Below are 232,819 nucleotides of genomic sequence, written 5' to 3'. Positions count from 1 at the left end.
TATCCTTCCATCCTGGCTAATGCATATGAGCAACTACTGCTTCTTTACCAACCACAGCTTTGCCTTAGTCTAGCGAAGATATGCGATACCCAACTTGAGAACTGTCTCTGCCCCGAGAGCATCCAATACGCAGCAAAGCCCTGCTTCCTGCCGTCTTCCCCAGAAGCAGCTGGACCAAGTCCGAATCCTGTCCCACCTGCCTCCCAAGACGCCCTTCCGGCGGTGCCCTACAGCTCCCCCTGGTGGCTGTCCTCCCTCACTGCAACGAGCCGTAAAGCCAACTTGGGCGGGGGTAGTGACGATGTTCACCCAGGTTATTCACTTTAAAAATTCAGTCTAAGGAAAACTCCTGTCCACAAACGTGTAGGCATAAGGCAACTCAATGCAATGTGCGTGCATAATGACAGCAAAACAATGGACACAATAAGAATGTCCAGCAGTGGGCGGCTGGTTAGACACATTTTGGGTACCACGGAATACATGCAGTCATTCGAAATGATGAGAAAGAGCTGTATTTATTGATATAAAAGTTTGCATAACACGATGGTTACATTATAGTATTACATGAAAAAAAAAGGTTTACAAAACGGCACGCAGGGGGCTGCAGAACTCCAAATAATCCCACCTTTAAAAAGATAAGTTAATAAATATTTCATACACTGAGGAAACAAGGCATAGAAAAATAAATACAAAAACATCAACAGTGACCATTTCTTGGTTTAGGGATTATGGTGCTTGCTTGTTTGTTTGTTTCATTTTCTTACCTGCATTTCTGGACTTTTTAGCAATGGAAATGTTTTGCTTAGGTAATAAGAAAAATAGAAACTTTCAAGAGCAAGAGGCTGGGCTGTTTTGAGAACACAGCTGAGATCAGAATCTGGGGTGAGGGTGGGGGAGGGGTTTGGCCTGGACAAATGAGACTGGGGGGACCCGGGGGGGGGCCCGGCTGAGCCGTGAGGAGGGGAGACTGGGAGACGGGACCGGGCAGAGGTGGCTGGGCGGTGGGAGGAGGTAGACCCCTGCCCTGTTAGGGGGGTTGATGGTGGGGCCAGAGGCTGGGACTTGCTTCCGGAGAGGCGGGCTGTCTTTCTTTCCTTGTGCTGCCTGGGATGCCTGTCCTGTGAGGCGTCGGGTGGTCCCATGTGAGGGGAACAGCCCGCGGTTGCTGCACCTGGGCAGGACGAGGGGCGCTTGAGCTGAGGGCCACCGAGGGCTCGCGGCTGCTTTCCAAGCTCACACAGCACGCCACCCGTCCCACGGGCACACTCGGACCCCACAAAAATGCCCACCACAGCTGGGAGTGTGCCCTTATTTGGACACAGGGTCTTCGTAGATGTAATCGGGAATCCTGAGAGATCATCCTGGGTTTGGGGTGGGCCCGAAATCCAATGAGTGGTGCCCTTACCAGAGAGAGGAGAGGGAGTTGAGACACAGAAAAGAAAGGCTCATAGAGACAGACGCTGAGACTAGAGTGACACAGCCACCACCCAAGGGACACCAGGGACTGCTTCGAGAGGCAAGGAACAGACTCCACCTCATAGCCCCGGAGGGAAAAAAAACCCCACTGATGCTCAGATTTGGGACTTCTGGCCTCCAGAACGGTGAGAGAATACATTTCTACTGTTTTAAGCTGCTAAAATGTGACATGGTGGCAATTTTAGGAAACTAAGATACCTTCCTACCCTCTCACTGCCCAACCTATAAGCTGGGAGAAAGTCAGGAGCCGTTAAAGAATCTACGGCCGGTGCATCCCGCCGTCATCTCCCAACTGGCCTCACTACCTGTCTCCTGTGGGTAACCGCTCGCCTGGGGCTGGTCCTTTAGAGGGAACTGGGCCATGTTTCAGGGTTGATGGTCACACACTAAAAGAATGCATAGGAAGAGGGACAGCCTGCAACTTCCCCGAGCCAGTAAAGGAAAACAGACTTTCCCGCCAAAACTCAGAAAGCGTTTGTAAAAACCAAATCTAAGCTAATTCAATACACTCCCATAAGCATTTAAAAAATAGCAAGCCAATACTTCTCCTTAGCTTCCAACCTACAAACAGCCACGATAATGAAGGAAATGTTATTTAAATCTATGGACGAAGAAGTGAGCCAGACAGAGAGGGGGAAAGGGCCAGATCTGATATGATTTTTAACAAAGGCGAGAAAAGACCCAACCCTTCCCGGAAAAGAAATCATAGCCACGCTTACTGCCAAGATCCAAAGAAAAAAATTTATTTACAATAGAGAATTTTATTTGAAACATGCATTTTTTTTTTAACACAAATCAGCAAATGCAGATCAAGTTTACACTCCTTAAGGCAAGAGTCCCTGTGCAAGCTGTAGAAATTCATATTAAATCCAAAAGCCGCTCACCCTGGGAACTCATGTACAGAGGGCAAGGCCAAGGTCAGCGGTTTGTCTTTTATTAGAGAATCAGACAATCTCCCTGATACAGGAACTCTGAGGTCAACTTGCTATGAATTTATACTAAGAAAATGCAAACCAATAGCAAGAAATTCTGATAGTCTCCTTGGTACTGCATACAATCAAATCAATGTCGTTTAGAAAGGAAATACAGTAGTGCATACGAAAAAGTGAAAACAGAACCTGTCCGCGTTGCTGGAAGGACGGCAGTGTGCCGACGGTCATATTGCACGCAATGGTCAAGTCCAAACATTCGGTTCAAAGTTAGCTTTTCCCCATTTTGGCAATCAGTTCATCGCAAATCTTGGTGAGCTCCTCTATCTCTTTATTCTGAAAGCGAAGACAAAACAGAAAAGAAAAGGCTGCTGAAATCTCCTGGCTGTCTGAAATCAAGCCCAGCAGAATGGTCTCTGGGCTTTCCAGGGGCCCGGGTGCCCCAGGCTTCTTGGTCCCCCTGAAATTCTCCAAAGCGGTACGAGGGATGAATCACAGCACACATCCAAGCGCTAGCTGTGACCCTGAGCAACTCACACAACCTTTCTGAGCCTTGGTGTCCTTATCTCTGAAATGTGGATGATAACATCTGTCTGAGAAAGGAATGCGGTCAGAATGCAAAGCTCCCCAGCAGTGACCGGCATGCAGTAGGGGCTGAACCAAGTATTGGTTCTCTTCCTTTCATCTGCCTCTGAGGGATGCGGACATCAAAGGACGGTCCAGGCTGAGCTCTTTGGTGGCTTTTTTTGAGAAATGTCACCAGGAAGCATTGAGCAATCCTACTTGAATAGGGTCTCTAGCATTTAGAGGTTGCGAAACGAGGGGGTGCTGCGGATATGGGGAGGTGGGGAGAGGGGCAGGGGCAGATGCGAGATGGCTCCAGGGTCCCTCGTGCCACGCACGCCCTGCCCGTGTGCCAAAGCCGGGGGGGAACCGACCACATGCTCAGCCCGCACCGACCAGCAGACAACACTGTCCGGGCTCTGAGACCGGGGATCCGACGGGATGAGTCCGTTCAAAGGCAGGTGTGGCTCTGCCCTGATGCCGACCTGCTTTGGCGGCCCATCTCGAACGGCCCTTGCCGAGGGGGCTGGATCGGTATCCCAGGAACACACCACAGCCACTTTTTCGAGGTCCCCGTGGGCGGGGAGCCTCAACCTCAAGCCTCTCCCCTGGGGCTAACCCAAGACCCTTCTTTGGAAACCTCAGAACCTCCTGGTCCAGCTCGGAGCCGCGTGTCCCGTGCTTTCCGGGATGGGCTCCGGGTGCCACCCCTGAGTGTCACTACTTGGGAAGAGCCGGGCCTCCTTAGTGGAAGAGGAATTCAGTCCTCACTGCAGTTCAGCCACCAGCCCCTGCCGGGAGACAGCCCCACCCGGAAGGTCACCCTGGCTCACCCCCTGCTCGAATTCACAGCCCTGAGAGCTCCGTTCTGAGAGGCGCGGAGATGCCTGCGGGAAGAGGGGTGCCCTGCAGGAACGCAGCACTGGCCGCTGATCCTGAAATTACTATTCTCGCCAACCTGCGGCTGCTGGGGCCGCCCAGGATAACTTTTCATCTTACCAGCACGCTTCCTGTGTGCCAGGCACCACGCCAAACACACCCCGGGCAGTGGCCCCACTCGGTTCCCACAACAGTCCCTTCGTGGGAGCCACTGTTATTTCCACTTTTCAGTGAGGAAACGGGAGGCTCAGAGAGGTTACGTGTCGCACTTAACGGAAGGTCACACAGCTGGCCAGGCACAGCAAGCCTGGAACACAGACTGAGGCCGGCCTGGCTCCTAGAGGGCTTTGCTATCTCACTTATTTAGCGTTAACGTCTAGCGACTGATGGCTGAGAGGCACTGGCGGGCCCGCTATGGACTCCTGGAGGTTCTCCAAGCTCCGTCTTTGCAGCATCGACCCACTGCCCAGCAAACAGCCACCACGCAGCTCAGCTCACTGGGCACCAGCCTTTCCAGCACCCTGACTGGGCAAGATGCCCAGTGCCCTCACTTCAGAACTGCCTGGTAGGGAGGTGGCGGGTGGGGGGGGAGAGGATAATGCTTCTGAATCTCTTTAAAACAGAGACCGTCCCTTCTGGATCTCAGAGTCCCGTAGGGAAGAACTCAGGGGATAAATCTGTGTTTCCTCAGTTTTAGTCTCAGATGGTTGCAGATCTATTTGTATCTTTTCTGTTCTCCAAAACGGTGCACCCCACCTCGCCGTCTTCCGTGTTTTCTAGTTTGCCAGAACGTTTATCATTACCTTCATTTGGCAATGGAAGAGTCTCAATAGGCCAGGTGGCCTAGAAAACATCTATCCTGACTCGGGTTTTACCTCTACTGTTTTAGCTAACACCAGGATACAGTGCAAACACCATCGAATCCTGATGCAAACAGAAGGGAACAAACATATTGCTGCATTTTCCACCTAGAAACATCTGATGCCCAACTGCCTTAGTGCCCAAAATGCTGGGGGGAATGTGGTCTTTAACTTAAAGGAGTATTCCACTTTTCAGGAGTCACCCAATATGCCACACATGGATTATCAACATTCAAAGAATAAAAAATAAACACCCACTCGGGGCGCCTGGGTGGCTCAGTCGGTTAAGTGTCCGACTTCAGCTCAGGTCACGATCTCATGGTTCGTGAGTTCGAGCCCTGCATCGGGCTCTGTGCTGATGGCTCGGAGCCTGGAGCCTGTTTTGGATTCTGTGTGTGTGTGTGTGTGTGTGTCTCTCTCTCTCTGCCCCTCCTCTGCTCATGCTGTCTCTCAATCTCAAAAGTTAATAAACATTAAAAAAATTTTTTTAAATCTTTAAAAATAAACACCCACTTAACACTAACAATGCAGTGCCGCTCAAAAAATACAGACAGAATGAGTAAACGCTGGACCTGACTCTGTGCTTACTGCTAGGAACGCGGAGCAGAGCCTGGAAAATTGAGGCGGTTGAACAGACTTGGGGTATTTGGCACCGTCCAGACTTTTTCCTTCTTTCTTTTTTAAAAATACAATTCTGTCTGGCGGCCACTTGTCTTCATCCCAAAAAGAAAAGGCAAAGAATAAGAATGATCTGGAATGTGGGTTTTCTAGTGCTGAATTCTGGACAGCCAGGAAGACTGTGGACCCAGCACCATGCGACGGCACTGGTGCCATCGGCCCCCAAAGGACACCCCCGCCCCAACCGTGACTACCCATTAAGGCCCAAATGCAGGTGAAGTGATGCTACCCCAGGCCACTGGGTTCTCGGATAACCATCCAGGGGACTCCGAAGGCTCGGTGGATCAACCATATGGGTTTGTTCTGGAAACACACTCAGGGAGGGAGACTGCCTGGCCCACACTTACCCAGATTCGGACTCTTGGGCGGAAGGGGCTTCTCATTTGGACACCCGGGGAGAGGGTGTGTGCAGTGGACTGAGTGCTGGACCGGAAATCAGGACAAGCTAAGGGACCTCAGGAGGGTCCCCCCCATCCGTGGAAGCAGGCGGACATCTGGGGGACCTCTCGACCCCAACGTGGCCCGTTTTCTGCATCTGCCCCTGGCCTCTGGTGGTTACCCGATTCCCCCACCGGTAAGCGTCTAGATGCAGGGCGAAGTACAATGCCCAACACATCGGGATTTTTCAGTAGATGTGTGACAGATGAATGGATGCTGAAAAGGGAGCGAAAACCAGCAGCAAACACCCAAGCGGACGGCAATTCCAGGAAGAGCAGAGAGGACAGTAACAGGGCTGGCCCTACACTGGATCTTCCGGATGGAGAACACGCGTATGCTCACGAGGCATACACCTGTCCCGGGAGCCGCGGAGGCCGCAGGAAACCCCAGCCTCTGCTGATCTGAGGGTCTGACCAGCCCCACCGGCCGTCGGCTGTTACCTTCTGCTCCAGCGTCCTCTCCAGAGCGTCCACACGAAGCTGCTCCTTCCGCAGACTGGCCTGGTAGGCAGCCTGCTCCTGCTGGGCCTTGCCTCGGACCTGCGCGATCTCGGCGTTGGCCCTACGGACACAAGGTGGGGGGGCGGTGGTGCTCAGAAAAGACCACCTTCCCCGGAGACCCTTCCCACCTTCCTCCTCTCAGCTCTGGGCGGCGGGAACGGTCTGGATCCGGTTCCTGTACCGGCGGGGGTCTGCTTAGGAGCCCAGGAGCACCCCCACCCTGCCCCCAACCCCCATTCCCACGAGGCCAAAATGCTTTGAGTGGGTGCCCTGGAGATTACAACATGCACGCTCCACTTATCAAGATGCCGAGGACACTGTTATCACAAGCCACACTGAAAAAACACAAAGGGATTATCTGCTTTTTCTAAGCCAGGGTCCGTGGGGTCATTGGAGCTCCCAGTCTGCCTCGGCAGGGGGTGCCGAGAGGTCTTTGGGAGCAGACGTGAGGCCGCATTTACCTGTCCAGCTTTTCCTCTGCATGCACCTTCAGGGCCTGGTACCTCTGCTCCTCTTTCTTCACTCGGGACAGGTACTCCTGGGCACATTTCTTCAGCACCTCTTCATTCTGACACGACAGAGGACAGAGGTCGCGCCCACGGAAGAGACAGCCCAGGTGCGGGGAACCCCAAGAACTCCCTGATGCGGGTATAACGCTGGACGGCCAAGTCCAGCTCCCTGTGCGCTCTCTCAACCTGCGCCTCCTCCTCCCGCCCCGCACGTCCGGCCGCCTGCTCGGCCCCGACACACACACACCTTGCGGAAGCCTTCAAGGACCTCCTTCATCTTCTCGTATCTCCTGAAGAGATCGGCCAGAGATTTCTCCACGGAGTTCAGGTCGGCCAGGGCTTGCTCCTTCTCCAGGACCAGCTGCTGGACAGTCTGGTGGGAGACTGACTTCTCCCTCTGCTCATCCTCTGGCAAGAGACACAAAGAACAGACGATGGGACCGGTGCATCCCAGCCTGGTCTCAGAGGCAGCCGAGGCCTCAGATCGCAGGTCAGTCTAAGCACGGGGCATCCCAGACTTGGGACGGACCCGCTCCCCGAGCCCACCCAGACCGTCTCCGAAGGCACAAAAACCCCCACAGCTCCAGCATCGCAGACCTGGGCCTTTGCAGTGTTAGAAGGGATGGAAACCAGCCACCGTCTTCAACCCGATCAATGCAGACCCCTCAAAATCGACATTCGAGGCCCCAGGGATGCTATGTGGTTGATGGTGGCCAACAGATCCGTAAGGTGGGAAAAAAATCACTACTGAATTTTGTGTGGAGTAAGATAAAAAGGTATAGGAGTCTGGGCTCCGAGGAACAGGCCTTTCTATATATTATCGACATAAAGACATGGTTATTGGAAAAGAAAAAGGTTTCACCCTTAAATCATCCCATGAACCAAGGCCCACATAACCACCAGCCCTGAAATTCTGCTTCACACAGAAACGGACATTTCCTTGGACACAGCAAATGTTTTAACTCCGACAAAAATGGAGCTCTTTCCGTCAAAGTGACTTTCTCAGTTATGTACCTAAGAATTCTGGCCCAGTTCACAGTGGCTGAGCCTAGTAAAAGGAACTGCTCTGTCCTCTGACCCCCACTACCATTCTACCGTGAACGTCCACGGCTCCCCACTCACTCGGGTTCCTGACACCAGGCCACCTCCCCAGAGGCGCCTTCCTGAGCACCTGCGGGAAACGCCTCCTCCCCACTTTCCAGTCCATTCTCTTCCCAGCAGGGGTCAGACATGCATGCACACCGGTGTGCGCCAGCTGTCTGTCTGCCCAGAGTGCACGCTGCGTGAGGGCAGGGTCTTAAGTCTTGCTTTGTCCGCATCTTTAATCCCAGAGCCTAGGACAGCGCCTGACTCACAGGGTGCCTCAACACATCCGTGCTGAGAATGAACGAGCAGAACCTGGCAATCCAAACCCCAAGCCATGCTCATAACCATCTCTCTCCGCGAGCCTGTTAGTAACAGACCTGGAAGGAGGAAGCTCCCTTCAAAGCAAGGGGTGCACTTGTGATGAGCACTGGGTATTGTATCAAAGCATTTTTACACCTGAAGCTAATATTGCACTGTATATTAACTAACTGGAATTTAAGTAAAAACTTAAAAAAAAAAAAAAAAAAAAAAGCAGAGGGACGCTGCTCTGGGTTCTTTCCCTTGCGTTCCTGGCGGATCGGCACTGTTCTGTCTCCTAAAGGTAGGTGTATTCTTGTTGCATGCTGTGGAGGGAAAGGGCTCAGGACAGGGGAACCACATCCTGGGTTTTAGCTTCGGCGTGATACAAACTCATTCAAAAGCCCTGACTCTCGGGGGCTCAGGGCCTCATTTTCAAAATGAAGGGGTTGTCACACATGAACGTGCACCTGAATCAGCGGGGGCTTGTTTAAACACAGACAGCAGCGCCCCACCCAGTGAGTTCTGATCTGGCAGGTCTGCGGTGGGGCCGAGAATCGGCATCTGTGACTGGTTCCCCGATGATGCTGAAGCGGCTGGTCCAGGGGTCACGCTTGGAGAGCCACAGACCCAGAAGATGTCTGATGTACCTCCACCCCTGCCTCCAGAGCCCCCGCTGCCGGGGCAGAGAGGAAGGACCCAGGCGCCAGACTCTCGACTGCCCAGGTTCCGTCCTGGCTCTGACACTCACCAGCTCTGCTGCCTTGGGCAGGGTTTTTAACCTCTAGGAGTCTCAGCCTCCTGAGCTGAAAGAGGGGTTCACATTACTTATCTCGTGGCATTTCAGGGAAGATTAAGTGAAAATGTATATGAAGCCTGTGACATAATAAGAACCCAGGATCAGTGACCCATCATCAACAGCATCACGGGCACCCCCAAACTGGCGTGATGTTGCATCAATCACTCACGGAGGGGGAGCTTTTTAACACATGGCGAGAAAAGAACTGCCTGCAATCTTGCTGCGCCCAGACTCCTAAAAGAAACGATGCTCCAGTAACCGAACGCTTGTTTTTATTACGTTTTAGCTGCTTCCTTAGTCCTCGGCACATGGTACAATGCACATTCCGGGGCTGATCTGAGGCCACGTATACATTTCACTTGGCTTGTAAAAAGCCATTTATCAAACAGAGTCCATCTGATTTCCTGGATCTGAGACTTAGCTTGCCTCAGGTTTCCTGCCCTCCCCCCAAAAGGCTTGTAAAAATAGAAATTTCCCGGTTCCCAGGAGACGGAGGAGGTGAGAATGCGCCACAAATCTTCTTGCAAATTACACACGCAGTCAGGTTCTTCACATCAGGAAATCAGCCCCAAACTCAAAATGCTCCAGACTCAACAACAAAACAATGCCCTTGGAGATTTTTCTGTTTTGTTTTTCTTTTTGCAGGCAAAACATTATTAAACCATGTTTTTCGGGGGAGGGGGAATGCAGCAAATACACAATAGCAAAAGTAACAAAAACAGAAACAAACAAACAAACAGACACGGGTTGCAATGGGCAGGTGTCACGTTAGGTGAAGAAGCGTTTACTTACCAGGCTTGCCTGTGTGTTTTGCAAGCAAAGGGCAAGAAGCAACAGAAAATGGAAGCAAAACAGATAATCAGGGCAGTTGTTAGGAAAGCAGAAAAAAAATCAATTGCAACAACCTGGAATGCAGAAAAGCACAGAGGTCTTTTTTTGTTCTGAATCCTAAGTATGCAGTCTCTGAACTCAAGAGCATATTCTCTTTAGTAACGTGACGAGAACGGACGACGATGGCAGGACACATGTCACGCTGGCGTGGAACATTTGTGACGGTTACATGGAAGCCAGAGAGCCGGGCTGCAGCCAGGAGGGGCTGGCGCAGGTGGGGTGAAGTTTTGACTTCAAAACGCTACCAATGTTCATTCTGCCTGAACTGCCAAGCTCCTGGAGCTTGAGTTTTTCCCTCCCACCAGGGATGCTGGGTAGGCGGGTGCAAAGGAGAAGAAGAGAGAGAGGAGGCTGGTATGTTTCCATGTATGGGGACCCACAGCCTGCCCAGCAAGAAGGCGGGTCCCGCCCGCAGTGACAGGGAGTCCTGGCTGCGCCTCAGCCCCACGCCATTGTCTGCAAGGACACAAGGACCTGGAAATCTGCGGTGGCCCTCATCAATGCCCTGCAGTAGTGACTGACAGGTGACAGCCACAGACGTGCCAGCTGATGAACAAGATCTGAAAAGTGGCTGGTGAAGGTGCCCGAGGACGGGGAACCAGGACGGGACATGCGTCACCCTGGGTGACAGTGCTGCCTGCAGCTAGGGACACCGGAGGGCGCTCACAGGGCCTCCGGCAGCGCTCAAACACCCCCAAACAGGAAAATGCTCAGAGGGGTGAGATCACAGCTCTTGAAGAGAGGGACCCTTCGGCCAAACATACCAGGTCTCCCCGGGGGAGGCGGGTGGGGGGCTGGGGGTGCGTAGCCTTAACGCCTGTGGTCTGAGCTCCACCCACTCAACCTGCCTAGAATTGACATGTTCTCCGAACTACTCCCACCGGCAAATAGGCTGCAAGGAAGTCAGAGCTGAGTAACCTTTCTGTCCAGCAGGGACGGGCCACTTGCGCCAGGGAGAGAGATTCTTACTCTTCGGTGTTTAAGAGGGAACGAACGTCTACTTGTATCAAAAATAGCCAGCCGAGTGCTAGCAGGTGGCTCTGGACGGCATTCTCTCAGGGGCAGAGGCTCCTGCCCTTTTACCCCTATCTCAACCTTGGTCCAAGTGTCGCACCAAGGGCAAAAATAACAATGTAGGACTCTTGAGATGCAGAAGGATATTTCCAGACGAGCCACGGTAGGTCTGAGTGACGTTTTCACAACCTACGACTCCAGGAGGCCACACTGTGCTCAGCGTGTCAAACACTGTATATTGGAAGACATAAATCCTCCTTCCTGACCACTTTCACAGGCAGCTTTGGTTCCAAGAGGTTTTTTTTTTTTATATATCTCATCCATATGTATTCATAAATTCGCATACCAATTTAATAAAGAGGTTTCATTCGATAGAAAGCATATGCCACGAGCTGATCCTTAGAAACACCCAAATGGACTCTCCCTGAGATCTGGGAGAAACGGCCTCTGTTGTAATAAATCAAAATTAAAGCCCCTTTGAATAGAAAGCCCTCAGTTGTCAGCCTCTCCACCATTCCCAAGGCTGCTCTCATATTTATCTTGGGACAAGCTAGAGGTGTGGTAGCATGACTCAGACCCAAACGTTTGAGAGAGAGAGGAATCAGCTGTTAACCCAGCGTCCAGCTTCGACACAGAAACTGGTGTGCAGTGAGCTGGGGCTTTTACTCCACGTGTCCTCAGGAGTAAAAGATTTTTTTTTTTTTTTTTAAACTGGTATCCTGGACCTAAGCAAATAAAATAAAATAAATAAATAAAAATCTCCCCCGCCCCTGCCAAGTCAGAGCATCGTTTTTGAATAGTGATCATTAGTGTGAAAAAGAGCTTCTGTGAGCTCTTTTCCCATTCTTCTTCTTTTTTCTTTTTTTTTTTTTTTAAGTGCCAGGGGGTGTAGAACTTGCCACTTGAGGCCATTTTTTATTGGAGGCCAAAACAGTGTCAGGACCGGCTGCCAGGGGTGCGAAGACAGATTCTGAGTCAATGCCCATCCCCGTGAGATCAGGTAACGCGCAGGGGGGCGGGCAGGTAGGACTGCCACGCGTTCCACCGTCCTTGCCCTAGAACCCTGCGTGAAGGCTGAGGATTTTGTCCCTTGAGTCTAAGTTAGAGTTGAGGGATTTGATTCTTCGTCCCTCTCATGAGCCAAGAAATCCCCCAAACACCCTACGAACCAACCCAAACCTCTTTCCCCATGAAGTGGGCAAGTCCTGGCTCGATGGTGGCCATTGAGGTAACTGCCATGGCTTCCCACAGGCACGAATGGTGCTAAGGAGCATTCTAGCAGGTGTTTCCAGGAGGCCCCCAGGCTCACATTCTGGGATGCTCTGGTCCCTCGGTGAAAAGCGGTCACTTTAGCAGCACACACACTAAAATCGGTCCCTCCCTGAAGGACTTCATGTTCTAAGAGGGGCCGAAGACGAACCCACTCGGAGTGTCTAACTTCAAAGCCCTCCCCCCGTGGTTCAGAAGCCTTGAGGAGGATTGAGGCCGCCGGTCAGAGGACACCTACCTATCATCTGAGCGATGGTCTTCTCATACTCAGCCACTATTTTCCTGTAAGGGAAGTAAAAATACGTTGGAACTGTGACAACAGAATGGCTTCTAATTGACGCTAGGGTCCCCATGCTGGACTCAGCAGCCTGACCGAGTCGTATTTTTTTTCTTAAAGTTTATTTATTTATTTTGAGAGCAAGGAGAGAGAGAGAGCATGCAAGTGGGGGAGGGGCAGAGAGAGAGAGAGAGAGACAGAGAGACAGAGAGAGAGAGAGAGAGAGAGAGAGTCCCAAGCAGGCTCTGTACTCTTAGTGTGGAGCCCGATGGGGGGCTTGAACTCACAAACCGTGAGACCATGAGTCGGATGCTTAGCAGATGGAGCCACCCAGCCGCCCCTAGGGGACAAGTCTTATTTGTCACAGTTGGTTCACACCTCTAGGTGTACCTCCAACCCCGCCCCTCTTCTTACATACCCAAATAAGTCAATTTTCCTAGTACATGACTCTGAACACAACATGCCCCTGGGCAAAACCTTCGATGCATCCCTACTGCTCACTGAGGAAAAAACATAAGGTCGACCCTTCAGCCTGACAATCAAAGCCTTCCAGAACCTGAGCCTGATCGCTTTCATCAACCTGACCTCCTTCCCTGCCATCTCATGAACAAAGTGGTTCAGTGAGAACAAATGAGTTTTTGCCGGCTCTGGGATTTTGCACCTCCATGACCCTGCCCACGTTGTTCACTTCGCCTCTCTACTTCCACCTCTCATAGTCTTGTCTGCTTCTCAAGGTCCAATTCAAATGCCATCTCCTCCAGGAAGCCTTCCCTGATTTCTCCTCCGAACTTCAAGACATTTTATCTGAATCTTCTAAAACATCTCACACATCTGGCATCACAGTACATGAGCAGAAGCCCCTCACGGCCCAGGGGCCAGTACTTAGTCACCTACGATGGGGATGGGGGCAGACGGGGGAAGAAGGAACAGCAGCACTTCTTGGATAGCCTCAACAAACCTTAGCTACACAAAAGCATGAAGATCCCCGGCTTGTAAGACTGTCTCACTGCTGCCCCCAGGTGGAAGGACCCAGGAGTGAAGAAGCCCCGCTCTCTCTTGAAAGTCAACCTTCTGGGGGGCGCCTGGGTGGCGCAGTCGGTTAAATGTCCGACTTCAGCCAGGTCACGATCTCGCGGTCCGTGAGTTCGAGCCCCGCGTCAGGCTCTGGGCTGATGGCTCAGAGCCTGGAGCCTGTTTCCGATTCTGTGTCTCCCTCTCTCTCTGCCCCTCCCCCCGTTCATGCTCTGTCTCTCTCTGTCCCAAAAATAAATGAACGTTGAAAAAAATTAAAAAAAAAAAAGAAAAAAAAGAAAAAAGAAAGTCAACCTTCTGGAAGGAACCTCTCAAAAAAGACTTGAGAGTTTCACCTACATTATCCAATAGTTAATCTCCACAGGAGAGCCCAGAACGGCCCTGATTCCAGCTGGCCCTGCCTCTCCCAGCTGAGTGGCTCAGACAGGTTGGTCACAGACACTGGGGACTCAGCTGACTCCCTGGTGTGGTTGAGGATTAGCCTGGACCCTGACTTTCAGGGCCGTGGGAGAACTGAATGAGGTTAAAAGACCAGTGAAAGCAGAAGGCATTCTGCAGAGTCTAAAGGCGTCGCAGCTGCTGGGTGTCTGTCCCTGGCTTCTTGACCTTGGCCCCAAGGACAGCGCCTCGACCAAAGCCAACCCACAACAAAAAAGGTGACCGCGACATGAGCCCACATGGGTTCTTTCTGAATCCTACCTACACAGAAGCACTTTGCGTTTTCTGTAATTAAACAATACCTCCTTGTACCCTTGAGTCACAAAACAGCGATGGACCCCCTGAGGCTGCCCCACCTGAACCCATCACTGGACCACAGAGGGGGCGGGATGTGTCCTTCCAGAGGTGCAGGGAGACCAGGGGCCCGAAGCCGCTTCGGTGGCACTGTATTTGCAGCTCTTTCTTCCTCACGGTGAAGTGGTGCCTGATGGCCGCCAGGATTGCTGATGGGGATACTGAGGCACAGGGTGACGCAGGAACCTTTTCAGAATCCCAGGGCTACAGAGCGGCCGAGCTTGGCTCCGCATCCAGACATCCGACTCCAGAGCCTTTTCATACCCCTTACGCCTCGAGGTGCTGTGATTCACCCTTCTTCACAGAGGCGGAAAGTCAGCTTACAGAGTTAAGGAACAGGCCCCAAAGCAGCTAGGAAGCGGAGCCTGATTGTCACCTGGTCTGGTCTGGCTCCAAGGTGGACAGCTGGGCCTTCCAACATGAGTGCGGCTGTGTCGGCTGGTGACACCGGAGTCCCGCCACACTGGTTAGTCAACAGCACTCCCTGGAGCCCCCAGAGGTACAGCTCCTCCCGAGGACGCAAAACGAATCAGGGACGGAGCTTCTACCCTTCCCAGCATGCCCTGCTTTCATTTTCAGGGCAGGCAAAAAATGAAAGCCATGTTGTTCCCTCCTCTACTCCCCGACTGAAAAAAAAAAAAAAAATGAGAGAGAGAGAGAGAGATCAAGGAGAGAAATTTTCAAATGACGCCACCGCAGGGCCTCAGTGTGAATGTGTGAAACAGCACGCTCGGATTAGCCTCCAGAAGCGGTCACAGAAAGCATCATTAGGAAGAAGGGACTAATAGGAGAATTTCCAGGAAGATAATATTTGACCTAGAAAACAGGGGATCCGCCTACCTAAATAATTTGCTACTTAAAACCATAGCCAGGAAGGCAGCCGATTCTGATAATGAACCAGCAGCGACTATTGCAATCAAGCGCCCTCTAAATGAACTAATTCAACCAATTTTTAAAAACTCATCTATTTTTCCCTTATTCCCAAACTCTGAGGCTCAAAAACGAAGCAAGCCTATTGAGGATTTTCAATACAGCACCAGATCTTTCGTCTCGTTCAAAACGATCTCTCATCTCTTCCCTTGAGACTGGAAAACCCATGTGTCAGTTCAGCTTGTGCTGAAGAAAGGCTGGTGTGTGGAGAGATGAACTGTGTTCCCAGGAGCGGTTCTCAGACCTGGCAGCAGCTGGAGCCCCGGGCAGTGCTCACTAACCTGGGATGGCCCGGGCCAAGGCTTGGGTCCAAGTTTCTTAAAAACGCCACTTGGCCATACCATTTTTAAGATCACATCCCAAGGGTAAGTTCTAGCCCAAGACATGGTTTCCTAGTCTCTAAGATGACGATGAATCACGAAGGAAAATAAAAGGCAAAAAGGTCCGTCAGACATGACGAGGGAGGCAGGCCCCTGGGTACAGTGGAAAGAGTTGGGGTTTTATGACCAGAAAGGTGGATTCAAATTCACATTCTTCTAACTAGAAGCTCCGGGACCTTGGACAAGTCACCTGACCTCTCTGAGCCCTCCCACTGTCAGATGGGGCTGATGATCGCTTCTTGAGGGGCCTGGGGAGCAACAGAGACCGTGTGCCAGAAACACAGCACATGGCAGGTGGTGCGATAGGCACTTAAGATGTGGTGGCTGTTATTCTTCTAATACCAATGCAGCAAATGGAAATAAATCATTCAGACAAAATTCCGGAGGTAACCCAACTGCTTATCCACGGAGACTGGTGAAGTTCACTTTGTTAGAACCATACAAGGACCATTAAACCTGTTACACAATAAGGTCCAGTTGTATAAAAATCTGTCCAAGATTTACAATGTTAAAAGAGAGGGGCGCCTGGGTGGCTCAGTCGGTTAAGCAGGTTATGACTTCAGCTCAGGTGATGATCTCACAGTCTGTGAGTTTGAGCCCTGCGTCGGGCTCTGTGCTGACAGCTCAGAGCCTGGAGCCTGCTTCAGATTCTGTGTCTCCCTCTCTCTCTGCCCCTCCCCTGCTCAGCTCTGTCTCTCTCTGTCTCACAAATAAAAACATTAAACAGATTTTTTACAATGTTAAAAGAGAATACAGGATAATGTACAGTTCTACTCCCCACTTTGGAAGAAAAATGGAGTCTGTATAGACACATTCACACATTTGCAATCAGAAATAGAAAATTCTTGGGGCGCCTGGGTGGCTCAGTTGGTTGAGTGTCCGACTTGTGATTTTGGCTCAGATCATGATCCCAGGGTCATGGGATGGAGCCCTGCGTTGGGGGATTCTCTCTCTCCCTCTGTCCTTCTTTCTCCCCCGCTCTCTCTCTCTAAAATAAATTTAAAAAAAAAAAAAAAAAAAAAAAAAAAAAAAAAAAAAAAAAAAAAAAAAAGAGCGGTGCCTGGATGGCTCAGTCGGTTAAGCATCTGACTCTTGATTTCAGCTCAGATCATGATCTCACAATTTCTGAGATCGAGCCCCCAAGTCGGGCTCTGCACTGACAGCCTGCTTGGGATTCTCTCTCCCCCCTCTTCTCTGCTCCTCCCCTGCTCATGCTCTCTCTCTCTCTCAAACTACATAAATAAACTTCAGAAAAAAAAAAAAAAAAGGAAGAAATGGAAAATTCTTGGAAGGATATACCAGAAACGGTGGATAGCAGCTACCTGAGGGGAGTGGAATTGGAGACTGGGTGGGAAAGAGATTTGCTTTTCATCGCACAGGTATTTATTTGTTTGCAATATTTAGCTCAGGTGCATGATATTTTCATAAGAGTAACATGACGAAAAATACTTTTGCGGAAATATAAACCTTGTCTCTTAAAGAACAGGTGACTCTTGGGAAGACTTGGTTCGTGGGCCACAGCAGCTCCAGCTGCTATGAGACCACAGGTGGGCCATGCCCCAGGTGCCAGGAAGCACCACAACTGACCTCATTTCCATCACCTCCCGCCTGCTTTCTTCGTATTTAGCCTTCCACTCCGAGACCTCGCTCTCCTTGGTTATGATCTGGCATCAGGGAGGAAAGAGAAAGGTGAGCTCCAGAGGAGTGAATTCAGATCTGAGCGATTCACAGACCAAGAAGGAAACACTGAATAAATGTAGAATCAGAACTTCCCACACCAAACAATAATTGGACTCCGAGAACTTCCCCAGAGCGTGAGACAGAAATAAGCCAGATATCAGACTTCCGCAATGCCCACCAGGGAGCAACTAAAAGGCATATGCTTTTTGTTATAAATCAAACAAGGCCATAGAGGCTCATTAAACAATGGTGTCCAGGAAGATCAAAGCCCGTCTGCTACCCGCCTCTGTCTGCAATGGTTGCAGAATATAGTCTGTGTCCAAAGATGCTGGCTTTGTGGACCATGGGTGTAAATATAATTTTATTTACGCGTGGCAGAGACTGGAGCCTTTCCCAGGGCGACCAGAGCTGCCCTCCTCCGAGCCACACGCATGCCACACAGTACCTCTGCTCTGGCGATCCGGAGTGCGGAGTCCAGGTCAGGCTGCTGGAATAAAAGGCCTGCGGGCTTGTCCACCTCGGCCGTCCCAATGCGGGAGTACAAGGCTGTTTTAGAGATGGAGACATCTGTTGGGTGACCAGCTTCTCTCTGTGGGATGGTTTTTAATTAGAAAAAAAAAAAACACGTTAGTATCACGCGTAGGACAGAGGATTTGCATTCACCCCCTCGTGAGTGGGTCAGTTGTATGGTTTTGAAACAAAGAACATCAAAAGTATGAGAAAATGCTCAGACTGATGAGTGGGGAAAGGCCGGATACAATCTATGGAAATCGATCGTTTTGCACCTGCACAGGCAGACAAAGGGGCTAATGGCAGAGGCCTCCCCAACTCCCAGCTTTCGGAGTCAAGCATGTCTGGTGCCTGCTTATCACTGCCATTTATCAGACGCAGAGGCATTTAGGCACAGCGCTTAAGAACCAAGGCTGTTTTCCGGCGGGCTCCGCTCCCAAAATAAAAGCCTGATGGCGAACGATGCTGAATTCTAATCTCCATTTGCCTAGTTTTGAATAACTGCAGATCTGATCAGTGTTGCAAGACTGTCTGCATTTCAATTTGGGGAACATTCGTTCAGCCCCGTTTGAAAGGATATGTTCACACAAAGCTTAGGGCCTACCGTGGCTATCAACCAACGTCACCTTCGAAAGCTAGTTTCCGGATGCCCCAAGGGAAGGGTTCCTTTGCAGTTACATCGCCTGAAGTCTGCTGTGTCGACGGCAAAACTGAAAACCACCCTCAAGAGGTGGTGGGATTCCCTGCCCTCTCCCACAACTGACACTGGTTTGACTGGACAGGGCAGTCACCAGCCTCCTGGGAGGGAGGGGAGGACCACCGTTACTCTTCCTCCCTTTGCACAAAAAGCTCAGCCATTTCCAACACACTTGAGATGCGGAGTTAGGAGCATGGTCAACGGTGCAGCCGGGGCTGGTAGTCTAGTTCTTTTGTCAGAGACACCAAACCAAGCAAGCACACTCTCAGTCCTATGCATTAACCTCCTGACACCGTCACGGATGCCCAGGCAAACCGCCACCCCTGGGGACTAGAGTCCAACGCGATGCGAAGTGTCATGGTGGGGAGCCGGTCAGGGTGGGACTGCAGGTTCCTGGGGAAATTCATGAGACGTGGGCAGGGAACACAGCTCTACCCTGCTGGAGTCGAAAGAGGGATGTGCAGAAAGTGGGGGGGGGGGACTGGTCTTATAAGCGGAAGCAGGTAAGGTTAAAGAACCGACGGTGCGGGGGCGGGGGGCGCACCCGAAGGCTCTCTCTCTTCCATCCCACGAACAGGCCTGCTTACCCCCCGCTAGAGCATCAGAGGCAATGAACTTGAAATAACTTAGAAAACTCAGGCAGAAATTTAATGGATAGGACTGGAGATGACAGAGTTAGGGCCAGTTAGTCGTATACATGCACAGCACATGGTTTTGGTTGTCCCAGAAGCGGGCTTGGGTTTCGCTGCCCCTGCCTGGTGTTGAGCGTTTGGGCTCCCTCTGCAGTGGGCCCCGAATGATCACTCAGAGAGGGGAGCACACGGCCCCCCGTTCTACCAGACCCTGGTGATACTCTGGTGTCTAGTGGGATGCCACGATCTTTCCTTCCTCGGGTCCTAAAGAAGCCTCCAGTGCAGGACATTTGACCAAAACCCAGGAGCTGGCAGGCTGATCTCGCAGAAGAAAGCATGCCACCAGATCAGAGCTACGGAGCCTCTCCCGTGCATGGGTTAATCTCTGCTGTTTGAAATGTTTTCAGCGCTCTACTTGCCACATGGGAAACTTCTCAGGAAGTAAAGACACACTTCCACCTAGACAATAAGACTCTATTTGTATTTACGGAGAAAATTCATAAACACAAGATACTGAAGACGATGAAAAAAAACCCTGTTCCTGTCACTTTTGAAGTGAAGTGTCCTTTGAAAACATAATTAGAATAAAATTTCAAAGTGGAAAGAACACTGGACACCATCCACTCATCCTGGTCCTCTGGAAGATGAAAAAAATGGGAGGACCGAAGTGATTTGGCCAAAAGGTTTCCCAGAATGAGATCTAGTTCTGACTCCAAGTAAGAGAGCTCCGTGAAGCGCGAGGGGAAATGGACTAAAATACTAACTTCATCGGACAGGGCAGAATTGAAATCCGACCGCTGCAGGAACTGATGCTCTTGCAGCTGCCTGAGTCCTTTGTACAACAAGGCAGGGAATGAAATATAGATAAATTAATGAGCTTGCTAAGTAAACACAATGGTTAGCACCGCATACAGTGATTCACTATCACCTCTCATCCCGGCCACCTGGTGTTTTCAATAAAGGAACAGATGACTTCAGAATCTATTTGAATTACTGCCTGCAGTATCTGCATGTTAATGAAATCCAAGGTACACACTCCTGTTTTCTCTTACAACCAAGAACTATTTCTAACTGAAATAGGCTTGTGTCTCGCTGATATTTTAACATCGGGCTTAGATTAAGCTTTGTTCCTCTTGCAGAGACCCCCACTCACTTGCAGCTTTGGAGAAGCCCCAAAAAGCCAGGAGAAATCACAGAGGAGTAACATGTGAAATGGCCCCAACTCAGAAAAAGCAGGAGCCTTTGGAATCAGCTTGCGGCCCCTCAATCCACTCACTCAGATCCTGGTTCCTGATGGGACCCTCTGGGGCACTGCCACCAGTCAGACCCACAGACCTCATGCCTGGGGCCCTTCTGGCCTCACGGTCGTGCCACGCACCCAGGCTCACAGCCCTTGTGGCCGGTTCCCTGTCTCCAGGCCTCAAGGGGAGCAAGGTGGGATCCCTGTCTGGGAGCCAGCTGTCCCCAAGAGCTGTGGGAGACGCGTGCACAGGGTGGGGGCCAGGAGTGTAGGTCAGGCTGGGAGCCCAGGGCAAGCTGGGTCAAGGTCATGGAGAGGGGGCACAGGTTGGGACGTTGGGGGTAGAGCCAGGTGGGGCCCCTCGTTGGAGCTGCTGCATCCAAATTTGCAGGCTTTGAGCTCAGGATGACACTCAGTGTGTGCCCTCACCCGCTCCCACAAGAGGTGCCACCAGCCAGTGACTGGCCGCTCCTTCCCACTGAGTCAAGACGTGGCCTCACCCCCTCTCCGCACAGGCTGCAGGCGATGACCGCAAACTCCCCAAACTGGCAAATACGAGGTGAAACCCCAGGCCAGCCCTCTGTCTCTGCTCTCCAGACTGTTCTTGCAGCTTTCGGGCATCGTGCTGGTCACTAATGTCGGGGGTGGTGGGTGGTTTCCGGACAAAGCACGAGAGAAGGAGCCTATGAGGTCAGGCCATTCGCCCGCACAGGTTGCCCCAGACCTGCCAACTTCTCCTGCCGACATAAAACCCAGGCGTCTGCCTTTATCAGCCAGGACTCGTGGAGGAATCCAACGCTGCACTGGGGATCAGCACCCTTTGCCTCCCTAAGGGGCCTGTTTCTAGGACTTCCTCCGGTCCTGAAGCTTGTCATTTACATGATCCTTATTCCTACGTTACCCACACACTTCCTTCGGTCTTCGTATTTGGGTCCCCTCAACCAGAAAGGCCAACGGCTTCAGGGATCGCAACCAGTATCCGTTACGCACAGAGATGAAATCCACCCCCTCGTGTGCCTTGTATCGCTTTGCAAAAGCCACACAGACAGGCCATTTACGCTCTATCTATCCTGGTTACACTCGGGGCGGCTGTACCGCACAGCTGGCCACCCTGGTCAGATTAATAACCCCAGGAGGTTACGATCCAATTCACTTCGGCCAGAAGGGGGTGGAAGAAAAACGCTAAGGAGCTACAGTACAGCCCCACACCCTGGGGCCCCAAGGAGTCTTCCCCGTTTCTAACATCTTCTGACTAATGAGACAGAAAACCCCACTGCAGACCTTCGAAGGTCAGCGCAGCTGGCTTTTGGTCTAAAGGGAAATGTAAAGTGAAGCTGCTTGAAGGAGCAACCAGAAATCACCGCCACCATATTTCATGTGGCTTTTCATCCCTCCAAGTGATTTCTTTTCATTCCAAGTGATTTCATTTTTGTGTTAGCAACAGTTTAAGACCATGCTGCCAAAAAGACTGGGCTATGTCACCTGCAGCTGAAATTTATGGGCAGGAAAAAAGAGCAAATTGGATACACAGCTGCTGTTTCTCTTTCTATACATCAGCAATTTCCAAAGCAGTAAAGGGGCAATCAAGCGTCTACATGAACGAGAAACCCACAGAAACCCAAAAAAGCGGTACAAGTTACTACAGCAGAGAAAAATGTTCCTTACGCTCCAAGACAGTTCTACCCCCAGGAATGTTTCTTTTAGCATACTCTTCTGAAATACATAAGGAGGTGGCTGGGGCCGTCTCTTGACCCACACGCAGTAGAGTCAGGTGACAGTATTTTCTATATGGAAATCGGGACACATGGTCTGAGAATAGGCTGTAATTGACAGAAGTCAACGGCCAGCCAATCAATTACTTGCCGACTGTCATGTCTGATGCACCCTTGGAAGAAGGAGGCAGGGGTACGAGACTTTCCAGAACATTTCACACTCAATCTGAACTCTTACTAGAACATGCTCAATTCTGCCTCAAACTGCTGGACAGGAATATACTGCATTTACAGTGGCCAAACTTGAAGCAATTCATTCTGTCCTCAGGCCACTACCCAAGAATATCAAGAAATAAATCTAATGGGGAAAAAAATCATCACTGCTTAATGCTTTCTAAAAATCTTTCTCGTGGAAATTAAATCCAAGCTTCTGGGTTGACCATGAGAACAAGGACATCAGCAATGTGTGTTAACATTCTCGTCCCTGCCCTGGGTCCCAGTGTTCCCAGTCTGGACACACACAGTATGACCACCTTCTCTCCGTGAGCGATGTCTCTGGGCGGGAGCCCCCCTCCTTTGCTCCAGGGAAATCACACGTGGGCAGCCCTGCAGGCAGGAGCACCACATGAACTTCTGATCCTGTATCAAGTGAGCTGTTAATTGAGACGGACAGGCAAGGGGCTCCCATTTGGAGACTGGAGTCCTCGTTCCTGCTGGGTCAGTGACTCACTGTCAGGCTTTGGACTGTTTCCATGGTTCCACTTCCCCATCTGTAAAACGGGCCCTGGACTCCCTACAGCAGAGAAGCTGTGAGATCAGAGGCAAAAGCGAAGGTGAGCTGACAAGAGCAGCTTTCATTCATTGCGCACCTACTGTGTGCCAGGCATGGCACCGTCCCACACACATCGTCTATACAGCAACCTGCAAACTCGCTGTTAGTAGCCTCATCTTACAGCTGGAAAAACGGAGGCTCAGAGAGGTTCACCAACGCGTTCAAGGCCACAGAGTGCACTGGGCTGCCCAACTCAGGGCGGAGTGTGGGGGGTGAGCATGAAGCGGGTCCTCGGAGACCACAGCTCACCGTCAGCCCTGAGGGTTGGGCTGGACCTCACGGGGCCATAGTTTTGCACATCTTCGGCGACTCGTTCAAACAGTTAAGAAAAGTTACGCCAAACTTGGAAGCCAGGCACAAAGATTTCTGCATGCTCGGTCAGTATCGTACTCTACTCTAGAGCAGGGGTGGCCAACTACGGGGTGCGGGCCAAATGGTCCAATGTCCTATTCTGTAAAAAGGATTTTACTGGAACACCACCATACCCATTCATCTACATATTGTCTGTGGTTGTTCTTGAGCTACAGTGGCAGAGTTGAGTGCTTGTTACAGAGACCAGATGGCCCAGAAAGCCTAAAATACTGACCATCTGCCCTTTACCGAAAAGGGTTGCTTTTCAGTAATTCTGTCGACTCTGGCCTATGGGTCAATCCAATGTCTCAGGAAGGTCTTGGTTCCCCTATTTACTATTGATTAGGGTCCGGTCTCATTACAGTTAGATATTAACTTGTAGAAAAATAGAAAACTTGTGGGACGCCTAGGTGGCTCAGTCCATTAACTGTCTGCCTCTTGATTTTGGCTCAAATCATGATCTCACGGTTTGGGAGTTCAAGCCCCGCACGGGGCTCTCTCTGAGCTGACTATGCGGAGCCTGCTTGGGACCCTCTCTCTCCCTCTCTCTCTGTCCTTCACCCGCTCTCTGTCTCTCTAAAAATAAATGAAACTTAAAATAAAAATAGAAAAGTTGTGAATTATTTATGTTCAGTAGAGAAGTGATTTTTACAGAAAACAAAACCTCCAAGTTTCTATTTGTCTTATTTAGCCGATATTAACCAGTTTTATATCAGACCGTACAATAAGACTGCATTAAGATTCTAGACTTCTTTATTCCACCGACTCTACACCGGCTTCTCATATTTTCCTCCATTCAACCAGCTTTACCAACCAACCTGCTGTTTCCTTCATCACAGATTTAACTGGATCTTAGGGGTGAGCTCGGCGTCTACGCAAGTTATGCTTTTGGCTTTTTAGAACATTTTAGATCACTTTGTAGAATACGGACATTGCCTGCTTGGCCAATGGTTAGCAAACAAACTTCTGGACCACACCACATTCTCAAGAGGCAGCGCACGGCAGCACCAAACCCGTACCTTGGTATCCTGGCGGCTACGGGAGGCCAGGGCAATCTGCCTGGCCAGCTTCAGGGCTTCTATCCGCATGACGGCAAACTCTAACTCCTCCTGCCCAAGGGTGGGGGGGTGGGGGTGAGCAAACCGCGGGGGAAAATGCACCAAGACAGGATGTCAATGTTTTCCACATCCAAGAAATGAATATGCCACGTGATGTCATGACAGGTACTCAGGAAAAACACACGCTCTGGCTTTCTTTCACGATTAATACCTCAGCAGATCATGAAATAAGTGTTTAATTTCTTTTCTTTCTTTCTTCCTTTCTTTCTTTCTTTCTTTCTTTCTTTCTTTCTTTCTTTCTTTCTTTCTTTCTTTCTTTCTTTCTTTCTAATTGCCCTTTGGAATGTCTGTCGGGAAGTATCATGTGGTCAAATATGACACGATTTTTAAAACGGGATCAAAATTTTTACTGCACTGTTTCCTTCGGTTTCTCTCCTTTCGTTGGTTTAACGTCAAGTTGGCCGACAATTTCCGTGAATGGTTTTGGATTCTCAAATGACTGCTCGCAATCTCTCTAGGTTTGCCCTGAAGGTCTTAGTGTAGAGGATGTCAAATTAAGCTGTCAAATTTAAGGCACAGAGCAGCTGATTGTTTTGGTTCCAGATGTAAGGCCGAGTCCAGATGTTATCTCATTGGGAGTCTGAGCTAGCTCTCCCATATATATAAAGAGCAGGGCGCAATGGTGATCTAATACCCTTGGTTCCGTGAATAAATCACCGAAACTGCTTTTGGGGCTATCAAAATTTCTGAAAAATGACTGTTTGGGTCCAATTTCCAAATTGAAATATAAATGGGTTGTCCCATATGTAATCACACAATTTATATCATCTTGGCGTCTTGGATCAAGAACACCCATACATCAGTCTTTTGGTGGGGGGGGAGAGATTTCATGTGGAGCATTTCCAGTAACACCTCCTTAAATCCCGCCTCACTGCATGTGGGGTTCGGAGTTCATGCTCTACTGAGGTTTTCACAAACTCCCCAAAAGGTCACACGTGGGCTACAAACCTGAAGTTTCTGAGCAAATACTGGGGGGTTCTTTTCTGCTAAGTCGGGTTCCAGATAGTCAAGCGCACCACAGAGAGAGGCTGGATGAGCTAGCCTGCTGAGGAGGGCGTCAGCAGAGGCAAAGGAGCCCTCAGGAGCTGTCTGAAGGCCGGCAGAAGAGGACACAGAGGAAAAATAGAGGAGACAGAGTGATATCGATTCCAAGCAAGGACCATGCACCTATTTGCTGGACGTTTCTGACTTGAGGCTAAAGAGAATGTTCGTTAGGTGCTAATACTTCCCTTTTCATCTGGGCTGATTCCCACATGCTGATGATGGGCATCTGGAAATTGACAGGCCCAATGCCTTGCCCAGAAGCACAGCGTTAGGTACGTACGCTCCCACTCCACACCACCCTCACCCCCTAACCAATTGGTGGGAGGAAAGTTACCATTTACTTATTTACTTCAAAGGCTCGGGGTGAGACAAGCCAGTTGACGGGTTTTCCAAACATAATATAAGTCATCAAGAAAACACCTCCAAGTATAAATATCATCAAAGGTTTTGGGAAAGGTCGTTTTCTAAATAACGGGAAGATGATTGCAAATGAAAACAGGTCTCTGGGTAGGTTACAAAGACTTCAACATCAGGAGCCAACTGTGTAGAAACTGAATCGTGCATGAATCCTTCCACAGTGTCTAGTTGAGAGATGGCTGGATCACATCCACTCTCTTTCTGCTTACTAATATTTTCCTGGTATCTAACGGCCACACAGCAGGTGCTCGATAAGTGTTTGATGCATGAGATAAATGAACGGTCTGCTAATATAGAACAACAAAATTGACACTCACAGTAACTAAGTCAACAGCCTCAAACCCTCTTGGGGACTGCTAAGAGGGAGTTAAAAAAAAGATGCACATAAAATTCACCTACAAAGATGGTCCATTAGATGTTCAGGGGGTCTGCTGGCTCTGCGAGGCTCCACAGGGGTTGGGAGGGGAGAGGTACAGCCTTGGTCCATACACAGGAGGGATTTCCCATCACCAAGGCCCAGGAATGCCAACTGTTCCCCAAAAGGAGTGTCCCCTGACCTGCCATTCTCTGCCCTCTGCCACGGAGCATGGAGAAGCAGGGTACAGACCGAGCACGGCTCCAAAGCCAACAGTCGAGCCCCAAGGGACTAACGTGGAAAACCAACAACCCTGAAGGCAAATAAAGCACTTCAAGAGAAGTGAGAATTTGCAAAACCCCATTGGCGAAAATGGAGAGTCAGAGCTCTCTCGTGGCTACAGAGGGGGGTCTCCTAGGCTGGCTTCTGTGGTCCAGGGACTGGGTGGGGCCCCGCGCCTGGTACCGGATGAGTACTGCTCTGAAGGCCTGGACCCGTTGGTGATGGGACTCAGCCGGCCCAGGCCTCACCCCAAGCGATCTCGGGCCCCTCCGACCCCACTTACAATTTCAATCGAATCTGAAGCGGTGCCCAAGGTCATGGCCTCCAGCTCCTTCTGGGAGGATTTCTCCGGCACCTGCAAGTGTGGCTCTTGGTTGGGGGCCAGCCCTCGTGTGACGGGATGCTGGATCTTTGCCCCAGCATTCACAAGGGCTTCAGTTTCCTCAAAACTTGACCTGAGGAAGCGAAGAGCAGCTTTACTTTTTCTCACGGGACATCCCACTGAAATCGACCAGGATGCCCCCCGTCAGTCAACATCCCAAAGGATCCTGGACTTCCAAGGCTACGTTCCCAGAGGGAAATGGGGTGGATGTCAGGTGGCCACGGAGCCTTGTGGGCCGGACAGCCTGAGGGAGAGGGTGGTCCCGCCCCACCCCAGAGCCTGCTCACGAGGGAGAGTCAGAGGCACAGATGCCACTGGTTGAGAGCACAAGCTCTGGAGTGAAGCAGCCTGCCTGACTAGGGACCGTATCTCAGTTTCTTTCTCTGTAGGACAGGAAGATCAAAGTGAGAGGCCACTTGGCTACACTTTGACACGGTGCCCATCACCAGTATCCTTGCTGCAATAACATCACCATCGTCACGGTGGGCAGGTTCTGGAAACCAAAGCTAGAGCTTTCAGCCCCGCTCGGAGAAATGGGCAGGTAAGAGGGGATAGGAGGGTCCCAAGCACAGAGGGGTGCCCACCCTTGCCCCATCCAGCGCTACACAGCTCAGAACGGGGCAGCCCGACAAATGGGAACTCACACCCACACGAGCAGTAAACGTGTCCCGGGCACCACACAGAGGCCGGCCCTGTGACTCGTGTTTTCCTTTCCACGCCTCGGTTTAATGCTCCCGATGGCAATGGAGGACAGTCGGCCCCCTTTCCCATGGCACAGTTTGGGGGGTGCCTGTAAGACTGAGAGCCTCATTTAATTACAGGGCCGGTCTTGTTACTACCCTCACTTTACAAAGCATGAGGACACTGTGCATAGGAGGGTCCCGTAACCCGCATCAGGTCACGCAGCCAGTAACTCAGGGTCTGAATGCGAGGCACGCTGCCTCCCCACGGGACAAATCACAAAACAAAGTCATGTGTGCACTGGGGGGCGATCGGAGAGGCTCACGCATTCAGCTGCTAACAGATTTCTCCTTAGGACAAAGGGCAGCTGGAAACACAGCCCCACACGTATATCCATGTGGACGGTCAGAGACCGAGATGCGGGCCGCCTGAACACATGTGAATGAAACCAAGCCAGGATAGCAGTGCCACAGGGCCCAGAGGCTTGGGGACAGCCGGCCCAACCCATAACTCTCCCCTCGTTTAAGTCATACCCTGAACACGGCGTCGGGGACTCTGACGTCCGGACTGGGGGAGACTTGACCGGGCTCTCCTGAGAAGTGTCGAACATAAGGTACAGGGCCTGCTTCTTCGGGGCATCATCGTCCTGCTGCAGGGATCAAAGGCACATGTCAGCTCAGCTACAGGTGGCCTGAACATGCTATAGAGATCGGAAAGCAGAGCTCCTGGGGAGCTGGGTGGCTCAGTCGGTGAAGCGTCCGACTTCAGCTCATGATCTCATGGCTTTTGAGTTCGAGCCCCACGTCGGCCTCTGTGCTGACAGTTCAGAGCCTGGAGCCTGGAGCCTGCTTTGCGTCCCATGTCTCCCGCTCTCTCTGCCCCTCCCCTGCTCATGCTCTCTCTCTCTCTCTCTCTCTCTCCCTTTCTCAAAAATAAATAAACCTTAAAGAAAAAAGGAAGAAAGAAAGAAAGAAAGAAAGATAGATAGAAAAAAGAAAAGCAGAGCTCTCTTCAATAGAACAAATAACTCATCTGGGAAAAGCCTGCGTTCTTCTTGAGCCACCAAGAAGGGAGGAGCCAGCAGATGCTGGCCAGGAGAGAGGACAGGGAAACGGGAGGGGTAGGCAAGCCCCCCAGGCTGGGCGCTGCCCACCGCCGAATGCGGGGGGGGGGACAAGCCCAGTGGCCCAGTGCAGTGAGCGCCTCCATCATGGTCGGTCTGCTGACTTAGAGCAAACGGTGGGTTGGACGCAGCAATCCCGGCATCCACGAATGATGTAAAGAAAAAGATCCCAGCAGTGTGTCCGGCTCATCAGTGTCACAGGAAGTGGCACCTGCAGGCCTCCGATGGCATCACCGGACAACAGCACAACGCGAGAGGTCCTGCTCGGAACCAAGTGCCCTGGAGGCAGCAGACGTTGAGCCGGGGAAGACAGACGCCCATCACAGCCACTTAAATGACAGCGGGGGAGAGACATGTTGCCAGAAAAGGCAGTCTTCAGTTACACAAAGCACTTAATTTGAAGACCACAGATGACAGTGTGCCTTAAAAACCACCAAAACGCTCCTCCACCTTTTCAAGGAAAGCTCTAGTCCTTTCTCAGTCCAGGGAAGTAACTCTTTTTTTTTTTTTTAAGTGTATTTACTTATTTTGAGAGAGACAGAGCGAGAGCACGAGTGGGGGACGGACAGAGAGAGAGAAACTCAAGCTCTGCCAGTTCAGAGCCCGATTCGGGGTTCGAACTCACAAACCGTGAGATCATGACCGGAGCCAAAACCAAGAGACGCTTAACCGACTGAGGCGCCCAGGCGCTGCCCCCCGCCCCCCTCAAGGGAAATCATTCTGCCGGAAGGCCTAACTGCATTCCATCATTTTCTGCCTGAAAATGCCATCTCAAGTGGACCGAACCACACACTTGAGACCCCCAGTCCCAGCTCACCCTTCCTGGGCAGCAGCCAAGGATGCTGCAGACACAGAGGACCCTGGCTTGGGGGCCTGAGCTCAGGAGGAGGCCAGTGACTACCTTTTCACAAGACAGGGAGGGAAAGCAAGCAGAACTTACAGGTAAGGAGGAACCAATTTTCTCCATGTACTCAATTTCGTAGGAGTTTCTGTAATCCAACTCTGCAAAAGAAACAAAACGAGAGTTAGCATCAGGGAGAAAAAAAAAGAAAAAAGAAACAAAAAAAAAAAAGGAAAGGTTTGGGCCAGGCAGGGTGAGGTCTGGAACCAGACTCTAAACTCTGAGCCTGTCCACTGCCTTGAGGTTTCCAATTCGGCTGGCAGGGGAGGCTCAGCTCGGCAACTTTCAGACTGCTCGTAAACCTCAGGCTGCAAAGGGGCTTCGGCTGTTTGGGAACCTGAGAGAGCCTGCGAGAACGAACCGTGAGAGACACAGACCTGACCGCGAACAGGTCTCCGCACGACGCACTGAGTTTTCGGAACAGTGCGCTTTGAGCGTCGTTTTCCTCTGTCAGCCTCCCGGGCAACATGGAGAAAGTTCCCACATCCCGAGGACATTCTGGAACTGAGATTTTAGCCCCAGCCATACTCTGAAGCAAGGGAAGAACATACATGGTTCCTTCACTGCTGTTAGGAAGAGAAGCTTTGCAAGTCACGTGGAACATTCCCCCAATTTCTGCCAGGGCCTGCAGGGCGGGTCCAAATCAGATTTTTAGATGCAAAGACGATTCAAGTCCAAAGAGGTGGAGATAGGACCTATTTCAAATTGACTGGAGACCTCAGGCTGGAAAGAAAAGTCGAGAGGCTTTCACTGGAGACTAGAAACCCTGACTCCCTCGGGTGTCCGGGCAGCTCCACGGGGACACCCAGTCCACCCTCAGCTGAATTCCCTGCCCAGTAATTGGATTCTGAGCACGTACGACGTGCCTCAACTGCTGGGCACTGTGGATGGAATGGTGAACAAAACCGGAAAGGACTCTCTCCTCACCGAAGCCACATCTACAGCTACCAGATGGTTCTTTCCTACCTTCTTTTTTTTTTTTTTTTTCCACGTTTTTATTTATTTTTGGGACAGAGAGAGACAGAGCATGAACGGGGGAGGGGCAGAGAGAGAGGGAGACACAGAATCGGAAACAGGCTCCAGGCTCTGAGCCATCAGCCCAGAGCCCGACGCGGGGCTCGAACTCACAGACCGCGAGATCGTGACCTGGCTGAAGTCGGAGGCTTAACCGACTGCGCCACCCAGGCGCCCCCTTTCCTACCTTCTTAAAGAAAGCCAAGAGATGACAGGTGAGCTGCTCAGAAAGCAGCTGGACAAGAGTGTCAGTGGCAATCCCTGAAGCCTAAAGCCTGAATTTGCTTTTTAATTTTTTTAATGTTTATTTATTTTAGAGAGAGAGAGATACAGACAGACAGACCCTGAGAGGAGGAGGGGCAGAGACAGAGGGAGACACAGAATCGGAAGCAGGCTCCAGGCTCTGAGCTGTCAGCACGGAGCCCTACACGAGGCTCAAAGTCACGAACTGCGAAATCATGACCTGAGCTGAAGTCGGATGCTCAATGGACAGAGCCACCCAGGCGCCCCCTGAATTTTTTTTTTTCTTTAACACAAAATACAAATAGCAGTTCTGGTTATAAAGCACTTCCCCACGTATGCATTGTTGAAGTCATCGCTTAAAAAATGATCCCTTAATAGGAGCTTTAAAAGGAGATATTTCCCGGAAGACCTTCCCCAAACCTGCAATTGTGTGGGGTCATGGCCGTATGAACTGAAGCACTTCAACATGTGGACAACTCTTCAGGAGTCCTTGAATCTCCCTGGGGAAGCCAACACATCCTTCTAGGAGGCTTGGCCTGCTCAGGGGAATGCAGCCGGTTTTGTGGATTAATGACCAGAAAGACCTCCGCCCCGATTTGTGCGTCACTCGGGAAGAGCAGAGACCCAAAGCCAACCACACACAGCTGGGCTGGATTCAGCGTCTGTGCCTGTAATGGGAACCCATACCGGGACTCTGCCCCAGCTGAGGACATAGAAATGTTTGTTTATGAAGACTTACTATGTTCCTCATCTTACAAATGAGAGGGTAAGCCAGGAACAGTGAAAGACAAGGCGATTTCTAGGACCTCCTCCAGATCTATCACTTTCCAGATACGGGACCTCAGGACTACTATTTTCTTGTCCTATTAAAGACTGTTTTAAGCTAAGAAGACAATAGTGAATCAACGGCCCCCTTCTCCAAGGTATCGTTATTGTTGCCAAGGCATTATTTAACCCCAAAGTATTGAACAGAAACCCTCCAGCACACCCCACGACGGCACAGAGCACCCAGGATGCACCAAACAAGCTAAGGGCCGGCACAGAGAGACTTTCCAGGGACCTGTGGCCCTGGCTTAGTGCCCAGCTCTGGTTACCAGCTCGGCTCAGTGAAGCGTCCTGCCTGGAATCTTAGCTCGACTCCTGGCAGCTGATCTGGGTGAGTGTCGGGTCACGGAGCTCACTTGCCTGCCTTCTTTCCTACCTGCCAAGGGGGCTTCACTTCCAGCTGCCCGGTGCCCCCGTCCCCCCCTTCGGAGGCAGCAGATGACGGTACAACAGCAGGGGGTGGTCTGGCCCCCCAGAGAAATGCCTGCTTCTTCACGTGTGTGGTTACAGGAGACCCACACTCTATACAGGAGCTTCAGTCCCTGGTGAGGCCCGGAGGTGTTCCTTCGGACCTGAACTTGTAATCATAGCCATTTGGGGTTCTTGTTTACAATTTACCAAATGGTCAGGAAAAGATGTGAGCAAGACCAATATCGATATCGTCTCCTGTATTTTGAGGGAACACCTTCCTGAACGTCGTTTATTCAAAAATCTCACTCCTCTGCTCAGAGTGCAAAGCCTCAAAGGGCAGGCTTGGAGCCGGAGCCCCATCCGGCTTCGGCCTGGGCCACACGCAGCTGGCAGGCCAGGAAGGGTCATGGGACGCCTTCACATCCAAGAAAAGAGGCCGCTCCCTAACGCGTGTGCTGCTTCAAGATGCAGAGGCCTGAAGTTATTTTTAATGGGCCCTGTCCCATCCGAGGGCTCCTTCTGGTAATTATTTCATCGAGGACAACGCGCCGGGGGAGGCCCCGACGGCCGTTCTCCTTCGACTCGCTGATGGCCAGAGCCCGGCCGGCGAGTGCCAAGATCCCCGGGCAGAAGCCGGAAGGATGCAGTCATTCCCAGGGTCGGGCAAAGCCAACTCGCTGACTCCCTCCCACCCCCCACTGCCTTAGCTTTACAGTGGAGCTCAAAGTGACTACGTTTGGCAAATGAAATGAGGTCAGAGAAAAGGCCTCCCACGGGCTATATAAACGTAAGGGTATATTACTGCTCACTGCTAAAATTTCTGGGACTTGTAACATAAGCGATGAGAGAGGGAAAGGACCATTAGGAAGGGGACAACGTCCTTGCTGTCACTCTTCTGACTGTCTGAGGTGTGACAGCAATGGTGCCTCACACTGATGAAGAGTTAGGCTCTTGAGGAGAGTGTCTGCCCCTCTGTTGAATGCAAGAAGGCGGGGTTGATGTCACCCCGTGTTAAGGGAGACGGGAGTGCTGGGTGACCCCCAAAGGCCCATCCAGACTGGTGAATCTAAAACACTGCTCTCTTAGGGTCTCTTGGGTCAGAGCTGGGAGAGGCCTTGGAGGTTCTGTCTCCAAACGGTTCCTAATCTCCGCATCCCTAGAGACCACGAGGACGAGGTTTATTCCCACTATGTTTCCAAAGAGTCCGCCGGGAGAGGCCATTTGCTAAGCAAGCGTTCAAAGAAAAACGCGTGTAATTGCCAATCTGAATTTTTAATCAGTGGGAGACTGTCAGTGAGTGAGCTGGTGTAACTGTAGCCCGTACAGGTAGTTTCAATTAGCTGGGCATCTCTCTGAACGAGTTCCATCCGGGTTTCTTGAACCATTAAGACAACTTGGAGCTCTTGTGGACCTAGGTAGGGGAGTACCGATTAGCTCGACGCCCTCCTTCTACAGACAACGGAAGGAAGCCTGTGCGTGGTCACATACAAGGGCATAGTGGGGACGTTAGGAGTCAGGCAGCCGCGGTTCTACACAGATGAGCCTCGCAACACTCTGCAAGTCGTGAGAGCGCAAAGCCTGTTTCCTCGCTTCGCCCCTAGCTGGAGAAGAGCAGAAATCCGCTCTCTGGGATGGAGAAAATGAAACGAAATCACATTTGCTTTACTATTGTCCCTTGGGAAATCGGCACTGTTTAGTAAATACCTTTCCGGTTGGTAATTATTATTTCTAACTCCAAATTTCGTTTTCCTGTGATTTGTGACTTCAGCATAACAAAGTCCCAATCACAGCCAATCACAGCTACAGCTCTGGCCAGGTTCTTTGTGGTGATGACATCAGCACCCCAGGTGCGTGTCTGGTGTGGCTGGACTTGACCCCATGAGGTTAACAGGAAGGACAATCTGATAGGGGTCTGTGTATCCAGTTTCTACATCCAGCTGCTGGAGGGAAGCAGACTATATTAGAAAAGTGAATGCAGGGTCAGCACCTCCTGAAATTGCAACTGTTCTGTATTCACATAGATGACAGATTTCCGATTGCCCGCCAGCTGTAATTATGGTCGGGCAGCCCGAATCTTCACGATCTTTTTCTAAGGAGGCAGGTGTAATAGGTGTTTTGTTTCAAACATATAGATTTACCTATTTGTTGAAATTTTGCAGAAAACAAGCAATGATCCAAGAGGTCACCAGGCTAGTGAGTTGTCTATGTCGGTTCAATGTTAACGATGAAGAAACAGACGTTACCATTGAACGGGGCACCTGTTAGCTTAACAGCTACTATTCAGAGCTTTTGTATTTTCTACTAGAAACGCATGTATTTGCATCATCGTGACAGAACCAAGTGACCTCAGAGCGGCCCTGACCAAGCAAGGAGGGCAGACAGCACAGAGATGTCCGGGGAAAGGCTGGAGGGCAGGGCGAGGGTGGGAGACAGGGCAGGGAACATTCCTGCCTGCATCAGCCACTGCAGGGACAGCTGAGTGGGGGCATCCGTGGGGGAAAAGTGGTTCCATCCAGTGTGGCTCGTGGAGCAGGTGTGTGTGCAGAGGAAAAGGAGGACTGGAGAGGGGCAAAGGGCAGGTCCCAGGGTCCCAGGGGTCAGGGAGGAGACGGTCACTGTTAAGTCTCCCAAACCCCAACCTGAAAGCCAACCGGATAGCCAACCAAAAGGGTCTGTTCCGCAGAACTCACATTGCCAAAACATCCAAGTTCGCATAATTTAGATGGTCCGTTCATCTCCAAACTGTAAAGAGGCAGTGTAGTTGATGAGGGAGCATAAGGCGAGCTGACAGGCTGCAACCCCCCCTCCCCCCCTGCAAAACTCCCCAGGCAGGACAAGTGTGATAACCCTCAGGCACTGCTGGATGCCCAAGAACAAAGGAAAGGGGAACAACAAATGGTTAACTGATAGAGATCACGGTCCTGCAGGACCCGGAGTCTCCGTCTAGTTACAAATATCTTAGTAAATCACAAGAAAAAGGCACTCTTATCAATAGCCTAATCTCAGAAACCTACAGACTGTTTTCTGGAGCCCCACATCACCCCTCCACAGCGATGCGGGGAACAAAGGCCGAAGGAAATGGCAGATAAAACTGAATTCCCTTATCACCTGCAGTCCACTGACAAATACTTGAGGCCGGCAGAGTAAAACTTTTCTCCAGGAACTCCCTGAAGTCTTAATGCTAATCTTTGCTAGAGGGAAAAACAACCTTTACATGACAATAGCTAGGCCTCCAGGATCCTGTGAGTCTTCTTTAGCATATGAAAATCTCACTGGAAACTTCCCCTGGAACTTCACCTACCCCCCAACCCCATAGTAAATAACCAGGCCAGGTCCTCATGGTCCCGGGGCAGCTCTTCCTGTCCAGGGTCCTGTCCCCAAGCTTTAATAAAATCACCTTTTTGCACCAAAGACATCTTCAAGAATTCTTTCTTGGTCACCGGCTCTGGACCCCACGAATCCTACCATCACCCCCAAAAACCTCATCGTGGTGAGAAGACAGGCATCCAGAATCCGCCCCCGGCAAAATGAAATGGCCCTCACTGGTATCGTTCAGAGACCTTATGGGCACGAAGCTAGCCACCGAGCAGCCGATCACAGGAGAGCCTGCAGAGGAAGAAATCCAAGCTACAGCCCCCAACTACCTGCTCCCCACTTCTGCCAGTGCCCTCCCGGAGGGAGCAAGAGGGTGTTTCATGGAAGTCATGGCCCCTCATCAGCAGCAAAGAAGCAGAGATAACATTTTCACGTGCGACGGTCCTCGACTTGGTTTCTACTCCATGTTTTTGAATTGTTGGGTATCACGACCTTGGAAAGGGAGCCTCAGCACCATCACAACAGTCCCCACCGAGTGCTAGAGGGAAGCTCACAGCGGGGCAGGTGCAGGAAAGGCACGCAGGGCCTGGGGCAGAGGACGATCAGGCAGGGAGATGGTTTCAGGCCTCCACAGCCTTCCTAACGGGAAAGGAAGTGTGGGAGCCAATATATAGATTCAGACACTAAACACTGTAAGTGGAATACGCAGTTTACAAAAAAAACCTCTTGATTTCACCCAGCAATGCTGCGCTGACTTAAGATAGGTGAATTTCTCAAGCCAAAGAATCAGGAAGAAAGCTGGAAGCTAATACGTGGAAGAGGAAGAAAGCTATTGTTGAGAAAAGCAACAGGCCTCGGGGTCTTTTCAAGAAAACTGTCCTCTTTGTTGGCAAGACTGGAGTGAACCCTCTGGTTTGGGGCTTGGGTAGATGGTGTGACCACACTGTGGACCATCCCGTGGGGCTGATGAACAGCAGTGGTACCAAAGGACCCCTGGGGAGGGGCTGACCCACACTGAGCATTCGGCTTGGACAATGCTGTCTGCAGCCAGGCGTGTGCTTCAACTTCACCCAGGCACATAAGCCACAGACAATGAGCCAAGCTTGGGTAAGCTCAGGACGGGAATGAGGGGGGGTGTACTAAGCTGACTGACTCTTAGCTGGTGTCTCGGGGGTGGGGGCGCAGCGGGGTTCGAGCCTCAGGCTGTTTAAAAAAATTTTTTTTAATAGCTATTTATTTTTGGAACAGAGAAAGACAGAGAATGAACGGGGGAGGGTCAGAGAGAGGGAGACACAGAATCTGAAGCAGGCTCCAGGCTCCGAGCTGTCAGCACAGAGCCAGACGCAGGGCTCGAACTCACGGACCGTGAGATCATGACCCGAGCCGAAGTCGGATGCTTAACCGACTGAGCCACCCGGGCGCCCCGAGACTCAGGCTGTTTTCAAATGTAGACTTAGCTGGGAGGGCACCCATGGCATGGTTACCTGGCATGGAAGTTTCCTTCCTGGCCTTTTGCTCCCTAGGGACAGTGGTCTCCGAGGCAGGGTAGGGGTCCCGCTGGCCACCAAGCCGCTTACCCTCCGTGGGTGAGTTGAATTTGGTGTCATTTACAAAGGTGGACAGGTCCGAGGGCTGTGGGTAGTCCTGTTTGTCAGCCTCCAGGTCCACTGTCACACACGTCCACTTCTGGTTGGTGACCGCCAGCTTCTCCTCGTCGGTTGCATGGACCACGGCGGAGATCACCGGCGTTTCCGGGGTAGCCGCTGGAGTGGAGTCCTGGGGGCAGAAGCAAAGCAGTTGCTCTTCTCATACAGTCTCTGTGTCCCCAGCTGCACCCGCCCAGCCAGGTCTGGGGGTCCCCCCTAACCAGGACACATCACCATCACAATCCTCTGGGTCCTCGGACTCTGCCCAAAATGGTCCCGAGGAGACAAGATTCTTTCCTCTGTGACTTTCCTTTCCTGATGGCTTGTTACAGGGGGTGGCGGAGGGTTTCCGACAAATTAGGATTTTGTGTCGGAGTGATGTGGGGGCACTCCTGCTCGTTCAGTCCGAGAAAAATAAGGAACTTTAACTCTTGGCACTTTCATGACCGCAACTATCGAGTTATGTCTACACAGGGCTTCAGGGCCTGTGCAGCGATATCCTTAATATTGCCTGACGATCTGCATGCCTGTGGCTGCGGGATTTTTTCCATGGAGGGGGAGCAGTTGAGCAGGGCAGCGGGGGAGCCCCGAGTGCTAGAGCAGAGCTGGGACCGGGACCCCAGCCCCCTCTCCTGGGGCCGGGCTAGGGTCTGCGGGGCTGGGGCCTCGCTGGCTCAGAAGGGGGCCTGGTATACACTCCCGAGGCTAACCTTCCTGGGTCTGTAATGGTACAGATCTCATACAGGGGCTGGTTAGAGCGGGATGGGCACACCTGAAGGGAGGGTCGAAGCGCCTACTTTCTCAGGGCATGATTTTGATCTCCCCTGCTTGGATTTGGTTACATAATCCAGTGCTCTTGACACATAGCCCATCCTTTCTCACCATACATTCATGTGTCTCAACGGACTTTCTCAATTTGAAATTCATACACATTCTCGGCTGATTAACCGGCAGAATGGACAAATGGGCTGGTGCGATTCCTACAGAATCTACTAAAACTCGCTGAACATCTTTCTACTCGCGGGACGCACTCTGATCTTTCCCAAAGGGAAGGGATCAAAACGGTGTCTTGCCAACAGCAAGGGACGCCCCATCCCTCCCACCCTCCAACCCTCCACCCCTCCACGTACGAGCCAAAGAGGATGCTGGAATGTGCCCGTGACGAACAGAAGAGAAACTTCGGTTGACTAGTAGGGAATCAAAACACATGGGCTCTAACTTCCCCGGGTGAGTGGCAAAATCGTACTTAACGAGGGACCATCGTACCTGAGAAGGTGGGTCAGAGAGAGGAGACCGTTTTGGCGACCTTTTCACCCTAAATGTGTCACTGGAAATAGAACGGAAAATGTCAACACAACAAACAGGGGCACAGAACAGTCCAGAGTTCCACAGAGTGGACCCACGCCACCGTGCCTGCGGAGCGTCTGGCCCAGACCCACCCTCCAGCCCTCGCTACTCCACACCAGCTGAAAGATGTCTGTGCTGATCATTCCCACTTAACACCAGATACCGTTGCTGCCCCCAAGGGAAAGAGTCCTCGAGCTGGAAATCCTTAGAGAGATGCCATTTTGGAGAGCTGGCCCAGAAAATGAAGCTAAATTTAGCCGGATGTTCTTGTGTTAAAAAGCAGATTTGGGTGACATTAATGTATTCAGATTCATCCAAGAATGTCTGAACCAAACGGGGCGGGGGGCAGGGATCTAGGTTCCTGACACCAGTTAAGGGGAACCAGTTTACTGACTGGCCAGCCAACACAGCACATAATAAACAGCTGAAGGATCTGGGCAGAAACATGAAGGAATGTTCTGGGTCTTCAGGGAGAATTCCTTCCCACTCACTGGAACTCTGAGCGTAACGGATTCCTGCACCTCAGACCTGAGATTCTGACCAGAGACAGAGCCAGGGTTGAGACCATTCTTTTTAAAATTACAGTAGAATACACCTAACACACAATGTATCATCTTAAACACTCACGTTCAATAGCGTAAAGTACATTCACATTGTACAACCAATCTCCAGAACTCTTTTCAGGGATGAGGTGATTTCTCTAATGTCTATTCTCAACCATGGTTAACAACTCTTTTCCCTCTTTCTCCTTTCTATAAATAATTGGGGGCAGGCGCAGGTCACTAGAGGCAAAGGAAAATCAGATCAGACTTATGAAAGGGTCAGAAGGAAAGCATTTTTAGCATACGTGGTTCCACTGAGTCCACTGAGTGGTCCGGGGTGGTGGTAGGTGGGGGGGGGGGGGTCATTTTCCAGGCAGAATGGAAGCGTTCCCACCTGCAGACGGACCCCTGGTCTCAGGCCCCTCTGCAGTATGGTCCTGCCTCTACCAAAGCAGCGGCTTTGTGGCGGGGGAAGGCATCCCCTGACCTTAGATCCCACTACCTTTCCCTGCTCTAAATATTAACCAGATGGGGGCGCCTGGTGGCTCAGTCAGGGAAGCGTCCTGACTCTTGATTTTGGCTCAGGATCGTGAGATCAAGCCCTGCATCAGGCTCTGTACTGAGTGTTGAGCCTGCTTGGGATGCTTGCTCGCTCGCTCTCTCTCTCTCTCTCTCTCTCTCCCCCTCCCTCTGCCCTCTCCCCTGTTCGTGCTCTCTCTCTCTCTTAATAAATACATACATACGGACATAAATAAAAATGGACAAAGCAATTTGGCACTCAAGTTCCTTCCCTGTGTTCTCTTCAATAAAAACGCTCCAACAATGGCATTCAGTCATGAGAAAATACTAGAAATGGTTATTTCCAGCACTTATAGCATTTGCCATATGAGCAATACAGTCACAGCTTGAAGCATATATTTATTCATGCATATAAATATATAACTGTATATTTCAAAGTTGCTAAATGGCTCTAAAACACTAAAGAAATCCCTTGGCCAGAAGCAAGCCTGAGAGACTCCACTCTGCCCCAGGGCTGCTGGACCCCTGGGACCAGGCCAGCTTCCCTTGTAAAGACAGGGAAGCAGGAAAGGTCCTGTCCTTGGGCCCCTGGGAGACGCCCAGGACATCTCTCCTGGCCGTGGGGGCAAAGCCGTGCAGGCACGGAGACGGTTTGCTCTGCCTGCAGCGACACCCAGCAGGGTGACCCGTGCACGGACAGCATGCCGATCGACACCCAGCCTGGTCCTGGGTGGCCAAGGACGCAGGCCCAGAGCAGGCTGGTGGTGGCTCTCACAGCCGTGTGCTCCACTCCGAGTCAACCCACAGGTCTCAAGGAGACACAGCCCACAGATTTCTGCTTCGCACGTTAGCAGGAACAAGTGACCTCAGTCGCCGCCTGCGGTTGGCCGGATGCTTATTTCAACGTGAAGCCACACCCAGTACTTTGAAAGCAATCGCTCACTAGCCCAATTTGAAATGAAAGAACGGAATGAGAGCTTAAAAAAAAAAAAAAATGTATGGGTTTCAGATGAAGACATCGAATATGCAAGCAGGAGAGTTCCATTCCTGACAAGCAGGCAGATGTTGGGTAATCGCATTTTCACAGCCAAGCAGTTTCACTTATGCTAATCACTACGAAACAGGAAAGTAACCTCTGCTACCGGGGAGCCCCATGCCCCCCCTCCCCGTCCCCAGGCCCAACAGAGAGATACACAAGCAGCAGCCACGGAGAAGAAATGAAAAGAGCTTGAAAGCAAAAACAAAAAGCTGGGGGAAGAAAAGCACATTCAGTGGAAGAGGCAGGTTCCGTTAAATTTACTTACAACAGAGAACACACAGACATCACATCTTCAACCATCCTAAGACAAGAAGACAAGAAAAAAGAGAGACGGACAGAAGGAACTGACAAAAAAGATCCATCTGCACACAATTGGCTACTGATGGGTTGGGACCCAAGAGGCATCCACTGTGAGTTCTGCTTGGGAGAGGGGGCCACATCCCGGCTTTTTGGAGAGGGGGCTGTCCAAGAACACCTTCCTCTCGTGCTTCCGATCACCCCCTAAAGTGCCGGTGTTCAAAGAGCTTTGTCACATCGTGTTGGGTTCCAGGCCATCTGCACTAGAGGTGAGGACAAGAGATGGGGTGGCTTCCCTGACCTGTGTGCTCTGATGACAGGACAGACCATAACCAAACTATCTGTGCGGAAGGAGGAGGTGCGCAGTGGCTGCAGGCTGGCTCCCGTTCCAAAAATGAGGGAACGTGGCTTTGTCGTCTGAGCATTTCAGAGTTCTGTCTGAGGCTTAAAATAAAGCGTCCAACACAGATTCGATGGAATCTCTAGGAAGGGCCAGGTTGGGGAACTGAGCTCAAGGTTCCTGGCTGGGGAGCCTTGGATCCCAAGACTCGCGCCTGCTTAGAGAACCTCTTCTCAGGAAGTCCCAAGTTCTTCTCAAGATAACTCCTCGGGGAGCCCAGAATGGGAGGTAAGAAGGTCTACCCTGTCTCCATTCATACCGGACAGAGGCAGAGAGGCCAGCAGCTGCGGTCTGCTCTGCTGAGTTGGTGCCAGAAGCCTGGTCTCTGTGGCCTTGTTCAGTTACTGACCCTACTTCGCATGAAGGCAGGAGAAAGGCTCTAAGTACCCTCCCCACCCAGTATGCTGGGACCCACGTCCTGGAAACGGACCCTCAGCCATCCAGGTGAGAGCGCGTCTGGAGATGAATTCCAGAAGCACAGACACGTGGTTGTTAAAGGCACTCTGCTTGGCAAGTGTTTGAGGACAGCCGAGTCAATTATTGGTGGCCCCCTGGGGGTCACGGGGATTTCGGGGATGGTTTCTCCCTTTCAAGTTCCCTCGATCTCTTTCGGGACCTATGGGGCCTTGGACTCTTGTCTGCAAAAGATGGCTAGAAAAAGGGATGACAGCCTGGCTGGGGTGCAAGGAAGGGCCCAGGCCAGGCCTCTCGTTCACGGGCCTCCCAGAGACTACTGGGTTTGCCTCCTGACGAACACGTTAACGGGCAGACACAAATACGACCAATTCTAACACTATTTGAAGGGTGAATCTCCTAGCTTCTAGGCCACCCCCAAAAGTAATTCCTGTGCCAAGCAGGGAAAAGGTTAAGTCACCCAAGCACAGATGAGTTCCCTCTCTGTGGGATCTCCCACACTCCCCCCGGAGTCAAATGTCAGGCCTTCAGCTCAAGGTAAAGCCTTAAACCACTGACATAATAATGAGGCCAAAGATCAAAGACGCTAGACCCAGAGGGATTTGTGCACGGGAAATGCCACCACCGTGGGCACAGAGAGGGAGGAAAACAGGGACCGTGTTGCAAACCTGGAGGCATTATGGCAGATGGCGGAAGGGTTAGGGCAGCCGCGTTCATCCAGGCACACGACCCGGGCTCACAGCCGAGGCACAGCCCCGAGCTTACCACCTGCACCCCTGCACTTACGTCTTGAGGGGCGTCTTCTTCTTCTTGGCGGGCTTGTTCAGCCCATCCCCGTCCACTCCATTGGCTTCGATGGCACTGGCTGGGATCTCAAAGGAGGCTGGGGATTTAGAAGGTGAGGCTGGGGTTTTAGAGGATGTCTTAAAAGGGTCAATGGATTCGTCGCAGGCGTCTGCGTCAAAGTTGTAGGACTGTTGGGGCAGTTTGGGGGACTCTTGCATTTTTGAGGTGGAAGAAAAAGGGTTAAAATTGGGGTCGTCCCACTTGTCAATATCAAAGGTGTAGGTGCCCTTAGCAATAGGGATGTCATTGGGTTCATCGGGGGACCGGGTAGGTGAGGCAGGAGCGTTGTCGAGTTTCTCGGGTGTTTTTTTCATCTTTGGCCTCCTTAGGGGCATTTTGGCAACCGGCTTTTTGCCTAGCTTTTTGGTAGGAGGGGGGTTTTCCTGCTGGGTGTCCCAACTGCCCTTGTCCTCAGAATAGTCAAACTCCAGCCTCACCGAGAGCCCTTTGACCGGGGAGTCCTCCTGCCCCCCACTATCCGACGGGGTCACCTCCACTGCCTCCGGAGCCGTGGCAAGAGGCAACGTCTTCCTTCCAACGGGGGGTGAGTTCTGCACTCTGCCGCTTCCGGAAGCTGGGGGGACGGCCCCTCCGGCCCCCTCTGGGTCCAGAGGGCAGGCGGCCTTGGGCACAGCAGCAGGCTCCAGGGGTGCCTCCTCTGCCAGGGCTGGTGCAGAAGCTTCCGTCTTGGTCTCAACTGCTCTGTTCTCCTCGCTGGGGACAGGGCTCTCTTCGACTGGCTCTTGCGGTGTCTCTTTCACTGGGGGGGTTTCCGTGGGTTTCTTGGTGGTCTGCTTCTTTTTTAAGGAAGGCGGCCTCGGTTTTTTAGTTCGCTTAAGGGTACTGGAGGCACTGCTTGAGCCCGCGCCGTAGGCCTCTGGGGCCAGGGCCACGGCCTCGGCGTTGCCCGAGCAGGAAGCACCATCAAAGTCACTAGCTTGCAGGCTGAGAGATCGGGAGAGCGTGGACTTGGAGACGGGGACAGAATCCGTCGACTTCCTCCGCGTGTTCACTTTGCATTCCTGACTCTTCGAGTCCGAGCAGCGGGGCTCCAAGGTCTGGAAATCATCCACCAGCTCGATGGTGTCGAAGTCTAAGTTGTAAGTCCCGCTGCTGGCTATAGGCTTGTCTTCATCGAAGACGGCAGAGAAGGAGTGTGACGGGGGGCGGAAGGGGCTCCCCTCCACCGAGCTGCTGCGTGGGCCATCGGGGACACAGGCTGTCTCAGAACCGCATCCTGAGGAAAAGGAGACAAAGCAGTCACCGAAGGACGAAGGACACAGGACACTGGACTGCTTTCATCTTGTGCCAGACTACCACCCTCTAGGCAGAGTCCCCCGGACCCCCGGGCCCCCACTGGGTGGGCGCGGCGCGTGGGCACCAAGTCTGCTCTCACCCATTATTGGCTCCAGACCCCAGGTAGGCTTACCCTCCGGTCCCTCGTCTATCAAATGGGAGTGACGCGGGCTGTTTGGGGGACAGCTCAAATCATTCAGTCATTCCAAAAATGTTTACCAAGTTCCCAGTCGGGACTAGGCATCATTCTGGGTGTTGGAGATTCAACAATGAACAAAACAGACAAAAATCCTTGCCCTTCCGGAAGGTACATCCTTCGGGGAGAAGACAGTCAAGAAATAAATCAACAAGCAAAATGCACAGACTGCCAGATGGTGATAGGTGATATGGAGAAAAATAAAGCCAGGGTAGGAGTGCTGCAATTTTAAAATAAAGGAGTTGGCAAAGCTCTCCATGGAGGAAACACTTAAGCAAAGATCAGAAACATGGGAAGGACGTGAACCAGGAGCATATCTGGTGGGGGTGTGACGGGAGCATCATAAGCAAAAGGAACAGCAAGTGCAAAGGTCCTGGGGTAGAAGCACGCTAACGTGTTAAAGAAACCTCAGAGGCCAGTGTGACTAAAGCAAGGGAGAGGAAGACAGCCATTAGCATCATCAAGCCTGTTTTTGACTACTCGGAGCTTGTTGTGAGGAACAACTGGGAGCCCTTCTGTGGAGGCCCCCAGGCCACTGCAGCAGGACTGAGGATGCCCTGCTTGCCACCTGTCCTTATGCCAGGTGTCCCCTATAATCTCTCCCTCCAACTCTGCTTGCCACGCTCCTCTTCTTGGCCTTACCTCTAGTCCATTCCCTCTCCTCTCTTTGCTGCTTTTTTAAAAAAAAATTTTAACACTTTTTATTTATTTATTTTTATTTTTTTTATTACGTTTCTTTATTTCTGAGAGGCAGAGAGAGACAGAGCACGAGTGGGAGAGGGGCAGAGAGAAAGGGAAACACAGAACCCGAAGCAGGCTCCAGGCTCTGAGCCGTCAGCACAGAGCCCAACGTGGGGCTCGAACCCACGAACTGTGAGATCGTGACCTGAGCCGAAGTCGGACGCTCAACTGACTGAGCCACCCAGGGGCCCCGTTTTGCTGTTCTTGCTGGCTTCCCCACCGCACAGCCACTGCCGTCCACGGAGGCTGCTCCTTATTTTAAAACATGCCACGCACACTCTACTTGTTGGCCACGAAATGCTCCATCACCCGATGACCCCACCGTTCCGTGGGGATTTGGCCAGCCTGGCCTTGGCTTGGCTACCCTGGGCTCTCCCCGTGCCAGGTGGTGCCTTTCATGCATTTCTGGGTTCACAGCTCTCCTGGGCAGTCAGGAGGCCAGAAAGTGGCCAGAGAACAAACACTATGTCACTGGACAAAGGAAGACAAATGTTGCAAAGAGGTCTGCAGAAGAAGGGATCGGAGAGTCAGCACAGGTATGGCTTGGGACGGCGTCTCTAAAGTTGGGTTTCGCTGATGGGGGTCATGCCCCCAGCGCCCACCCCGTGCCCGGCTGGGATGGCTGCCGGATAAAATACAGGATGTTCAGTTAAAGCTGAATTTCAGATAACTGAGTAGTTTCTAGTATACATATGTCTCAGTAATTCCTTGTTTATCTGGGATTCGGATTTAACTGGGTGCCCTGTATTTCTATTTGCTGAATCTGTCAGCCCTCTCTATGCCTCATCCCAGCAAATGTACAAGGTTTGGGAAATGCTCAGCTAACACTGAACCGGCGTCTCGCTGTAGATTTTCTCAGAGCAATTCATGCTCACTATTGCAAATGCCCAGGGGGTGAGTATTTTGTACGGTGCTTCCGGAACTTTGCTCACAAGCATATCTTTCTCTCGAAGCACCTGGGAGAGGAAGTGCTGGGTGGGGGGGTGCAGGCGGGGGATGACATCACAAGGGAAAGTCCAAGCCTCCCAAGTTCAGGGACTGGTCTGGTCATCTTTGCTCTCCCTGGACTTGTCCCACTTTCTCTTGCAGGCTCCAAAAACGTCTCTAGGGGCACCTGGGTGGTTCACTCGGTTAGGCGTCTGACTTCCGCTCAGGTCACGATTTCCTGGTTCATGGGTTTGAGCCCCACATGGGGCTCTGTGCTGTGTGCTGTCAGCATGGGGCCTGAAGCGGGCACTGGAACCGTGAGATCCTGACCTGAGCCAAAATCAAGAGTCAGATGCTTAACCAACTGAGCTACCCAGGCGCCCCCTGCTTCTTTCTTAAACCAACTCCCTCCTACTTCCTCCAGGGCCTGGCACCCTCAAGCACCCCATCCTCCTGCCCAGACACACAGCACAGAGGCCACAGAGGGACCAGGGGACCCAGCGGAACAGGTGCTTTCGAGTGGGCCTTGAAAGAGGGAGAAAGAACCTCAGCCCCTTCCATCATTCCCAAAGCAAGAGCCACAACCGCCAGCCTCTTCTCTTTTCAGGCTGCCTCGTGCCTTCCGAGGTCCTCCTGATGTCAGGGGTCCCCCCGAATCATGCAACATGCAGCAGATATTCAGCTTAACCATCTGCTCATTGTTTGACCCAGACCAAAACGTCCCTGCCTGAGTAACACTCTTTCCTCTTTAGAACCGATATTCTTGGGCCAGGAAACCTAATCTTGCTGCAGGGTTTCTTGGCCTTGGCACTGTGGCCATTTTGGGATGGTTAGTTCTTTGATGCAAGGGGTCCTTCTGTTCACTGCAGGATGTTTAGCAGCGTCTTTGGCCTCTACCCACTAGATGCCACCGGCATGCCAACGCCAGTTGTGACAACCCAGAACGTTTCTAGAAATTGCCCAATGTCCCCGTGAGGGGCACAAGAGCCCCTGGGTGAGAACTGCTGTCCTACTGCGTGGTATTCAAGCAGGTCACTCCACAGGGCCCATTATGGGGCTGGGGGGCTGGGGGGCTCCTAAGTGCTCTTCAGAGGAATCCTGGGCAAGGTGGCTTTCGCAGACCCGAGCAAAGGTCACTGCCATGCGCGGGTCCTGATTTTCCAAAGCAAGTGTGGTCTGATTGGGTTCCCTGCCCCTCCTACCAGATTTCTAAATTCCACTCGCTGTATCTGCATGAAGACCATTCATTCATTCGCTCCACAAATAATCTGGGTTCCTCCTCCTTGTGCGCCCCGTCGGTGGAGACCCGGGCAATGCCTGCCCAGGCTCCAGGTTTTGGTTCAGTCTGATAACAAAAAGAGCATTTCTGGTTCATCATATGGAGGCTTGCTAGGGGGGTTCCCAAGGGCATCACTCAGCTCGGGCCACCATAACAAAGAACCACAGAACCTCTCGATGGCAGATGGCCATCTCCTCTGTGGCCTCACACGGCCTTTTCTCCGCACGAGCTCATCCCCAAGGGCCTCTTCCTCTTCTTACATGGACACAGTTCTATTGGATTAAGGCCCCACCCTTATGACCTTGTTTAACCTCCATCACCTCGTTAAAGGTCCTATCACACTAGGGGCTACGGCTTCAACATAAGGATTTGGGGGAACACAATGTCATCCATGAACACCAGTGCGGGGCAGTCAAATCCCCAAGCTAAGGTTAAAAACAAACGTGTGTGGAAACGAGAGGGATTTCCAAGGAAAGAGAGAAAGCTAGTAAGGGACACTCGACTGGTATCACCCTACCATCTCCAAAGGCCACATTTTGCAGCCTCGTGGGGCCGTTTCTAACTGAGCACTTACGCCAGCTGTGCTGGTGCCTCTCTCTCCGCCCCCCCTGCCCCAGCCCCCAACTCTGGACAGGGATCCGTGGGCCCAGAGGACCAAACATGTCAACACGTGGCACCCCGGCGCTCACACACTCTCACCTTAAACCAACAGACCAAAGGAAATGGTCTCATCCACAGGGGGCATAGATTTACATCTTCTGGGTACCCGAACAATAATCTATTGCACTTAACAGTGTTTATTCTGGCAAAGGTCTCCATTTTAAGCAGGCTAACGAGATCTAAATGGAGCATTATTGGTCTTCATGTGGCATTTCACTGGCAGCCGTGGGCCACTCAGAGCAAGTCCAGGAGAATTCAGCACTCTCCAAACCTGCCTATCATAAGACACATCAAGACACTCGTTAAACCCCCAGCCTCCCGGCTCCAACCTGAAGCAGCAGCTTGGCACAGCTGGAGTGGGGGCTCCGAACCCCCACTTCCACAGGTGCCACGGGCAGCTGTGAGAGGGAAAGTCGGGGGGCTGGGCTGGCTCACCTCACCTGTGCCCTATCAGGACCTATCCTAGCTCTGAAAACCTCCAGGGGCCACAGTTGAGTATTTGGCCACAGAAATGGTTTGGAGGAGAAGCCTGGATCGGCCTGGATCGATCTCTCTGAGGCCAGCTCTGATCGCCTGTGGGGATTCTGCCTCTGAGACGTGGGCCGTCGGGGAGGGCGGGAGTGACCGCAGAGGCAGCCCGTGTGCCTGGCCAGCAAGAGAGGCAGGAGGGCTGTGGGAAGTCGGCTTCTCTTCCAAACCCAGGGGATCTTCAGATTCCCACGGAGACCCTGCTGGGTCCTGAGGACCACCACCCCAGCCCCACCAACCCAGTGGGGCTGTGCCCGCTATTTCCTGGACGCGTGCACTGATCACACACAACCTTCCTTCAGATGCCAAAGGCTGAAGAGGGAGTTCTCTCTGAAAACCGGCTTATTCCCACCAGACCCCGCCTTGTGAGCAGCTGGATGAAGTGGTCCTTCTTAGGATGGGAGAGCCCTGCTAGGAGGAGCAAAAGGTGACCTCACCCCACGGGCACCCAGGAGCACTGTGGGGGCACAGTCCCCCTGGAGGGCGGTGTGCAAAGCTGGGATTGGTGCAGCTGGGGGCTGGGTCCGGGCTCTGCCTAGAACGCACCGAATGTCACTTCTCCCCTGCCCCGCTGACTGCCGCTTCCCCCCTGCTTGCTCCCCCTGCCCCGCCGGGGCTCTCCTCACACAGGGCTGCCTGCCAGGCACGCCCCCGTCCGCCCCTGGCCAGGCTCACTCCCAGGAGGCTGACAGAGGTACCAGCAGGGCTAACAGCTAACAACTAACCTCGCCATGACTCCGTGACTCCGACAGTGGCCACTTCTGCTCCTTTCAGCCTCTGTGTCCCCAGACTTCCCTCCCACCATCCCTCAAGCATAACGGTGGGCATGAAACCAGCAGTTCCGGAAAAGTGCTTTCTGTACAAGCAAAAGGAGATAGCATCCAGACACATCGCTAGGATGACGCCACACAACCCAGTTCTGACTCAAGCGGAGTCTGGGCTGACGAGTCCACGGGCACATAAACCCGGGCTTTGCCGCTGATCAGCTGGGTGGCCCTGGCCAAACTCTCTTAACCCCACTGTGCCTCATTGTCACTGGCCCCGGTACCACCTCCCGGCTGCTACAGAAATCAGAGCTCATGCTTCTGACAGTGGCTGCTGCAAAGAAAATGCTCACAATTGTTACTTGTTGTTCTATTCTTTTTTTTTTCTTTTGAGAGAGATCAAACAAGGGGGGGAAAGGGATGGAGGGAGGGAGGGAGAGAATGAGAGAGAGAGACAACATCTTAAGCAGGTTCCATGACCAACACAGAGCCCAACGTGGGGCTCGATCTCACAACCAACTATGCAATCATAACCTGAGCTGAAATCAAGAGTCGAGTGCTTAACCAGAGGAGCGAGCCACCCCAGTGCCCCTATTCTATTCTTAGCAAAAGTCATCTGTCACAGGGGCAACGGGGTGGCTCAGCTGGTGAAGGGTCCGACTTCTGCTCAGGTCATGATCTCACAGTTTGTGAGTTCGATACCTGAATCGGGCTCTCCACTGTCAGCATAGAGCTCTTCTGTGATCCTCTGTCTCCCTCTCTCTCTGCCTCTCCCCTCTCCTCAAAAATAAATATTTTTTAAAAGGTATCTATAACAGGAAAACATATATGGAGCCCAGCTTATACTCACCCCAGTTGAGAGCGAGCCACCTGCCCGGGTGTGTGGGGCCCACGAGCATCCTGAGATACCCTTGTGACTCACTGGGCCATCAGGGGCCACTGTGCTGGACACTGAGTGCAGTCAGATCCCCTGACGAGGTCATTAAGGAAGTCAGTGTGAGTCCGGAGGCTCGGGGCCCCTCCAGGTTCTCGGTATGCCCACCCTCCTCCCGTCTGTGACTCCTCTGAGCCTCGGCTGTAAATCAGGCATTCTTGTGAGGCTGAAAAGGGAGAACCATAGAAGCACCTTGCACAGCAGCACCGGGACGTGGCAGCCGGGGGGCCCCCAACTCTTGCACATGCCACAGTGACACCCACTCCCTGTGCCCCTGCCCCAGGCTGGGCTCCTGGATGCCTTCCTATCTCTCTGTGGGGACACCCCTGCAGAGCAACCTCAGGGGAGAAGAAGGCAAGTGACAATGAGTATGGAGACATGGTCCCCTGTGGGGACAGAAGCCACTAGGTGTGCTGAGCTCCTTTCTGAGTCAATCTGAAGACGGTGGCCACGAACCACTGTGTGGAACACAACCACTGCCTCGGCAAAGGCCACACTTTCCATGGGGCAGAGAGGAAAGACCCAGGGCACGCAGGGCAGTGTCTCCAGTCACCTCCAAGGCCCCAGTGTGGGCCTTCCCGGTGCTGGGCAGTCTCCCAGCGAGGGTAAGAAAACAGGCTTTATCCCGGAGGGGAGCAGTGTTCCCGAAGGGAGGACAACCACGGGAGGAGTCCACCTCTGGTATCATGGAAGTGCTTCCTTCACTGGCCATCTGCCTGCTGCTCACCTCACAACTGCTTGCCCATCCCCTGCCTCGGGGTACTTAAATGCACCAGCTCAGTCCGCTGGCGGAGAGCAGCCCCGTCCCCAAACGGAAGGGAGTCAAGAGGTCTGGGTTCCGATCCCAGAGCCCCTCGTGTGCTGTGAGATGGAAGGCGTGGTCTGGAAGCCCCGCATCTCGCTGGGGAAGCAGGTGGTTGTTACCAGATGCGCAGAGATGCCGTGAGCGCAGGGGAGGAGTCTCGGCTGAGTGGGAGATGAAATGCGCAAAGGACCCAGCGTCGGTCCAGCACATAGTGGACGCTTAAGCGGGTGCTATTACTTAATTATGCGGCATTCACTTATGTCCCTCGTTGACCGGCTTTGAGCTCTAATAACATGGCCAACATACAGCAGCCACACGCTGCGATCTCAGAACCAGGGAAGGTCAGAAAGGGAAGGAGGTTCTTCCGGGCAAGAAAACTGGGCTCAGACGAGCTTCATTCTGGCCCAGCCCCAAAGAGGGCCAGATACAGGTGAGCGCACGGTATCTCCCAATCTTCTGTCCCAGGGGGCACAAACAGCTGGCAGGACCCAGGGTAAGGTAGCTGATTGTTTTGTACAATGTGGATTTCCAGGAGCGCAAATCATGTCTTTATTCACAGCCGAGGGTCTAGTCTATTATTTCATGTGGCTCTTCCGGCCCCTTAAGCAATATCCCAGGCACTCTGCAGAGGCAAACCAAACCACAGACATCCCCCCTCTGCCCTTTCTTTCCTGTGGTTCTCCGAAGGAACGTTTCTCCCCCTCTAGCCACCTCTGAAAGCAGGCACTCCCGCCTTCTCAGGCCTCTGCTGTGCCCCATGCTGTCTGCAGAATGGACAAGCAGACTTTTCTAATAACTGAAGGAAATCAAATGGATCTCTGTACAGCCCAAGCCAGGGGGCGGGGGCGTTAAGCAGTCACAATCCCAACCGTAAGAGTCCGTATTGTGTAATCCACATATATTTAGCTCCGCTGGAATTTTCTGAGAAGGAGAAGCGTAAAGTCCCTGTTCAAAGACTCCAACTGGTGGAATCAAAAGTTCCGTGGGGCTGTGACTCGTGGCAATTACCAGCTCCAACCCCTTCCGGGTGGGGGTTATCTCTTAATCCCCTACAATGTTCATCCTTTCAGAAACTGGCGTCTCAGAAAGAGGCGGGTGCTGTGTGTGTGAGTTTGTTTTTAAGGAGGCAGACTGTTCTTTGTTGGAAAGCAAGCCAGGCAGCAGGAACAAGGGCAGGCCGCAGAAAGAAAAGAAAGCAGCAAACCATCCCCAGACGCAGCGAGGATACGTGGCTGGAAATTCTGGAAGGTGCACGGTTGCTCACAGCAATGGCCTTCCCTGGTCACTCCCTGGTGCGTGGGGATGGTCTGTGCACTGCCATACACCATCATTTTCTGCCAAATTCTTTCCTAAAGTGCCCCACACATTATGGGCATGACTTGTACCCACACAAAAAAAGAATAGTTTATTCCTATGCACACGTTTGACCTAGGAATTATAATCTATTTGTCATCCATGATTAGTTTTTACAATATTATAGGAAGAGAATTTTTATATGCTTTCCAGTATGGAAGAAAAAATGGTAATGCTTAAGACTCAGCAGGCCTGGCTCCTTCTCCACCTCAAAATCAAATCAATTACAAGAATTCCCCTCTTCGGGTCCAGCACCTGGAACTGGCCATACAGAATCAGACGCTACTAACTGATGAGCTGTCCAAGACGGGAGAATCTGAAAACTGCACTTGCAGTTGGTCCTAACCCTTTCCCCCCAGGGCAAGGGAGAATCTGAAAACTGCACTTGCCAGACAGCAGCAAAGACATCTGCCCTCCCTAAAAATGGTCCTAACCCTTTCCCCCCAGGGCAAGGGAGTGTATTTGCTTGGGGATCAGCCCTGGAGTGTCAACCCTTTCTAAAGTAAGGGTCTGTTTGAACCCAGGCAGGTATAAAGAACTCTACCCATTTCTTTGTAAAACCAACATCAAGATCAAGATGTCATTTTATTTTACAGTTCACCTGGTTCCTGGCCAGGGCAAGAGTATGAACGGAGGCCCGGCCATCAGCCTGTTCCTTCTCCACTCACCCAAGCCCCATCCCTCACCTGGGGTGGCCTTGAGCACAGGTACGTGGACACCCCACCTGTAGGCCCCAGGCCCATCCTTGGTTCCTCCTTGGCGGAGAGGTACAAACATGGGTACAGTCAGCCCTGGGAAGATGGGCCATGAGAAGGGGACTAGGCGGGCCCAGGAAGTGGCTGCCCCCAGGTATCCACAATGTGGTGTAAGGGGAGGTTGGCCACGCAGCCCCACCACATAGCAAGGGCTGTGGCTCCAGAGTGAGCCAGAGTGAGGCCGTCTGAAATACAGGGCCCAAAGCAGATAGGTAGTCCAGGTTTCGGGATGGTACCACCTGGCCCCCTGACCAGCCTGCTGGGCCATTTCTGGAACCACCTGACTCCTGACCAGCCTGCAGAATCGGTTCTGGGACCACTTGGCCCACTGACCAAGCTAGGGGGCCATACTTCTGGGACCACTTGGCCCCTGACCAGCCTGTGGGGCCATTTCTGGCAGTCCCCATCTCCTTCCAGGTCTCGTGTTAACCCTTCAGGCTGGAGGTGGTCCCACCCCTGCAGTATAACTGGAGGATGTATGCAGAGGGCACCAGCTAGGTGGGCAGGCTGGGGAATGAGCTCTGTCGTCCCCCCTGCCCCCACCACCTCTGGGAACCACCACACCTGAAAGGCACGGAAAGGTCTATGTTTGAAGTCACACTAGGGAAGAAAGTGATATGAAATCAGGTAATTTGTGATTAGCGAGGAATAATGAACCATCCACGAGCAGGTTTGGCTATCTATGGCTTTCTCTTCTTTCCCATTTACCGCTTATCTCTATTCCCAAGCCCATGGGGGCTATGGTCTTTAATAAAAATGCAGCTTCAGGCGGGCTGTCCAGACAGAACCAGTGTTCTTACAGAGCCCAAGGGCCACACGCTAGAACCCAAAATAGAATCCCAAACAGAAACCTCCCAGACTCGCTTGGCCCATCAAATCCCAATTCTGGATGCCAGGTGGTTTCTCCACAGGCCTCCCCCATACGCAGAATCCACTACATCTGCTCACTCTTAGTTTTCATTCACAAAACACAGCCCAGAGCAGAGGCCCCAGAGGCTGGGAGTGTCTAAAGAGCCCCAGGGTGACGGCCCCTTGGAGTGGGTGCCCTCCTCCAGCTGCCCCAGCCCAGGGCTGCCCCCAAACTCCCCCGGGGAGCACCTGACCTTGGTTACCTGGTTCTTCCACAGGAGGCTGTGTGCTGATCTCAGGTTCTGGAGTGACTTCGGGGGGCGGCGGAGGTGGGGCTGGTGGGGCTTTCACAGGAGTCGTCGACTCAGGGGTCTCGAATGCTTCTTCAGAGTCAGAACTCCTGATGGAGAGAAGAGAGGAGAAACGCAAGGTTAGGTGGGGGCCAGGGCTGAGTCTGCTCTGAGGGGCCAGGGGTCAGTGCTGCTGAGGACGTGCGGCACTTTGACCCCCCACCCGGCACTGCTAGAATCAGGCTCACCCAATTCTACTGTCCCAGGACAGACGTGAGCAAAATCATTTCCCCTCATGATTCCCAAGAGGGAATCTCATTATCACCAGCTTTGTGCCCAAATGATATATGCTTTGAAACTTAGCTCTAAGAAAAATTCCTATTTCTGGCCTTAGTGGCAAATACAAACACAGGGGAATCTTTTGGTCAACCCTGACACCAATTCACTCAAACTGATATTCCCAGGAACGCATTTCGATGCCATGATTCCAACACGCTGTAGGATCCCCACTCCACGAAACCAAATCTCATACGGCCTTTCTCCACCCCGTCATTCTCTCCTGCTGCCCTTCCTTCCCAGAGCTTCTCACAACTTATTATGGATTTATTCACCTTCTAATTGTGTTGTCTCTCTCATCTACTAAGCTTCAAGGCCATGATGGCAGCCAATCTGGTTTCTCACAGCATTTCTGAGCTGAAGCCAAAAGGCAGTGAATAAACATCTGCTGACTGAAAGAAAGAGAGAAAGAAAGAAAGAAAAAGAAAGGAGGGAGGAAGGGAGAAAGAAAGAAAGAAAGGACAGAGGGAGAGAGGGAGGAAGGAAGAAAAGAAAGAAAAAAAGAAAGAGAGAGGGAGGGAGAAAGAAAGAAAGAGAAAAGAAAGGAGGAAAGGAGGGAGGAAGGAAGAATAGAAAGAAAGAAAAAGAAAGAAAGAAAGAAAGAAAGAAAGAGAAAAGAAAGGAGGGAGGGAGGGAGGAAGGAAGGAAGAATAGAAAGAAAGAAAGAGAAAAGAAAGGAGGGAGGGAGGGAGGAAGGAAGGAAGAATAGAAAGAAAGAAAGAAAGAAAGAAAGAAAGAAAGAAAGAGAAAGGAGGGAGAAAGAAAGAAAAAAAGGAGGGAGGGAGGGAGGAAGGAAGGAAGAAAAGAAAGAAAAAAGAAAGAAAGAAAGAAAAAGAAAGGAGGAAGGAAGAAAGAGAAAGAAAGAAAGAAAGAAAGAAAGGAGGGAGGGAGGAGAGGGAGAAAGGAAGGAAGAAAGAAAGAAAAAGGAAGGAGGGAGGGAGGAAGGAAGGATGAAAGAAAGAAAGAAAGAAAGAAAGAAAGAAAGAAAGGAGGAAGGGAGGAAGGAAGGAAGAAAGAAAAAGAAAGGAGGGAAAGAGGTAAAGGGAAAGAAAGAAAGAAAGAAAGAAAGAAAGAAAGAAAGAAAGAAAGAAAAAAGAAAGAAGGAAAGCAAGCTAGCTAGCTCACTGGAGGATGTGCCAGCGGGAGACAGAAAACACAGCCTGCTGACCCCAATGATATGATAATGACCCTCACTGCTCAGCAGGATGGTCTCACCCAGAGAACTGGCCCAAAATTCCACCCAGAGGATGCCCCTCCCAGTAATGGGAGGAGGGCAGGGGGGAAGGGTGGGGAGCTGCTCAACAAACTAAAGCCTTGTCCTGGGCTCCAGAAAACCCAGAGCAGAAGGCCCTTCTTCATCACGCCCCTTCTCCCAGGGGCTCCATTTTAAGCCAGAAAGAATGAGGCCTCCCCAGATGGTGGAGCCAGGCATGTGCCCTGAGGCCCTTGCTCAAGATGCCCAATGGTCCATGGTCCTGGCCCAAGCTTGCTCTGAGGATGCCAGTGCCCAAGAAGCAGAGCATCACCTGGGCTGATGCCCATCTCAAGATCTTTTAAATACACCAAAAGGCCACTTATTTGCAACAAGAAAGGTAATTATCAAGAGGGCAGCTACTTAAGTTTTGGGCTGACACAGTGGCCCAGCGGGCCAATCTGGGTGAAGATGTGGAATCAGAGGGTGACGGACCAGGTGAGCATCGGAGCACGAGGTGCTCACACTGCTGAGCTCTGCAAGGGTCAGAGGACTAGTGACCTCGGCAGAGGGCAGCCTCTTGCAACGACTGTCTTGCCAGCGGGCAGAGAGAGCCAGGAACCAGGCCAATCCCTCCACCGTCTGCCGGCACAGGAAAAAAGAGCCATGTGGTGAGTTCTCCTTCAGAAAAATCTACATTGATGTTTTTACAACTCGTTAGCGGCTCATTTTGTCAGTGCCAAAGACCCCCCTCCCCCATCCCCAAGAACCCTGACTCCTCCAGCAAAGCCACAAAGCCCTCAGGGGACCCAAAGAGATGAACAGAAACATCGGATCTGCTTTTGATGAGATCCAACGAGCTGAAGCCTGCACACTATCAAATTTCCTGAGTAAAGACTTACTCCACACAAACAGGATGGGGGCCATGCGGACCTTTTACAAACACACATTAATATTTAAAGACCTTCGCTTTTGTGTAGGGAAGTGAAGATACACGCTTGGACAACGACAGATCGAGGTACCTGAGCTTTGCAGAGTCGGCTGACGGGCAGGAAAAACACAAGGAAGTTACACAATGGAATATCAAAGAGGAATAAGAGTCTGGATCACCCTGGGGGGTCCCGGAAGTCACCCTGCCCCCCAGCACGGAATGTGGCAGGGGCAACACTGACAAGACACACAAAGCCAACTTGCCTCTTTCCAGAACTTCCTTGGAGGGCCATCAGACTGGAGTCTCCACGGCTAGTCACTGCTGTCCACATCCACTGGGCCCATTCCACCAGGGGCCATATCCGCCAGGAGGCCAAAGCCATCTCGGCTGAAGGACGGCCTCCGTCCCCTAAATGCCCACCCCTGATTCCCTTGCCGTTGTCTCCGGGATCTTAATCTGCCCAAGATGTCAGGAAGAAGTTAGCAGCACCGCCAGTCACGGATGCTGCGAGCTTCTCCAAAGTGCAGCAGAGACAGGGGGCGAGAGGCTGAGCGCTCTTCCCCTGGCTTCTGCAACCCTGGGCCCCGGCGATGTGCGGCTTTAGAGCGCAGAGGGCCCCTGCTCTTCCCTAACAGCACGGGCAAGCAACAGGGAGGGCCGGATACTCTTGGGCTCAAGCTGCTGAATTCCAATGAGGTCTCTCCTGCTGCAGCTGCCCGGATGGCCGGAACACCTGCTCAGAAGGAACCCCCATTCACCACTGCCCAGGGAGGGAGGCAGAGGGCACAGGGAGCCCCTTTGTGATGCCCTGCCTGTTACCATGAACCATTTCTGCATCACAACACCACGGGGCGACCGACCGAGCGGAGCACCACAAGAATGGCATTCACTTCCGGTGATACCTGTGTTATTTTCACATTTCCGTACCCTCTCCCAGGAGCAGAGAGCAAGTTAATTAGAGGAGGCGGATGGCAGCTTTTCTAATTAGCTCTTTTTTCCCTGTTCAGTTTCCCAGAGGGCTCAGAAACATTTCCAAGAGCAGGGATTTCTGCAGTCCACCCACAAAGACCCTGTACACAAAAATAAAGCAGCACTTTGGAGCCCCAATGCATAAAAGCAGTTCCCATCGGCTGTTTGATTTTTTTTTTCTACTAGAAAAAACTAAAGTACAATAAATTCTTCGGTTAAGGCTCCACAGACTTTCAAAATGAAAGAAAAGGAAATTAACTTAATGCTGCAAAGATGCATCAGAAAGAACGCGCCACTCCAGTCTGCCAAAACGTCTCTAAATTATACGAAAATGTATTTACCAGGATATGCATATGCTATGTTCACCATATAAGTCAATATGCAAATACATGCAAATAAACCGAGAGAACGTCTTTCCATAGTGTAAAAGGTAGCTCTTAATGGCCAGGCATGAAATATGGCCCAGCACGAAAACTTTGGTAATAGTTATCACATGCTGAACTTTTCGTTATGTGTCAGGTCACGGGTTAGGTCCATTTGCGCGTTTCTCTGTAATCTTCAAAAATATCCTGCCTGGCGGTGAGCAAGCCCAATTTACAGATGGCATTACTATGGGAAGCAAAGTACTTTGCCCTTGGCCATCTAGTTAGTAAGCTACGGAAGTTGGGCTCAAATCTAGAACCGTCTGCCTATAAAATCTGTGTTCTTTTCCCTGTCTCAGTGGCTCCCAAGTATTTTCAACAGCAGAACTATTCTTCCAAATGAATCCTATGCATAGAGAAAAGTTGCGTTTATTTTATAAGCTCAATTTATACTATATTCTTACTACACAGTCTATCGTTGGGAACAACAAAGCTATTTGACAAACCAGAAAATTTGACACTAGGGGTTGGGGATGCTAATTGCAGCATGAGCTCTGTCTGCTGATTTCTCCCCTGGTTGCACATTATCAGGAAAAGTCCTCATGCAACCTGATGAGTGATTACAAACAGCACCTGTTTTTTAACAGCTTGCCCTGCATTTTTTTTTTTTTTCAACGTTTATTTATTTTTGGGACAGAGAGAGACAGAGCATGAACGGGGGAGGGGCAGTGAGAGAGGGAGACACAGAATCGGAAACAGGCTCCAGGCTCTGAGCCATCAGCCCAGAGCCTGACGCGGGGCTCGAACTCACGGACCGCGAGATCGTGACCTGGCTGAAGTCGGACGCTTAACCGACTGCGCCACCCAGGCGCCCCTGCCCTGCATTCTTTAATAAGGCAGACAGGGCAGAAGAACTACCGAAGAACAAAACTAAATTAATCCATCAGCACAAGGCAATATGCTGGTGGTCTCCAATGCCACCCAGCGTGGTGTACACAGAAGGGAAGGAAAGCTAGAAACATAATCCCAAGTACAGAGAGACCGTGCTAGCCAGCGAAACTAAACCTGTCAAGTTCCCCGGGTGTCTGTTCGTAGAGTTTTAAAGTATTTTTTCAAACATTTTCTCAGATTTCAGAGAATCTCTCTATAGTTCCGAAGTTCCACTGAGCACAGTTCGAAAATCTCTGCTCCACGCAATGAAGGAATCAGTCCCTCCACAGATAACACGCTGTGTTAAAACAGAGACTTATGCAAACTGTCCCCAAAGCAGGACAGCTGGCAAAGTGTAGAACCCCAGGGCCTGTTGGCCTCTGTTTTTACTTTAAATATTTTCATGTTTTACTTCCATGAACTATAACAACAAAATAGTAAAAGATCAGCACCCACACACCAATTAGTTAATGCAATACAGGTTAGCACGATATAACATGAAGTTAGTTTAATATAATAACACATACATACACATATACACAAAAGTATGTGTGAATGTCTATGTGTACAAACAAAACACGGGTCTCTCTTAATAAAGAGGTGCTACGAATGTAGTTTTTCAGCTTATTAAATGATTATGTTTTGCTCAAGTTGTACTGGAGGTAATTCAAGGGTTTGGGGAAATAAATCTCAAACACCACAGACTGAATCTTCCAACCCTGAAGACGGAAGAAAATTTCCCATTCCAACATGCTTATCACATCCTTTGAAACAGGCAAGGAGGGACGCATGGGTGTGGTGTCTGACTCTTGATTTCAACTCAGGTCATGATCTCATGGTTTGTGAGTTGGAGCCCCACGTCAGGGTCTGTGCCGACAGCACAGAGCCTGCTTGGGATTCTCTGTCTCTCTCTGCCCCTCCCCTACTTACATGCGTGCTCTCTGAAAAATAAATAAATAAACTTCCAAAAATAAAATAAAATAAACAGGCAAGGAAACTGAGGCCAGGAGAGCTGCAGTGACTTCCCAAAGTAACCAGCCCTTTCCAGCAAGGACACAACACGACATTCATTAGAACCAGCTTGCTTTCTGTCAATAAGAGCCTCCCTCCTAACCTCAGTGCCCGCCCCCCACCTGGAAATCTAAAGTTACCTATACTTACATGTTATCTGATTATCAAGAAACAGTTTGTTCTTTTTTTAAAAAAAAATTTTTTTAAATGTTTATTTATTTTTGAGAGAGACAGAGCATGAGTGGGGTTGGGGCAAAAAGAGAGACAGAGACACAGAATCCGAAGCAGGCTCCAGGCTCTGAGCTGTCAGCACAGAGCCCGACGTGGGGCTCAAACCCATGAACCGCCAGATCATGACCTGACCCAGAGTCAGAAGCTTAACCGACTGAGCCACCCAAGCGTCCAAGAAACAGTTCATTCTTCAACATTGCTAAAGGAAAGTTCTCCTTCTAGAAAGTTACCTATCTCTATAGCAATTTCTCAGAATTCTTGTGGAAGTGAGCCTGGGGATAGAGGATTTTGTGACCACCCAACAAGAGTGAACGGTCCCAGCACCAGCACTCTAGAGAGGGGGGCTTCCTGTGACATAAGCCCCACCCTCTCAGGTTCTGGAGGGGGGGGCCCACCTGAGCGAGCGGTGCAAGTGCCCCCCGGCCTCCCTCCCCCTGACCAAACCCAGGGAGAGGGAACAGTGCTGGCCCAAAGCCCTGCATCCATAGGAGGCTCACGTCCTCCAGCCCCAAAGACCACCGGCCATCCCTGAAGTGGGGGAGATCTTCCAGAAACAAAAACGGAGCTCTCGGCAGATCAGATCACCTCCTTCATCTCTGCATCTAAGAGTCTGATGGATTTGTGAGTGACAGAGTGTTTGTGAGACTGCTCTCCACTAAATTCTATTCATCAAAATATTCCACTTTAGACAGGCTTGTCAAGAAATGCGGTCCTTGCAGGAACAGGAACACGTGTGCATACTCCTCTCTCTCTCTCTCTCTCTCTCTCTCTCTCTCTCTCTCTCACACACACACACACACACACACACACACACACACACACACTTCCCTCCTGCCTAAAACAACTCGACTGGTAATTTTTTTGGGCTGACTGAACAGGGTCTTTCACTTTAATAGAAAAGAATTTTGTGGGGCGCCTGGGTGGCTCAGGTGGTTAAGCCTCTAGCTTCGGCTCGGGTCGCGAACTCGTATTTCTTGAGTTCAAGCCGCGTCGGGCTCTGTTCTGACAGCTCAGTCTGGAGCCTGCTTCAGATTCTGTGTCTCCCTCTCTCTCTGCCCCTCCCCCACTTGCACTGGATGTCTCTCTCTCTCTCTCTCTCTCTCTCTCTCTCTCTCAAAGATAAACATTAAAAAAAAGAAAAGAAAAGAAAAGAAAAGGGATTTGCTCTGCAATATCACTCCTTAACATTTAGGTCAAGGGAGAATATTATTTCAACACAACCAAGAGCTAACACCCTTCCTGGGCTGTCGGGTGACTGAGTCAGGTGCCCTCTTCCATGAACACAGCGCTGGGTCTGGCAAGCCGGGCTGCTGCTAGAATCTTCCAGGCTCACGCTCCAGGGAAAATCAAAGCAGGTGACAGCACACTTCTCCCAAGATTCCCAGCACGTAGCGTCTGTGGGGTTTATGGGACAGCTCCCATCTTCGGATACAAGTAGCCGTCACTTGGCTACTTAGGGATACCATCAGGGCTCAAGGGATATTGGCAATCAACACACTGGCCGTTTCGAGGTTAGATAGCATCCCCGGCGAGGGGAGTGGCATGGTGAAGGCATAGAAGCACACATAAGTAAACAACCCACCCAGATCCCATGGAATAGATGGGGGAGGCAGACAGAATCCCCGGAAAGGTGGTCAGGAGACCCACAAGCAATGAACGTCTACCATGGAATTCCTTCCAGCTATGTCACTCTCGCCATTAGAAATTTGGGGAAATGGGGGCGCCCGGGTGGCTCAGTTGGTTAAGCGTCCAATTCTTGGTTTTGGCTCAGGTCACGATCCCACGGTTCGAGCCCCGCATTAAAAAACAAGAAAGAAAGAAACTCGGGGAAGTGTAATTTGCTAGCAAACTAAGTCTTCTCTTTTATTTCATCACAGCTACCGATTAGGGCATGGAGGGGAAGCTGGAGCTTACACATGACGTGGGAGGGCCGTCCTGCCAGACTGTCTGTGGACAGAAGCGGGCCCCGGAGGACGCAGGGACTCTGAAAGTCACGCCGATCTGGACTCTATCCTTCCTTCGAGGTGTACACAACCCATAAACTCCAGGGTCAGGGGAGTGTTTCCAGAATGGGGGAGGCTCGGTGCGGCATTGTGCGTGTGTGGGTGCACACACAGGTGCCCAATGGAACATCCCATCCCCACACACTTAGTTTTAAAACGGACTTATGTGCAACGATACCAGGCGCTGAGCAAGAGAGGCTCTCCAGTGGCTGAGCGCCTTCCTGCAGGCGGTGTGAATCCAGGCTGAGTCAGCAGCCCCAGGCTGCAGATTCCACCTGTTTGTAAGCGGATCCTGGAGAGATGCCAGAATGCCAATCGAGTCTCAGGAGAAATAAAGAAAGAAGGGAGACTCGGCTACCCTTTAATTCCCTTGCCTTCTGCAATGATATCCCTGACATCTCATCTTTGTAGCTGAACTCTTTGCTTGGGTGACTTTAGTTGGAATCTTTAAACTCAGATTCTGAAAAACCTAACTGGAAATAAGATATTTATGGAGGCTAGCTAGAAAAAAAATAGAACACACAGAATTGAGGGAGCCTCTGAGAGGCGCCTGGGTGGCTTAGTCAGTTAAGCATCTGACTCTTGATTTTGGCTCAGGTCATGATCTCATGGTTCGTGGGTTCGAACTCCACATCAGGCTCTGTGTGGACCGTACAGGGTCTGCTTGGGATCCTCTCTCGCCTTCTCTCTCTGCCCTTCTTCTGTTTGCTCTCTCTCTCTCAAAAAATAATAAACTTAAGAAAAAAAGGAGCTTCCAATAGATCATCACCAAGAGGCCTTCTCTTTTCTCTAGGAACAACTCCAGACCATCCTACCTAGTAAGACCGTTAACAAGCAAACAGTATCTCACCCAGGTGAGACACAACCAGCACCCAAGTAAACACATAAATATCTCTGTTCAACCAAGCGCGCTGAAAATCCTGTATGGTACTCAGTGGAAAGCTCTTCTGGTCTTGTCCAAAAACATACTTTTCCTTCTTTTATATACTATCCTAACGGGTTTGCACTATGATTCAATGTGCGTGTGTAAATGTCCCCAAAATTCACGTTGAAACCTAATTTCCAATGGGATTAGAACAGGAGTAGGGCCCTCTTAGAAAAAGAAACCCCAGAGAACTGCCTTGTCCCCTTCGGCCATGTGACTTCACGGTAAGAACACGACCATCCATGAACAAAGAATCAGGCTCCTGCCAGTCACCAAATCTGTTGGGGCCTTGATTTTGAATTTCCCAGCCTCCAGAACTGTGGGGAATAAATGGGTACCGTTAAAGCCATCTCATCTGTGGCACTTTTGAAATTTTTTTTTTACCTTTTTATTTATTTTTGAGAGACAGAGAACGAGCAAGGGAGGTGAAGAGAGAGTGGGAGACACAGAATCCGAAGCAGGCTCCGGGCTCTGAGCTGTCAGCACAGAGCCCGACGCGGGGCTCAAACCCACGAACCACGAGATCACGACCTGAGCCGAAGTCGGGTGCTTCACCGACTGAGCCACCCAGGCGCCCCATGTGGCACTTTTGTTACATCAGCCTTAACTGACGAAGACAGTTTGGTACCTAGTTTCTGAAACCAAAGCAAGTCAGAGGGGCAGAGAAGATAGGTGCACAGAGAGCATCTATCAAGACTGAGTGATCCATGACATAGAAAAACCATGAAAGAAGATGCAGGTACTCAGAAGGAACTGTAATGTCTGGTCAGCCCCTAGGGTTTCCCCAGCACCTGGCAGGTAACAGCCCCTCCCTCAGCACCGCATACTGATGACGCGGGCATGCTGGGTTCACATGTACCGTCAGGAGAGCTCCAAGTAATAAGTAGGAAAAACAGCAAATTAAGGAATTGCATATAGTAGGAGCTGATCTGGGACATCATAATTATGTATAAACACAAAGAAATATACATAAACACATAGGCCCATTTACATAACACATATGTACCTATGTAGAGACAGAAATATATGCACATATAGGCAACATATATGTTGTTTTTGGATTCAGAAAAAGGTATCTCAGCACAAGTATGTGTTTGCCTTGGTAAAAGGGCGGATGCTGGCCTGAAGAGGGCAGAGCCCAACCTCGCTGCTGGGGACACCAGGGGCCTTCCCAGATCCGTTAAGCACGCCCTCCCAAGCCTATCTAGGTCCAAGATGCAAAGAACGGAACGCAGTGGGGGCCCGATTAGCTGGACTATGTCCAGGGAGACGCGGTATAAGGAAAGGAGCCAGCAAGGACTTTGGAAAAAGCGTGGCAGTGGGAACATAGCCTTCCTCTCTGCACAGCCCAGGGCAGACGCACCCACCAGGGACCTGCCCCTTCACGTGCTCCCACACCCAGTGAGAAGCATCCATTCTGGTTTGTTTTTTTTTTAATTTATTTTTGGGAGAGAGAGAGAGAGAGAGAGAGCGCGAGTGAGCACAAGTAGAGGAGGGGCAGAGGGACGGAGACAGAACCTGAAGCGGGCTCCAGGCTCAGAGCTGCCAGCACAGAGCCTGACCCGGGGTTTGAACCCACAAACTGCGAGATTGTGACCTGAGCCGAAGTCAGACGCTTAACTGACTGAGCCACCCAGGCGCCGCAAGAAGCACCCATTCTGCCTCCCTGGCTCACCTTCCACACACCACAAGCATCCTTCTGATTTCAGGGTGGTTTCCCAGGCAGTACCCGGGCACCAGGATGGGGGCGCCTCAACCAGGGACTGCCTACCCCAGCCAATTTTACACTTTGTTCCTCAGCTTCCTCACCCCTCCTCCCATCTGACCCTCACAACAGGTGAGGCATGTGGACACCATTCTAAGACAATTTCAGCAGGACTTGTCTGTCACCTATCCCGAGCCGAGCACCTGGGCAGCCGCGTCAGACACACCAGCTACCCGCTCATAAGACGCTCACATCCTTCTGGGTCCTGAGGAAGAGAATCCGGAGCCAAAGGGCCCAGTGACTCAAGGAGGCACTCAGAGCCCGGCAGGGGCAGAGCTGAGACAAGAGCACGTGTCTTGTGCCCCTTGTCCCAAACGAAGCAGCTTCCTCTGCGTCCCATTGGCTCCTGTAGGATGGCAGGCTGGTCTGCAACTCAGTCTCCAATATATTTGGGCGCCGTCGGTTTCCAGGGCATCCTCAGCTCTAGGGTGATGGATCAAACGGGGTTTTGGCATCTAGATCCACAACCGCCCCATGGGGGCAGCCAGCCAGGCCAGCCTGGGTCTCCTGCCCTCTGCCCTCCTCACTCCTGCCCCCCTGTTCCTCAGCCACACCTTAACCTGTCCCCTCATTTGGCCATCGAGTGCGCATCCAAGAGGCCCCAGCCCTGCCCTCCTGACTATAACCATTTGAGTTCCTACAATCTACTTTGGGTAACAGGGGAGGTTGTGGGCCACCCAGACACCTGGGGTTGGCCACATGCCCTCTGTAGAGCGGTTGGGTCAGCCCCTGAATTCTGCTGCCCGTACTGATTCCCATCTTGGACCAAAGGCCATAGCATCATGGAGTCAAGGGAGACTCAAGTGCTGACTAAGCTCAAAGCAGAGTCTTTCAAAGGGGCCACGATTTCCACTCAGCAGAGCAAGGGTAGCTCCGGCCTCAGCATTCCCGGCTCCTCAGTTCTTCATGTCTAAAGCAGCCTCACCTAAGTCTCTGTCTGTCTGTCTCCGTGTCTATCTCTGTGTGCCTCTGTCTCAGACTCTGAATCCGGCTGGGCCTCCATCTGCTCTGGAGTCTCTGTCTCAGGAGTTGCCTCTCTCTCCTCTGCCCTCCCCACTCCCTGTATGAGCGTGTGTGTGTGTGTGTGTGTGTGTGTGTGTGTGAGCACGCATGCACACGCCCCCACCTCTTACTTCCCCGTTTCCCTCCCTGTTTCTAGTCAAAAGGCGGAAAAGCATATTTGGAGGCTGTCCTGCTTATCTGAATCGTGCCCTTTCTATCAATAATTAAAGCTTATGTGTTTTGACTTTGCAATTCATCATTTAAAATTTTGCCTTTAGAGGGGCGCCTGGGTGGCGCAGTCGGTTAAGCGTCCAACTTCAGCCAGGTCACGATCTCGCGGTCCGTGAGTTCGAGCCCCGCGTCGGGCTCTGGGCTGATGGCTCAGAGCCTGGAGCCTGTTTCTGATTCTGTGTCTCCCTCTCTCTCTGCCCCTCCCCCGTTCATGCTGTGTCTCTCTCTGTCCCAAAAATAAATAAACGTTGAAAAAAAAAATTAAAAAAAAAAAATTTTGCCTTTAGAGTGGTCTTTTAAAGCCTTGCAAGTTATTATTAACCATAGCAATGGAGGGGTGCCTGGGTGGCTCAGTCGGTTAAGTATCTGTTGTTTTTGGCTCAGCTCATGATCTTGCAGTTCATGGGTTTCAGCCCCACATCAGGCTCTGAGCGGACAGTGCAGAGCCTGCTTGGGATTCCCTCTCGCCTTCTCTCCCTGCCTCTCTCCCACTTCTCCCCACCCACCCCCTGAAAAAAAAAAAAAAAACTTAGAGGAAAAAAAAAAAAGCATGATGCTTCTTTAAAAAAAAAAAAATAATAGCAATGGAGAAAGGATTTGAGGGCTTTTGCTGCATTGGACATTAACCTCCCTAGAGTCCTCTCTTCCTAATGTTTCAGCGTAAATTCATTACTGAGTCACACCAAGGTTGCTTTTAACAAATACATACAGTTGACCCAATGAACAATGCTGGGGTTAGGGGCACTGACCCCCCACATGCAATCAAAATCCAAGTATAACTTTTGACTCTCCAAAAACTTGACCACTAATAGCCTACTGTTGACCAGGAGGTTTACTGGTAACATAAACAGCTGGTTATCACATGTTTTGTATGTTGTATGTATTACATGCCATATTCTTACAGGAAAGTAAACCAGAGGAAAGAAAATATTAAGTAAATCATAAAGAAGAGAAAATATGTTTATAGCACCAAACTGCATCAAACAACAACAGCAACAACAACCACTACATGTATATGGGGCCACGCAGCACAAACCCGTGTTGTTCTGGGATCAGCTGTACGCACCATACGGGTAGATTTCAACCACTTTGTTAAGCCCTGAGCAGCCCAGAAAGCCTTGTGAGCTCCTTGTGAGATCCAAGCAGCTGGGATTATAAATCACAGCATCACACCCTCCTGCTGAGACCGCCGACTTTGAGCCAGCCTCCGGAGACCCTGAAGCTTTGCTAACTAAGAGAACTAAACCCAGAGAGGCTTTAGTTATTGTTAGATTTCATTTACCTAAAAATCAGTAATTCTCTGGGCCCTGCCTGGAGGTGATATTCAACCAATACCCCGCACAGCCTCTCTCCGCGAATCACGAAGACAAACTCTCCCCTAAAAATTCTTCCCCGGCTCTGCTAAATAAATGGCAATGTGCAGTCCACCCTGAGTCTCAACCACGATGTTGCAACTAGAAACAAAATGTACGAACCTGGCCTTGGGATGGCTGTAGTACTTTAGTAAAGCCCAACGTTTAGAAAGTTTTAAAAACCCCTTTTCTACCAATGTCTGCAAACAGTGCTTTTGTACAATAAAGAAGGAGCACTTAAATCTTTTGTCCCTTCCTTCCAATCGCTTTACAGAACCAAAAGGAAAATAATGGCTTGTAAATAGCATGCCAGTTGCAGAGAAGTATTGTACAACGCCTTGCAAACATGCATTCCTGAGGCACTGCCTGCATCAGGATATTTTTCACGCCATTCTCTCGTATGTAATGCAGCAACAATGCTCAGTCTTTGACATGCTATTAAAGAAATTCTGAACAAAGTCTGAAGTAGAGCATGTTCTTCATATATAGCTAAATTATCTGAATCCGTTAATTTTGTAGAAGACAGCACACTATTTACAAAATATAAAAATGAGCATTTACAGATCTGGCTCCAAAACCTCATGCTCTGCCACTTGTGAGGGGGGCAACTTCGGACAGGTTCCTTCATACAACCTTGACCATGGGCCCAGCTCCTCCTCTATCCAGTGGGGGTACCACCGGCCACACGAGGTTGCTATGAGAAGTGACTCTGTACTCACACAATGCCAGGCATCTAGAAAGCGTTCACTCTCTCCGGTCCTTAATGTGTTAAAATTCTATAACCAAGATTATTGTACCTGTCACCCGAACAGAACCAGAGAAACATAAAGCATAGCCCTACTTTCTTTAAAGCCCCCTGTAGTCAGGGGACAGCTATACCAATGATTCATGAGCAAGGAGAAAAGATTATGATTTTCTTGCTCCTCCTACACACCCAACACCCCCCTCCCCCGTCTCTCTTTCACACACACACACACACACACACACGCTGCTAAAAAGGCTGTGGGCGAGGAATTGTAAAATCAAGCAATAAATTTCACTCGAGTATTTACCGAATTAATTCACAGCCACTTTGGCAGAAATTCTAATCAGCAAAGTAGATGGTGTGCTGACTTAGTTTGTTCTGGGCTCCGGGGTGCACCTAGAGTTTCTCTCTCTTGCATTCCGTCAAAGGAAGACGGACGTGAAGAAGGAAGGAGGAGCCGGTAATCACAGGGCTGGAGAAAGAAGGTTCCAGGCAGAGGGAACCACAGGATGAAGGGCCCTGAGGTGGGAAGGAGCTTACCAAGTGCAAGAGGCAGCCTTAGTTATGGCCCCCAGGAGGAGGAGAGACCCAGGAGGAGGAAGTCTGCCAAAAGGAGCCGGAAAGCCAGCAGAGGGCTTCAAAGGGGGAAGGACTCCCCCAGATGTATGGTCTTCAAAGGCCACCATGACTGCTGTGACAACAGCATTAGGGCAGCAGTGGGGGACTGGGGCAGAGCCCATCCGATCAACGAGGGGACAGGAGTCCAGAGACAGAAGGCGGGGCCGTGCACTAGACCAGCAGCGGCAGTCAAGGTGAGGAGCGGTCAGACTCGAGACACACGTGGAAGGTTAAGGAGAAAGCTGAGATCCCAAGTGTGCTTTCAAAAAGTTTTGGCTAAAATAATAAGCATTTACTTTTTTACTGTCAGTACTATGGATGCAAGCAAGAAGATTGTTCTTCTGGACTCCCAAGAGTCATCTCTTACACTGGCCAATTCAATAACGAAAGTATCAGAGCCCTAATCAGTGGTTTAAATATGACAAGGCTGATAAGGAACCTCAGATTCCAATTACATATGATGATGCTCCATCGAATGGATCCAATTTCCCACATGAAACAGGCAAACTGCCTCAAGGTTAAGGGTTTGGTGACAATAACCCAATTGACTTAAAACAGACCCTCAGAGCTGACCTTCCTGCCACTATACTACTCAATTTGATGATAAAAGGAACAGAATGAGGTAGAAATCGGACAATGGCACCTGCCTGTTTCTATTCCTCAGGCCTTTCAAGCCCTCTGACTTCTAAACCAGCACCAGACTTCTCTCTCTTCTTTTTTTAAAAAAAAATTTTTTTTTTCAACGTTTATTTATTTTTGGGACAGAGAGAGACAGAGCATGAACGGGGGAGGGGCAGAGAGAGAGGGAGACACAGAATCAGAAGCAGGCTCCAGGCTCTGAGCCATCAGCCCAGAGCCTGACGCGGGGCTCGAACTCACGGACCGCGAGATCGTGACCTGGCTGAAGTCGGACGCTTAACCGACTGCGCCACCCAGGTGCCCCTCTCTCTTCTTTTTAGGACAAGGGCCGCTTCGTGCTTTGTTTTCTCACATCTCTTGCACCAAAGGCTCAAAGTTTTCCCTTATCTCAAGGTTCCTACGATTTTAAGAGCCATGCTTTTGGCTCCAGTTGGCATCTTAATGAAAGCTGACTTAGATAATTAGGGGTTTATCTCTTCCTTTATTTGTCGCAGGCCACGTTGACAGATCAAGCCATAAAAGAAAAGGAAGGAATCAAGGAGTTCACCTCGGTTTGGGCTCCCAGGTTTGGGCTCCCACGGCTGGGAGGAGGTGGTGAGCGCACGTGCTCGAGGCAAATGGAGAAGCTGACAATTTTTGCCCAAAATGAAGATGGAAAAGGTCTGACTCTTGACATTTCCACATCACGCTTCCTTCAAAAGCCAACCCCGGGGCAGGGGGTTCATCTGCTTGGTTTAGGTGGTAAAGTTCAACACAACCATTGAAAGGATTGGCCAGCTCAAGATCAGACTCGATGATGGAAATCCATCGACCAAATCATCATTCCACAGCCTCTAAACTTAAGTCAATAGAAAACCCACAGCAAAGACATCAGTGATGGAAAACCAGCATTTCTGCCAATACAAGAATACTGAGATACAGAAAAATAACCAGCCACTCATTCCCCAGGCGCCATTTCAAGACGGAGGCCCCACAAATCCTCAGTTTTTTCGCCTAGACACCAATTTTCACCCTGGGACGTGGAAGCAATGCCTCAGAAAGAGGAGGAAGGAGAGAGACGAGGAGAGAACCCGCGTCACTCAGAGCAAGGGATTCTCAGCAGGTAGTGGGTGCTCTTCTGCGGACGTCCAGAGGTGAGTTGACCCCTCCTACCCCCGTGCATCAAGTTTTCCAGCTTAGCTCTTTCCAGGTCCCAGACAAGAGAAAATGCAGACTGCTTCCTGATGCGTGTGCCCCAGGTAAGCTCAGGGCTTGGGGGGGCCTCTCAAAGACTGAGATGCTGCTCCTTCGTCTACCCGGAGAATTCTGAGTGCGCAGTCCGGGTCTGGAGCTCCCACAGGAGCCTGGAGCCTGGACACCCTCGCGTCCACACCACCCCTCAAATCCCTTCTTCCTGCTGCAGAAGAATCCCACTGGCTTGGTCACAGCTCACCAGGCCTGGGCCTTAGCCTTTCCCCATTTCATTGTCCTCTCTGCTTAGAAAACCTCAGTGGGGAGCCTCCCGTCCCTTTCTAGTTTCAGAGGGTCCCGGGCACAGACCCCTCATCACCTCCTACAGCTGCATCTTCCACTCGGGGGTTGCCTTTCTCTCCCTTTCAGCCTCCTGACACACCGCTCTTTCCAAAATCCTTAGGTTCCTGGGGTGCCTGGGTGGCTCAGTCCACTGAGATTCCAACTTCCACTCAGGTCATGACCTCACGGTTCGTGAGTTCGAGCCCCGCATCAGGCTCTGTGCTGATAGCTCAGAGCCTGGAGCCTGCTTCAGATTCTGTGTCTCCCTCTCTCTCTCTGCCCCTCCCCTACTCGTGCTCTGTCTCTTTCTCTCAAAAATAAATATGAAAACTATAATAATAAAATTTAAAAAACAAAATCCTTAGGTTCCTACTGCCTTCCTTGTTAGCTAACCGGCTCCGCCTACCTGCACACACATTTTGGCTTCCTAGGGTCCAGACTTGCCCTTTCGGCGGCCCTAATCTGCATGGCAAGCTACGAGGCCATACATTATCCAGGAAAGAGGTGAAAAACACAAAAAACAAAAAAATTGTGTCTGTCTACACGTACAAGGAGATGCAACTCAAATGACACTGTATATTCCACTTAGAGTTACAAGCACTGGGCACATGTCCTCTTGTCCCCTCAAGAACCGCCCCGCTTCTTGCAAACAACCCCCCTGGTGGGCAGCCTCTCAGGCCCCAAACCACCCACATGGGGGCATAAGACTTGGGAATTCTTTATTAACGAGGAAGGGCCTCGGGGGAGAATTTCAGAAAGCCAGTGTCCAAACAATCCTGAAGAAGGCAGGCTTTTTTTTTTTTTTAATTTTTTTTTTTTTTAACGTTTATTTATTTTTGAGACAGGGAGAGACAGAGCATAAACAGGGGAGGGTCAGAAAGAGAGAGACACAGAATCCGAAGCAGGCTCCAGGCTCCGAGCTGCCAGCACAGAGCCCGACGCGGGGCTCGAACTCACGGACCGCGAGATCATGACCTGAGCTGAAGTTGACGCTTTAACCGACTGAGCCACCCAGGTGCCCCCACCCAGTGTCTTAAGTAACAAATCTGGAAACTCCGAATTCTAGTCACTTGTGTGACACAGACCAAGATGAAGAAACAAAGGTGGGCTGTTTTCTCCTTTTCTCCTCGAACCGAAACCCAAATCTGGTCATGTGATGCCCCTCTTAACTCCTTCAGAGGCTGTCCGAATTCCTCAGCGCCTCATGAGGCTTTCCACGACTTGGCCCCTGACGTTTTCCTCTGATCCCGCCTCCCGCTCTTGCTCTGTGCACTCAAGCCAAACCCCACACCCTGCCCTCCACCAGTCCCCCAGGCCTTTCCAGCTCCTCTGCGCTTTCTGTCGCTGCTTCTTCCTGCCCAGCAGAGACCTGCTCAGAAAGGCTCAGCGCAAGTGTCCCCTCCTCCATGCAGCCCTCCATTATTTTATCCCCGCTGAACATTTACCAGTGAAATATTACATCTGAGTATGAGGGAAATACCTCCCAGGGCCCCTGAGAGTCGGGCAATTTATACCGTTTCCAGGAAAGCCTGTACCCAATCACCCCCATACCCCTGGTTCCCTTCCACACACCATGCCAGGATTAATTTAATCCCTGACTTTTATTATTTTTTTTATTAAAAAAAATTTTTTTTAATGTTTATTCATTTTTGAGAGAGAGAGACAGAGCATGAATGGGGGAAGGTCAGAGAGAGAGGGAGGCACAGAATCTGAAACAGGCTCCAGGCTCTGAGCTGTCAGCACAGAGCCCGACGCGGGGCTCGAACTCACGGACCGCGAGATCGTGACCTGAGCCGAAGTCGGCCACTTAACTGACTGAGCCACCCAGACGCCCCAAGCCCTGAGCTTTAGAAGAGATAGGTTACATTTGGAGAGGCTGGAGAAAACCAGTGTTCAGGAGATTATGAATATAACACAACATAGTATAGCATTGTACGATATGATACGATATAATGTAATGTAATGTAATGTAATGTAATATGATAAATATGTAATATGGTGTAATATAATTAATACAATATATATTTCAACCATAGATTGGGAAATGCACAGCATAAAGCCAGGAGAGTGAACACAGGGCGGAAAGTGTGTTATTCGAGAAAGCCCATCTGAGCAGACTGGTTTCTGAGGTTCAGCACCTTTTCCACTTCACAGGCACTAAGGGGTTTCCTTGAAGAGTGACACTAATGCATCCTTTGGCACAAAGCGGCAACATTTCAGGGCTTCTTCAGCAGACTTCACTAGGAATGATGCTATATTTAAAAAACTAAAACTAAAACTAAAAGCCACAGGCACAGTACTCAAACATTTTATTTGTCATTTCTTCTCCAGAGTCCCCAACGTGAACATGCATTCTTTTTTATCCGTAGACTCTGTCAGCAACAGAGAGGGGGATGGGGTACCGGCCCCATTTCACAGATGTCGTAACTGAGCCTCCAAGGGCACCGCGTGGACCCGCAATGCCACACGCCCAGGAACCCAGGACAGCTTTGCACTGAGCCAGTGCTGTGGTCCACTAGCTTTCTAAAGGTGGAATTTGTCGAACTTTATACTGTTCCCAACAGTGGAGCTGGGCTGGCTGGTGATGACCCGCACAGGTTCTCCCCGCTTTTTCTTGGGAGCAGTAGATCAGTTCATCAGGCACCCCCTCAGTCCAATGCCACCCAGCTCTCTGGTCCATATACGATATGCTGGTCACAGACAGGGACCCACAGTCACACGGTCTTCCAGTAAGGAGAAAGAACCCTCCTCTGGTCCACCGAGGTCACGTGAAGGGCCAGGGCTCAGGGCCTACATGAGGGAGGGAGAAAGTGGCCAGAAGAACACTGCTGGCTACAGCCTCCGCTCAGCCCCCTGCCCGCTGCCCCGTGCATGGGAGCAGGTGGCTGGTGACCACAGGGCCCTGGCTCGACCTCGCTGTGACTCTGGAGTCTGGGGGCAGCCCCAGGACCGTGCAGTTAGACTGGGTGCTAAGAGCTACCCCCCAGAGAGGGGTAGGCGCCAACACACCCTTGTCTCATCTGTCACTAGAACAACTGGACGTGACAGACATCAGGAATAAACACCTCTCCACTTCTCAAGCCCTGCTTTCCCTCATCCTCATAGACAGCACCTCCAGGTACCATCTGCCACCAAGGTACGCCTTGTCCTTTCTTACCTGGAGCCCTTTCCCACTGACTCCACTTCTGCCTAGCATCAGATACCATCAACAGCAAAAATCCTGGGAGAACACTGCCGGAAGCTTCCAGCCAGGCCTGACGGCCCTCCTCCTGCCCCTTCCCCTTCCCCTTCCCTCTGCTTCAGGTCACTTATCTCCCGTCTGGTAACTAAAGATATTCCCTATAGGTGTCGAAACACCTAAGAGCTATCCCAGGAGCAGGCTCGCCTCCCACGATACCCCAGTGAGGGCAGGAGACACGAGCTGAGCTGTTCAAGACCAGTCCAGAGGCCAGCCAAGCACCCCAGCGCCTCCCCGATGTGGCTCTAGGTCCGTGCAGACAGCCCCAGAGGCCATGGCATTCAGCTCCCCCAGCAGCTGCAGCCTCGGGTCAGAGAGGGGGCCTGAGGCAGCCCCAGGTGTAGGTCCCTTGCTGTACATCAAAGAAAGTGATTCTTTTTTTTTTCATTTTTTTTTAATGTTTATTTTATTTTTGACAGAGAGAGAGAGAGAGACAGAGCACAAGCGGGGGAGGGGCAAAGAGAGAGGGGGACACAGAATCCAAAGTAGGCTCCAGGCTCTGAGCTGGCAGCACAGAGCCCTACGTGGGGCTCGAACTCACAGACCGCGAGATCATGACCTGAGCCGAAGTCGGACCCTCAACCGACTGAGCCACCCAGGCGCCCCTCAAAGAAAGTGATTCTAAAGGCCACCAACTCTATTGCTCTAGGTTGTTCTGGGGTTTTTCTCAGTTTTGTTTGTTTGTTTGTTTTTGTGGGGGAGAGGGGTCCTTTCTTCCAAAGCCATCTTGATAATCACTGCTGGAAGAACCCTACCTGTCAGTCATAGGACACATACATTCTCTCGTCTTTAAGTTACTTCCCATGGTTTTTGTGCCTTCTACCCAAGGTACCCGGCTAAGTCCACAGGCAGAGCCCTTCTGAGGAAGGAACGTTCTGGGTGCACCTCCGCCCAGGGACATCCCCTCAGACCCTGTGTTCCTGGTCATAAAACTTTCCACTTAGACTTAGAGACTTTGCCAGTCACTGGTTTAGGAGGAAGCGAAACTCGATGCTGACTAGACTCAGGCTGTAGTGCCCCGGGGGGCCGGGCTGGCATTACGCTCCCACCCCGCTGCCTCACACACACTCTGCCCTCCGGCCCCTCCTCTTCCTTCCCCAAGAGCAGAGTCCCTCGGACACTGATGCTGTGATGGCCTCTTCCCCCCAGCCCTGCCCTTCAGTGTCTTGGGGCCACTCTTTCTCCCCTCGAGCATTGAGGGAAATGAACACAGTCACAGGACCCACTTCCGAACGAGGCTGGGCCAGGAAATCCCACGCACGACCTCCAAGTCTACAGATGTTTTCCCTAAAGCCAGGCCAGCCTCTACGCCTTCTTCCTGGAAAATACTCACAGGGCATGCCAGGCATGTCCCTCCAAAGTAGAACAGTTAGCCACCAGCAACTTCCACCAGGGCCCTGGTGAATGGCAAAGAGGAGTGACTCTCAGAAGCTGGAGCCCCTTTGACCAGACTGTTCCTGAAGGTCCCGAGACCCAGATCTGATCCCCATTAAAGATGGTGCTTGCACGGGAGAGCTCCAGGAGACACGGCGAGCCGCCACACACAGGGTGGCAAGTCTCACTGTGACACTCTCTTCCACTGGACTTTCTCCTCCAGCCCAGACAAAGAGCAGCCCTAGCTTTAACAAGTGTCAAGCTTCAACCTCGACAAATGCCGTGTCTGCAGCCACTGCTCACTCAGGATGAACAGAGTAAATAAACAGCCACCTTTCTTGGAAACTTATCTTTAGAACCTCCCTGAGGAGAGGGGAGGAATCAGAAAACCAAAAAAAGAAAAATGACAGTTCAGAGCAAAGACGTACGCTAACTGTGGGCTCTGTGCTGACAGCTCTGAGCCTGGAGCCTGCTTCAGATTCTGTGTCTCCCCCTCTCTGTGCCCCTCCCTCCCTCACGCTCTCTCTCGCTCTCAAAAATAAACAAACATTAAAAATAATAATAATAAAAATAAATGTATATATTTTTTTAGCAAATTGGAAGTTAATGGGAAGAGATTAAAAATTTTGACGACCTGAGTCATGCTCAATAAAGACCAGCAGGCCCTGGATGGCTCAGTCAGGTAAGCGTCCAACTCTTAATTTCAGCTCAGGTCATGATCTCACAGTTGGGGAGATCGAGCCCTGAGTCAGGCACCATTTCTCTCTCTCTCTGCCCCTCCCCGGCAGGTGTACACACTGGCACTCAATCTCTCTATCAAAAAAAAAAAAAAAAAAAAAAAAAAAAAAAAAGACCAGCAAGAAAGGCCTGAGTGGTGTTTCACCAATGATGTGCTTGTGGAATTTGAAACAAGGTTGCATTAAGAATAAGCCCCCTGTGACTTCTCAGGCCCTGATGGCTCAGCTATAAAGTTCTCAGACTCTGAGTTGCCACAAACACCCCGGAGTAAGTGAAGCCCAGATGCCCACGGCAAACTGGACCCAACAGTTGGCCTGAGTCGTCAGCATCAGCTGCACAAGGACACAGAGCAAACAGGATGGGGCCTCCCCACCTCTGCCCCTACTCCTGCCCCCACCCCTGCCCCCATCCCCAGCTCCCACCTCTACCTCCCTACCCCCAGCTCCCACCCCTACCCCTACCCCCCACCCCTGCCCCCACCCCCAGCTCCCACCTCTACCTCCCTACCCCCAGCCCCCACCCCCAGCTCCCACCCCTACCCCTACCCCCCACCCCTGCCCCCACCCCCAGCTCCCACCCCTACCCCTGCCCCCACCCCTGCCCCCATCACCAGCCCCCACCCCCAGCTCCCACCCCTACCCCTACCCCCCACCCCTGCCCCCACCCCCAGCTCCCACCTCTACCTCCCTACCCCCAGCCCCCACCCCCACCCCTGCCCCCATCCCCAGCTCCCACCTCTACCTCCTTACCCCCAGCTGCCACCCCTACCCCTACCCCCCACCCCTGCCCCCACCCCCAGCTCCCACCTCTACCTCCCTACCCCCAGCCCCCACCCCCAGCTCCCACCCCTACCCCTACCCCCCACCCCTGCCCCCACCTCCAGCTCCCGATGCTCTGGCCAGAGCCAGAGGCTGCTGCTGCTTCCATTTAAGGACAAAGCAGAGTAAACCATGGAAGCGGCCAACCCAGAAACAACCGTTCTAAGTAAGGAGCGCTGGCAGGTGCAAAAAGAGCTCTGAGAAGCCCACCGCCCCAAAGCGTTCTTTACTTCACAGTGGCGGGGCCGGGGGTGGGGGCATGCACCTTCCTGGCCCCGGCAGCTGCTCTCCTTTGCAAGGGCGAAGAAGGCAGAAGCAAAGGTAATGCGCTGCTGTCCCCCCAGTCTCCTTGTAAGCCTCTGCAGCTCGGGCAGCAGCCGCCCTGTCCCCCTCCCCCCTCCAGGAGGAGCAGCGTCCTCAGGTGCATGGAGAGGAAGGCAGGCAAGAGACACCAGCTAAGCGACGGCCAAAAGACACGGCAGAACGGAGAGGGCTGAGTGCACAGTCCTCTAAGAAGAGCAAACCATCCAGGAGGAGAGAGGGGGAGACAGCAGGGCCATGACCTCTCACTGGGTGACCTGCCATCCGCTGCAGCCTGCAGTGTACTTGCTTGGGATGCTCTAGGCAAGGGCATCGAGGCAGAGTCACGTAGGGGAGACAGGCAGGCAGAGCCCTGAACCAGCCATCCTCGTGGCAGTGGGTCCCGTCCTCACGTGGGGCCCGCAGACCCTTAACACCCGAGGTCGAGCCAAGCCTCTCCTGCCCCTCCAAGTTCCCGGCTGCAGGGCCCCTCAGCACAGCTCAGTGTGGAGCAGACGTGCCTAGGATTGTTTCTGCCAGTAAGACTATCCATTTCTTCATGCATTTATTCATTCAACAAGCTGTTTACTGAGTGCGTACTACGAGCTCAGCACTGTGCTAGACACTGGGGACAAGCACAATAAATACAACGCCCTCAGGTTGCTTCCACTCTGATGAGAACAGTTCAAAGAGACCAATCAGGGTAACCTGGGTGGCTCAGTCGGTTAGGCGTCCAACTCTTGGTTTCGGCTCAGGTCATGATCTCACGGTTCATGAGAGTGAGCCCTGCAGCGGGCTCTGTGTTGACAGCTCGGAGCCTAGAACCTGCTTCAGATTCTGTGTCTCCCTCTCTCTCTGCCCCTCCCCCACTCACACTCTGCCTCTCTTTCAAAAATAAACGTTAAAAAAAAGTTTTTAAATAAAAACAAGAGACAAGTCAATAACTATATATTTTGCAGAGCATTATGAAGAACTCATACAACAGAATGATATAGAGCTGCGGTGTTCAATACAATCAATCGCCTCTTGCCATGCGTGACTATTTTAATTAAAATCCAAAATTCAATTTCTTGGGGCCCCTGGGTGGCTCAGGCGGTTGAATGTCCGACTTCGGCTCACATCGTGATCTCACAGCTTGTGAGTTCGAGCCCCGCGTCAGACTCTGTGCTTGACAGCTCATAGAGCCTGCTTCGGCTTCTGTGTCTCCCTGTCTCTCTACCCTACCCCACTGGTGCTCGCTCTGTCTCTCTCTCTGAAGCCTGAAGAGGGCAGAGCCCAACCTCGCTGCTGGGGACACCAGGGGCCTTCCCAGATCCGTTAAGCACGCCCTCCCAAGCCTATCTAGGTCCAAGATGCAAAGAACGGAACGCAGTGGGGGCCCGATTAGCTGGACTATGTCCAGGGAGACGTGGTATAAGGAAAGGAGCCAGCAAGGACTTTGGAAAAAGCGTGGCAGTGGGAACATAGCCTTCCTCTCTGCACAGCCCAGGGCATTTTCTGTCTCAAAAATAAATAAACATTAAAATAATTAAAAATAAATAAATAAATAAATAAATAAATAAATAAATCTCATTCAATTTCTTGGGGGTGCCTGGGTGGGGCAGTCGGTTAATTATCTGACTTCTGATTTCAGCTCGGGTTATGATCTCACAGTTCATGAGATCAGGCCCCACGTCGAGCTCTGTGCTGACAGCACGGAGCCTGCTTAGGTTTCTCTCTCTCTCTCTCTCTCTCTCTCTCTCTCTCCCTCTCTCTGCCCCTCCTCCCCAAAATAAATAAATAAGCTTAAACAACAATAGATTCAAAATAAAATAAAATGCAATTGCTTGCATGCACTATCCACACTTCAAGTGCTCAACAGCCACAGGGGCTAGGTGGCTATCATACTGGGAAGCGCAGATGACAGAACTTTCCATCATCCCAGAAGGTTCTATTGGACAGCACTGGAGAGTAACGGCAGGAAAAGCTGTCAAGATTTGAAGCTGGAGATGGTGTCTGCCAGGCTGGCGCGGTGCGGAATGCCTTCTGGACGACCCATAGCACGTGCAAAGGCTCTGAGGCACTTGAGCATTGCACGTTCAAAGAGCTGACAGGTGACCAGTGTGGCCGGAGAACAGCTGGCAAGGGGAGGCGGGAGGCCAGACCCGCAGGCCCCCCACAGGGAAGGTGGGACTTCAGACGGAAACCAGTGGGAAGCAGACAGGGGGAAGGGCCCTGATCGGTCTGTTTAAGGAAGAAGGAAGGAGCGGGAAGAGGAGGAAACCAGACTTTCTGGGTGTAGCAGCTGGCTGGATGGGGTGCCACGTGCTGATATGGGGAGCTGGGCTGGGACTGGGTTGGTTTGTATATAGATTTTTTTGTGTTTGAGAGGAGGAAGGCCATCGGTTCAGTTTGGGACACATTAAGCCTGGGCCCTCCCTCAGAAACCTGAGAGATACGAAGTGAGCAGCTGGGCAAGCAGGGTGCTCAGAGAAAGGGGAAGGGCATCAGCCAGGGGGTTCTCAGTACGTGATAGTATTTAAGCCCATGCGACAGCTTGCAGAGAGCACAGAGAGACAAAGCATGTGGCCCAGGCCAAAGACCTGAGGACCCCTGTGCTCATAAACAGTCGTGAAGGTAGGGGGCACGGATCCCAGCGCTGTCCTGGCCAGCTGTGTGACCAGGGGGTCGGCCCGCTACAACCCACCGCCTGTTTTTGTAAGTAAAGCTTTACTGGAACACCGGTTTTACTAATTGTCTAGGACTGCTTTCACACTTGAACAGCAGAGCTGAGTTCTTGCAACAAAGACCATATGGCCTGCAAAGTCTAAAATACTTACTACCCAGCCCTTTATGGAAAATGTTTGCTGAGCCCTTGCTGTAAGCCATCCAGAGGCCTCAGTTTCCTCACCTCTAAAACGGGGCTGGAAGTGCCTGCCTCATAGGATTAATGGATGCCATATTTCCACAATGGAAAACATCCAGAACACAGAAGTTTCTGCTAAATCTAGTCTACTCAGGGCCGCAGAACTTTGCACTCTTGGCTTTCAGGCTGCAAAATCCAGATACGTTTCCACGTCTGGCGACGCAAACAGCACACGACCGCTCTCCAGAAACAACGGCTAAAGGGAATCCGTAAATATAAACGGAACCAGGGTTCATCTGAGCCACTGCTTCCGATGCGGGATGGGTGTGTATGAGCAGTTCTGACTAAGCCAGCTCTTTGTGGCCAACCGGTCCTCCCCAGACTCCTTCCTGTCCAATCTGAAACACAGGCATTAGTCCATGAACAATTGGTTTTCACGGAGCCACTGTTTCCAATGCCTAAGTCCTCGTCATCAATCTTAAGGGGGAAAGGATGGAATTATTCAATATCCTTTGCTCACCCAGGAACACTGGGCAATCCATCTGGCAAGAACAGCCAATCAGAGGTCAGGCTAAAGTAGGTCCTAGGCAACCAAAGATACAGCCACAGAAAATACAGGCCACAGATGGTGGAAAGAAACAGGGGGATGGGGGCAGAGGGCCTATGGGGAGAGAGTGGCCCGGACTCCACCGACCCACATGTAACACGTACCCATACTCACCCGATAAATATGCCAGCCATGTCTGCTCACCCTGTAACGACTGGGCGCTCCATCCCACTGCCCCAGCAGAAAGGGATGGCATGAGTCCCTGGACAACTGGCAGCTCCCTGGAGGGCCCCGGAAGGTTCCTGCCTTCGGCTCACCTTAGCGAAAGCCTGCAAGTAAGTCCCACAGAGAAAGCAGTAAAGGACCGCAGGGGCCATGCTGGAGATACCGAGGAATGATGGCGGAGGAAAAGCGCTTGCTTTCGCCCTCAATGTTTGTGTCCCCCCAAAATCTGTATGTTGAAACTCTAACCCCCGGGGCGGTGATATCTGGAGGTAGGGCCTTTGGGAAGAAATTAGGCCATGAGGGTGGAGCCCTCGTGAATGGTATCAGTGCCCTTAAAAGAAGACACAAGGGCGACTGGGTGGCTTAGTCGGTTAAGCGTCTGACTCTTGATTTTGGCTCAGGTCGTGATCTCGTGGTTCTTGAGTTCGAGCCCCGCATCAGGCTCTGCACTGACAAAGTGGAGCCTGCTTGGGCTTCTCTCTCTCCCTCTCTCTCTACGCTGCCCCTGCTCGTGTGTGCTTTCTCTCTCTCTCTCTCTCTCTCAAAATAAATAAACGTTTTTAAAAAAATGAAGACACATCTCTCTCTCTTTCCTCCCTCCCACCCCCATACTCCCTTCTCCGTCCTCCTCCCTCTCTCTCCCCGCCCCCCCCCCTCAACAAAAGGATCAAATCTCTGCTTTCTCTTCTATGGCCAGGGATGCATGGAGAAGACAACCATCTCTAAACCTGGAAGTGGGTCCTCACCAGACCCCAAATCTGCCAGCACCCTGATGTGGGACTTGCAGCCTCCAGAACTGTCTGGAGACAAATGTCTGTTGCTTAAGCTCCCCGAACTGTGGTATTTTGTCATAGCAACCTGAATCAAGACAGCACCCAAGAGGTTCCCTCGGGACTCAGGCAACTCCCACTGTACAGCTAACTTTGGAGCTCATTCCATTTTAGGGGGCACAAAACTCAACTGATTCTGTCCAACGATAATATCCGAAGTGCAATCGGCTTCCTGGAACCGAGAAGCTGTCTGCAGCCCACATCAGGGATGCGGTCGCGTGAGGCAATGACTTAGCCAAGGGTCACCTCGAGAAACAAGGCTTTGAAAGAGATCCAGTGAGGCCTCCGGTCAGATTGATTCCTACCAGCAGCCCCAGCAGCCCTTTCTGGCCTTCTGAGCTACTGAAACGCCGGCAAACTTCAGGCACGCAGTGTACCCACTTTGGCCACGGGCGGGTGCTTTCGTCTTCTGAGTCTTTACAGACAGGGTACCTCACCTGGAGAAACCCTGGAGGCAGGCGGGGCAGAACCAGAGTCTCTGGCCTCGGCCACTCTCTCAACTGTCAGTCTTGTCCCCACCTGCTTGTCAAATCCCGGCCCAAGCCCATCAGCTTTCCCCCAGGGTGCTCCCAATCCAGTTCTCTCCTCCCGGCAGATGCCACGTCCTTCTCTTGGTGGGAGCAGAAAACCTCCATGGTGAATCTGCCACCATCCTTAACCTGCCCCTCTCCACGCAGCCTGGCCTTTCTACTTTGCTCTACGGGGGCATGGGTCCCCCTAGCTGACCGGGAGCCCCCGGAACAGGGTGGGGGTGGGAGCTCCAATTAAACATAAGATAAAGGACTTCGTGCAGCTTCGTTCAGCAGCAGCAGGGCCACAAGGGGCCGCCGCCGCGGGAGGAAGGCACAGGCAGGAACAGCAAGTCTGATCAATAGCCGAGACCACACTTAACTGTAGCACTTCCTGTCCTTTCCCTGCACTTCCCAGCGTGGCTGCGCTGGTTAGCGAGTGTTTTCTGCAGCAGATTTCTCCCCTCCCAGCTTCCCCTGTTCTGTTTGGAAACAGGGGCCGCTGTTGCTACCGGAACTTCTTTCCCACGCAGGAAAGAAGCAGCCGGAGAAGTGGCCAGACTTCCTCACCGACCAGGATAGAGGACACTGAGCTAGCTCAGGGCTTCTCAAACTTTCTCGTCGACAGCTCAGTGGGCATCTCGACAGATCTCTGGCTCAAATGGAGAGTCTGATTCGGCCGGTCTGGGGAGGGGCCTGGGGCTGTGCATTTGTTAACAAGCCCCTCGGAGAAGGCGATGCAGCAGTTTGGGGACCACCCTGGGAGGAGCAAGGGAAGGGTCGATGCTTGAGCCTCCACCCGCCTGCCCCGGCTCCCAGCCCCACATGCCCTCCTGCCCCTCCAGGATTTAAGTTTCTACCAGCCAAGAGGGAGATCCAGGACTCTGGATCTTACCCCACCCCCCACCCGCCACCCGCGTACCCTACCGCACTCTGTACAGCGTGAAGCTACCAGGCAGGGCTACAAAAGCTGCCCAAAGGCACCCCGCACCTGAGAGCAGAAGGCAAGAAAGAAATCCTGACGCTCAAAAAATTCCTGCAGACATTTCCACCTCATCCTGCCTCCCTCTGTCTTTTGGTTTCACTCTTCCGCGGGGGTGCCCAACTCCGGCCCATCTTTTGGCAGAGAAAAACAGACAAAGGGTTATTCTAGATTCCGGTTGTCACGGACGGTCTTACACAGAAGTCCACCCCAAGTTCACCTCCACCCCAGCAACCCCGACAGCAGCAGCAGCAGCTTCTTCGCCACGGACCATGTGCTGCACTGTCTTGTGCGTGCGTTTTGAGGCGCAGGGAAATACACACCATCGTGCAAGGCTTGTGCCTGTATGGAAGAGGGGCGCTCCCTTAACACACTTCTTAAAACCTCTAGACTGGAAACGAGCAACTCGGCAGTAGCAAAATAGCCCCTCGTTATTCAGACAGCAGAGATGGGGTTTTAGAGAAAAATAACTGTTGGGAATGGTACCAGCCCCAAATATGTCCCCTCTCTTCATTTTTAAAAACAAAAAAAGGGTAGGGGGTGGAGGGTGGGATCTGTGAATGAGCATCCGTACTATCCTAAAGATCTCCATTTAGAGGCTGCAGAAGTAGCAGTTCCGGGGAGAGATGCCTCAGGCTGGCGCATAGGAACGAACTCAACCATGCAATATTGATAAGCGGACTTCAGCACAATGTGGCCGATCAGCCTGGAGTTTTACCCAAACGCCACTATCCCCACAGGGCAGAAACAACCTGTAGGGGCCTTATCCAAAAGGCAGCTTCTGCCTAATTGAATCTCCCCAAACTCAGCCCTCAGCCAACAGAATACTGGTCATTTATTAACTCAACGGGGAAAGAGGGCGGGGATGTTGGGGACGGGTGAGCTGAATTTCCAATGGCTGAGGCGCATATTTTCCCAAGCATGCGGTCACATTGTCTTTTCCAAGCCTCTTCCGCTCTTTGACAGGCGTGAGTCCTGATACCAATTAGTTAGTGATTAGCACTGATGAACTGATTTCCAGTTACAGACTTTTAAAAAATAGGTTTAAGTTGTTCTCTTCTGCCTAGGCTGCAGTCTTTTCTGGTGATACGTATTTCCAAGCATCTAACGATACGGCACAGGGACAAAAAACAGGGTAGGCGTAGTACAAGGCTCACAGCATTAAAAAAAAAAAAAAAAAAAAAAAAGTCTCCAGCCTGATGTGCCTCCCGTTGTAAGATGACGCTTTCCCAAGCTACAAGGAGGAAGACAAATGATCAGTGCACACCTGCTCCTAAGTATGGTTCACTGCTAAAGAGACGGGGCCTTAGAAAACCATGAGGCTCAGCCTAGCATTACATCACCGCGCTGAGCTAGCTCCTCATTGAAGCCCAGGCGTGGGGACCAGTGAGGAAGCCCCACATGGCACCCTGTCCCTACTACAACACCCAGACCAATCCCTGCTAATCTTTTAATCTACACATCAGTGGCTCTCAGGAAGCACTTTACCTACCGCCCCGCCCCCAGATGCCCAGAAAATACTCTTCTCTGAAACACATTCTTCTTTTCGGGAAAGTAGAGCAGGTAAGCCTGGGATGTGGAGGCCCACCTTGGATGCCGGCCTGACCTGCTGAAACGTGCCCGGCAGCCAGATCTGCCCAATAAGCCCCATCCTCCAGACGTGCCTGGCAAGGAAATGGATACGACCATACAGAAATGACAATACTAAGGATTCCAGGAGAAAGGCCTCTTCTGAGCACATCAGCTCTGTGGTTTGGAGACAAGACTGGATTCCTGAATCAATGCAGTCAAACCCTGCCTTGACCAATGGACCAATGACAAGACTTCCTCTGGCTTGACTAATAATAGCAAGCAGCCTTGTCCTCCACAATGCTCACCAGAGTGAGTATACGGATGCTTAAGCTAACAGGACTGAATGTCTACCAGCCACGATCCACACCATCTGCCTGGCCAGGCGACTGGCTGCCCCTAAACTGGTCTGTCTCCATGGGCACCAAGCTGCCACACTCAAGGGTTCTTCCCAAGAGGCCCTTGTTGATGCCCGGCTGTTCCGTTGCAGGAAATACCACTGTGCTGGGGGTGCAGAGTTAAGATGCTCATGGCAGGAGCCCCGGAACATGCACTGGGCCGCTGAACAACTGAAATCGAATGCCAGAGGGTCATTTCTGCCGGGTGGGGGGCAGGCGGGGGCAGTCCTAGGGCTGCCAGACGCTCATTCCAGAGGGAGGACTAAATGCTAAAAGGAGCAGCCACCAGGCAAAGCCATGTAAGGCTGCCGAGAACCCTGGGCCAGCCCGGGCTCCAGGCTGCACGGGCATCTGGAGAGGCGACACTAACAAAGCCCAGGCAGCCTCTCCTCCTCCCGGGGTTGGGGGGGGGGGGGAGCCTCCGGGCGGCCCCGCGGAGCACTTACATTGCCTCGGAAGCCTCCAGGTTCGGGTCGCTGGTTGGGACTGGCTGCAGGGACTGCGACCCTCCCATCCTCGCTGCGCCCTGGCGAGCAGACTAGCCGCGAGCGGGGCCAGCGTCCTGGCGCGATTCCTCCAGCCGGGAGCCGGGACGGACCGGCCGGCGGCCGGGGCTGCTGCACTGCAGATGGGAGCAGCTGCTGGCATCCGTGGCGGTGGCGGCGGCGGCGGGGAGCTGCGGCTTAGGGCCGAAGCCGGAGCCCGGGGAGCGAGCGCCGCGGAAGTGTGCGCGCGAGTGTGGCCGGCGCGCGCCTAAGAGTGTGCGCGAGTGTGGCCGGCGCGCGCGGCTCTGCCCGGGGCGCGCGAGTGTGAGCGTGAGCGCCGGTGTGGTCCGAGTGGAGCTGCTCCTAAACCCCCCGGCAGCCCGGCTTCGGTGTGTGACACGGTGATGTCATCATCGCCGAGCGGCCGCGACGCCTGCATCTTCACAAAGCTCCGGCGCAGGCTCCGGAAACGGGGACGGGGGAGGGAGCGCGAAGACCCTCCCTCTGCGTGCGCGCCGCCTCCCCCAGCCTCCCCTGCCTCGCCCCGACCGACCGCATTGTGTGGCTTTGAAATGCAAATACACTGCGGGCTGGGGAGCCCGGGGCCCCAAGGAGGGAGGGGCGTGGTGGTCTCCGCCGAGCTGACCGCAGGGAGAAGTAGGGGTATTCTCCACCGCCCCCCCCCACCCCGCCCCCCGGCTGGCTTATCCCTCCAGAAGGAGGGGAATAGACTTTCCTCGCACCAGTGTGTGTGTGTGTGTGTGTGTGGAGGGAGACAGGGCAGGTAAACAGGCTGCGGCGGGAAATGTGCAAGATGTGTGCGGTTCTCCAACTGTCCCCTTCTGCCTCCTTCAGGCCGGTGGCCAGGCCCGGAGCCCCATGAGGCTTGTACCAGGCAGATCCCAGGGCCTGGCTCCCTGCTCACAGCCAACCCGGTCCGGCCTCCGATTCGATTCGCTCACACAATTGGTAGGGGGTGGGCAAGGTGGAGAGAAAGAAGCCCACGGCCTGCCACGAGGTCTGCAACCCCACCTTTGGCCACCAGGTGAGTTCTCCACGGAGAAGCCCTGAGCAGGTGCTCCCCCTAACCAGAGGCCAGGCAACCTGACAGGCCCGTGTCAAGCCCTGAAAGCCACAGGGTGACCAGGGAAAAGACAGCCTGCTGTGACCTACAAACAAAGGGCCCAACTCTGTGATTCCAAACACACCCCATCACCGCGGCCCCCGCCCTGGCTAGGGCAACAATGCCCAGCTTGCCAGGTCCCCCGCCTGGCTCCAGCTAGCTCAGAAAGGCTCAAGGCTTGGGCTCCGGGACCTTCTCGCCAGAAGCTACTAGAGAAGGGTTCCATCTCTCACAGGTTCGAAAGTTTGGGGCGCTCCTGGGAGCCTGACCATTTGCCCCGGCTCTACTTTCAGACACAGGCTGGCAACCGAATCAAAGCGAGCCCCTGATGATAAGCCGAAAACCCTTCTACACTTTCCCGGCATGTCTTCACCCCATGGCACAGTAAGCTTAAAATGCATCTAAACTGTGGCCAAAAGAAAAATAAAATGAACACAGAACTGCTCAAAGCATTTAGAAATTTCCTCCAATACCCTGAGTGTTTTCTGAAGCTGTGGCAAGGATGTTTGGCCAGGGACTTTTGAGGTTGCCGCTTGTAACTTCAGGATAGTTCTAGACTTCGTGGCCGACTGGCTTTCTCCTGTGCCTGCTTAAGATTATTGTCAAACAAAACGCCAGACAATCAAAACTGTTTCCCAGAACAACATGAAATTTGCAGGAAACCCGGAGAAGGTTTACTTTTGCGTTGCGATGAAGGCAGCTAATGTCAATCTCGCAGGCAGGGTAACTGTCTGGGTGGCCCGAGGAGGCTTGCTCTGGAAAGCACGTCCTGGGCAGCCGTCACTCACTGTGGGCGCAGGGTGGCATCTAGGGGCAGAGACCCCACAATTTGTTCGCCTCCGGTACCCTGAGGGTTTGTTTCCCGCCAGAAAGCAGATCTCTTGGGCCCCATGTACACTTGGGAGTCCAAGCAACCTTACTGCTTGGAGCTGAAAAATTTCATAAGCACTAACCTAGACAAGATTTTGAGGAAAGCGACCCCTTCCCTGGGCACCAAGGGTATGGGCTTTAGCCAAACTCAGCGCTACAAAAATGAAGAACCAGGGGCGCCTGGGTGGCTCAGTGGGTTAAGCGGCTGACTTCGACTCAGGTCATGATCTTGCGGTCCGTGAGTTCAAGCCCCGCGTCGGGCTCTGTGCTGACAGCTCAGAGCCCGGAACCTGTTTCAGATTCTGTGTCTCCCTCTCTCTGACCCTCCCCCGTTCATGTTCTGTCTCTCTCTGTCTCAAAAATAAATAAATGTTAAAAAAAAATTTAAAAAAAAAAACGAAAAAAACAAAAATGAAGAACCACAGTCAGAACTCATCAGCTTTTTGGTTCACGAAGTGAGAAAGCAGAGAACCATCCAAAGGTCCTCACCCTCAGCAGGTGAGGGTTTGCCACAATAACAGGAGAGGCCTTTGAAATGAGACCAGAATTCAAAGCCTGGCATCTTCTTCATTTGCGGTATAGGCTACAGCCAACCCCTTAACCATCCTGAGCCCTGCTTCCTCAGCTGGCAGAAGAGGGAAAGTGTGGACTTTGCAAGGTATTGGGAAATTAAAGAAAATTTTATGTATGTGTGTGTATATATATATATAGGGTCCCAGGACCAGGCCCCTGACTGGTGCTGGGCAGTGTTAACTTTCTTTCCTTCTTGATGAGAAGCATCTTCCCCTAAACGAGTGCCCTTAAGGAAATAAGGAGGCGATACAATGAGATCCTCTTATGTGGAATCCCAACAACTCAAATGTCATGACACAGTGACACTTCACTTAGCAGGCTGCCACCGACTTAGTGATGCCAAAAACGCCACCAAGAACGCGGGGAAAAACAAATACGATGTGGGCACCGGTGAGGTGGATGCCACGGAAGTCCAAACGTCACGAGTCTTGTGTTGTGTGCTTACAGAAGAACTTCTGACATCTTTGTTTAGGGCCTCTTGATGCTCAGCTGGCACATGATTAAAACAAATTTGGTTACCTAGTAATTCAGCGGACAGAAAACGTCAAACTAAAAAAAGCAGGGGAGGGAGAGCGACTCCAGAGGACAAGGGCCGCAAGGGCCTGCTGCTGTTCAGGCGCTCACGCTCCCCTCTCTACCTCTGTCTCTCTCTCTCTCTCCCTCTCATTTCGGTTCGGGTCATGATCTCACGGTTCGTGAGTTTGAGCCCCACGTCAGGCTCCGTGCAGGCAATGAAGAACCTGCTTGGGATTCTCTCTCTCCCTCTCTCTCTGCCCCTCCTCTCTCTCTCTCTCTCTCTCTCTCTCAAAAATAAATAAACTTAAAAGAAAAAAGCGAAAAGATACACAAACCATTCAAGCCAGACCAAGGAAACTCAAAACAACAGCAGCCCAGAGCCATCATCCGACCCAGCGTCAATGCTCTGTAGACCCAGCCCTGGGTCATGGTTTATCACAAGAACTGCATACAACACAGACACCACCCCTACACCCCACTCCTGCCTCACCCTCCTCCCTCCCTCACCCCGTCCCACCCCAAATCGTTCCGCAAGGGTTAAATGGTGGGTTCGCACAGCGAGAAAGCACAGATTCCATCTGAAATTACTAAAATGCCAGCGGTTAGCACTCCAAGCACTCACTCCCCCAGCTATCCACACCTGCAGTGAGCACCCACCCGGCCACGCTATTGTCTGCAGCTGAGCCTACAGACGCCATGCACGGTTCCCCTCTGCTTACTCCTGATCTTTCTTCTGGAGGTGCTGCCTTCCTTCCCATCTCTTCATTCCCAGCTGGTTCTCCAGACTTTTCCCTGCCCCAGGCACAGCGTGTCCCCTCTACAGCAAACCAGTGATCCCTGAAGCTTCTAGCAGTGGCTGCAATGAAACCGTGAACTCAGCCCCTCTTGGGGCCTCTGGATCACCGCACACATATTCCGGGACCCTGATGGCAAGCTAAGTCCCCTTCGACCGGCCCCACTGCCGACCCTCCTACTCATGTCCTCAAGACACCCTCGGAACCTGGATAAATCGAGGGATGCACCCATGATTTCTAAAACAATTAGCAATTCAACACATATTAACACCCTTGCCATGTACCTGGCCTATAAACGTTGAGTGAGACAAGTCTGTCCTCAAGTTACTTACTGACACATACCAGAAAGATCGGCCGACCTGCCAAATCTCTGTACGTGAGATAAACTATGTGCTAGAGACTTTTAAATCCCACTGGGCCACAGTCAAGGTGGGGGAGCAAGTTGAAGCACCTCTGAGACTGCAAGAGAAACAAACTTGGGCCGCTCCCCTTCGCCTGCGGCCTCGGAGATGTCTCCAGTTGCCATAGCAGCCGTGCTCTCCAAACAGGACCGATGGACCCCTGCACTGCTAATTAGCCCAAGCACACAGGCTAAAGAAAAGTAGGTCAGATCACAGAAAATTCCATCTGGGGAACGCTAAGAATGTAAACACAGATGGAGAAGGCCCAGGTCCTGTTTCTTCAAGTTGCTGGCCTTCACCGCCATCCAGTACACCGTGGTGGGGGCTGCGGGCCGCTGCCCAAAACCGCGTGAACCTTCTCTTTAGGGAGCCGGCTCTGACCGGCCCTACCGGCTTTACCACCACCTGCTTGTGTCTTGCTCCTCTGTCTGAGGCCCCCAAAGTCCAACCCACTTCACACCACTCTGTGCTCGCTGACGTCTCCCTAAGGAGACTCCCTAAGCTCCCAGTTGCTGGGAACTGTTCCATTTCAGCCCTTGCGTGTGGCCCAAGTTCAGCGACCACACGCCAACGTGAGCCCGAGACCAGCAGATCCGGCCAGCAAACAGGACCAGGCGCGGGCACGAACGGCACCCTGCTGGCACGTTCCCCACCGACAGATCCGGGATCCTCGTCCCCGGGCGTGGGAGACACCGCTTGGATGTCACACGACCTTGCTCCAAAAGCTGACCACTGCCTTCGGGAAGAAGTCCCAATTCCATATCCTGGCCTTGATCCTGTGACACGCTCCACCCTGTACTTGAGCAGGGCCAGGGTCCTCCCTGTGACCTCGCTGCCGAGCGGGCACCCTCCCCACCTTCCCCAGCTCTCTCAATGCCTCCCAGGTATCAAGCCGCAGCCCTGGGCCAGCTCCTGGAAGGGTCAGTCCCAGCCGGCCCTCAGACTTCTCTTGACCGCTGGCAGGTGGGAGCCTTGGTGCATCCTTGTCCCATCCCACTTTATCCGTGTATCTGCACCTGCCCTCTGCTCTCCAGCCACACGGTGTGCCCTACGTACAGCCAGGGCTCCATAAACCCATGCGGTGTGAAACCTCAGAGGGCATGGGCAAAGGTCCTGGCAAACGTCTTCAATCGTTTGATGAATAGAGAAGGGGGAGAAGACTGATGGGTCTAGAGAAGGGAGAGAAGACTGATGGGTTCTGTCAATCTTCTAGACTCCAACATTCAACCTCACGTGCTCACCCTCGGGAGCCTGAGTGGTTTTCTTGGGCTGAAGCGCAAGCTCAGGTAAAAATCCCATCCCTTCCAGAAAGTTCTCTCGCGTTCTTCTTGGAAAGGGCTGCTCTACTATATGTCTTCCTCACCATCTTCACCATATCCGCATGAGACCTTCCAGAGTTCCTTTCAAACAAAGAAGTTCCAAAGACTACTCTTCATGGGGAACATTCTTTCAATTCTGTCACGACAGAAAATGGAGGCTGAGGGTTTTACTGTTATGCCCAAAGAGGCAACCCAAAATGAGCTAGAAATCGGTCAAGAGAGAGGGGACTCACTTTTGTTTCTAAATGAAGAATGCAGGTTGCAATTTTAATCTTTGATTCCTACAAGAAGGAAGGCAGGCTGATGGGGGAAACCTCGGGGGCTATGAAAAACTTAAGTTAGTGCCAAGAAGTCTCATCACATGAGAAAGGAATTAGTGGCAAACAATGCACACCCAAGATGACGAAATAGGAGCCTCAAACACCTTTCTTCCTTTACCAAATCCATTCAGCTCTTTTGAGATGGAAGTTGTAGGAGACGCTCCTGAGATAAACTTTCTGGAAAATATACCCTACGTAATTTAAAAACAAATTTTTTTAAGTTTATTTATTTTGAAAGAGAGAGAGAACACAAGCAGGGGGGAACAGAGAGGGAGAGAGAGAAGATCCCGAGCAGGCTCAGCACTGTTAGCACAGAGCCAGCAGGATGCAGAACTCAAACTCACAAACCGTGCGATCGTGACCTGAGCTGAAATCAAGAGTCCGAGGCTTAACCGACCGAGTCACCCTGGTGCCCGCTCTACCTAATTTCAAAAAGGATTTAAGCTTCCAATTCAAGGGAGCAAAAAAGAGGGGCACCTGGGTGGCTCAGCTGGTTAAGCGTCCAACTCTTGGTTTCAGCTCAGGTCATGATCTCACAGTTCGTGGGTTTGAGCCCCACACAGTACTCCGTGCTGGCAGCGTGAGACCTGCTCGGGATTCTCTCTCCTTCTCTCTCTGCCCCTCCCCTGCTCCCCCCCCCCCTCAAGAAAGAAAGAAAAGGAAAGGAGGGAGGAAGAAGAAACTCAGGTAGAAAAGGTATAGAAAAGCCAGAGGGGGTAAGGTTATTCCAGAAGCCCTTGTTGGAATAAGTTGCAGTCTCCCGACAGCCAAAGCAAAAAGGGAAACGATCGCGATCCGTTACATAATTCACAACACCCAGTAAGTTTAAAAAAACAAAAGTCACTCCGCGGATGAGCAGGTGTTTCTATGACTGACACTCTCAACATATTCTTTCCTGTGGGTCCTCTGCCAAGAGCCCATGAATATGGTGGCCCACGCCTTCAACAACACCCCTCCAATTTCAAAGCCTGCTTCCACGAGCAAAGCAGCAGCTACTCGGCTTCCCCCCAGCAATCGGGAAAATCAGAAAGCGAAGAGGTTCGCAGAGGATATGTTTCAAGTTGCCCCATCCCTCGGAGAGGGTCCCCACCATCCATGTTGTCACGGCAACACGATTCTAGAAGAGGAAGCAAAGGTCAGCGTTACGAGGGTGTTCCGCCAACGAAACAATGCCTTGGAGCCTCAATCCCCCCTCAAAGAGGGAAGGGAGCCTGTGTGGCTCGTCTCTCAGTGACTGTCGGTGCGAGCACGATGCCACCAAGTGCAGAGGAAGCCGTAAATTTAGCAAAACATGCAGGACACCGTGAAGTCACTGAACCCGATTCCGCGGAAGTGCTCAAAAGCCACCCGAGGCCGTGACAAACGGCATTCTGTGAACGACTGAAGAAGAGACACTCAGGAAGGTGAAGAAGGTGGCTTCAGAGAGGCAATGTCAAGATCAAGGAGCTGAGAGGAGCCCTTCAGAAAATTGTTTAAGCCCCTGCGTATTTACAGAGAAGGGTCTCGGCTTCAGCAGCAAGAGTCAAACGTGAGGTGAGAACACAGCCCCGAAAACCTGTCAGAATAATAGGGGCAGAACTCTTTGTTCGTTCGAAGTATTAACATATGGCTATCATGAAAGCCTACATCTTAAAAAAAAAAAAAAGAAAAAGAAAAAAGAAAAGAAAGCCTACATCTTGTTAAATATAAAATAAGCCATTTTCGTAATTTTTCATGTGTTTTTTTTTTTCAAGGTAAAGTCGCAATTAAACCTTTTCCCCGCTATTCCCATACAACTTGGACTTAAGCGGATGCATTTGATGTGGCCTTTCTCAGGTAACAGTTGTCTTTAGATAATCCAGGCTGTGCCTATAACTGCCGGTATACGCTAGTTTAGGATCACAGGCAAAAACAAACAGGGTGGCCCAAGGTGGACATCGGGCCAAATAGAACTCTGACCTCCAAAGTTCAAGCCCGCCCTTAGACACAACGTCAAGTTTCGCTCAGACCTGGGAAGGGAGAAGCAGTGGACTTGCCTGGGCCAGAGGTGACTGCCTCTGCTCCAGATCAAGAACATCACCAGTGTTACCCCTCTTTCTTCTCGGGGAAATCTTTGCAAGAACAGAAAATTCCATAAGCACTTTTCAGTGCCTGTTAAGAGAGATTAAATACTGTACTTGGTTTGAATGTTGATGTGTTAATCCACTGAGTTCCTCTAGAGTTTAAGCTTAAGGTTTTAGAGGTTACTTGGTACCAGGCAAGAGAGGCCTTTGAAGAGAAACATTCAGTTGCAAGCAGAGAGGGGATCTCCCAGCTGCCAAAATCAGCAGCAGGCTGGTTTCTGAAGTCAAAGAGGTTGTGAACTTTAGGCCCCGCCACCTGCAGCAGGAGAGGGGTCCTGCCCGGGGCTCCAAAGAGGCCGGTCGGGGTGGAAATGCTCCCAAGATGAAAACACAAACAGGTGCAGCCAGAAGCTCCAAGTGTCTCGCTTCTTCTCTCACTGTGAGCAGAGAGTGGGTCCTCGTGGCTCCCCAGCAGCAGCTCCCCTCGCTAGGCAGGGCACAGGGCGGCTGGTCTGAGGGGGCACGACTCTCCGTGCCTGAGGAGCAGTGACACGGAGCCTGCCGTGGGGCTGCCCTCATTGTGAGCGGTGCAGCCAAAGCCAGGCGCCGAGGACCAGAACTGCTGACTCAAGGCTCCGTGACAGAACAGAATCCAGAACGGCTGGGCCAGAAATAGCATCGCCAGCACCTACTGATAGCATAATTAGCATAGCGTCTGAGGCGTGTGCTGTGCGCTGTGTGTGTGCGTGAGTGTGCACAGACGTGTGTGTGTATGCACACGCGCGTGTGTGCGTTACCAAGCCCTAAAAATAATTCCCTCTTTTCATAACCTTCCCAGCGGGCCTGTCTGTGTAACTCCATCCACACCCTGTCTAGTCGTCGCTGGATGCAATTAGCCTGTAACTGTGTCTGAAGATAAGGGATTATTTTCCCGAAATACTCAGATTTTCAGGAACTGATTTGTCCACGTGAAGACAATCTTTCCCTGACAACAGACCGACCCAATTCCTGCCTCATCCGCTGACTTTAAGGAAGCATGTGTGAGAGGTACCACCGGGTTTCCTAGCCAGCTTTCAGAGGCCGGGTACGTATTCAGTTTTGACGCAGAGAAAGCACCCGGTATATTTACATGGTTTTGCATCTCTTGAAGTTGTTAATCCAGAAAGAGATGAAGGGTTTCTCCTTCGCATGAGCATTTCCACGGCGCAGCGACTGCCCAGCCTGGGAACATGCCTCTGCTCTCCAACACGGCGTGGCTCCTTTGTTTCTGGGAGGTCAGTAGCTGACCAGAGGGGCCTGCTCTCACCCCTTCATCCCAGGGTAGCAACCCCCCCCCCCCTGCCCCCCCCAGCGTCCTTAGCATCTGGTTTCTCCTTAGGAAACAAGTTTGGGCAAAGTGGGTTCCTGGAGGGCTGAGGCCACAACTCCCATATGCCCCACGGAATGCCCAGTGCTTAGCCCATAGCTGGGCACATGGGAGGCTCTTGGCCACTCTGCGGACACAGGGATGGGTGGATATGCGGGTGGACAGGCCCGTAATCAGGGGCACAGAGGAGAGAGGCCAAAACTGAAATTCTCTCCAACTGAGGCCAGAGCTTACGGAGAGTCACGGAAATGATCCTAGGTCTTCCCACTGCTGTCACATGCAAAGCCCAGAGCCACACCCCTCAGCTTCCCGACCTCAGCTCCACCCCCCCATCCCCCCATCGACAAGTCTTGCTTTGCGCGTGTGTGATTTTGGTGGGGAGGGGAGGGTGGGGTGCCCAGGAATGAGGTTTGAATTAAACTCACTTCCTCACTCACCTAATTCAGGAAGATTAATGGATAATAGGGGAAATTTCTCATTTACCTGAATCCTTAAACTGACTCAGAGAAGTTACTGAACCCCTCTGATCCTCAGTTTCCTCATTTGTGCAGTAAAAATCAACAGGACCTTCCCACCAACGGGGATATTGCAAGGTGTAAGTGAAATAACCTACAAAATGTTCTTAGTATAGCAATGCCAGGCATACAGCAAGCGCTCAATACACGTCAGCTGCGGCTGCTGCTGTGCTGTTTCGCGGAACAGCAAGAAGTCATTCTGTCCCGGGGAGCACTCAGTGTCCCTGCCTCACCGACTCTCACAGCATCCAGGGATAGCAAGCCCAGAGCTCCTCGTTCAGGAGGAGGAGTTAGAAGCTGGGCAGGCTCCCTGGAGGAGGAGTCTGCTGAGACACCCGACCCAAACGGTTCCCACCACAACTTTGCTCTCAGAGCTTGTAACCTCAGGCAAGGTCCTGACCTCACTGGGCCTCAGTTTTCCCATCTTTAAAACGGGGACAATAAAAAGGGGGAGGGAGGGAGGCCCCCATCTTTCTAAACCTGAGAAAGGTCACAGGAGCCTATGGTTTGCAAAGCCACCAGGCAAGGATGCTCAATGAGATGGATTTTTAAAGTCAGGAGAAGGGGCACTATTTCGGGGCACAAAGTGGGCAAGGCATCCCCAAAGAGCCGGCCGTCCTCTGCCTTGTAGCCAGGACATGAAAAGCTGGGAGTGCATGCTGGGTGGAACTGCATGGGGAATTACACCCCTGCCGACCTGAGCCCCATGGGGAATTACACCCCTGCCCTCCTGAGCCCCAGCCTTGGGCTGCACAGGGAGGAAATGCCGGTGCTAAGCCCAAGGTCCTGGGACCCCCCGCCTGGAACCATAGCCCAGCCCAGGAATCACTGTCCCTGCACAGTCCCCTCAGAAATGTGGCCCATGTCTGCAGGGTCAATACTGTATCCCCAGCAACAGCTTGTGAGGCCTGCACAGAACAGAAGCTCAACAAACATGAGGGAGGGAGGAAAGAAAGAAGGAAGAAAGGGAGGGAAGGAGGAAGGAAGGATAAAAGGAAGGAAGGAAGGGGGGAATGAAAGCTGCAAAGACAGATTCAGAGCCTCTTAGGCCCCACAGCCACTGCCCTAGTTCAGTCCACCATCACCTCCCACCTCGACCACAGTACCAACCTCCACTGGTCCCGTGACCTCCAGCCTCTTCTCACCATCCAGGTTCCCCTTGGCCATCAGAGATTTTCCCCACCCCCAAACTCAGTCCTGACTCTCCCCTGCTTTAAAGGGGAAACAATCTGGGGCTCCTGGGTGGCTCAGTCGGTGAGTGTCCAACTTCAGCTCAGGTCATGATCTCACAGTCCATGGGTTCAGGCCCCATGTCAGGCTCTGGGCTGATAGCTCAGAGCCTGGAGCCCGCTTCGGATTCTGTCTCTCTCTCTCTCTCTCTCTCTCTCTCTCTCTCTCAGTGCCCCTCCCCCACTTGCACTCTGTCTCTCAAAAATTAATAAACGTTAAAAAATTAAAAAAAAAATACCAGGGAAACAATCTTTCTTTCACACTGTGGGTCCCCGCAGACTCCTCAGTCTGGCTACAGGCTCACCCCCAAACCTGACCACCGCCCGCCATGCCTGCGTCCCTTCCCGCTAACCTCACTACTCGGCCCACAACCACCTGTGTCGCCCCCTCCAGTCCATCCAGGCCTCTCCTGACCCGCTGCCTAAATCTGCTGGGCATCGCCACCTCCCCCCGAGGCTGCGGTACACAGAGCTCCCCCTCCCCGAAGTACCTTTTCCTTCTTCACCCTCAGCAAACACCTGGAAAACCCATGAAAACACAGCTCCCCTCCTTGGAAGCCTCCCCGACTCCTCCAGGCAGAGGAGACTCTCTTCTGGCTCTTCTGTTCTCAGCCAGTTGGAGAGTTTACGTGCTGGATCACTGCTGTGTCGTCTCCTCTCCCCCAGCACTCCCAGCACTGATGGATGTCAGGGGAGAGCCCGCATTAATTAAATGCCTCCCATTTGTCAAGCCCTGAGCCACGTTCTTCACATACCTCATTTTCTCCTCACGATTACCTCCAAGATGTGGGTACTACTAGCCTCGTTTTAAAGATGGGCAAACGACGGCTCAGAGAGGTCAAGTAACTTGTCGAAGGTCACACAGCTCATTAACGGACCAGAGGCAAGTCTCTGCAGCTTTATGCTCCTCCCTCCGCACCACATCACACGCGGGATATGGCACAGAATCAACCCAGGACGTGTATGCCGAGCGGGAGGATGGATGGACGGGCGGATGGATGGATGTATGGCAAATAAATAAAGCAGAAGACCCCACTATATGATCCACTTAGACTGAGAGCACTCATCACTTCCTGCAGCTGCTGTAGCAGGCCTGTGACTGCATCTCACGAGCTAAAGAATAAGAGAAGCTGACTAACTGACACTGGCAGGAGCCATGCTAGGTGGGGAAGGGCCCTGAGCCAGGCCTGTGCTGGTGAGAAGCCCTTCCTCCACCCCACCTCCCTGGGGCCCTGTCTTGGATTTCGGGTCTATTTCTCCACCTCCCCTCAGGCAGTCCATGACCGGCCTGCTGCTGGCAACCCCTCTCTTCCCACCTCCAGCTGGGGCTGGAGGCTCCAAGGCATACGCTTGGCTTGGAAGAAAAGCCAAACCCGAAAACTAGCACACAGCAGCCAACATAACATGGGACCAAGGGGGTTACCAGGAATGGAGGGGGAGCTCCCAGACCCCGCTGCCCTGAAACCCTCCACCTTCTGGGAGCTGCACTGGGCACCCCCGGCCACGCCCTCACTGGCTCCTCACCGAACCCCACGTCAGGTCGGACTCCCTTCCAGGCTGCCCTAGGGGTCCCGGGACTCCAGTCCGGCTGGGGTCACAAAGCTGATGCTCTGTACTTCCTCCGGGGCCCCCCAGAGAAGCCCCGCCTGGCTGCCCACCCCTCCTTTCCAGAAGAGGGAAAAAGAACTATGGGGCTAGGGTCTCCGGCCCCACCCCTCCACACCTGCTCTGCCCAGATGGAGGCGGCCAACTTCTACCTACTCCCCTGGGGAAGGAGCGGCCTCCCTCCACTGTGCTCCTCGGCCGAAGCCAGCAGGGTACAGCTTCCGGACAAGCCCGCCCAGCTGCCCCCACACCGGTTCCCATTCCTGAGATGGGCCAGCGGCCCGAAGCCCCACTCAGATGGCCTGTGCTGGTCCCGCCAGGAGGGTGATGCTCTACAGCATACCCGTGCCCGGTCTGCCCTGTAAGAAGTGGGTCTTTCAGGCAGGAGAATGACTGTAATGACAGGTGTCATTACACCTGACAGGTGTAATGACAGGTGTAAATAAGGAACGAGCTGGGTCAGACCCGAGTCCGCTTGGGGAAGCTCCTGTTGCCAGAGAGCCTCAGCCTCAGCAACCCAACATCTTTAAAACACAGAGGATGGTCCCAACCCCACCTGCAGAATTAACCACTGAGCTGGGAGGTCACACATGTGCTGGCTCTGAGGGCGGGGGCGTGGAACACTTTTGAAGGGGTTCACATCTCTAACCTGGGGGAAGAGGGTACCACCCCGGATAGGGTGAGGGAGACACGCAGTCCAGCTCCTGCCAGGAAAATCCCTCAAGTCCGGGAGAAGTATGGAGAAATCTGGGGCTGCCCGATGCAGGCAGGGCCCAGGGGACATCTCACCAGAAACCCCGGTGAGCCAAGGCCACCTGCCTGTGCCCCCCTCCCCCAAACCCAGGCTGCAGTTTGGGGCGGCATTTCTCAGGGGTGTTATGCCCTGGGCTTCCTGCATCAGCATGGGATCACTTCCTCCTTGCAGGTAGCTGCTTCTTAATCTCATTTCTTCCAGGTCTTTCCAGGCAGCCCTTGGCCAGGCTTCCAAATTACCAGTCCTGCGGGACAGCTGTCCCCGGCAGGCCGACAGGCAGGTCAGTCAGTTCTGAACAGGGATGTTGTTTGCTCAGGTTCACCCCCCTTCCCCCACCGGCCCAGGTACCAACATACCAGGCTCTTTGCCACAAGCCTCCAGAGGCTCCAAAAACCCGTGGTCAGCTGTAGCTGCCTTGGCATGAGTGAGGGCTTTGGACTTGCATTGCTAGAAATTCTTTATCATTGACTCTCTGCCTGGCTGCAGCCTCTTAGAGCTCACCACTACAGGATGCTGTCTAGAATGCTCTTATGGGTCAGGGGGTCTGCTGAGTGTGGAGGCTGCAGAGGGCAGGGCCGGAGGCGAAGGGAAGGCCAGAAGCCCAGCCACCGCAGTGGACAGCGTCCCTCCCAGGACAAGCCCTTTGCTTCAGGCAGGGTTGCACACGGAGCTCTCTCTCCTCCCCGTGGCCTCTCTCAAAGTCACATCTGTTCTCCCAAAGGCTTGTGCCCTAATGATTACCAACGGGGATGGGGGAAGGGAGGGGGTGTGAAAATTCCCAGAGAAAAGCCATTTGCGCTGGAAACGTGGGGTTGTGTCATCATTTCCACAGCAGCCATTAGAAGCAGGACGAGGCAGCAGGAAGCCGCCCAGCATGCTTGCAAGAACAGAACATCTGTCCGTTCGGTAATAAGATGTGCCCCGGGCCTTCTTTGTCAAGACACCAGGCCTCACTGCCCCGCCACTCCCCTCCAAGCCCAAAGAGGAAAAGACAAAACCACAGAGGTGGGGGGAGCGGGGAGAGACTGCACCACGCGTGTGCAGGGCCAAAACACAAAGAAGGCGCGCCAGCTCCAGCAAGAGAAGCCTGGCTGCAAATGGGAACAGATGCACGATGTATCTCCAAACCATGAGACCAACGAGGACCTCAGACTCTCCGGCCCAGGCTCGTAAACAACTTCCATTTCAGCAAAATGAAATTTTCATCTGTGCGTTTTTGAAACTTAAGTTGAGAACCTCTGGGACCCACACCAGAGGGGAAAAGGCAAGTTTTATTTGGATCCCTGGATCTAGGCCACAGCCCCGTGGCTAAAAGCAGCCAGGGAGAGAGAGGACTTAGCAAAGTCTGCAGGTGCAGTGGAGGGTGTTTTTAACCGCAGCCACGCCTGGTCTCGTTTTGGCCCTGGGCAGGACACAGAGCCTCAGGACAGTCTTGGTAAGTGCAGAATCCAGTCCTGCCCAGCCAGGCAGCTAGAGAGAGAGCCTTTAAAAATGCAAATTTGGGGCGCCTGGGTGACTCAGTCAGTTTGAGGGTCCGATTTCAGCTCAGGTCATGATCTCACGGTCTGTGAGTTCGAGCCCCACGTCAGGCTCTGGGCTGACAGCTCGGAGCCTGGAGCCTGCTTCCGATTCTGTGTCTCCCTCTCTCTCTGCCCCTCCCCCGTTCATGCTCTACCTCTTAAAAATAAATAAACATTAAAATAAAAACAAAAATGCACATCTGATTGTATCTCTATCCTGCCTCAGGGCTGCTGGACCCCCTCAACATAAAGCCCTGGGAGCCAATGAATGGCCCAATGGCCAAAGCTAAGATATTTTGGGCCAAAAAAAAAAGAATAAAGTGTTATTTTATTATAACCCAAAGTATAAAAAAGATAACCCCAAGTCCACATTGATAGAAATAACTGAGTCAATAAATCAGTAAATGGGAACTGAGGTCCCCCAAGGAAGAGGGATTCTGCCAGCAGATGGCCTTCAGACTTGAGCTACAGCTTTGGCTCTTCCCTGACTCTCCAGCCTGCTGCCCCTACCACCCCCCGCCCCCTGAAGATTTTAGACTTGCCAGTTCCCCAGATTCACATGAGCCAAGTCCTTAACATACGTTTCTCTGTCTGTATGTATATATACCTCCTATTGGATCTGTTTCTCTGGAGACCCCTGATAATACACTCACTCACGAAGGACATCCCCATGGTGACACAGACACCTGCCTGCAGGGGTAAACTCCACATTGGCTATAGCCCAAATTCATGGCATCACAGATCCAGATTGTCAACACCTTGCTGGTGCCATCCCTGATGGCAGCTGAGTCCAAGGCCTAGGGGGAAGAGACCACCAGGCCCCTCCTCTCCAGCAACCGTGGAGGGAAAGTTTAGTACAATACCTGCTTAAGTCCTTGGCCAGACCCTGGCAGGAGAGAGCGGAAGCTTCTACTCCATCACCAGCTGGGGCAGAAGGCAAAGACACATGTTCTGAGGCTCGGGGAGTGAGATCCGCACAGGCGGCAGCTGGGGAGGTGCTGGGGACACAAAAGGAGAATTATTCCCAGTGGAACTTGGCTCATTAATGGCACATTCATCAGGCCCCCTCACCCCACCCAATTCACCCCACACATGTGGGATGGGCTGTTTAAAGACCCAGCACATGGCTTCCCTCAATCCCGGACCCGGTTCCCCGGGGCCTTTGCTAAGACACAGTGGAGGCACCCTCCGGTGCCACAGCCCCCTGGTCAGGCATGGATGCCTCGTGTGTGAGGTTTCAGCAGAACCTGGTGTTTCCTTGATGGAGGCAGTGCGGGTGCTCAGCACACTCTGTGAGTTGTCTTGTGTGATTTTTCTTCTGGGGAGGGGACTTTTGTATGATCTTTTCGAATCATTTTTTATAGGCAGTGAATTCTGTGAATCGAGGACTACGATACAGCTTTGCAAACGCCCTGGGATACACCCCCTAAAATCCGAGGCTGATAAAAGTCAAGGCCAAAAGGCTGACAGGTAACCAAGGAACCTGCCCCAGGGACCTGTGGGGACCCTTTGAGAGGTTGGGGGGCGGGGGGCGGGTGCTCAGAGATCTATAGCAGAGCGGCATCCCACATTCAGTGGGTGAGCGCCCCCTGCTGGACATCCAGGGAAATACCCGGAGGGCAGAGAGGGCCCCTGGGTACCCACCTGCAAACACACCCTCAAGCAAAGAGCTCAAAACAGGTTTGGTTTTCAACTCTGGCAAAAAGCAAGGCTCGCGGTGCCGTCCACAGACTAAAGCTTGGGAACAGTTTTCGGGGGGGGGGGGGTCGGCCCTCCCAGCCTCCCTCCAGCCGTCCACTCTGCTGCCCACAGGGAAGCTGGCAGGGCCGAAGGCGGCCCAGTTACAATTATGTGACTCAGCACCAAGGGCCTGAAACCAGGCCTGAGGTTGGAGCCAGGGTCTGAGGTTTCCGGGCTTCTGGTAGAGGGCTCATTTCTTCCCTCTGGGTGGGAACCCCTGCAGGAAGCCCCCCGGATGGCAGAAATACAGGACCCCTGGGTCTCAGTGTCAAGAATGTTCTGCTAATTTCCATCCATCTCCACCAGCTCCACCTACGTGGTTGGCTTCCTGGTGTGGAGCACAGCTGCCAGGGGCGCCCTCACACCCCGTGCACTCTTGCTCCAATTCCCCGTCGCTGCTTAGCAGGTACTACGGGGTCCGCCTCGGCCTCAACCCCCGGTTCCACCGCCCTGGCCCTCACGTGCTCTGCTCCCACCAGGCCGGCCTCCCTCAGCGCCTACAACACGCGCCGCCTGGGCTGCTCCTGGACTTGCAGCCCTTCCCCAAGCCAGAAAATCCCTCAGCCTCCGCGCCCCGGCTTGGGCATTACTAATCGACAGCCACAAAAACAGCAGAAGCTCAACCCCACTGGGAGCTCGGTCCGGTGTGCCTGGTCCCGTGTGCCCTGTCCCTGGTACCTTACGGTAGGTGGCCGGTCCAGCATGCCCGGCGCTGGGTACCTGGTCCTGTACCAAACACTTTACACATAGGACCTCGAATAACCCTCACAACAACCCTCTGAGGCAAATGTCACCACCCCCCGCTTTACAAAGAAGGAAGGAAACTGAGGTGCAGAGAGTTGAGGTCGCTCAGCCGAAGTCATATAGTCGCAACATGTAGCCAGGCCGCCCGCAGTGAGCACTGGATTAACAGGCAGAGGGACAGGGAGAGATGGAGCGTCCCAACTGGGCACGACCAGGCCGGGTGTCAGGAACAGAGGCAGAGCAGGAGCCCAGGATGCCTTCTTCCCCCGTGTAATGAGGAGAAAAACAGAGACCAGAGCGTAATGACCATGGGTAAGCCTGGAGCAAGGCCAGTGCACAAGTGGACAGAAATTTACTAGTCCCCGATTTCGGTTCCTACGGGAGTGACAGTGCTCCCTGCTCGGCAAGCCCCGTAAAGATCTGGTTTGATTTAATGTGAGCTGGAGGAAGGCGATACAGACCGTGGTTCTGCTGCTTCCAGAAAACTCTGGGCAGGGGAAGGGCAGGGGAAGGTTTCCGTCTTTGAAAACCCTGGCAGAGAGAGTGGGAGACGCGGCCTGGGATCTGTGGCCCCAGAGCAAAGCCAAATCCATGGGCGAAGAGCACTGACAGTCACACTCCGCTGAGGAGCGTGCCCACAGGTGACAGGTACTTCCCTGCCCTGGGAACACTGGGGGGTCCCCTCGGATCTAGCCTGGAGGCCATGGAGCCTGCGCCCTTCACCCTCCCTCCTGCTGGCCCACCACCAGGGCCACACCCTTCCCGCACCAGGCTCTCTGAGCCAAAGGTACCAGACAAATGAATCAACTGCTCTGTTAAGAACAGAGCCCCCCCTCCCTCCCCGCCTCCAGCTGGCTGCTGGCCCATTGCCAGGGGTCGGGGGGTCAGGCCCCAACAGGGAAGTGCTCAGTGACTCAGACCAGCGCCAGAAGCTGGGATTGTCCTCATCTCTCCATCACCCCTTCCTGCTGAGTCACCTCCTTCTCCTTCCGGAACCTCTTTGTCCCGGCCACCTCTGTTGGTGACGGCGGCTACGACCTCTCTGAGCAGGGCTCCTGTACGCCCCGCTCTGCCTGCCTCCTCTGTCCCCTCACACCTACCCCCACAGTCACCAGGATAACCCAGCTCGAGTTCTGATAAGGTCCTTGCCCTGCCTGAAAGCCTCCCCAACTTTCTGCAGCCTTAGGAACCCAGGTGAAAAAAACTCCCTGGCCTCCCACACCCCATCTCTGTCCCTGTCCCCGCCCAGGTTTGTCCTCTCCCTCTCTCTGCTCCAACCCCACCAAGCTGGCCCCCTGATGCTCCAGGCTGCTTCTGTGCCTTGGCTCAAGCAGACCGTGCCCCTGAATGCCTACGTCTCTCGCCCCCTCCCAGCCCTCCCCCCCCATAATCATCCTGAGGGGCCACCAAACTACCCCCTCCCCAGGTGGGGGTAATATGCCCATCCTGCATGGCCAGGCTGGGCCCGGCCCCACCTCTGAGCACCTCGTTTTCAGCTAAGGTGTCCTGCTCCCCTACTAAAGTCTCAGCCACTGTGGCCTCTCCGGCCCCCAGCACAGAGCCTGGCACGTGAAAAGTGCTCAACACAGGACAGCTCCTTCCCTGCGTCCCCAACACATAGGCCACCGACAGCAGGACACCTGTGCAATCTTCTTGGAATCCCAGTCTGAGGCAGGACCAGTAACCTGACTCGAGGGCAAAATGGAATGCAAAGTGAAAATGCAGAGCCCCGCATTCCAGAAGGATCAAGAATCTCAGGATGGTGACAGCACACCATTGAAATAAGCACAGGGCCCTGGGTGACTGTCTGGGTGGCCTGCCCACAGGGCCAGCCCTGGTTCTAGACGCCAAGCAGGAACTTACACAGGGTCCCTGTACTGCCCCCCACCCTGCCCCGAGCCTGAGCTGCCCCGGGGGACAGCGTTGCTAGACAAGGTGGGGACAGTTCAGCCCCTCTGTGCCAGCTTCTGTCTGTACCCAAGCCTCCCTGACCAGCAGGGGCTCGTCCTCAGACATCGCGGTCAGGGAGCCGGGCCCTTGGCAATGGCCAGCACCCCTGCCAGCCCTCAGCGGGAACTCCCGGACGGCCACCGAGCCGGCACAGAGGAGGCCAGGGCACCCCGATGCAGGCCTCACACGTGAATTCTCATTTCTTTTTTTTTTTTTTTTTCAACGTTTATTTATTTTTGGGACAGAGAGAGACAGAGCATGAACGGGGGAGGGGCAGAGAGAGAGGGAGACACAGAATCGGAAACAGGCTCCAGGCTCTGAGCCATCAGCCCAGAGCCCGACGCGGGGCTCGAACTCCCGGACCGCGAGATCGTGACCTGGCCGAAGTTGGACGCTTAACCGACTGCGCCACCCAGGCGCCCCATGAATTCTCATTTCATTTCTGCACGGTACTAACTTTCTCTTGCCTCGACTTCTTCTATAAAATGGGCCGGGGGTAGGGTGTCTGAAGGCCTTTTTAATAAAACTCTGAGCTCCCTTTTCTCATTTAAGGACTTAATGTTTTCCAAGCCTTAGTGGAATAACAAAGAAGCTGAATTCACATTCACAGCATGTTTATCTTTTCGGAAGATGAAGGAAATGTTGATTTAATTTAAGCCTTTTTTGTTCAAGAGAAGAGTTAACAAGAAGAGGCCACATGAGCCACCACACCTCCTTCCAGCAGACAGACATGACTTACTGATCATGGCACTCTTTCCTGCTAGGTCCAGCTGGACAAGACCTTAGAATCCTTCCTAACGCAGACGGCGAGCCATGGCTAATGGCCAGACTTCGCCATCTCCAATTCAGTGCCTCACCCAGGTCCCCACAAACAACAACTGGTCTCCTAACCATTTGGATGCAGTTTCCGCCCCACACAAGAACCAGAGAAACACGGACGATGTCCATCCAGAGCTTGCATTCAGCCTGACAGGCCTGTGAGTTCAGCCATGGCGAGATGCTGCCAGGTAACTGTTACCTTTTGATTGCCTGTTCCGGGCTTTTGAGTCCTTCCCGGCAGATCCCCCACTGACCTAAGAGCGAACTGCATTTCGGAGATCGGCCGGAGGTGCCAAGCTAAGCCCCTGTCCAAAGACAGACACCAGAGTGACCTGGCTGTCACGGAGGGCGATAATATCCCCCAAACCCCGGGCAGAACACAGCACGTCCTGTCGGGCCAGATGGGCGACACCACCTTATCTCCCATTTCGTATCGCCATCTGGAAGGTATTAGCACAAAGGCTTTCCTCACAGGCTCTTGATTTTTTTCCTTCTTGAATTCCCAAGTGCACACAATCACGTAATAGGGCAAAGGCTAAGGCCAAAGACTCGATTCAGATGGAAAGCCAGATACCAGCTAGAGGGGAGAAGGCACTTTGACACTGTTGCTCTGGAGAGCTAAGCTCGGCCGGTCGGGGCCCCGGACAGCAGGCCAGCAGAGGCCTGTGCTTCCCTCCATAAGACAGTCTCAGCAATGGGAGATACACTCCTCGGAGATGCAGCTGCTGCAAAGCCTGAGTCCCAAGGTGCCCAGACAGGCTTGCAAACTGGCTGGAAGCTCCAAGGCAGGCCCCTCGAGCTATTTCTAGTCTCTCTCGAGATAAACCAGCATGTGAAACTCAGCCCCTGCGAGAGTGTGAACAGGCCCTAAACATCCTGACCTTCACACGTTCAACAAGGGGGGCTGGCTCCACACAGTTAACCCTGAACTGGCTTATCAGTTCCTTCCCAGAACATTCTTACCCTGTTTCCCTCCACAAAGCAAACCTATGTTCAGAGAAGGGAAACTGCTTTTGAGCTTGACCCAAGCAGAACTCAGGCTAGTTAATAAACTAGAGGAAAGGCCATAAACACCACCCCAACGCCATCCGAGGGCCTTTGATCTGGGTCATGAATTCCCCCCCAGTGGCCAGTGGCTCTGGAGTTACAGAGACTGCAGAGAGGGGCATGCAGAGGACGGAGGAAACTGATCTCAGGTGGCCAAGATGTAGCGATTTATTCAGAAGGGAAAAATCTACCTACACAGATAAATTTGCTCAAGATCCGTGAAAAACCAAAACAAGGACAAGGTCACGTGTTCGTCTGAGATATGAAATTGGCAATATTTGAACCCTGCCAACATGGCAAGTTATAAGCTTCCATGTAATAGTAGCCAGCTACTTGGAAACTCAAAGGCCCTGTCCGAGCATTCAGATGCACCCCAATTTACTCAGCCAACTGGGTACTGGCCACATCAACTGGATTCGTAAACATGTACCTTTAACATACCATTTACCTATTTATTTATCTAAGAGAGAGACAGAGAGAGGGAGAATGTGAGTGCGCGAGCAGGGGAGGGGGCAGAAGGGGAGAGAGAGAATCTTAAGCAGGCTTCACGATCAGCATGGAGCCCAACACAGGGTCTGATCCCACCACCCTGGGATCATGACCTGAGCCAAGATCAAGAACTGGAGGCTGAACTGACTAAGCCACCAGGCACCCCAACACATACCTTTTAAATGGCATGAAGGAATTCTGTCACTTATTTATTTTATATCAATTGTTTTTGGAATTGAGAGAAGATTTTTGTGTGATCCCTATTCTAAATTAAAAACAACAACAGCAACAATAATACGTTCACTTTGTCATGCAGTTTTTTACGATACGGTGCTTGCTTGAATAAAAGTTCGGTTAAACTTTGCGAGGCAGTTGAACCCGCTCATGCATACCCACAGCTGAAAATCTTTTGGTGCAAACGGCTGCCCCCAAAATAAACGCATGGCTCGGGAGCAAGAGGAAAAACAGAAGCTGTAAATCAGCATGAATTCCCTGTCTTTCAACTTCAGAAAATTCTGAAGTTTCCGACTGTGGTAACTCCATAGCGAGGCTATGACACTGGCTGGAGCTATGCCCACTCCTGGCTCTCTCGTCTGACAGTGGGAATCAGAAACTCGAGCCACCAGCTGCTAGGGGCAGATGTCTCCAATCCTGAAGAGCTGCAGATAGCCAGACAGGTTGAGAACGGCACTCTCTTACCTCGTGGCTCTCCAGCTGTGGACCCCAGACCAGCAGCACCATCACCTGGGATCTTTCAGGAATGCAGAGTCCTGGGCTGCTCCCCAGGCCTCCTGAGTCAGAAATTCTAGGGGCGGGGCAGCAATGTGTGCTGTAACTGGGTTATCTGGATGCACACTAGAGTCTGGCCTCCCTGGACAGGAGTCAGGTGAGTGGCTTTCCAGCTGTGTCCAAGGGAGAGCCCTCAAGGTCTATAGAGACCCCTCTGTTTGGATTCCTGGCTAAAGGAACTTCCAGGATGTAACCAGAGTGCCCCGTTTTACTCTGTTTAATAAGTGTGGTTTTATTTAAAAAACAAGTTCTGCTGCTTTAAAAACGGTCTTGAAAATACTAAACAGATGGGCCATGGACAGTGTAGTCATTTGCAGAATGTTCTCGAAGGTCTGGGCCCAGGGATGCCGACGTCAAAAAGGGAAGCTCGACCGGTTTACAGCAGGTTCGGAGGCTCTTCCCTGGGGAAGAAGCAAGGTTTGATGTCCTCCGATGGCTTTAACAGAGAAGGGGGGCGTGCGAATGCCTTTCATTGTATTTGAGAACTGCCTCAGAGATGGGGGTGCCTTTTTTTCCAATTCAGAAAGAAGACGTCTTGTAAGGGAAAGATGTGGCACCAAAGAACCAATAGGTAATCGAGAGAGAGGCAGAAAGGTGGCTTAAAGCAAACCCTCCAGTTCCATGCCAAAAAAAATATTTTTCTAAATTTAAATTTAAATTTAATTTTGAAACTTAAAGTACCAACCTACTCCTAGGGGAGCAAACCTCTAGAGTGCACCGTCTCCGCCTTCTCTGCCCTGTTTTCTTCCCCTCTGCCTCCCCTGTCCCTACCCTACGCGGGACACGACCCACGAGGGGATCCGAGGGTGGTGCTGTGGTTTGAATATGTGTGTCCTCCCTCAGTTCACATGTTGGAATCCTAACTCCCAATGTGCTGGAAATAGGAGATGGCGCCTTGGGGATATGAGTATGTCCTGAGAGCCCCCACAAACGGGATTAGTGCCCTTATAAGAGACCCCACAGGGGGTGCCTGAGTGGCTCAGTGGGTTGAGCATCCGGCTCTTGATTTCAGCTCAAGCCATAATCTCCCAGGTCATAAGCTCAGGCCCCAAGACTGGCTCCTCACTGGCGGTGCGGAGCCTGCTTGAGATTCTCCCTCTCCCTCTCTCTCTCTCTGTCTCCCTGCCCCCCACTCCGCTCCTCTTGTGCTCTCTCTCTCTCTCTCAAATTAATTAATTAATTTGAAGTCTGCAGCAAGGAAGGGGATCCTCACCTGACCACCCTGACAGACGTCCAGATTCCAGAACTATGAACAATACATTTCTGCTGTTAGCAGCCCCAGCAGGTAAGACAGGTGGGGTGGGGCGGCAGGGCCATTTCTGAGGTTAAAAAGCAACCAGTGCCCACCTAGAATGCCCTTCGTGGTTATTCTCTGGGATCGGCAAGGTCAGGTACAGCTGATTCCTGTTACTCACAGTAGTTACATTCTATCAAGTTGTTCCAGGAGCTGAACTGTGAACCACCCTTCCCAGCAGGTAAGCTGGGTTAGGTTCCTCTAAGCCCCTGGTCACAACATTTTTGTCAACCCATCACTACGTAACCTTGTTTTCTGTGCATTTCTGTGTGAAAACATCTTATTTAATAGATATCATGGATTCATTAACATTGAATTTATAGCCAACAGCATTATAACTCACACCTCAATGAAGCTCATCTAACATGAATGAAGCTTATCTAACATGAATATTTTCTACGGAAGGCATACCACAGCCTTCTTGCACTTAAATATGCTTCACAGCACTTCAGCACTACCTTGGGGGCCATTAAAAAAATTTTTTTTAATCTTTTTTATTTTTGAGAGAGAGACAGACATAGCGTGAGCAGGGGAGGGGCAGAGAGAGCGGGAGACAGGGAATCTGAAGCAGGCTCCAGGCTCTGAGCCATCAGCACAGAGCCCGATGTGGGCTCAAACTCATAGACCGTGAGATCATGACCTGAGCCGAAGTCAGACGCTTCACCGACTGAGCCACCCAGGCGCCCCCCTTGGGGGCCATTTTAAGCAGCAAGATCATGAACGAAAAAGCACAAAATTACAAAAGCTATGGCCCTAAATATACCATGCAGACACCTGTTTCTAGTAAGAGAGCTACAGTAAGAAGACAGGGCGTCTTCCTCCACCCCCGCTGGGAACAAGGGCCCCAGGCAGCTCAGATTTTTGCTGCTCTGCACATGTTCACAAATGACCACAAGCCATGAGCGTTGATCTTGGGGTTACAAATAAATCTTAGGAAGGGGCAAATTCACAAATATGGAATCAGTGAATAATGAGTATTCTGTGGAAGCAGCTGGTGACCAAAGCCAGACCAACCCTTGCTCCTATCAGCACTGCCTCTTTTCTACTGATTTCCAGTAAAACCAAGAAAATGAGACCCCAGACAAATGTTCAATAACGCTGGCCAGGCACCAAAGTTGCTCATTGAACTCTACCTGCACCGTTCTACTGGGAAATAAAGCCAGAAAGCTGGCCAAGTTCTCAGCACAGATAAAATCTGTACTTGACCACTGGTTCCTTCCTGCATCCTGTGATCACTCTTGGTCACGGTCAGAGGTGACACAGCCCTCCAGTGCGTCATCTTCCTTGGACTTGAAAGGGGCCAGTGATGTAGGCGGAACCCCGTGCACTGTGGGAGGCGGAAACTGGCTCTCCCCGCAGCCGAACACAGGCTGGCAGGCCAGCAGGACCTGCTTGGAAACCCAGTTCCACCACTCTCCAGCTATGTGTCCTTGAACACGTTAACGGACCCGAGCCTCAGTCTGCTCATACGTAAAATGGCTAAGGGGTTCCTAAGAGAACCCCTCACCTCCTAGGGGTATTTGGAGGATTTACAGAGACACTCAATGTGACATATTCAAGTGCGGTGCCTGGGGCACAGAAGGGGCCTTCAGAGCAAGCTTTAAGAGCAGTTATCACTGCCTACTGTGTGGTCTGGGACAAATCATTTAAAATACAGTCTCAGGGGGGCGTCTGGGTGGCTCAGTCTTAAGCATCTGACTTCGGCTCAGGTCATGATCTCGCGGTCTGTGAGTTCGAGCCCCACATTGGGCTCTGTGCTGACAGCTCAGAGCCTGGGGCCTGCTTCCGATTCTGTCTCTGTCTCTCTCTGCCCCTCCTCTGCTTGCACTCTGCCTCTCTCCTCTGTCTAAATAAACATTAAAAAATATTAAAAAACAAATAAAAATGAAAAAAAATAAAATACGGTCTCAGGGCCGGGAGGGAACTTCAGAAACACGGACAAGACCCAAAGACACGTGAGCTCTTCTGGGAGCCACAGAACCACACAGCCAAGTCGCCCTGCATCCAGCGCTCAGAGAGCTTCCGCTTGCCCCTCTGGGTCCCTCCTATAAAATGGCCGGGGGGTGGGGGAGGGTTGGATGGATGGGTGTGCCCCACCAGCTTCCCAGCTCGGGGTCCATGGGAGCGCCTGTTCAGCACGCTCTCCCTGCTGCCTTGCGGGGTCACACACTGGGGCTGCTTTACTGATATAAACATAAATTAAAACCTCTGTGTATATAACACCTTAAACTTATGCAACGTCATATGTGAATTAAATCTCAAAAATGGAAGCGTGTGTGTGTGTGTGTGTGTGTATTAAATAAACCTATATGTATATATATGGGGGGGTGGGGAGGAGCATGTGTATAGAGAGAGATAGGGGTGCGTGCGTGTGTGTGTGTGTGTGTGTGTGTGTGTGTGTGTGTGTGTGTACTGGCATCCGAGCCAAGTCCTGAGGCTGATGCTGGGCAAGCCTGTTGGAAATCAAGTGCCAGTGGGGAAATCAAGTGTCCAGTGCACCTGGACATCTGCGATTGCTGTGGGGTGGCCGAGGCACATAGTGCAGGTGAGGGAAGAACCCCCGCCCCACCCCCACCCCCACCCCGGCAAAACCCGTCTGCCAAGCAAAGGCACAAGGACCCGGTCCCTTTCCCCATGGTGCTGCTGGCTCCCCTCTGCTCTGACCACAGCTCTCTGCTAACCCAGCTCGTGTCCTGGGAGGTCAGAGGCAGTCAACTGAGTCATTCCTTGGAGAGGTATGAATAGCACGTCCTCTCTCCCAGAGGACTTCTATTTTCAATAGGGGCCCCTGAAGATCACAAGGGAACAGATCTCTAACTCGCTCATTGGGGCGGGGTCTTCTTGGTGTCCCCTTAGGTCCCTAAGGCCCCAAGAAGAGTCCCCAGCCCTGTGCAGCAGAGGCATGCAAACCTATGTAGGGGTGGCGTTCAAGGGAGGGGAAGGGAGTGGAGGGAGGCAGCCTCAGAGACTGGGCCCCGGGGTCCCACCACCAGACGCAGGCCCAGCCCCCACGGTACCTCTGGGCTGTCAGGTCCCCGGAGACCTGGCTGATGGCTTCACCCTGGTGGGGAGAGGCGGCTAACAGTGGGTTTTCAAGGTCCTCGAGGGCAGCTGGCTGGATGACATCATCCGCTACAGGTGACCTAGGGAGAGGAGAGGAAAAAAGCCCAGGCTCAGAAATGTTCCTTGAAGTTTTCAATGTGTTTGAACAGCACAGTTTATCTGGACCCCCAGCAGGCCCTTTCCAGAAGGATCTGCTGCTACTCCAAGTGTGGCCCACAGGTGGCGCTGGCCCAGGAGGAGAAAACACAGAAACTGAGTCTTTAGAAGCCTGCAGGGCGACTTGATAGAGTAATTTTGTCTGTGGATCTAATAATAAAAGTCAGGACGCTGCTAAACATCCTACAATGCCCAGGACAGCCCCACCACAAAGAATGATCTGGCCCAGAGTGTCAATAGTGCTCAGGAACGAGAAATCCTGGCCGGGTATCGTTTCCATTTCCTAGTAATTCATTTAATCGGTTTTGTTTGCTTGTTTTTTCTTTTTAAGTTTTGAACTATATGCCTTAGAAACTTTTAAAAACCGCACTGGCCCTTCATCCACTGAGAAGGTGGATACCAGACAGCCTCCAAGAGCAGCGGGCTTTGAAAGTGCAGAGGGACACAGGTCACCGTCACAGTCTGGCCAACACAACAGCTCACTCTGCTGGGAACCCCCTTCCATAATTGGGTACATCTTCCTAGTTCATCACGGAGGTCTGATGAACTTGGCTCTGGGCAGTGAGGAGCAGGGCCCTCACTTTTGTTCCGTGAGCAGGCACGGATTGCAGCCTGACTCTTGCGTCGTAAACGAGGAAGAGGCGGGCCCCGTCCTCATGGAGTTTACAGTCTTAGGCAAGAGTCAGACATTTCTTGAAATGCTTGTTTAGTACCAATCGCAGTCACCACCAAGAAGGAAAGATACAGAAGGCTGTGTGAGATAAAGCCAGGAGGTCCCAGCCGGGAGACAGGGAACATTTCCTTGTTTAGGGGGTAGGGTGAGGCCACCCGGTCAGCTCGGCGATAATGAATGTTCACTAACGTGTACTGTGTGCCAGGAACTGCCAGTCTAAGTCCTCCTAGATATCACCACATATGATCTTCACGACAACCCTGTGAGGTGGGTACCATCATTAACCTCATGGTAATGGGGTTTTTACAGATAGGGGAACTAAGGCGCAGAGAGGCTGAATAACTTGTCCCTGGTTGCACAGCTGGTAAGGGGCAGAAGCAGGATATAAACCCAAGCCTGACTCGAGGGGCAAGGTTTTTAACCACCACTCTAGGCCGTGTCCCAAAGGTTGAAGAGTCAGAGAAAGACAGAGGGTCTGCCGCCACATATCTGAAAGCGCCGAACCAGGAAGGAGTCGGGCATTCTAGAGCAATGAACACACAAGGTCAGTGTGGCGGGAGTGTGGATGACAGAGACTGGGAAGGTCAGTGTGGTGGGAGTGTGGATGGCGGAGACTGGGAAGGGGAGGGGTGGACGGGAGCCAGGTCCCAAGGCCAGGTCAAGGGACTGGAACTAGATCCTAAGCCAAGGAATCAGCCCCAAACTTCTATCCAAGGCTCTGCCACAAAGTGCTGTCTTTGGCACTGAAATGAATGAGAGGCAGGGGGGCCCAGGGTGAATTTCCTGAAACTATGTTTTAAATGTGATGAGACCAGCACATGCCCATGACCACACCTTACTATTTATTCCCATGGACCTTGTGACATTCCCTTCTTCCTCCACGGTTCCCACCCACCGTTCCAAATCCCCCAGAACTCGATCTCGGAGCCCTGTGACCAGGCCCAAGGAGTCAGAGAGAAACGGGTACAAGGGGAAAAGGAAGGAGCCAGCTTGGAGGCGGGACGATGGCGGGGATTCTGGATCACAATTCAGAGAATCCTAAAATACAGGCATTAGCGACTTTCCAAAGTCATAAAGAAAAAATAAAAATAATAAAAATTAAAAAAACCTGAATGGAAAAACATCACCCAGGAGCTTTGGCAATACACACGGAAAGCCAGAAAAGACTTTGTTCCCTTCCACACAGCCACTGTACTTCCAAGAATTTATTTTACGATGATACGATGATTAAGGGTTTGAACAAAGATGCTGATCACATCTGTGACCATAATAGCAAACCCGCCCCCCAAAACAAAACAAAAAAATGGGAAACAACCAAAACGTCCCACAGTAGGAGAGAGTTAATCATATTAAGGCAAAGCTGGAGAACAGACTTATTGGCAGCTGTTTAAAAAAATAAGGTAGATCTCCACATCCCTAGAGGTAATTACGTCCATCACTAACTAAAGAAATGTTTTTAAAACTGTCAGTAGCATGGGGGCGCCTGGGAGGCTCAGTTGGTTGAGCATCTGAGTCTTGACTTTGGCTCAGGTCATGATCTCATGCTTCGTGGGACTGAGCCCTGCATCGGGCTCAGTCCTGACAGCGCAGAGCCAGCTTAAGATTCTCTCTCTCCCTCTCTCTTTCTGCCTCTTAAAATAAATAAGTAAATAAATAAATATGTCAGTAGCACGATCCAGATCTCATGTGCACGTGTATATCAGTGTTTATATATCCATGTGTATACATGTAGATATGTACACGTATGTACAAACACACACGCAGGAAACGTGCAGCAGAGTGAACAAGCACCAAGCAAGATGTGCCAAGGTGTTAATAGTAATTCTCTTTCAGTAGTACAATTATGAGTGGGGTTTTTTTTTATGGTTTTAAGTCATCTCTATGCCCAATGTGAGGCTTGAACTCACAACCCTGAGATCAAGAATCCCCTGCTCCATGGACTGTGCCAGCCAGGTGCCCCATGAGTATTTTTTCCCGTTGAACTTGTCTCTGTTTTCTAGTTCTGTGCTGACTATGCACGGCTTTTACAAGCAAAATAAATAAGAAAACATATTTAAGGACAGTTTCAAGTGCCAGGGAGCAACTTTGGCTTGTACGTAACTCAGCGAAAGTTTGAAGCGATGGGACAATCAGAGTCAAGTCCCCACTTTTGTGTTGACATTTTCCACGGGCTTGCCGGCCTCGTCCCAAGGCACAAACGCAGCCACGCCTCGCTCGTCAGGCACCACTGGGGAAAATGAAGGTTCCAGTGGAGGATCTGGTGAGGAAGAGATATCTGTCTGCATATTCTGTGGGATGGCATTGTTACTTTAACTCTTTGGGAGGAATTATGTTTCAAAGCCTATCGGACACTTCTCCGATTTTTCTGAACAGAGAATCTCGAACATAATGAAATGTTTTCTCGATGACACACAATCAACATCTTGAGTCACTATGATGTCAGTGAGGAAGTATGCCGGGGCACTAAAAGCACAATTGTACATGAAGTCAAGAGGGCTGGATTCTAGACCGGCCCCACCTTGGGATCTCAGCCAGGTGACTGCTCCATCTGTAAAAGCAAAGGCCCTGGGCTGCACAGTCACCAAGGACTCTCCCAACTCAGCCTCGCCCCTCACTCGCAGGCCGTCAGCCAGCACCTCTGCTAACCCACCTGACTCTCCTCTACTTTACGCCTTCAGTTCTCTGCTTCTCATGTGCAGACTAAGACACATAGCTCGGGGTGTTAGAATAGTGTGTAGATCAAGAGTTAATAGGCACTGATACAGGTTTATAAACCTCCTGTACAACACAATTATAATAATTTTAAAATAAAAGTGTATGTGTGTATACACATACATACATTAGCTTGAACCACAAGAAATTACTAAAAAAAAAAAAAAAAAAAATTTGTCAAATTCACATTGTACCAGCAGCTCCGAGGCCTTTGTGTCTTCCTAGTGACCCACTTATGTTCCGGATGGCTGAGAATGGGGGAGAGCTGGCTTCTGGGGAAGTGGAGGGATTCTCACGAAGCAGCTTTTCTTGGGCCAACTGCAAGAGGCTATAAATGGCTTCTAAGTTCTCCCCGTGGTGGTGCTCGGACTAGAGTGACCGAAACATTTTTCGGAGGGAAAAAAAAAAATCTGTCAGAGATTTTAACCACCAGCTGCTGTCCCCAGCTGCCAGGACCAGCCCACTATAAATTTAGTCAGGCCAGCAAAGGGTTGATTTCCCGCTGGAATGTCAGGGAGGGGCCCTGGCCTCAACAAGTGCTCCTCCGGAGGGCCATGAGTCACCCGCCCTTTAGACACTGAGGCAGAGAGGACTCTGCTTCAGAAAGGAAGACGGTCACATTCTGGTCTAAAAGGCCTGCACCTCAGCTCTACGCACACGCGAGGGACCTGTGCCCTGAGAAGGGCCCCGGGCTGAATCCAATGGGGATCACTAGATAATAACAATAATTAATACTAATAGCGGGAGTGGAAGGAAACTTTGGGAGATGATGGACACGTTTACGTCTTGATGGTGATGAAGCTCTCACAGGCGTGTTCTCATCCCCAAACTCAGCGAGTCGCGGACATTCAAAATGCACAGCTTTTTATGTGTCAATCATGCCTCAGCAGAGCAGTGTCAAAAGGAAATGGGGATCGCACACTCCGGAGTTGACAGGCCGATCAAGAGCACGGGGAGTTCAAAGTCTAAAATAAAGAGAACCGGGAAGGGTGGTAACAGAACAAACTGTGGTTGAAAACCAGGGTTCTCTCAGGTGGGGCGATCTGGAATGGGGCAAGCAAAGTGCTTAGCAGACAGACGAGTGCAAAAGGGTTTCTGGATTAAAAAGAGAATCTTCTCCCTCTTCTCTCTCTCTCTCTCTCTCGGATGGTTTGGAAGGAAAGCCACTAAGCTTCCTTTCCCTTCCCTCGGACAGGTCAAGGAAGGTCACAGGAGAAGGGACAGGGAGAGCAGCAGAAAAAGAACCACATCAAGGGTAATGGGAGCCAGGTTCTCACAGAGCATTTGCGTATACAAAAGGTGATTAGGCTCTAAAGCACTCTCGAGCAGTGTTGCAATCAGAGGCATGAGATAAACACAGAACTGGGTGTAGCAGTGTGTGTGTGTGTGTGTGTGTGTGGGTGGGTGTGTGTGTGTGTGTGTGTGTGTGTGTGTGTGTGCACTCACATACACATACCTCTACTTCCCAGCTCCCTCTGCCCAGAGAGGTCAAAAGGACGTTAAGAATCACCTCCAAGGGGCTGCCGCTGGCCAAATCTGGGAGTATTCGGTCATAAAAAAATACCAATACTAATGGGTTCTAACCCATCCAGTAAAGTAATAATCCACAAGTTCACACAGATACAAAGACACAAACAGATGCACAAAAGGGGAGAAGGAAAAGTTCCTCTCTCCAATACAAGGGCAACTTGTCAAAAGCGTAGGAGAAATGATGGAAGCGAAGTCACCATTGCAGAACCATCTGGGGGGTGGTCAATTCGGGCAGCCATCAAAGGTCGCTAAGGCAGGCGGGTGGTTTAAATAAATAAAGGATATCGTGTGCTCTTGGATCCACTTACTGGTGGAGAAACCTGGTGGGCACCAACTTGGCCAGGCATCAACCAGGATCACCATCCCTGGCGGAGGGACGGCCATCACACTGTGCTCTGGGACATGACCCCCCCCTGGGAAGAGCACAGCATCACTTCCGTGGGATGACTGACCAGAACGGCCAGCCAGAGTCTGGTCATGAGAAAACTATGGATAGACACAGGTTGGATTTTTCCAGAATGAAAGACCCGTACTCTTCAAGGTCATGAAAGACAAGGGGAGACTGAGGAATTCTCCCAGACTGAAGAGAGTCCGCAAGCTTACGTCGAGTAGGACACATGCTTTTGGACTGAATTCGGGATCAGATGGAAAAGGGGCCGAGCTGGTGAGTCTGAATGGGTCCTGACGCCTGGGTGATACGGTCACACAGCACATCTATTTCCCAGTTGGATGGCTGCATTGGCGTGATGCTGGAGCGTCCTTGCTCCGGGGAAGGCAAACACTGGAGTGTCTATTTTGGTTTGTATTTTGGAGGGTGGCAGAGTCGTGTCTGCACCTGGCTCTCGAATGATCCAGAAAAAGAGACAGGCTAATACAGGGGAGTGACCAAGCACATGTGGTGAAGCGTCAACAACGGAGGCATCCGGGCAACGGGAATATGGGAGTTTTCTACTTTTCTTGTGGCTTTTCCGTAAGTTGAAAATTATTTCAGTAACGACAACTACTTGGGCAAAGGCACGCGGGCAAACGGCCACACCCCAGTGTCCCGGGACTCAGTTTGGGTCCTAGAGGACACACCGTGGCAAGTGATGGGGCCGCCCAGAAGGGGAGCCGTGGACGCTCATCTGGGCAGCCGGGACCCAGGCCAGCTTGGAGAAGGCCTCAAAAGTCGGGCCAAGAATCTGCTGGCTGGGGGGCGATGGGGAGCATCCGAGATTTACGAGCAGGGGAGCAGAATATTCGGCCCAACCGACTGAGCCACCCAGGTGCCCCGCAGCAGAATATTCGGGAGGTGGCGCTATGTACCAGCGTGGGGAATATGTCGAAGGGAGAAGAAATGCAAGCAAGGCCGCAGAGCAGTTCAGGTGCCGGGTCAACGTTGGATGGAACCCTGGCACCTGCAGAGGAGCTGGGGCCCGCCGTGCCACAGGCTTCGTGACGTCTGCCCAGCACCAGGCATGTGCGGGTGCCACAGGGAGAAATCAAAAGTGATTTGGATTCTGAATATCTAATTGGCTGGAAACCACGTTAGTAACTTCACACCTTGTACTTAATACCTTAGACCTACTGTACTATTATCTACTTAAGACTTACCTTTCAGTGAAGTCAGCTGTTCAGTTTAAAAGAATATTCTGGGGCACCTGGGTGGCTCAGTCAGTTAAGCGTCTGACTCTTGATTTCCGCTCAGGTCGTGATCTCGCGGTTCCCGAGATCAAGCCCCACGTCAGGCTTTGAACCGACAGCTCGGAATCTGCTTCGGAGTCTCTCTCCCTGCCCCTCCCCAGCTCTCTCTCTCAATCTCTCCAAATAAATAAATAAGCATTGAAAGAAAGCCTTGAAAGAAAACAAATGTGGTTTTGATGTGCTACCTTTCCTTTTTTCTAATACAGAGAGAGTAACAGATAGGTCATAACAGGACCAGGCAGCACCCAAGCTCAGGGCAAGGCCCCCTCGACGCCGTGCGCTGCGCTCCGGAAAACGTCGACGCAGCTCTCACCAACACAGCTGAAACAGAGCCCCCTGCGGCTCACATCTGCTCACTCCTGTTTCAGAAAGAGAAGCAAAGCCGGTCGTCAATCAGCAAAATGGAATCTTCTGGAATCTCACATCTTCACGAGCTGTTGGCCCGTTGCGCGCCGGGCATGACCCAGCTGGCGAAGGCCAGGCGCCACAGCCACGGCACATAACATATGGAGCACACAAGCGCATCCTTTGCGGATCTCCCCGTTGGCATTTGGAGACGAAACCTTCGTCCTCTGGCCTGAGGGGCAGGATACACCTGTGCTCTGCTTCGGCTTTAGCCTGAGAAATTGTGCTCACAGGTATCCGGCTCTGTGGTCCTGGCACCTGCTCAGGACAAGCAATGCTTTGCTTTCTTTTTTCAGCCCCTATGGAGAACGACTTGTCCTTTTTCTGATCTGGGAAACGATGAGGTGAGAAGGATATGACCTGGCAATCCTGAAGGCCAGGTACAGGAGTGGGGCTGAATAGATAATAGGATTCCTAAAACCAGAGTCCCACCGTGCCCGGGAGCAGAGGAGGAAGCCGACCCTGACAGATGAGGGGCCTGCCCAAGGTCTCAACGGCACTGTTCCTACTGCCGACGACAGTATTTTAGCGTGTACTAAATGTTGTAACAAATTTAAGTAATTACAATCAAAGGCTTGATAATGACAATAGTCATAAGAGAGCATTGTTAAGTGCTTTTATCTGCCACGGAGGGAAGAACTATGCACACGCTCGCTCATCCAGCCCTTAGAAGGGGTGAAGAGTGGTCAGAATTTGAGCCCAAGTCCCAAAGCACAGGATCCGGGCAACCCCACAGCGTGGGGGGCCTGGCTCGAACTAGGAACAGGCAGAATTTCGCACACGACTCCAAGCAAAGCAACTTGCCTGTGAGATCCTAGAGCCCACGTCAGGGAGAAGAGAGATTTTCTACTCCCCGATACGAAAGTCCAGCAATCTAAAGATTTAGCCTTCGGTTAAAAAAAAAAAAAATACTAAACATCTTCAAAAACAACTTGAGAAAATACACAGCTACTTATATTTGTACGGCACCTGAGACTTTCCCCAAAGGCTGTGTTTTGTGATTCTCCATCACCCCTATGCAGCTGGCAGAAAACTTCTTTTCTACAAAAGGAGACTGAGGCTCAAGGAACGAAGTAACTTGGCAAAGGGACACAGTGGCGAGAACGCAGGCCTTCTGCTGCTGAGCCTGTCCCCATGACAGGAGCCCACGCTGTGTCCCAGGTCCTTCCTCCAGCGGGCGTGTCACAGTTCAGCTGCACGTGGAGGCCCCTGGGGTGGCAGGGCCAACGGGGTGGGGCTGGGGGGGGGGAGGGGCCACTAGAGACAGAGCCACAGGGAGGCAAGCCAGCGGCATCGAAGAGGTAAATGAGCTCCAATGACGTGGGTCATACTACGCAACACTTTATAGACACACGAAATTGAACATTTGTCCGTTTCAGTTATGAGCTGTGCTTTTCATATTTGGGGGCCAAATTTTTAAGGGGTCGAACATTTGTGGCACGCTCCCTGAAAGGAAGGCTCTGGGCCTCTGCTGATGAGTAAGGCCCCTCCCCCACTTCCCCCGGGGCAGGTGGCAGGAGGCCAGAGTGGGGCCAGAAGGCAGGAGCTGGACCCACTCCAGCAACAAAGAGCTGTGTGACCTTGCGGAAAGACTCCTCAGAGCCTCAGTTTCCCCATCTGCCAAAGCAGGCAGTGGCTGGCCCCTGTCTGAACAGGGAGTGGCGAGGGTGGAGCCCAGTCACAGAACTTTTCTCTGGCAAAGGACCCGGCACCTGGGATGCGCTCTGCATCATGAATACAAACACAACAGGGGGCACGGCCTTCCCCACAGAACACCCCGGAAGGAAGCGCTTTGTTGCAGTCCCAGTCCGCACGCCCCCCCCCTCCCCTGCCCAGGTGTGTGCCCCCAGGTGTGGGCACACCGCACAAACCCCTGGCTCCGTGTGAACGCCAGCACACGTCATGGGACGGGAAGGAATCCAGGTGGCAGCAAAGGGAATCAATGTTCATGAACATCCACTGTGTGCCAGGCACTATACAGGCCATTTGTCACTTGAAGCAACGCGACAGCCCATTTCACCAAGAGCAAATGGAGCCTCTGGGCAGGGAAGTCACTCTACCCAAAGCCACCCTGAGCTGAGCACCATCCTGGTTGCTCTGACCCCAGGCCTCGCGGGCAGACGGGTCGCGCGGCCCCAAGCAGCATCTCTCTCCAGGATGAGCCGTGAACAGTGACAGAAAAGCTGCTGGGCGGGGTCTGCCTCCCCCAGGAAAACAGGTGAGCAGCCGGCACAGGTGAGCTGGGGAACCCTTTCCCTCCCCGGGCTGTGGGCACCCCCTCCAGAAGAGGAGGTTTGGACAGTTCGTCGTCTCGGCTCCCTTCCAGCCCAGTGATTTTCTGACCTGCAAACCCTGAGGCTCCAGAGGTTCAGTCCCTGGCCTGGCTTGGGAGAAGGCCTGGACAGTGCCCCGTTGGCCAGGGGCCAGGTTCCTGGTTAGGACTTAAGGACGGGAGGGAGGGAGTGACCTGGTGACTCAAGGCTCCAGCTCCCAGGAGGCCTGGTGGTAGGGAGGAGGCGCGGAAGGAGACGTTTTTCTCGTCTACAACTTAATCATGCCTTAAAATCGGGCTGCCATTCCCACACCCCTTGGGGTTAATGGGCGCAAGAACGGGGGTTGATGACAAGCCAAAGGGGAGGAAGTCATTCCAGGAGGACGAGGCAAGGAGGCGGTGCCCACTGTTCTTTTCAAGAGACAATGAACTTATCCCACCCAGGTGCCGGGAAAAGCCACACACTCAGGGGAATGATGATGCAGTTGTCCCCTGAATCAAAGGGACAAGGCCGAGACAAGACACCTGCCAAACGGGCCAGCACTTCTGGGGTCAAGGTCCCGGCCCAGGGTGCCTACTTCTCCCGAAAGCCAGTGCATGGAGCCAAACTCATTTCCACCAGAACACTGGCACAGAAATCAAACTGAGTCATCCACAGGGCGGGTAGGTGGGTAGCGGGTCTAAGTACCAGACGGCCCAGGCTCTGGAGAGGGCAGATCTGAGCCTGAGTCCAGCTCTGCCATTTACTAGCCATGTTGGCCCTGGGCAAGTCTGTTAACCTCTTGGAGCCTCAGTCTCTGACCCTGTGAAATGGGGACAAATTGTATAACTTGAAAAGACTGTTGAAAGAGATAAGAGCACGAAGCATGTGTAAAGCATGGTGTCAATCACATCACAGGGGCTCAATAGATATTTGCTGACGATATGTTTGCATGGAAAGTAGCAACAACAGAGAGATGTTATCAGCTGCTGCCACCAGAGTGCCCTCGCTGCCACTTAATTCAGACCAGGGCCGGCTTCCTCTCTAATTTCTTCGAGCGTAAGGGCTGGCATCTCAGCTCGCACGCCGGAGTTTGAACGAATGCCTTGAGTGTTTTTACACAGACAAGACCAAAGTTTACCTGTTGGTGTTTGTAAACCTTGCCGAAGCCTCAGTTTCTTCTGACGGTCACAGATTGCTTTCCCCCTGGTTCCAAAACCACACAAGTAGCACAAATACCCGGGACAGCTCTCCCTACGCACACAGAATGCAGTGAAGCCTAGACCCTCTGCAAGGAACAAAGGCATCTACCCGCAGTTCCAGAGGGGAGGGCGGGAGACATGAGGCGGGGTCTGGTCAGCCCTCGATGAGGGAGACCCTGGCACATGGCTGACTGCCAGATACCCTGGGAGCTCGACGCAGGGAGCTGTCGAATGCAGGTTCCTGGGCGAGCTGCATTGAAGGCACACGCAAGATACCGAACCTTCTCCTTTTTTAGCAGGAAGGAGGCAGCTGGAGGGCAGGCAGCCATGGGAAGCCGAGAGTCAGAAGGATAAAAGATGGAAGGAGAAGATGTTCCTGATGCCGACACGAGCCAACCTCTTATAGCCTCTTCTCTTTGGAACGGGGCTCCCGTTGGGGGAACCATCATGATGTGAAACAAGCCCCTGCCTTCGGGAGCTGGAAGCTGGGACTGCTGGCCAGAAGCCATGGCTGTAAATGACACAGATGGTGGCGGGGGGGGGGGGGCCCACGTGGCCACAGGTGCACAGGGAGGGGGATGAGGGCGGCTGGAAACAGCCACACCTGCATATGGGCCCATGCAGCAGCTGCTTTTTCTTTCCATTTTTCTCCCCAGATTTGCTCTCTGTGGGCAGAGCTGAAGTGAGTTTCCTATTCTGTTATTTTTACTTGTTTTCTGGGCAAAATAGAAATGACCAATGAAACGGGAGGACAGACAAAACCGGAGGCTAGCGGAGCGGCTTCCAAATAAGAGAACGATATTGACTAGCACACCGTCTCATTCCCACCTAAAAATCCTAAGAGTAAAACTAAGCTCTCGGAGGGCCGCCTGCATGGCTCAGTCGGTTGAGCATCGGCTCTTGATTGTGGCTTAGGTTGCGATCTCACAATTCGTGGGCTCAAGCCTCACCACGGGCTCCGTGCTGACATCGCACAGCCTGCTTGATATTCTCTCTCCCTCCCTCTGCCCCTCCACCGCTTGTGCTCGCCCACTCCCTCTCTCTCTCCTCCCTCTCAAATAAATAAACCTTTAAAAAATAAATAAAATAAAAATAATAACAATAAAAATCAGCTCTTGGAGGTATTAGGGACTGAATCATAACCAGGTGAGAAACAGAACCAGGAATTCCTGTTTGCACAGCACGTCACAGTTTGCCAGGTATTTGCGGGCACGTGATGGCACTTGCCCCCACAGTTCCATGGAGCCAGGCGGGCAGGAGTATGTGTCCCCACCACGAGGAGACGGAAATGGGGACTCAGAAACGGTTAGTGACCTGCCCGAGGGCACACAGTTGGCGAGAGTGGGGCAGAGACTCAAATATAGGAGCTCAGTCTCTAAACTGGGAGCTTTGTTTCCCCGGGTCTTCTTTTTTTCATGCCTTTTCCTTTGTCCTGAACGGTTCCGTAACCCTTGGGCCACTCTGTCATCCCAGTGAGTTGCTGTGGAAATGATTATTGAGGTTATAGACAAAGGACTGTGACCTCGGCGAGGGACAGGGAGACAAAACCCAGCCACTGAGCCAGATTTCACATGCGTCACAGTGGGCGAGACCAGGGCACCCAGTTCTGCAGCCTTCTCCTTCTTCGCTTTGCTCCTCTGCGAGGGGAGAGTCAGAGACTCGATCACCAGCCTCCTAGACCTTCTCCTGATTGTGCAAAAGGTACCAGGGCCTGTAAACCCAAACCACAGTTCATCCACGAACCATTTGCTTTTGGCTGTGGAACCGAATCTCCAAAGAACACACACACACACACACACACACACACACGTGCTCTAAACTCAGCCCTCGGTCTCTCCCAGCCTCATCTACACCTGCAGCCTGGGGCCTCAAAAGCCCATAGACCCCCATCATGCATCTTCTAGTAGAATTGGTCTCTCCCAATTCCCCAAACCCTTGACCCTTGCAGGGTCCTCTCTAGGGGGTTCTATTGGCATTGTGGACGAGACAGTTTTTGGTTGTACAGGAATATCCCATGCACAGCATCCCAGACCCTCACCAGAGAGATATCAGTGGTGGCCTCTCTGGTCACAGTGACAAGCAAAACACCCTCGTACATTTCCAGACATCCCCTACTGGGCACTAGCCTCCTCGTAAAGCCTGACCAGTGCATGTATGTTCAGGAGTATCTCGCTCTCACACACACACTGCTCCTTGAAAGCAGGGGCTGTGTCTTACTCACTTCAACCACCACTGACCGCCCCCCCCCCCCTTTCCAGGCCCGTGTCACTCCTGCAGGGTGTACTACAAACTAGGCAGGTCCTCCCTCGAGCAGTGTCTGTCTCTACAGAAATGACAAACATAAATAACCACAGTACGAAGCAGGATGAGACCAAAGAGGCCGCAGGACTTGGCTGAAGGCACACCGCGCCAGGTGTCTGGGGTCCTGGGTTTGAGTCCCGCCTTCGCATGTGACTCTGGACTTGTCCGACTTTCCCTTTGGGCACCTGTAAAATGCAACTTGGATCTCCCAGTTTCCCTCCAGCTATAATCAATGTTAAGGGCTCAAACTTAGAGACAAAGAGGAAGGAGGTGAACAGAGGGACCGGGAGCAGCTTCTGTCCAGGTTTCCCAGACGGGGCGCATTTGCTCAGTGGATCTCCATAAGCGGGTGAAGCCTGCGGTGGGTCGGGCTCTAGGGTGCCTGGCCTACCTGAGGCTCGGCAAGTAACTTGCAATGAGGGACTAGCAACAATACACGAGACGAAGAGGACGCACCGGGCACCCGAGAGTCCGGCCATGGCATCTACACAAGGAGGGCAGCTCCTGACCTATTTCCTGCTCCCGCTCTCCTCCGAGGAGAATGCCTGAGCCCAGGGCAGAGCCTGTGAGCAGGAGCCCCAGGGGACTCACCTGCCCAGCACAACCGGTCCTATTCTCTCCAAGACCTCACAGCCTGAGCTCCTGATCAAAGTCCACGGCTGTCGGCTGTCGTAGTCTACTCCCCAATCCCCAGCAAACCCTTCCTTCCAGTTCCAGCTACACCAACTTCAACAGGGCCCCTGAAAACAATCGTGAAGACTCGACTCTGAAACATGTTAAGTGATTAGGAATGGACGAAACCACAGATGAAACCCAGCCTCGGGACATGGCCCCAGACATTTCCAAAGTCACTTCCAAATACTACAATGAAAACAGCTTTTGAAATGTGGCCTCATAGAGAATCCCAGAGAAAGAAGAACACAGAGTTCTTTGCCTTCTAACAAATCTCCGCCCTCTTCTGGCATAAGACAGAAAACAGCACCAGGACCCTTGAATCTCCAGTACCGGGCTGGTAAGAGGCTTGGGAAGGCGGTAAACCCCACCCCCCACCCCTGCACACTGTCTCAGCGGCAACTGAGCCCCCTGGGGGGGCCCTTCCTGACACTGAGCTCCTATTTCCACCTCCCCAGTCCACCCTTGCCTGGAGTCACCCTTTCTCGCACTATCTCGGTTGTATTTAACCCATCGCCACAAGGTCCTGTCCCAGCATCTGGCAGAGCTAGCAGATAAGAACAACAAGGATAACCCTCTGACGATGACGATGATGATGCCATTTTAAGGAAAGACCACCACTGAGACGGACAACGAGCACGGCCTGAGCTCCAAGGCAACAGCGTGCTGCAGAAAGCGCCCTCGGCCAGTGCGGGGAATCAGGACTCTCGCAGTCGCCTTTGGAGGACGTCCAGAGGCCAAGGAAGACTCACGCCGCGGGGGCCCGGGAGTCAAGGACGCCCGAGGGAAGCTCCGCGGGTCACGTGCTCGCCGGAGCCCTGAAGTGCGCTCGGCCCCGCTGACGTAACTATTCGAGAATTTAAAAGTCCCCAACTCGGAGGAAATGCAGTGCAGTTTTATGGCTAATCCACGCGCCGCCGTGGCCCGCCGGGGGTGACCCCGCGCGACCGGGTGGCAACGCTCGAACTCGGGAGGAGCCCCCGCGGGGGTGGCGCACAGCCGGGTCACCGGCGGGGACCCCACTGCGGGCGCTGACCCCGGTCCCGGACCCCAACTGCAAGCGGGGACTCCACCTATGGGCGGGGACCGCGGCCCCGGGCACGCACCCCAACCGCGGGCGAGGACCCGGCCACGCGCGCGCACTCCGACCGCGGGCGGAGACCTCGACCCTGGGCGGGGACCCCGGCCGCGGGCGCGCACCCCGAGCGGTCTCAGCGCCGGAGCGAGCCTCCCGGGCACACTCCCGGGACCCGCCGGCCGCCCCGCAGACACACTCCTCTGCCAGCAGGGGCCACAAATGCGTGCTTCGCCTCTTTCCTGCCCGCAGCCAGTGCCTCCTGGGGAAAGCGGGGCGAGCTTCGGCTACCACTTCCAGCACGCCTTTGTCTGGCGGCCAAGGTCCTGGGGACGCCCGTCTCCTCCCTGACCCGGGCGCCCGCCCGCCCGCCCGTGGCCGCGGCGCACTTACCCGCCCGGGGCGATCGCGGATGACTCGCGCGGAGTCGCCTTCCTTCGGGGACGCGGCTGACTTTCCCGAGCCGAGCGGCGGCGCGCGGAGTCCCCACGGCCCGGCCCGGCGACGCAAACTTTCCCGGGGCAACGGCTCGGGGCGGGCGCGGGGGCGGCGCGGCCCCCCGAAGGTCGGGCAAAGTTGCAGCACAAAAGGCCAATGACTGGGAGCGCGGCGGCGGCCGGGCCAGGCTCCTCCCCCAGCTCTCGGCGCTCCGAGCGGCCCGCGCGCGGCCAGCTGCTCGCGCAGGGCGCCCGCCGCGCTCTCCTCCCGGGCCAGGAATGCGCGGGGCCGGCGGCGGCGCGCCCGGGAGCCCCGGGGCCCCGGCGGCCGCAGTGCGAGCGGGGGACGGGCGCAGCCGGACGGACGCGGCGCGGCCCGGACGCGGCTCCCGAACGCACCGCAGGCTACTTCCAGGAGCCTTTGAGTCATGACCACTTGTTACGGGTCTGAGTTTTTCCACGGCGCTTTCCACTACGCCTGGCAAAGGCGGGGAAGGCACCGTGCGAAATGCCTGAGGCCAAGGGCGGGCCCTGTGTCCCAACCCTGCGATCGGCACACAGCTTGGGAGCCGGGAACAGGCCCCGGAAAAAGAAGGTGGGGATGAAATGGTGCCTCGCTTGTTCCTTGGAGCCAAGTTCTGGCTCTTCTTTTTTCATCTGCGGAGACCGAATAACCCTGCCCGACCACAGATGCTTTTGGGTGCACTATGCTCTACAGTTTGCCAAACTTGATTGCCTTCTCCTGGGCGGTTGCCCTCGGAAGTAGGCAGAGACTAAAGCCAAGCCGCTTCCCGGTATTTCCAGGGAGCCTGTGTTTCCATTTGCGACTTGTTGGTTGTAAGTTTTTCCCTTATAGGGCCCCAGAGCAACTCCTGCGCTAACATCGACCTCATACCCAGAAGTGGCGCTTACCTGCCTGTACCGCCCTGAAGGCTCTCCCTTCCTCTGGCTATTTCTGCAGCGAGGCAGAAAGAAGGAAAAGAATTAAGAGTCTGTGGCTATATGTGGATGCCAGGCTTCCTATTTTAAGTTCGGTTTCAAGAAAGCATTGCTATATTTTATATGCAGGGACCAAAGGGCAAGAGACTCACAAATGACTCAACGCTTCCTTTCCTCCTCTTAAAGAAACAGATGCCCTTTGGGATGAGTACTGGGGTTGTATGGAAACCAATTGGACAATAAATATCATATATTTAAAAAAGAAAGAAAGAAAGAAACAAACAAACAAACAGATGCCCGAGGCTTGATGGCCCTGAATGAGAATTCCATGTAGAATAAAGAAATAGACTTTTATCACCTTCCACTAAAAAAAAAAAAAAAAAAAAAAAATTTTAACACCATGCTTCTAAGAGCCACATTTCTGATGGAAATTTAAATCGATTCCTTGTTACAGACACCTAGGTGGCACCCAGGTGTCTCAGTCCGTTAAGTGTCTGACTCTTGTTTTTGGCTCAGGTTATGATCTCACGGTTTGTGGGATGGAGCCCCTTGTGGGGCTCTAGGCTGACAGCGTGGAGCCTGCTTGGGATTCTCTGTCTCCCTCTCTCTCTGCTCCTCCCCTGCTCACACTCTCTCTTTCAAAATAAATAAGTGAACAAACAAAATTTTAAATAGACTCCTTGTTCACAATGGGTATTAATGTACCCATTTCACAAATGTAACCGAGACCAAAATCTTCTAATTTGTTTCAGTGTATACCATCCACTATTGGAAAAGCGGGAATTGTAATGCCCAGTCTTCTGTGTCCTTGTGCCCTAATTCCAGGTCATACCCATTTATGGCAAAACAAACAAACAAACAAACAAAAAACCCCACTCTCTACCTTGTTAAGCTCAAGCATTCCAATTAGGCAAAGAGCTAAGATGAATTTGAGGAGCTGTCCCTTCCACGTGAAACCTGCTGGATGCATCTCTTTCATGACAAAGGAAGATACCACTGGGCTTTGAAAACCCACTGGTGTGGTCAGCCAAGTGATGTCCCTGCACCGAGAATGTCCACATCTTAATCCCCACGGTCTATGAATTCGTGAATTTACATGGCAAAGAGGAATTAAGATTGTAGATGGAATTAAGGTCGCTAATCACCAGACCTTAAAATAGGGAGATTATCCTAGATTATCCAGGTGAACCCCAAGTAATCACAAGGGTCCTTGGAAGTGAAGGAGGGGGGAAGAAGAGAGGTCAGGGAAAGAAGGGTGACAATGGAAGCACAGACAGACAGACACGTGAAGATGCTATGCTAGCTTTGAAGGGCACCGTGAGCCAATGAATGTGGTTGCAGAAAAGCAAGGAAGTAGATTTTTCCCTAGGCTTCCAGAAAGGAACACACGCCTACAGACACCGTAATTTGAATCCAGTTAAGACCCGTGTCAGACGTCTTACCTGCAGAACTATAAGAAAATAAATTTATATTGTCTTAAGCCACTAATTTTGTGGTAATTTATTACAACAGCAATAGGAAACCAAGGCGGTAGGTATCTGGTTATTATTGTGATTTACTCTTTGTTGAAGGATTTTATGAAAGTATCTTGAATTCTAGGAATGTTTCTAGCGTCTAACATTACTCACTGCAGGAGATCACTCTGGCTGAGCAAGGCTTGTCCCTAGCACTCCTCCAAGGCATCTCCACGCTCAAACAGTGCTGTGGTGTTAGGCAGCTGGCAGCCAGACAGAGCCATGGTCCAGTGTAGGATATACTCATTAGAAGACGAAGTCAAAAGGGCACCTGGGTGGCTCAGTCACTTAAGCGTCCGACTTTGGCTCAGGTCATGATCTCGCAGTTTGTGGGTTCGAGCCCTGCATCGGGCTCTGTGCTGACAGCTCAGAGCCTGGAGCCTGCTTTGGGTCGTGTGTCTCCCTCTCTTTCTTCCCCTCCCCTGCTTGCGCTCTCTCTCAAAAACAAACATTAAAAAATTTTTTTAAAAAAGAAGATGAAGTCAAGGGGAGCCTGGGTGGCTTAGTCGGTTGAGCCAACTTGATTTCAGGCTCTTGATTTCAGCTCAGGTTATGACCTCACAGTCATGAGATCGAGCCCCACATCAGGCTTGGTGCTGACAGTGTGGAGCCTGCTTGGGATTCTCTCTCTCTCTCTCTCTCTCTCTCTCTCTCTCTCTCTCTCTCTCCTTCTGTCTCTGCCCCTCCCCCACTGTCTCTCTCTCTTAAAATAAATAAATAAACATTAAAAAAAAAAGATGAAGTCAAGAGCTCCCTATATCACAGGAAATTGAGATTCAAATCCCACTACCCGATAGAGTTGACCCACACCAGAAATTCTCAGCCGGCCCCCGCGGTTCTGGTCCCAGCCACAGCCAGACATGCTGCCCAGCCCGCAAAGCTGAAGCTATGGTGAACGTGCACTCCCTGTCTCCTCCTGCTGGTACAGAGAAGGAAAGATGTGTGCTTGTGCCTTGGGACTTGGGATACCCGGAGACTATAGAAAAAGATGGAATCGCAGGCAGGAAGCACGTGCCTTAGTAACTGCATCCAGGACTGAATCTTCACATCCGAAGGATTTCTTGGGTCTAAGTACAGGGCCAAGGCCTCCGCAGAAATGCTGTCTGTATGAGCGTTTTCAGCACTGTTTCGGCTGCTGCAGTGCAGCCGCTGTTAATCTCTCTTCTAGGGTTTCTGGGGTTACCTTAAAGGCTGCCCGGGAGGCACCCATAGTACCTATGACCAGAGCTCTCCCGCTGTTATTTGTCATTATCTTTGGGTTCCACACAAGATTTTGTTTGGAGAGAAGGTTCGTTTGGAGAGAAGCTGGGGGGCGGGGGTGGGGGGGATAAAATGTGCCAACACTGCTTTAAAGAAAAGAACCATTGCATTTGGAATCCTGGCATCCCACCTGAGTCTCAAGAAGGAGAGTGACACCCAAGGTCAAAGGCTGCACCGGGACCAGGCAGGTTTCCCGGAAGGAGATTTTTTTTTTTTTGAAATGTAAGTAGAGAGAACAGTATAATGATATGTATCTTACCCGCTTTCAGTATTATCAACTCATGGCCATTTCTGTTTTGTTCCCATGCTCACTTCCCCGTTGCTACCCAGATTATTTTTGAAGCAAATCCTAGATATCAACCTTGCATCTGTTAATATTTCTTTTTTTAAAATTTTTTTTTAACATTTATTCATTTTTGAGAGACAGAGAGAGACAGAGCACGAGTGAGGAAGGGGCAGAGAGAGGAGACGCAGAATCCGAAGCAGGCTCTAGGCTCGGAGCTGTCAGCACAGAGCCCGACGTGGGGCTCGAACTCACGAACTGCGAGATCATGACCTGAGCTGAAGTCGGATGCTCAACCGACTGAGCCACCCAGGGGCCCCTGCATCAGTTAATATTTCTGTTTGAATCTCCAAAAGGCAAGGACTGGAAGGGAAATTTTGAAGCCTGACTCTTCCTTCCTTTTGCTCTCTCAGGCTCCCCGCAAAGGGATCAGCATTGCCGAAGGATTGCTTACGGTCTGTCAATGAGACCACCACAAACACCAGACCTATCGTCTGAAACTCAGTGCCCGTGAGACCCACTGGACTGTTGTTAAAATGCTCCCAGAGATTCTGGTTCAGCAGGTCAGGGAAGGGGGGGGGCTCAAGAATGTGCATGTTAGCAAGCATGTTCTGGGCCGAGACGCTTTCCAAACCACACTGCGAGAAACTCTGAAGCAAAGTTTGGCGGCGCGGGTCACTGGTGGTCTCCAAAAGTGAGGTTCCCTCTCCCTATTTACGGACTTGCTTATGTTCCAATAATCGTGACACATGTGACATGTGACCCTCGGCCAGTGAGACAGAAAGGGAAGTCAGCTGGGCTTATGGAGACACTGCCCTGAGTCTTCAGAGAAGACACAAGATGCTGTATCTCCCACCCAGATGTCCTCCTGCCTCTTGACGTGGTCTCGAGGGCTCATGCTTGGTGTTGCCGCAGGCAGCTTGAAACGATGACCGGGGAGGACATCAGCCAACAGACCACATGTGGGTAGAAGGGGAGATGAAATGGAAATGAGCTAATGAATTACTCGACCTTAACAGTGCCCTGCCTCTGGACTCCCTGCGGGTGAGGGGATGGACCTATTATTGCCGAGGTTTTCTTGTATCGGGCCATCTGTTACTTGCATCCTGAAAAGCGTCCTGACGGAACGATCAACTTCAGTGATGTTGAGAAGTGCTCATTTGGTAGATACCAAACCTAAGGCTGCAGAAAGGGATGGCAAGCCACAATAAAGCAAATGAAAGACCATTTGCCAAGGGAGGCTTCTGGACTACAAAAGGCAAATTGGTGCCTAGGAAACACCCCTGCCCTGTCCACTAAAGAAGCCTTGGCTACCTGTTTGCAGTTTCCTTTAATATTCTGTTGTGGCAATGGTATTTTGCTGTGGCTGAGAAGTGACAAGCCACACGAACATGGGGAGCCAGGCTAGAAACCTGTGCCCAAACTTGCCCGACGCAAAAATACCTGCGAACTAATAAAATATTCCCTGAGCATCTGCAATCACTGTCCCGGGTGCCCACGGGGGGGACAAAACCGTATAAGGCAGGACCCTTCCTGGAAAGATAGGCTCAAGCTGGGGAGGCAAGAAGCAGGAGCGTGGAACCAGGAACACCAACCGACCCCAGGGGTAGCTGGCATTTGTGGCTGAAGAAGGAGAGGGTACAGTGCGTATACTAGAAGTCATTTTTTACGGACACCTGGCTGGTTCCGTGGGAAGAGCATACAACTCTTGAGCTCGGTTGGGGTTGTGAGTTCAAGCCCCACGTGGGGTGTAGAGGTTACGTCAGTAAACACAACTGAAGTTATTTCAGTAGGCTGAAAGGAACTTCCATTCTATCCCAAGACTTGCTTCTGCCCCACTGCACCAAGGGCCCCTCCCTGGACTGCCAATGCCACAATCGGATACACGGAGAAATCTGGGAAATAAGGCCGGACACTAGAAATACACAGGGCTGGCTGGTTAACCGATGGGCAGTACGTGATATCTCCCTGGACAAAGAACACACTTGCTCTTTGCTGGGGGTGTGGGCCTAAATGGAAGTTCATGTATCTGACTTGTGGGCGGGCACCCGAATAGGAGCTCAGGAACACTGAGCCCCTGAATGTTGTCCTCATGGAATAACAGGGCCTCTGGTCGGGGCACCTACGTGTAGCCAGACGTTGTAAACTTGGATACACTCAAGGAGGTTCATTCAGCCCATCAAAATCACTTATTGAGTACCTGCTATGTTGGGGCCCTGTGCAAGGTCTCTGTGCTCGCTCCTAAGGTCAGACGAGGGAATGCCTACTACACGATAGGGGCAAAAAGGGAATATTTCATCAGCCCTGCAAGAGGCATGGGGAGATTTTCCAGAAGAGGGAATACGTAAGGTGAGTTGTAGAGTATAAAAAGGTGTTACCGTATTAAGATTACTCCTCTGGGGATATTTTAATAGTTATGCACTTAAAGCATATTATGAAAGAAACGTAATTAGCACACCAAACCTCTAACTTCCCGGAGATTCCCTGGGACAGAACAAAATAATACAAGGAAATACAAATGCAGCAGTAGAAAGACAAACAGTAAGTAGATAGTGATACGAGCGGTCTATAGATAAGGTAAGTCTTCAAGTCATCACTAAATGACATTGCTGAAATGTTGAGCTAAGAAAAGAAGGAAAGCGGGCAGGAGAAGAAACATAGAATGCTCTAGGTAGTGAGCATGAAATCTATTCTTGAATCTACCGAGGAACGTTTTGTGATAACGAAGTCTATGATTAGCTCATTCAACAAAGATTTCTTGAGCACCTTCAATGGGTTAGGTCCTCCTAAGTGCTGGCAGATAGGCGTGGACAGAAGTGACAAACCCCCTGCCTCGCGGAGAATACCTTCGGGATCCGGGCTGGTGGCCACCTACATCAATTGCCAACGAAAGGCAAAGATGATTAGGGCCTTGAGCTGTTTTTGTCTTCTAATGCCTGTGTGCTGTCTCTTGAACCAGAGTGTGGTCGGCTTGCGGGCAGAAAACCTAGTCTCCCCCAGTGCTGCCCCTGCACAGGCTTTGTCCCTGCTGTGCTGACTGTCGGCCCAGGGCTCATCCCTGCCACCTTTCCCCTCTCCTGGCAGAAGGGTCCCCTCCCCCAGGACCAGCCTCCCTCAGCCTTTCCAGCTAGGACCTCACGGCAGCTTAACGTCCTTCTTCTGCAGCAAGACAGATCTCAAGGCTTCCCCCAGCCACCAGAGACCCAACCCAAAAAAGCACGCTCACCTAACAGGTGATCCCCTCAGCTGCCAGCTGGGAAAGGTGGCAAAGATACCCCCCACATGATGGCTTGCTCTCCGCCTTCCCCACTCAACAGTCAGATAAAGGAAACCAAAAAGGCAACTGAAAAACTTTTTTAAAACTATAGTACTCGTTAACATTTGCGAGCATTTTGCTACCCAGCTGGCACTCTGCTAAGGGCTTTTGTCTCTTCTCTCGTTTAATGCTCCTACGAGCCTTTGTGGCTATTGTCCTTAGCTGACAAAGGAGAAAACAGACCTGGGGGTCTCTATCCCAGCTGGCATCCAGCAGAACTACGTTCACACACAGGCTGTGTGTTTGTGAACCCAAACCCCTAACCAGTCCACACTGACCAAGAGCTAAGCTTCAAGTTATTTAAAAAAAATTTTTTTTAATTTATTTTTGAGACAGAGACAGAGTGCGACCAGGGGAGGGGCAGAGAGAGAGAGGAAGACACAGAATCTGAAGCAGGTTCCAGGCTCTGAGCTGTCAGCACAGAGCCCGATGTGGGGCTTGAACCCATGAACCGTGAGATCATGACCTGAGCCGAAGTCAGAGGCTCAACCAACTGAGCCACCCAGCCAGGCATCCCTAAGTTACTTGTATATGCTCTGAACCTGTCAGCTGAAAATATGCCATGAGGAACCCAGGACCAGTGCCCGGCTCTGTCATGTGAGTTCAGCCATCATGCTAATAGAATAAGATGTACTTCATAGTGAACTCTGAGGAAGTTCTGTCGTTGTTATTTGTCAGTTTTTTCTAGAAGGAATCACAGCTCTGGGCTTCTCAGAGAAGTCCTCGCATTCCACAAAGGGCTGTCCAAGCGGCGAGGTACATTCCTGAACTGCAACCCATCAAAACTTAGCTGTATGGGCGGAGAGAAATATTTGTAAGGCGGAATTCAGGCCTTCAAAAAATTCAGCCATTACCTCCGCCCATGCTAAAATGAAATGTCAGCCTGAACTCAAAAGACGTGCAGGAAATGTATGGGGCAGCTTTCCACAGGACTCCTTGACCTCGTCGAAGATTTCTAGACAGGGCCTTGGAATTTTCCTTGAGTGCACACAAAACCCACCTTGCCAGAACCTTGCTCGGCCCGCATTTGAACTTGGCCTTGTCCTAATTTTGTGTGAGTCACTGACCAAATGGGAAGGAAAGCTTTGCCTGCTGGACTGTCTTCCTGGGCAGAAAAGTAATCTTCTTCAGGAGTCAGGGTCCAGTATTGGTGTGATATCGGCATAATGGTTAAAAAATAAGACATTTGATGAACAGCTGTGGTGTTGTGAGGGCCCGGAGGGCTGGGAGTGAGGGGTGGTTACAGGGTGCGGTTCAGTCTACACAGATGTCTCATTTCCCCCCCAGACAACATCAGCATCTGCAGCCCGAGTCTTTGATTGGTCTCTAAACTCCTTAGACCAGCTCAAAGGTTCTCAAACTTTGCCACACAATCGAATCACCTGGGGAACTCTCAAAGTGCCCTGTGCCCCAGCCACACCCCTATATCGACTAAATCAGAAACTCTGGGAGCCCCACCCAAGCATCAATATTTTTTACAGCTCTCTAGGAGATTTCTGTGCGCAGCCAAGGTTGAAGCCAGTGCCCTAGATCCTTGCCACTCATGGGGTGGCCCGTGAACTTAGCAGCATCTTGAACTCTGATGTGTGAATAAGTCACCCAACACCTTGTATGATGCTGATTCTGACTCAGCAGGCCTGGGTAGGACCTGAGAGTTTCTGCCTGCCCAACAGGCTCCTGGGTGATGCTGAGGCTGTGAGTTTAGGGAGCCACATTGGGAAGAGCACAGCCCTAGAGCAGTGGCTCTCTGGGGCCAGCCTTGCCCATTGGGGGACATTTGGCAGTTAGCTGGGGACATTTTCGATCGTCTGACTTGGAAGATGTTTCTGGCATCTAGTACTGCTTAAACATCCTACCGGGTGCAGGACGGCCCTCCGCAACAACTACCCAGGCCCCGACGTCGATGGTGCCGAGGATGAGAGTCCCTGCCCCCCATCTCCTAGCACAGGACCTCTATGTAGGAGGCCCTCGGCTGGAGGGAGGGAATAAAGGCACGAGCGAATGGCTTATCGCCACCGTGATTTTGTTGTTTAGTGGAACTAACCTCGTCAACAGATAGCTTTCGAGGGATGTAGACACACCATCTACCCGCTGGACAGGATACAAGCGATCTACAAACATCCGTTGAGGGCCTACTATGCGCAGCCTACTGTGCTAAAAAAATAAGACCAGGCCCACACCTTGTCACTCGCTCTTAAAAGGGCCAGCCCCAAGCAAGCACTTCCCACTCACTATCCCGCTGAATCCTTGAGAGGTAGGGACTAACTTTATAACCATTTTATAGATGAGGAAACTGAGGTTTCAAGTGATTCAGCAACCTGACTGAGTCCCTGAGTCCCCGTCCCAAATAAGTGCCAGATTTGAACCCAGGTCTGTCTGGCTCAGACACCCACGCTCTTCCGTAAAGGATGAACTCCTATATGAGAAACTGTAATCTATTTGTCCCGGTCTTAAAATTGTGGTCAGGTTTCAGAAAAGACTGTTGATGCTCGGGTAGGGGGTAGGAGGGAGGGACTCCTGCAGAGCTGGAGGGTTGAGAGAGCGTCACAAGCCCCACATTTGGTCTTGAACAGGAAAGTGGTCCCGAGAGGGCTGATGAGGAGGGGGAGGGGGAGGCAGAGGGTCACCCTGGGGACAAGGGCTTGTGATTCTGCTCAGCATCTCTGAGCCGCGCTGAAGTTCCTGCCTCAAACCTGTAAAGTCTGGATCCGCCTCTGTATATATTTACACCTTTCTCCACATTTTTATGTCAAACGAGAAGAGATTTAGAAGGGAGGGCACAGAATATCCCTCACTGGACTTGTAGAGCCGATGGCTTTTCAGAACTGGGGGAAGGAGCCGAAAAGTGTCACCACCTCCCCCCCGTCGGGTCAGTTAGAGCTCCCAACCCCAGAACGTGAGGGGAGCTCCTGAAAAGCAAAACGTGCCCCCCATGGGGGGCCATCTGGACACAATAATTACTCTCCGCCGAAGATAAAATAGGAACCAAATAAGAGGTATAAACATCAACTCAACACGGAGCCTGGTGGTTTCTACCAGACAAGCTTCCCATCTTCGTGCAAAAACAAAACTAAACCCTGCAATGATCGTTAAGAGGGTTTTACCTCCCAAGACCTCACGGCCCAACTGTTTGTAAAGAAAACGTGTAGAGAAACCACTCTGAGGGTTTTCTAGTAAACTGCTCACACAGACACAGTCAGCGAGAAGGAGACGAAGCTCAAGTTTCGACAGAGCTTCCTCTAGAACTCTCGCCCGAGACTGCCCTCCCCATCAGCATCCGCACACTCCCCAAGTCGTGGCCAATTAGAGAATCCGTGAGCATTCCTCCAGCTCGCGTTGCGCAGCGGGTTTTCTGCAATCTGCCTGCAAATGCCACCGGCCACAAGCGAAGGAAAAGCCAGAGCCAGCACGACACAGAGGCCGCGACGTAACTTGGTTTTGCAAGTAACAATCTTGCAAGATTGCAAAAGTAACAATCTTGGTTTTGCAGAAAACAATCTGGAACATCCGTTGGTACCAGGCTCACCTGGGTGGCTTGCTACACTTGGCAGAGACCATGCTTGCTCGCTCCAGTGCCAGGGGTTGTGAAGAGCATGGTCTTGAGGCCAGAAGAACCGTATTCAAAACAAGTCGGACCAGTGGCCCCCTGACAAGCTGTGTGCCCTTAGGGAAGTCACACACCTTCTCTGGGTCTTAAGCGTCTCGACTGTAAAATGAGGGAGCCGAAGGTCCGGCAGTCCTTCCGGTTGTGATATTTCGTGACTATGAATCTCTGAGCCAGGCGTGAGGCGGTACCCGTCTCAAAGGCTGAGCATCCCTGCTACCATGCTTCAGGAGCCAGAGGAGCTGGCTTCCCGGGTGGCCCGGAAAGGCCGTCTGGCCTAGAGCTGAGACCTCACGCCCAGGCTTGGTACTCCCCGCCCTCCCACCCCGCCCCCAAAGTCTCATTTTCTGCCAACTCTGGCCATGCATGTTCAAACACCAGGTGCTCGGTCACTTGCCAGGAAGGGTCTCCTCCTGCAGCCATTGTGCTATGATGTCGTCTGGCAGTTAGGCAAGGACAGACAACTTTCAGCCCCGCCCCTTCCTCTAGGAGGTTTGGGATAGGCCAGCAGCTCAAAACGATGTGCCAGAATAGTCGGGGCAATCTGTCCCATAAGATGCACTCGGAGATGCGTTCTGCTGGTGTAGCCCCAGCCGGGCTCACCCACACAGGCGCTCCCTCCCTCCCGCAAATGTTAGGTTTCAGCTACTTTACAGCCACTCTTGGCAAGAGGTTAACCCCAAAGCCCTAGTTCCCCAAGGAAAAGAATGCATTCTGCATGTGAGCTGAATGGCCTGACCTTGCGTCAAATATAATGTTGCAACATTGAAGCCACCCCGGTGGGGAGGCTGGTGGCTGAGGGAGGAGAAGAATCTTTAGAGGGTAGTGAGGCCGTGGTCTAAAGAATCCAAGGCAGATGCAAATGAACTGCAGCACATTTCTGCTAGTCCATGTGTCAATGAACCCGTGTTGCCAAGTAACCTGCCTTAATAATAGTGTTATCACCGGGCACTGGGTGGCTTAGTCGGTTAAACGTCCGACTTCGGCTCAGGTCCTGATCTCATGGGTTCTCGGCTTCCAGTCCCACGTCAGGCTCTGCACTGACAGCTCAGAGCCTAGAGCCTGCTTGGGATCCTCTGTCTCCCTCTTTCTCTGCCCCTCCCCCACAGCATGCTCGCTCTCCCTTTCTCTCTCTCTCAAAAATACACATTTAAAAAATAATAGTATTACAGTCATTCAAATTATGATGGAAATAATGATAGTAATAATAAAAACAATTACCCCTGATATTTAAGTGCTTACTGTGTGCCAGGCAGGAACTCTGCTAAGCTCTTTACATATATTATTTTCATGTAATCTCTGTAATATCTCCATGTGGGAGGCCCTAGCATCATACACACTTTACAGGCAAGGAAACTGAGGCTCAGTGTGGCTAAGCAAATTGCTTTGAGGCTAAGAGTCTAATGTCAGAGCCCAAAGTGAGACCCAGCATCTGCCTCTAAGTCCCGTCTGACCCGATTTTCCAGGACAGGAAGCCTCCAACTCACCTGATAGCCAGTTGGGTTGAATTATTCAGCAAGCAATTATGGAGTGCCCACTGTGTGCCATGCCGAGTATCAGGTGCTGAATAACCAAGAGCCTCGTCTGGTCTGCGAGGCTCACATTCCCAAAGAAACAAGCTCGTGACTTACTCTCTCGGCAACAGGCCAAGACTCCTCCCTCTCTCGAGACGACCACCAAGCACGTATCTGAGCAAGCACCCCTAAACAGAGAATTCAGAATCATAACGCAGCTCCTGATCCCGTGCTGGAGGAGGGACGAGGTACAGACCCCTGGAAAGCACTAGTGAGGAGACAGGAGCTGGTGAACAACCTGATCCCTCCGGAGTGGGTGAGCACTGAGCTAGGAGTCAATAAATCACTGAGCTACTCACCTGCAGCCGGTCAACCCAACTACCAATTTACCCCAGCCCTCTTTCCAGTGGCAGAGCCTGTGCGCAGCTCGGCTATTCTCTGGCCAGAGACCTTGGCTTCCCTTCTAAGCACCCGGCCTGGGTGCACGTTTGTGGGGTGACTGCTGAGCCACTTGTAGGGGGTGGAGCTGCCTGCGGGGTTCCCTGCAGCTCAGGAACCTTGTTCATGGGCTCTCTAGGAGCCGACAGGCCCCAGCTCTATACTAGTCATAGCCCCCAGCTATTGAAAGCTGACTTGGTGCAGAGTACTCTGTGTCTCGCTTCCTGCAATCCCCATTTAAATGCCCCTTTAAGTCCCAGGAGACATCGGTGGCCCCATTTACCTGTGAAGAAGCCAAGGCTGGGAGCAGTCGCAGGACCAACCATCTGGGCCCTGAGAGTAAAGATCTGCATTTGAACTCAGGTGGCCTAACGTGCCCCCTCCCTCCGGTCTGATTTCATTTTCAGCCTCACTTCCGGCCCCTCCTCCTCTGGCCCTCCGGGCTGGCCTGGGGCAGCCTCGGGGGCCCTGCTTTCCTCCTTCCCCAGGATGGTGGGTGGGGGGGGGTCCTGGCCTGAGAACTCACCGCTGACCCACGTCCGCCAGGCACCGTGGCTCACCTGACCCGCTCCCAGGGAATAGAGGCACCCCTCCCCTGAGGTTTCTATTCCCAACCACCCTCTGCCCACTTTGCAAAAGGAAAGGCCATTAAAAGTATCAGTACCCAGACGGGTGCCAGCGCCTTCCCTGGAAACAGAAACACTTTCACAGTCAGTGTCTGAATCAGCAGGCTGCTAAAATATTTAACGCCGGGGCGACTTAACAGGCCCTGTGCAGAAAGGGGAGGCCGAGGGGCGGTTGGCTGGGGCTGCTGCCCCCGCACACCCACGGGAAGCCTCCCCTACCTGCCACTTTATCAGGACGAGGACGATGCAGAGACACAAAAGCAAGACCCATCTCTGCCCTGAGCCCATTTCTGCTCCCTCACGGGCGTGGCCAGTGGGGCTGGGGGGGCAGGGAGGGTTCTAGGTTAAGTGCCACTGTTTAGCCCGGGTTACCTGAGGCCCCCTCATCAGGCTGGGGCGTGAGTCACAGTGGCCAAGCCGAGGCCTCTGGCTGGCCCAGCGGCAAACCTCCTTGGCTCAGGGGCTAGAGACGCCTTCTGCTGATCAGTGTTGCCGGGCGGTTGCGTGTGGCTATGCCCGAGTCTCCACTCTGCAGACAGGGCCGCCTGGCTTTCCCACTTGCAGAGCCCAGGGCAGCAAGAAGGAAACTAACGCTCACTCACCACCACCAGGCGCCCCGCCACCGGGCAGGGCTTCACGCACAGGACCTCGTGGAATCCACACCGGCTCTCATGGTGACAATCTCTTCCGTGTACAGGAAGAAAGTATGTCTTAAAGTTGGGCCGCCCCACCCAGAAGCCACTAGCCCCACTTGGCTCCTCCCAGCTTCAATTTTCAGTAAGCAAAGTTGAGTACAATTCACCATTCGATTCCTCAGTGGCCCTGAACCACGTTGCCCTGAAACTGACCCTCAATTTTCAGGTGACCTCATTCCAGGTGCTCAGTAGCCACCTGTGGCTAGCGTCCGCCATCCCGGACAGCGGAGACAGAGGACCCTTCCATCATTGTGGAAAGTTCTTGTGGACAGCGCCGACGTAGAGAGGAACTTCTCCCAGACCCCACCTGGCCAACAAGTGAACGATTCGGGATCTAAGCTCACGCATGGAAAACTTTCCAGAAAAGAGGTTCTGGTCCCAGCTTCGGGTCTCATTAGCTCTCTGACCTTGAGCAAGCCGTGTCATCTGTCTGAGCCTCCACTTCCTCCTCTGCGACAGGCGTCTACAAACAGCACCTACTGAGGGTTGAGCTGTCAGAGAAAGAAGATGCTGGACGCGAAGGGAGGCATAAGTGAGAGGAGACTCATACTGAGTTCTTGTTTGGGGTCAGACACTCCAAACAGAGTGGCTCATGCAACCCTAACAGTGCAGGGAGTGCTATGTGCTCTGTTTTACAGGGGAGTGAACAGGTTCAGAGGATGCTGCCCCCAAGGTCGGAGAGCTAGAACTTGAGCTGGACCTTGAGGTCTGTCCACTTTGAGGCCTGTGCTTGTCCACGCTAGAACAGAGAGAACTCTTCTCTCCCAGACCTAGAAGCAGATTTTGGGGGTGGCTGGCATTGCCGGGAAACACAGCCCGCCTCCCCTGGGGAAGGGTCCTTGGCTCAGTTCAGGCATGGCGGGGGGGGGGGGGGGGAGAATGCGCCATCAGAGGCCAGCAGGGCCCAGAATCTGGTACCAGCACTCTGCCAGTTAGCTTCTTCTCTCTTCCCTGTTTTGAGCCCTCGGGTTCCCTTCCAGCAACAATCAGCCAGAGTCTAAAATGTCCATTTCTTGGGCCGCCTGAGCGGCTCAGTCAGTTAAGCGTCCAACTCTTGATTGCGGCTCAGGTCGTGATCTCACGGTTTGTGAGATCGAGCCCCGAGCCAGGCTCTGCACTGACAGCATGGAGCCTGCTTGGGATTATCTGTCTCCCTTTCTCTCTGCTCCTTCCCTGCTCCTGCTTTCTCACCCTCCCTCTTTCTCTCTCTCTCTCTCTCATTCTGTCAAAATAAATAAACATAAAAAAAATAAATAAATAAAATACCCATTTCTCCATCCCTGCAGCATCCAGGTCCGTGCAGTGGGGCTTCTGCCCATGGCAGTAATGAGAGGTTCCAGGAAGAGCAGCCAGGCCCTTGGACACATTCATTTGGAAAGTCACCGCCCAGCCCCGAAACTGACCCTGGTTTTTCAAGTGGCGGTGAGCGGCTCTTCCCCGTCTTGGGTCCAGGTGCCCCATGACAGAGGCCACCTGGCAGAGGGGCTCAGAAACCCAGAACAGCCAGAGGCCGAGGCAGCAGAGCCAGCCCGCTGTGGCCGAGGAGGCTCCCCTGTGGGCGCCCCACAAGCCAGCTTTCCAAAGCGACCTGGCGTTTCTCCAAAGCTTCACCTCCAGGAAAATGCATTTTAATTATGGAACACAAAGGCTTCACGATAGAAAGGCTACATTTTAAAAGGTCCTGTGACTTTTATATGTGATGGCTCACAATGATTGAAGTTGTGGATGCTACTATAAATCCACGTCATCTGTAGAGTCCTCAGATCCTACGGGCCTTTGAACCATGCACCAAGCCCCCCGTGAGCCAAGTGGTGTCAGATACGATAGACGCGGAGGGCGTAGACAGGCCGGACAGCTGGAAACTACTCTTCTCCAGTGTCAGACTCCCTGTGTCTACAGGGGCTGGGGCCGTCACTATCGCACATATTGTGGAATTCCACACAACGTGTCACTATTCCACAAAATGTGACCGTGGTCACATTTTCCTTTTGCTTAATTGCCGGGATGCTTTTGAATAAATACATAGAAAATTATAATCGTGCTTCCCGTTTTCATTACCATTATTTATTTATTATGTGGTTTCTTACCATATACGAGGCGTCATACCAGATGCTTTAGAAACATTCTTTTTTTTTTTTTTTTTTTTTAAGACACGTTCTAATTTTATCCTAACTCCACCCCTAACACAAAAGTGTTATTTGGGTTGTTCCCCCCCCCCCCCATTTGATAGGTATGAGAAGATCGAAAAGTTAAGCAGTGCATCCAAGGCCACACGGCCAGTAAGAGGCCGCTGGGATGTGAACGGGCGTGTCTCGCTCTACTGTCTCCTGTTTGGGAAGAGCGTAGCTCCAAGTAAGAGGAGTGCCAGAGCAAGTCTGTAACAGCCCGACCCTTCTCAAAAGGAAGTTTAAAATAACAGAACCAAAGTAATACAAACCCAAACCCAGAAGGATCTCAGCAGAGAGAGGGATCTGTCGTCCTGGCTTTATCTCCTAAGAAACTATGCTCGAATTCTTTCTCTCTCTCTCTCTCTCTCTCTTCCTTAATTTACACAGCTGCAGCCATCCTCAAAACCTTATTCTTAAACTCGAAAACACGGTGTCACAGCTGGTAATTTTAGAAGGAGGAGGAGGAGAGAGAAGGAAGAAAGGGAGACCAAGTGGGAAGCAAGGGTGGGAGGAAGGGTAAAAACCAGCTCCAAGCCCACGGTCAGGCCAGCTAGGACTTCCTCGGCACAATGCCAGCGGTCTCCCTCCCTTCCCCCTCCTGACCTCCCTCAACTTTTCAACCCGACTGCCCTTCGCGGGCTAGCCTAGGTTTGCTCTAGGACCCTGAGCATCTGGGAATCATTTAATTCTCTCAACATACACTAATAATTGGAAATGATAGCTTTCCAACTGTTTCCCCCAAATGGAAAAGAAAAAGACCCTTGTAAATAAATATTCAGCAAAAAGCAAGCTTGGTGATATCCAAGATGTTTTTGGATTTAGTTTCCCGAGCTGGGTAGAGTTGGATTTCGTTTTCCAGAACTACATACCTGGCCATCAGCGGTATGTCATCAAAATGCCAGATTCTAGATTTTCCAGCCACGAGGAAGAGAGTCAGATGTGTACAAAGTTGAAATCAAATTGAAGCACCTTGTGTAGAGTAATCTAAAGATGAAGTGAGGCTGTCTGTGGGCGCCACACTCTCGCACAGGCAGAGACCACACAAGGGTAGGAATCAACTCCTGCTTCTCACAACCGGGTGCCCACGGACCCCTCAGGCGTGGGGTGATGGCAAAGCCACAGGACCCCACAGGCGTGGGGTGATGGCAAACCCAAAGCACACCCACCAGCAGTGCCCAGATGGCTTCAAAATGTGGGAAATAAACCAATAACCATACCTGTGCTCCTGACATCTACATAGGTATGGGGGTTGGGGTATCAAACCATCCTGTCACTGAGACAGAAAAGAGACATTTCTAAGACACTGAACCTGATCATGGTATTGCTCTTTTCAAGTCTACAAAATCTTCAAAATTCAATCAGTTCAACAGAAGCACGTCACCCGATGACCAACGAGAGAGTAGAAAATTTGGTTTTGATTTGCCTCGCTCTTACCGTAGCAACTCGAAACGTTAGATTTTTTAAATTGGAATACAATACAACATGGTACACGGTGAAAGATACTCATAAGGTTTGGCAATCACATGCAGTCCCGAAAACATCCAAGTTGAAGCAGATCCCTGTGGGCTACACACTTAGGGGTGAGAAAGAATTCACTCTGTTCAGGCATTAAGATATTTTAGCAGACAAAGAATCCAGTACTAGAAAAGAAAGATAGCCAGGTTGGAACGTCAACTTTAGGAGAACAGTCTGCATGGGAAGAAACGGGGGCCATTCAGTTCACTGCACGAGGAAAGGCCACCCCACAGAGAAAGGTAACAGGGAATCTGACAGCCACTGAGCACCAGAATGTACCAGTATGTCACTGGAATCTGTGATTTCAGCCCTCACAGCAACTCCACGAGGCAGGCACTGTTGTCCTCCCCATTCTACAGCTGGGAAAAGTGAGTTTATGTATGTAACTAAGGGGCAGAGCTGGGGTGTGAATCTGGGGCCCCTGCTCCAAACTTGATCACCACCCCAGCTCCTGGTAGCGTCTGCTGTAGTGTGGCCACCCCACGTGCCCCAGACTGCCACTGAATGTCACCTTTGCGTGCCACACCTGCTCTGCCCGGGGTGTGCGCCCCCTGGCCTTGGCGGAACTTTCTCTGAGGCCTGCCCAGACCCACAGCACGGCTCCCTGGTGGCAAAAGGATTCACCAGAGGCACTGAGCCTCCTCCTCAAGGCAAAGAAGTGTTTCTAACGTTTGTATTAAAATTGTAGGAATGGGGGCGGGGCAGGTGGCTTAGTCGATTGAGCGTCTGACTCTTGATTTTGGCTCAGGTCGTGATCTCGCAGTTTGTGGGTTCAAGGCCCACGGGGGGCTCTGCCCTGCTGGTGCAGAACCTACTTGGGACTCTCTCTCCCTCTCTCTGCCCTTTCCCTACACACACACTCTCTCTCTGTTTCTCAAAATGAATACATCACCTTTTAAAAAACCTCATAGGGGAGCACCTGGGTGGCTCAGTGGGTTAAGCAACCAACTTCGGCTCAGGTCATGATCTCGCAGTTTGTGAGTTCAAGCCCCGCGTCGGGCTCTGTGCTGACAGCTCAGAGCCTGGAGCCTACTTCAGATTCTGTGTCTCCCCCTCTTTCTACCCCTGCCCTGCTCACGCTCTGTGTCTCTCTGTCTCTCAATAATAAACATTAAAAAAATTAAAAAAAAAAATAAAAATAAAAAACCTCATAGGAACGAGGTTGCTGGGCAGAGAGATGTGGGCGTTTGGGGTCCCCGTGGGAATTTTTGGACTTCTGGATCATTGTCGACAGGTGTCAGAGCTCTGGGAGGGGCTGTGGGCTGTGTCCAGTAGGACAGCATGTGGCCGTTGAACGCTTGGAATGTGGCTGGTCCAAATTGTGTGTTGTGGCTCTAAAATACACACCAGCTTTCAAAGACTTAGTATGAAAACGAGAATGCAGACCATCAAATTAATCATCTTTGTATCAATCACATGTTAAAATGATAATATTTGTGATATATTGGGTTAAACAAACTATATTAGTGAAACCCATGGTACCTGGTTCTTTTTAGTTTTGGATGCGGCTAGTAGAAAATTTAAGATTACATCTGTGGCCTGTGTCCTATTTCTGTTGGAAAGAGCTGGTCTCTTATCTTCCGGAGACCTCTGATGGTTCTGCTAAGCTTAAGTTGGAATCTGTCATAAACTATTTGCTCAGATGTTGTTGTTCCCGATTCCCCGTGGGGGCGGGGAGGGGGGGCGCGAGGTCACCCCACCTGGCAGGATGGAGGTGAGGGCGCATCAGAATTCTTTCTGGAAACCCTCAGCCAATGAAATAGGGATAGGCCTTTTCCCCAAGAACCCAAAGTACAGGAAAACCAGCCCTCCTCCTCATTTCCTTCAAGGACAAGGACAAGGCAGGTTCTGGAGCCAAATGATCTAAACAGAAATAGACTGTGAGCCACACATGCAAGCCAAGAACGCAAAGGCCACATATGTAATTTTAAAAGTTTTGGTAGCCACATTAGAAATAGGAAAAAGAAATACATGAAAGAAAATTTAATAATAATAACCCAATACATCAAAAATATTATTATCTTAATACATATCAACATAAAAATCATTAATGATGTATTTTGGTTTTTTTTCACATGAAACCTTCAACCTCCAGTATGTATTTTAATTTTTTTAATGTTTATTTATTTTTGAGAAAGAGAGAGAGGGAGAGAGAGTGCACGAGCGGGGAAGGGGCAGGCAGAGAGAGGGAGACAACGCATCCAAAGCAGGCTCTAGGCTCTGAGCTGTCAGCACAGAGCCTGATGTGGGGCTCGAACTCACGGACTGCGAGATCATGACCTGCCCTGAAGTCGGATGCTTAACCGACTGAGCCACTCAGGTGCCCCACCAGTTTGTACTTTACACTCACAGCACATCACCATTCACATGTGACAAACGGCTGTCAAATCAAATGCTGCACCTCCAAGAGATTCTAAAAGTCTACCACCCGCCAGACCCTCCATCAGAGCAAAGGGAACAGAAACGCTGTTCTCACCTAAATGTCATTGCTCAATAAACTGTGATAAAGTCATACAACTTCAGCCACTAAGATACGTTCGCAGCGTTTTGATGGCAGGGGCAAAACACTACACAATGTTGAAAAAGAAAAAACGGGGGATAAAAATACACAAAATAAGGGGCACCTGGGTGGCTCAGCCAATTAAGTGTCTGGCTTTGGTTCAGGTCATGATCTCACGGTTTGTGAGTTCGAGCCCCTCGTCGGGTTCTGTGCTGATAGCCCTGAGCCTGGAGCCTACTTTGGATTCTGTGTCTCCCTCTCTCACTCTCTCTTCCCCTCCTGCTCACGCTCTGTCTCTCTCTCTCTCTCTCTCAAAAATAAATAAACATTAAAAAAAATACACAAAATAATAAGTAACAGTGATCTTTAAGGGGTGTGGTTGTGGAGCTTTCTCTCATTCTTTATGCTTTTCTAATGTTAATTTAGAAATTATGATTTTAAATGTTTCAATGATTATAACAACGAACCATAAATATTTCTTGAGCTACCATATGTCTGGCCCTAAGTTCTCCAAGAAGGTGATAAAACCTCCAGGGACATGGAGAAGGGTGCTAATATATCATTTGTGGGGAGGGAGGGGATTTTCCTACTTAGATATTTCTCCTGCACTTTAAGTGGGAGTGTCAAAAATACACACAGGCCAGGGCTGGGGCGGGGTGGGGGTTTACGTGCTACGTCAGCAGCAGAGACAAGTGCCCAGCGCAGATGACACTTACATCTGCCCAGGGCAGCACGTGCCTGCTTCTCGCCGGCCCAGCGTTCTAAGAGGTGCCCTTGTGGGGCAGGGAAGGCAGCTGGGTGTCGGCAGAAGTGCTCAGACTCGAAAAACAGGTGATTGTGCATTCTTTCCGCATGTGCGAAATATGAATCAAATCATTTATAAAATGCTTGCAGCTGTTTGGGAGGACACGCTGGGCTGCCACAGGTACTAATTTAAAGTCCACCCTGCTACACACACACACACACACACACGCACACGCACACACACACACACACAGAGCACCAGAAGAGCCAAACGTCCCAGGATGGTCACATTTCCCCGGAAGGGTGAAACTTCTGAGCAGTACGTTTTCTACAACCACAGGTGGCATTTCACGGAGGAAAGAGCCGGCAGGGGCATGTCCCACAAGTGTGAGGGTCCAGGATTCACAGTGACCCCTTCATCTGCCCCCTAATCTCAAGATCTCTATGGAGTATGACTGGGGTTGGTGAGTAGACATTCCAGCCTCCGAGATTAAATCAGCGTTGAACCCATCTCCCTCAAAAGGCAATAAGCCAGATGAGTGGTTGTCTAGGGCTGGGGTTGGGGGTGGCGTGTGATGTCTAAGGGGTGCAGGGTTTCTTTGGGGGGGGATGGCAATGTTCTAAGATTGACTGGTGTGATGGTTGCACAACTCTGTGAATTAACTAAAAGCCACCGAATTGCACAGCTCAAATGAGCGAACGTGCATTACATCTCAATCAAGCTGTTGTTGTTTTTAAGGTACTAAACTCAGATGTGAAATTCACTCCATCCCGTTCATAGCAATGCAGCCCTCAGTCATCTTGGGCACTGTTTCACCTGTATAAGGAATGGGAAAGGCTGTTTGCTTCTTTCTTATATAAGGACTCGTGTGTCAGCAGATCTCTCCTCTGCAAAACACCCAATGTGTCTGCCAAAGCAAGGCCTCTTGGTTCTCCAAAGGCTGACACCTTTTTACTGACCTTTCTACTCCTCCCACACTTCTGGCCTCGTCTGAAATGACGTTGCCCGGGACGTTTGGAGCCTCCTTCTCGGGAACTGAAAGTGAGGTGGATGGATCGGGCCTGGGGCTCTTTCTGGGATAAGGTAGAGAAAGCAATCGATGGTAAGAAGGGTACCTGTCTCCACATCCTACTGAAAAAGCCCATTTCCCAATTAAAGCTGTAAGTGGTACTACCCCCAAGTCCTAGACAAAAATCACCTTCCGGCAAGTCAACGGCTTGGAGATGCCTTGGGATCATTTGGGCCTCTCTGTATAAACAAATCCAGATTCAAAAGCAAATGCATCTGGGCTCCAGGAAAACATATGATTGACTCCACCCTCTGACCCAAGAGCGTGCTGCTAGCCGGTAAACATTTCACGCTCTTCAGACAGTTTTCGTTAAGCGAACGGAAGGTCACGTACCGGGAACGGGACACTGGGAACAAACAGCTCCCTGCTTCCACCATTTTGCTCACATTTTTGAAAATCGCTGCACGTCCAGAGGTGGCAAGCGAGTAAACTTAAACAGTTAAGTATGGACAACTTAGCTTTTCTAAAAAACCACCCGTCTGTTTCACTGACTCTGAAAAACCCGGGGTGGGAATCGCTCCCGGAGCTGGCCCCACGTTCCCCTGGGAGTTTGTCCTCGTCTGTACCTTTCAGCGTGGAGCGCTCCCGGGGCCTGGTTTTGCAGCTGCGGGTCCTGAGGTCCCTCAGGCTCTGGAGGTGAGGAGACTTGGAGCTTCCCGCCCCCAGCAGGGATGGGGGGCTCAGGGCCCGGCCACTCCTCAGCCTGCTGGTGCACAGACGTGCTGTCCGGGCTGTCCTCCGTGCCCGGGGCCCCATCAGAGCAGCCCGGGCCCCGCCGGTTCCTGGCAGCGCTGGCCCAGGAGCAGCACCCGAGAGCATCCTTGGAGCACCTGTCTCGGGCGGGTCACCAGACACACGTGCCCTGCTCTGTGCTGTGCTCAGAGTGACGTCACCCTCTGCTTCCCCAGCAGCTCCTGCCACCGTGCTGGGCTCCAGGGGAGTGGCTGATGCTTCTCCAGCCTGTGGCTCTAGGGCATTTTGCGTTTCTGAGATCCTGGCACCACCCCCATGCCTCTGCTCACCCCCAAGCGCGTCGGGGGGCCAGGGTGCGCCGATGGCCTTGGCCACAATCTCCCCACAGGGAGAAGACGCTCCCAGGGCACAGGTGAACACGGGCATGCCACTCGGACCCCCTGTGTGAGCAAAGCCCCCGGCACCGTCATCCTCTCCGGGCTGACTGTCGCCGGTGGCCGCTTCCTGGTGGTACGCTCCAGGAGGAATTCTGTCTTCTGGAGCTGAGGCCCCTCCTCCGTGGCTCTGGGGAACCACCTGGAAGTCAGCAGCCTTTTCCACGGGCGTGTGCGGTACGGCTCCCGGAGAGGAGAGACCCGAAGCTAATTCCCTCTGGGCCGCCCCCTGCTGTGAGTGGCCCTGGCCCCCAAGCCCCGGCTCGGCCTCCCCAGCCCCCTCTGGCTTCTCACTGTCCTCCACCGTCTGTGGGACACCAGCCATTTCCTTCCCCACGCTGGCACCGGGCAGGTTCTGCTCTGCGGCTGGTGCCGCCAGACCCCGCAGCTTTCCTGGAGCGGGGTCCTGGGGGACCAGGCGGGAGATCTCAGCCTCCGTAGGCAGCTCCTGTTTCTTTTCCCTTGTGCCCACCCCGAGTCCAGCAGGGAGGGCGGGGAGAGGGGCGATGACAGCTCCTTGAGTCCCGTCTGGAGGCCTCTCTGGGTGTGGCCCTGCGAGGTCCTCACCCCGAACACTCCCCTGGGCTCCTGCCTTTTCTCCCGCTGCACTCTGGGGCCGATCGGCGGTCAGGGCTCTGAGCACAGACTTCTCAAAGATCTTGGTGATGTGCTCCCTGAAGTCAGGGAGCCCAGCGATCATGCCAGTCTGCTTGGAGCTTGCGTCCACGCCGCCTGACGTGCCCCTCCTTGGATCCTTGGAAGGTTTTACCATCCTCTCCCCGCTGTCCTCCGTCTCCCTTGCATCACCTGCCACGCTTCCCTCACTGGCAGGGCGTGCTGGCATCTCCCCGGGCTTGGTGCCTGCGCCGGGCGCTCTTGCCCCCTCCTCCCCTGTCACCTGCTTACTCTCGGTCAGAAGCGGCATCCTGTCCAGGTAGGGGACGGAGCCCGCAGGTCTCTCAAAGTTTCCGGCTTTGGGGCTTCCGCTGCTGGCTTGCACCACAGAGATTTCGCCACCTGCTCCTGGTTGTGAGAGCGAGGCCAGCAAGCCGGCAGAAATCTTCCTGGGGGTAGCATCCTCCAAGGCAAGTGGAGACTCTTCTACGGCACAAGGTCCTGCCCCCTTCCCAGCAGCACCATCAATATCCAGGTAGGGAGTGCCGGGCGCAGCCTCTTCTGGTGGCCCCGGTGGCAGGGGGTTCTTTAGGCTGCAGACAGCCTGGGCTGCAGAAATATCCACCTTGCTCCCGGGAATGGCACCCAGGTCTCTGGCTGCGAGCAAGGCATCCCGGGAGCTGGCCGAAAGCTGTTCTGCTCGGCAGGGCTCAGCGAGGGCAAAGGTAGAGGCTTCCTTCCCAGGGGAGGCGCACTGCTCAGTCTGAAGGCAGCCGCCCCACACAGCAGCTTCCGCTGGCCCCTCCGGAGCCCGCTGGACCCCCAGGTCTCCCTCCTCAGCGTGCCCACCGGCCTCAGCAGCCTCACCATCAGCACCTTGATCCTGAGCCGCGGGGAACCTTCCAAGAAGTCGTTGGGCCTCTGCATCCAAGGTTACGGGGAGCTCCATTCCCTTCGGTGGGGCCGGTGCTGGTTGCTGCCTGCCCGCCCGGGTTTCACCATTCGCCTCTCTGTCCCCGGCATCCCGGGTGGGTGTGACTCCCAGGGCGGCCGGCGGCCCGCGAGCTGCATCCAGGAGAGCTACTGAGTCAGGCCAACAAGGTGGGGTCCCCGCTGTGTTCCCACTTGCCTGCTCCGTCTCACCCAACCCCCGGAGCGGGGGCTGAGCGTCCGCGGCTTCTGAAGCTCCTGCATCACTGAGACATGCTTCTTCATGCTGACTGCTGGCTTTCAACACACCTGCCGGCTCCTGCTGGGACTTGTTCAGCCCCTGCTCGGCACAGCAATTCTCCCTTCCGCTCAAGAGACCCGCAGGAGGCGAGTCCCCGGCGGGCAGACTGCCACCGCATGCTTCCTCTTGCTCACCCTGCCCTAGCACGGGCAACCCCCGTCCCGTTGGTGCTGATGACTCTGGCTGCTCGGTCGCAGGACTTTCTGGAACCGTGTCCCTGGGAGCTGAACTTGGAGCATCACACAGACCGTCTTTGGGGAGCGCACGTTGAAGCTCTGATCTGGAAGCCTGCTCCTCTGTTCCATACGGAGGCAAGCACGCATCCTCCGGAGGCCCCGCAGGTATTTGAGGAGCATCTGAGCCCACGTTCCTAAAACCTAGACCCCCTGGGTGAGTCTCCTTCTCACGTTCACCGTGCTGGGGCTTCTCCCTGAGCATGTCAAAGATGGATGCTTCTGGGTCTGATTGCAAGGGCTGGAGAGGGGTCTCAGAAGATACCGAGGGCCCCTCAGAAGCAGCTCCTTGTATCTGGGGGTCCCCCAGGCAGGGCGGCTCTCCCTGCCGACCTTGCTCCAGGCTGAGCATCGCGAGCCCAGAGTCCACTGCCAAATTCTCCCCCTCGGGGGGTGGCCCATCAGCACGGACTTCCTGACCAGCTGCCTCACACCCCAGCCCACAAGGCTGGCCCGGGGATGTCAGCAAAGCCTCCCCGTCACAGCTGCCGGGCCTCGGCGCAGATGGGGGGCTCCTCATCTTTGTCTCCGAAGTGCTCTCCGCCTCCTGGGCTTTGGGGTTGACCTCTGCAGCAGGAGCTGACAGGAAATCTGATTTCTTAGATTCTAAAGCAGGAAGATCGTCCATTCTTTCCAACCCCCCCACGTCCTGAAGGGTGTCGGGACACTGGGTCTGCAACGCTGGCCCCTCCCAGACGGCTTCTTCGGGAAGAATGTGTTCACCAGTTCCGTCCGGCCCAGGGGGCAGGAGGAGATCCTTCTCAGGGAGCTTGCGCAGGGAGCCAGAGGCATGGACCGCGCGGGCTTCTCCCATCATCCCACAGGCCCCCGAGCTCCCAGCTGCATCTTTTGATGGAGAGCCAGGCCTGTCGGGGTGCCCAGGACCCTCCTTCCTGAGGGGCTGTGCTGAGTCCGTGCCGGGATGCGCTCTGCTCTCCATGTCATGGCTTAGCTTTGAAACCTCGTCTTTTTCTACCTCTGGGTCGGGCTTGCGGCGGAAGGCCCCGGGTTGCTCTCCCCATGGGTTCTCAAGATCTCTACTGTCCAGGGGCTGTGTGACTTCTTCCTGTCCCCTAGAGTTGGCCCCAGGTGGTCTGCTCTCCTCCTCAGCCACTGCTGGGCTTTCAGGGGTCATGGCTTCATCCTTTGGCCCCAGTGACTTTCTGGCACTTTCATCTGATGCACTGGGTGGGGCGGGGGGCGGTACCCCTTGTTGGACTTCATGGTCCCTTGCTGAGAGCTCTCCCCTGTCCTCCGGGGGCACAGGGTCAGGACCCTCTCCAGGGCTCCCTTCTAGACCTTCTCCCTCATTTCTGAGATCTGATGTGTGCTTCTCCCGTCCCGTCAACCCTGCATCGGCCAGCCCTTCGGCCAGATCTGTAAGAACTGGCATCGCAGCCCCGGAAACCATCTCTCTGGTCGACCAGCCGGGCTCTTCTGCAGCAGCCGAGGCCCCGGCAGCGGGCTGCAAAGCGGAGACTGAAGGTGGATGTGCATCCTCCGTCGGGGCCTGTGGGGAAGGCTCGGCGCTCACAAGCGAAGCCCCTGCGGGTCGGTTGCCGGCAGCAGCACAGACAGCTGTACTGGGATCGCCTCCCATTCCCGCTGTCTCCAAGTGTCCCCGAGCACCGCTGGCATCCATGGTCTCCTTCCGAGAGTCCCCGGGCCCGGGTGCCAGCACAGGACTCGGTGAATCCCAGGGCAGCTCCGGGTGCTCCAGATGTGCTCCCATTTGCTGCTGGCAGCTTTCCCAGGAATTGGTGCCGGCCTCTCGGGCAGCCCCTGAGTTGTTCCCAGTGGGACGGCAGGCCCCGAGGAGTCCCGAGTCATCAGCTAAAGCCTGAGGCAGTGCCTCCACTTGGCAGGTTTCTCTGTCTAAGGTTCTGGGCGCCGGATCTTGTGGAGTCGGGGTCTCGGGCTTTGTGGGGGGCTCTTCCAGGCCAGCTGAGCTCTCCCCGTCTGGTTGAGCTGCAGCTGGGGCCTTCGGGGCCGCTGGTACGGAAGCCGCCCCCTGCCTGGACTCTGCGAGGGGAAGGCCACCTGCCACCTCTTTCCCTTGGGACTCGGAGCCGCCAGGCTGGCCGTCTTCTCCACAAAGCTGTCCCTTCATCAGCTCTTGAGGAGGTGCTGCTGAAATTGCTGGCAACTGGTCAGTGCTCCTGGAGGAAGATAATTTACGTCCCTCTTCCTTCAGATCTCTCCCTCTGCCCTGGGCACTGGGGACGATGGCACCCACATTGCACTGAGTAGAACTGTCCCCTTCAGGGACAAATGCTGTTGGGACATCCCCATGGGCATTTGGGGAAGGTTCCTTCCTGGGGTGTTGAATTAGGGGCCAGTCTTCAGGTGCTGCTCCGGGGCTTGGCAGGCAACCTTCCGGGGGGCCCTCGGCAATGGGCGTGGAGGCTGGGGGGCACTCAAACTCCCAGGGCACTGGTGGCCAGAGCAGTGGAGAACCTTCTGGGCCTCTGGCTTCCTGTGGGCATTTGCTCGGCTCCGTCACTTCTGGGGACAGGAAGCACGGATCCAGGCTGGCAGCACCTTCAGAAGTGGGACAGGAGCTTCGGAGCCCAGCACTGCCAACAATGAAAACATTTGATGTTTCATTCATTCTCATGGATGTGAGGCCAGAGCCACATCACAAGCACAATCACCCCACCCCCACCTTTTCTCCCACTAAAGACCACAAAGCACACCATCCCCATGCAGCTCACTCCTCGCCACGAAGAGACCTCGCTCCCCAGTCCTCCCCTTCCCATACCATCACACAAGCCTTCGCTTTCTCCAAAAATCAATTCGGGGGCATCACACACATGCAGCTTGGAGCTTTCCGTGTTGCTCGGCTGTGAATAGGGAAATATGAAAACAAAATCCCAGTAGTCCAAAATGCAGGAGAATGAAAGTTTTTAATATGTATAAACCCTAATAGAGGGTTTGAACCAGTTCCATGTAACTTACAAGGTCGGTCCTAAGTACATATGTGAACCCTTAGATGCTCAGGAAAAAGGCACAAGTGGGCAACGCCATGCTTTGAAATAGAGAAGTATTCTTGGGTCACCTGGGTGGCTCAGTCGGTGAAGCCTCTGACTCTTGAATTTGGCTCAGGTCATGATCTCATGGTCTGTGAGTTCAAGCCCTGTGTCGGGCTCCATGCTGACAGCACACAGCCCGCTTTTGGGATTCTCAATCTCTGCCTCTCTCTCTGCCCCTCTCCCCCCCTTGCACTCTAAATAAATAAATACATACATAAATACATAAACTTAAAAAAGAGAGATAAAGGGTTATTCTTTTTTTTTTTATTATTATTATTTTTTTTTTCCAACGTTTATTTATTTTTGGGACAGAGAGAGACAGAGCATGAACGGGGGAGGGGCAGAGAGAGAGGGAGACACAGAATCGGAAACAGGCTCCAGGCTCTGAGCCATCAGCCCAGAGCCCGACGCGGGGCTCGAACTCACGGACCGCGAGATCGTGACCTGGCTGAAGTCGGACGCTTAACCGACTGCGCCACCCAGGCGCCCCAAGGGTTATTCTTAATAAAGGTTGACTTGATTCTTCTTAAAAAATTTTTTTTAATGTTTATTTATTTTTGAGAGAGACAGAGACAGAACGCGAGTGGGTTAGGGACAGAGAGAGAGCAAGACACAGAATCTGAGGCAGGCTCCAGGCTCCGAGCTGTCAGCACAGAGCCCGACGTGGGGCTCGAACTCATGAGCTGTGAGATCATGACCTGAGCCGAAGTCGGATGCTCAACCGACTGAGCCACCCAGGCGCCCCAAAAAAGTTGACTCGATTCTTAAATTCAACATGCGGTACTGTGAGGGGCATAATCCAAACATCCATTCTGCTTAGGTCTGCAGTTTCTGCCTGTGACCTATATATAAAGCTAAAAGCTGAATTACCTTCATACCCATATCTGTCCTAACTTGAACTTGCTTTGCTGGACAGCATGTGAACCCTGCAGGCAACTTGGGGGAACGTGGCTCAGAATGATGGATTTGCTGTAGGTATCCAGCTATCGGGTTACTGTAAATTAGCTCATCACCTGCCATATCTGGGCTTTTCAATTCTATGTGGTTTTTATTAAGCACACTTAAAAATTTTTTTAAATAATACATGGCCAATACAAAATTTTGAAAATGTAGGAAACATGTCTCCCACATGCTTGCCATGTGTTCTGGCGAATTTCCTTTTCTTCCTGCACAAGTTTTTAAAGGATGCAGTTTTGTTATTCTGACATAGCTGTGATTCTATGTACTTGTTATGATCACATACCTTTCACTGCCAGGAGAAATTGCTCAAGACAAAGTTAATAGAAGTATGGTTTTTCCAGGGCTTTTACCATGTTTTTAAAAATTATTATAGGGAGAACGATCTAGGGAATGGCCTTGTAAGTGTTATATATATACACATTCATGTATTCATACACCCACAGTGCTTTGCTTTTTTTTTTAATGTTTATTTTATTTTATTGAGAGAGAGAGAGAGAGAGAGAGAGAGTAAATGCATGTGAGCAGGGGAGGGGAAGAGAGAGAGGGGGACAGAGGATCTGAAGTGGGCTCTGTGCTGACAGCAGAGAGCCTGACATGGGGCTCGAACTCACGAGCTGCGAGATCATGACCTGAGCCAAAGTCAGAGGCTCTGAGCCACCCAGGCGCCCCTCACACACCCACAGTGTTTTGAATGTGACCAGAGGAAAGATTCTACTCTGCATGCTTACTTCCAAAATTCCAGCTTTGCAATGCAAGGCAATGCATATACATCCATTTATCAGGGACACACACAGTGGCAAGGTGGAAAACATCCCTGTTAAAATTTAGAAATTGCAATGTGTCCTAAAATTTAGAAATTGCAAAATCCATATATTGGGGCCCTAACCCCCAAGGTGACTGTATTTGGGGATAGGGTCACTAAGGTTAAATAAAGTCACACGAGCCGAGTCCTAATCCAACATGGGTGGTGTTCTTATCAGAAAAGGAAGAGACACCAGGAGAGCGTCACACAGACAAGAGGCCACGAGAGGACACAGCCAGGAGCCACTGTCTGCGGGCCGAGAAGAAAGGTCTCATCTGAAACCACCACCCCTACCCTTGCAATTCCAGCTTCTAGAACAGTGAGAAAATAAATTTCTTCTGCCAAAGCCCCTCAATCTGTGGCAGTGTAAGCCGACCAATACAATAGGCATACGGGTATTTATCGTACTATCCTTGCCACATTTTGAGGTTTCCAATTTTCCCAGCTGAGAAGTTGGGAACATAACGTACGCTGCCCCCAGGAATAAAAACTTCTCCAAAAGGGAACCTGAATGTTTGTGTCCCCCCAGTTCATGTGTCGAAACCTGATCCCCAACGTGATGGTATTGGGAGGTGGGGCCTTTGGGACGTGACTTGGTCCTGATTCTGGAGCCCCCATGAATGGGATTAGTGGCCTTATGAACGAGTCCCCGGAGAGCTCCCTTGTCCCTTCGGTCTTGTGAGGACGCAGTGAAAAAACGTCCATCTGTGAACCAGGAAGCAGGCTCTCAGCAGACAGAATCTGCTGGCACCTTGATGTTGGATATCCTGCCTCCAGAACTGTGATCAACCAATACCTGTTGTTTACGCCCCTAGTCTCTTTCCCTGACTCTATTCCAGCCTCTCCCCAGGCCCCTCACCTATGAAATGTGCTTGACATCTTCGAAGGGGGTATGTATACACCATCACAGCACCACTAATCCTTATTTAATGCCTGTTCCCACACATATAACACAGGAACGATGTGCTGAAAATATTTAAGATGGGCCCAAGAAAGAGTTGGCTACTGTCTCAACGAGATTCATGTTTTCAGACCCCTTCAGGACTGACAAGGGCAAAAAGAGAAAACTCAGGGGGTGAGTTGTACACACCCCTGTAATCCTCAGCTGGTCACATGGACAGCTGCGCCCAGAAAGCCCTGGCCTAGCGTTGACTCTGTCTACCTCAGGAAGCACCAGGCTCGGAGGGCTCACAAGCCACAGGGCTGTCGGCTCATGGATTGTTCTGGAACCAACAACTCTGCACTCCACATCTGGCCAGCTTCCTTTTAACGAGCACTTTGCATTTTGTGTCCCACCCACAAACGAGGGGTCTCACCATTTAGAAGTTAATGAGATCAGTGGTGTGTAATTTGGAAATGAAGCACTCCTCCATACGTCTGATTGATCCAGAAGCACAGAACACAGCCCCCCGCCCCCAACACACCGGTAATGACACAAATAAAACCACTTCCTTGTCCCCGCCTCTGACAGGAGCTGCCAGCTTAGAGGGAGTGTGTGGCTTCCCTTCAGGTGGACTGAGGGACAAGATGATAGATGCACTCAACTTGGGCACCTTGAAAACCTGTGAGTCTTATCAGACAACCACCGGGAGCAAATTCCCACCGCGCGTGGGACACACGGCTCCCCCGCCTCCCTCCTCTAATAAAAGCCCTGCTTGGGTTATTTAGCATAAGCTAAGCACCAGCAATTTCTTTGATTATCCATCTGAAGCAATTTTTAAAACCAGATTAAAGCCACTTGTCAGAAGCAGATTTGCCCAAGGGCAGGAAAAATTCTGAGAACCGATCTGTGAGGGCTCTTCAGTAACTGAAGGTTACATAATGTCCTTTTATGCTTCAAGATTGTATCAGCATGTGTGGGTCGGCCATCCAGCTCAGAATCCAAAGGCCAGCTCTTGAGGGCTGGGCAGCGGAGACCTCTCAATGGAGGCTTTGCAGCCTGAAGGGGGCGCTGCCGTTGAGTGCAAGTTGCAGGATGAGGCCTGATGCAGTCCCCTTGGTGCAGACTAGAGGCCCCCAGCACAACAAACGGAGAAGCGTGGGCTAAGAGGTGATTTCCTGAAGCAAAATTCGGAGCAGACAACAGAGGTGCAGAAAAGGCCGTCCCCACTACCCTGGCTGGAGACAATCACATCCAGATGGGCTCCTAAATACACAGTTCTGAAGACATACGCTTGAGCCACCCAGGAATGTTCAGAGAAGGAGGCCGTTTGAGAAAAAAACAAGTGTGGCCCCTGAACTACCAGGGTTGAAGGGAACCAGCAAAACCATAGAGCATCACTGTCACGATGGAGAGTTGGCCACATACGGAGCATTTATCAAGGCCAGGCCCACGCTAAGCCCTTTTCAGTTATGACTGTGTTTAATGCACTCAGTAGCCCCGCAGAATGGATAGCCCTTACTGCCCACATGTAGAAATATTCCCAGAGAGGTTTAAGACTGGACTCAGGGTCTCGGAGCTCCTGATGCGAAGCAAGATCAAGCCCCGCATCGCCTGGCTCCAGGGCCCTGACACCTCCTGCTTCCCTGTGCTTGCTGGCCTCACCTCTTCTGCACGGGCACTGCTTCTCCCATTCACTCTGGCTGCATTATTCTGTCTTCCAGTCTGCAGCCAGAGCGATGGCTTAGAAATAAAAGCCTGATCCCATCAGCCTCGTGGGAAGACTCTCCGATGGCTTCATTTTGCAATCAGCTGTGGCCCCAGACTGCCTTTCCTGTCTCATCCCACTCGGAGCTCCCCGTCCGTGCATCTGCCTGGAGCCCAGAGCCCAGAGCCCTCCTACTCTTCCCCAGCAGGTCTCAGTTCCACTCATCACTTGTCAACAAAGCCTTCCTGACCTGGCCTCTGGGATCAGATCTTCTTTCACAGGCCCACCTAGTGATGGCTGTAGTCACAGTTGCCATCAACATGGATTGATGACCATTCCCTCCACTGGAGGATAATGAAGACTGAGTCTTTTCTCTTTTCAATATTGTATCCTCAGTAAGTAGGGTATAGCAAACATTGAATATATGAATGTATGAGTAGATGGATGGGTGATTGGATGAATGCTTGGGCGGATGGAACATTGGGTGGATAGTTGGTTGGGTAGATGGATGGATGATTGGTAGAAGGACGGTTGGATGGATGGATGGATAAATGAATGATTGGTGGATGGATGGTTGGTGGATGGATGATTGGGTAGGTGGATGGTTGGGTAAATGGATGGGTGAGTGAATGGATGGTTGAGTGGATGGACAGTTGGGTAGGTGGGTGGGTGGATGGACAGATACAAATAAACCCAGAACAAGGATTCTAAATATACAGAAATGCTCCCAAATCACAGTTGTTTGACTTGAACGTTAGGAATGCTCTTTTCTTCCAGGCAACCCTAGCATTCTAGTAACCTGTTTCGTCCAAACACTTCATTTTACAGATGAGGGAAATGAGGCTCAGAAAAGGCAACACACTTTTGTTTAAATGCTTCTTCCAAAGAAGTGAGGTTAAGGCCCTACGCACACTGGTGGGTCTGATGAACTAGGGGGTGTGCTGCAAGAAATTTGTTACTAATTATAAAGTACAGAAGTCTGTGAATGATTTGTTATTTTCATAAATTAGTGTAATTTCCCCACATCACATCATCACTGTTACTCACTGCATTCCAATGTTCTTTCTAGAAAAGAAAAGCAAGGAATAAAGAGAGATCCTGTGAGCTTGACTGCAGCCCCTGGGAACCACCAATCCTAATATACTATCCCCAGTCGTGGCAGCTGGGGTGGTGATGAGGGGCCCTGGGCTAGGGACGGTCCTCGGCTGTGTGCGTTCCTGCCTCGGCCCACCAATTTGGTGTTTTTCTGACACAGCTGAGCCCTCAGAGAAGTATGACACTTCTGCCCTATTCTCCCTTAGCGTAATTCTCTCGGGAGGAGGTGAGACTCTTCTGCTTGGTGACTTGGAGAAAGCAGCCCCCATAGGTACCCTCCTCCTCCCCCAGCTGCCTGCCATGTGACAATCTCTCTGGGACTGGCCCTCCCCAGCCTTTGTGGCCTCCTGCACTTGTACACAGCCTGGCACTGGGTGTGGAGGGTTAGTTCAGGGGGCAGTATTGGGAGCAGCCATTCTGACTTGCTTCCCTGATTCCCCTCCTCCATGGCAAGACCCCCTTACTCTCCGTAACAGTGCAGACACTCTCATCGGGCTCTGTGGTAGGAACCCTCCCTCCGCCTCCCTCCATGGAGGGACCCCTCCCTGGGATGCATATGCTCCCTTTTCTATTCTCCTAAAGCCTGTGTGCAGACTCTCTCTCAGTACCTACACGCGATCCTATTTGTTTGCTCACTTATTTTCCTGCTGGGTATGACCTCCTGGAGGCTAAAGGGAATTCATCTCATTTGTTTTTATATCTCAGTCTAGCACCCATACGTACTCTGCTGAATGAATCATGGAATGATGGAATGAGTATATAAATGAGGAATAATTTTGTTCACTGACGTAAAAACCTGCTTACTTGAGTTAACTCCCATACTGTGAGATGGATCCCTATTCCAGGGAGTTTGGGAGAGGATTTCTGTTCTAAGTGATTTGTGCAGAGGGAAGAATTCTCAGGTTAATAAAGAGAGGGAAATTGTCAAATCCCCACAACTAAACATGGCTGGAACATGGCTGAGTCAGTTAAGCATCTGACTCTTGATTTTGGCGCAGGTCATGATCTCACATGTTCATGAGTTTGAGCCTTGCATCAGGCTCTGCACTGGCAGCATGGAGCCTGCTTGGGCTTCTCTCTCTCTCTCTCTCTCTCTCTCTCTCTCTCTCTCTCTCTCTCCCTCTCCTTCTCTCTCTCTCCTTCTCTCTCTGCCCCTTCACTGCTCATGCAAGCACTCTCTCTCTTTCTCAAAATAAGTAAACTTCAAAAAACAAACAAAAAAACAATTAAACACGGTATTTCATGGAGAAAGCCACCCCTCAGAAAATTCTTTGCGATTCCAGCAGATTAAGTCCAATCTACACACACGATCTTAACTTGTCCAAACAGTGCTTCCTGCACAGAGGCCTAGGAGCCCACTGACCTTAGCAGCCTTGTCAGACTCAGCTTTGTGTTTTTAATCCAGTTTTAACTCTTTCTTATGCTCATTCTGTGATAGAAAAAACAAAGACCACGATGGTTGAGCAGCCCGTGCAGTAGGCGGAAGGAAAATATTGTTAGGTTCTAAAGAGTTATGGGGGAGAAGGGTGTGTGTGTGAGAGGGTGTTTTCCTTACTATTTCATCTGTACTCTGCCACATGAACTGTTACATGACTTCAAGGTCATGGTCGGTATCAGTCTGCTTGTGGGAATCCATCATTCGGCATAGCATAGGGAGGAAACCCGGCAACTGAATTCCAAGGAAAATTCAAAAATGATCTTCTAACCAATTTTTTCAGCATCTTTCTTGTAGCGTCCAAAAGACAGCGGAATGACCCAATTTTGTGCTTCCCAGACTGATTGCTGGAAGGGCTGACGGATTGTTGCACACACGAGCTCACCATCACTGGCACAAACCCATGTCTCTGTGTGTCACTCACATCTATCGTTGTCCTTCCAATGCATCTAGATAAGTCATGATCAGACCCCAATTCACTGAAATGTGTTTCTGACATAATAATTAGTTCTGATTGTTCAGACATTTCCTAATGTTCAAATACCAAAAATAAAACTACTATCCCATTAGAGAGGATATCTTTTTTATTCATAATAGAGAAAGGTCTTTGAGACTTTAATAAGCCCAAATCAAGGAATTTGGTGGAATATTTGGTAGGAATATTTTCTTAATTTTAATTTAAATCCTACTAATTATCCACGGGAAAATGCAAGCAACTGTTTTGTTTGTGTGCTTGGATCATGGGGGTATTTGTATTTTTATTTTTATTTATTTATTTTTGTGTGGGGGGCAGGAAGGCGGCCAGGGTGTTTATTTTGTTTTGACATCAAGAAACAACAAATAGCGGTAAACATATTTTTGCTAACATTCCTTCTTGATAAGACTTCTAAAGTGTATTAAAATCATTTTCCTGCCTTTGTCAACACAAGAAAAGTACAAAGCATTGGAATCTTCCCTTGATGATTGAAAAATCTTTCAGAGAATTTGGGGCATTCCCTGAACAAAAAGATGTTATCAATGTCACCATGTGAAGCTGAACCCATGTGTACTGAGCTAAAAACTGTGAAGAAGGGTTTTTTTTTCTAGAACATGTCCCAGTCACCAGCCTATTTTGTTGAGATTTGCCTCTCTATAATTCCACCGGCCTAAATGTGTGTGGGGTGGGGGGAGTTGATGAGTCAACATCACCAGAGGCCAAGCCAGTTCCATGTTGAAGACATAAAAACCATCCCAGGCTCCTTCCCAACATTAACACAGCTGCGGTGATGATTTGGGAAGATTAACTCCTGTCAAGGTTGGCATTTGAGGCCACAAACAGAAAAGAGATTACAAGTGTATGCAAAATAAGCTGCTCTTGAAAAGGAAAGAAAAACAACTCTTGCCCATGGTATCCTGTCTCTTATTATTCTTTTTCTTCTGGAAACGTCTCCCTACCACTCCCAAAATAAATGCCAGGTGTTTTGCGGCACTTCCATTTAAAACTAGAGAAAGAAACTCGATACAGTGACTTTTTGGTCTTTTCAGAGAGCTTGGGTTGGAAAGTGTCATATAAAGAATTATTAACAACAACGGGGGGTTGGACTAATGGGGGTTTGGCCGCTAGAGGAGACATGGGCGACAGAGGTCTGTGATCCCCAGAGATGGAAAGCAACAGAGTAAGTGCTCCTCTTACCCCAGCTAAGTCCTGAAGGATGTGGCCCAGGGAGTCCATCGGTCTCTTGGGCTTGATGAGGTGGAGCTGGGCATCTGAGTGCCAGAGAAAAGAAACTTGGACAAAGAGAGAACTCTGGGGATATCCAAGTGCTGATTAGCATGTATATGTATATGAACCTGACACTAGGTTCAGACCATCAGGAGGGTTTATGGGGAAGAATCCTTAAAGCTAACACAGGGCTGGGAAAAGCTCCTGTTCCCACCAGCCACGGTGGAAAACCCCATAATTCATGGGACGTCTGTTAAAGCACTAAGAAGTATCTTCTTGCCTCAGTAGTGGAAAAAATGAATCCTGGGCTAAACACTGCTCTGATCCCATCTAATGAAGCCCTAAAAGGATTAGGGTGTTCCAAATAACTGCATCCCAGAGCAAAGTTCAGGAATATTTATAAGAATACAAAAATATCCAGAATCCAAAAGCATAAGGCCCCACAGTATCTGGAATGCAAAGAAGCAGGAAAATATGACCCACAATGAAAATAAAACTCAGTTAATCAAAACCGACCCAGAAATTTTGCAGATGATAGAATTAGTACACAACGACTTTAAAAAAAATTCTTTTTAAGTTTATTTATTTATTTTGAGAGAGAGAGAGAGAGAGAGAGAGAGAGAGAGAGAGAGAGAGAAAATATGAGTCAGGAAGGGCAGATAGAGGGGGGGAGAGAGAGAGAATCCCAAGAAGGCTCCACGCTGTCATCACGGAGCCTGAAGCGGGGCTCGAACCCCGGAACCATGAGATCATGACCTGAGCTGAAGTTGGATGATGAACTGAGACACCCAGGTGCCCCCCCACCTTTAAAAAATTTTTTTCTAAGTTTACTTACACAAGGACTTTTTAAAAAGTATTATAACTGTGTTCCATATGTTCAAGAGGCTAGAGGGAAGATTGAGCATGTTAAGTACAGATATGGAAGACATAAAAAAGATCCCAATTAGGGGCACCTGGCTGGCTCAGTCAGTGGAGCATGTGACTCTTGATCTCGGGGCTGTGAGTTTGAGCCCCATGTTGGATGTAGGGATTACTTAAAACTAAAATCTTGACAAAAAAATCCCAATCAAGTGTGTCAAGAAGAAAACTCTAATATCTAAAATGAAAAACATAGTGGGTGGGATTAGTAACAGATTAGTCCTGACAGAGAAAAAGATTAGTGAACTCGAAGACAGAGCAGTAGAAAGACTCCAAAATGAAACACGCAGAGAAAAAGACAAGAATTTTTAAAAACAGAGCATCAGTGAGTTGTGAGACAATTCAAGCAGCCAAATATGTATGTAATTAGAGTCCCCAAAGGAGGGAGGGAGATTTTTAAAAACTATTTGAAGAAATAATGGCTGCAAAACTTACCAAAAATGATGTAAACTATAAACTCATAGATAGAAGAATCTAACTCTCAGCACAAGAAACAAGAAGGAACTTACACCAAAGTATATCGTAACCAAATTGCTTAAAACCAGTAAAAACATAAAAAAATATTAAGAGCAGCCAGAGAAGGAAAGACAGAAGAACGAAAGAAAGGATGGCAGGAGTTTTTGTTGGAAACCACGCACGCTAGAGTGCAGAGGGGCAATCAATTTCAAGTAGTACAAGAGAAAAGAACTGTCGATCAAGAACTCTTTGCCTAGCAAAAACAGCTTCCTAAAACATGGGTGAAAAGAAGGTTTTTTTTTTCAGACATTTAAAAGCCAAGAGAATTAAGTACCAGCAGACCTATCTTTCAAAAACTGTTGAAGGAAGTCCCACAAACCAAAAGAAAACAATACCAGATGGCCATCGGTACCTACACAGAAGAGTAAGTAACAGCAGGAATGGTGACTCTGCAGGCAAATATAAGTTCTTTTTTCCTCATTATTTAAATCTCCTTTAAGAGATAGTTGGCTATGTCAAGCAAAAATAACATATGTCGTGGGATTTGAAACATACATAGAAATAAAATATATGACAACAAAACACAAAGGCCCGGAGGGGAGAAAGAAAAATATATTGTTGTAAGACTCTACTAAATGTACATGAAATGGTGTAATAACACTTGAAATGCATCACATCAAAGATGTATAGTATAGATCCTAAAGCAACGACCTACATAACACAAATAGTTATGGCTAATAAGTTAAAAGGGAAATAAAATAGAATCATTAAAATAATGACTTTTTTTCAAAAGAAGCCAAAAAGTAGGGTAAAAGGCACAGAAAAGAGATGGAGAAAACAAATAAGACTGTAGATTTAAACCAACCATATCGATAATCACATGAAATGTAAATGTAATAAACACTTCTGTTAAAAGGTAGTAATATTCAGAGTGGATGGCAAAAGAAAGACCCAACTATATGCTGTCTACAGAAAAAGCATTTCAAACTTTGCTTAAAAATACAAATAGATTAAAAGTAAGAGAATGAAAGGCAGGGGGAAACTATACTGTGAAAATGTTAATGGAAAGAAAGCTGCTGTGTCTGTATTATATCAGACAAAACAGATTTTGGAGCAAGGAATATTACCAGGCATAAGGAAGATCATCATAATGATAAAAGGTTCAATTCATCAATAGGACATAAACATTTTAAAAGTCTATTTAATAACAGGGGCGACTAGGTAGCTCACTCCATTAAGCATCTGACTCTTGATTTTGGTTCAGGTCATGATCTCATGGTTTGTGTGAGATCAAGCCCCATGATGGGCTCTGTGCTGAAAGCATGTGGAGCCTGCTTGGGATTCTCTCTCTCCCTCTCTTTCCACTCTCCCACCACATTCTCTTTCTCTCAAAATAAATAAATAAACATTTTTTAAGTTTATTTAATAATAGAGCTTCAAAATACACAAAGCAAAACCTGATCAAAAAAAAAAAAGAAAGAAATGGCCAAATCCCCGGTTATAAAGTGATAGTTCCATACCCCTTTCTCAATAATTGATTGAACAAGGGACACCTGGGTGGTTCAGTCAGTTAAGCATCTTTAGCTCAGGTCATGATCTCACTGCTCGTGGGTTCGAGCCCCGTGTCGGGCTCTGTGCTGACAGCTCGGAGCCTGGAGCCTGCCTCAGATTCTGTCTCTGTCTCTCTGCCCCTTTCCTGCTTGTGCTCTCTCATTCTCTTTCTCTCAAATATAAAATAAAACATAAAAAAAAAAATTTAAAAAATAATTGATTAAACAAGTAGATAGAAAATCAGCACAGATATAAAAGACTGGAGCAACACTATCAACCAACTTGACCCAATTGCTAAACACTACCCATTAGTGGCAGAATTATATTCTTTTCAAGTACAAATGGTACATTTAGAAGATAGACTATATTCTACCCATTTTAAAAAGTCTCAATAAATTTAAAAAGATTCAAATTATCCAAAGCATATCATCTGGCTAGAGTGGAATTAAATTATAAATTAATAACAGAAAGATATCTGGAAAGTCCCCAACTATTTGGATATTAAATAATACACTTCTAATAGCCCATGAGTCAAGGAAGAAATTAAAAGGAAAATTAGAAAGTATTTGAACCAATACTTGAACCAAATGAAAATTAGAACACACATGGGGCACCTGGGTGGCTCAGCTGGTTAAGCATCTGACTCTTGGTTTCAGCTCAGGTCATGATCTCACGGTCGTGAGATTGAGTCCCATGTCAGGCTCTGCACTCTCAGCATACAGCCTGCTTGGGATTCTCTCTGCCCCTCTCTTTCTGCCCCTCCTTATGCTTTCTCTCTCTCTCTCTCAAAATAAATAAACTTAAAAAAAACATATATATATATATATGATTAGAGTTAGGGTTAGAGTTAGGGTTAGGGTTATATATATATGGATATATATTGGATATATAAATATATATATATATCAGGGTTAGGGTTAGGGTTAGGGTTATATATATATGGATATATATTGGATATATAAATGTATATATATATACCTGAATGATATTGTGTCATGGATTTGCCAAACCCATAGACTGTACAGAGCAGAGCTTGATATAGACTTTAGATCTTAGTTAATAATGTATCAATATTGGTTCATTAGCAGTAACAAATATACCACACTAATGCAAAATGTTAATAATAAGGCAAACTGTATAGGAGGAAGGGGGGTATATAAGAATTCTCTGTAGGGCTCAATGTTTCTGTAAACTTGAAACTGCTCTAAAACATAGTCTATTAATTATTTAAGTATGTAGTATATAAATACCTGTATTAGTATATTGTTTAAATATTTAAGTATATTATGCATAATATATGTATGTGTATGTTATGTTAATATGTATGTTAACATATTTTAAAATATTTAAAAATTATATATGTGTGTCAATATATTAAATATATTACACAAATATTATTGTTTAAATATATTACATAATTATTGTTTAAATAGATTACATAAATATTTATATCAATAAATATATTGTTTGAAGATATTTAAATATTTAAATACATGAAAATATATACGCACATACACACACACAGCCACCACAATCAATAAAGAATGAGGAAAATGTGAAAAGCTTGAGGGAAGCACTAATATTTTAAGAGCAATTGTCTATAGATGGTGAGTGCATTGGTGGTTTTTTTTCCCCCCTCACTTGTCACTTTTCTCTATTTTCCAAATTGTTGCAATACATGGGAGATGATCTCAGGATGGAAAAATACTCCTCCTCTCCTCTTTTTAAATGCCCTGTTGAAACCAGATCAGCAGAAAGCAGACACACACCTAATTCAGCGCGTGACCTTCTTTCTCAGCCTGTATCTCAAGTCGGGAGCTCACTCCCCGCCCCCCCCCCCCCCCCCCCCCCCCCCCCGTGTTTACTTCCTGCCAGAGATAAATAATGAGTCAGAAGCAGGACTGGGGACTGGCGGGGCGGAGGCTGCCCCTGGCTCCGCCTGACACACCCAGCCTTGGCAGGAGCTTGGGAGTAGATCTGGGACTTTGCAGAAGTTTGTTTGCAAGGAGGAGATTACTACTGCCTAGGAAACACGGGGTTCGGTCATGAAGAGCTGGCCCAGCCCCTGCTCATCAAACAGATCTTTTTCATTTTTCTTTTTTCTGGGTCTGCGAATGGACCTTGTTTATAGGGAAATTAAATTGAAGGACAGACCTGGGTTTCCTTCTAATTATGGAGACCACAACACAAATGTTTTCAGACCCCCCCCCCCCCGGGAGAGCTCAGCAATAATGGGTCTGAGCCCCGGCTTCCAGAGGCACCAGATCAAGCTGGACTGTGGTCCCCATCACGCCACATTTTGTCTGTGTGGGGACGAGTTTCTTAACCTCTCTGAGCCTCGATTTCCTCGTGGCCTTCCGGTCATCTGCGTGTGTCCATTCTGAGCAGCGGGTGAGGTGTGTGTTTGGGCCCTGGGTCCCCTGCCCTGCATGCAGGTGACTCAGTGGCAAGGCACAAGGGGACATTCTGGCCTGTCATTTCAAGTCCACCCTTTCATGTTTCAAACCATTTTTCTACCCTTCCCTAAGCTGCTGCTACCCAAACACCAAGAATTTTTGTTCTAAGTAAGTCTATATTTGAAAAAGTCAAGGGGTTGAGCTTAATGAATCTGCCACATCTTCTATTTCCCAGACTTAAAGAAGGTCTGGAGTTCTCTATTGAAGAGCCTAGTAAGTCTGGGGGCATCTGTGTGGCTCGGTCAGTTAAGCATCTGACTTTGGCTCAGGTCACGATCTCACGGTTCATGAGTTTGAGCCCTGCGTCGGGCTCTGTGCTGACAGCTCAGAGCCTGGATCCTGCTTTGGATTCTGTGTCTCCCTGTCTCTCTGCCCCTGTCCAGTTTGCACTCTCTCTCTCTCTCTCTCTCTCTCTCTCAAAAATAAACATTAAAAAGGATATTTTTTTTAAAGAGCCCAGTAAGTCCAGTCTTTCCTAAAGTCTGTTTCCTATAGATCCATAATAATTACAGCGTTCCCTCTGCCTGGAACCATCTTCTTTCCCCACAAATCCCTATTTCTATTTGGTTTCAAACACCCAGCGGCAAGGGTGCTCCCTCTGGAGGACTCTCTCCCTTCCCTCAGCAGAGCCGGGCCCTCTCTCCCACCCCAGTGCTCCCACAGAGCCTGCCTGTAGCATTTAGCTTTTCTAGAACACTTTGTTTACATGCCTCTCTCTACAACTGGACCAATACGTCCCGTTGGTCTCTTCCGCCTCTGGCCTCCAGCTCAGAGCTCGGCCTGTGGTGAGCTGTGGACCCACGTTCGCTAAATGGAATACGGAATCGGCTCCCCATCCCCCCCAAAAAGGATGAGGTCTGTTCAGGTGTTTAAGGGGCTGGGTATACAGCAGGAAGTGGGCTATCCCTGAAGTACCAAAGAGAGCCCTGCTTTTCTCCCAAAGATGGAGGTCTATCCTGGGTGACCCCGTGAGACGAGGACTGTGACAGCTCACTTTTTGGCCAGCTTCACCCAATACTGGACACTGGGTCTGCCACTGTGGAACTCGGCGAATATACCCGATTGGCCACTTTTTCGCTTCTCAGCAAAGGGTGCTCATCGCCCGATTGCTCAAGCCAAAGTTAAAGGAATCTTCCTTGACTGTTCCTCCCTCCTTCCAAATCCAATCCATCAAAAGGTCCTGTCTCTCAGCTCCCGAATACCCAAAATATCAGAGCTGTGTTTGTTTTTCCATTTTCACCGTAATCACCTCAGTCCCGTTGTGCTCAGGATCCTCCCCAGAGGGGTGAACATTGACTCTCGGGAGGGGAAAACATCTTAGATATTACAGTGCAATTACAAGGTCATAGCTGGTCCAATACGGAATCCAAAGACCACAATACATATACAATGTACCTAATGGAGAGTTCTTGGGGAGGAGAAGGCAATTAGGAACAAACTGTCTAGGAAGGTTCCTGTAGCAGGACAGAGGGAGATAATGAAACCATGATTGTGATCCCTGCCTCCTTCGAGGCACGCTGGATCCTGCCAGGGTCCTGAGTATTTCAGAACTCCCCCGCTCATGCTTCCTTCTCTGACCTCCTGGCCTCCAGTCTGGCCCCCTTGCATTCTCCACACAGCAGTCAGAGAGGTTCTATTAACACATAAATCAGGGGCGCCTGAGTGGCTCAGTTGGTTAAGTGTCTGAGTCTTGATCTCAGCCCAGGTCATGACCTCACAGTTTGTGGGGTCCAGCCCAGAGTCAGGCTCTGCATTGACAACACAGAGCCTACTTGGGACTCTCTCTCTCTCTCTCTCTCTCTCTCTCTCTCTCCCTCCCTCCCTTCCCTGCTTGTGCTTTCTCCCTCTAAGTAAATAAATAAACATTAAAAAAATAAATAAATCCGTTCATGTCACCTAAATCTAAATCTCTTACCATGGCCTTCAGGCCCTAGTCTGGCCAATCTGGACCCTGTCCTCCTCCCCACCTCTTCCTACCTCATCAGCCTCCTTCTGTTTCTCTAACAAACCAAATTCATTCGCCCCTTACGTCCTTTCCACTGCCTGTCCCTCGACCTGGATCTTCCTCTGCCTGCCTTTTTTTTATAAGTTTATTTATTTTTGAGAGAGAGAGAGAGAGAGAGAGCACGTGCATGTGTGAGCGATTGGGGGAGAGGCAGAGAGAGAGAGGAGAGAGGGAATCCCAAGCAAGTTCCTCACTGTCAGCGCGGAGCCTTACACATCAGGCTCCGTCCTACAAACCGTGAGATCGTGACCTTAGTCAAAATCAAAGAGTCGGACACTCAACTGACTGAGCCCCCCAGGTGCCCCCCATGCCTGGCCTCCTTTTTGCCATTCCAGACTCGGTGCATACATCACCTCCTTCTCTGAGCATCTAATCCAGAGTATCAAACTGTAGGGTTCTCAACGTCAGGTGCATCAAACCTTGGGGTGCATCAGAATCACCTGGAGGCCTTGTTAAACACAGATCCCTGGGGCCCACCTCTAGAGTTTCATTCAGAGAGTCTGACCTAAGACTGAATTTCTGTCAGGTTTGCAGGGGATGTTGAGCCTGCCAATCTGGACTTCACTTTGAGAACCACGACTGAATCTGAACTAGCCACTCCCTGTCTGTGGCCGTCAACCCCAGCGCCCCATTTGGTGCCTTTTAGAGCCCTGATATTACCTGAAAGTGTCTGTCTTCCTTTTGTTTCCTTGTTTAATGTCCGACTTCCTCACTGCAACCTACTTACCCAGTGGGGCAGAGAGACTCCAGGGCTCTGGCTGACAGCTGTGTCCCCACCACCTAGCACAGCATCGGGCCCAGAACGGTGGCCCAGTAGATATTTGTGGGAGGAAAAAAATAGAAGAGGGGAGAGGGCAGAGGCTTAATGTACACGAATTATCCCCAAATTCTGTGCCATAACTTGAAAGTTTACAGAAGCACAAGCAAGTTGGTATTGTCATTGGCCTGAGGGTAGCACCTTGGGCCGTGTGCTAAGACTTTGTCATAAAGATCACATGGGTGTCTTATTAAAAACAGATTGTTGGGGGGCGCCTGGGTGGCGCAGTCGGTTAAGCGTCCGACTTCAGCCAGGTCACGATCTCGCAGTCCATGAGTTCGAGCCCCGCGTCGGGCTCTGGGCTGATGGCTCAGAGCCTGGAGCCTGTTTCCGATTCTGTGTCTCCCTCTCTCTCTGACCCTCCCCCGTTCATGCTCTGTCTCTCTCTGTCCCAAAAATAAATAAACGTTGAAAAAAAAACCAGATTGTTGGGCCTCACCCCAAATCTACTGTATCAGACTCTTCCTGGGAGAGGTCAGGAAATGGGGTATTTTTAATACTTATAAGTTGGACCTGGCAATAGATGAGTATTTCAGAAATTCCCCCACTCATGAGAATCACCTAGGATGCTTATTAAACACAGATTCCTGGGGCATGTGGGTGGTTCAGGTGGTTAAGCGTCTGGCTTCAGGTCAGGTCATGATCTCATGGTTCGTGAGTTTGAGCCCCACATTGGGCTCTGTGCTGACCATGTGGAACCTGCTTGGGATTCTCCCTCTCTCTCTCTCTCTGCCCCTCCCCTACTGGCACTCCTTCTCTCTCTCTCAAAATAAATGAATAAACTTAAAAAACAACAACAACAACAACAACTAGGGGTGCCTGGGTGGCTCAGTCAGTTAAGCGTCCAACTTTGGCTCAGGTCATGATCTTGTGGTTTGTGAGTTTGAGCCCCACATTGGGCTCTGTGCTGACTGTGCAGAACCTGCTTGGGATTCTCTCTCTCTCTCTGCCCCTCCCCTACTTGTGCTCTTATCTCTCTCAAAAGAAATAAATAAGCTTAAACACACACACACACACACACACACACACACACACACACACACACACACACCAAAAAACCCACAGAGTCCTAAGTTCCACATGTAGCGATTTGATTCAGAAGGACTAGGGTGGCTCTAGAATTTATATATTTTACAAACACCCAGGTAAACCTTATGATCTGGGGAGACTGGGAAATACCACCCTAGATGATTTCATTTACTATCCTTCACCCCCACCCTGACCTTGTTCTATGCTCTTAGGTACAGTTTTAAAGTCATGAAAATAAGAGCAGTGGAATGAACTACCCCACCTGAGACTAACGTGTGAACCACCATGAGGATATTATAGAATTGGGGGCCACAATGCTCCATTAAACTATCACCCCTCCTCACACCAGGGGCCAGCTTAAAGAAAAGCCAGGGTTCCCAGGACACTCCTATGGTCTTTCTTTCAATGTGTCCAGAATTGTTCATAATTTCCCTATAGTAGGTATCCCTTTAGACATCCTTGGCTCTGATGGTGGGTCCTTCTTTTGGGTTCTTGTTCCAGAACCTTAGCAGGTTCCAGAAACCTTCTTTGTCTCCACTTCCTCTGCCCACACCCAGGCAGTCACCAGGTTCTGTGGGTTCTGCCTTGGGATGGTTTCCTGGGGACCATTCCGCTGCTACAGGGACCTCCCTTATGTCCTTCCAGCCTCCCCCTCCAGCGCACCAGTCCAAGCCCCTAAATTCATCCTCTGAACTCTGTCCTCACATGCATAAATCTTTATTTAAATATAAACAAACAAACCACAAAGCCCTCCTCCAGCTTCCTGTTACTTGCAGGATAAGATCTCAACCCCTCACCTGACCTCCATATTCTCCTCCATCTGACCTCACTCCTTCTGCCTTGTTTTTAGTGAACACTCACCCCCTCCGTCAGGGCTCATGTCCTACTCAGCCACAAAGAGACCCAATTCAGGAATTCTGCCCCACCTGGGATGGCCTCTAGAGCTGTCCCCTTTAGTTCACCCCCCACCCCTGCCAGGAGACTCTCCTTGTCCACCCCAGCCCTCAGAGAAGCCTTCTTCTCCTGAACCCCAACAGCACTGAGCCTATAGCGTCACACAGCTCCAGGGAATAATGCAGTGGTTCTCATGTGTGGACCTTGGACCAACCAGCAGCATCAGCATCACTTGGGAACCGATTAGAAACGTTCATCCTTAGGCCTCGGGCCACACCTACTGAATCAGAATCTCTGGAAAAGAAACCCAGCGATCTATGTTTTAACCAGCCTGGCAGGGTGATCCTGAGGCCTGCTCACGTTTGAGAACCAGTGGATAATGGTTAAGACTCCTGGCTATTGAGGGGCGCCTGGGTGGCTCAGTCAGTTAAGTGTCCAAGTTCAGCTCAGGTCATGATCTCGGGGTCTGTGAGTTCGAGACCCGCGTCGGGCTGACAGCTCGGAGCCTGGAGCCTGCTTGGGATTCTGTGTCTCCCTCTCTCTCTCTGCCCCTCCCCCACTCACACTCTGTCTCTCAAAAATAAATAAACATTAAAAAAAAAATTTTTTTTTTTTAAAGACTCTAGGCTGTTGAGTTTCTAGCCCCTCTTCTTCAGTGACAAAGGTGCCAGAAACTCACTTAGGACTCGCTTAGGGCCTCTGCCTGAGAAACGTCAGTCAGCTCTGAACTACTGCCTGTGGCCCTCCTTGGAAGTGTGAGCAGGTGGGATGCCAGAGGACAGGAAACAGCTACTACTCAGCAGTTTTTCCTACAAAACAGTCATTTCCTCTGGTGCAACCTAATAGCTCTACTCTCTGGGGAGAAGTTGTAAGATTCATTGTGTTTTGAGTGTTTAAAAAGAAAGGGCTGCCATCCCTGGCTGGTGGTACCCAAGGAGCGAAAGGAAGGCTCGTGAGACGGTGGGCGGTGGACCCCGAACTGGGCGCAGGTACCCAGGGCAGCCATGCTCGAGGGTGGACGTTGCTGAGCAGTAAGAGGGGCACCCCGGCTTTGTCCTAGGAGCGCGGGCTCATCCTCCCTCAGGAGGCAGGGACTTGGGCAGCGATGGGCACAAGGGAGGTGCCTCCCAGCGTCTGCAGGGCTCTGAGCAAAGCGGGGCGAAGTTGCAACAGCGACACCACATGGCGATGGGAACGCAAGGCGGATGAATCGACGTGACTCAGTCGGCTGAAAAACTTTACCCCTTCGGGGATGTAGGAGCCCCCATCCTTGTGTCATTCAGAGGGAGGAAAACCCTTAAGGCAGAAACAATGGACTTTCTACTACTAAATCGTAGATGACATAGGGCTCCAAGCCTCAGTTTCCCCATCTGTAAAGAGAACGCTGTGTGGAGGGACGTTAGGCAATATTAACATATGCCTTTCCCCCTACATTCTTCCCTTGTCTCCAGGTCCAGTGGGAACCCCTGCAAGCCTTTCTGTGTTTTCTCTCTGGAGTTTTTCCAATGAGAAAACACAGTATGAGGCCAATGGTTTCTTCGGTCTTTTGTAAAAAACCTATCATCTCGCCTGCGAAGAGAAAATGCCGATTGTCCAATGTGGCAAAGGGAGAGATAAATGCATTGGAGCAAAACAAGAGAGCAGAGGAAAGTCTTAGAAAGTGAGGAATGTCTGAGAGTCCCTCCCTGCTCCCTGACTGTGTCCTCCCGGCCTCACCAAAGACTCCCCAGTGCCAAGAGCATCATGCAAGCAGCACACTCCTAGGGCCTGAGGGACAGCGTGGCCTGGATCACGGGCACGGTGGCGAGGGGACAGACGACGGCCTCAACAGAGCAGGTGGGGAGGGGGGCCTTGCAAGGACGGCTGACGCGGGCATGCCCACCAGCCTGGCAGAGTAAGGACTTGGAATTGTAAATGAATTGATTTAAAGAAAATTAAAGTTCACTTTGTGCGCACAGAGCGTCTGGCGTGGTGTTGGGTGCCCATCCGCAAAATGAACACGAAACGCGGTTATTAGCATCGTCGTGGATGCCAAGGGCTGTGTGTGCCACCAGGCCAGTACCCACGGGGCCAGCTCTTGCCCTCTCTTCCTACAAATGGCCTGACTCCAGGAGCCCGCGCCCCTCTTGATGGTTTGTGGGTTAGTCAGTCCAGAGCGCTGCACCCCAGACATTCACGCGTTTGTGGAGGAGAATCTATGTTTCTAATTGTGAACAGGAAGTGGCTTCTTTGGGCTTGCTCTTAGAAGGCACCTCCTTTATGCTAATGACAATAAGAACAAAGGGAGAAATAATAATGGACTAAAGCTGAGGAACAAGAAACAAAAGCCTTTTGAGCTGCTGTTACTCTTCAGTGTAGCTGAAACCCAGGCCCCAGATATTTCCCAAGCCTCTCGAGAGATCCCGGGACCTCACAAAGAAGGGGAGGGGAGAGCCGGACCTTGGATCTCCGCCTACAGGGATTTCCCCTGCGTAGAAGTCCAGAAAAGATGGGTCTCTCCCATTAGCTTCATGATCACCCAGAGCCAATTTAGACAGGTCATCTGGTTTCATTAGAGTCAAATATTAAAATCTCCGTCCAGTTATCCTGATACAAAGTTCATGAAAACGAAATAGCCATGGGGGTCGAGGAGGCAAAGGAGGCCTCCCTTTTGCAGAAAACAGGGGTCAGAGGTGCCATTCAAGGCATATTCCGTGATTCCCTCAGCAAAAAAGAACACTCTGCGCCACCATTTCCCTAAAGAAATCTAATGTTCAGGCCAAGAAGTTCAAAGTGGTTCGTCTGGAAATCCCATAGCCAGAGCCCTCCCCCGCCAAAGTAATACCAGTCAGGCGTGGAAATTCCTGCCACCAGGGGTCGCTCTTACTCACCCACGACCCTCCATAGTTTAAGGCTTAAACTCTTTGGTAAAAAGACACCACAAAGCATTCATGACCTCAGATTTCATTGTCTACTGCCTGTGATAGGGAAGAAGGGGTGTCTACCTTTCAATTGTTCATTTTTGTTCCTTGGAGCTCCTGTTGATTTATTTCTTCAAGACCAGTAATTCTAGCCTCCCGGAAGCTGGGCTGCGCTGAACCAGATCACGCACTGAACCCACCACAGACGATTAGTAATTGCCTCCAGGGCTCTTGTCCCCAGGCGGTTCTGGGGACTGAATGTTCACATCTGCTGGCTCTCTGCTTGTGAACGCCCCCAAAACGGTGGGTGCCAAAGGCTGCATGGGAACAGTCCATTGGGTTTCTTCCCATCGGCCATGGCAGGGAAATCGGGACCCACTCTGGGTCATAATAAGCAACGACTGACCCTGCACTGGCCTTGTTTCCCTGCACCAATGTGGCCTTCGTGATGCCTGGAATTCATCCACCAGCCTCCCTGGGACCGAGGGTACTGGCCACTTTAGTACTAGTTTGTGAATCCTGTCTCATCGGCCGGTGCCCTCATTGGGTACCATGCTGGAATATAGTCCCGGTCTCACCGCACATCAGACACCCTTCAGTAGCCTTGATCTTTTTAAGTTCTGATAATGAGGATAAACAGCCCGGAGTCTTGCTGGAAAGGAACTATAATGGCTAGTTTCATTGGGCAGAAAAACATATCGATTCTCTAACCATGCAGGTCAAGGCAATCACAAAGCAGTCTATGAGCCACTGCTCTGACCATCTCACCACTGAGGACCACATCATGGGTTTTCTGGTAAATGTTCCAAAGCAAATGGAGCAGAGCAAATGCTAGGCAGGCAGTGAGCTGGCCACGCAGGGGGCCGGGTCAGTCCTCTGAACCTGGCTCCTACCTGTGTGAGTCCCCATGGTCACTGCTTCCGGACTTCTCCTCCAGGTTCCTTTTTATGTTCTGACCGTTCCCGGGTGGTTGCACAGACCCTGGACTCCGAGCCGACGAAGTTCTCTGTGCCAGAAGAAAGAGAAATTGGAGAAGTCAAATAGGAGTCCCTGAAGACACAAGAGCATTTCTCAATTGGCCACTGGCCGCATATTGAAGTGCCAGGTTGGGGGCGCCTGGGTGGCTCAGTCGGTTAAGCATCTGACTTTGGCTCAGGTCATGATCTCACGGCTCGTGGGTTCGAGCCCCGCGTCGGGCTCTGTGCTGACGGCTCAGAGCTGGAGTCTGCTTTGGATTCTGTGTCTCCCTCTCTCTCCGCCCCTGCTCTGCTCACGCTCTCTCGCTGTCTTTCAAAAACAAATAAATGTTAAAAAAAATAACTTGAAGTGTCAGGTTGTTCACTTGCTTTGTCATCGGGCTGAGCAATGCCCGTGTCCTGGCACCGAGTGATACACCGAGATATATGGTGACCCCTGCTCCCATCTGATGGAGGAGAAACACAATTACACACAAGATTCCAGCTGAGTAGGACGACTGTTTCATTATTTTTTTTTTTTTAGTTTATTTATTTATTTTGAGAGAGGCAGCACAAGTGGGGGAGGGGCAGAGACAGAGGATGAGAGAGAGAGAATCCCAAGCAGGCTCTGCATTGCCAGCGCAAAGCCTGACGCAGGGCTCCAACTCACGAAGTCGCGAGATCCTGACCTGAGCTGAAATCAAGCGTCAGATGCTTAACCAACTGAACCACCCAGGCGCCCGAGGATGACTGGGGACACGTACCAGACTTTGGGGGTCATCTGCTCCCCTGGAGAAAGCGAGGATATCTGATCTAAAATCTTCATGTGCCCAACTGGCTTGTGGCTACACCTAGATGGGAGATATTTCCCCACCCCCTCCCCATGACTTTGTGAACCAGAATCCAGCCAGAAACCTGGGGGAAAACACCGAACAGAAAAAATGATGAGCCCATGGAAACCTGGGGCCACCTGTTCAAAGCCCTAACCAGTCTGAGAGGTGGTTGCCTTTTCCTTCACTTCTACAATAAGTTCATCTGTTGGGGAATCAATTTTTAAAACCAAGATACAAAACAAATAAGGGACAGTCCAAATTTCAAATCATGGGATGGAAAGAGACGAGAGGTTTTTAAAAACCCAATGTAGGGGCGCCTGGGTGGCGCAGTCGGTTAAGCGTCCGACTTCAGCCAGGTCACGATCTCGCGGTCCGTGAGTTCGAGCCCCGCGTCGGGCTCTGGGCTGATGGCTCGGAGCCTGGAGCCTGTTTCCGATTCTGTGTCTCCCTCTCTCTCTGCCCCTCCCCGTTCATGCTCTGTCTCTCTCTGTCCCCAAAAAAATAAATAAACGTTGAAAAAAAAATTAAAAAAAAAAAAACAAAAAAAAAACCCAATGTAGGGGCACCTGGGTGGCTCAGTTAAGCGTCTGACTTTGGCTCAGGTCATGATCTCACGGCTCGTGAGTTCGAATCCCACATCGGGCTCAGTGCTGACAGCTCAGAGCCTGGATCCTACTTCGGATTCTGTGTCTCCCTCTCTCTCTCTCTCTCTCTCTCTGTCTCTCTCTGCACCTCTCCTACTCTCTCTCTGTCTTTCAAAAATAAATAAACATTAAAAAAATGTTTTTTAGAATTCAATTCAAAGAATGCTCATTAAAGTATAATATAAATGTCAGAAATGGAAAAAGGTTTTTTTTTTTTTTTTTCTTAAACCCCAAGCAGTGTTTCCCAAAGCAGTGGTTGTCTTTGAGTTCATCTTCCCAGGAAGGCCCCACAGCCCTGCCCGTTGGGGTGCATGCAAGACTTGGGTCAACCAGGTCCTCAGCAGGACCCCCTGCAGAACCAGAGGGACAGGAACCTGGTGGGGGTTCTGTAGGACATGCGTGCAAGGGTCACCAGCAGCCTGTTTCTAGCCGCTGTGGAAGAAGGTGGCCTGCAGCGAGAGACCACTGCCAGCAGGCAGAGAGAGGCCGAGACGAGGGACAGAGGGCAGAGGTCCCAGGGCTGTGGAGGCCTTGGTTCCAGCTGGTCCCGGGGTCCAGCCCGTTCTGCCCTCTTCAACCAACGATTACACAAGATCTTGAGTCCTCATTTGCCTTCACTGGCACAAGTTGCGTTTCTGTCACTTGCAACCAAAAAAGTACATTCCATAAGAGATCAGACCAGCTTTGAAGGAAACAAAGTGTTCTGTGTCAGATAAGTTTAAGAAGGGCTCATTATCTAGCCCTTTTTTGGAAATTCACAGTGCAGGGGCGCCTGGGTGGCTCAGTCAGTTAAGTGTCCGACTTGGGCTCAGGTCATGATCTCGAGGTTCGTGAATTCCAGCCCCATGTAGGGCTCTGTGCTGACAGCTCAGAGCCTGGAGCCTGCTTCAGATTCTGTATCTCCCTCTCTCTCTGCCCCTCCCGTGCTCACACTCTGCCTCTCTCTCTCTAAAAAATAAACATTAAAAAAAATTTTTTTAAAGACATTGACAGTGCAAGGGCGCCTCGGTGTCTCATTGTGTTAAGCATCTGACTCTTGATCTCAGCTCAAGTCATGATCTCATGGTCATGAGATCGAGCCCCAAGTTGGGCCCCATGCCTGGCATGGAGCTTGCTTGAGATTCTCTCTCTCCCTCTCTCTCTCTGCCCCCCCTCCCCCTCTCCCTCACTCACATGCTCACTCTCTCTCTTTCTCTCTCTCTCTCAAAAAAAAAAAAAAAAAAAAAAAATAGAGCCTAGGGAAAGTTCTGAGAAGTTCTGTGGTAAAATAACACATTGTACTGTAGCTCAGTTTCCCAAAGTTTCTTGACCACAGCATCCTCTGTTCACGTGCCACCTGTTACCATCTCATAGAGCTAGTGCTCTTAGGTCTTAGCACAAGACCTCACTTCTTTTCACGGTGCCTAAATCTGGCCCGTGATCCAAGTCCACAGGGCGGGGCAGCCCCTCACCTGGGGGAGGTGGGGGCGCCTTCGTGAAAACTGGAAGGTGGTGCTGCTCTGGGCAGGTGCGTGGCTGTGAGCAGACAGCACCTTCATGTGAATTCGAAACAGCTTCCCTTTCCTCCAGCGGTTGCAGCTCAGATCTAGGCATTTGGCTTGTTGGGTGTTTGGGAGAAACCGGGCACCGTGAGCCCCACGTCCTGTCCCAAGGGAGGCAGTGGAGGTGAGGCACCAGGAGATAGGCAAGAAGGGCTTCTCCGGACTTGCCGGGGCTCCCTGTGGCTGCCTGCTCCTTGTCGCTAGGAATCTTCTCTCACCCCTCACAGGTGAGACCCAGAGAGAGACCCAGCCCAGCCCTGCTCAACAAAGAGAGCAACTGGAAATACAAAAGTCCTCTCCTAAGCCCACCAATTCACCAACTGTGACCACAGGCACTGATGCAGCCACATCGTTTGTTAAATTTCTCCTTTCACCCAGACCTTCCAGAAAGTATTTACCGATTTGTTGATTCATTCAATTATCTAAGATACATTCATCGAAACCCTAGCACGCGCCAGAACCAGTGCTAGAGGTGGGGGCTACAAAAATCACTGAGATTCTGTCCCTGCCCTGGAGTTGTTCACAGACTAGGGAGACAGACCCCTGTGCTGTGACCACAGAGGTATGAACACAGGGCCACCCAAGGGGGAGACCCAGTCCTTCCAGGAAAAGAGGATTCCCACCCCCCCCAAAACCTCTATCAACCTCCAGGCCAGAATTGTTGCAAATCAATTTTTGGAGCTTCTGTTGGACATCTGGGTGCAAATCATCTGTGCAGTCTGAACCTGGGATTTTCTTGAGACCTTGAATCTTGTGTTGGATGGGTAGTGTCTTTGACCTTCATACACAGCCTGAGGAACAAGTTAACTTTGGCTCTGTTTCCCCCAACTAAGGCATGTGTTTTAGGTGTTGGCTGCTATGTTCACACAATTGGGTCCAAAGGTAAAATATAAAAGATGCCTCAACTCTCAGGGGCCGCACATTCTAGTGCTCACACGATACTACAATTAGAAACTCTCCATTCACTTTTTCTGAGACCGAATGTGGGGGGAAATAACAATAACTTGTGTTTATTGAGCACTTACTAAGTACCAGGCACCGGGCCAGTAGTCTCTATGAACCGTGTCATTGAATCTTGACAACAACCTTAAGAGCCAAGTACTATTCGTGTCCTTGTTTTAGAGCTGAGGTTTGCAGAGGGCAAGTGTTTGGCCATGATCTCACAACAGTGGAGTCTAAGTGGACCCATAAGGCATTTTTGTTCTATCTCTTTAGTGGGGACGTGTCGAAGGAGGTAGAGAGAGCTGGGCTGATCCCTTGACTAAAAAAGGGCTCCTGACCCCCCTGCTGGCTTGACGTACACGCTGGCTGAACCGTTTCCTGAAATGAGAGCTCCTTCCTGTCCTACAGGCCTCAGTCTCCTGATCTGTGAACCAAGATGACAATCGTCCCTATTGGACAGTATCAACACGGTCCAAACTTTACATTGTTGTGAATTCAGACTCCAAAGTATTTCTGACTCTTCTAGAATGTTCTTTACCTATATAAGACTACTACCTTCGGGTGCATGAGTTAAAAATGTTTACTATGATAACTCAAGAATGACAATACAGAGGGAGTGACATTTTCATCTTAGTCCTGAAGTTTTAAGATCATAACCCAATTCCTGCTTGTCGGGCTGCGACATGGGCCTCGGCTCCAAACACCTTCTACGGCCAGGCTTCCCCTTCAATCACCACATTATCTGCAGTGACTTATTCTGCAAATAATTTGACAGATAAATCTCCAGCCCTTTATCCCATGATCAAGGTTACTTTAAAGTAATTCTGGAAAGACGCTGACATGTCTAACGGCCCAGACAGATGCAGACAACAGATGGTGTAAGGAGACAGATTTCTGCTCTAACTAAGGAGCATAAGGGACCACGTGTTAACTTTCCTCGGGCAAAGGTAATATAACAAGGACTCAGGTTCGTCTTTTAAGGCCCAGAAAGACGCTCTGCCTTTCTGCCTCTTCAGCCCCATCCCTCCTCCTAACAGAGAACCAATCTGGGAGAAGAATACCATCTCCCTCCAAACAAAACATATCTGGAGGGACTCGAAACAAAAGTGCCAGTGCTGTTGATGGGAATGTCACGTTGCACTTTCCAAAGTGCGTCGACATCCATCAGATTCTTACAGAATCCCTGCGAGCTAACCAGGAAGGGAAACCGTTTCCCATTTCTCAGACGGCAAACAGATTGTTCAATGGCTTGGCCAGGTCTTCTTCCTTGAAGTCCGATGCCCTTTCCACAATAGCAGTAACACCCAACAGCAGCACAGCCCTTTTTTTCTGCTGTAACAGTAACAGCAAACTTATTACTACAAACACTTTCCGTGTGCCAAGTTCCGCTCTTCTATGTGGAATAGGTAAATATTCCAACTCATTCAATCCCCACAACCCTATTTTCCAGATAAGAACACCAAGCACAGAGAGGTTCAGCCACTTGCACCGGGTCACACAGCTTGACAGTGATGGAGCCAGGACTCAGCCCCAGCCTCTGCTCTCGAACCCTACCTTATGTTGCCTCACCAGACACGGAAGCAGTTGCCTCTGATCCCTGCCAACTTCCTGCCACGCGCCAAGTAACTAAAACAACCGGACACTTATGAATAAGGTGGGACAGGAGCCTCGATTCATTGCCCAGAATAGCACCTGGCCCAGAGAGGCACCTCATAAATATTTGTTGAGTGTACGAAAAATAGACGATTCCCGTCTCGTCTGGCAGGCCCCTCTGCAAGACCGGGAGAGGCACACTCCGCCCTTGGAGCTCACTCGTCTGCCACATTTCCTTCAGCGTCTTTGAGCCCCGCTTCCAGTGCCCCCCACCCCCACCCGCCACCCACGCCAAGTCCTGCTGCTTACGGGACTACACGGGCTGTGCGGGGTCAACGGGCGTCACTGCAGAACAGCACGCATGTCTAAAGTTTCCCTCCCACTTCCAAACGGCAGGCTGGACGGAAAAACTGGCGGTCCTCCGCATGACAAACTGCCTTGTCAAGCTGCGTCTTCAAATCTCTCCTTTGCTGCCACCGCTCGAGTAAACAAACAGCCTTTCTTTGGCCCCAGAATGCTCCAGAGCCCCGGGTCTATTTTAAAGCAATCTCCAAGCGGGCACAGCAACTTTCCAGTTCTAAAAACGACGCTTTATCGAGAGCTCAAGTGTCTTATGATTTAAAAAAAAAAAAAACAAAAACAAAAAATCCCCTGACCTTACCTCTTAAATGTTCTCCCTTCTGGCTTTACTGGTCATGCCAACAAGGAGGCTTCATTAAGCCAGTTAGATCATGACCAGAGTGTCTTGCCAACTCGCCCCCTCTTTGAGCAAGCTTCTTGGGAGCAGCGTGACTGCAGGTGAATGCTGGGAAGTAGACCAAAGGTCATCCCCATGGCACTAGGAATCGGATTTCAGAAACAATGGCCAGGCTGCCAAATATGGAGGAACACGGTTCTGTGCGGCCCGGCCGCCGCCCATCTGCCCCGTCAAGGGAAGGCGGATGCTCAGGCCACTTCTGCTGGGTCACCCCAAACGTTTTCTTCACCTCAGGGCAAAAACACAAGATAGAAGTGGCTCCCCCACCCTGGCAGCCGAGGTCGCCCGGGCCTCCGGCCTCGCCTGGCAGGCACTTGGTCAGGCCGAGAGCGGGGAGGCCCCAGGAGTGGCCTTTTAGGCCTCCCCAGGTGGAATGTCTTCCAACATGAGAGGGCAGCAAACACGAACAAGCTTGGGGGTCTGAGAGGGCTGGCTTTGAAGCCCCACTCTTCCCTCAAAAGATGGGCGAAACGAGGGTCGTGTTTGCATTTTGACGCTTCTCCTTTGTGTCCGGAAGGGTCGAATCTAGGTTCTAGGTGGACACGAAGATCAAAAACCATGATATGGTGCGAGATGTTAATTTTAGCGGAAGCTGGGGGAGGAGTCGGTGGGAATTCTGTGCTATCTTTGCAACTTTTCTGCAGACCTGAAAATTCCCCACATAAAAGGTTTAATTAGGAACAAACAAACAAACAAACAGACAAACAAAAAACGACGTGGTCCCTATCCTCACAGCGAATGAATGGGAGATGCACACTCCGTGAACAATGTTTGTCTTCCTTTCCCCAAAAGCAACTGGGTCAAAATGCTAAGAGTCACCAACGAAACAAAACAAACAAAAACACAAAAAGAACCTAGGAGCCTCCAAGATGCCCGAGTTGACATGTTACGGGACATCTTTAGTCTGTAGAGAAAGAAAACCTTTGAGATGTCAAAAACATTGCCCAATATTGATGTCTTCTGTGGGTTTAATACTTCACGAGTGATGTAATTTAAAGAAGCCTAGACCGGTTTAGAAAACCCAGATCGTTGCACTTCTTGGAGGCTGTTGCTCTCTCTATAAAATGGGGGCCACGAACCCGGGCTGCCTGCCCCAGTGGTTGATGGGAGAACCTTGTGGGTACGACAGAGGGCTGCACAAATGGAGGGGAGGCTCTGCATTCAAAGAGTGGGGTATGTCAGAACAGCCTATCGAGTCCCGTAACATTTACTCAACTGAACTTCAAAGGTAGGCAGAAACCCTGTTTTGCCCCTCTAGGACTCCTCCATTTGCTCATTTTCGAGGCAGAGCAGCATGAAGCCGGGCTCCAGGGTAAGGTGGTTACCGGTGGTTAAAAGCCAAGCTTTACTGTTTATTTGGCTGTAAGCCTTTGGGCTCTATGCCTCTGGGACCATGTCTAGAAAATGGGGGTCATAATTACAGGGTTTTCAAGGTTAAATAGCATAATACATGAGAAGCACTTAACATAAGGCTAAACCAAGGAAGATACTCCTATACGCTAGTTATTACCATTACAAAGAAGAAACTGACTCAAACCTCATTAACTAAGAGCCCCAGGGGCTATCACAGCGTGGAGCTAAAGCAGTTAATCCGATTCTTCAGAAGATGCATCTGGCCCAAACCCAGAGCCACCGCTCCAGTGAGAATTAGCACCAAGCCTAACGGATCCCTGGGAGAAGAAACAGTGGCAGCAGACAAGTCACACTGAAGGAGCAATCCACTGTTACGAACTTGAGTTCATCCTGGTTCACTGTCCCTTCCTTCAATTTCTTTCTCATTTAGTGCAGCGAAATCGTCCCAAATACCCACCTGCTGCCAGTAGAATATTAGAAGACGCGGTTCCTTCTAGGGCTAGTTTAGTGCTGTCCGGGTGTTGGGTTCCTTGGGTCCCGCAGGAAAGAGAGAAACTTTCTCCCCAAGTAAAACTGGGGCCCCAAGCATTTGTTGCTTCAAACGATACGTGCGCATACGTATGGGTCGTTTATCTATTAAGCAGAATGATCATCACGTGGTGCCTGAGCCACAGCTAACCTCAGCCTGCAGAGACATGCTCAGTCACGTTGGTGGGTGGTCCCAGACCCCGGGGTCAGCTCACGTAGCACGGGGTCCCCTGTCCTCCTGGTCCTCTGCTTCTTGGATGTGGGGGAATTCCAGAACGCGAGGTCACGCGGCTGAGGTCGCCTTCAGGAACAAACTTCAGGCCCAGGCTGCCTCTTGGACGCTGAGCCACGAACTAGAGGGACCTGCCCCAGCGAGGCCTGGGCTGGGGGCCGCGACCTGCTCTGTGCCCTCTGAATCCTGTTTGTTTCCTGCTCCTCCCTCAGCTCTGAGCTCAAACAGCAGCTCCCCCGGGAGGCCTTCCCTGAACCCAGGGTCGGGTCAGGCGGCTCTGCACCTGTCTTCTTGCTTCATAGCATTGATCTCAGCTTCTATGGTTGAAAATCGTTTTTCTCTGAGACTCAAACTACAGAAACATCCAGAGGGTGACATTGCTTTAAAAGGGTTTTTTAGGGGCGCCTGGGAGGCTCAGTCAGTTAAGTGTCTGACTCTTGGTTTCCGCTCAGGTCATGGTCTCGTGGTTCGTGAGTTTGGGCCCCGCACTGGGCTCTGTGCTTATGGCGCAGAGCCTGCTTGGGATTCTCTCTGTCCTTCTCTCTCTGCACCCCACCCCCCCATCTCTGTCTCTCTCTCGCAAAAGAAAGAGTTTTTTAAATTTTTTTTTTTTTTTTCAACGTTTATTTATTTTTGGGACAGAGAGAGACAGAGCATGAACGGGGGAGGGGCAGAGAGAGAGGGAGACACAGAATCGGAAACAGGCTCCAGGCTCTGAGCCATCAGCCCAGAGCCCGACGCGGGGCTCGAACTCACGGACCGCGAGATCGTGACCTGGCTGAAGTCGGACGCTTAACCGACTGCGCCACCCAGGCGCCCCAAGAAAGAGTTTTTTAAATGATCATGTATTTTTAAGCAAGGCCATTACAATAATAGAATTGTGTGTTCTTCTCTCCCCCCTCACAGTGTCAGAGCCATTAATGGCTATCATGACGAGCCCAAGAAGGATCCAGAAAGCGGTAATGCAGGTGGGTTGAATGCTGCCCTTCTGCTCTGGAATCCACATGCCCGGAGCTCAGAGGTCTTCTGTGGGGCTTCCCAAAGTGAACACTTGAGTACAGAACGCTGAATGACTCTGCTGGTCACCTTTCACAGCGACTTATTTCACCATCAATCCCCCCATGCAGGTCCTGACGCAGGAAACCCCAGCGAGGCTACTCTTGTCACAATGCCATCTCCACCTCTGTCCCAAAGAGGGACACGCAGACTAGGACCCGGGCACTCCCAGAGACAGCGCAGGCTCCGCTTGGCTCGGTGTTAGACATTCTGCCGACCTCTGGCCGGATCGTGCCTTCCGCCCCATGTGAGTCACCCTCCATAGCTGTGGTTCTGTGTGTGGTTTCTCTTCATTCCCAACCAACACGTCTGCAGGAGAGAGTGGCCCGGGGTCTGGGTGTGGGTCACAGCCGTGCATGTTAGGGACCGGGCTGCTCTGTGCTCCCTGAGATCACCCTGCCTGCCCCAAGGCTTCAGTGAGTCAGTCACGGGAGGGAGGGAGCAGGAGTGACAACTAGGACCCAGGAGGCAGCAGCGGGCAGCCACCAGGGGCCGGCCTGGAGCTGAGAGGCCTTAGCTCATTCAATAAAGGGGTAGAATCGGTCCAGCCTGTTTGTGTGAACTTTGCCCACCAATGGCTTCTCCTCTCTTGGGACCACAGGGGGAAAAAAAAAATCCAGGCCATATTCCTAAATTTCAGAGTTTAAGCAGGGTTTGTGTGAATCAAAGAGGAAATAACTGACTGGTCAGCGGGATCCAGATACAGGACCACGGTGATGCTATTAAACTTGACTTCTTGAGTTAAGATTAAAAGGTCACCAACCAATTCAACGATCAGTTGTTGCCAAAAAATTTCAAAAGCAAAAATCATTAAGCTAATTTGCTGGCCCACTGCCAAGAGACTATGACGAGAGGTCCTTTCATGCTTCACATCCCTGCTTCTCTCCGTGACCGCGTGAAGGTCCGGTCCCCCCAGGCACCTGCCATCCCCCCAGCTCCCGTGCAGTTCAGTACATGCCCTGCCGCATCTGACCCCACTCTCCACCGCGTGTGCACCCCAATCAGCCATCAGAGGAGAGCTGCTCCCCCTCCCCGAGCCTCACGATTCCCAGGTGTATCTGTTTCCATCTTCTCCCCACCATCCACAACGGCGGAGGGAACCCTGATGTAAGCCCACAACCGCTCCAATCCCATTGCCTCTCAACGGTCAAGGCCAGCCTTCCTTTGGTCCACCCATCTGTCACCTGTCCTCTATCCACCTCTGCCTCTCTCCCTCCTTCCCACCAGCATGCAGGCATCTGGGATCTTCAGTCTTTAAACCTTCATACAACGCTCTCCACTAGCTACTGTCCCGATACTCTGATCCCTTTCCTAGAAAAATTTATTGCATTGTGGATACCCCTCTCTCTACTCCCTCTTCCTTATCTTCAGTTTCCGCTTCAGCCCTCTCCCCCGCAAACCGCATCCCTGTCATTCCACTGGGAGTGCTTACCAAGGATCTTGAGGGCAACATGAGGTTTCCCTCACATCTACGGACCCCACATCGCCAAGCCATTGGGCAGGTGTCTGCCTCGATTTCTCAAAAGTATCTGATGGCCTCCCAGGTCCCTCATTATCCTATGTCTTTGGCTACAACTCTTTCACGGACTCCTCCGTTTCCCCTTGGGCTCACATCTAAATATTAAAGGACATCTCAGGGATTAGTCCTGAGTCCCTTTTCCCAGTGGCCTCCTAACTACTGTTTCTCCTCCATTTCCGCCCTCCGCCCCTTAAAGACCATTCTCCACATAACAACCACAAAGCTCTTTTTTAAAACTTCAAATCAGGGGCGCCTGGGTGGGTGAGTCAGTGAAACGTCTGACTCTTGATTTCAGCTCAGGTCATGATCTCATGGTTCTGTGCTGTCAGCATGGAGCCTGCTCGGGATTCTCTCTCCCCCTCTCTCTGCCCCTCCCCCCACTCGTGTGCTTGCTCTCTCTCTCTCTCAAAATAAACAAATAAGTAAATGAATAAATAAATATTAAAAAAAAAAACCCTCAAACCAGGTTCTGTGACTCCTCTGGTGAAATCTGGTTGTAAATCTGCAAGATTTACCCTCACCCACCTCCCTGGTCTCACATCCCGCCATCATCTCACCTCCTCTCCTCCAGCCACACTGGACTTCTTTGCTGATCTCAAAATACCACAAGCTCATCCCTCCCAGACGTGTCACAGTTGCTCTTCCCTTTTCCAGAACGTTCCTTTTCCAGAACTTTATGTGGCTGCCTCCTTCCCGGCACATCAGGTCTCTGCAGAGAGGGCTCCTCTGGCCACTTATCAAAAAGAGCCTCTAACCACAACGAGACACCCCCCCCCCCCCCCCCCCCCAGGATGGCCACTACGGAAGCAAAAACCAAAAAGAATAACAAGAGGTGGCAAGGCTGTGGGGAAATTCGAACCCACGTGCACTGTTGATGGGAATGTAAAATGGTGCAGCCATCGTGGAAAAACTTGGTGGTTTTCAAAGAATTAAACATATGATCCAGCCAGTCAACTTTTGGATATATATTCCAAATCATTGGGAGCATGGAATCCAACACATTTGTACGCCCACGTTTATAGCAGCAGCATCCAAGCGTCCATCAGCAGACGTATGGATAAATAAAATGTAGAATGTGTATAACGGAATCCTATTCGGCCCTAAAGAGAAAAGCTGCAACATGATGAACTTAGAAGGCATTCTGTTTCAGTGAAATAAATCCGTCATCAAAGGACAGATACTGTATGATTCCACTTATATGAGGTACGAGTGTAGTCAAGTTGATAGAGACAGAAAGTGAAATGGTGGTTGCCAAGGGCTGGGAGTGGGGAGGGCAATGTGGATTCTTGTTTAATGGACACAGAATTTCGGTTTGGGAAGATGAAAACTTTCTGGACACGGATGGCGGGGATGCTTGCCCAGCAATGTGATGTGCTTAATACCACGGAACTGTCCACCGTCCACTTAAACATGGTTGGGTTGGATGGGGCACTTGGGTGGCTCAGTCGGTTGAGCGGCCGACTTCAGCTCAGGTCAAGATCTCCCAGTTCGTGGGTTCGAGCCCCGCGTCGGTCTCTGTGCTGACAGCTCAGAGCCTGGAGCTTGCTTCGGATTCTGGGTCTCCCTCTCTTTCTGCTCCTCCCCCACTTGTACTCTGTCCCTCAAAAATGAATAAACGTTAAAAAAAATTTAAAAAAAAATTAGCTCCTGATTCCAGTTACCCCTGGAACATTTATTATGAGTTTATTTGCCTGCTGGCGCATTGTCTGTTTTTCCCTGTGGAAGGGGAAGCCGTGCCAGAGTCGATTATGGCTGAACTATTCACTGGTGATCTCAAGTGCTAGAATAGTGCCTGGGAAACAATAGGCACTTGATAAAGTCTTTTTAAAAAACATTGTATTTTGTTTACTTGTTGGTTTGTCTGTTTGCTCACTTGCTTCTTTTCTTTCTTTTTTTTTTTTTAAATTTTTTAATGTTTATTTATCTTTGAGAGGGAGAGACAGAGCGTGAGCAGGGGAGGGGCAGAGAGAGAGGGAGACACAGAATCCGAAGCAGGCTCTAGGCTCTGAGCTGTCAGCACGGAGCCCGACATGGGGCTCAAACTCATGAACTGTGAGATGGGGCTCGAACTCATGAACCTGAGCCCAAGTCGGACGCTTAACTGACTGAGCTACCCAGGCGCCCCCCACTTGCTTATTTTCGAACTCCCAGCTGGATGTCAGTCCCAGGAGGCAGGGACACGGTTTGTCCAATGCACAGCACCTACACCAGTACCAGCCACCCAGCAGAGGCTTCAAAATTGTCCCGTGAGTGAATGAAAAATCATGTCCACATCAGGGAGCCTGTCCGTGGGATCCTGAGCTCGGTAGCAAGGTGCTGTGGGAAGTCCCGAGCTGGACGGAAGAACCCAGTGCAAAAAACTCTGGTCTGCCGTTCTCTGTGATGCCCAGGAGACCGGGGTTCTAATCCCTGCTCTGCACTCACCCCGATGACCCACAATGATTAACCTCGGAGCCTGCTCCTTTGTCCATAAAGCAAAAGTGAGCAGCCTGGTCTGCCCACCTCACGGGATTTTGATGAGAACCGGGTGAAATCACATGTGGGCAAGGCTCCACCGTGCTCTACACACATGACCGCATTATGTCACAACCTCAGACACTGAAACTGCTATAGAAACATAAAGATGAAGGGAAATTAAGATGGACACACTAGGGCTCCAGCAAGGCTTGACTTTAAACCCCACAAATCTTCCCCTTTCTCATTCTTGAAGCCCCCCCCCCACCCCCACCCATCTCCTTCACTTGTTTTTGTGTAGAATCCTTTGCTCCAGGAACTCAGTATCCATATTGGCATCTGGCGACCTCAGTGTATGCTCAGTAACGAGACTCTGGTGGCCGGTGCCACCTCAAGGACGTGGCCAACGGGACGGGCATCACATACCACGTTCCTATCGAAACTGCCCAGGTCCTCTATTTTCCTACAAACCCCCTCAGTCCTTTATTCCAGGCGGGTCTGCAGTCTTGAAGGCATTAACCTGCCACAGCCTCTTTCACCTGGCACAGTAATAAAAACTCTCGTTTCCCATCGCTTCTCGGCCTTTTGGCTAAGAGCAAGTGTAGTATCTGTTCTTATCAGTTTAAAACTCTCGTTCCTTTTTATCCCCAAACTCTGTCTTCATGTCATATTTTGGCTCTGGAGCACAGAGGTCGGTTTGCGACAACGACATCCCTGTTTGATGGGACATCCAGCCACCCTCGAGGGTGCAGCTGCTGTTTCCTTAAAGCCTGGAACCTGTCCCCTAGGAGCCTAACCCTCCTCCCTAGGTGTGATGGGCTTTCAGAGCAGGTGGCATTTTATTGCCTCACGCTGACCACGCCCACAAGCACACACCAACCTTGCCTGACATTCTCTCCAGGAAAAATCTCCTTGAAATGGATGCAGGGCCCCGAACTTGCCCTCTTCCCCAGCAGATGTCAAACACTTCAGCCCGAGCTTAAATTCTGAGACTCAGCCAGCTGCACAACGACGCTGACAATGGACTCAGAATGCAATCTGGTTTTTGTTTTTGTTTTTGTTTTTGTTTTTACGACACATCAGTTTTGCCCACTGGTGGTGTAGACGGGACCCCCACTCCATAAAAGCCGCACTCCAGGACAAGGGAACGCAAAGCCGATGAGTGTGGAAGGTTAGTGTTGGCTCCCAGCATCTGCGTTATGTGGAAAGCATAAGCCTCATTCAGCATCTCACAGCATAGCGCACCAAAATGTCATCTTAAAAAATCTAAACCCATATTGCCGGGGCACCCGGGTGGCTCAATCGATTAAGCGTCCAATTTTAGCTCAGGTCATGATCTCGAGGTTTGTGGGTTCGAGCCCCGCATCAGGCTCTGTGCTGACGGCCGGAGCCTACTTCCGATTCTGTGTCTTCCTCTCTCTCTGCCTCTCCCCCGCTCATTCTCTCTCTCTGTCTCTCTCTTTCTAAAATCAACAAACATTAGAAAAAACTTAAGCATGTATTGCAGATTCTACTGTTTTACAACTCATTTGAGGTAGTTGAAAGGAAGCGATGGGAGGAGGAGCAGCAAACCTAAAACTGTAAAGGAACATGCCACACGCAAAGGCTGCAAACATCTAGGTGTTAGGAAGGGGACTGAGATGCGGACCACGCACAGCACACTTCGGGTACCTGCGCAGGCTCAGGGTTTGGAGGCCACAGGATGACGTTATGCAAGCCGGAGTTCTCTTGCTGGAAGCAAAGGAGTCCCGCCATTAGGATGGGCCGCAGGGAACAAGACCCCCCACACTACCACAGGGACAGTCTTGGCTGGTCTCTATTCCCAGGTCTGACCTGCTGGGTGTACTCCCGCCCTGCCTGTGGCTACCAGGGGACATTTGTCCCAGAGGGAAAGGCACCTGCAAGTAGGCAAGGGTTGGGACTGGGCAGGCCTGTTCTCCTCCTTTGCCCCGGTGACGTGGCTGATCCTCAATGCCAGGTCTTTAATCTGTGAACCGGACCTTCCTTCAGACCTGGGTCTTGCCTTCTAAAAGGTCACTTGTAAGCAGAATGCTGGGACCCCCAAGTGTCTCTTCACAGAGAAAGAGCCTCTGGGAGAGGCCGGGGGCCCTGGGTGGGATGGGAGGAGGGGAGGGTGGAGGCAGAGAAACTAGTTTGGAGCTGTCTGGACTGATCCAGGTGTGAGGTAAGAGGGTGTGATGGTGGGGGTGGAGAGGGAAAACTAAAACTACATCTTGGACACGTGGCACCTTTTTGTCTTTTGAGGAAGTGCTCTAAGTGGCATTGATGGAGACGTCATCAACCGGGGCTCACCTTTCCCCTGCAGGGGTGGGTGCAGGACTCAGGCGGGCCAATCGGAGTGCCCACATCCAGTGGCACATGGATTGATCCCAGACAGAGCACATGACCCCATCAGGGCCAGTCCTTAGTCGGTGCTAATCAGAGGCTGGATCGCCAACAAGAAGAAGCCTGGATGCCTAGAGTAGCCGGTGGCATGTTTTGTTTTGTTTTGTTATTTCTGCAGGCCGAGGGGACATCCCTAAGCACTCGGGCATCACGGAGGAAAGCAGAGCAAGATCCAGAGACAGGAGATCTCCAGCATCTTCTTTTGAACCTCTGGACTCAGTGACTGCTGCAGCTAGACCCTCTCTCTGGACTTCCTAATCCTACGAGCCAAACAACCCTTCTCGGCCTATAGTCGTTGGAGACAGGTTTCTGTCTCTCGCAACCAAAAAAAGTCTCCATTAAACAGGAATCTAAAAGACGAAATGGCCGGGCCATTAATTTATTAATTATTAATCATAGAGTGACTTATGAAATGTGGACAAGGGGGGGTGAGTGGAGTCAGAGGTGATCCCCAGATTTCTGTCTTGGATGGTAGGGTAGATCGTGGTACCCAGGAGGGGGGATCCAGAAGGAGAAGACGATTGGGGTGGGGGAGCTTAATTCAGGTTTGAGGAACAGGAAGTGACCATGGATCATTCAGGTACAGACACCCAGGAGACAGTGGAAAGATAAGTCTGGAACACCAGCCCCACGGGGGAGCCCTGATTCCTGTAGCCAAATACACTTGTGCTTTCTTTCCACTTGTTTCTCTGTGGAAGGCAAACCTTGTTCTGACCCTGGAATCCTGAAGGCAACTCCATCATGTCCCGCTGGGTCATGTGGGGCTGAGGTTGGAGATGTGAACCAGAAGGGAACTGAGGAGGGAGAACAGGGTTTGGGGCTGGCAGGAGGTGAGAAGATCTGAAACACTGAAATATATATATTCATCGCTTGCAAGGATATAATGAGATGGACCCCGCCCCCATAGCCTGATGAGAAACGTATAAATTGGCATCACCTTTCTGGAAAGTATTTTGAATATAGCTATAGATAGATCTAGATCTAGAGCAAGAGTTTTGAAATCACCCTTTATTTGACCTAGAAATTCCATTTCTATGAGTCTATGCCCAGTAAACCAGCCTTCAATTCTAAACAGTGTAGTTTAGTAAAGGTAATGGAAGAAAACTATAAGCCACTTTAACGTGCCTCTATTTGTGTAGAAATTCATCTCAGATTAGAGGAGTTCAGCCACTGCCACAAGGAGTTCTCAAAGCGGTAAGACAAATATTCCTCTATTCTAGGTTTTCTCAACCTTGGCACCTTTGACATTTTGAGATGAATAATTCTTCATTGTGGGGGTTGTCCCCGTGCATTGAGAACATTTAGCGGCATCCCTGACCTCTACTCGCCCCTCCACTCTGGAGACATGATACCAACCCTGCCTTCAGACATTGACAAATGTGCTGGGCGTTGGGGTGCCTGGGTGGATGCCTCAGTTGAGCATCTGACTCTTCATTTCAGCTCAGGTCATGATCTCACAGTTCGTGGGATCAAGTTCCACATCAGGCTCTGCACTAGTAGTGCAGAGCCTGCTTGGGATTCTCTCTCTCCCTCTCTTTCTGCCCTTCTCCCAATTTCATGCCCATTCTCTCTCTCTCTCTCTCAAAAATAAACAAACAAACAAACATTTATAAATAAACATTTATAAATAAATAAATAAATAAATAAATAAATAAATAAAATGCAAGATAGAACATTTCTTTAAATTAGAGACTACAAAGAGGTAGGACATGAGCCAACTCCAGCCACCAGGAGCATCCTTTTGACTCACAGAATGTTCAAATATAATTTAAAGGGGCGCCTGGGTGGCGCAGTCGGTTAAGCGTCCGACTTCAGCCAGGTCACGATCTCGCGGTCCGTGAGTTCGAGCCCCGCGTCAGGCTCTGGGCTGATGGCTCAGAGCCTGGAGCCTGTTTCCGATTCTGTGTCTCCCTCTCTCTCTGCCCTCCCCCGTTCATGCTCTGTCTCTCTCTGTCCCAAAAATAAATAAACGTTGAAAAAAAAAATTAAAAAAAAAATAATTTAAATTAGTTGCCAACACTTGAAAAATTGTAAAGTTTCTTTAAACAATCTCTTCTAGAAAGTAGAAGAGGAGAAAGCACTCCCCAACTCATTTTATGACGTTAGCTTTAGCGTGATACCAAAAGCAGCTAAAAAAGGAAAACTACCAAGCAATATTTAGCATGAATTTAGATACAAAAATCTTCAACAAAATGTTAGCAAATCAAGTCTAACAGTCTTTACAAATAATTATACACTACGACAAAGTAGGATTAATTCCGGTATCCAAGACTAGTTCAACATTTGAAAATCAACAGCGTAATCTAATATATCAACAGCCCAAAGAAGAAAGATCATATGGCTACATCAATTGATACAGAAAAAAAAGCATCTGAAAAAATCCAATACCTATCCATGATAAAAAATCCTCAGCAAACGAGGAATAGAGGAGCATCTTCCTTAACTTGATAAAGAGAATTTATAGCTTAGTCAGTAGAGCATGCAATTCTTGCCCTCAACGTCATGAGTTCAAGCCCCACATTGGGCCTAGAGCTTACTCACAAGATAGATGGGTAGATAGATAGATAGAGTGTTTTTAAAAGAGAAAATTTAGGGGCGCCTGGGTGGCTCAGTCGGTTAAGCCTCCGACTTCAGCTCAGGTCACGATCTCACGGTCCGTGAGTTCGAGCCCCGCGTCGGGCTCTGGGCTGATGGCTCAGAGCCTGGAGCCTGCTTCCGATTCTGTGTCTCCCTCTCTCTCTGCCCCTCCCCCGTTCATGCTCCGTCTCTGTCTGTCTCAAAAATAAATAAACGTTAAAAAAAAAATTAAAAAAATAAAAATAAAAAAAATAATAAAAGAGAAAATTTATAAAAACCTGCAGCTAATATCTTACTTAACAGGGAAAGACTGAATGCTTTCCCCTCACAATTGGAAAGCAGGTGAGAATGTCCACTCAGACCATTTCCAATTAACATAGTATTGGAATTCCTAGCCACAGTAATAAGGCAAGAAAAATAAATAAAAAACATACAGAATTGAAAAAAAGAAATGCAACCCCCCCCCCGCTTTTTGCAAATTGTCTACATAGAAAATCCCAAGGAATCTACAAAAAAACTTTTGGAAATAGTAAGTGAATTCAGCAAAGTCACAGGATACAAAATCAACACACAAAAAAATCAATACACTGACAATGAACGTGTGGAAACCAAAATGAAAATACTATTTATAATCACTGCAAATAAAATGAAATACTTAGGCATAAACTGAAAACGTATACAGGATCTATATGCTGAAATTTATGAAATGATGATAAAGAAATCAATAGGACCTATATAAATAGAGAAGCACTGGGTGTGTTCACAGACTGGAAGATTCATCATATTAAAGATGTCAATTTCTCCAGTATATCTATAGGTTTAATATTATCCATATCAAAATCCTAGTAAGGTATTCTTAGACCTAGACAAGCTTATTCTAAAATATATATGGAAAGCTTTACGCCCTAGAATAGCTAAAACAATTTTGAAAAATAGTAAAGGGGGATGGGACTTATTATACAGCAGCAGTAATCAAGACTGTGGTATCAGCAGAGGAGTAGACATGTAGATCAGTGGAATAGAAAAGAGAACCCAGAAATAGACCCACACAAATACGACCAACTGGTTTTCGACAAAGGTGCAAAAGCAGTTTAATGGACAAAGAATAGTGTTTTCAACACATGGTACCGGAGAGATGGACATTCACTGGCGAAACAAAACAGGACAAAAACAGAAAATGAACTTCAACCTGAGTCTCAAGCCTTACACAAAAATGGATGCAAAATGGATCACGGATTTGAATATAAAATGTAAAACTATAACACTTTTGGAAAAGATAATATAATAGGAGAAAATTTTCAGGATGTAGGGGTAGAAAAAGAATTCTTAGACTTGGCATCAAAAGCACTAGAATTGGCAGAAAAGGAAAAGGAAAAACTGATCGATTGTACCTCATAAAAACTTTTGTTCTGTAAAAGAGCCTGTTGAGGTGATGAAAAGACAAGCCATGAATGGGAGAAAATATTGCCAAATCACAATCTGACAAAGATTAGTATCTAGGCTACACCAAGACTCAACACTCAATAGTTTCTTAAAAATCCAACTAGGGGCGCCTGGGTGGCGCAGTCGGTTAAGCGTCCGACTTCAGCCAGGTCACGATCTCGCGGTCCGTGAGTTCGAGCCCCGCGTCAGGCTCTGGGCTGATGGCTCAGAGCCTGGAGCCTGTTTCCGATTCTGTGTCTCCCTCTCTCTCTGCCCCTCCCCCGTTCATGCTCTGTCTCTCTCTGTCCCAAAAATAAATAAACGTTGAAAAAAAAAAATGTTTAAAAATCCAACTAGAAAATGGCTAGAAGACATGAACACCTATCTCACCAAAGAGAACCCATGGACAGCAACAAGCTCATGAAAGATGGTCAGCATGGCCGATCATCAGGGAAAGGCAAGTTCAAACCATAGTGACATTAGTGACATATCACAACACATATCAGAATGGTGTCACCTAACAGTGACAACACCAAATGATGGCCAGGCTGCAGAAAAACTAGATCACTCATACATTACTCGTTGCTGGTGGGAATGTAAAATGGTGCAGAGATTCTATCTAACTGGCTGTTCTTTATAAAACTAAACATGCGGGGTGGCTCAGTCCGTTAAGGGTCCCACTTTGGCTCAGGTCATGATCTCACAGTTTGTGAGTTCAAGTCCTGCTTGGGTCTCTGCGCTGACAGCTTGGAGCCTGGAGCCTGCTTTAGATTCTGTGTCTCCCTCGCTCTCTGCCCCTCCCCCCACTCGTGCTCTGTCTCTCTCTCAAAAATGTAAATAAATAAATAAATATTAATTAAAAAAAAATGGGGCACCTGGGTGGCTCAGTTGTTGAAGCATATGACTCTTGGTTTCCGCTCAGGTCATGATCTCAAGGCTTTGTTGGTTCGAGCCCCACATTAGGCTCTGTGCTGGCAGTGCAGAGACTGCTTGGGATTCTCTCTCTCCCTCTCTCTCTGCCTCTCCCCCACTTGCGTTGTCTCTGTCTCTCTCAGAAATAAATAAATAAACTTAAAACAAAAACAAAAAACTAAACATACAACCACACATGACCCAGCCATTGTGCTCTTGGGCAATTGTGTCAGAGAAATGAAAATTTATGTTCACACACACACACACACAAAACCTATATGCAAATGTTCCTGAGAGCTCTATTTGTAATCACCCCAAACTGGAAACAACAGCAAATGTTTCTATACCGTGGAGCACCACTCAGCCAGCAAAAGGAGTGAACAACTAACACAACAGCCTGGATGAATCTCAAGGAAGCCATGTTGAGTGAAAAAAGCCAATTCCAAATGGTCCCATATCGTGTGGTTCCATTTATATAACATTCTCAGGAAGCCAGACACAGACAGAGAGAACAAATTAGGAGTCGCCAGGGATTAGGAGAAGGGAACAGGAGGGCGGTGGGTGTGGATCTAAGGAAAATGAAAGGAATCCTTCAGGTAGGAGGAATGCTCTGTATCTTGACTGCATCAACGTCAGTCTGCAAGTGCGCTGACGTTTTGCAAGATGTTACCCTGGGGGGGGACTAGGTGAAGGGTGCAGGGATCTCTCTGTACGACGTCTTGCAATAGCATGCTATTGTTTACCATGTCTACCATTATCTCAAAAGAAAAACTTTGATTAAAAATATTTTGCGATTTCATAGAAAAACACGCGTTTTTTACTTCTGTTGAAGAAGTTGCAAGGTCTTGGAACACTGGGCCTGCCATGGCAGCCATCGGCTGGAGGTGATGGTGGTGCCCCCTCCAGACAACAGGACAGGATCCCTCCTGTTTGCCACAGCACCTCCTTCTCTCTACCGCCTCCTAACCTGCCATTTACTACAATTACTGTTTCTGGTCTGCTCCTAAAGACTGGAGTTTGCTGCCTTTGCCCTCGATGGTTCCCGTGTTCCTCCTTGGGAAAGGAAGATTGCAGGGAGGAAAAAAGCAGAGAGAAAACAGATTGCTTTGCGCTGGCTTTCAGATCCCGTTACCTCGTTCGGAAGGCTCACCGCCATCGATCCAAAATTCCCACTGTGTGTGAGATGGATAGGAAAGTGTCCCCCTGGTTTTGTTCACCAGGACACTGAATTGAATCTCTCAAACTTAAAATGGATAACTGTAAAATTTGAACATACTTTAACAACGCCAGCCTTATGCACGATTGAGCACTTAAGACTCATTCCTCAAAAGTGAAAACCCGACCTAACATGGAAATGACAGTTCGCGTTTAATCTGCTCAACAGTGATAGAGTTTAAGATCGCTTTTTGAGGGCCACAACTATTTTGGGGAGGAGTGTGGATAAGGTTTTATTTCATCCTCCTGTGATGCATCCACACAAGGGAACAGATGGGTGGGCACAATCCAGAAAAAAATATGCCAAACTCTTATTATGTCAATGTTAAAATCAAGAAAATAACCGTTAAACTAGTTTTTTACAGTTTATAAAATCGGGGCTGGCTTGAATGCAACAATTCTGAAAATGGGAATAAGAAATACTTATGCAGATACATGTGCCATATGTATCCAGGAATAATCTGTGTTTTTTAAATGTTGATTTATTTTGAGAATGAGAGAGAGAGAGAGCGGGGAAGGGGCAGAGAGAGAGGGAGAGAGAGAATCCCAAGCAGACTGTCAGCGGAGAGCCCGACGCGGGGCTCGATCCCACGAACCCTGAGATCATGACCTGAGCCAAAATCAAGAGTCGGATGCTTAACCGACCGAGCCACTCAGGTGCCCCAATCTGTGTTTTAGCTTGCTCCTTCCTGGATGGAGAGGAGATGCTCAGGGGGAAAAAAAAAAACCCAGTCAAGGTCAATCAAGCGATCCGGGTAGGTTGAGGGGGAAGCTCCCTGACACCCACCTGGTTTTCCGAGGTGCTGTTCTCATTGCCCATGGTGATTCAGGGTGCCAGCGACCCTCTGGATTTTACCAGAAGCAACTGGAAGAAATAAAAGGGTATACACATCCATAAAATTGAAGAAGACCTCAGGCATTTTTGGTCTGCCCATCAACTCAGACTCAAAAGCCAGGTGATGGGAAATGTTGATCTCTGCAGCCACATCACAGAAACTTGCCTTTGAAGGGTTTTCTTTTGTTATACGCCACCCAGACTTCTTTCCCCTGTCCGGGCTGCTGTTCTCACTCCCCACCCCAGGGGCTGGCAGACAGCTCAGAAAAATAAGTTTGTTCCTGAGTCTCCGACTTAACGTCAATGTACACGCAGAGGTGTATCTACAAATGAAGTGACAGAAGGGGCCCAGTTGCCAAGGAGAGCTTGAGAAGTGTCACTGTCGGGGTGTTTTGTGTTTCTAATCGTGCTCACTCTGGAAATCCAGAGTATGGCGGTTCCCCCATCAGGTGACCGCAGAGCCCGGTGTCGAACATTAGGAGGCGTGAAATCCACTTTGTTCGATAACGTATGGTTTTTATTTATTTATTTACTTTCCAGTGTTTATTTATTTTTTGGGGGGGGGGGAGGGCAGAGAGAGAGGTGGACTTGGGATCCAAAGCGGGCTCTGCTCTGACAGCAGACAGCCAGTGCGGGGCTCGATCTCACGAACTGTGAGATCCGGACCCAAGAGGAAGTTGGACACTTACTAGACTGAGCCACCCAGGCGCCCCAATAACACGTGGTTTCTATATTTTTGGCTCAAAGCACTCGTTTCATCAAATCGGCTTTGCTTCTGCACATATTTTTACGATGGCAGAATGGTTTTCTCGGGGAGGAGAACGGGTAGCAGGGCCCAGACAAGGAATAAATAATCATGTAAAGCGGCCGGCCACCGGGAGGACTCTAGACCCATTCCGTCGGGCTCACTTAGCAACACTGTTCATCCCTGTCTTCCTGAGGATGCTTCCCATACACAGCGAAGCCCAGGTCAGCGCCGACATCGGCTGAGTTCCAGGAGACCCCCTAACATCGGCAGGACGGGGACTCTCACCTTCCTTTTTCTAGATGGAGAAACTAAGTCACAGAAAGCTGGTAAAACGTATCAAACTTTCAGAACTGGAACCTTAGAGATTACCAGTCTATTCCATGGGGGGCGGGTACTGAAATGGGAGAAGGCAAGGGGACTTGCCAAAGACCCAGCTGGGACAAGTCAAAGCTGGTAATAGAACTCAGTCTCCTGCCTTCGAATTCAAGATTCCTTCCACAGCAGTGTGGTATCATTAGTATTTGCTCAGAAAACTTCAGTGATTGACTTACAAGTAAAATTTGTCCATTGATCTGCTCATCCATTCAACCAACTCTGACCGGGTAGCTACCATATGCTGTGTGTACTGAACCGTCACTGGAAAATCAAATTGAAGTATTTTGAGCAGCACAAATAAAATGCCCCCCAAACTGAGAAAATTGTGAGTGATGTCACTGTAGTGATCAATTCTCTCACTCCTAACCCTTGAGCCAAAAGGATACAAGTCCTTAACCCTTTCTTGACCTTCACTGTTTATAAGATGGGCCAAAAATAAAATGCTCACTCACAGAATGTAAAAATCATCATGTGCTTCAAATTGATCGCTTCAGGGTGTTTTGGATGTTCATTTGGAAAATGATGACGCTTCATTAGCAAATACCATTGAATGCTACAATCATTACGCCCTTATCTATCCCCGTCACATCCTCGTGCCGACCAGTTTAACCCAGACACAGTCGGAATGTCATACGGTCCAATGTCATATTAGTTTGTGAAACTCATTCGGAGGATTCAGTTGAATAATTGTATGACAGATCAGAGCGCTTGAACTAGCTTTTTACACAGGTAAACAGACTAAAGACAATGGCACAACTACTTCTGGCCCAGTGCGAATTTCAAAGCCACAGAGCGAAGGCTTGGCCGTTTCTGGAACTGTCTCCTCTGTGAGCTGCAGAACTGCCAGCCCCCCGGGCTCCCCCAGGACCAGAAAGGAAGGCGGGTACAGCTTTGCCGGCTACTTACATTCGGGGAAGGTCTGTGCGACTTGGGAGGCTGCGGGCCCACGGAAAGTCTGCTGTTCAGCAATCGGACTTTCTCCTCCTCCATTCAGAAGCAGGTGAGGCCCAAGCCGAGGCATCCGCCCACCTTCACGCAGTTGGACAAACAACCCGTCTCCACCCCTGACACTGACACAAACCAGCTGCGCCTCATACCTGAGCGGCGGCTGTGCGGAGCCTCTGTGATCACACAAACGTGGCATCAGCGTTTCTGCGCCCATCGCGGCCACGGCCTTTCACGAAGAGGATTTTCCCCGTGATTACATTAGCTGGGCTCCTTTCAGAGAAGGCTTATCCAGACTAAAACTGGGCCCGTGGCCGGATTGGCTGCACCTAAGCGATCAGAACTGCCTTGCCCGGCAAGCAGGGAGCCACGGATCACTCGCTCGCCCTTTCCGCAATGGAGCAGGGACAAGCCTTTCGTTGGAGAAAGGAGTAAAATGCTCAAAGGGCTTCCTGTTTACACCTGGAAATTTTCCACCCTAAATAATGTGGAAACACAGAGAAAACTTGTGGAAAACGATGACGCCAGCAGTCTGGCACCTGTTTATAGTGTGTGGTGTGGAGAATGTACTTACCGAGGCGTGGCTTGAGTTTCAACAAGCGAAGTCATAAAAGGCCGCCGGCTTGGCCGGATCCCTGATAGGCAGACCTGCCCATTGGGGTGGAGGAGGCCCCAGGCCCTTGGGTGGGACCAAGGGGCAGCTGCCCAGGGACCCTTTTGCCCAGCAGCCTCCCAGCTCCCAGGATTGGCCAGTTATGACCAGGCAGCCACTCTTTTGTATGAATGCAGCCGGTTTTGGTTTTGTTTTTTCTCGCCCGGAAGCCTTTCCTTCTGCAGAAGCCCCTTATCCCTGCCACAGGTGCGACCCCTCCCGGGAGACAAGTTGGCATTTCCTCAAAGGCTTCCCTGGGACCAGGTGTCTTATTAAGCTCGGAAGGGTGTCAGGAGCTTCCCAGAGGGGAAAGTCGGATGTGGAGGGGATCTCTGTGCCCCCACGTCTGGTTCGAACAGAGCAGAAGTGTGTCTGTTTCAACAAACGAATGGATACTCAAATTGTGGTAGACCCATTCATCGGAATATTAATCAGCCATAAAAAGGAACGAAGTTCTGACTCAGGTAACCACTCGGATGAACCTCAGAAATTTACTAAGTGAAAAAAGTCAGACACAAAAGGTCCCATGTTGTGTGATCCCACTGATACGAAAAGTCTAGAACAGCGAAGTCCAGAGGGACAGAAACCAGACTGATGGTTCGCAAGGGCTGGGGGAAGGGTGAGTAACTCCTTGGTGGGTTCAGGGTTTGATTTTGTTGTGATGAAAATATTTTGGAACCAGATAGTGGTGGTGGTTGCACAGCATTGCGAATGTGTTAAATACAACAGTTCACTTGAAAATGGTTCGTTTTACCTTATATAAATTTCAGCTCACGTTTTAAAAGCGTAGGTCTTTCACAGCTTGGGGTTCCGCATAAACTATTGTTTGAAAAAAGCGTTCCACCTGGAGGGAGGCGGCACTTGAAAACTGTCACTTTTACGTTGACAAACACCAGGTTTCTGTCCAATTAAGGATCGGTGGGATGAGAAACAAGAATGTTTGCCTTCTTCTTCCTCCTCATCCCCACTCAAATCACAGGAGAATTTTTCTAGGGAGGAAAATCTTTTTAAGTGAGATGCCTTGGAGGAACCAGTTAGAAAGGAAGAGAAGTCTCTTCAACAGGGGGGCAAACGCAGTGAAAGAGAAGGGAAGGATTGGGGGCACACTGCTGAGGAGAGGGGAGAGAGGATGGCCAACCAAAATAGCCGAGTCACGGAACCCGAGTTGAAGGTGGGGAATGTTCAGTATTCAATTTTCACTCGTGTACATTCAGCAGTGCAAATTGCTGAACCATCCATGAACCATGAACCATGCTTCCATGAACCTCTGTCAACTCTGGGGCTTCATGGGTGGCTGCTGATATCACTATTGCTGCCACCATTGGTCCCTGGGCCACCGCCATCATGACTGCTGGATCCTGGGCAGAATCACTGATGCCCGTCCCACCACCACTTGCCCTGGCCGCCTCTGAGCTCCAGGGGCCGCCACCGTCAGTGGGAAAGAGAACAAATCAAAACACCAACACTTCAGCTTCCGCCCCAGAAGCTGGTGCTCTTATAATGTCTTATAAGTGTCTCTTATAATAAATTGCCCAGGCACAGAGGACGTGTTGAGATGTCAGGCACTATGGAATCCCGACCGTCCACATTCCTTAGCTGTGACTACCTCTCCCCAAGGCAGTACTCTAATGGGACCTCAATATCCGTCTCCTTGCCTTACCACTGTCTACACGTGTCCGTGGCTGACCAGCTTCCCTCTTTGTGCTTGTCTTCTTCCAACCCAGACACTAAGCAACCAACCAGATTTCCATTTCCTGCCACGCATGGCTAAACACAGGTGTGTGCACGTTCACTCATCAATCTCCAGGATAACCTCCCTTTGGAGGCAGGGGGTTGGGATTATGAACCAGACCTTGCCGCCAGACTGTTGCAGTGTGAATACTAGCTTCACCACTCGATGTATAAACGCTAGTGAGTTCGTTAACTTCTATAACCTCAGTTTTGTCATCTCTAAAATGGGAATCCTAACAATACCTACCTCACATGGCTGTGATGAGTTAATTTCAGCAAAGCTCTTAGACTAGATTAAGCACAAAACTGCTGCCTATTACATTATTATTGGCAGTGGGTTTCTTTGGAGTCCCAGTAGGCAAATCCCTCAGTGGCACAAGGTTTGTATTGCCTTCTTCTTATCCCTTCAATAAAAATCAATAGATTTTTTTTTCAATAGAAAAATGTTTTCAATAGAAATCGGGACATCTGCAATAAAAGCTCAGCTGAACTGACTTGTGCACTAGAAGAAACAAATGGTGACAAATAATGTTTATTTTTGAGAGAGAGAGAGAGACAGATCGTGAGTGGGGGAGGGGCAGAGAGAGAGGGAGACACAGAATCAGAAGCAGGCTCCAGGCTCCGAGCCTTCAGCCCAGACCCGACGCGGGGCTCGAACCCACAGACCACAGGATCATGACCTGAGCTGAAGTCAGACACTTAAACTGACTGAGCCACCCAGGCGCCCCTAAAATTCATTTTTAAAAGATAATTGTTTGGGAGGATTTTCGTTTTTCAGCTGGCATATTGGTGTCCCATCATCACAGCCGCAAAAGACCCCGAACACGATGGGACAGTCTTTGAGTCATTCGTTCGTTTCTTCACGCATTCTATAAATACGGAGCTTTTTTGTGTACCAAGCACTGGGTGTTCGAGTTCTCTGTGATACTTACAGTGGAGCTATGGGGTAGGTATTTTCTTTTCTTATGGATGAACACCCGAAACCCAGAGGGATCGAGTCACAGGGTCAAAGACCGGCAGAGAGCAAGAGGAAGGATGGATGGCCCCAGACCCTGCGTTCATGAAGGAAGTGATGCTACTACCTTGAAAGCTTCTTCAATGCCGTTCAAAGGTAGTTGACGGCCTTTTTCTCTCGTGTCTTTTTCTGCTCATTTACTTTTGGTAGAGCATGGAGTTTTTAGCTGTTGGCACCTGGAGCCGGTTAGGAGGGTCCGGGCTGATTGGGCCACCCCCTCCCTGATCTGCGGACAGGGCCAGGTTTGGGAAGGTGATTTACTGCAGTGGCCCAGATAGCCTAGCAGGGCTGGGTAGGCGGAGCATTGCTGGGAGGAGCCAAGATCACCACCGGGGAAATGGAGCCTGGGGCCAAGTGTGGAGGAGGGGAGACGGAAACGTGAGAACCAGCACAGCAGCTGACGGGTGCAGAAGCAGTCTGTGGGCGGAGGCCGCAGCTCAGAACGAGATTGCGATGTCCAGGTCAGGCTGACGCCCCATTTCATATGCTGTGTGCAGGGTGGGGAGGTGCAGGGAGCTGGGAAATCAGAGACAAGATCGTGCCAGCCTCGGTGGCGACGCGGAGACTCAGAGAGGTTTTGCAACTAACCTCCACTGTCCTGTGAGAACAGCCTCTTGGAATCTGCTGATCCATCCCACCATCGTACCGAGTTTTCTATTTGGGGTTTTCTATTCTCTTGTTTAAAAAAAAATTCTTTTTTGTATGTGACAGAAATGTATCTGTTTTGGGGCGCCTTGGTGGCTCAGTCGGTGAAGCGACCGACTTCGGCTCAGGTCATGATCTATCTCACAGTCCGTGAGTTCGAGCCCCGCGTGGGGCTCTGTGCTGACAGCTCAGAGCCTGGAGCCTGTTTCAGATTCTGTGTCTCCCTCTCTCTCTCTGCTCCTCCCCCGTACATGCTCTGTCTCTCTCTGTCTCAAAAATAAATAAACCTTAAAAAAAAAAAAAAAAGAAATGTATCGTTTTAAAGGCTTAAGAAGTTTTGATTTTTCTTTTGCACTGAGCATGCTGGGTTGTGAGTGCTGGAAGAAACCTGGGGATCATGTTCAACACCCCCTTCGCAGACGGGGAAGCTGAGGCTGAGAGGGTAGGAAAGGATCGGCCCTCGTCTCCCAGCAAGCAGGGGCTGGGACCAGATGTAGACAGGCACGCTTCTAGCAGGCAGAACCCCGCCCCCTCCCCAGCAGGCCTCTGCAGGCTCTGCAGTCACCTCCCGACCAGACCAGCAAGGTCAGATAGGACCCGCCTTCCCTGCCGTGGCATTGATTGCCCTCCGGCCGCGGTGGCATCCAGCCCGTCAGGTCCTGTGCCAGCTGGGGATGTGGGAGGCATCGACCGGAGGAGTCCGGGTTAGGCTTGCTTATTGAAGGTGAGCTCAGCTGCACCTGACCAGCAGCGACTTGGGCCGCTTGCCACCCCGGTGACCCCAGCCAGCTGCTTGTTCCCACAGATGGCCCCAGCAGGCGGGAGACCTCATCTTCTCCCCCCCCCCCCCCCCCCCGGTGGCTGAGTTCAGTTGTTCTAACTCCCTCCTTTGCACAGCTGAGCGTGGTGCTACTTATAGCTCTGTTATCATGTTCCTGTTTGAATACAAACAAACCGCGGTAGCCTGGGAAGGGGATTTGTTGCAAGACCTCGCCGGCCTGCTTTCTGCTCCGGCAGGGACCTGGCTGCTCTGTGGGGTTTGAGGGACGTGTGGCTCTTCCTTGCCGCTCTTCCCCAGCCTCCTGTGTTCTCCCTCGCCCATCTCTGAGGCCACCGAGAAATTTCGATGGGAAAAGGCAGCCTCGACGCACATGAGGACTGAGAGTTACTCACACATCTCCTCTCACGCCCCCGAGACCAGAGGCCACGTCCCCAGCCCTGCTCCTGGGGAGAGGCTGGGCCAGTATTCAGCTGTTGCTTCTCAGCCTCAAACCTACTGTTTCCCGGTGCTGGGGACTCTGCAAAGCCACTTCTGCTTTGCCAGCTGCTCCTGGGAGGCCCTGCAGGAGGAGGCAGAGGCCAGAGGTGGAAGGAGGAAGGAGAGATCGTTCCGTCCCTGTCTGTTTCCCGGTCCTGGGAGCAGCACCCAGCCTACAGCCTTCACCCCCGGGGGGCAGTCACCTGCTGTGTAGCACTGGCATCCTGTCTCCGGTTGTCCTGCTGCCCACAGAGCTCGCCTCATGGCTGGGCCTCCCTCCACAGGGGTCTGGGGTTCCCTCCAATCTTCTACTTTTTAATAATTCCAGCTTCTTTGTGCCCCATAAGCCCTAAGTGTGATATCTGCCTCCTGTAGCTACCACCTTCTGTCGCAACTCTGAGTTTGCTTTTCTGCCTTGGCATTTACTTAGATAGCCATTCTTTATGTCAGATTCTCTCTGATAGAGTAACTGGGACATTTCTGTCTTCTGACTTGACTGGCTGCTACGCTGGCAGAGTTGGGATTCCAACCCAGACCTTCTTTCTCCTGGTTCAGGATTCCCTGCTTTGGAACCCGATAAACGTGTGTTCCATTCCATGAATGAACAAGGTGAGTTCCCCCCCCCCCCCCATTCATCAGTTCTGACTTTAGTTAAGATGTGGTGAGGATTCCCCACCAGCTCTGGCAACCCACGATCACCAACAGGGGCAACCTGGCTGATCTTATGGACCGCCTTCTTAGACGGTCCTCAAGGGCCACCCTAAATTTAGCTTCTTCTGGAACCACACTGAATCTGCACACTTTCAGCTGCATGGCTGAGAAGTAGTTGCTGAGAACTAGCCAGCCCACAGATGGCCACAGCCCCGTGAAGGATCCCAGCCGAGAGAGACCAAGAGAAAAAACCCAGAGGAGCCGCCGAGCCCAGCCCAAATGCCAATCCATGGGATCAGATCCTAAAGAGTTCGTGTTTTAAACCCCTAAATTTTGGGGTGATTTGTTCATGGCAAAAGCTAACTGATAAGATCTCCCCCCAGAGGGCCCATTTAACTTGCCTTCATACCAGCCTACACCCAACTGTGACTATCCATCCTGAAGATCTGTGCATTGAAGCACAAAGGATGTCACGTGACAGACGACCGCTAGATGGATCATATTCCTCTCCCGTGGTAAGATGACAATTTACAAGCATGGCCCCTTGACTAGTGGCCCCTAGTGTCATCGTGGCTGATGCCAGACTATCCCTGCACTCTGAGGATGAAGCTCTGAGTTTACATTATAAACAGTGCCTGGCCCCTTAGCCTAAAATGGAAACATGAGGCCATATATTGGTTTGCAGTAAGAGGTCTCTTTGCTTTCTCTTTTCTTCCTGCTAAAACAGATATTTGATGACACCTTTAAATATAAGGTTCCCCTTCTTCGTGATCTTTATATAGTCCTTTGCAGGCTGGGTGTTGGCAAAACCATATTGCTTAGAAAAGCAAGCTGTTGAAACCCACAAACGTTCAGACATCAGTCGAATCCCAAAGCTAAAGTGTGCTGTCATTTTTGGAAAGCAAATACAGTATGAACATAATTGAGAACTACAGGCCCAGGGGAGGGTTGGGGGGGTGGGGGGAGACGGGATGAGACACGACAGAAATCTTGAGTGTGGATGAGATATCAGTGCCAATTACGGCAGGGCCAAAATGTTATACTGATGAGCTATATGTTAGAACTGAACTAAGAAGCTGAAGATATTTGCCTTCTGCAGGACGTAATAAGTCTTTGCAAATGCAATTACTAGGCCTTGGAGAGGGTTTCAGCTACCATCAGGGAATTTTATTATGTAACATAGAGAATCACTTTTTAAGCCATTTGTCCTTCAGACAAGTTTATTGTAGACTTATCTTTAAAAATTTAAGGAGAGAATAATCACTATATAATTTAAAAATTCTTACAAATGAGGCTTTGTTAAGTCCCATTTGTTCCAACTATAGTTCTTTTCAGCAAGAACAAAAAGGACATCTTAAGCAAATTTTCCTGTGTGTATGTGTTTTTTAAAATTTTTTTAATGTTTACTTACTTCTTGAGAGAGAGAGAGAGAGAGAGAGAGAGAGAGAGAGAGAGCGTGAGCGGGGGAGGGGCAGAGAGAGGGAGACACGGAATCCGAAGCAGGCTCCAGGCTCTGAGCCATCAGCCCAGAGCCTGACGCGGGGCTCGAACTCACGGACCGCGAGATCGTGACCTGGCTGAAGTCGGCCGCTTAACTGACTGAGCCACCCAAGCGCCCCCCTGTGTTTTTTTTTTTTAATTAACTTTTTTTTTTTTTTTTTTAATTTTTTTTTTTTTCAACGTTTATTTATTTTTGGGACAGAGAGAGACAAAGCATGAACGGGGGAGGGTCAGAGAGAGAGGGAGACACAGAATCGGAAACAGGCTCCAGGCTCTGAGCCATCAGCCCAGAGCCCGACGCGGGGCTCGAACTCACGGACCGCGAGATGGTGACCTGGCTGAAGTCGGCCGCTTCACCGACTGCGCCACCCAGGCGCCCCTTTAATTAACTTTTGAGGTAGCGACCTGTCTCTCCATGTTTCTTCCCCAAAAGATATAAAACAATGAGATAGAGAAAGTAAATGTGTGCAACAACCAGACCCTCAGGATAACTTGAAGACAGGAAGAAAGCAGAGACAGTTAAACAGCACTCTTCAGAGTAAACTGAATAACAAGAGGAAAGTGAGACGATCCAGGAGCGTGATTTTTCATGCGCCCATCCTCTGCCCTCCACGAATCTTTGCGGAAAGCACAGGTAGACTGACTAATGTAGAAAAACAGTGGCTGGGGCACCTCGATGGCTCTGTCGGTTAAGCGCCTACTCATTATTTCAGCTCAGGTCATGATCTCACTGTGAGTTCAGAACCCCGAGCTGGGCTCTGTGCTTACAGTGCGAAGCCTGCTTGGGATTCTCTCTCTCTCTCTCTCTCTCTCTCAATAAATAAAAAAAAAAAAAAGAGGGGCGCCTGGGTGGCTCAGTCGGTTAAACGTCCGACTTCAGCTCAGGTCACGATCTCGCGGTCCGTGAGTTCGAGCCTCGCATCGGGCTCTGGGCTGATGGCTCAGAGCCTGGAGCCTGCTTCTGATTCTGTGTCTCCCTCTCTCTCTGCCCCTCCCCCGTTCATGCTCTGTCTCTCTCTGTCTCAAAAATAAATAAACTTAAAAAAAAAGAAAAAAAAAAAAGAAAAATGGAGAAGATGGAAGGAAGCTAATGAATGAAGACTTCATTGATCTATAACTATTCTCGGAATGATTAAGTTTCCTCGTTGGGCTTCAGATGTGGACCTCAGTCCAAGCGTTGCTTCCCAAGCCCCAGCTCAGCCCCTCTCTCTCACCCCTGTTTGTTTGGTTTCTAGGACTACGTATAGTCTGAGCACTACCCGGCTTCCAGAACGTGGGCCTGAGGACAGGTCTTGCCATGTATGAACACAGCTCCCAAAAGATAACTTCCTGAATTCCCTCCCAGGAGGATCTGCCCATCTGATAAGAAGGTCTGGTACTAATGACTGCCCATGGGCACCGTTCCTTCTCCGTCTAGTTGCTTCTCCAAGGTTGGCATCTGTGATTAGGTCATTCCCTGCGCACCCCCCCCCCCCCCACCTGTTAACCAAGACAAGCCAACCTGAATCTTCTTGTTTGTGCTAAACTAGGGAGAGGTGTTGGCAAAAGCATCACCAGTCCCGGGGCGGGAAGACAGGCTGGCACTGGGGACGAGGGGAGCACACCCACCAAAGGCCGGAGAGCGCAACTGCCACCAGGTGATGCAGACAATAACATCACCAAATGTTCTCCAAAGAACAGGAACACATGAGAGGATGGCCTTGTGACTGACCAGGACTCGGGGCTTGGTCGTCTCATCTGTTTGCTATGAAATATGAGCCACAAAATGACTCCGTCAGATCCTAACTTGAGCCTCATTATCAGCTTCTAGCAGAAGCATGGTCACCGGAGCTGTTTTCTGAACCACCAACACTAAACACAAACGCATGTTTTGTGAGCCCCCAGAGTGACCAACAAAATTATGTCCCCTGAAAATGAACAACCTTGGCCCCACTTAAAAATGATCACTCCAGGGGTGCCTGGGTGGCTCAGTCGGTTAAGTGTCTGACTCCTGACTTCGGCTCAGACCATGATCTTGGGGTCCGTGGCTTCGAGCCCCATATCGGACTCTGGGGACAGCACGCGGCCTGATTGGGATTCTCTCTCCCTCTCTCTCTCTCTCTCTCTCTCTGCCCCTCCCCTACTCTCTCTCTCTCAAAATAAATAAACTTAAAGAACAAAGATCACTCCAGCTGCACCCACATCCATACCCTTTACTGCTCCTTCACACATAATGAGCACAACCAGAGAGAAAGAATCTTCCATGGTCTAAGCCTTGCAACCCTGGATTTGATAAGCCTGAAAGGCAACTACTCTGAGGAGAAGCCATCCTTTGGTAGGGGCTGGGAATTTCTCTGGGATCCCGGAAAACCGACCCACAAACCAGCTTTAGTCATTCCTGAACCGACGTGAGCAGCTCGACGACAGAAAGTTAGCTCCCTTTGCTACAACAACATGGGCCCGTGTCGCTGGGTTTAACCTCTTTCTAATTCTTCGGCACCAATTCTGGCACCGGGCTCTGCCGAGGCTGTTCCCTGACTTGCGCGTGGAGCAGAATTTCCCCTTTTTAGGTCACAAACTCAGAGCGCTCCCTCGTCCCAGCAACTCTCTGCCCCGGGTCCATTTTCAACACCCTCCTTGACGGCATTTATGAAACGCTGGCAAGGTGGCAGCTGGGTTGACCCGTTCCTGCTCTCCACATCATTTCACGGGACTGAAACACGCACACCAACCAGCCACAGCAGGCCAGGGGTATGGAAACACATCGACGTCCATCTCCTCTAAACACGGCTGAACTAAGGGCCGTAGGACCGAGGCTGTGGACCCTCCGGTGACTCTCAAAGCGTTCAGATGAGCCCGCAAAGAGTTGTCTTCCTGTGTTCGCTCCTTGGGCAGGGATGGCTGCTTCCTTGTAGTCTTGCCACCCTGGAGCGTCCGACCCCCTGCCCCACCTCCTGTGTGGGGTTGGACCACCTCACCTCGGCTTCCACTCTCGGGAATTGGAGATTTGGAGCAAGGGTGCATCATAGTGAGTTTTGTTCTCTACTGGCCGATACCTCACAGTCTGGTGAATTGCACCTGTCCGGGTCCCCCAGTGTTATGCCTTACACCCCGCACACCCTGGCCCATTCAGCACACACTCTTGTGTGCAGCTGGCGGGTCTCATCATTGCAACCCGCAATAACGTCCACTCCCATTGGGGCGCCTGGGTGGCTCAGTCGGCTGAGCCTCCGACTTCGGCTCTGGGCGCGATCTCGCAGTTCACGAGTTCGAGCCCCGCGTCGGGCTCTGGGCTGACAGCTCGGAGCCTGGAGCCTGCTTCAGATTCTGTGTCTCCCTCTCTCTCTGCCCTTCCCCTGCTCACGCTCTCTCTCTCTCTCAAAAATAAAATAAAAAATAAACATGAAAAAAATTTTTAAAAAATCCACTCCCATAGAATCATACACTCGAGCGAGGAAATTTCAAAGGCCCGCCATTGGCCTTCTCTCTGAAAATGGCTCGTTTCTCATTCTCCCCCGTTCCCTACCCCCCACCAACCCACCTCCTAGACACTGCTGATGGCACGAGGGGTTGATTCTGGCTTAAGGTGGGCCAATCAGATTTTCTCTCTTGATATGTAATAGGGGCCCTGGAAGTCAATCAAGGGCGGGGGCTGCGTGAGTCACAAGGCAATGAGGAATGGAGGCTGGAATCCGTGCCAGAGAGACCCGGAGACTGCGCTTGATGATGTGAGGGACGAGCAAGGTTAGGAGCCCAGCAGACACCAGCCCACCCTCAGACCAGAAGGACGTAGGTGCTGGCTGAGAAGCCGGGACACGAGGAGTTGCTACAGCCCACAGCTACGTCTTCTCAACTGATGCCCCAGCTCGTTTCCAGGGAGTTTCTGTTTCTGGCAACCAGTGTTCCCTGATTGACACCACACTCAGAAGTTGCCCGTGACCCCCCTCCCTGCCCAGTCCCCATCCTGCTTCAGCATCTCCGCAGCATCTGACGTTGTCACCCCCGCTTTCTCCCAGTGGGTCTGTCCATTTACACAGGTGCTCCAAAACCCGGCTCTCCTTGGCCTTCTCCAGTTTCTCTTCCCTGCTCTCAGGGAAGCCATTTAACAAGATCCAGGATTTGGGGCAGCCGGGTGGCTCAGTTGGTTAAGCATCCGACTCGTGGCTTCAGCTTAAGTCATGATCTCACAGTTTGTGAGACTGAGCCCCTCATCGGGCTCTGTGTCGACAGTACAGAGCCTGCTTGGGATTCCCTCTCTCTCTCTGCCCTTCCTCCGCTCTCTCTCGCTCTTTGAAAATAATTAAATAAACATTAAGAAAAAAATAAGATCCACGATTTGGTCTTCCAGCCTGGTGTCCTCAGAAGATTCCACTGGTTTCCATAGCCTCCCCTGGCGGAAGGCTCCAAATCCAGGCCACCGGCGCTCACTTCCTCCCGCACCCACTGCGTTTTTAACTCTGGTGGCAGTTTCTTCTTAGATGACTCACTGTCACTTAACCTCTTGAAATGTAAATTTACATCTCTCTTGGTCAGGCCAAACTCTGTCTTGACTTTCCCATTTCCACCGACAGGACTACGCTCTTCCCGTCACATTCCCCGGGACCCTCGTGGCAATTCTGCCCCGTGATTGCTGCTTGGGATCTGCCCCCCTTCCAGCCCAGATGCTGTGGTTGTGCGAGTGTAGCTTACAACTATATCCTCGTTCCCAGCACCTGGTACACGGCAGTCACTTGAGTGTTTGCGGAAAGAGCCCAGGGGTGAATGCGTGATAGACTGTGTTTTAATTTTCCCTCAATTTCATTCCTCTGGTCTCTCCAATGCACATTCACCGAGAACTCTGGGTTCTTCCTTCCCAGTGTGTCATTCACGGTCCCCTTCCTCCCCATTCCCTTTGCTTCTGGGTCGGACCCTCATCACTACCCATTAGAGCTACTGTAGAAGCAAGCGGGTCTCCAGGTTGTGATGACAAAACTGACCCGTGGCATCCTAGGAAGATGGAGGCAGCAGGGATTTCAGCTCTTCCCAAATCTCCCCGTGCAAACAGAGCACCAAGCTAGGAAACCCCAAACCTAGGGACTTCGAAAACGAAACTGGAGCGTAAGGCTTTTCCTGAACATCAACCCCCAACGGCCACGAGACCCACCTGGTGTTGGTGTCCGTGCAGGAGGACGTGGAGGGAAGCAACGGGGCACGGCCAGCTGGACCCCAGAGCAGGACAATCCCGAAGTCGCCAAAGGGCATTCACTGGGAAGGACAGTGTGCCGATTTGGAAGCAGCAGCTAAAACCGGAGGGGCTTTGCCCCCTCTACACACGCACATGAGGACAGTCCACACCAGTGCGTACGCGGTGTGCGTGGGATAAGGGGTGGCAGTCTGTGCGTTCCTGTTTCATGGAACGTGCTATGAAATAGGACCCACATGCGCACCTACACGCTCACGCTCCACTGTGTTTTACTAAACTGTAGGATTTTCGAGTAAGGCTTAGCATTCTGCATAACCTGAGTGTGGCCTGATGATCCAGTTGTAACTGACACCAAGTCAGGCTCGGAAACACATGATTTTTGTTGAAATCACATGCAACTCCGAGTTGGCAGCCACAGCATCGAAACCGGCCTGAAAAGGTACTTGTGTGGGTCCAGAGAAACACTGGCAGACGTGACTGAGTCAACACCGTCAAGAGTTTTAAAATAACTTTTCCCCCCATAAAGTCGTGGTGTGTCGGAGCCTCAGGGGCCTCTTAAATCGTCATTCCACAGAACCGTAAATACTTGAAAATCCAATTTGCAAGGGGCAGAATCATAACAGAGGCCAGAAGAATGAAATTTCATCCAGCCAAACCCTTATTTTATGAACGAGGAGACCAAGGTCCAGATCAATGGGGACTTATCCTACCAAAAGGAAACAGTAATTTACGGGAAAGAAAAAATACAGTTCATGCAGCTTCGGGGACAAGGGGGTGAAGGGCGTGGAAATAAGCACAAATGTGCCTTTAGTTTCCCTTTATAAGGAAAGAAAAGAAAGAAATGCATTTATCCCTCTAATCTCAGTAGCCAAACCAGTTTAAAGCCACACGTCGTTCAAAGGAATAAAGCCGTCAGGCTGAGACTTACTTACCCAGTATCCTCTCAGCATGAGGAGCAGAGAGCCGGGAAAAGGCCCTCTCTTCCTGATGTCAGGACTTCTCAGCACTGCCCTCCGCCCGTGGTCTGTCTTCCCCCAGGATCACATGGAAGTGTTCTATAAATGTGCATTGGCTTAAGGTTGGGAACGCTGGCCTGGGAAGCAGCGGCGTGTAAGCAATCTGACCCAGGCCAGGCGGCAGCTTTCCAGAAGGCTCTGCAGCCCCGAGGGAGGATAACAGGGGCCAGGGCGGTTGCAGGTATCGAGAGCCTGCAACTCTGTTCTCCTCACTCTGAGTTTATTTGGGATCCGAATCCAGTCTCCACTGCCTTGGGTTGCAATTTAATTTACTTGGGGGCCGTTCTATATTTTGGCTAGGACCAGCCACTTTTCAAGACTCAGCAGCCTTAATAATAATAAAAACAAAACACACCAAAAAAACCCCCTATAAAATGAGAAGTGCTTCTGGTTCAGCTCCCACAGACCTCATAAAATCAAGTTGTCCTTTTTGGAAATGTCACGGTGATCCCTTGAGACAGGGAGAATGAACAATCGCTCTTAGGCCATTTCTAAATGGCAAAGCTACCTAAAATTCCGTCAGTATTTCGTGGGTCAAATGCACAACCATACAACGAAAACAAAGCAACCATCAGAAAGAGTGTGGAGGTCTTTATGTACCGACCCTGAGAACTCCCCAAGATACGTAGGTAAGTGGGAGAAAAAAGTAAGGTACTGGACAGTATGTATAATATGCTATCATTTGTATAAAACAAGGTATACGTGTATGCATACATCCCATATTATGTGTGGTATGTGAATTCTATGCTCTGAAAGAATCATACCACGCACTTATAATAAATAAATTAGTGACTCTAAAAATTCACACAAGCGACTAGAGAAGGGGGGAGCAGTTGCTGCCAGGAAGGGGCAGAAAACCAGGGGACCGGGAAAGGGGAAGATTGTCTCCTCACGTATCTCTTTTCCTGTTCTAGGAATGTGACCTCATGTGTATAGTCGTTTGTCAAAGAAAATTTTTAAAGTAATCTCATTTCCATTAGAAATACTTAATTTTCAAAATTGCTACTCAGGGCACTGAATTCAATTAACTATAACTCAGGCGCACACACACACACGCACATTTTTTTTTTTTTTTTTTTTTTTACATATTTAACGTCTTTGATTAGGTTGAAATTCCTTAAGAAGACAGAGTTTTGAAATAACAAAAATCCTGGCCTACGCAGGACCCATCTGTGAGTTCCGATCGAGGAGTCTGAGGGCTGGACGTCTGGCCCCGATGCATCTCCTCTGTAGCCATGACTTAGAGCAGGTGCCCAGGTGTCTCATCGTGTGTAAAACAGCCCCACAGCCCCCGCTCTCCGTGGGCCCAGCGTGTCCTAAGCAAGACGATGTACATAAAAGCCTCTGAAAACAGAAAGCCTTTATTCAGGAACAGAGTCGTTCACGGTGATCACATCTTGTAAGATTTTTCTGAAGTTCTTGTGTAATTCAACGCTCAGATTGTGGAAGGCAAATTCCCCCTGAGAATAAGCATCAAGGAAAAGGGGATACTTCCAGAGGGCCTGTATCTACCGTCACTCCTTAGGGCCAGCTTTTATTTTCTTACCCTGTGCAGGGCGCCTTCTTTTAGGTGACCTCCTGGCATGTCCCGGGGAGGGGGGCGGGGGGGAGCTGTGTTCAGGGCTTTCTTCTACGTCTACCTTCTGTTCCCACTTTATTAAACCAGGAGCATTTTTTAGTCCTTGCCTGAGTACCAACGCAGAACGCCTGGTTGAAAATGCTTTGAGATGTAAAAAAGTTGTTTTTTTTTTTTTTTTTTTAATTTTTTTTTTTATTACACTGAAATCACTAGTCAAAGTCCCGGTGCCTAGGAACAGGGTGGAGGGTGGTTCCCACAATCCCAGGACAAACCGCAGACAACTGCTCGCCGGCTGACGTGGCGCCACCGTGTGGCGACATTGCCAGTGCAGCTTCTATCGTCCGTTTGACCCGTCAGCTTTGAACGGCTTCTCCTTTCAAGACACTGATTCATTAACAAAAAGCAAATAATGGTTTGAATTTGGCAAGATTTGAAATCTTTTCAAATTTGCTCATAAAGCGAGGTCTCATCAATATTTTTTTTAATTTTCATTCATTTTTGAGAGAGAGACACACACAGACCAAGTGCGAGCCGGGGAGGAGCAGAGAGGGAGAAGGAGACACCGAATCCCAAGCAGGCTCCGGGCTCTGAGCTGTCAGCGTAGAGCCAGATGCGGGGCTCGAACCCATGAACCTCGAGATCATGACCCGAGCCGAAGTTGGAGGCTTAACCTACTGAGCCACCCAAGCGCCCCTCATTAATATTTTTACTGCTACATTCCTATCTTGCCCAATTCAAATTCAAATAAATGCAGCCCTACTGAAAATGACTGGCAGACGGCAGAGAAGACGAGAAGAACAAAACATTTTGCAGGCAATGCTTAGAGCTGCTGGTTCTTTTAAAATTCCGAGGGGAAAATAATTCAAAGTTATGTTATGACAGTAAACAGGTGGATTTATGAAAATAAGAAGATAATGTTTACGGCCCATTATCTCCCTACGCAGTGGAAAAGAAATTCTCATTAATGAAGCAGCGTTCCTCTCCTTCAAGAATTCACTGAAGCGATAGCAAAGGAATTGTTTTTTGTTGGGACCCTAATGAAGCGAACTGGGACAGAACATCAGTCAAGAGACTGCTCCATGCTTGTGGACATCGGGAAGAGGACTGAGGTCTGGTAATGGACGTATCAGGCCACCGCCTAGAGCTGGGGTAAGAGAGAGCGGTGGGGCTTCGACCCGAACAAGACCCAGTCTGCACTGTAGACCCAGGAGAGGCTCTGAAACACCAGGAACAATGGAGGGAAAGGAACTGGGGTTCAAAATTTGAAAATTAAAAGTTGGTATAAGCAGAGCCTGGGTTTTCACCGTGTTCTATCCCCCTGACGCCCGTCGACCAGACGAAAGCAAAATCAAACAAAACCCAAACCTCCCACATAGTCCGAAATAAAAAATTCAATAGCAGGTCGAAGGCAGACAAACAAACAAACAAACAAACAAACAAACATGTCCCGAAATAGAATGAAAGAAAGATTTAAAATAGGAAAAAAATGTGACAGGCTTAGAGAATCAATCCACGAGGTCCCGCATCTCATTAACGGAGATGCAGACATGAAACAAAAAAGTGGAAAGAAGAAATTATCAAGGAATGAATGTCAGACTATTTCCCACAGTTGAAGCAGGTGAATCTCCAGATAGAAAGGGCCCAGTAGGTGCCTGGCACAGTATCTTACAAATCCCTCATGGGTCTGCGTGTTTCTTGGGCTCTGCTAGGTGGTTCTTATGTTGAGGGAGGGCTCTCACGAAACTCGTCAGACGAGAGCTAGAACCAGAGCCATCTGAAGGCTCGGGGGGTTGGACGCCCAAAAGACTCACTCACATGGCTGGCAGGTGACACAAGCTTTGGCTGCTAGCTCGCCCGTGACCTACACATGGCCTCTCCATGTGTCTTGGGCTTCCTCATAGTACAGAGGATAGGTTCCAAGAGTAAATGTTCCGCGAAACAGAATGTGGAAGCTGCCAATCTCTTAAGGCTTGGATCCAGAAACTGGCACTGTGTCACTCCTGTATCCTATTGGTCAGATGGTCGTGGGGCCCACGTTAAAGGGGAGAAAGACATAAATCCCCTCTCTCAGTGGGAGGAGCTTCAAAGAATTCATGGCCATCTCCGATCCACCGCCAGTCTTAAGTATTTCTAGAAGAAGATCACAGGTCACTTATCAATAATGAGAATCAGAACCAAACTCATTTTTCCAGAACTGTCTCCCTTGGATACCACACTCCAGCTACCCGAAGTTTCCAATATGTCAGACTCCTTGAATCCTCACAGATTTCTCTTTGCCGTTGCCTCTGACCAGAATACAATTTCCCTGTATCTTCACGTGACTCAGTCCTTCTCACGATTCAAGTCTCATCTCAAATGTCACCTCAGAGAAGATGTCCTTGCCCAGCATATCTAAAATAAGTCACGATCAGCATTTACACTCTTAGCCTTGGCTACATCCTTCATAGCACTAATCATTACCAAAATGTTATTTTTGGTCTTGCTTTTGTTTATTATCTGTCTCCTCTCTAAGAGCAGGGAGTTTGTCTCATTCTGCATGGTATCTCCAGCATGAAGACCAGTGCCTGGAACGGGTGTTGAGTGGTTCAGAATCCGTTTCAAGCAGACAAAGAAACAATGTCTCTAAATTCCTGATGGAAAAAAAATATATATTTTCCATTCAAAATTCTATATCCAGCCAAACTATGAAGCAAATGGAAGGGTGGAATGAGACACTTTTCAGATTCAAAAAATTTGCCTCAGTAAAACCAGGGCATAAACTAAGAAAGGTGTTTTTTTTTTTCCTAATGTTTATGTACTTTTGAGAGAGAGACAGAACGCGCACAAGCAGGGGAGGGGCAGAGAGAGGGGGACAGAGGCTCTGAAGTGAGCTCCATGCTGACAGAAGCGAGCCTGATGTGGGGTTGGAACTCACGAACCATGAGCTCATGACCTGAGCTGAAGTCAGATGCTCAACCGCCCCGAGCCACCCAGGCGCCCCAAAACTAAGAAAGGTTTTAAACACAGAATGTAGCAGAAGAAAGCAGGAGAGGGAAGCCCCACGGGGACAAATGTCCAGCAAGACTGGGCTCACAGCTCATCCAAATCAAGGGTGTAGACAGGGTCCTGGGACAGAGATCTCCAGAAAAAATAGATAGTGGACTGGGTGAAGAGGTTAGAAACAGTGGACAGTATATTTCTTCAAAGATGTACTCAAAGCAACTAGAAACGACAGAGGGAAGCAAAAGTTTAAGAAAGAAAATGTAATCCGTAATCCTCTTGACCTCTAGCTCTGCAAGAAATGCTATTCACAGAAATCCAATAATAAAAACATGCTCGTTGATTTTCAGATTTGAGAATCGACCTATAGACAAAGCACAAAGTGCCTACAGGTCGTTACAGAACAGCCTGGATGATTTTGTGGCTGACCTTGTGCTGTGCTGTCCAGATGCCCCTCTAGGGGGGAAAAAAAAAGAACTTCCTTATTACCCCAGCTGCTGGAAGTGCTGTGGTCTTTTTGTGGACTGTCTCAGCCGAAGAGAGATGCGTGAAGGGCAATTCGGCCTCCCCTTCTGCCCAATCCTGCTTCCTTCCCTTCCATGACTGCACCCCTAACAAAATTCCTGCAGGCCAGTGGGTGTCACGGAGAGTGACAGCTGGTGCCAGAAGCAGGGTGGTCCAAGAAAATGGACAGTAGGATAGGATTTGGGAGTGTTTTCACCTGCTACCTGACTGGCAAGGAGGACACCGTCACTGATGCCCGGTGGCACACCAATTGTCCCTGGTACAACGTGGCAGTACGATTGTTAAAATTGTTGCTGGCGGTGAGCTCAGATGGTACCTCAATGAAAGAAGTGTATTCGCTGCTGCGATGTATCAGGTGTTAGTGACATGAAAGGAGGAGTGGCCTTGAGGCCATTGCCAAGACGACCGCTTTGGGACAAGAGAGCATATCGGTGAGAGGGGTTCATCAGCAACGATAGCTAATGTGAAGGCTGGAGGCCCAAGCATGCAGCCAGCGCATGTGAAGGTTGGTTACAAACAGAAGGACGAGACAAATGAGTAAATATGCTTACTGATGATAATGGTGACCAAGGTTTCCCACAGTTGAGAAGGGATATGTAATATGGAAAGAGAAGGCTAGGAAAAAAAAAACCTAGAGGTGCTGTACTGGGGTTAGAGGTTGGTGTAAACGTGTGGGTTTTTTTTTTCCCCCTTTCTTATTTGAACACGTTTTAAATTTATCTATGTATCTATCTAGAGATAAAGATAAAAGATAAATAGGATGTGTTTATCATGTGTGAGTAGGTAAATACGAACATATATTTTCTAGCTCTGTTTCTTTGTTGTTGTTGTTTTTCCAGAGGTCACCTTCACGTTCAATGACCAGAACAGATTTCATGGAGAAGGTGCTTTTGTTTTTTTCAATATTTATTTTTGAGAGGCAGAGAGAGACCGAGTGCAAGCAGAGGAGGGGCAGAGAGAGGGGGAGACACAGAATCTGAAGCAAGCTCCAGGCTCTGAGCTGACAGTGGGGCTTGAACTCGTGAACTGCGAGATCATGACCCGAACTGAAATTGGACGCTTCACTGACTGAGCCACCCAGGTGCTCCTATCTCTATTTCTTGAGGGGGTCTACAAGCCATGATACCCCAGCATACAAAAGTAGGAGATAGTGCCATAGTCCTGGGTTATCCCCCCACAAAATATTTATCAGCTACAAAGGGAGAAAGAATTCCTTTATGGTGAAGAAACCTGCCAGACACTGGCATGACCAGGTGATCAAGATTCACATCACCAGTGGGGCAGGTAGACCTCACGTGCCCCTGGGGTGAAGCACCGAGAACATCGCTCCGTTCTGGTGCTACGCCTGCCAAGGATACGCGGCCTGGGTCTGGACATGGGGAAACATTGAGAAGACCCAAGTTGAGGAGAATCTACAGAAGGGAGATGCTTTACAGCTGTCAAGAGTGAAAGTAACAAGAGACCAAGGAGATGCTTCTGCAGGAGATGAAAAAGAGAGACATCGTGTGATCCTGGATGACATCTTGGACCAGAAATGTCAGGACCCCGTTGGGACAAAAGGAGAAGTCGGAATGGGGTGTAATGACGGGATGCCAGAGTTGTAAAGTGTTGATTTCCTGATAGGGGTGGTTGTGTCGTGGTTACGCAGGGAAGAGTCCAGGGTGGTGGGGTCACGCTGAGGAAAGAGGGGCATCAAGTGTACAACTTGACCGCAAATAAAGAATAGTAACAGTGAGTATCCACATGGGGCGGGGCGGGGTGGGGGGGATAAATACAACTAACGACTGGGGATACGGGAGACCTTTGTATTCTTTTTTAAAAATATTTTTAAATGTTTATTTTTGAGAGAGAGACGGAGTGCAAGTAGGGGAGGGGCAGAGAGCGAGGGAGACACAGAATCTGGGGCAGGCTCCAGGCTCTGAGCTGTCAGCACCGAGCCTGGCGTGGGGCTCGAACTCATGAACCGTAAGATCGTGACCTGAGCTGAAGTCGGACGTTTAATCGACTAAGCCACCCAGGTGCCCCAAGGTCTTTCTTGTTGCAACTTCTATAAATTTCAATTTTCAAAATAAATTATTTTTTTAAATGGTGATATCTGTGCTCTCAGACCACCTGACCAAATTGTACTAACCCCCCTAAAGGCTAATGGCTTCGCTGGGCCTCTTCTGAGACCCCCACCACCTGCCCCGCTACAGCCCTCAACTCTGCTGAAAGCACTCTAGGCTGGACAACAGTAACTCCTCTTGGATGAACCAGGGAGTGTGGCACCAGAATATTCACATGACTGGGGTACCTGGGGGGCTCAGTCGGAGGGTCCGACTTCAGCTCAGGTCATGATCTCACGGTTCGTGAGATTTTACCCTGTGTTGGGCTCTGTGCTGACAGTATGGAGCCTGCTTGGGATTCTCTCTCTCCCTCTCCTTCTGCCCCTCCCCTGCTCATGCTCTCTCTGTCTCTCTGTCTCTCTCTCTAAGTAAATCAACTTAAAAAAAAATAAGAATATTCGAATGACTGAAGAATGCCAAGGTATCATAAATGAAAGCAAAAAGGTGAAAGCCATCCAAATGTCCACCAGTGGATAAACTGTAGCATATCCATACAAGGGAATATTATTCAGATGATGCTACAACGTGGATACACCTTGAAAACATGATGCTAAATGAAAGAAGCCAACACAAAAGACAACATGTTGATGATTCAACTTACACGAAACATCCAGAATAGACAAGTCTGTGGATACAGAGAATAGGCTAGTGTTTGCTAGGGGCTGCGAGAGCACCGGGGGAATGGGGAATAACTCCGAACGGATATGGGTATGGGTTGGTCCCACCCCCCCCCCACCCCCCCCCCGAGGTGATGAAAATGTTCTAGAGTTCATTCTGGTGATGGTTGTGCAACTCTTGTGAATATAATAAAAACCACTGGATCGTATACCTTAAAAGTGTGAATCTTACAGTAGGTGAATTATATCTCAATGACAAAAAGTATCTCACCCTGGCCTTCGGAGGTGAGTAAACATGTTTAAATTGTTCTGCCTCTCCATTCATCTGGTGGGTCTAAGTACGATCCCTGAACAGCAGCACGGGCATCGCCTGGGAATTAGAAGTGGACAATCAGAGGCCCCCTCCCAAAACCTACGGTATCAGAATCTGTATTTTTAAGATTAATTTTATTTATTCATTTATTTACGAGAGAGCGAGAGTGTGGGTGGGGGAGGGACAGAGGGAGAGAGAATCTTAGGCAGGCTCTACGCTCATCACGGAGCCTGATGAGGGGCCCGATCCCACGACCCTGGGATCGTGACCTGAGCCAAAATCAAGAGTCGGACGCTCAACCGACTCAGCCACCCAGGTGCCCCCAGAATCTGTGTTTTTCATAACCATCCCCTGTGGTTCAAATGCACACTAACATTTGGAAAGCACTGGTCTAAAGCATTATTGAGGCCATGGACTCGACTTTTGGGATGACAAATACATAGCAGGCGTGGTCACATTAAGACACCATTTCAATGACATGACATGACATTTAAAAAATGTTTTGAGGGGGGGCGCCTGGGTGGCGCAGTCGGTTGAGTGTCCGACTTCAGCCAGGTCACGATCTCGCGTTCCGTGAGTTCGAGCCCCGCGTCGGGCTCTGGGCTGATGGCTCAGAGCCTGGAGCCTGTTTCCGATTCTGTGTCTCCCTCTCTCTCTGCCCTTCCCCCGTTCATGCTGTGTCTCTCTCTGTCCCAAAAATAAATAAACGTTGAAAGAAAAATTAAAAAAAAAAAAAATGTTTTGAGGGGCGCCTGGGTGGCTCAGTCGGTTGGGCGGCTGACTACGGCCCAGGTCATGATCTCACGGTCTGTGGGTTTGAGCCACACGTCAGGCTCTGTCCTGGGCGCTCAGAGCCTGGAGCCTGCTTCCGATTCTGTGTCTCCCTCTCTCTCTGCCCCTTCCCTGCTTGCTTTCTGTCTGTCTCTCTCTCTCAAAAATAATAAGCAATAAAAAAAAAATTTTTTTTAAATAAATAAAGAAAACAAATAAATAAAAAATGTTTTGAATTTACTGGCCCTTTTGATTTCTTTATTTACAGATGCTCTTCAACACTAACAAAACGAAAGAAAAGCCAACGGAGGCGGCGTCCTGAAGATGGCAGGAGACACTGCGCTTAAGCGTGTTCCAAAATGTCCCCAGGCTAGTACCAGCTGTTCGTTTTGCCAGCTGGAAATCTCTCCAGGAGCAGAAGTCTCACCGATCCGCTGCTGGTTACTAAGATGGCTGTAGTTCTGTTCCATAAAAATAGGGAGGCGGCCGTGGTGCGAAGGCTAATGATCCTTTTTTGACCATTTAGACCCTTCGGCCTCGAGAGCCTGGGAAATATTTATTTGCATGTTTTGATTGAGAATTTGCACTCATTGTTTCACCGTACAGATTAAAAATTAACATTTATTACATTTCTCTCCCGAAATGATACAATTAACACTTCACTGAAACGGCACAGGTTTAATAATCTCTCGCTGTCTCTGCACCCCAGTCCCACCCCAGGTGACCAGCATGCACGGTGCGTATGCCTTTCTCTGGCTTCATGCTGTATACCTGACGACAAACAGCCCCTCTGCTCTCTGGCCAAACCGCACGGCAGGTGATTCCTCTCCTGTCCACGTCCAGGTGAGACGGGCTCGGGGTTGTACATACGCTTCCCTCTCACACTTGGGGTGCTTTGGGCACCCCGGCCTGGAGGTCTTGACAGTGAAGGCAGGCACGTCCCAGTCCTGGGCTTTGTTTTCTCTCAGAAGCTTTTGGATCAGTGTCTAGACTTAGGGCAGACGCTTGGGAAAAGAGAAGTCTCTAGATCTGGAAAGTTCTACACTCGCCTCCCCCCTGCCCCCCCAATTCACAATGCGGACTCCCGTTCTTAACTGAAATGTCAGCTTTTCGGCGGGGGCTTCCCAGACCACCCCAGCTAAAGTTACCCCCCACACTGCTCACCACCTGGTAGGTAACTCCTTCCCACAATATGCTGCCTTTGAATTTCCTCATATTGTCACCATCTGAAATTATTTATCTATTCCCTGTTTGTTATCTTTCTCCCTGATAAGACCGCCAGCTGGCATCCGCCTGTGACAGCAGCGATCTTGTCTGTCTTGCTCACAGAGTCTGGCGTCTCATGGGCCCTTGATAGCCTTAAGCCGAACAATGTGTGTAGCAGGGCTGTGGATGCTCAGGCCCTATGCCCCCGCTGCCCCCCAGTGCACCTGCAACCACGGTGGACAGTTTTCCACGTGTCAAGGGCTCCCATGAGTCCTGGGCTCGCCTTTGCGTTCCTGTAGACATTTCCTTTATTTTCTACGAGCCCAGGAGTGTCATACAAATTATGGCATATACAGGATTGAGTTGTGTTATAGCAGGAGACTCTTTGGAGAGTCTACCCTGACACATTTCTGATTATTTCCCACCTTGGAACAAAGCAGTTCCTAAGCACCAAGCGACGGCCCCGGCTGCCTCCTGCTCTGCTCTCCTCCCCGCCTGCGCCCCGACTTCCATCCTGGGCTCCTTCTCACCTCAGCTTAATGGCCTTGACTCTGCTATCCAGGTCAGATTCTTGCCTAGCTCCAAATCCTTTCCTTCCAAACATCTAACACAGCAGGTAATATACATTCATCTTTGTTTCGCTTGTTTGATGTCTGTCTCTCTCCAAAATCCGTAAGCTCCATGCGTGCAGGGCCTTGCTCGCAGTCTTTAATATTGCATCTCGAGCGTCCAGCCTGTGGCTTAGCACATAGTGGCCCCTCAATAAACATGCATTAATAAATGAAGCACCCAGAAAAGGGGGCAGGGTTTCATCACAGACTCACGCAATCGCCAGCATAGCAGGGGCTACTGGAGAACGAGGGCGTTGAGTTTTTACTAACTACTGCCTTCTCTTGGCAGCCTGGTCGATGAGGAGCGCCAGGATCTCCCCGAGAGATATACTGAATACCAAATCACACCAAGCGACACGTTTATGACACTAGCCGCTATAAACGCATCGTGGATGATCTAACTCGGCCCTGGCTGGACATACACAGACCCCACATCCAGCATTCTTAGCACCAAATCAGCTCTGACCAGAAGGATCCCCCAGTGGCTGGCTGTCTTCCTCAGTGCCGGAACTATTAGAAACTTTGTTTCCCACCCGAGAGCGTACACGTTTTCCCATTTGATTTGCGGGAGAGCTGGTACCCAGCCACAGCCTGATGGACACTCTATGCACGGAGGGATTCAGTCCCTCCACCTCTGCCCCACCCGAAACTCTCCTGCCTCTCTCCTCTCTGCCCGGTGTTCATTAAGGCCTGCTTGCCAGATGTCCCCCTCTGGGTTACTCCTTGCCAGTTCTTCATTGTCATGTCATGTTAATCGGGAGGGTGATCCAGAGGCTCAACTCCCAGGAAAGGAGGAGGGAGTACACTCAGTCACCTCTTCCCCCGCTCACTGGTCTCTGCTCCATCATCTCCTTCTGACTCATAATGTTCATTTGCTAATCTGTCCCCACGTGGCCCCAAGATCACTGCCTCACTTTGAGCAGCACATGTGGACAGAACGACGTTTGACTAAAGAGGAACGTTTCCTCTCAGAGTCTATTTTTATTGTGGAGGAAACGTTTCTGAGTAGACCTTCCATAGACTTCTCCTTAGTCCCATTGGTCAAGAATGACCATATTCCACGCCCTAGGTCCAAGGAGGGGGGAGGAAAGGTGAGTATCTGGGGGTTTTTGTTTGTTTTGTTTTGTTTTTGGCTTCTATGTTGGAAAGTGGGCTTTGACAGTAAAGAAGAAGGGATGGGGAAACAGAGAAAGAGAAGACACGTCTCCCAGCCTCCCTGCAGTTGGGTTGAGGCCATGTGACCAGATGTGAGCAGCAGTGACATGCGCCCATTTGGGTTGAGGCAATTAAGCCAGCAGACTAATTCTGGACTGCCTACTTCTGGTTTTCCAGTGTCACAAGGAAAATTGTAACAATTTTGGCAAAGGTCCTGTACTGGAGTTTCTATTATACCTAGCTGAAGAAACCCTGATAAACCTTTTACTCATCATGTGGGTTATTCTCCATTTGTCCCCACCCTTACCTCAAATTAACCTCCACCTTTCTTGGGGCTCGGTCAGTTAAGCGTCTGACTCTTGATTTTGGCTCACGTCATGATCTCACAGTTCGTGAGTTCAAGCCCCACGTCAGGCTTTATGCTGACGGCGTGGAGCCTGCTTAGGATTCTCTATCTCTCCTCCTCTCTCTGCCCCTCTCCTGCTTGTGATCTCTCTCAAAATAAATAAATAAACTTTAAAAAATTATGATAATTTTTTATCACAGGTGCTCATCCTAGGTACCAGTATTAGATTCTTCTTACTGCTTTTACAAAGGACCATTCACCTGGTCTCCAATTTATCTTTTTTTTCCCTTTGGTTGCTCGTGCTTTTGGGGTATATCTAAGAAACCATCACCTAATCCAAGGCCACAGAGATTTGTACCTGTGTTTTCTTCTAAGATTTTTATCCTGTTAGCTCTTACATTTATTTAGATCAGATCCATTTTGAGTTAATTTTTATATATAGCACGAGGGAGAGGTCCAACTTCATTCTTTTTTTTTTTTATTTATTTTTTATTTATTTTTTATTTAAAAAAAAATTTTTTTTAACGTTTATTTATTTTTGAGACAGAGAGAGAGACAGAGCATGAACGGGGGAGGAGCAGAGAGAGAGGGAGACACAGAATGGGAAGCAGGCTCCGGGCTCTGAGCCATCAGCCCAGAACCCGACGCGGGGCTCGAACTCACGGACCGCGAGATCGTGACCTGAGCTGAAGTCGGATGCTTAACCAACTGAGCCACCCAGGCGCCCCCCAACTTCATTCTTTTGCATGTTGATATCCTATTGTCCTAGCACAATTTGTAGCAAGGACTGTTCTTTCCCCCTTGAATTGTCTTGGCACCTTTGTAAAAAATCAATTGACCGTGGATGAAAAGGTTTATTTCCGGAGTTTTGATTTTATCCCATAGATCAATCTGTCTATCCTTACGCCAACACCACACAGCTACAGCTCTGTAGTAAGTCTTGGAATGGAGGAATGCAAGTCCTGCCAACTCTGTTCTTCTTTTTCAAGATCGTTTTGGCTTCTGGATCCCTTGTATTTCCATATGAATTTTAGGATCAGTTTCATGTCTGTCTCCTCGTGAGACCATGGAAGGCAAAGACAAGTCTCTGAGCCATCCTTGTGATCTACTGTGTTTGTAGGGTGTCTGGCTCATTAGAACACACCAAAACCTCATGGAACTGAATGAAATGCTCCAGGTATTTGTATCCGGAGCTTGGAATGAATTTCCACCTAGAAGAATGCTAACTACTTGTTTCGGTCCCAACGCGCTGAGCTGCAAGTGATAACCGCAAAACAATTAGCACAGGATATTTACAGCTCATTAACAAGCGGTCTGGAGACAGGCAGTTACTCAGCAACTCAGCTATGTCCGTCCTTCTCCTCCATCCCTTAGCATCCTGGTCTTTTCCTCATGCTTGTCACTTTGTCATAGATGGCTGCTGTCGTGTCGGGTACCCGTTTATCACATCAGCATCTTAAAGAAGGAGTGAGGGTGGGGATAAAGCCTCTCTTTTCTGGAGGCTTTGTGTTTCATGCAGATGGGACGCCCCCTCCCACATCACTGACCAGAACTGGATTACATGCCCGTCCCTAGTCCAGTCATTGAGGAAGGAGGATAAGATTGCCACGACTCATTTAGGCCAGTTATAATGCATCCAATGAAGCAGGCACCAGCTTTCACCTTTTCTGAAACCCAGGTAAGTAGGGCTGCGGTGCTGTACCGGCTGTGGGGCAGCTGCAAACAGCGTTTACCTCCAGCTGACTGTACAAGACGCACAGAAGTATTTTTGTAGCCTTACGCAGAAACGCAACTTATATTATTGTTTCTTGGAGAAAATCGAATGCATTCTCAGCACCAAAGAGAACTTTTGAGAAACAACATTTGCAATACAACCCCAAATACGTAGCATGAAAGTCATACGTTTTTCTGAATATAATTCCATCTGTCTTGGACCCTTTTTGAAGATACTTCAGAATATTTTAGCTTGAGAACCAATTGTGAACATAAGCTGCCATGCTGTAGCTATTTAGAAGGGACGGTTAACAGTTTACTAGGAGAAAGTCAATTTTTTGTTGTTCATTTTTGTTGTCCTTCTGGCTTCACCAGGAGTGGGACTGCCGGCTGCACGTCAACCTCAGTGGATCCGCCCCGTGATGGCTCGGAGAAACTCAGGTCACAGAGCCACATCTCTGCCTCCGAGCCCGGCGTCATCCGCGGCAGCCTCCATGACACACGTGCCCTGCGCGCCCTGACGTCGCCAGGCCGTGGCGGTGTCCTGGGGAACCAAAGAGACCGGGGAAGATGCGGACCGGGTGGGGGGCCCGGCGGGCCAAGGCCGTGACCCCCGCGCAGCGAGGAGTAAGCGGGCCCCGGGTGCGGCAAACGGTCAGCGAGCGGAGGGCCGGGGCCGGGGCCCCGCGGCGCCTCGGGAGCGCCCCGCACCGCGCCCGCCGCCGGCCTCCCGCCAGAGGCGTCGCTGTGCGCTGGCGCCGGCCCGGGAGCCGCGTTCCGCGGGGAGCGGGCGCTCGCGCCGAGCAGGGGTTTCAGTTTCTGGCGCGAACTTCCGCCGTTCCGAAGTTGCACGGCGAATTGGCGCGATGTCCGGGGACAGCAGCGGCCGCCGGTCCGAGGGCCGGGGCCGGGGCCGCGACCCGCACCGGGATCGCACCCGCTCCCGCTCCCGCTCGCGGTCCCCGCTGTCGCCCGTGTCCCGCCGCGGCGCCGCGCCCGAGCGCAGGGAGGCCCCGGAGCGCCCGAGCCTGGAGGAGGCAGAGCCGTCGGATTCCGGGGACGAGATGGTGGACCCCGCGAGCTTGGAGGCGGAGACCGACCACGGCCTGTGCCGCCAGATCCGCCATCAGTACCGGGCGCTCATCAACTCGGTCCAACGTAAGGCGGGGCGCGGGCGGGGGCAGGTGCGGGACGCAGGCCCGCGCGGCCCGGCTGGTCAACGGAGCCCGCGCCCACCCCGCGCCGCCCGGCCGCGCCTCGATTGGCTCGCCGGGTGGCCCCGCGCCGTCGCGTGGAGCGAGCCGCGCGACCTTGGCGGGGGCGCGCGGGCCCCCAGGGGGCCGGACGGCGCCGCCCGAACCCAGACGGCCGGGAAGGGGTGGCGGCGGGGCTCGGGTCCCGGGTGTCGTATCTGGCAGTCGGTGGGTCCCGCGAGGGGTCGCCCGCCCAGCGCGGGCGGCGCCACCAGGGAGCTGTCAGAAATGGCTCGTACCAGGACCGCACCCCGGACCTACCCACTCCGAAACTCGGGGTGGCGCGTCCCATCTGTCGGGTGGCCCTCCCTCCAGGGGCCCCTGTGGCTTGCAGAGTTTGGGAACCACTGTTAGGAGCGCTCCTCGGAGGCTGCAGAAGCAGTGGAGCCCTTTGGGTGAAGGTTAAAGGCAGCAAGGCCCCTTTTAAAGTTCATGCTCCTTAAAGGTACAGTCACCTTTCTCTTTCGGAGACGCTTTGGTTAAAAAGATAGAGATGTGTGAAATAATCACCCCAGGGAGCAGGGGCAGGACTCCTCAGCACCCCAGGTGACCACTTTGTTAAGGACTTGGTGAATGATGAGCACATTTGCCAAACCTTGTATTTCTTTACGTAGAAAACCGAGAGGATATACTGAATGCCAGCGACAAACTAACTGAGGTCCTTGAAGAGGCCAACACTCTGTTTAATGGAGGTAATTCATTATTTTATATATGGGAGCTTTTTATTGTAAGTTTTAGGATAATTTTTTATTAGTTTT

At 51.0% G+C, this 232,819-nt stretch overlaps 2 protein-coding genes, 1 long non-coding RNA gene and 1 pseudogene across 4 annotated transcripts in view; 3 read left to right on the top strand and 1 right to left on the bottom strand.

Moving 5' to 3' along the window:
• Positions 1-2,198: 2,198 nt before the first annotated feature.
• TACC2 (transforming acidic coiled-coil containing protein 2) lies at positions 2,199-216,916 on the bottom strand. Its single transcript, XM_045439735.1, is given in 26 exon segments — positions 2,199-2,741; positions 6,265-6,385; positions 6,786-6,892; positions 7,081-7,241; positions 12,428-12,471; positions 17,188-17,264; positions 17,726-17,869; positions 24,274-24,363; positions 25,321-25,461; positions 26,754-26,925; positions 28,067-28,182; positions 29,597-29,658; positions 36,943-37,141; positions 38,278-38,338; positions 42,356-43,652; positions 53,766-53,902; positions 101,215-101,349; positions 112,241-112,366; positions 149,461-149,574; positions 150,137-150,347; positions 150,350-155,352; positions 178,310-178,422; positions 193,496-193,555; positions 201,144-201,221; positions 215,834-215,934; positions 216,805-216,916. Coding segments are annotated over 24 exon segments (8,790 nt in total). The 5' UTR covers positions 201,177-201,221; positions 215,834-215,934; positions 216,805-216,916; the 3' UTR covers positions 2,199-2,675.
• On the top strand, positions 152,822-158,082 carry LOC123577438. Its single transcript, XR_006701842.1, has 2 exons — positions 152,822-152,933; positions 157,749-158,082. It is a non-coding gene; the product is annotated as an uncharacterized LOC123577438 (long non-coding RNA).
• On the top strand, positions 192,394-192,513 carry LOC123577617 (annotated as a pseudogene).
• Positions 216,917-231,314: 14,398 nt separating the features above from the next.
• The window catches only part of NSMCE4A (NSE4 homolog A, SMC5-SMC6 complex component), a 14,661-nt gene continuing 13,156 nt past the window's right edge, over positions 231,315-232,819 (top strand). The window contains exons 1-2 of one of the 2 annotated variants that reach the window (XM_045439733.1): positions 231,315-231,966; positions 232,676-232,753. In XM_045439733.1, the coding sequence (XP_045295689.1) occupies positions 231,675-231,966; positions 232,676-232,753 (370 nt within the window). In that variant the 5' untranslated portion in view covers positions 231,315-231,674. The remainder of the gene's footprint in view (positions 231,967-232,675; positions 232,754-232,819) is intronic. The other variant, XM_045439732.1, reaches the window with a different exon arrangement.

This window comes from Leopardus geoffroyi, chromosome D2, assembly GCF_018350155.1.
Source record: "Leopardus geoffroyi isolate Oge1 chromosome D2, O.geoffroyi_Oge1_pat1.0, whole genome shotgun sequence".
NCBI lineage: Eukaryota > Metazoa > Chordata > Mammalia > Carnivora > Felidae > Leopardus > Leopardus geoffroyi.
Note: the sequence above shows the minus strand (reverse complement) of the source record. Positions and strands in the feature narration are given on the sequence as shown.